At 40.7% G+C, this 288358-nt stretch overlaps 2 protein-coding genes across 8 annotated transcripts; one reads left to right on the top strand and one right to left on the bottom strand.

The window, feature by feature from the left end:
• The first annotated feature begins 66683 nt into the window (after window positions 1-66683).
• Window positions 66684-263763, top strand: CALD1 (caldesmon 1). 7 transcript variants are annotated; one of them, XM_074871537.1, is made up of 16 exons: window positions 66684-66819; window positions 144615-144708; window positions 168153-168264; window positions 231889-232035; window positions 233616-234636; window positions 235289-235372; window positions 240384-240532; window positions 245330-245585; window positions 247193-247333; window positions 253780-253823; window positions 253917-253995; window positions 256245-256382; window positions 257360-257455; window positions 260019-260099; window positions 260424-260457; window positions 262074-263763. In XM_074871537.1, the coding sequence occupies exons 3-16, from the start codon at window positions 168194-168196 to the stop codon at window positions 262100-262102; spliced, it is 2370 nt and encodes a 789-aa protein (XP_074727638.1). In that variant the 5' UTR covers window positions 66684-66819; window positions 144615-144708; window positions 168153-168193; the 3' UTR covers window positions 262103-263763. The 7 variants fall into 7 exon arrangements, with proteins under 7 accessions (XP_074727638.1, XP_074727634.1, XP_074727641.1 ...); XM_074871533.1 differs by having other exon boundaries at window positions 262071-263763; XM_074871534.1 differs by lacking the exon at window positions 66684-66819 and adding an exon at window positions 78702-78792 and having other exon boundaries at window positions 262071-263763.
• A 1226-nt stretch (window positions 263764-264989) lies between these two features.
• On the bottom strand, window positions 264990-274503 carry LOC141944627 (aldo-keto reductase family 1 member B10-like). Its single transcript, XM_074871542.1, has 10 exons — window positions 274415-274503; window positions 273454-273621; window positions 272274-272390; window positions 271474-271551; window positions 270475-270597; window positions 268678-268784; window positions 268395-268476; window positions 267230-267313; window positions 266253-266335; window positions 264990-265907 (listed from the first exon to the last, which is right to left on the bottom strand). Exons 1-10 carry the CDS (start codon window positions 274481-274483, stop codon window positions 265865-265867), a joined length of 954 nt encoding a protein of 317 aa, XP_074727643.1. The 5' UTR covers window positions 274484-274503; the 3' UTR covers window positions 264990-265864.
• Window positions 274504-288358: the final 13855 nt, after the last annotated feature.

The raw sequence follows: 288358 nt of genomic DNA, 5'->3' as shown, positions 1-288358 counted from the left end.
GAATAATTTACAGAGAGACCCAGGACTCCCTCTTGGAAAAGTGCTAGAGGGTGTTTAATAACCAGAAATGTTCAGGGTGTCTGTATAGCACGTTGCCTATAGGACAACAGTCTACCCCTTTCCTGACAAGTCATCAGGGGATTGATTTAAAGTAGCAATAAGCATATTGGGAGGCAGTAGAAAGATCAAAGGATGGTAAGTATTACAGCCGCTTTCCGAAATATTTTATTCATGGGGTGAGCATATCTGATCCTCTGCTTGATGGAGCTGATGGTCACATAAAACACTGCTTCATGGGTCACCAGGGTCAAGATGCTGGAGGTAACTTTGATATTAGTCTTTTTCTCTAACCACTGTCTGTCATCATCAATAAACTTCCCAATGATTTACCATCCAGGTTCTTGCTTGATCTCTGTCCAAAACTGATTGTTTGAAATGTTGAAGTAATTCATCAGCCATTTCTGAAGCCAGGTTTGGAGGCAAAATAAATAATACCAAATAAAAAAAAGTTTAATGGTTTTCTCTGTAAGAAAGAGGCTGGTGAGACAGAAGGGACTGCCTGAGAGTATCTAGAGAGCCAGGACTGCTTTAATTTGCATCTGAATAGAAAAATGGGCTCTGAGGAAGAGACCTCCTGGGAGCCCTGGGAGGCATCAGCAGCCTGCCTGGGGTGATGAGCGCTGGTGGGTGCCTGGATCCTGGGCCTGGATGGGGGAAACCAAGGCAGCAGGTGAGAACAGAGAAGAAGGAAGGAGCATTTGCAGAAGGAAATAGCTATCTGAAGGGTTTGTTCAGCTCAGTCTCTGCCTGTTTCTTTTTTCACTTCTTGTTCTTTCCTAATAGACAAGGAGCATTGCTCACTCCTCCCCTCTTCAGCCGTGGTAGTCTTCATTATCATGGCTTGTTCCCTGCCCAGGAAACCTCGGTATAGCAAAATATCTTCAGGGGAGAGGGGGGCTTCTTTCATGCCTACTTTATGCAAGGGTCATTTGTCAAAAGGGCTGCCCCTTTTGGACAAGAGGCTTCCTGAGGAAGCGGATAATACTCCATCTGACATGGAGTCCCACAAATGAAGAGAGACAGTTCCCAGGTCAGAGTGGAAATAACTTTCATTGCAGTCAAATATTTAAATATTTAAATTATCCCAAGCTACCACAGTGCTTGGTTTAAACTCATTAAAATTTCCCAGCATTATGTGGCAGTACAGAGCAGTGGGCATCACACAAACATAGCTGAAGAGGGGACAAGAGCCCAAGGACTGGAGGAAGGACTGGATTCAAAGACCAGGTATCTGAAGGGGAAGAAGGGAGCTTGGGTGATGAAAATATCTGAATTTTGCTCCTGTTAACTTTCCACAGGATGGAGGGCAAAGTACACACAGGATGTGGATGAAATGCAGCCTCAGAGTTAAAGCAGTAGTAGAAACCTACAACAGGAGCAAGAACCTCTCTGCATCCAGCAGGAGCATGCGGTAGAGTGCTGCCCGAAACATCTCGACAAAATCTTGTGTACTGCCAGTCACTGACCAGCAAAGATAAGAGGCTGAGGGCCCTTTGTGACCAGGGACACAGTCCATGTCCCCATGAAGACAGGCTTGGGTACAGCCCCAGCTGCCCTGAGCACTGTGCAGTATCTCTGCCAGGTGTTGAGCGAGTGTCAGTACCTAATGATCTGGGTGGAAATGGGGCATGTCAGCCCTTTTTGTTCCCTTGCAGAATCCACTGCTGGGTGGGTGATCTTCTAAGAAGAGAAGTATAACTGATGATATGTCCCTTAGAGGTCCAAGGAGCTGCCGGCCCTGTTCCATCATCAAACACAGCTGAGGTGCTGCAGAGAGGAGATGTTTCTTAGACAGGGCTGAGAGAGCCTCAGTGAGAAGGTGGTTTTTATGGGGTAAGAGTGTTAAGCAGTGAATGAGGACAGAACAGGGAGAAGCAGCATGTTAAAGATTTCTGTTGTCTGTTTTGGTCAGGAAAATAGTTTTATGTTTGGAAGATAAACCAAACCCCGAGGAGAAGGAGCTGATCCAGGCTCTGTGGGTGGTGTCAGCCCTTCCCCAGTTGCAGAGAAGGGCCAATGCTGTACAATGGAGTGCATTTTTTGTGTGTTTGGACTGCTTCAAAATGCTTTTTCTTTTAAACCTTGACGTGTGCTTTGCCCCAAGGGATTAATGTTGTTTGTACTGTTTTGGTCAGCCCAAAATAGAAAGCTGACCACTAGTGAGCATGCGTGTAAAATTCACTGATGTGCGTGGGCTGCACAGCACTGGCCTTGCCATGCACAACGGGCAGAGTGAGGCCATGAATATGGTACAGTTCACTGCTGTAACTGCAGGTTTGGTGGAAGAGAAACATTTGGGGTTGTGTGCAGTCATGGATGCTGGGCTGTGTAACCGTTTCCTCATCAGTAAATGATGTTCCAGGTAAGGGGAGTTTTAGGAGGGAGAAGCACCCACTGAGTACCCACGCAGCAATGCCAGGCCTTGTGCACTGCATTTATCTGCCAGCAGCCTAATTCCACAGAAGTTAGATGCATTGGCAGCAGGCTGCCCATAGGTGTGTTGCCTAAATGAATGCCCCAGAGAGGGCTCTGTACCAAGTGGGGGCACCAGGATGCTTTAGAGATAACACTATCCTCTTGAAAACCACAGCTGCTGTACAAAAGTTTGGTTGATTGAAAGGAGCCTTTAAATGGGGAAACCTGCTCCATGAGGCTTCACGTTTTCTCCCACAATGACTCAATTTTTTCTGCTTATAGCATGATGAATAGCAGTTCGTGAATTTGCCAGCCCTGGTGTAATGCATCCTTCGATGAATGTTATGGAGGTTCCCTTTTTTTTGGTGTGAGTTTGTTTAACTGCAGTTGGCAGGGTGGTAACTGATTACTTCAAGTCAGTAGACTCAGTGGTACACAGCCTGAATTTCTCCTTGCTTTCTTAAAGTGGTCTTGGATAGCTATGTGAAACCACACTATCAGAATGCCTAATGCCCTATGTTTCTCTGTGACAGCAACTTCTGGTATTAAAAACTTTGTAGTGTGTGTACTATAGCTACATAATTAAAAAGACGATGAGCAGTCTTTTCATCCTCCACAGCCAGGAGATGATGGTGATCAGCAGTTATGTTAAAAAGGTGGGTTTGACTCTGACTACTTTTGCTTCAGGTTGTAGATTTGCCAACCCAGTTACTTGCTGGAAACAGCTTATTGTTTTTCTTGGCAATTTAGTCAGTTCTAGACATCTGGCTGCTGTATAATACCAGATCAATTTGTGCACCTGTGATAGCCTGGCATACTTAGGTTTGAAAAGTGGCTGCTGCACATTCATGAGGATCTCAGCATGGATGCGTTTGGCTTGCTGTGTGTGAACAGGCTGGTCCTGCATGTTGGTATCTGAACTCTTGATGCTGACAGGCCTGAATTGTGCTAGTACTGTGAGGCAAGACTGTTTCTGCACCATGCACAGTGCTCAGGGTTCCAGCTGATGGAGCAATAATCCAAGATATTGCATCAGTACAGGTAATACTGGATGATGCTCAACCAACACTACAGGTTTTTGTCATTCAGCTCCAGCTTTGTGCATAGGTGAAAGGTGATCCAGAGCTCGCTTATCCTCCATGCACACTAAATGAAAATTGTCCTTCATAAGAATGTCAGATGCATTTCATAATGAGATATCACAGGACAGGATAAAGACACTTATTTTGCATGTACATGAAAAAGTCAAGAGATACAAATCTTTTTAATGTCTATACCGCTCAAGTTCAGAAGCAAATGCTACTCTCCAAAGTGTGATGTGTTGCCATTTTAAAGCTGTGAGTTAGTATTTCCGTGCATTGTGTTGAAAACCTGTTGCACTGGGGGGACAAAAAACACAACCCGTTGTGCTCAGAAGGAAGAACAATACTTGAACAAAGACATGGCTTTTTTTTCTTCTGTTCTTAAGTAAGCCAAACCCACCATCTAGAACATATTTAAGAAATCCAGCTGAATAGAGAGCAATAATGGGTGTTCATGTTGTGTTCTGTCACTTTAAAATGCCTAATAGCCTTGGCAGTCTTATTTTAGGTCATGTCGCTAGGGAGAAGCTGACATACAAGTAAGGAGGACCCAGTGCGTAGTCTGACGTGATGTGGGATGGATAAAGCAAACAATCATGAGTCCCCCTGTAGCAGTCCTTTATGGACTTGGCAAAGAAATACGCTCTCTACAAGTACCAGCTAAAGAGCTCAGTGCTGCTGTGGGAATTTCTCTCTCATTTTATATTCCCCAAATCCACTTTTGGCACCTCTGGCAACTACAGAGTTGAAGGGATAAAGGCAGCTCATTAGGGGCCTAATCCAAACCCCATGGATGTCACTGAAAGTTTGTGCCAGCAATGGGACTTGGTTGAGTTTAGTTATGAGCCTTTATCTTTCCTCCACATGTATGGATATCTGTGATTTAACTACTAGTGAGTAAGGGTGAGTCCCACTACCTGCCCCTTCTCTAAGGGGTTGCTGCAGGGTTCAAAGTAGTGAGTTTCCTGTCCCCCTCTCTCATAAAGACTCATCCTTTGTTTTTCTCTGGATCTATTAGCCAAAAAGACGCTATCTAAAGTGAAAACACATTCCATTATTGTAGTTTTGCTCCTTGGAATGTTATGACACATCCCTCAGATATCAGCTTTGTTAACTGTCAACAAATTAGCGTCCTTTCCTTCCCAGCGTGTGGACTCATGGGTCCTCTTGGATCCTGCTGTTACAGAGAGCAGTACCAAGGCTGCAGTCCAGGGAACATTCCCTTTCCTGACCTTCTGCCCCAAAATTCACCTTCTTGGCAGCTGAATGGCAGGACAGCATCCCCGCACTAGGAAAGCTTCCTCTCCTTCTGTAGCACCAGGAGAAAATGCCTGGCACCAAATTTACTCACTGTTGCCAGCAGAACTTGAGACAAAAAATATCAGGCCCAGTCCTGAACGAGCTTGGTTATCCATCCCATCCAGATTTATTTTATATCCTTTATGAAAGCAGATGAAGGTCTTGAACAATATCACTTGGATAGTACTTGCAGCAAAAAGCCTATCTGAAAACCTGACCCCCAGTGTCATACACTGTGCTGAGAAACTGGTGCTAATGGGGGAAACCACAGCCTACAAAGGCAGGAGAAGGAAATAAAAACCCAACTTATCTCTGTTTATGTCTTATCGCTAACTGTTCAGTTAGAGAACCACAGTGGAGAGAAAGTCCCAGTGAATTTTCTGCACCATCCTACAGCCTTAAATTATGGCTCGACAAGGGTCTGAGCCTGTTTTACTTCAGCAGATTAGCCACAGGACCATCCTTTTTCTCCCTCAGTGACCCACAAGGTCCCTTTGGAAACCTGATGCCATCCCAGGCTGAGCAGTTGTGCTGGAAAAGGCTGAAGGTGGCTGTGCTCTCTGCCCTGGGGCTTGCAGCAAGATCTGGATCTGCGGCGCCGTCAGTAAATACTCATGTAAGTAGGCCCGTTGTCAGGTTTTAAATCAGTGTGAGAGAGAGCAGGATCTGGGTCCCTGCGATCTGGGGATTAGAAACCACTTACTTTAATCACATGATTAGAATTTAGATAAATAGTCAGTGAGTAACCAAGGCATGTCCCCCAAATACAGCAAGTCAGACACACCATTTAAGGGAAATGAGGGGAATAGCTTCATTCCAGCCCAAGGCTTATCCCAAAAGCATTCCAGCCCTCAGCTTGAGACACTGTCAGGAGGAAGCTTACTCTTGCAAGCTTCTTCACTCACTTTTGCCTGCAAAGTAATTATGCAACTTCACTGCTGTACCATACTGTGCCAGCAGTATGTTACCTTTACAATATGCTAATATAGTTTTCTTGAGTAACTCCTATGTATGCCCAAGGCCAATAAATATTTGCATTAATAGTGCATGGAAGCCCTATCTTCTGCCTTCTGCTGAAGAGCGTAAGCAGCTGAATCAGACTTTGAAAGAAACCCTCTGACTTTTCTCGCTTAGAGATCTAAATTTTAGAAACAGATGTACCATGTCTGATTTTTTGTGGCCCCCAAGCAATCAGGCTGACCATGACAGTACAATAGAGCGAGTGAAGGGGAACTTTGCATGCTTGTTAGTCAACTCTGCTTTCATGCCTCACCCTCACTCTGATTATGCATCCTGACTTTCCTTCTCTTGCTCTTGGTTTTGAGGGACAAAAGGTAAATTCAGGGTGAATTTAGGCATGGAGAGAATGGATTTTTGGTATTTTAATGCCAGTCTTGTCTTTTAATGCATGGAAATTGCTGCCTGGTCTCCTGTGAAGTCAGTTTACACTAAGGTCAAAGTCTTGCAAATATTCAGTTAGGAGACCAGTCAAGTATGTGGGATTAAGTTGTTTATACAAATGTTTGCAGAACCAGAGTGTGAGTTCACAGGCAGGCATGGGAGCTTTGGTTTCCCATCTGATCCATAAACAGGGTCAAACACAGTATACTGATGAATACAGTATACTGACAAAAAGATGGCTATCCTCAATCCAGTCCTGACTGGAGCTTCAGTACCAGTTCCATGTTGTTTATCAAGGTTAAGTTGGAGGCTGATGAGATTGCAGGATATATCATTTGAAAACAAATTCGGACTCTTCACTGAGCACCACTGCATGGGTCTAAATGCATACAGGCAGTTGAGAGTGTAAAAGCAGATTCTGCTTTAAGTAAACCAAGAGCTCCCACTGATCACCACGAAGCAGCTCTGGTGTGAGCTGTAGGAACAAGCAAGAGTGGAAGAGGCCCCATGAAATAAGGTCTGAAGATATGGAGCAGCATCACTCCCCGGAGTTTTCTCCATTTGTTCCTCTTTGTTTCTGCTTCTGGTACCAGACTCCTGAGAGAAGCTAGAGAAAGTTTTTAAACCAGGGGAAGATGGAGGAGAAAATTAACTCCTCATATGGACAGAAGCAAATACTTTCTCAACTCCAGCTTCCATTTTGGTGAGCCATGGCAGGACTGATGGACAGTACACTGAAAGACAAAACTAGGCAAGGCAGTAAAAGGTGAAAAGAGAAGCATTTCAGGCATTTATGTTTCTGAAATGTAATTTTGACTTGGTTTCATTTTTACAGTAAATTTCTACAGTCTCTCAGGAAATTGAGAAAAAGCAAGGACTCCAATGTTCTGAAAGCATTCGGTGCCTGGTTCCCTGCTTTCTGTGCTTGTCAGGGCAGGGAGAGATGAAGCCATCAGTGAGAAAACAGGACTTTACCCAACCACAGTGTGCCAGAAGGAGGAGTTACTGTATTATGCTTGTTTTTTTCCCTGTGGGTAGCTGGCATGAGACTATAGGGAAGTCCCTTATGCCCTTGTATTTTTTTTAGGGTAGTTTCTTTGAACAGCTTGTGGTTATGCTGTTGAGAATATGGAAAAGGTATCTTTTGAGATGAAGGGTGCTGTGTCAGTGCAATATGTTGCTTTCGTTGCTTGGTATCTATACTGGAGTTATTAATAGACTGAATTGTCCAAGCACGGATTTTCCACCCCTCCTGCTGCAAAATACATTCTGTATTCCTGTTGCTACAGCATATAGAGCTATGTTACAGCTAGCAGAGTCTGTCTTTTACTAAGTGCATCAGTGAACAATGTTTAAACAAAGTTTAAAAAAAAGAAAAGTACTGGCAACAAAGAGATGACTTATCGTTTGCAACTTTAAAAAGGAGCCTGCAGCTATACGAATCTGGAAATAATATAAACTTAACCCACAGGACTGTTGCATTGGTTTTAGAAGAACTTACTTTAAAGCTGGTATGTGGGCTCGCTAAGAGACTGAGTGGTTGGCAAGGATGCTAACGATTTATGGAATGTGTCTTTGGAAAGGATTAAAGCAAAAAACATGTTGCTTCTTACCAGCTCTGAGCTAGGAATATAGCTGTAAGGGGCGAGCATTAAATTTTGAGCATCCAATATGTAAAGCTTTTAAGAATAAACTTTTTTCTTTCCTTGCCCTCGTGCTTGGGATCAAATTCAGTCCAGACCGGATAGACTAAAAATCATTCCCATCTGACGTCCAGGAAAAGGTCAGGAGTTAAAGGAGTACTGGCAGTGGTGAAGCAGTTCCCAGCTTGCGTAAGTACTATTTGTGAACTGCCCAAGATAACAGTCAGCATTTTAGCTCTAAATGTCCCAAGCCTCATATAACTGTGCCTCTTCATTTTCTCCCTCTAAGCTGATTTTTAAAACTGCCTTGCACCAAGTAAAAGCACAATTAAAACTGAAGCCTGAGAACTCAGTTAAAATGCAAAATCCCTGTGATTTGGTTGGGAAACCTTTCATTTCCTACTGTAATGGATCTCTCTCTGCCTTAGGTATGCACAGTTCAGCCCCTCACTCTGTTGTCCTCTTCCTGTGGCATACCCCGTCCTAGGGTCTGTTTGAAAAGACAGTGACAAATCCCTCTAAGTGGCACGATTTTTCTCTAATAGAGATTCCCTGTTACTAATGAAAACAACATATTTTCCCTCTGTGCGTGTGAGTGGATGTGGTGTTTCATCTGTGTGTGTTTGCAGAAGGCACTAAGTCAGGACTTGCTGCCAAACCCAACTTTCTACCCAGTATGGAGGAGAAGAGAGGCATGGTGCTATTCTCAGCTCTAACATCAGCAGGAGCTGCCCAAGTGCTGCCTCCCCTTGGGAAGCCACTGTTTCACCGCTCTAGCAGGGTTTGTGCAGGGAGAAGTTGCCCCCCAGCAGTAGAGCTCATCCCATGAAAGGCTTCCAACATCAAATGGATGCTGTAGTTTGGGTCTGGTGCAAATGGCAGAGCTTGTGTGTTGCAATGGGCTGTGCTCACCTATTGTGTCATTCCTAAGTGCAGGGGTAGATCCAGAAAGTTGCAAAGCAGAAGCGTGCTCTGTGTCAGGGAGCAGCATCAAGCCAGTTGTCACTAGCAATGTGATGGCCATGGGCATCTCACAGTACTGGTAGTCCAAAATATTTGCAGAACTACAGCCACTTGCACAATGCGAAGGGTAGATGCTGTTGGAAATGGGACATAGAGGTCTAAAGACAAAAGCTGTTAGAAATAACTTCCAAGAGGGACAGCGTCTCTTTTTCTGCAAGCATATCAGCCATCCCATAGTCATCTGCTCTTTCTCCACATGCTTGTTTGGCTATGCAAAAAGAGACCTGGTTCATGGTGGCAGTGCAGTGTGATGAGAAGGCGTATTACCTGCTACTTGTCAACTTTCCTGCAAGTCTTGGTGACTTCAGTGGTGAAATCACAGGTAGGAGGAGTCTGACTCTCAGGTACAGAGCTGGGGACTCTGGATGTGGAGGATCTCTTAGTGGGTCACAGTCATTTTGGAGGGCTTCCACTGACCATGGCAGTTTCTTAACAGATCCTTTCCCTAAGAGACCTGTGTCTCTTTCTCTCTGACTGTTCATAAAACCCAGAATTGAGTCCTGTGGAGGTAGTGTGAAGACCTGAGACAGGAGGGGCTTCATTTAGGCGTGATTCACATTAAAGCCTTCCTCCAGAATTTGAACTGAATGACCAAACTGTCTTTGTAGTCTCACTTTGAAATCCTTGATGGCTTACTATGGAAACTGGCTGTGATAGGATTTGTGTACAACTTAATTTTCAGTGTTTAGGAAATACTCTGATGTGCTTGCTTTGACAATGAATGTGTACCTCAGTATCATGAAAGCATGGTATCTCACACTCATTGTGAGGCTCTGAGAAAGAATAATGTGGCTAAAATGTGGAGGTGAGTACCTCTTTCTTCTTTAAAGTGAAAATCCTAAAACTATGCCTTCATTGTTTAGAATAAGTGAATTTGTTCCCAATTCAATGACATTATATTGAATGCTCAGCCTTTTTTTACCACATTACTTATACTGATTAAGTTCCAGAAAAGGTAATAACAGGTGCTCATTGTGAGGGCCCTAATAGGCTCTGATGTCATTGACCAGCTTCACCTGAGGCCTCCATCCACACCACACACTGCCTAGGAGCCCCGTTTAAGCTCATCCCCAGGTAATCAGTCCTTCTTTAGGCTATGTTATAGAACTGTGAGTCTCCAGTTCTGCATTTGATTCTTCCCTCTTGAACAGACATCAGACCTGTGCTGTTGGTAGCGCTCTCCTGGATGAGGCCTTCCAGTGTGATTTGTATGTCTCCAGTCCTCTGTCTGATTCTGGCCCTGTTCCCTGCTGCACCTGAGGGGACTCCCTGGATCGACCCTGGACTTGGGTTGCTGCTTGCTGTGCCTGGAGCTGTTGATGGGCCCTGTTACCAGCACCCTGTGGGACTGCCTGACCTGTGTGCTGCCACCACTGCATTGCCCTCAGCTCCTGGCTGGCCTGTGCTTGTGAAATTTTGTGCTAAAGTGCTTGGCTTGGCTCCTTTGTGCTTTTGTAAGGTAAGGTGAGAGTGTGTAGCTACTAACAAAGTTAAAAATATAAACTTGAAATTAATCTGGTAATGATAGAATTAGTAAGGCTTGATTTTGTTTTTTCTTCTCCTGTATGGTTTTATGATTATGGTGTTTTTGAAGGTACTTCCTATTTTCTTCTCCCACACAAAATATCTGTACAGCTGTCTTTGTGCATCCCCCGGATACTGGCTGAGTGAAAGAAAATTATGTAATATGGCTGGTTTCAAGTTGCTGCTCACTTACCTGAAAGGTCAAACAGCACAGATAACTTCTGAACTACAGCTGCAGCCTTGCTCTCAGTATGGATGCCAATTTGTATCCCTGTCTTTATGATTTTTCAAATTTTTTTTTTTCACAAAACCTGAATGAATTTAATAGCTGTTGAGCAGCTCTTTCAAACTGATTTAAAATTTGCTATTTGTGAAATTTAAATTTCCCTGCAGGGAAGGGATGAAAGGAATAACAGATGGGCAGAAGCCAGGCAGCCTGTTTCCACAGGTGACTGCAATGAAAGGCCGACCATGCTTTTAGTGTGAAAAGGGTTAGGGTGAATTCATATGAAATTAGTAGAAACTTTTCTTTTTAGATTTGTGGAGTAAGGGGTGTGACTTTACTGAGTCTGGGCCAATACAGAATTATCAAATATAGAGAAAAAAATAGAGTGAAGAAGCAGGACAAGGGACCTGGTGAGAGAGGGAAAAGGAAGGCCTGCCTTGGTTTAAAACAGGATGAAATGTGAAGAAAATTCAATTTGAGAGAGGTTAATGTGGGCGAAGTTATCACAATGGACATGGGCTGGGAATATGCCTGTACTGTCATCTCCCCCTTTCCTTGAGGTGGTGAACCCCCTGTATGTGTCTGATGCTGGGGAGCTGGGATTTCCAGGCAGGAGGTAGCCTTTGAAGGTTTGATGTTAAGCACATACCCAGCAGTATCAGGACTTCCCATGAAGAAGGCTGCCCTATAGCCAGGAGTAGTTTTCCTGTGTCTGCCCAGAAGAAATTTTCACAAAGCAAAAGAAACTCAGATGAGTAAAGTGGAGATGACATTCCTGCTAAAAGTACTATGATGTTCCTGCTAAAAAAGTTGCTAATAAAGCCTGGAATGGTTTCAGAGCGGAGCATAGAAATAGCCCAGACAAAGAACTTTGCATCTTCCTGGGGAAGCAGACACTGTTCAAGGGCTTTGAATGCTCTTGGTTTCTTTTGGTATTTTGCAAAGATATGGTACACTGTGGCAGGAAGACACTAAGGGGTACATCTGTGTTTGGAGGTGCTTTGTGTCTGCAGGGTGGTTGGCTGCAAAAGATCAACCTTGAAGACTCCATCAAGGGACGTGATGGAGCCAAGAGATCTGGTCAGAATCAGTATCTCTGAAAGCATATGGGTTTAGTGATGGATGTACAAGATCAGAGCAAGCAATGCTTTTGCCAGAGGCTGCAAACAGCTCCGTCTGAATTGTGGAGGTTCACTGGTTACTGTCAGCCACCTCACTTGGAGGTCCAGTGGAGAGGAAGGTTGGAGAGACGTTGCTGGATTTTTGCACCAGTGAATGATGAACTGAGTAAATTGTTGCCTACTAAAGATACTAGTGGGTATTTCATGTTGTCTGGGACAGCTGGTGTTTGTCAGATGCTCTGTTCAGAATTCTTGGTGTCTGAGCCTTTGACTGCTCAGTGAAGACTGCAGTTTTGACTAAATGTCTACAGAGTTGAGGAAAAAAAAATCACATCTGGCATTTCAATTGCCTTTATAAACAGTATTTTAAGAAACTGGCAAAATGAGCTTCAAAACACTGTCAATAAGCATCCTTGCAAAGGCTGTGCTACTTTGAGTGATCCTTGAAGAGGTAAATGGTACCTGGGACATGTAGATCCACCAAGGATCACTCAACCTTGCACGTGACCAGGTCTCCTTGTTAATGTGGGTCTTGGCACAGTGGGGACCGCAGTCCTAGGGGAAGTACCAGAGAAGGACATATATCTTTGAAATGTGCTGGATGTGCTAAACCAAGAGCTGATGCTTGCCCTCTGCCCAGGTCCCAAAGAAGGTATGTTCTGCTGAGCCTGGGATCTGTATCTTAGTATAGTAGCTGGGGGCAGGACTGTAGCTTGGTTTTGGTCAAAGCAGTTCTACCTTCTGATTTATTTACAAGCAAAACAGGCCTTTGAGATGTGGCCATCTCCTTTCTGCCTTTGATCAGTCTCTTAAGACAGATGACCTAACTAAGGAGGAGTTTTACTTGCTTTTTCTCTTACCAGCAGCTTCTACTGTCCCATGGTTGCAATCTCCTTTCTTCTGACAACTCCATACAGCTCAATGCTGCTCCCAGGCATGTACACACACTGCAGAGCTGCAGGCTGTTTTTATTGTGGAATGTTAATGAACCCCATAATTGTTATTAATAGGAAAAAATAATTTTGAGTCCAGTGATGAGACTCTGTTTTAGAGTTAAAGAGTTTGCAGACTGGAATTGTGGAAGGAAGATTGATTGCTGGAGGTGAGGCAGTTAGCTTGCAGAAATTATCATGAACGTTGTTATGGTTGCAAGGGTGTTAGGTGGAAAAAAGTGAAGGTTTGTGTTTAAGTTTTTGAATCCTTTCAAGGATACTTGCATTGGAAAGGCTTTAACTGGCCCTCTAAGAGTTCAGTGAGATGAATAGTTTTAAGTGCCTGAAAAAAATATTGAATGTAGGATTGTGGCAAAGAAAGGTGCTCTTAAGGAACAAACCCCTTGCCTGCACCAAAAGGCAGATGGAGCTGAAAAGGTAAAAGCATTCATGATACCTGGAGTGTTACTGTCTAGGTGCACCCTACTGCCTTTTGTGTGAGTGGTCCTGGACTCATTAGAGATGTGGACTATTGCAGAGGAGTTGCACAAGTCACCCTGGGTGTGCAGTCAATGCACGTTTATCTTTGTGACCTTGTTTAGACCTCTTTGAAAAGGGCAATGTAGGAAGGCTGAGCTAGTTCATGTGAAGTTATGGGTTCAGGAACCGAGCTGTCCTTACACTTTTTCTTCTGTGGCTTTACTGCTCTTATGACCCCTAGTAAATGCTCTGGAAAAGAACCTGGAGCTAATTAAGAGGGCCATTTTTGTGGCATTGGCTAAATGGAAATAGAATCACTCCCCATTTGCATAAACAGAGGTCTGGCAGCTCACTGCGCCTTGCTGGAAAACAAAAGGGACAAGGTCTGAAATATATTTCACAAGAAACGCATTTGTTTAAAATGAGGGTTTACAGATCTGCGTGCCTAGGTAATAAATATGTGCCTTAATGAGATTCTGTTCTACCCCTTAGTTCTGAGGAAGGTCTTCAGACATCTGATCCAAGGCTGAATTTTCAAAGCTGTGTAAGGACATCTAACATTCAGTGCCCCAAAACCCTGCCCGTCCTATTGTTGCACAACTAATAATGTGAAATTAAATTGATTAGATGACCTCATTACCTCAGGAAAAGGGATACTTAGGTTGCCTTTTGTGTTATGATGTAATTATGGGCATTCTGGTTTATTTTGGCAACTGTTTGGGCTTGAAGCAATCATGTTTAATTTTAAATGAAAACAATTGGATCTTTTATACTTTTTATAGTTGATTTTGCAGTAGATTGCTTACCTGTAAAGGAGATTTCATTGTTTACCTAGATGGTTCATAACTGCATGGTAGACGTGATTAATTTTGATCATTCCTGGATTTCTAGGTTCAAAATCCAAATCTAGAGCTGAGCTCAGTTCTGCTGTCCAGGCTGAAATGTAGAAAGGGTAGGTGTGACAGTGAGCTTATCCAGTATTGACAACACCGAACATTCCAGTATCATGAATCAGGCTCCTCCTGAATTCTGTACTTGGCTTAAGTTAATGAGACTTAGAAAAATATCGAGTTATCCTCTTTCTTTTCTGTTCACTTGTGAACCTCTAGGGCTATGCTTAGGTTATATTTTCATTTTTTCCCCTTGCAATAGTAAGGCCATAGTTTCCAAGGAAGCCTGTAATTCTCACGTGAGCTTTTGTCTCCAGGTGCTCTCAAAATATTGCCAATTATTTAAAAACTTGAAATAAAATGTTATTAGGCCTTCTGACTTTAAGCTAGAACAATGGACCTGTTAAAATATTTATAGTTAATGTTAGGGTAGCCTGTGGGAATTGGGTTTGAGAGTTTCATTCAGATTCTTTTATTTCATACATACATTTATGTTCTTACTGAGTAAGCAGTGGTTGCTGCAGAACTGGGAGATATGGTTAGGTCTAATACCTCTGCAGAGTATTGTCTTAATTTTAAGATGTAGTTTTGGACAATAAGGAATACTTAACTCTTCTGTTTAGCATAGTGTACATCTGATGGTCTGGTGAATGCTTCCCTGGTACTTGGTCCTAACAGTCTTTACGCCACAGTGCTTTCTGCCCTCCTCCATTTTGCACTCTTACTGCCCCTGTCCCATGATATCTGAAAGCATTGACAATTCCCTATTGCTCAGTATCCTGTGAGGACAGGAGGTGCTGATCTCATTTAAAGTGAGAAGCTAGCAGCCTCAGATGGCCAGGATGCTTGCCCAGATCGTGCAGTAAGATGCTTTCAATGGCAGGAGCAAATTGTGGGAATCCTGACTTCCAAGGCCCATTTACACTGGGGACATTTTTCTGTTGGTGGTAGAAGTACTACAGAAGTTGAAGGCTTCCCTAAGCTGCTTACATTTTATAGCATGACTTTTACTTCAAGCACACACAGGTGTAACTGGATCTTCTTCCAAGAATTAGCTAAAATTAAGGTCTAATCAGATAATAAATAGTTCTACCTGAACCAATTCTAACTTCTGTGAAGCCACACTTACAAAACAGAGTGTTTCTGTTTCTCCTGCTCCAAACACAGGAGAATGTGTCCTCACACAAGAGGACTATGCTATTTTCAGTTTATCAATAGAGCGTGTTCAGAGTCTGGTATTTTTTTACACGTGTTTTATTGCAGAGTACTTTGTTAATTCTTGAGTCTCTCTTTCTTTTCAAACTAGACAAACCCATGTAATCAATCTCAGATCCAGTGTTCTGCTTACTTGCTGTTGCCCAAACACATAGATTCTGTTTGCCCTCAAGCTTTTTCATCTTTTGGCAGCTGCTCTCATTCCAATTACAAAATATCCTTGGAAATTCAATACCTCATTTTTCTATTATTTAAATTATGGCTCACATTGTAGTTCAATGAATTTAATTAAAGCATTTCCTTACACACATGGTGTCCATGTGGACAGGGAATAAGAACTTTTAAAGCTAGGCATATGTAATAATCACAACACAAAAGATCATTCCTTCTTATTACATCCTTCAGGTAAGATGAATGTTCATATTGCCTGGAGGAAGACATAATCTGTATGAGCTGGCTTTAAATCCTTAGGTAGCAGAGGGAATAATCTGTTTTAAATAACGAATGACCATATTGTAAGTTCTGACCTAGTTTGAAAGTCTAGGAGTAAAAAAAAAAAATGGGGCTAACAAATTTTTGGCCTATTGTGTAGAAACACTGCAAACCAGTGCCAAATCCTGGGACATGAGCATTCTCTTCTAGAACCAGTGGTAATGGTTGGGTGGAGATCATCACCTCTATACCTGTTGGTTAGGATACATGTGTGACCAGTGAGTCAGGTTAGTTTAAACAGTGGGAATGGCTGTCCTTCGATAATATGGATCTTTTGGACAACAGCAGGCTAGGGAGTAGTGTTAGCGAAGATGGAGGGAGCGATCCTGTGTGGATGGAGCTGGATCTAAAAGTTACTTCACAGCCTTGAACTACCTGCCCTTAGCCAGGCTATTTTGCAAAATAAAAACTGAACATGCAAATTGTACCTATCAAGGACCTTCCACTGAAGTAGGATGCAGTGTGAACCACAGCCAGGTGCAAATCAGCTGTGAAACCAGACCCCTATGCTGCCTCCGTGCACCAGCAGTCCTTGAGCTGCTGTTGTGTCTTCTCTCAACTTGTGTTTGCTACCCATGGGTGCCTCAGTCACTGTGTTTCCAGGACTGGGCTGCTGACCCACTTGGTTAGGAAACTCAGACCTTTGTGAGGTATTGGAGGCGTGGACCAGGACTGTGGCCTCCCCCTGCAGATCTGGGGGCTACCCAGTGGGGTTGGGGCTGCCTCCCATGCTACCTCACCCCTGGGGCCCTTACCAAAGTTACTGGCTGCTGAAAGGGGATTGTGATGAAAAAAAGTCTCTCTAAGGTTAGCAGATCTGAGTGTTAATTTTGTGGTAGGAGTTTGAGTCTCTAGAAGAGCCAAAGCTGATGTGTAAGATTTCTTCTTGAAGGAGGTATGATTTTTTTTTTTAACTTCACTTTCTAATGAACTGAGGAGGATGCTTAGCTGATAGCAGTCACTCTCTTCTTCTCTCCACCTTCCTGCAAGCCTGTGTGTTAAATTTGATGAAAGCTGGCCAAAGATGTCAATTTCAACATTCCTTCTTTCAAAAGAAAAGAAACAAAACCCAAAAAGGGAACAGATGCAGTATGAACTCAATGTGTATTTGGTTTGTCCCACCAGCTGTCTGGTCAGCTTAAGACTGAGGTGGCCACTCAGCCCATGCTGCTCCATTGGGTGCTGTCCCTTGGCTGGCTGGGGACCACATCGGGAGATGAAGGTGCTGAGATGTTTGTTCCCTGGGCAAGGGGAAGTGAATTTGCAAGTGAAGTTAGAAGTGAGGGCTGACATTATTATGGAGCTGGGGCTGAAGAAGCTGCAAATATTTTGGTGGTGCTGGGAAGTGAAGTTTAAGGAGGTGGGCTATAACTCATAAATAGGTGACCTTCAGTAGTGCTCTTACTTATGCAATGTCTTGTTTCCACTGGAGTGTACAAGTTGTCATTATGGATCAGGCTAGTGGTCTGTCTAGTCTGCTAACATCTCTGTGAATGGACAGCATCAGATGCATCAAGAGAAAATTGTAGCTGACAGTTGTGGAATAACTACTTAGTCCTAAGCAGTGGCTGCTGTAAGTCAATCCTCCTTTCCCATACTTGGATAATGCTGCTTGTTTATTGCTGCTGCCTTCAGGAACAGAAGATACTATGCTTGCAGGGGTGTGTGAACATTTGGGATGGCTGAGGCTTCTCTTGTCCCAGACAGAGGTTGACCCTGTGGCTCTACAGTAGAGTCTCTTTGCCCTCTTGTCAAGCCTGGAGTGCTTTAACTTTTATCCTTTGCTCCCCAGTCCATGTGCTTTCTTAGAAAAATCACAAAGTAAATGCAAAACCATCTACTACATATTTAAGATAACACAAGTAAACACTTGCAACAAATTCACTGGGAAAGTTGCTGCTACATTTGACATACAATCAAGCCTTCAAAAGATAGGAAACTAAAATTGTAAAATATGCAAATTCAACTCTGTTTATGGTCCTTCTGAGCCATGTAGTTGACTTTATTGGTTTTCTCGATCTCCTTAATGTAAGTGATTCTATTTCACTATGATTATGCCACTATGGAGAGCTGACCTAGCAATTCAGCATTCTAGCAAGATGATTTATCCCAAATAAACTGCTTGCATTAAAAAAACCTGTAGTTTACTAGGTTCTTCCCTTCCTTTGTTCATAGCTCCAATTGTGGATATGGCAACTGCTTGCCTCTTCTACTTTGAAAACTGGAGATTGGTTTGCATAACTTTGAGGGTAGTTTAGCAGCTTATCTTGGGCAGGTATTGCTAAATGAAAGAAAATACATCCGTATTCCAAATTCTTACTAATCATGGGCAGTTCTGGTGTATTAATGTTATGTTGGTCATGCTCTTTCCTGAATGCAGAGTAGTAAGATGAATATTCAGGGCACAAATCGAGTATGTTACTAGTGAAGCATGTGCTTGCTCAAGAACTGAAATGTGCCGTGTAGCAAATACTGTTATAACACCTTAAAGGCGGGGTAGTCTAACTCAGTGGGATCATCTACACTCAACAGTTTGTGATAACACTTTGAGTTAAACCATTGCTGTAATTGTATGTACAAAGGAAAAATAATTGTTAAAGATAAATTAGTTATGTACACAACTACAGGACCTCTGAACTTTAGAAACAAGTCTCTCATATAACATTCTTCTTGGCTGAAATATCCTAACAAGGAAGCTACTTTGTGTAATCAATGGTTAGCTTATTGATAGCTTGTTTTCCTAAAATGTGAATTTTTGTAGCACTTCCATCCTCAATGATTTTAAAGTATATCTCAATATAGTAACTGCTTTCTCAGCTACCAAAGTACTGTCATCTCTGCTTGAAGTATGGTGCGAATGTGACTTTTGTTATGTTTTAATTTCTCCTTTGCCTTTCCATGATATCAGTGAGAACAAATGTGTTACCAGCTGCACTGGGCACAAACATATCCCAGTTGCATCTGGCAAGAATTTGGGGGAAATCTACTGTGAAGCAGAACTTGGAAGAACTTGTTCTATTTTAATAGCGATAAACTTCCAAAACTTGTTTCCTGAACCCTTTAGACATATTAAAAAAAAATAAATCACTAATGAGTGCTTAAAAGGGGCCTCTTCAGTCAGTCTGCCTTTCCTTGGAGGATGTTGTCCTAAGCAGTGAAAGCACGTACAGCGTGCTCTATTTATAACTTAGAAAACATACTTAGTACCAATGTCTTTGGCCACATAACTTTTATTGTGTTTGCAGAGCAGTTACTAAGCTGTTCTGTTTTGGAAGCGCAAAAAAGTTTATACGGGCTGTGCAACCTCCTCCCAAGCTCCTATATTTCAACAAGACTGAAAGGATGTGTTGCACGTGTCCAACCACAATGGCCTTTATTCAGAAGCTGCTGTATGTTGTGGGAGTCTTCCTTTTGGCTTCAGTATATGCTGGATGAGGGCCTTTGGCAGTATCACCATTAGCAGTGTCTTTCACTCAGTGCATGTGCTAAATTTAAGTGAAAATGTGTCAAAGAAATGCTGTTTGCATGTTGCTCTTGAAAGTTGGGTGTGGTGGTGGGACATTCCCCTTGTCCCTCAACAAGCTGAAAGAAGAGTTTGTCTATATAACTTATCACTCATCCTGTTAAAGTGTGTTCTGTTAAACAGATTTAGTTTGGATTTAGCAAGGGAACAATGTATAGGTCTAGAAAATTATATTCTACTTCTGTTAGAGGGCTCTCTTGGTGACCATATTAATCTCATTAATGGTGATGGCGTTGATGCACTTCCATATGGCTACCGCTGTGGGCCCCATGGAAGTCACAGAGACTGAAGGCCTGACCTGGCTTGCAGAACCCATGTGGATGCCTGAGATGGAGAGACCTTAATTTGACAATCTGGGTTTGCAGGCCTGGTGGTTGGTGTTGTGTATGTTGCCTCAGTGTGTTCCTTCCTAGTGCAAACATCCTGTACCTGACTGAGAAACCTATGAGCAGGAGCTTCCTAGGATGCCATTTTGACAGTTATTTTAAGAGGAGAGCTTTGTATGTACAGTTAAAATCATAGGTCTGGATGGCTGTGGGGTTTGGGGGTAATCTCTACAAGATGAAGACAGCACAGTTTTTTTTCAGTATTTCTCTGCTGAGGCTGTCAGGAGCCTGATTGTGTTCCTGATGAAGCCATTAGGATTAATTATCTAGGTCCTGGCCTGCTTCAAGTGAGTGAGCTTTGTCACCTTCCTGCTGAGGTGTGAAACTGTTCCTCAGCTCCCCCCAACACTTGCTTATCTACAATGCAATTAGCTGTGCTATGCTACTAGTTCCCAGTGTGTACTGGCAGAGGGCAACACACTTGTGTTGTATCTTCTGCCAATGCTGCCTTCTGTGCTTGGGTTCTCATCTGACTATGCAGGCAATCTGTCAGCCTTGTGGACTTGGAGTAAACTGTGTGGTTAAAAAAAAAAAAATCACTCCTGCACAGCTGACTCATTTTAAGGGAAAACAGATCCTAGGAACTGCAATCTCCCGGTCCCCATATATGGAAGGAATGGCTTGGGCCTGGCATTTCTTAATTAAGAAATGCATGGCAACTAGCCAAAAAAAAAAAAAAAATATCTCCTTTAAGTTGCTTATTAGTGTATGGAATGCCAAAATTGCCATTTATTTCTTCATTTATACAAGGCTGGTAAACTCCATAATTGATGCCTTCTTCAAGTCGTAGGCATATGGCAAGAAACTCAAAGTTGCTTGAAAAAACTTATTTTATTTTTTTTAAAATGTCTGCCCAGTAGGATTGCTTGCTCTGTGTAGTTTGAGATCCTCAGTGACAAGTAGGTGCACAATAAGGGTTAGGAAAGATGTGTGAATGAAACATTTATGTAAATACAAATCACAGTGGGAGACCATGTATGGTTTACATCACTGCATGTTTTAAAATCAGTCCTGTATCTCACATTTCTCATTTTAGTCAGAATTAAAGGCTTTTTTAAACCCTCAATTAAACCACTTAGTACAGGGATTACCTCATGCTACTTCATGCCTAAATGCCCAGACTAGGGCATGGCCCAGCAGATACCTTGGGTCCAAAATGAGGGAAACAGCTTCTGCCCTGTATTTCTATGTATGTGTTTTCTCCACAGTCAGATTCTTGGATTTTTGTTGGAGAATTGGAAGGCAGAAAACTGCTCACAGTAGTCTGGACAAGAATGTAGGCGTCTGAATTAATGTTACCAAGTGTCTTGTTGAGTGCAAGGGCAAGTACCCAAGTTAACTGTTTTGATTTGATTTGGTGGCATGTTGCATGGGTTTTGCATGTGTGCAAGTTAGCATACAAGGTGAAGAGCCACAGAAACGATTAGATTAATCTTGGGGAGATCTTCTGAAAGCATTTGTGATCATACTCAAGTTCCCTGTAGTAATCTGTGTAATCCCTGCAATGTTGTACAGCAGAATTGCCACTAAATCAGGTAAGGGAGCAATTGCTCCATGCAATGACTTGTTTCTTCTTTCTGGTCTCCCGTCAAAGCTGTTTGCTCTTTACATAGAGGGATGCTCAGGTTCCCTCTGAGGATCTTGACTGTGCTGCTCAGGCAGTGGTTCCATTTTGCATTGAAAATACTTCAAATCTTCCAAATGGAAACACTTTCTATCAGTGGCTCTAACTGTAGAAATAAAATGTTCTACTGAGTTTATATGCCAAATTTAACCTGGAAACCAAATGTTACATGATTTTAATTTTTTTTTTTCCTTTGTGGATATGCAGCACTAAAGATTCTGCAGTATGTCTTTTTCTTAAAATTACTTTTTTATGATCCCCAAATAGTCCACCATGCGTTGGGTGGTTTTCCCTTCGTCTTGTCCCTGGTTGGTCCCAGCAGGCAGTATGGGCATTGCCCAAACTTGTCTGTTCTGGAAATCTGCCTATGTGGCAGATTGTCTCCTATGTCTTTTTGGAGGTATATGAGACTATTTTTTTAGGTTCTCCATCTATTGCCTTTGAATAGCAATTGCTGCCATTCCAGATGATTTGTTGCAACGACTAGTCTTTTTTCCATTAGTTATTATAGAAAGAAATTCAAGTTTTTAAGAGAAGCAATGCATACAGTAGTCAAAGTCTGGTCAAATCCATGTATTACAGATTTTAACATAATTATATAAAATTTACTCTGCATTTGATCTTCATTTCAAATATCAATCTAACTTGAGAACTGTAAGCCATTAACCTTATAGCAACTTGCACATTTTAGACTGAGCAGAGCTCTACTGAGATTTCTAGTCTCAAATTTTGCCACTTTTAGAGTCCAAACTAGTATATTACAGAGCAAATGTTCACATTGTTTATTGAAATATAAAAACTTAAACTTTGTTCAAAGCTGTTGCTCCACAAGCTTAATCTGATCCCTTCTTCATGCTGAGCCTTCCCATCTTTCTCTGCCTCCTATTTGAACACTCTGTCTTAGCACTAGAGGTTACCATTTTATTATGAAGAGATTAATAGAAAGATCTATTTTGTGTATTTCACCTTGTCACAGGTTTGCTGCTGGACTGTAACCATATGTAGAGACATTTAAATTGGCATGTGTTTGTGAAATACCATACTTCAATAGTACATTTGCCATCCAAATGGCCACTGCGTGATCAGCTATGTGTTTTGTAGGGTTAGTTCCGTTTGAGGAGGTAGTGTCAGACATGAATGACCTCTGAACAGAAGTCATGATGATGGTGACTGGGTGTGGTGGTTTAGCCCCTGCCACGGTCTGAGACCACGCGGCTGCTGCCCCTCTCCCACAAAGGGAGTGAAATACAAAGCCCCGGGGCTGAGATAAGGAAAGGTTTAATACAACAGAGCAACAGCAACACAACAAACAGCAGCAATAACAATAACAGTAATAGTGATAGCAATTAACAGAGCAAAATAGCTACCAAATACAGCAGTGAGAGGAGCAGATGTACAAAACCACACGTGCACCGCGCTCCCACGCCAGGAAAAATGTGACCTGCCAGGATGTGACGTCCGCATGGTATCTGAATAACCCGGCTAGAGCTCCCCCGCCACTGCTGGGGAAACTTAACCCTATCCTGGTTAAACCAGGACACTGGGTAATGAAAGTTGTTTGCTTAGAAAAATGCAGCCGAAGTCTGCTCTATGTATATGGGGAATTTTTGTTGGAGTTGCGTAATAAGACTGTGAGCACTGGTATCTGTTAAGGCATCTTTATGGTTGCTGACCCTGTGGAATTTGCTTGATGTTCTGTAACTGCTGTATCCTTAGGAGATCAAACATAGTTGAAACTATCTGGTACTTGAGATAGTAGGAACGAAAAGTTCCCTTTTTATCTTGGAGTTGCTGTGTTGCAGCAAGCAAGTCATAAGTGGTGTTTCTCAGGGCTCGGTGTTGAGACCATTTCTGTTCAACATCTTTATTGATGATCTTGATAAGGACATAGAGTGTATCATCAGTAAAGTCACAGATGACACCAAGTTAAGCGGGACTGTCGATCTGCATGAAGACACACAAGAAGCCTGGAGGGAACTTAATGGCTTTAAACTGCAACAGGGAAAGTTCGGACTGGACATTAGGAAAAAATATTTCACAGAAAGAGTGGTCAGACAGTGGAATAGGCTGCCCAGGGAGGTGGTGGAGTCACCATCCCTGGATGTGTTTAAGGGTCGTTTAGATGAGATGCTGGGGGATATGGTGTAGGGGAGAACTTTGTAGAGTAGGGCTGATGGTTGGACTCGATGATGCCAAGGGTCCTTTCCAACCTGAATGATTCTATGATTCTAAGCTGCCAAGTCCCAAAGGGACAGTTTGATGTGTGCTTTGTGTGTATGTATAGAACCATAGTAACTGACCAAGCTGGGGACACCCAAGGAACCTCTCTGTGTATTGTCCTGGTCTCTCTTAAGGTGGTGTGATGGGGGGGATTCCCAGGGAGGCTGGTGTGGCTGAACTCTCATGGTCTTGCCTAGCAGTTTGCTCCAAGTAATCTTTTTTACCTTTCTGGAACAGAAATTTGTCTCTGAAAATTGATGATTTCTGAATACTTTTATATTATAACAAGCTTTTGAAAATTTATAGGGAGAAGACATTAATGTTATCTCTAATCAAACATTCCCACCTTGGGTGACACCTAAAACTGGTTCAGCTGTCCCAAATTTCATGAAAAGCTGAATAACAATTGTCAATATTTTCCAAAGTCAGCAATGAAAGTTGTCCTGATGTTCAGAGGTGTTGAGTACCCCAGGTCCAGTGTTTTCCACCTTTCAGACTCAGGTCTCACAGGTGCATACCATGTTTTCTAAGATAGTAGTGGCTGTACTTATATTTTGTTGGATCCTTCCTAGAATGACTAGATGACTGGAGATGTATGTGATCCCCCTGAGGGGCCATAGTTGCATAAAGTGCTCATATATCTTATGTAACGCAGCCTGGATTCCAGTCACCTCAATGGTACTAAATACCTTTTTTTTTAAAAAAAAAAAAAAAACTTGGCACCACTGAAACGAATGTGATTTATTTGTGGACTGAGGTAAGCATGAAATTTGGTATCACAAATTTGGCTCTTTCAGTAGTGGTGAGAAATGGAAAGAAATAAACATTGCCACTTTCTCATTAATGCAATTACCATACCCCATCAAATATGTGCTGATAAATTTGAGAGGCTTATACTATTAATTAGGCATATGCATTCATTAGTGTAGCCATCATAAAATAAACAGGGGAGTGTCCAGCATGGGGAAAATTTCAGAGAACAAGAGCTCACATTATACAAAGCTATGATGATAAATGTCTCCTGTGGCATAATTTTAACTCTTACCATCTGTGATTCCCTGTTGCTATAGCAACTTAAAGTAAATATTAAAAATAGTTTGAAACCAGGAAAAGCACAGCAGGGAATGTCTGTCCTCAAAGAAAACAAACCCTCAATGTGACCAGGCAATGGCAGGAAAATGGACTGATGAGAACTTCAGGAGTTTCAGCTTGGAGAATTTTCAATATGCAGGCGTGGGTGAGAGAAGGATCCCAAAACAGTGTTTATAAGTGGTTTTAGCTGTGCTACCAAAACATTATCAGATCCTCAGTGCTGTACATGTCATCTGTTTTCAACTTTGAGCTTGAGAAGTAATTTTACTTTAACTGTTAGAAGATTTGTGTATATATAAAATATGATTTTACATTTTTGACAGATGTGTGGTGTTTTTTTTTTTTTTTTTTGTTGCGCTAGGGAGGGATGAAGAACCCTTCTGATGCAGATATTAAAAGCTATGAGCACTACAGTGCTGTTCATCAAATGATGCCATTCTAATAGTATTACAACTGAGTCCTTAGGCCAAAGACAAAGCTTAAAAGGAGAGCTGCACTTTTTATGCCAGGCCAGCACAGGAGCTGCTTCCAGTGGATCCTTTCTGGAAAATACAGGAGCTGAGCCCCATGCAGCAGGAAAAACTGACCAGGGACAGAAGGAAAGGAAGGATGAAAGACTGCATTTAGTGGAAAGGGCATGAAGAATTGTTTAAATAATTGAAAGTGTTGTGAAATAGCAGAGTGGCTCAAGAATCTAGGAACTTTACTCTTTTGAAGGGGGGAGGGGGGCCCTAAATTAACTGGGGATGTTTTATCTAAAGAAATCCTTGGTTGAAGAATAAGCTTTGCATGGAAAGAAATGCCCTGCTTGGGGGAATTGCTAGCTGTTCTGGGTGTGCCCTTGTTTTAGTCTACTTGCAATAAAGATTTGTTTAGCTTTCTTGGTGAGTGTTCTTGTATGTTTTTTAGTGTTCCATTTCATTTGGCAGTCGCTTCAAGAGTGATTGATGATAAGAGATGAGAAAACAAACTCAGATTTGATATTAGGCAGTAGCCAGGGAGCTTAGATGTAATTGCTGCTGTGTAACACCCTGCGCAACTCTGTGCAGTGTGTGCACCAAGGTGAACTTAATGCATAAGATCTTATTTGAGCTTGCAAACCAACACAGCCTGGATATACAAAACAGCCTGGGAATCCATGTGCCATCAGCACAAATTAAAGGTCTGTGGCTGAGTTCAAGGTGCATGAGACCAGAGGAACATAAATCAGAAAATTTGTTTGGCTCTGTCATCACTGATGACCTGATAGGCAGGCTTTTATCTGTAGCCTTGTGGTTTGCTCTGTGACAATGGTAACAAATGCAAACTCTAAAAGGCAGCCAAATGTAGATGCTTTGATTTGTAGGAAGGCTCTGACCCACCAGAACTGTAACTTCTAGGGAGGAAAAGTCATGTGAGTTCCAGTTACAGCTACTGTACGTCTGAATTTTCCAAGATGGGTCTTTTCTTCCCCTCTTTCATTCTCTGCCTTCTCAGAAACCTCAGTGTAATCTGAGTTGCCTGTATTTGGCTGGAGTTGCTGATCAGTGCTGCCCTCAGCCTGCTGTATATCTGAAAATTGTGGACACTTCCATGGCACAAAACCAGGCTAACTGCACAGCTTCTGTGCAATGAGTCAGCTGCTCTGGAAGTATTGAGAGCTGTTGACTATGTTCAGAACAGCTGCTGTATGTATCCAATAAGCCTGAAGCACCTCAAAAACCTTAGGCTCACCCGCAAACCCACTTGAGGTAGGTCCAAGGTTTCTCACAAGGCTGCATATTCTTTCTGCCAAGTTAATCAGAACAGAAAGGCATCTTGTGTGTTGTTGTGACCCGGAAAAATCTTTCCCAGTCTGGATGTGATCTGGGAGACCTGTACCACATTCTCCTTACTGATACAGCTTTTCCCTGGCTTCCTGTCCTAGTCCCAGGTGAACTGCGGATAGCCCCCAGAAGGCTTTCTCTGAGACTTCTGTTTTGAGAGGTGATAAAGGAAACCAATGCTTTGACCTACTATGATATGTCATAAGATACAGTTTCAGTCTTCATGTTGGCAATCCTATGTGTCCACAGTGGATTCCCACACCTATGACACAACAAAAATTCCCCAAATCCCATGTGACTACTTCAGCTAATCAAATAGTTTATCCAAAGCTTCACCCAATTCATCTGGGCTGCAAGTATTCATTGTGCAAAAGGGTTGCTTTGGAGCCTTTAGAAGAATACTGTGCAGTCTTGTGAGCCTCGCTCTTAAAATTTTTTTCTTGTACTCCATTTCTGTCTGCTTAGTTTGTAGGGAATCCATGTTCATATCAAAGTGTTTTCTGGCATGCTGCATTAAGGAAAGGGTTTTCCAGGAGTTCTGGGAATAAGCCAATTGCTTGGAAGTCCTTCTGGAAATACTGCTTGGAAGTTGCCTAGAAAATAGTAAAACTTTAATGTATCTGCTCAAAATAGGTCATTATTCAATAGTATATCTAGTTGGACGTGGTGGAGATGCATACATACATGTGCTTTGTTTGACTGTGCTCAGTGTGTATATTACTTAACATAGACTGTGGGCTTGATGGTCTCTTCTAACTACTGAAGGTAAAATGTTTCCTGCTTTGAGGAATTTACAGCCTAGATAGACACTTCAGGAAGACAGAAAATCCAACAGCAGCTCAAGATGGAAGAGTTCATTTTAGGAAGTTTATCTCTACTTCATGATGGTGATGACATAATTTTTATTTGGAGGAGTAGGATTTATGCTGAGGTACTTCCAGTTTTTATGCCACTCTCCTTATGTATTGCATTAGACGGTCCCTGCTGCAAAGGTTTGAAATATCAACTAGATTAAGAGATCGGATGTCTGCTTCCCAAAAATTCCACTGTGTTGTCAAAGGAAAGCAGAAAGCTGATGGAAGACATAGAAGTGTGCAAAAGGCCTGCCATATTTCACCAGGATTTACTCTGACATCTGTATGTAGCTAGCTGATTTTTCTTGGGTTTTTTTGACCCAAATAGCAACATAACTGAGATCAGCAGTCAGCAGCATGCATACTTTAATGCATCTTGAGAATTCAAATTATTGTTTTATGGGGGAAGTGATAGCCATGCAATTAGGAATTCCATCTGTGTGATCCTCTACATTGGTATGGTGGCAAACATGTAGCATTAAATAAGCTTATTGCAGCTGTGGGAGGAGAATTAAGGGTGAACTTACTCTTCATGGATTTGCTGCAGAATTTTACTTCTTTGGAAACTTTGCAGATGTTTACAAAACTTCTGAATAGCTGCTTCCTGAAGTTATGCCTTGTCTTTAATCTAAACTGAATGCTTAGATGGTCCAGAAGTTCCCTAACTCCCCATTTGCACAGAAACCTTGCTCCACTTAGCTCTGAACTTCTGCTGTCCCCTTAAAGCCCTTACTGTGTCATCTTGTAGTCCAGGGGTTTACAGCATAGATCTGTCTATGTTTTCAAGCAAACCTGAGCCTTGTTTTGCATTAACTGAAGTTTGGAGCCGATTTAAGCTTCTATGTAGTTTTGCATTTGGGCTTTAAGGAATATATGGTTTCATATGCATTTGAGAAACTTGTACAAAATTTAGGTGTGTTTGACTGAACATTATTTTGCAGTTAGGAGGCATGTTATGCTGTCCTTCTGTGGAAATGTACTACTAAATTGTAAATAACTTCCAAGTTCCAAAAGGCATTTCCTTCCTTATTCCATCCCCTTAACTTTCCATCTTGTATAGACTGCCATAGTTTCCATGCTCACTGTTTAAAATCCCGTGGATCTGGAGAGCTCATGGTGACTATCATTTTATTCTGCTGAGTACTTTAAAAGTTGTAATGAGACTGTGTGGTAAAGTTAATAAAGCCTCCTGGTTATTCTCACAGTACTTGTAAAAGTTACTTGGTGTCATGACTTCATATCCAGATGACTATATAATTAGGAATACTCTGTTCTCTGAGATATATATTTTTTAATTTTAGTGCCATGAAAATGCAATCATTTTATCAGGGAGATAACCTAGAACTTTCCAAATGCTGATGAATACCATGCCAAGTCTTTTCTGTATTCAATAATAAAGTTCAAGGCATAACACACTGGAGACATGGGAAAAGATCCTTTTGGCTTGCAGATGATTGATGTGCCAACCTTTCATTCTGCTTCCAGCATGCTTGTGCTTGGAGATGCAGATTTTTTTTTTAAGACAGCTTACAGACCTTTCAAAAATTTTGACTGACTTAAACTATTTGGAATCTTAATGTTTTATTAATTAAAGTGCATGAAAATTAAGTTTCATGTAATCTTTTGCAGGATATTCTTAAGGGCCTTGTGGAATAAACTCTTCTGCTCAGAAAATGCTGACCACCTAACCCATTACCTTATGGTCTGTAACGATTAGCATTGTATATAAGTAGCTTTCCTGTTGCATTGCATTTTTTATTAATCAAGAAAGGAGCGGAAATGAAATGCTAGCATGGTTCTCATCAAAAATGGCTCTTTGTTTTTACAGGTGTTTACTGCTTGCAAGACTTAATACCATCATGCTGTCTCACCAGCCCATTTCAGGTAACTTTTTACCATTTAAAAAAGGTGATGGGTGAGGCATACTCCAATTATTTGCAAACTGTAGCACTGAAGCACACACCCATAATGAATGGTTCCTTCCTTGCTTAAATATTTCTTTCCAGCAAGGTGTCTCTAGCTCTTCCTTTATGATCAGACTTCATCCTTTTTTCTGCCTGAGAAACAAAAAAGGAAAAACACAATGAATGTGACTTACTGTAAAGGTCAGCCTTTCCCTGGAGTTGGCTTAATATTCCCACACCAAGGATAATATAGTCTGTCCTTATAGAACAGTAATAACTGCATGATCTTAGATACCCTTGTGTGCCAACAGTGGAAGGGATGGCTATGGTGCCTAATCTCCGGAGTGTGGCTTGTAACCCTTTAGAAACTGAGATTCTCTACAGCCTGACAATGATTTGTTGGGTAATACTGAGGAAATTACCTCTCTTTTAACATGTTGCTAACTAACTCCTTTGGCAAATGAGAAGACTGATTCTTTCAAGTGCTTGAGTGATACTGGTGAGGTATGTGGCACAAAAGCCAGGTACCACATTTATCTCATAGAGCTAAAATGCAGTGCTTTTTAGAGACATCCACTGGTGATAGCTTGGGGTTGGGCAGTTTGTGTAGGTAAGGTTCCAGCAAATGTAGGTGGTTTAACACATAGACTTACTGAACCTGAAAATCCCTGATATTTCAAAGTCTTTTGGTGGAATCAAATAGTATACAAAATCATGCATATATGTATGATATGCAGTCACATGTAATCATAAGCAAGTGTAATACATGTTCTGAGTAATATGCTGCCCTAGTTTAGCTCAGTTGTAAGAGGCTACTGAAGTTGATGGGGATTTTCTGTAAATTTGGGGTTCTTTCCAGGGTGGCTGTCTAGTGCTGTGGCATCATTATAGGCCTCCTGGTATGTGTTTGCCACCTTTAGAAGTTATGACTATGTGTTTATTCCTCATGAAAGATACATGTTTACAAACAATAGGTCTGTACACCTGCAGTGTGTAGTCCTTACATGTTGGCAGTAATGTACTTGGTAGATGCCTGGTAAGAAGAATGTGGTTGCCAGCATTATCAGGCCCAGACGTAACGGGATCGAGTGTCCAGCAACAGACCTATGCAGGGTGGGCGTTTTGACTACAACACACATGCCACTGAGTCCCCCAGAGCATGCACAACAATCTTTTGCCTGAACACTCAATGGATCACTAATCAGCATGAGGACAACAGATCATCTCACAAAATAGAGAGATAATAATAACTGATAACTGGGACTTGCTTTTACCGTAAACAGGAGAAACCAGTGGGTTTTCTGGATAGTAATTCCTATCACTTAAGGATGCTTTATACCTGTTTGTGTCCCTCCATGGTTAGGTTGCCATACTGGCCCAGAGGAAACTAGTACTCTCTTGGCAGTGTCTGGACAGCATTAGCTGCCTCAGGGGGAGGTGGTACATGTTCTGGCTGTAACAGCAGCTGCAGAGTTACTTGGCACCTTGACTGTTTGGAGAGGTCCTGGTGTGTGGGGTTTTTTCCCGCAAGAGGAGTAACTTTATAGTAAATGAGATACACTTAACATTTCTACAATTTATTAATTGCCAAATGAATGAGCTCTTAAGAAAAAGCCCCTAAGTTTTAGACAATCGTATAACAGAGGATAAGCACTTTTGCAAAAGGTCGTAACAGCACTCTGCTAAAAACTAGATGTATTTCACTACAATCTTTGGTTGATGCTAATGGTACCATAGAATTACTAAGCAAAACTAAATGCCTTGACAAAAAAAATTCTTAAGGCAAAGAATACAAATGGTATCTGTAAACGTCTCATATTTCTTCTTTATCTGAAAAACCCGGGCATGGTGTGTAATCAAACATTTTCTTTTGGAGGTACAAAACCCTGTAACTTCTGGCCTATCTATCTAAAATACAGGTAAGGGGGAAAGCTATTTTATAAGGTCAATGTTTTTGATAATGTGGCAAGCTTGTGATGATTATTAACAGCATGAGAACAGTCACAAGGTGGTATCTTTCACCCACACAACTGCCTAGGCTCTTAAGAATTCTACAAGTAGTCTGAAGCTGCTCCCTCAAAATATCTCCCTCTATTTTGAACTTAAATTCAACCCTCAAAGGTATGAGAGCTGCAGAGTATTTGACTACTGATGTGATGTCTGTAAATTGTATTCCATGCCAAATTATGCAGCAATACTTCTGTATAGCATATATGGTAATTAGATATGCAACCCAAGCCTAGTGCTTGGCCTTAGGGATTTTAATTCAGTTGATTGGAGTGTTGGTGGGAAAATGAATTCCACAATTGAGGCTGAGATCTGATGTCCCCTACAGTATTTGAGTATTCAAATGCAAGGTTTTGGGAGAAGTCCACTTCTAATATTCACACAAATTTATCATTTTAACTGACATACTTAGACCCCAGAACAATTGTAGGTTAAACAAAAGGAAAACAGGATATTAAAGCATCCGATGGGTTGCATCCAAATTTTGTGTAAGTCTGTCTCTCTCTACTGGCTTTCATGGAATGTAGCCCACTCTGTAGAAATAGTTCTTGAATTCTTTTCATTGGAAACACTGACAAAAATTAATATGCCCCTAAAGTGAAACAGACCTGGGAAACAAAACAAAACTCAGCCTCTTATAATTGTCCAAGCCAAAGGAAGTGCAGAAGCTAAACAAATACCATGAGAATGTAAGAGAAGATTTATGCTTTCAGTTTTAATACTGTAAAGTATGAATAACAAAGATAAGGTAACGGTGGTCTGTCTGCTAATTGGAATAGTGCTGGACACATACTGAAAATGGAAATTTTAAAAATTCAGACCCTTACTGGAATTTACACAGTGAGTATTTGAAAGAGGTGATTTTTTTTTTTTTTCAGAATGGTCCTGGTTGCATAATGCTGGAGTTTGGTTGCAGCAGTTCACCTCTAAAAGCTGACTTCTTCAGAGCTGCAGCAAGTTCTGAGCATGCAGCCACGAGTAGCAGAAATAAGGCCTTTAGGGATTGAGTCCCAGTAGAAAAATTTGTTGCAATACACCCCTGGAGGGGTAAAGTCACTTTAAAATAGATCTAACTATTCTTAAAGCCCATTTATGGATCCATTAATACTCTTTTAAATATGTTTGCTAGCTGGTTTAGTAACTTGTCACACTTTAACAAGTGTGTCACATTCTAGAATGGGACAAGAAGTATATTGGGAGGTTACTGAGGTGTCTCTCTTGTTGAAGTAACAGCCCTAAATAAAACAGAAGTGTGAAAAATTCACAGAATCAAAGAACTGTCCAGATTGGAAAAGACCTTGAAGATAATCTAGTCCAACCATCAACCCAACATTAATAGTTCCCAACTACACCATATCCTTCAGCGCTAAATCGACCCTACTCCCCTACACCTCCAGGGATGGGAACTCCACCACCTCCCTGGGCAGCCCATTCCAACGCCTAACAACCTGTTCTGGAAAGAAATGCTTCCTAATATCCAGTCTAAACCTTCCCTGGTGCAACTTGAGTCCATTACCTCTTGTTCTATCTCTTGTTACTTGGTTAAAGAGGCTCATCCCCAGCTCTCTGCAACCTCCTTTCAGGTAGCTGTAGAGGGCGATGAGGTCTCCCCTCAGCCTCCTCTTCTCCAGACTAAACAACCCCAGTTCCCTCAGCCGCTCCTTGTACGACATGTGCTCCAGACCCTTCACCAGCTTTGTTGCCCTTCTTTGGACACGCTTGAGTAATTCAATGTCCTTTTTGTAGTGAGGGGCCCAAAACTGAACACATGAATCGAGGTGCGGCCTCACCAGTGCCGAGTACACGGGTAAGATCCCTTCCCTGTCCCTGCTGGCCACGCTATTTCTGATACAAGCCAGGATGCCACTGGCCTTCTTGGCCACCTGGGCACACTGCTGGCTCATGTTCAGCTGGCTGTCAATCAACACCCCCAGGTCCCTCTCTGACTGGCAGCTCTCCAGCCACTCCTCCCCAAGCCTGTAGTTCTGCTGGGGGTTGTTGTGGCCCAAGTGCAGCACCTGCCATTTGGCCTTATTGAAGCTCCTACAGTTGGCCTTAGCCCATCTCTCCAGCCTGTCCAGGTCTCTCTGCAGAGCCTCCCTACCCTCGAGCAGATCAACACTCCCACCCAACTTGGTGTCGTCTGCAAACTTACTGAGGGTGCACTCGATCCCCTCGTCTAGATCATCAATAAACATATTAAACAGGACTGGCTGCAAAACTGAGCCCTGGGGGACACCACTCATGACCAACTGGATTTAACGCCGTTCACCACAACTCTTTGGGCCCGGTCATCCAGCCAGTTTTTTACCCAACAAAGCGTGTGCCCATCCAAGCCATGAGCAGCCAGTCTCGCCAGGAGAATGCTGTGGGAAATGGTGTCAAAGACCTTACTGAAGTCAAGGTAGACAACATCCACAGCCTTTCCCTCATCCAATAAGCAGGTTGCCCTGTTGTAGAAGGAGATCAGGTTTGTCAAGCAGGACCTGCCTTTCATAAACCCGTGCTGACTGGGCCTGATCATCTGGTTGTCCCGCACGTGTTGTGTGATGGTACTCAGGATGAGCTGCTCCATCAGCTTCCCGGGCACTGAAGTCAAGCTGACAGGCCTGTAATTTCCTGGATCATCCCTCCGACCTTTCTTATATATGGGCGTCACATTGGCTGATTTCCAATCTGTCGGGACCTCCCCGGTCAGCCAGGACTGCTGGTAAATGATGGAAAGCGGCTTGGCGAGCACCCCAGCCAGCTCCTTCAGCACCCTCGGCTGCATCCCATCTGGTCCCATAGACTGGTGTATGTCTATGTGATGCAGTAGTTCACTGACTGTCTCCCCCTCGATTGGCGGGGGGGGGGGGGGGGGGGGTGTCATCCTCCCAGTCTCTGTCTTCTGGCTGAGGAGGCTGGATTCCCTCAGTACAACTAGTCTTGTTATTAAAGACTGAGGCAAAGAAGGCATTAAGCACCTCAGACTTTTCCTCATCACTTGTTACCATGTTTCCTCCTGCGTCTAGCAGGGGATGGAGGCTCTCCCTGAACTCCCTGAAACCAAAACACTTTTTTGAAAGATTAGCACTTCCACCTTTGATTGGGGAAGGAACTGCTCCTTAGTGAATGGCTTTTCCCTTTGCTATTTTAATTTGTGTGGAATTGTTTCCACTGTGAAAATACAGACTGATGTGATTTTTGTAGTGTTGCTGGTTTTGCTCTGTCATGCAAATGGAAATTCTCAAGATATAAAAATGGAATCTGGAAGTCATCCTGAAAAGCATTATGAAAAATATTTTGTCTTTTTGTATGCATTAATTGCAGTGATTCAATTGATGCTGAATTCCTGCTTGCAGACTGATTTTTTTTTTTTTTTTTTTTTTCTTCTCCTCTCTTTTTAGAGTTGAAGTTATTCTGGCTACAGTGCTATTGTGGGAAATTCCCAATCTTCAAGCTAAGAGTAGTTTTGCTGCTGACTTAAATGGTGCCAGTCAATTTAGCTTTAAATATAATGGGCTTAATGCAGCAGGACTACAGTGCTTTGCATGAAAGAGGGCATCAAAGTCCAGTTTTTCTATGTAAAAAAGTCCTGGTTTAGATGGACCATGGTAGTAAATATTGAAAGAATATATTTATCTATTTGGGAAGCAAAACAGCTTCTAGAAACCTGCTTTTCAGAATGCAACAATTGGCATTGATGTAGATTATTTTTTTAATGGTGTGGGGTTTGTTTGTTTTGGTTTGGTTTTTTTTAACTTGAATTTTGGCCTCTGGTTTCCACTTCTTAGAAAAGGTGGCCTGAAAATGCATTTGTTCTGAAGTCCTCTCCAGGTGTGATTTGCAGCATAAAGTATAAAGTCCAGAACTTCTGAAGGGGTGGAGGCCCTATGTCCATGCTCACCCCTGGTAAGTAATGAGCACTCAGACATCTCAGTACACAGTACTATTGAAATTCTGCTGGAAATAGTTTCTGGACAAATACCAAAAATCCCGAGGGTTTAAGTCAAGGAAAATCCCTCTTGCAAGTAACTTGCAGGAATAAATGTGAAATGAAGTCTGCATTAGATCATTCTAGCTACTTACTGCAGTACACTGTGGTTAGAAAGAGGAACATATGATCTATTTCTCCACTGTATACATTCCAGAAAAATGTATTTGTTGAATTTATTTATAGGCCCTTCTGTGGTGCTCACCATTGCAGTATCATTTCATTGCTCTTAGGGCATGCATGCCTTTAATGGAAAAGGACAGATGTTTTTTCTCATGAGTTTTGCAAGTGAGGGCACATCACTGAAATTCATCTCAGGCCTAAATTGTTACTCTAAAGTAATTAGTTCTTCTAAGGAATGCCCCTGTTTTGCAGCAGTTTTTGGCAGGTTTCTTAACAGAAATGAAACACAAATATACTCTTCATGTTTCTTTAAATATATTATTAAATGTGAAATGAAATTGTGGAAAAAAACCTGCTATGCATAGTTTTCCTGAGTTGCAGCAGTGTTTATTTGTATAGACGTTTGCTCATTCTGGTTAAGAGTGCATGTGATGGGGAGTACAGGGCTTGGAAAATACTAATCCTTTTAGCGGCTTGCTTTTCTCCCAGTCCTCAAAATACTGATGACAATGAAAAGAATTTCACTCTTAACAACAAAACTCTTTTGAAAGTTTAATTCAGGGAAAAATAAAGATTCTTAACCTTAATTTTTTAAGTGAAATAATAAAAAAAAATTGTGCCATTTCAAATTTGATCGGTGCCATCTCCCCCTGCAGTCCCTCACATTTAGACTTCTTGTTAGCTGGGCCACTGTGCAGTACATCATGAGAAGTCCAAGTCAGCTGAAAAAATTGGCCTCAAAAGATTGATGTTTTGAGGCATTTGTCTTGGAGGTCTTGAGAGGCAATGTCTTAGCATTTCTGAAGGTAAGTTTTTCAGATGAAACAATAAGTTTATTTTATTTTTGTGATTGTCTTGGTCCAAAAAGTTAGCAGTTATCAAAGGACAACATGATTTTCATGGGGGGGGCGGAAAGAAGTCTTGCTGAACACCCAATTTTCTGTATCAATTTTTCTAGCTGGATTTTTTGTTTATCCTGAGAAGAAAATTAGGAAGCCTGAAGTCCTAATCTCACTCCTGTTACTGATTTGATGCCTAAAATCAGTTTAATTCTTCTTATTTTTAGATAATACCATTGAGCTACTGACTGAAGAAAAGTGATATGAAGATTTAACTCTTGATAGAACTTTGCATACTTGAAACATTATACGTAACTTTTAATGTTACTATCTCTGCTCATATTTTGGGCCAAAACTATCTCTGCAATATCATCCAAAATGAAAAACAGGAAGATAATTTAGAAAAAATGTTGTAACTATCAAGTCTTTCATCTACATTATTAGTATGCCATGTGTGGTCTCTCTAAAGGCAAGCTGAAAGCTTTGACTCTCATAACTCATATGTACAATGAATATGTCTTTGGGTATATGTTTTTTATGAAGTTTTTGCTAGTCTTGAAAATGTTGCAACTTGCACAAGAGCCTGAAGCTAGAAAGAATGTGTTAAGTAAAGAATATGATGGAAATTCAGAGAAACTCACAGGAAGAGAAGAAATCTGATCCTGGAGAGCTTTCTGGTAATCCAGTCAGAGGAGATGTATGACTCCTTAAAGTCATAGTTGATAGAAATCAACTATTCAAAGTGAAATTCCACTGAGCAAAAAGAACAGGAGGAGAACTGGTATGAGGGGAGAAGGAACTGTTTTGGTCAAAGAGGTGAGGGACAAAGCTTGTGCTGACTCTGCTGAGGTGTTGTGGGGACACTGTCTATGACCAAGGAAGTGAGAAGTTGCAGGGGTAGGTGGTCTTCCAAGAGCAAGGGATGGGAGAAGAACTGCTTGATTGCCTTGCTGAAAGGTAGCTGAGATAAGACTGCAAAGGATGAGCCTTCTTCATAAGTTTGCTCTGAAGTAAATTTTTTTTTTCTTATCCTTTTGTTGTCATGTTTCCAATTTTTTAATAAGGATGCTAAATTTTACTCTGAGAATTAACTTGGCTTATTTTAATACTTCTGTTGCTTTAAGAAGCTTCAGGGAAACCTGATTGGCCATGAGGACTGTCTTGTTGTGGGCAGTCAGAATTTGAAGTCCTGAGAACTCAAAGTGCCCAGTGTGAGGAAAAGATTTCCTTGACACATGTAGGCCTGTGCCCTTTTGGCTAGCAGGATACAGTGGGAAGATTGCTTGTAATTGTCAAGTAGACCCTCACCAGTGTAACATGCACAATATTGACTCACACCAGAAATAAACTTTGTTTATCCCTATTGAAAACACTGTTTCTAACCCTGGGCAACTAAATTACAGCAACTATCTTGCCCAAGCTTTGGAGTTTTGATGTATTTAAATGAAAAATGGGTTATCACAGATGTAGTGATAAAGATGTAGATCTTCCCTTCCATATGCTTTTTGTGGTGCTGTACTAGGGAGAAATCCCTTTTGAAGGCAGAAGGGTTTCTGTGTCCAGATGTTACAAGGAGTTTATGTGCATTGTTTAGTTATAGGGGGGGAAAATTTGCTCATTAATAATATCTCATAAGCCAACTCTTCTGTGTTAGCAGTATTGTAAGCACAGAAGATAAGTACATTAGAATTAGAGTATACCCTCTCTGTAAAATTGGTGATACTTGTTATAAAGCTTAGACTTAAGAGCCAGATGTTACTGATGCTCATTCACTCCAGTTGGGTGGGTGACTCTAGAAGTCTTGAGTCTGATGCATTGGCCATTGAATTCAGACTTCAGTGGAGCAGAAGTTTTACTGCTGTATGAGAAACTTTCTTGGCAACCTAAGAATTGCTTCATTTCTACCATACAGGATGCCTCTCAAAGAAAAAAACCCTGCCTGACACTAATGGCATTTTCTCTATGGAAACAGAAGAGCCAGAGAGTGTTCATGGCTAGAGTGATAGGTCCTGATTATTGAAGGTTTCCATGCATTCGTCTACCTATGTGCAAACTAGTGTTACAATTCCCAGGTCTTCAGAAACTCGCCAGAAATGGGCTATCTGAAACTGCTTTGATGGGAGGCATTAAAGTTATAGGAAGCAGCCTTGGTCAGTAGGCAATACTCTGGTTTCCAACTCAGAACTAAGTATCTCAGTATGTTGTTGGGGGATAGACCAAATCAGATTGTTGGTAGGGAATATGGTACTGGGGGAGAAAGTCTGTTGGATGAATTGTAAAACTGAGCTTGTTAACATTTTTCCTCTGGCATAGCAGTGTAATGTCTCAATGAAGGGAGAAAATTCCAGTTCACTGACTCATGCTCTACCTAGCTAAAACTGCTCCTGCATCTTCTTCCTCCTTGTGCTCTTTGTACCCAGTTGTTTGGTGCTGTCTTGCTAAATAATTCCTTTCTTCTGCCCTGTTGCATCTGTTTCAGAGATGACTGATTCCTATATATGTCTATGGAACACCTGCAGCTACAGTGAGAGGTAGTGTAATACAAGATGTGTTTATAATAGAGGTTTATGCATGTTTTCAGTTCAGTAGGTAATTTCTCCCTCCTTATTGTAAAAACTCCACCAATTCAAACTTCTACGCTGTTCAGATTTGCACAGCAGTTTTTGTTCCTCGTCTTCCAAATACGTGTTACATACATTACAGTTACATGTCAGTGATTATTTCCTTTTGGAGTATTTGCAGAGACCTCAAACAAGAAAGTCAACTGTAACATAGACATGTGCCTAGCAGGAGTTTTACAGAGACCACCAGCTCATTTCACATAGGTCATCAAATGGCTTTCAAAGCATGTGCTGCCTTGGACTGGTTTTGAACCATTGACTTTGGGTGGAAATATTTTATATCCATTACTAATCCCCTGAGCCAACTGGCCTCCCACTCCCATGGTCGTTATTTTTAAGGAAAATCAATTAAGTGCAGAAATTCAGCTTTGTGTTCTTTCACTTAAGTCTCCAGCATTCTGTGCAGTGTCAGCGAACCTTTATGAAGTCTGGGAAAAATGTAAAATAATCAGGAGACTGCAAAGGGGTGAAGCTTGCTTTTCTTTCTAAACTGCAGCAAAAAATCATATGCTTAACTAGCAAAAATGTCTGATAATATTGCATGCTAATTACAGCTCTCAGCATTGCTTGAATTCTGTTGCTCCTCTCCAGCCTTACTGGGCTATTTGGTTTCAAGGTTTTTACTGGTTTTGGTTTTTAATTTTCGTTAAAGCATAGAAAGAATTGTGCTCTGCAGCTGAGTGTGTATAAAGCAACATATTAACTCCCTTTTGAATCTCATAGGGAGCATTTTCATCTGATGAGTCAGAGGAGTAATAAAAACTTGTCAAAGGATGTGGATGTCTAATCGTTGCAAAATGTAGACTTTATTTTCATCAAAAATATCCTGTCAATCTCTTACTAAAATTGATGAAGAATGATTTAATAGTTGGGATAAGATTCCTAGGACTGACAACTTTTGCTGTGTTCAGTAGTACTCAGTGTTGACATAACTCTTCTTCATCCCAGAATGTTACCATGTACTTGCAGAAATGCCAGTGGTGACTTCACTTCAGACGATTATGTATTTGTGGCAGTCTTTCCAGAGATGAGCAGATCTGACAATGCATACATGTATACCTCGAGTCTCCCTGACTGCTACTTCTGCATTTTCTTCCCAATAAAGATCATGAGGCTGGCACTTCAATTTACCTCAGTATTTCAGGTAGCTCCATCTTTGAATATGAAGGTAGAAAAGGAACTGCAAAAGTGTGTAGAACAATGTTATGGGAACCAGACATACTGTCTGGAAAGCTGTGGGTTTCCTTTTTACTCATATGCCTCTAAGTGGATTTGGTTTTTTGTAATGCCAATAAATAACTTAAGCCATTTATATTAGGCAGCTTGTGATCCCATCTACTAAGCCAGTTTTTTTCTCTTATGATGGTAGAAATTAGCTTTCTTATCTGGTAGTTCTGTCACGGATAGCATTGTTCTACACTTTTTTTAGTATTAATTGGATGGATGTCTCATTCCTCACCAATGTTCTTGTAACTTCTGCGGAGGTAGCAGACCCATCAGAGCTGTTACCGTCTGTAATGGAAGAGATGAGTAGTCTGAATGCCGTGGTACACAAGTTAGGAAAGTGGCAGCTTGTTCCCAGTTCTACTAAAGACTTCAGGAGTAGTCTTTAAGCTTTTTCGGTATCTGAAGCTCTTTATTTACAAAATAGATGTAGAAACTTTTCTTTCTAGAAAGTTTAGAGAAACCTTTCTGGAGAGAGGTTAGGAAACTTCAAGAATGCTGCTCTTGAGAATCTCTTCTGGAAATTGCTCTATCATTGTAAAATACAAGTTATTTTTCAAAACTGATATTGCTCTATATTGACCTTCCAACATTTCATGTTGTTTCACTGTAATTTTTTTGCCTTTTTTTCCCACTTGGTAGCCTCTTCAGGATGAAGTGATAACAGTATCATCCCCAGCATCCAATTTTTTTTTTGGTAGTTCTGTTTTGTAACAGATCAAAAGCAATTTTTCCCCACTGCCATTGTTCAGCAGTGAATAAATGATGGCATTGTTCTAATTGTTTCTTCACCTCACCTAGAGCATAAACTTCACTCATGTCTAAAGCAGAATCTTTCACCATCCAACAAACGGTCTAATTTGTTATGACATTTTGTATTTCTATCCAAACTGCAAAGTCACCATTTTCCCCTCCCTCTTCACACACCCAAGAAATGCATGCGGTTCTCATTTGTCTATGTATATCTGTCAGGTTCATTTCTACTATATTTGTCATAGTTGTCATCTCTGGAAACACTGGGATAATCTATTCTGGTTCTGGGATGGTGGGGAAAGAGATGCCTTATTAGCTTTTTTGAGTGAGAGACAATATATCAAAGTCATGTTTTGACAATAAAAATGTGCTAGCATTCCCGGTGGCTGTAGCTATGGCTAAATATAGCTTAAAAGCCTATGCAAGATTTGTGGTCAGCTAATTAAAGACAGTATGGTAGAAAGCACTAAAAAGCTGCCAGTCCTAAGGGAAAGAAAGTTATCTCAATGTTTGCAGTGTTCTTTGGTACTTCTGTTTACCATGTAACTCTTAATTACTGCAATTAGAGAATGGTTTGAAATCTGAAGACGTACTTTAGGGCCTGACCTCTCAGTGAGCTTTGTGCAAGTGGATGGATCCTGCTACTTCATATGGCTCCCCTGAAGTCCACAGTCTTATTGACAGCTCAACATAACAAGTTCACTGGCAGTTCAACACTTCCATTATTCGAGCAAGTTCTGAAAGGCTATTGCTGTGCTATCCTGACTTAAAAGCTTGTATTTGTTACTGTCTTAGAGAATCTTGTTTTGTCTATTTTACCTTCTAGATGAGGTACAAATATGTGCTCTTCCTTCTAGTAAACTTCTGTTGGGAGTATTTTCCTTGTTGTTTATGTGATAAAAGTTGATTAACTCTCTTTGACTTTTAGCTGAGCAGGAGAGTAGCTAAAGTGCAATCAGATCTCTGACTTGATAAATTCAGTATGTCACTGTGCATTTGGATTTGAAAGGGAGACATACAAACACAGTTGTGATCCCACAGAGTCTGTTCCAAAGCTCAGTGAAGACAAAGATTTTTAATCTAGTCAGCTCCTGTCATGATCAGTGAGAAAAAAATTAAACCCACCTTCTCTAAGAGCAAGACCTCTCCTGTAAAGACTGTATTTCGAAGTGGTTTTTTTCAACTTTCATGGTTAAATGCAGTAAGATACCCTTAAGGTACTTACAGATTTTTTTATATTTTGGATAGCTGCTGAAATAATAAAAAGCCAAAATATCTGAGGGTAGCCATTCTCTACTCAGGGCAATATGTGAATAAAAGAATAAACGAAGTGGGAAGGAAAGGTCATATATCCATATAGAGCTTCTTTGGTCACCACACCTGATCTCCACAGGCAGATCTGTGTCTCTTCACCCTTTGCACAGTTTCAGGTTTGTCTTACATGTAACCAGAGTAAGAGTGAGCCACTTCCAGTTATCTCTGCTGCAAGAAGGCAACAGGAAAAACTCCAGCCTGGCTTTAAGAAAGCATGCTGTAGATACAGCAGTTGTCAGCAGCTTCCTTTCCTCTGATACCCCTATCCCTCTCAGTTCTAGAAAGCCCTTTCCTGAATACATGATAGTGTCTGTTCTCTCTCAAGCAAATGCAAGTGTTGTCAGAAACCCTGGAAGGGAGATGATACTGTCTGTTGCCCTGATGGGCTGTTGGAAGAATTGGAGGGAGTTCCTCTGAAGTCACTGTGGCTTTGCTGATTTACATGCAAATAATTTGTTGACATATTTTCATAGACTATTTTCACGTTGTGTCTGGAAACGAGAATGATTAACGTGTCTCGTATTTCCTGCTGATACTTGCTGACTTGACCTCTTCTGTTCTAGCTATGCTAATCTTCTCCCTGCAAGTCTAAGCTGTTGTAACAGTTTCCCCTTTCCTCTTAATTTTTCTGAGTTAAAATGATCACCCCCAATAAGGGCATTTTTGTTAAGACTACAAAATATTTTTATCCCCAGTCTTTTATCTTTCTTCCAGAAGCTTCTGATTTGTGTTGTTTCTTACCCTGTTGCTTCTTCTCCTCTTGGTTTATGCCTGCTAAATCCCACTTTGCATTACTGTCATGAAACAGCAGAAGCCATGTATGTTCTCAAAATCACCAGTGTCATCCTCTTTTATTGTATATTCCAGAATACTGAAGCAAATGGTGGAAAACTTTTTGGTTGCTGTTTCACTTCACTCAGTAGCATAGGGTCCATCGCTTCTTCTGTTCATCTTGCTGAACTTCAGGGCCCAAGTAAGTATTTAAACTGACTTTCCTGTTCCAGCATTCCTCTACCGTCAGTACTACTTCCAGAGGGAGTCTTTATCCCAGAGTAGGATGAATAATCTGCAGGAGGTGCCTATCTTAAACTAAAATCTAGGACAGCCCTCATCCTATGGGAGGAGGGAGAGAAGAAGGGCACATGTCTGGGACTTCACAGGGTAGGAAAATCCTGTGAGAGCTGTTGTCATAAGAAGTGAGTGAAAGACTGTAGGGTGGATCAGGATGCAGAGAACCACTTCAGCCACTTTTCAGTATTGAGGTACCAAGGTGAGGCACTTCATTATTTTGGGGAAGGTGCTCATAAAGTTTCCCTGGATATAAGAGTTTATATTGCTCTGCATGTAGTCTTGCTTATAGTAAAGATAAAAATGCAGGGAGGAATCATTGATTATATACTCTGGAGTTAGGGCATGCTACAAGTGCTGAGCACTTGGGTATCCTTGGTCTGCTCCATGTGAGACAGAAGCATTGCTGGCTCTCATGGCCAAAGGGTGTTACTGTGTTTGAACAGAGCATGCACTGTGAATAATAGTGGGAAATCAGGAACAAAGAGCATCTGAACTTCTGATAAGCAGTTCAGCTATGCACCAGAATGTAAACATTTGGCAAAACTGTCTGACACACATGTTTCATATTTCAAAAGATGAGTTATAATTTCTAAAAGCTTAAGGGCTTTGATGTTCTCCAGTTCCTTCAAGATGAATTCCTCCTAAATGAATGAAGGAGGAATGGATTCTCTCTTCTAAGAACTTACGAAATGTTTTGGAATTTTTACTTCTGTTTTTACTAAAGCAAAGTGTTGGGATGTGTGAAATAGAAATATACAGAGAATATCCAGGTTAAGGCTTACCAAAAGTTTCAGGATTCTTGGCTGAAGACAGTTTCCTTACAAACAAAAGAAATTAAAAATAAAAAAGGGAATATTAACTGTTTAGGATCACTGGTCCTTGTTCAAATAAAACCACATGTACAACAATTTTGCTGAATAAGTTATGCATGCATCAAGTCCTTACTGTCCTTCATAGGAGGAATTGGAGAAAGGTCTACCCAATGTTCATGAAAAAAACCAACCACAAGAATATTTTGTATCAGTTATTTTCTCCATGAGGGAGCACTTTAAGACTAAAATAAACTAACAATGCCTGAATAGTGCTAAGCAATTAGCAAAACCTTATATGCAGGCAAGATGTGGCATGTAGAAGTGTAGGCAGCTTCTGCTCTGCCAGCACAAGGGATCTGCCATTTTCTATGGGGCAGTCAAACTCAATAACTTTGGGCTGGGCTCTTTTCTCTGCCTGTCAATTCAAACTTCAAGGTAGGGCCCCAAGAAGGAAATTTTCAGTAGTCTGCTAGTGCTGACTCCTTCCTTCATTGTATTTCCAAATGGTAAGAGAAATCAGTTTGACTTTGGGCCTGGGATACTGATAGTTTCCCTGAATTCCCAAAGTTGAATAGACACAGAGGGAAGTCTATATGTGGACAGTATTTTGCTACATTTTTTGGTGATAGCTGTGCAGTGGAATTCAAGGGAAATCCATCATTATCAATATATTAAAAGGCAGTAAAAATACATTGCAACCTTATGTTTTACCACCAATCTGGAGATAATACAGTATCAGACACAAACTGAGTGCTGTAGTCCAAATTTTCAGTGTAGGCAAGCTGATAGACTGAGATGTAAAAGACTAGGCATGCTTGAAACTTGCACCTTAGCTAAGATGTGACTCTTCCTTTGGCAGAAACAACTGGGATCCTCTTGTGCCTAAAGATCCTCTGCTACAGACTTATTTACCAGTTCTAGTGCTTTTAATCACTACTTGAAAATAAATAACTGACAAAATACTCGGCCTACCTCTGTAGCTTGGAAATGATGCTAGTTCTGTGTGCAATGAAGGTGAAAGGTTCAGACTTCCCATGGAGAGGAGCCACAAAGAAATATACAGAGTATTTCCCAGGACAGACTAGCAGAGATGCTCTCCTCTTACTTGAAAAATATCTGAAGTCATTCAAAGACTCCTCAGGACCCCAAACCAGCAAGAACCATCCTGTCTGGCATCATGTGATAAAGTAAGAATTGTGGTTTGGGATCAAAATGGGTTTTTAACTTGTACTGGTGCTGAAGTCTATGGAGAATCTGCCCAGAGTAAAGGAGATAGGGAAGGGGATATCCACAAATAAATCCAGGTGTTTAAAATGTTTTTTTTTCCAAATAGGTATGTTTTTGCCATGGATTTTCAGTGTTATATATAGGAGAAACACAGAATAGCATAGAGCTGCTCTCATACAGCTCATTATGTACAATGAAAAAACCGTACCTCTTCTCCTCTGATTTAAATTGCTCTTTTGCTTGGGAAGTAAGTATTCATAAGCAGAACCCCTAATATTTAGTCAGTCTCATCAGCTCAGCAGCAGTGTCCTCTGACTGCAGCCAAGGCTCACTTTGCAGGCCTGGCTACAGAAGCAGATTCCAGAAAATTAGTCTAGCATGTCAGTCCAGCATGGACCTCCAGGCTTTGGGGGGAGGAATGAATGGAGGCACAGTTCTTGCGCAGACCATGTGGATTCAAGACTACCCTCTGATTTACATGCACATGGAGCTCAGGGGAGTTGCACAGGTGTATGTGAAGGCAGAAACAGGCATGTTTGTGTTTGTTTTAAAAGCAGTGCAGATCTGGACTATGCAGCCAGATCTGTACTGCTTAGACACATGCTTTATGTCTAACCAGTAGCTAACTTCATACCTGAGGCTAGGTTACAGAATGTTGTTAGTTCAAAGTGACTTTGTACTGCTGCCAAACAAGGAACAGGCTCATTGCTTATTCTCCAAATCAAAAATATATTGTAAAAAACAACTTAACACAGAATTAGAGTTGCATGGGTTAAACATTAAATAGTCGTCAGAAGAAAAAGGAAAGATTTCTGTGGTAGTGTTTGCCCTAAGCCAGGCTATTTCTATTACTGTTTTCCAGCTAGACATGCAGCTTACTACCTGCACTCGCTTTTGATGAAATCAGCAGTGACTTTTTTGTGCAATGGGAGGAAAATGGAGCCTTAAAATGATCTGGTATGAAGTGGTGCCAACTTGTGACTGTAAATCTCACCAGTGTATCTGGTTTAAATTGTAGCTTCAACTGACCTAAAACCATTTCACAGAATGAGGGGTGACTAGAAATGGTGTTTATTCTGTATGGCTGGACAATGGAGGCCATGGCTTGGTTTCCTTAGGAAGATAATGCTTGTAATGTCTCAATGTCTGAGCCCAAAGTATGTGTGCAGGTCTGACTGGAAGCTGCAGAAACTATTTTTTTTTTTTCCTGTTTAAGTAGATAAATATAACTTGGAGATATTGAAACACAATAAGTATGGCTCCTTGTTAATGACAGCTGCATCTTGAGCCCATCCCTACTCTTGTTTTTCTAGCCAGATAGCTGAGCTGACTCTGACACCAAGTTTGATTTGGGCCTAGCAAAATTCAGGCTGGCTGAAAGAATTAAAAACTGACTGATCTTCTTCACACCCAAGAAAGGTCATAACAACTTCAGGGCATTCAGTGAATTGAATTGCACTTGCATAAGTTATAACACAACTTGAGACACTGACAGTTCTTTTAAGTATTTCAGGTTTTTATTGGTGAATAGTTGACTTCACCATGAGTTATTTAACATGCTTCTGAGGCATGTGCTCTGTAAATTGGTTTAAGAAGCATGAACAACATATTGTAGATCTCTCTCCAGTCACTGTAAACACAGGTTTAAGTATGCAGTGCTACAGACTTGCAGCCCTGTAGTTGCAGCTGAAATGGTCTTGAAAGCTGGTCAAGAAGAGCAAGAGCAAATGCCTGCATTTGGCAAACACAGCCAAAGGCTCCACTTCACTGTTATTTGCAGATCTTATTCCAGACTCTATGGGTTTGACAGACTCATAATTTAAGATTCCTGATTAATGGTCCAAGATCTAAAGTTTGTGTGTTTTTTTTCTTTCTGTTCCATTCCATGCTGCTTAATTTTTGTTTGAAGCAGATCATTTTGTCCTGTGAGAAGAAAAAAAAACCCCACCACTCTTGGAAGAGTGATGGCTGCTAAGCTTGTGCAGTAGCTCAAGGATAGGGGCTGACACTGCAAAACTCTGATGTAGGCAATGTAAATGCCTTCAGAAAGCCAACAGGCATGTGTTGGGCTGTGCTGCTGCACACAGCAGCTTGTAGTAGGAGGGCAGGAAAGGATAGAGATGGGAAAGTGGCAGCTTTAACACTTGGAAATCTCTGAAGATGGAATTTATTAAAGAATATCAAACAAAAAAACCCTTTGATTATCAGCCTGAGGAGATGGACATTGAGAGAGTATTGGGGTAGAAGATGCTACTGTTAATCATAGTTTAAACATATCAATTTAAGGGCAGTAGGCTTTTTCTGAGACTGATTTGATCAATTACCATTTCTTTGCTTTTTCTGTGCTTGGTGAAGCTCAGGCCGGGTTAGCAGAAGCCATGCTTTGTGCCTAGTGAAGGTGGTCATGAATGGTTTCTTTTTCTCATCTTTTTCACAGAGACAATTGGAAGAAACTGCTGTGTGTAGTCAGATTCTTGTTAGTACCATGCTCTGATAGTCAACTTCTCACTTGCAAGACTTTGAGTGAATTAAATCGGGGCGATTTTCCCACATGGATGGAAAAAGCCTTGATGTGGAGTCTGTCTTTCTATCAAATGTGAAACTTCTGCTCTGAATCCTGGAGCTTCTCTGTGAAATGGCTCTAAGAAGATTTTTCATGTTATCCAAACACTTATTGTGGTCCAACAGTTTTCTCAAACTTTAGGAAACAAACCCAATTTTTTTTCTGTAAGTTAAAAAAATAAAAAAAAACCCAACCAACCAAAAAACCCCCAAAAACTGTCATCATGCAGAATGACACAAATGCATAGCATGGAAACTTCTACTCAAACAGTTAATACTAGGCAAAGTTATAAGCTACTGCAAAGGGGGTGTCCTGTAATGGAAAATGTTATGCAGGATGAGCTAGATGTGAAGCTGCCAGTGGTACATAGAATTGTAAAGCCATGGGTGGCTTGTTTTTCTTCTGCCTTCCCATCTAAATTGTAAAAGCAGCATTTGCCACCATGGTTATTTTTGCATGAAATTTCAGACTAAAAGTAGAATTTACAAGCTAGTTTGTGCTTGTGGTTTTTTGTTTCATTTTTAGAATTATAAATATACATACTTTCAAGTGGGACCTTCCAAATTTAATGCCAGGGTAAATAATTCATACTCAAATTCTGCAAAAAGATCTTTGTGTTTGGTTTTTTTTTTTCTGAAGTAGTATGTAAAACGTCAGTTCCGATTCCCTGGCTTTGCTTAATCACTGGAATTACTCTCAAAGGATGGTCTCATCTTTATCACCAGGAAGACAATTTGAGAGAGAGACAGAGTTTGTGTGGCCCATTTTTCTGGGCTAGCAGTCTTCAGTTTCAACCTCTTTAGCTCTTTCCTGTGAATTCTGAGAAAATAAACAGGCTAGGGCTTAGGGACTCTTCGACCCTTTCTGTCTTCCCCTCAGCAGCTACCCCCCACCACCAGACAATGTATCTAGGGGGATGGTGGCAGAGGAGCAGTTGTTGGGGAGGGAAAAGAGGTCCTGGAGTAGAGTGGAGGGATGGCATATTTTATTTGCCAGGGAATCCAAAGAGGGTCTCAGCTGCCCTGCTTCTTCCCTCTTCTTTCCTTCCCCTTTCCACCACAGAAAATGACATAATTTCACTACAAAGTGCCACAGTGGCCTTTTCTCCAGCACAATTCCTTCTGGGAATTTTTAGACCTTGTTTGAAGACTCATAAAGGTTCCATTACTCTTCTAATTAGGAAATAAAGAAGGCTTGTTACTTTGTAAGGGGCAAAGGACTTAAACCTTTTAAGCTATTATTTCCATGGTGTAATACTACCCATAATTGTGAAATGAAAATTAAAGCCAAAGAGATTAAGATCCCAACAATTGGTTTGATGTCAAAAAGAAGGGGGAAAGCCCACAAGATTTATGATTGCCCCTTTTGTAGTAGTCCTTCTTGCCAGAATGCAAAACCTCCCAAACATCTGGAAGAATTAGGTTAGCAAGAGTGAATGAAAGAATTTAGACACACATGAAGGGTTACAACAACAAGCAGAAGGTTATTCATAGAAACTGGATGTGCAAAATCCCTTGTGCGTATGAACTGGGAAGGAGAGGAGTAAGAAAACAATGACCTAATTTTGCCAAAATTTCCAAATTATAGGAATGAGGAAAATTGCTTTATATCAGAACTTTCCTAATTTATTTCTACCACTGCACTAGATAAGTCTGTCTTTATTCCTCTGCTTCTGAGCATGAGTTACTTGTGCAGGAATACAGTGACTCTATTTTAAGGGCCCAGGGGAATGTAGGAAGGGGTAAAAATAGCCTAGATGAAAACTTGCTTCTTGACTTGTATATTTTTATTTTCTTTGTACAACTTGCAGTTACAAAAGGAGCTGATTTAAAATTGGTTGTAATAAATTGATATATCATTGACTGACTGATTCAGGAACCAGCCTTCCCAGTTTACTACATAATAAGGAAGAGTTTGGGGGTGAAAAGATTTTTCTGGCCAGCCACTTCACAGTGCAAGCTCCACAGTAAAAGCTGTGTGTCCACTTAAGAGAACATGGTGTAGCCGTGCAGAAACTGCTGCCCACCAAAATCTGTAGCTCTTTAATTGTGGAAAGACTTCCACTTGTCTGTCTTGGGTTCGGATCATCCCCTGAGTTCAGTAGAGCTCAAAATCCTCATGGGGGTTTCACATCCTTATTAGTATGCCTACACTTTTTCAGATGGCTATGCTTCTCAGCACTGTATGTTCAAGATAGTAAAACAAATTGGTCCAGTAGTTGATTCTTTGATGCAGTGGATAGGTGTGGAAGGGCTAACAATGTTGTTGGCATTGTGCAGAAAAAATAACATACAGTCTTATTAACAGGATACATTTACAATATTTAAAATAATTGGTCTAGGCTCTGAAAACTCAGGTGGAAGCTGTGTTTGGTTTCTCTTTTCTTTGCAATCTCAAAATATAGACCCTTGCTTTTTTTTTTTTTTTCCTCCCCTTGTGTAAAGAGAGACTTGCTGAGTCTAGAGTCTCTCTGTAAGGCCTGAATGATGCCCTGAAGAAATTTAAATTCGTGGTGAAGTTCTAACTCTGTGGTGTACAACTCCAGCTCCATGCACTGTGGGGAGTCCTTTTGGGGCCTGCACTGAATATAAACCAGTCTGGCGGTGACTGAGGAGGAGCACGTGCAGTGAGGATGAAAAATGGTGGATGAGACACAATAAAATTTAAGGTGTTTAGAGAGCTGATCTTTGCCTGGGCAGGATGCACTTTTCCTGAAAGCTGAACAAGGTTTTGGTGTGGCTAATGTTTGGATGGGGGACTTCCTGAAAAGCCCTATAAATCACAGGTGCTGATCAAGGTGAGTTTCAAAATGAGTCAGCTTGAAAATCTGTATTTGCTGTTGATTTAACAGGAGGATGAGCAGCATACTGTATCTAGAGAATTAGTCTGTGTTCTCAGCAGTTGTCATGTTTGTGTGCATGTTTTATAAGGAAGGAGTTAAAGATGAAAATAAGCTTGTGAGACTCTACACACAGGGGGTAGGGCAAGACAAAAATCCAGCTTTCCATTTGCTTAGGAATATTCTACACCTTCAGAAGAGGGAATATAAATGTCTTAAAACAACAGGGAAAGAGTTCAGCCAGTTCCTCAGTTATAAAATCCTTCATCACTCACTACTGTCCCACTTGATTTACACTGCCTAAGGTGGGCCAGCCATGCTTGAGCACAACAATAGCCAAATACATAACAATAAAAAAGCTAAAAATGTCATAAAAGTTTTACACAGAGGATGTGACCAGCATAAACAGCTCACAACATGTGTCTAACTTGTAGAATAGGTGTCTGGGGCTGAGCAATCAGTGTCTGTGGAGCAAGAAAATAACTATTGTCTTAAAAAAATAAATCGTATGCTACACTACACAATCTAAATGCATCATAGTTCTGACCCTGGTGCTCCCCTCTGCTTATGTACTGGGCTCTAGCAGCATAAAACAACTTTGCACCAAAATTTTGGAGTGTTTCCATTTTGGCAAAAAGTGCTGTTTGGAGGAGATGAGCGGGGTTGCTAAGGTACCGGGATGTGGGAGAGACTTGTTCAAGTCTCTGCTCCCCTCCTTCAGGTCCCAGTTTTTCTTCCCAGATTTCTCCCAACTAATTAGAGCAGGGACTAGGCTCCTCTTGTCTGCACTGCAGGTCAGGTTTAGAGGTTTACTTCTGCTGTAGCACAGAGGAAACCCAACAACATTAAATGGAAATAAAAATGTGAAGCTTCACAGACGGAAGTGATAATTAATCTGAGAAATGCCCTTTTGTGCACATTCCCTCTGAAATATACTAGCAAACCTTCACCCCTTCCCTTGAACAGCCTCTGTTGTAGATGAACTTACTGTTAGTATGTTTGGGGAGCACAAAAGTCTTTGTGGGGGAATTAAACCCACTCTCCATTGTTATCTGTTTACTTGTTGAGGAAAGCCTGCTGGCTGTGGGATCTGCTGCTATCCTCTAGGCAGAAAATATTCACTGGGTGGACTTGGTTTGTGAGCAAGTGGGCTTTGGCTAGGTCTGAAGTACTTGACACCTCATTGCGGACTGCAGTGATCTGAGGCCAGTGCTTTCTACATGTCTTCATTTACAGCGCCGTATGCAGAATATCCTTGGTCTGGTTTAGGCTGTAAAGATCTCTCGGGTGTTAGTTGTGTTCAGAGGAAGCCTGCGATACAGAAGAAGCAGAACTATGTGCTTTTAATGGGTTTAGGTGGAGGCTTTGCACCTCTGTGGAGAGAGATATGGTCTCTTAGGTAGCGATGACAGCAGGAATAAAAGGCTGCATTTTTACATATTTTAACAAGTAGATCTCGACTGTATTAAAAAGGAAAGAGTTTGAAAATTGCCTGACTTGATTGATTTATTCCTATTGTATATGAGGTCTAAGGCTGTATTTGTAAACACTTTCTTGTATCCACTGGAGATGCTGTACAACACTACATATAGCTAGTTAGTTTTCAGTAAGTGACCTACAGTCTTACTGGACCTCTTCCATCAAATGGGATATGCGTTTAACTGCTATGTTGAGCTTCCGGAGCCCACTGGCCTTTAAACTTGTTGATCCTGGGTGATGTTCAGATTTTTTGGGTCATATGTATACATATGGCCTTTCAGCAAGTTTCTGGGGTTCAGTATCTGTCTCCACTTCCCTTCTGGGGAGCTATGGCTCTGACATGTAGTTTCCTCAATTCTGTACAAACTATTCTCTCTTCTTTGACATCTTCAGATCTCTACTCTTGTTCTTTTTGGACTATTGTTTTGTCCTGTGGGGACTTCATGATGAATGGTGAAAGCAAGAAACATGGGCATTTTGCAAAGGCACTTTCAAGCCACATGTATGTTTTACTCATGGGCACGGATCATGGTAGACACAACTGTAGATAAAAGCAAATACTGTTTGCAAACCTGGATTTGTTTTCCTTCTACCTCTTGACAGGTGCCTCCAGGGAGTGTGGCCACCTCCTTTCTCTTCCTTCTTTATGCTGATTTCTGTTGGTTTCTGGTAGTGGTTTTTCCTTTAACAGCCATAAGAAGACTTTCTTTTCTCATCTCCCCTGGGGATTGATTATGCTTAGCCTGCTTCAGCCTGCATCTCTTCCTTAGAGCTTTGTCATTACTGAGTCAACGGCTGCAGGCCAGCAAATTCTTTGGGGCTGAGACAGAAGGACAGCAGCTCTTGACAACTGCTGTTGCTCTCTAAAGATTTAATGACTGGGCCATCTGCACCCTTTCCACAAATCCTAGGGCCTATATTAACTCCTGTGCCCATGCATCATGACAGTAATATAATGGGCAGGACATCATTTAACATCAATAGCCTAGATGTCTTCTGCAGCCTTAGCAGGTGCTAAGGTTTTGTAAATGTCTTTTTCCATCTATGCACCCCTAGTCATATTATATGTAAACTTAATATCCCTGATTGCCATACAAGCTAAACAAAGATTAGGAATGATTTATGTTGGTGGGAACCCAAGTTTTTTCCGGGAGCAGGAGAAAAAAGGAAGCATCTGTAATGATGTTTGGAATGCGTCATTGTGCATAAATTATCAGCATTGTTTAGAAATAATCAGGAATGGGTAAATCTGTGCTTCAGAGCAGATAGCTATGGGTAAGGCATTGCTTGTGGCATGTGGTCAAGTACCCAAGTCGTTACTCTGAGTCAAAATGCCATCTCCTTCTGAGGGCATGTTCCAGGCCTTCCAGCACTGTATATACATAAGGGCTGCCCAGAGTTTGGATCTGAGCCTGTAGCAGTGTGGTGGAAAAGGATGCTCATAAAGATACGTGTCTTTAAACAGGGAGGATGCACTGAGGTTGCGTGAAAGCCAAGGAAGCAAACTGGCACTGGAAGTCAGAATGGTTATTGTCAGGGAATGTTGTGGAAGGGGGTAGATGCTTTTTCAGTACTCTTCTTGTTGCTCATAGTTTTTCTTTATGAATGAATTGGAAGGAATAAAATATAGCTAAAATAAGTGGTCCTATAATAACAGAAAAATCAATATAACAAGACAGAAAAACTAACGATACCAGAAAATTCAGACATGGGTGAACTATCCAAATACTTGGACTAGCTCAACAAATTATGTACTTTCTGCATGGGCACATTCCTGCATCTGACATTTATATCTCAGAGAAAAACAGGAAAAAGAGGCTGTAGGGAGATCTTGTGAGGTTGTAACTGTTTGGGGTTTTTTTGAGGTTTTTCTATGGAATTCACATAAACTTGCTTACAGAAAATGTGAGGAAAACATTATTTTTTGTAAAAGTAGAATCAATGAGAGAATTTTTGCAAAGGTAGACATTTAAAAAATATCTGACCTTTTAAAAATGAAAATGTTTCTATGTGAGTAAAGGCCTCTCTGATGGCATTGCCTTGTAACTGAGGGAAGCACAGCCATCTGGGGTGGTTTGTTTTGTTTTGTTTGCCTGTCAAACCAGTCTTTCATGTGATAAATTCTGAAAGCTGCCAAATCCTCTCAAATCTTGGGTGGCCTGGGCCTAAAACAATAAGCGGTCCAATTTCCCATACTGTTGCAGTATGTAGCCACTAGTATAGTTTTTTCCTGATTGAATTTGGACAGAGAGATTATAAAAAATATTCTCTTCCTTGGAGAAAATGAATCAAAATGTCTTTTGCTAATCCTTAGCATATGAAGTCTGTGCTCATAAGCCAGAAGTTGTACTGTATGATTTTTATAATCAATCACAACTAATCTGGAAGATAAATTGAAAAAGCAATGGGGAAATCAGTCACTATACCAAAAAGCTTAAGCTAAACACTTCTCTGGGCTTCTTCAGATATCCTTGGTGGTATCCAAAACAGACCATGCTAGTAAGCGATCAATGAATAATATTACTGCAGGAGTTAAAATTTCTTCCACTGGAGTCCTTTACTTACAGATCCTCTGAATTTCACTGGAATCTATTTCACAGGAGTTGATTTTTGACTCTTTTTGATTAAACATTATTGAAATTTTAAGAGCAGTTGAAGCATGTTGTTCTAGCATTCATCTCTATTTCTGTTACTTTTACTTTAATATAAAGTTCAGTGGAGAATTAGAAAGGACGCCTTTTGACGTCAAGAAAAGGTACATCTGAAATTTCATATGACTGGAAATTGTTTTCTTCCAATTAAATAATGAATTCAAGGATAGTCCTGAAATGTTGGAATTTCCTTGTAAAACAGACGTTTGGGACTTTGACCACCCCAGAGAAGTGTTTGAATAGAATTTTGTCTGTTCTTAGCCTTGTGCAAATATTGTTTAATGCTCAGCAGGCCTCTGGTGCAGGTAGGGAATGGAACATCCACTCTTCATGACTTCAGGTGGTGCTGAGCACAACAAATGCTCCTGGGATTCTGCAGCTGAGTGAAGTGCAAACTGAGGAGTAAGCCCTGCTTATGTGGGTTGAGAAGAATGAGCAAATCCTCTCACTGTGATTTTATGACTTCCTGACATGCACTGGAGGCAGGATGACAATAGTTTGAAATAGAGCTATACATTCTGGTGTGTGTAGCTATCCTACTGCCTAGTTATGCAGTCAGCAGCTTAATTGTTTTATAGTCTGGTTCAGTGCTTGTCAGAGATGGGACTGGTATCTCACTGGAGACTGGTGATTTTTTTCCATGGTCTGATCAGAAATGGGAAGTGTTGTCAATGAGACTGTGCAGGAACTTGGGCAAGCTCTTTGTTTCTTTGATATTGCAAGAATCTGTGTAAGAAAACCCCTTGTGATTTTGAGGAAGCATTCAATTGTGTATAATTGCTCAGAAGCTGAGTTAAATAAGATAAGTGTCAGTTTTTTCAATCAAATATGGAATATTTGAGACATGTTTTGAATGCTAAAAGATGGCTACCAAATGCAGGAACATGTTTCTGACCTGTGATCAATTTAAAGTCTCTTTAAAAACTAAGGCCCCTTCTTAGAAAACCTATCAACTATAATTTGGTGGTTTGTTTTTTTGAGTTTTTTTGTTTTGGTTTTTTTTTTTTTTTCTTGTGGTGTTATAGTGTGATAAGTTCTGGAAAAGGTCAAACTCATGATATTTCTTCTAATGAATCCAAACAATAGCTATTAGGAATTCAAACATGCATTCTGACACTCAGAAGCAGCTCTCACTTGAGGCATATGTATGTTTATCTTGATGGTTATAATACCATATGTGGTAGATGCTGGCAAGGACATCCCTTTCCTTTACCCAAAAATATTTAACAGTGATGAAAAGACTTCTGTAAAGACAGGCATAATGCTTTCCATATTTGTGCTTAGAAAAAGTTCATTGATTACTTTTTGTTTATGGAAGTTGTGTTTGTGACTGAAAATAATAAAGATATGAACCATAAGCCACTGGTGACTGGTTTACATCATTGGTATCTAAACTTGCAGCACTGGGAATTGCTGTTAATGGCTTGTGAGACTGACATTAGAAATGAGAAGAATGTGGTAATGGTGCTGTGTTAATAAAGGGTAGCATATGATCTAGAGAGTTTCATGGAAGAAGTTATTTTCTTTATAGGAAAATGTAATGAATGCTCAGCCAAATGTTCTTAAAGATGTGTCTTTTCAATCTCTAATATGAAAAAGTGCAGCCTTTCAAAGACTGCTTTTTTTTGATCTTTGTATCCCAAGAGCCCTATTTTTTCAATACAACTGCAAGATCTACTTTGAGAGGGATGCTCTGAATGTGTATCACATGGGCATCCCCGTGCTAATTTTTTGTGGTAAAACATAAATCAGGAGTACAGTGCTACAGAGCATGCATGATGACAAAGAACATGCTTTTATACCTATAGAAATCCGTGACCTGCTTGCTTTACCAGGTTCCCATTGATGATGCTAAAGATAAGCAGTGCTTCCTTATAGCAGTTATTTAAGGTATCTGGAAGCAAATCTTGTGTCCACTGTTACCACTGCAAAAAGGCACAGGAGCGTTGCAGTCTTCCCTGACATTATATGGCTTCTCTGAGGAAGTGGTATCTGAGGAGATACCATGACTTACAAACGCAGAATTCCAGAAACCCGGTAGGAGCATTAGTATCACATTTCCATTCCTCCAGAAACAGAATTGGAGGAAGATCATTATAAGCATTTTAAATGTACTTCAGATATAAATTCAAAGGATGGAATGGGGAAAAAGATGGAATTATTCCCCCAGCATTGTGAATTTTTAATTGGTATCAGTGTACACACAGCTGGCACTTGGTGCTCAAATGCTGTGAATTATTCTTGAAGGAACAAGAGAAAATGTGACTTTTTGTGATTTCCATCTGTCTTAAAGGATAGGAAAAAAAGACGCTGGAGGTTACACTAAACTTCAGGAGTTCAGATCTTGCCACAGAAGGTGAACATGGGGTATTCTGGGAAGGGATAAAGAGAAATTGGAGCCACTCAGGAGATCAGATATTTTGATGATTATTTGATGAACACTGATCATGGGAGAGCCAGAAGGTCACAAAGTAATTTTTTCAGGTAAGCGTGACCCTTGCCTAGAGAATTAAACCTAGTACTTTCAATTTCACCTTCTGACCAAAGGGCAGGCCAAAACAGTTTTGATAAAATGTGCTCAAAGCTACATTTGACATCAACCTCAATTTTGTCATAAACTGTGACTACACCACTTGCATAGCAAAGTACAGGGATTTAATCTCTTGGAAGCAAAGTCATTCTGAAGTGCAGAGGAACTGGAGACTGGAACTGTGAGAAACATATGAGCTGTTACTCTTTTCTGTATACTTCTGTAGTTACCTCATCATGTGTTATGCCAGTGATTTAGCTTATATAGACAAATAGCATAGCTGTCTGCAGTTCAAAACCCCAGCTGCCCCCTGATAGTTTCCCCTTGAGAAATTCTGTCATGCTACTTCATCAATACAAACAATTGAGACATACTGGGAATATTGGAGGACAGGAAACGTAGAATGAAATGTACTTTCAAAATATATGGCATGGAGGCTTCTGTACTGGTCCTATTTTTTAATTAATTAATATTTATTTTTTTATTTAAATGGAGCTTCTGCAGGAAATTGACTGTCAGAGGACATTACCCAGAGCTCTTAGGAGGAAGCTGGGTGTGTCCAGATCTGGAGAGGAGCAAATGTCATGCTGAATAGTTAGCAAAAAAGCCACCTCTCTTTCTGTATGAGAAGAGGCAGGGAAAGACATTCCAATATGTCCACTATTGCACTAAATGCTGCATCCTTCAGAGAAACTCCTGCCTGGGGTTCATGCTTTCCTAGGATTGCTGGCATGGAGTCCTGCCTGCGCACAAATAATTTGGTACCCAGAGATTCCACCAGCACAAGTGTCTCCCACAACCTGCTGCTGTGGTGTAACCAGAGGGACCACCTCATGGGAACTGGAATCCCAAGTGAGACTATTAGGCAATGTTGCAATAGGAGTAGTCATCATTTCAGTGATGCCTCTCTCAGCTCTGGGACAAGATGGCTTGGCAGTATGTGCTGCTAGATGAATGTTAGCGACTTGGTGCACTTCTATATACAGTGGTATTACATAAGCCATATTGCTAATGCTTCATTTGCTTCCTCTTCTGCTTCTAATTCTCTCATTTCTTTTGAGGCAGATATTGCAGTTCCCCTTCCCTCCACTGGGTAAACCCAAGGGCAGACAGAGGTTTTAGCTTAGCAAAATGCTTGGGACTGCTGCTGAGGTGCTCTCTGCTGTGCCTGCTCCTCTTTCCTATAGATTCCTTGTCAGTGGTGATGATGCAAATTTGGCTTTTCCAAGGAAGCGGCAAAGGCTTGTTCTGTCCAGAGGGACTGCATGACTGGAAGACTGAGGGAGAGGTGTACTCTTGACTGATGTGTAGCTCCTTCCGCAGAACCATAGTGTTACTCTGGCACAGCCAGTCTGCTCTAGCTGGCTGTGGCTCTGCCATTGCATCACACAAACTGATGGGGTGTGATGCAGGGCACTAGAGAACACATTTAAACAACTTTGTTCACTAGTGCTAGTAGCACTCGCACAGCACGTGCGTGCTCAGAACATGGCCAGAGCTGCAACTGGTTAATTTGTTCTGAGCTGTGACAGCGCAGCTCTGCTGTCTGCATGGAATAGCAATAGGAGTGTGAAAGGAGAGGCTGAGTGCTCTTGTGTCTCCCATTTGTCACAATCTCATTCCTCTTAGTGCTGTGTCTGCTGAGGTATCTCACAAATCTTGTCCTCCAGTCTTTTGCCATGCACCCTGCTGCCTGTTTCCTTTGTCCCTTACAGTGTCCTAGCTTCTTCCTGCCTAACACAGTGCTTCCTCGCCCTCTTTCAGCTCTTCAGCTTGCCCTGCTCTCTTGTTGTGAGTGAAGCTTCGTGCCGGTAGCCTCGTGTGAGCTCCCCGGCACAGCCGGTCTTTCAGTGGGAGGTCTCCCCTCTTGATAAGGATCAAATGGAGAACTTCTGGGTTCCTTTCTTGGCTGTGCCAGACACTGCCTGCATGATGATGTTATGCAAGTCACTGAGAGCCAGGTCTGCCAGGTCTACATTGAACTGAAGTCTTAAATGATGGGGGCTTATTAACTGTGTAAATATGAGCTGAGTATCTGAATACCTATGTGGGTCTAAGCTGGATCTACAGGGATCTCTTCAGTACCTTGTTTTCCATCTTTAAAAAGGGAGCAATACTCCATGCTTTCTATCATTCTGGTTTTTACCTGTTTGGAACTGAAGCCCATTACCATACAGAAACAGAGTTTGGGCACTCTCTGTAGGCATGCAGTGTGGCCTTAACTGGTTACAGTTAAGGGTCTGGAGGAGTTATAAGGATATATATTACAATAAGATATAGCATGAACAGTCTGGCAATGGGTAACTGTATTCAAGCTCTTCCCCTTATGCATGTACTGCATGGATAAAATGGGGACAGTAACAGATTCACTGTTTGAAGGAAATACCAGTAGAATCAGGTATTCTTGCCAGCAGCCTACCAACTATTTCTACTTGATTTTGTTGAGTAAGCACAGCCTTCAGTTGCCTGAGGTGCATTTCTCTCTCCATGGCTTACCATCCCTAGGGACATGGCCATGGATAAGCAGCTGTGAGTATTGAATTCTGTTACAGCAGTCAGAGCTGAACAGGAGACCTAAGCAAAGATGAAAAGTATTGTTTGCAAACATATGCATGTGTGCCTATGGAGTTTAAATGGACTTTCCCACTAAAGTTGTGTGTTTCATCTGAGCTGGAGTTAATGACCGAGACTTAACCTTTGCTTATTGCCTGAGCCAAACTGCTCAAGCTGAATAGTTTATTAGCATCAGAGCACAAAGGGGCCTGGTTCTCACATTGTTGTAACAATAGGATACGTCAGAGTGTATTGATTTGATTAGGCTGACACTTGGTTTACCCTAGTCTAAGTGACAGGAGAATCAAGGCCAAGGAATATGCCTCACCCTCAAAATGCCTGTACCAGCAGCTGTTCAATTTGTAACGTGGTTGCAAAAGTAGATGATGGCACCATATTTTCTGCCTGGAAAACAATACTCAAAATAAAGCCAAATTTGCAAAAGAGTGTGTACAGTACAAATCTTTTGAGAAAATGCACTTATTTTTCTCAAACCAAGGCAAATTGAGAATGTGCACAAATTTTATGAGCACTGCTAATTTCATTGTGTGTAATTTTTCATGGCTGGCAATGGAAAACAGGGGCGTTTGGAAAAAGATACACATCTGCTGTTCATAGTTTGTACTCTGTTCGAGAGAAGTGGCCATGTCCTTCAGGAAGAGAGATGTCCCTGAGGGCAGAGTTCCCTTACCATATGTTAGCCTGCAGAAAAAGTGCATAAAAGTCCTATTTTCCAAAGCAATTCAGAAGAGCGCTTTTTTTTTTTCTTTTCTACTAATGAGTAAAGGTGCTGTGATGTCTCTGTTCTTTGGGGGGCACTGTGTACTTGTAGCTAGGCTAGTTTTGTAGTGGAAAAGTGTAGGTATTCTGTTTTCTTTGGAATATGGGCCACTATGTTGTTTGTTTTGCTTTTAGTAAGGCAAAGTCACTGTGTCCATGATTAATTCTTTTTTATTGGGGGTAAAATGTCTCTTTCCAGCAGGTTTTGGGATCCCTTTTTTGTTTTGATTATTCTTTTTAGTATATGAATGTGCTTTGCGTATATTTAGCTGGCTAAATCAAGAGAATTAAAATACCACAGCTAGCAGAAATGGGCAGATATGCCACACCAAAATGAATGGCAATGATACTTAATTATACACCTACTTTTTAATTTCTTTATTCCAAGGTGAGGGAGTGCTGCACTTGGAAACATTGCACTGATCCCTACTCTCAGGGTGCTAGGTAAGTCTCTCTCTATGCTAGCTGAAACTGGTACCATCTTCTGCCCTGCATTCCTTGCTTGGTTATGATGGTCTGCACTAATGCATGGCTTGGTTTTTGATTCCTACACCTGAAGCAGGATCCATTTTTTTTTTTTCACTTATTGCTTTTGTTAGCACCTAGAAGACTTGTAATGCCTTTCAGGAAGGAAAGAGAACACAGTCCTTGCTGCTCATGGAGTATTTGTGGCACTTTGGGTGGGAGGCTTGGTGCCTTGGGTTTCCTATTTGTCTGTGCAGCTTTACTGGATGTGTTGAACATCCATAACTTGAATAGCCCATTGAAGAGCTCTGTCTTCCACTGGATACACATGAGTCCTGGGGAGACTGAGGCTGGCATCTGTGTTAAGACATGCATCCCTTCTGGTATCTACATTCTAGTCCTTGTTATTGTGTCTAAGCAGCACTAGCTTTTTATATCCAGTTGACTGACATCATACTGCATGCAGTCTTGCATTTGAAGAGATGCTTGTATTCCTCTGCTCTGTTTTGTGGTAGCTTTTACACCCTTTTTGAGTACACTGGTGGCTTTGAAGTCCTATGGATTGTGCTTTTCCAAGCCAAAAGATATTGCCTGAAGCAGCATGTGTAAAATTTTCCTAAAAAGTTACCTCTGCTTCTCTAACATAGAAGAAGCTTGTCTGTGCCTAGGAGGTAATCATAAGGATGACCAAATCTGCTCACAGTGTGTGGGCTTCTCCCTCATGCACTTTGAAGCAATTCGCCAGACAGACCTGCCAGCTGGGTGGCTCACTCACAAATCTAAGCTTACTCACCTTCATGTCAGACGTGCACAGCTGTGAGCACCACCATCTGGGCTGTATCCTCTGTATATAAGATTAGGCTGATTTCAGATGAGCTGTGGAAACAGCATAGCCATAGCATCATTTAGAAATCATCTGCTGGTGTGGGGGGAACCCACACTGTGCTCTCTTTATGTTACGAGGGGGTATGAGAAAATGTGCAGAGCCAAACCATGCTTTCCACTCTGGACTGGAGCAAGGGAGATGTGAGCTAGCCCAGGGTTCAAGGCACATTTCCTGCCTGCTGCTCTATTGCACCAAGGAAGGAAAAAAGCAGTCTGTTGGAGAGGGTGCTGTTGTCCTGTGTCTGACCGGGGTACAGAGGGCAGAGAGCATAAATGTAAGTTGGTGTCCCAGCTGCTCCTACTGCTGATGTTTCTTTGGGTATGCTTCTCATCTGACCCAGTTCCTAGGGCAGCTGTGTCCTTTGTGGCCCAATGGAGGCTTAGTCCTCCTTTCTTCCTGTCCATGCAAAGAAAGCAGGTCTCACCTACCCTGGTATATGCAACAGGACTTCCTGCATGATCTTGTTAGCCTAGACATCTTGTGTAATCTCACAACAGTTCCCCTCATCTTCGATCATGCTGTTCCACTTAGAGAGCACTTATATTCTGGAGGGGCTGAAAGTGAAGAATGATGAAGTTGGGACTGGTATTTCAGGGGTCCTTGGAGATATTCAACACTGTGTTGAATGCTCCAATACATGGTGAGGAGCAGGAGAGGTTTGTTAATGTTGCCAGGGAAGGGAGTCCTACCTCTCTTCACAAGATGTAATCTTTTGATACCTCCTTTAGCTCCCCAGAGGGTTTACAGGGTAGGACCAAGGCTTTGTCCCTGCCATATGCAGCCATGTGACTCTTCAGGGATATATTTTGTCATTGGAAGTGTTAAAACTCCCTTCACTCCCTGTCCTGCTCACAGACAAAGAATGGCAGACTTTTATTTACAATAAACAGTTGCACTGCATAGCTGTGCAGGGAACTCAAATGCGACAGACAAAAGTGCTGCTGGTCAGGTCTGAGGGCGTTTGCTAGAGAGCAGCATTCAGCTGTAGCTGTGGTTGCCAGACTTAATGGATGCTGACCTGTGCTACTGACAAGATTATAACCTTTTGTATCTGTGACCCACTCCAGCATGTCACACCTTTGTTACTGGTGCCAGGTTTGGAAATAAAGACTGCTTTCTTATCAGCAGGGCTGAGTGACACATCTTCATTACCCCAGTGCAGGAGGAAGCCTGACTCTTTGTGTTTATCTCTGTGCTAGGGAATAAGATTGGTTACTCCTAGAACTGACCTCACTACTGTGATTCTCTGAAGCAGAGCTTTGGTCTCCCAATCTAAACAGAGCGTCTGCGCTAGTTGTGGGACAGAAGCTCCTTTCTAAAGATTTCTATCTCTATGCTGTGAACACTAGGACAGTTTGACCCGCTGTTGGCTGTAAAGATGACCAAAAAATTAGGTTTTGGGGGTGTGAGGCAACGGACAAATTGGTTTGGTACAGATGAGAAGAATGGACTTCCCCATGGTGTATTTGATGCTCTGTATGCATGTTGCAGTATTGTGGGAATGTGCAGGGGTGGGAACGTATTTCCTCTGTTTCTGAAATAGCAGCTGAAGACATTGCAGTGACAGTGGCGGGAGACTCAGTGCTACTCAGTAATGGCCATGTGCACCATATCAAATAAAGAGAAGAAAAATAATTTTGGGAAGCTCAATAATAAAAGCAACTTCAATTTGAAAAGCAAAAAATTATCTCTCCCCAAATACCCTGAAGACTTTTCCAGGCAGGGAGTACAGCTCTGCCATCACAGCTGCTTTGGGAGGAAGGCACTCGGAGGTCTGGAACAGCAGTAGTCCAAGTGGCCTCTTTGGCCACTGCTGCCTGATGAGTCTTGAGGGCTTTGTGGTGCCAAAATGCAAGTTCTCCAGAGTGGCTGTACACAGCAACCAGACCTGCCTCCCAGGGGATGATTTATAGTGTACTTTCTAGACCACAAACATACCTCAGCTTTAGATTGTAAATTTTGTAGGAAAAATTGATAAACCTGCAAGAGCCACAGTCTTAACAGAGATTTCCAGGTACTTCTAACACAATTGTTTTGAGGGAGCAACCATGGGTTTAAGTCTCCAAGTACGCACTAACAGCCCAGCACGTACAAACACTTTGGCTCTTATCGCAAGCAGTCCCACCCTTGCCCTGAGTTATTGAGCTCAAGAGTTTAGCAATGAGCACTTGCAGAGCCCATGATAAGGTATCGATATTAAAATTGTGCTTGGTTTGGGGGTTTAACTTCTGCATATGCTATTTTTTCTATGTCTTACATGTGCAATCATAAACCAGGAGTTGGGTTATTCAGCTCCCAAAAAGGTTTTTAGCTCCGTACTATGACACAAAGAGTCTCTGATTGTTAAAACAAAGGTGATAGGAAGGTGTGACTAGAGTGGCAACCATGGTGATGAGGGCAAGGACTACCATGATAGCTCCCTAAATTCCTACAATTGTTGATTTAAACATAACTATGTTATTTACAGCAGGCATTTACAGGTGGCTCCTAGTCATAGGATGTAAAGGGGCACTCACTAGAATTTAACTCTGCATTATCCATAACTCAGGCTTCCAGTAATATTGCCAGGAAAACTATGGTATCTGTGCCAGTTCACTGGCTTTGAAATATCAAGTCATGGAATTCAAAAATTTCTCTAAGTGAAATTCAGTTCAGCAAGAAGGATGCAAGCTTTACTTTTCATGATATCATTTCCCCAAAGCAATACTGGTTTTTTTTGCAGAACTTTAATGGAAAAGTGACTTAGAACACAAAGAGTTTGGGATGCTTTGACAAAGGTACATCAAACTTGTGGTATGTCTCTTTCAAAAAAAACCCCAGTTGCTTTCAGTTCTGGGTAGTGTATGCCTGCTAGCTCCCTGTTACAGTGGTCACTGAGATTGCAGGGGTCAATGGCTATGCTGGAACAAGAACCTGAGGGTACTTCTAACATTCAGTTTTCTGTTCTGACTGTCAGTATCCCTTAATCCTGTTTACTCCTCAGCCTCGATTCTTTGGTGTTTTATGTTCTGAAGATCTAGGGGATGGTAAAATCCAGTAGATCTGTAATTTCTTCCTAAATAATGTCACTACCTCTTTTTATTTGGTCATTGATACATAGGCTAATAATATTTATAGTTAATGGAATGACTGAGAACAAGGATTTTGTTCTCCCTTGTCCAGTAAATGCTGCAAAACAAAGTTACGCATATGCTGCATGTATGTATTACTTCTAATATTTAAAACCATCACAGCCACATCATGGGAGAAGTCTGGCTTTAGAAGTTTCCAAAGGGTTGTTAAAATAAAGAAACAAAACGCACCTTCCAAAAACAAACCACCACTTTTTACTTCATCTAATAAAGCTGTGAAATTTAAAATGACACTAGAATAATTATGATTGCTTGCTGTAAATCTGCATAGATTTGGCTCTCTTTGATTTTTTTTTTTTTTTTTAGTGCTAGAAAGATTAGTTTACTGTCTGTGGACTGAATCCTTCTTGCATTGCACATGTGACTAAATCTGTGAGGCCCAGTGGCCAGAAAAAAAGACCCAGAAAGGCATTAAAATAGTTTAGTCCATCCAGCTGCAAAGTCATCTTACACATATTTTCCCCCTAACTGGTTTTGTGTATGTTATTGTCAAATATGAATCTGCAGAATATCTCCTGGTCTGGAATCCTGTCCCCTTAGAGCAGTCAGCAGTTCTCCTGCAGCCTTGCTTAGTGGCTGGTACATGTGTGTGTTAGGATCTATGTACTGTGCTCTTTTCCTAGGCAATAATTTTTATATTTATTTTTCACACTTTCTTAATTTATGTAGCTCATCTGCATCTGTTCTTTCATTTTTTTTTTCAGGTGTCTGCATAATTTGGAAGTTATCAATAGTGTGCGATCGCTAAACAAAAACAAAGAGATAAAAATTAATCTAAGTTTACTTTATCTATGGTATTCAAAGACAGTGAAAATTATTGTTCATAATATGTAGATGTAGAGCTATCCTCATAGTAAATGAACCAGTTTTAATGTCTAGATAAACAACTGTATACCTGTAAACAAAACCTGTGTATCCAACTAGTCCAACTTGCTAAGGATCATCATCAAAGTTTTGAACCCCTTTTAAAAGTTATTTTTCAGAACACAGATATTCTATATGTAACTTCTGTTGTACTATTTGAAATGGAAAAGGGCTGTGAAGCCTGCCAACTCATCTTTCATGTGCGTTTCCCACTGGTGTGTCTCTTTCTGCAGAATCAAGCTTGCACAGCAGAGTGTTTCTGTTCCCTTTTACATGTGGTCCTCGTTAAAAAAAATACAATGAAGTTTAGCTATGGTGAAATTATTTATTTGATTTTTTTTTTTAACTGGTGCAAAAAGTAAATATGTTTACTGTGTTCCTTTCCATTCAGTGTATTTCCTTTTTTAAGCTCCATTTGTGTTCAACAAGACAGCCTCTTTCTCCAAGATTAACATTTCTTATGATTGTTCCTGACAGAGGATTTACTTTCAGAGGCCCTGCTAAGGATAACCAAAAAAGGGCATGTAGCAAGACAGTTTTGGCAGCTTGCACGAATTTTCGGAGCTTTTTAGGTCTTGGTTTTCTGATGAGTGGCTTCCTGAGCATGCCTAGGGAATGACAGGCATCTCTGCAGGCAGGCTGAACCCACCTTGGCTTGTGTGTAGTCATTGGCTGCCTATTAGAATAAATTGAGGACAATGCATACCGCTGCCTGCCAATTGTAAACATAAGGGATATGTATTCACTTAGCATTGACTTTTGGGAGGGGCCAAGGAAAAGCTGTAGTTTTATTGAATAGGGCTGTGTGTGAGGCTGCTGGTGTGCCTTTCTTGCTGTGCTCCTGCCCAAGCAGCCAGTTATTCATTTCCTTCCTACTAGTTGAAAACTTTTCAGCCAGAGGTAAGGGCTTAAGATATGTATTTGTTTGGGACTGAGCTGGTCTGACTGCATTTGTGTTATGGCTAGAGATTAAGCAGCACGCGAAATCTAACGAGCTGTGGAAATAGTGCTAAAGTTCGGATACTATTTTTCCTCCCCTCCTCTCTCTGTGCCTCCCCCCCCCCCCCCCTTTCCAGATGTTTGCAGTGAACTAAGGGATATATCTGTGCCGGGCGGGTGGAGGGGGTGCATGCTTGTCTGCCTCAGTGAGGGACGCTAATGAGGAGGTGTGGGGACAAGGCTTTGGGTGCAGGGCAGGATGTGTGCTGGTCCCACACCATTTGAGACCCTGCAGCAGGCTTGTTAGTGGAGCAATAACTTATCTGTCCTTTCCCCCCCCCCCCCCCCTTTTTTTTTTTTAAAGGAATTGCAATGAAAAAGTTTTTAGTGTGGTAATGGCTGCTGAATTGCTTTTAACTTTGCAACTTAATACCTGGGCTTTCAGAGCAGCCCAACTGTAAAGGCAGTCTCCCAGCGTAACTGATACAGATACAGTAAAGCTCTGGTTAACGTTACTGATCTGATACTTGCTGAAGCTGATGTCTGTCATGGCAGCCTTTCATAGAAGTATTGTTGACAATAGATGGCACCCGTTTTTGTCTTCAGCCTTCAACGTCCTCAGCCGCGTATTGCCAGAATGTTTCTTGTGAAGTTGTCTTCCCTGTTAAAAGGGGGAGAAAAAATGCACTTGTGTGGGACTCGAGCTCTTAAAAGTCTGGGTCTGTGTTTGTGTCAGTCAGAGCACTGCTGGGGAGAGCCAGTGAGCAGGCTCTCCTTCCCAGCTCCTTTGACATGTTCGGACAGTTTCAAAGTGTTGTGCAAGGCTGGCTGCTGATAGCACGATGTTCTGCATAGCAGGGAATTTCTCGGAGAAGGAGCTGGGGGATGAAGTTAGCTGCAGATGGATACTTGGGAGCAGCAGACATTGACCAAACTAGTAACCGCTGGCCAGACCTGCGGCCATAGAATTGATTTTTTTTTTTTCTCATAACATACATTGTTTGGAAGAACAGACAAGATAACTGGTTTTGAATTATTTTTTTTGTGGAGTATTTGTTTCCAGAGAAATATCTATTTTCAGAGTATGCAGCTTTTATGCAAATTTGCCTAGCTGAGAAGACTTCTCTTGCTAAAAGGCATACAGGAGAATAATTTTGAAAATAACACATTCCCTCCTTGGCAGCAGCTCAAAGAAAATAAGGAGGCAGAGTGTTTCTTTTGTGAGAACTGTGTATTTATTATAATTTGTCTATTTTAGGTACCATACTGTGAATGATTGTACTTGTAAGGTTTGCCATCAGAGAACCCTGGGACCCTGCATCCATTCTTTCTCTGTCTCATTAAATGTAGCAGTAGGTTCTGTGTGAGCATATGCATCTGCAAACAAGTTTCATACCTTTTTCTGCTGCCGTGGAGAGATAGGATGGGGTCCTAAAACTACCCATGCCAAAACTAATGATATAGACTGTTTTAACATAAATTACAAATGGAGTGATGCTTCAAGGAAGTGGTCCATTTGCTTAATTAAATTGCCTTTGAGGTAAAGTGGATCTGAACTATTTATTCTCTACATATTTGAAGAAAGTACAGGTCTGCCTTTCTTTGGAAGGCTTTCTGATAGCCAGGTATCTTAGTCAATAAAACCTGCACACGTTAATGTAATATCTAAATCATGACGGCAGGGAAGAAACACCTGATAAGATGCCTGTGAACAAGAGACAAAATCTAAATAACTTGTATTTCCTGAAAACTCCTCTTTGTTGCAGCATGTAATGACAAGAGGATCAATTCCACAGCCTTCATTCACAGGATTAGCCTTGTGAAATCAATACCATCATTAATGGATGCAGGATCTGATGCAAGGAGAGTCCTATGTACTCTGAATACGCTTTGACAGTGAGTGATGTAAGCATGTATTAGAATAAGGGATTTGCCACAATTGTTTCATGCGCTCACAGCATTATTCTGACATGAAGCAGCCTGAGAAAGGGGTAACTTCCCTTGTGCTTTTTTCTTGTCTAGCACTGATACACAATGCAACAGTGACACTGAAAGGTGGGTGATTTGAAAGAGAAGGGGGGTGTGTAAGTTCCTCTGGCTGCTGTTAGATGGAAAATTAAAGTGCATCGATATGGAAAGATTTTTTATTCCTCTAAGTCTCATTCATGGGGCTGCATGTGGCATGGAGGCATTCTGGTCAGCATCCGTCTGGACCCGCACAGGGTTAGGGTGCAGTGCTACTGATTCCAGGTAGTGAGGCTAGAAAGACAGAGCAGGGTTTGGGTTTTTTTTGCTGGCTGCCTGCTGGGAGGTAGCTTCTGTCATATGAAGAGGAAGATGACAGAGAAGGTCTGTCAAAAAGTCCTCGTTTCACCCTTCCCTGCGTGCAGCTGGAGTGGCCCTGCCTACGGAGGTGATTTTTTCGTTGCAGAAAAGTGAGAGCCTGCAGGTCTTCCATCCTGCGGGACAAACAGCATTTGAATGTCCTGGTACTGTTTAAAATACTTTGATTTCTCCATAGTTGCTTATATGAGACCTGTTCTGTTGGCTGCCCGAGTTATAATTTATATGAAAGATCAGTGGAGTTGTTAACTCCTATCTGTCAGGCATACAACTTGGTACATTTGATTGCTGTGTGTGAACAAAGAGGGACAGGAAACCATATATGCATAAGAAAGAGAGGGCCAAGAGAGCAGTGCGGTGCTTGTCTGGACACTTTTGGGTATCAGAGAAAGCACCAAAAAAGGTAACAGCAGAATGGGAAGCACAATCCTGTGAACCTTTCATTGCCTTTGAGAGGAGTTAGTAGGATTGGGCTCCAGGTGTACAAAGCCTGAGGCAGACAGGCCTGTGACTGCAAAGAGTGGGAGTCTATCTTCAAAGCAAGTTTTCATTCTTTAAAAATTGCCTTTTCTTAGTAACTACCCCTTGGCAGCTTGTAACAAGAAAGCTGCTTCCTTACTAGAGCTCCCACCTTCAGAAATGTGCATGTGCAGAGAGTCTGGTTTGCTGATTCTGTTTGTAGCTCCTGGGTGGTTTAAAGCCCCATGACCCGGTGAGAATGGCTTTTGGGGGCATCTGTACTGGAAACAAGGTGCCTACCTGTATGCTGGCACTTACCCTTTCAGCACTGGTGTTTGCTGGGAAGCTGTAGCTGTTGCGTGCCTCCAAATGGTTTGTCAAGGATTTGGCTAAGGCTGAAATTTGACTCAAAGGCATTTGAAGATCAGATTAGATCTGACCTTTCGGGATAAAACATTGAGGTCGTAGGACAGTTGAACTGTGTAACAATTTCTTTTTGCCTTTCCTGATGCTTTTGTACAGTTCAGCTAGCCCAGCCGGGAAGGACACTCAGTACATTGTAATTTGGGATCCCTCCCACCCCTGGGGGAGCTTGTTCCTACTTTTCTTGAAACAGATTTGATTAACCAAAAAGGTTAGGGCACGTAAAAGCATTACTTAGCTGCTAGCCCTGGTATGTTAGCTGCAAGGTTTACATCCTGCATAAGAAAGTGCTTATTTTGATGTGTTTTCTTCTTTGGAACTGTGCTTAGAGCTGATAAATGGTGCAGGGCTGGCAGCCTGTCTGCCAAGCAGATACCAGCATTAGCAGCTTGATCCCTACTGTGTCCCTCTCCCTGAGCATCACTAGCTCACCCTGTGAGAAATGCAGCCTTCTGGACTTTCTCACTTGCAAACCTCCTGGTTACTGCTTTGTCCTGCAGCAACCGCTGTGCATCCAGATACAGCAGTGCCCGGGCTTGCTGGGCTCCCCAGTGGAGAGGCGGGTGGGCTGTGAGCTGGGGCACCCACCTCCTCCGCCTATGGACAGGAAGCACTACTGCGAACTGATGCCTCTTTTCCCCTCCCTGGCCTTTGTGTCTGCCCCCGGAGAGGGGAAAACCCTGTCCATGAAGCATAGGGGCACCTCCTGATCAGAAGATCCTGCCTAAAGCAATGTTTATGGGATTTTGGGTTGAAGACAGGAAAAAGTGCTTATGGGGACTGTCCTGCTGGCTTGCAATGGGGGCAGGAGCAAATAACTGAGGAAGCGGGGAAGGAAGAAAGGAAAAAGGTGGCCATATCTTAAGCCAGCTTACCCAGCTGGGGTAATTTTTCCTTTAAATTTTTTCCTGTGGTCATAAATACCTGGTGACTCACTTAATAGCTGTGTGTCTGTTTCTGTATCTTCAAGTAAAGGATAATTCATGCATTTTTGTATTTATTCCATGGGGCTGCTGGGGCTTATTTCATTAGTGTTTATAAAGAATTTGTAATACTAAAATACCAAGTTTAAGCACTAGCTAAAACCTTGGTTTTGACTGATTTCCCAGCAAGAACATACAGGGTTTTTTTGGTTTGTTCACAGAGAGATGTATTTTACTAGAAAGTAACTTCTCCTAGATTGTGGGTATAAAACTGCTGAAGCCCAGTGAATGAGGTGGAAGATGGGCCAGGGTCAGTAGTGACACTGTACTGACATGTCTGGAGGGAATTTCTTGGGTGCTTGCAGATTTAATTGTGCTTGCTGCATCTGAGACAGAGCCTTCCTGTGAAGTTGTCATGCATGTACCAAAAATGCAGGATGACAGCTTTTGCTTACAGATGTGCCATAGTGTCATAAGCTTGGAAGAGAAACTACTAAGCAAGCTGCTGAACCTTATCTGCCTGTCCAGTTTCAAGTTGATGAGAGCATTTGAAATTGTAACTTCTGGGGCCAGGCCAGGCTGCAGTGGGGAAAATATTAGGGAAGGATTTCAGGCAATGGAAACAACATTACATGTTTCCACACCCTCTTGTGTACAGAATACAAATAAAGAGCATTTCCCTTGAGACTTGCTGTGGAGGGTGTGAAGCAAAGTGGAACCCACCCGTTTGCACATTTTCTGGTTTATGTCCTTAAATGGCAAAAAAAATCTTTGGAATTTAGCTCATAGAAGGGTTATAAATAGATTTGTGGAGATAAGTTTTGCTGTACATGCTCTAGTTTTGGATCTATTCAGAAGAGTAACTCTGTAGGCCAACAAATATGAAAGGGGGGGGGGTATGGCTAAATGCAGGAAGGCAATTTCATTGCACATAGATATGTGAGTACGTGTGTGTGTGTGCACCCCTCTCCACCTGCACTGACCCTCCCAATCTTCCTTCAAGTATGTGGAGATCTAAGGGGCATGGAAATCGCTGTGTGCACTTTAAAAAGTTAAATAACTGGGGTGAGGGAGAACTAGCATTCATGATTCATCAATTGCTAAGGGAGCCTGAACTTATGACAGCTCTGTAAACAAAGGTCCTGAGATTTGTTGGCAGCTTGTTTTATGTCCTTCTCTGAAGCAGCTGGCTGCAGCTAGGGAGAAGCTGTGCAGGGCTGGACAAACCGTCATGGAGTGAGAGCAGGAGCAGCGGTTCCTGTGCTCCTTCAGAAGTCAAGGTTTGGTCCTGCAGACCGGTGCCAGTTGGATTCCAGTCATCTTCAAAGGGAGCTCTGCCCAAGTGAAGGAGCCTGTGATCAGGCCCTTGTTTGTTTCTTATTTGCAAGGCTTTGATGTTCCCTTGTCTTTCTGACTGCCACAGGGCATGTTACTACCCTTTTCCCACTTCATTCTTTTCTTTGACAGTAAGCTCTCTAATGGTGAAATGGTCCTTCTCTTTTCCCAATTTTTTTTTTTTTTTTGAGCCACAGTGTTCACCCTGGTAAAATCTCTCTCACCCCAGAAGCAGAGGCAATGCTTTTTTTTTTTTTTAAATTCTTCACTGTTTCAGAGGACCTAGCAGTGCTTGTTTGATAGCCCAGATCATAACTTTCTAATACAAGCTGTTGTACCAAGGACAATTCTGCTCAGTCTTCTGGGATCAGCTGCAAAGGCTGAGGATTTTCTGTCTACATCTTCCTAATGACCTAGTGATAAGCTGCTTTCTCTCAGCAATTTCAAAAGCCATTGAGCCAGGGGATAATTTGGCATTTGCTCTGGCCTAGTTAAAGCTTGTAGGTTTGGAAAAGAAATTCCTAGAGCTTGGCCAGAATATTTGGGCACGACAGCAGGTTGGGTTAGCTCTGAGATCTGGGCAAGAGTTTGGTCAGCTCTCATTTACCTGCATAGCTTAAACTACTGGTGCTTCAGGATGCCCCTAGTCAGCATCCTTCATGGGAGGCTTTGGAGTGCTGCACCCTTGGGTCCTCAGGAGAGAGTTTGCTGCTTTGTATGGCTTTGGGAACAGCTTAGCCCCATCCACAGAGCCAGCCACACCCCTGCTATGAAAATGAGGAGTTTCGTTCAGATGTCTGATAAGCCACAGCTGTTGCTTTGCCACTTCAAACAAAACTTGGGTTATAAAGACTGAAGTGCAGCATTTTAATTGCTGTAAATATGAATAAGAGTGTTTAGACAATCCAGATGAGACTGAGCCAAGCATTTATGTGGCTAATGTATATTACACTGACAAAAGCAGGCCAGCTGAGAATTTCCCTACCGCTATCCCAGTAAGTTAAAACATCAGTTGTCTGTTTTCTGCTGCATTGGTGAAAATGAGGGAGAAGTTTTAACCTGGGCATCAGTTGGCCTGAATCTGATCTTGTTTTCAGCAGCTGTACAGTGATGTAAACCGTATTGTTAGTTTTTTTTAAAAAAATAATATTATTTGGTCTGATCTCAATAATCTTAGTGCAAATCTGTTTGATTTCCTTGAGTTACTTGGAATTCACTGGGCTGCTTGCTATCAGAAGCTGGCCCTTTTTGTTTGGCTTTCCTCACATCCCCTAACAGACAACAGCAGCAGGAAATTGGGTCAAAACCCCAGTTACGAGCATTCACTGGGAAATGATATTTCATACAAGAGAGGGCACTGCAAACCCAGAAAGTCGGTAAAATTCCACTGCTCATTTGCTCCCTGGTGATTAAAAGGCTCTGCCATATATGGAAAAGGTCTGAGCTTCATTCACTCCAACCACAATAGTAAATGGCTTATTCACTGGACACAGTATGCAATCAAAGAGCAGCGCCTTATGACAGTAAAAAGGAGAAGCAGCAACTTTTGCTTGCAGTTTGTTTGCAGTTTTCTCTGCTGTGTGTTATTAAAAGCTCTGTAACTACTTTTTTTGTTCCTTTATTTAGATCCCTGTAAACTGCAGACAGTTGGGTTTGCCACTTAACCCTCCCCCATAAAACCAGACACACCAGTCTATTTCCTCTCCTTCTCCCCTATACAACCCAAACAAGAAAAAGACATTTCCTCTACCAGTATATATAAAGCATAGCTCCTCTGTCTTCGGTGCATCTATTGTGGATTTATATGACTAAAGACTGGGATTAGCAGACAAAATGTTATTCTCACCAGGTATAAAGACTAACAAAAGCAGTGACTAAATGTCAGTATTTCAGAGTCAGCGATGGGACCACAGGAGTGAAGCAAATAGGAAATGTGTGTGTGTATGGATAGGGATGAGTTTTGACAGAGGAAGGGAGTAATGTGCTTTGGATGGGACTTGCAGAAGGGGTCCCCAGTGCTCCACACGCTCTTCGGGGATTTTCCTTCCACCACATCAGTTTCTGCAGTGAAACCCTACACAGATGACATTAAGATGCAAAGTCATTGAAGCACAGTTGTGTTTACATTCTTGCTTTTCAGTTTATTTTGTTTAGGGATCAGTACTTTCTCTGCCATCAAAATCAAGTAGTTGGTCTAGTTGCATTTTATTTCATAAGGAGAAAGACAGTTAAGTGACTGTAGCAGTGGAGCTACATAAGGTTTTCTGCTTGCTGGAGATTTTCTGGAGTTTTTATTGTTCATTTGTGTTACACTGAGTACCTTGAAATATGATGTTTGTGTCATATTGGTAGATTTAGAGATTGTCTGGGATCTTACCCCTATGTAATTTCAATGAAAACCCACATCTCTGTGGCCAGAAGGGTTGATTGGTCAGTCTTATCTCCCAGACTACGTGCCTCATTGCACACCGTCCGGTTACTCATGTTTTGGGACCACTTAAGATGACACAGTTAAAATGGATGTTGTAGTCAGCCACAGGACAGCTTGGCTGGATTTGAAGCCAGTCTCCTTCTCCTCCAAAATGTTGTGCCTCCCAGGAAGGGCCACAGCTCTGTGACAGAGGTGTGGTTCATCCTCTATTTTCATATACATCTGGGTGCCATTTTCAAAAAGTGTAACTGGTAATATGAATTTTTGTCCATGTGGAGAAAGAGTTTCTTGCAGGTGACCTGCTGTAGGGTAATAACAGATTTACCTGGCAGTTTAGGCTAGCTGTTGACCAGCAGCCTTCCAGTGGCTTGGCTTCTCAGTACCAGAAAATTGCTTTCTGACACATGGCACTGCTTCTGTTTCTAGTGTTAAGGACAACTGACCTTTCTGTTTGGTAGTCCTTTAGGTCTGATACCTCTCTTCAATGAGAACAGGTGGGTTTTGGGTGTTCTTATTTTGCTAAAGGTGAAGCTGGCTTCCTTAACTGCATATGAAAGGTCAAGATCTTTTAAGTCAGAGAGGGAGGTTGTAAATTAGGCCTGCTTTGAGATGTTGCTGCTGTTAATGTCTGGACAGCAGTACTTCAGAGGAGATGTCATTTGACCATTATCATAAAGTCATGCTAAGACACACCCACTGAGGAACCCTAATGTGGCCAAAAGAAGCACTGTCAGGTTGTGACAGCTAGGTAATGCAATAGTAATGCATGTAAAGACTTCTGTTTCCAGCTCTTAGAAGGATCAGGGATAGCCTATTTGGAGACCAAAATAACTAGATACTTAATCTCTCTCATATTTCTTCATTTGGGATTTAGATTGTGAGAAACCTTGCATTATATCAGCTTCTTAAATGGCATCTGGAGCCTCTGGGAAAAAGTCCTTGAATAATAAGCACATTGGATGCAATAAGTATTGCATGGTTGAAAAAACCTTTTATTCTATTTTTACCATCTTCGGTCTTCCTGAGCCCAAATGGAAGATGTAAGACTGCTTTGTTTTTCTTTTTCCTCTTAAAAGAGGAAAGTGTAAATAACGCATGCTTTGGAGTAATTTTACCCCCACTTTCCCCTCCTCTTAGTGATTTGTGGCCAAGCTTAGTGTTTGTGCAATCTTGTTCTGGCTACCTTTAGAGAAGCTTTGTAGAAGTTTGTGTTCAGCTCTGCTGCTCTGCACTGTCCACGGCTGGGAGTTCCCCTTCCCTTTGGGGTCCTTCAGTAAAGGCTGTCAAAGTCATCATTTTACAAGATAAGTTTTTTGATTTGTGTTAATACTTTTAGAGCAGCACCCTTCCCTGTTGTGCTGCTTGTGAACTGCCTTAAAGCCTTCAGTCCATTCTCTAACAAGGGACTTCCATGGTCAATAGAGATGTGTATTGTTTCACCTGTCAAACTGAAAAATTAGTGTGTCATTCTTGGGCCATCTACTCTGACAACCCAACTGTTTTTCCAAAATAAGCACATTTTTTTCTTTTCACTACCTTCTGTAATAGATGTGAGCTCCTTTCTTGGAGTCAATATATAGCTAACTTAATATTAACAAGAGGAGAGGGGGTAATGGTTTGCCTTTGTATCAAAGTATCTGATAAAGATCGGTTCATCTTAGTAAAAAATGAAAGGAATTTACTATATGTGCAGGGGAACTATGTTTTGTTATAAATGAACAGATTGAAGTGGTGACAGACGATGAATATGACTTATATGACAAAATACGGTTATACAGTTCTGAAAGCTTGGAGACTGGTGTGATGAACTGGAAAAAACATTATAATCTGAGTACGTTTTTTCTGTCTCTCCTGTGACCCTTCAAGGCAATGGAAAGGCACTGATGGAAAGGCTGTTGGCATTAGCAGGCATAGAACTGGTTTCATCGATCTTGGGTTCAGTGCTTACAGGTCACTGAGGCTGAATTTAAATATTTACATTCAAGGCTTTTCCCTGATTTAGAATTAAATACCAGAAGCTACAGAAGTGCCTCCCCGCCCCCCCAACCAAACCCAAAACTAAAAATGAAAACCTGCTAAAGACATATTAGGTCATCTTGTCCCTTTCCTCTAGGCAGTGCAGGATGATTCCCTAAAGTATATTCACACATGTTTTGTCCATAAACACCTCTGTTTATTAACAAAATACAATAAGCTGTAGTTTTTCAGTGAGGATTGGGATAGTTTGCTGCGCTTTCTAGTTTTTAGCAAGGGGAAATAGCTATCATTCTAAAATGTGTTTCTTGGACCATGGATATTGGTCATGTGAATTCAAGCAAAAAAACCCTAATGAATGGAAACTTGTAGAAGAGTTAACGGCAGCTGGTTTTATTATGGACCATGGCTTTGACATGATCGCATGTGAGTTTAATACAAGTGTTACCTCACTGACTTCAGTGGAACTGCTTTTTATTTGCAGGGGAGTAAATGAGACCAAAATTAGACAGAGACCTAGGGAGACTCTCTGCGAGAGGGTTTAAGTTTGGAGAATGTGCTTTACATACATATAAAATATATGGGCATATCTGCATGTTGCAGTAAATGTGTCAGACCACCTGGGAGGAAGGGGCCAAATTCTGCTTTGAATAACACCTGTGTAAATCCAAAATGGAACTGTAGGAGTAATGTGCCAGGAAGGGCCAAAGAAATACCTAATTTTTCTAAGTGCTGCACTCAGTTTCTTTCTTACTGGATTTCTGATGTTTCCTTGATGAGATGATTTGGAAATATGAGAGACTAAGACTGTTCTGCAGGGAGCTTCAGGTTATTTTCTTCTTAATTTCAACAATATCAAATTAAAAGAGAGGTGGTGTTGACTCCTGTAAAGCCAGCTCAGACAAAAGCACCACATGTGCAGCTATTCTGCCTTGAAATTATCAAAGTAAGCAATGAAATAAGAACCATGTATTTCTGGAGTCAAATCTCTCTTCAGAATTGTGCAATATTACATCCTCCTTCAAGCTCAGCCTTCGGTTTAGCTAAATCTTGCAAAAGTGTAGGAAGGCAGCTGTGCTCTACTGAAAGTGTACTTTTGGTTTCAAAAAGAAGAGCTTTAGAATTCCTTGAAGTCTAGCAGAGGTGTTACTTAACAAGCAAGGATACTTAGGTGCTAGAGCAACAGTCTGCAACTGTGAGATGGGCTTTGCTGTTGCTCTGTGTATGAGGAAATGCAGCTGAAGATGTGGCAGGTATTGATTAAGAGTGAAGAAAGACCAGGGAGAGATATTTTTTTGTTTTGGTTTCTTGCTGCCTGCGTTTTGGTGGTCCTGCTTGCTGCTCTCCTGTACAGCAATGCCTGAGGTTCAGGCACGTCTGCAGCCTCTTCGGTGTGAGTTTTGGCATGCTGTGTTTTAGGTTTAGAGTTTAACATAGCTCCCTTGATTTTAGCAGGATTTCCCACCAGTGTAAAGACTGATTTCAGATGCTTTTTGCTTTGCTCAGTGTTTGAAATGGTGATGTTTACAGGTGTGTGGTGTGAAGGTTCATTGTAATGTGGTTTGCAATGTGATGCTGTGCGCTCCCACTGACAGAGGGAAAACATTTTAAGACTACACAGTTATGTAGTGTTAACTTTCATTTTTATTTTACTTGAGGTCTTGAAGAAAAGCAGAATGATGCTAATTAAGCTTGATCTGTAGGCCAAAATTGAGGGGGAGAAGGCAGTAAAGTATGGGGAATGTTTTAAATGGCTCTATCTGCTTGTTTAAAAGGGAGTTCTTATGGAGGGGTTACAAGTCTCTTCTCAGTCTATGATAAGATTCTTACTGTTCACTAACTGAGCCAAAGCTAATTGTATTGTCCACAGAAAAAGTACAGCAGAAGCTAGTGTCCCTGTGGTTCATGCAAGTGCTAATTATTCCCAGTGGTGATGCAGGAACGTGTTCTTACAGAACTGGTCTGAGATCACCAACTCGTTCCACGTAGGATGCTGTTCTGCCATCAGACAGAAGTGACTTCTGCTAGATGTGGTCATTCACACTGGTAAGCATGAAGTAGAGGCCCCATTCCTAGAGGATTTGTGATGAGATCTTTAGTCCTGTCTGAATCTTCCTCCTGAGCAAATTATGTACTGCTGAGAGAGAACACCACCAATGGGAGAGCTCTTGTTTGAATACAGTACCTAAAAGGTTTTTTTTCTGCTTGCTTCCTGTGTATTTCTGTCCAAACACACCCCCCCCCCCCGCCCCCTATTCCTATTTCAATACTGTCTTTGGCTGAACAGAGCTTGCCAAATTCAGCCTGACTTGTATGTGCTAAATAATACTGTGTACATTGTAGGTCCCTTCACTGAGACAAAAATGGCTGAGGTCACAGGGAAAGACAGTGAAAGAGATAGGGGCAGAGACCAGGACTTCTGACTCCTACAGCAAGATGCAAGCAAGATGCGCAGGTCTAAAATATGCTGTCATCCCAGGGCATACTATTCATAAGTCTATTATTTACTTACCTTTTTTCTCATAGCTCCTGGGACTACTATATTGACAACAAAGGAAGAGATAAGTAAGCAGGGGAATTTTTGTCTGTGAAGAATGATTAGAATTTAAGAGCTTTTAAAACACATTTAGAAGTGCTGGGTGGGTGGCGAACCCTGTATTCAATTTCTTGGGCATCTGCTGAACAATCTGTTATGTGAAGAAGACCGAAATAGATGTTGTCTAGTGACTTGGATGTTACAAGATGTGATTCCTTTTAACAGATGCTGAATTTCCCCTTTGCTACTTAGTTAAGCATAAGGTTATTATAGCGTGTTACAGTATTCTGTTTAAAGCAGCCTGGCCACCCTTGATCAGTTTTGATCAGTAAAAGTACAGAGTAAGAGATGCTAAACCAGATTGCTGCTGCTGGATACTTGCTGCTGCTGGGAATACTAAAATGGTCTACATTCATGGCGTTGTATTAGTACCACACTTACTGTATTGGACTGCTTTTAAGAAACTATTTTCTTTATAATCTCCTGGTGGTATTCTCAGCAAATGGGCAGTAGACTCTGTAGGCAGTGCATCTGTCATGCTGGTTTCAGAAAGCAGAGGTGATGCAAAGTTCTCTGGCACTAGAACTGGAGTTCAGTGCAGGAATGAAAACTGTGGCATGGAGAGATAGCAGATAGCAGAAGCTCAGATGGTGTTGCATCCATTTTTGCCACATCTAAAAGTGTCACATTGTTGAAATGAGTGTGTCAGAAATGAACAATTGTGATTTTTATGATGAAACATGTTTATGACAGGAAAGGACAGGAGTCTACGTAGAAATAGATGTGTTCCTCATACAACTTTGGTGCTGCTGCTGCACAGGGAACATAAAACTATCTGTCTGAAACACCAGAAAGAAAAGCTTTATGTACCACGTGTGACTTTGCATTTATACAGGTGCAAGTGGCTTCAACTGAAGGGCCATTTTGATGAGAGATGGAATATCTCATTTATATCATCGATATAAATTACATTTTGACATTTACATGAGTGGTAGAAAATAAACACACTCCACTTCTGGTGTTCTTGTTGTGTGCATAAAAGAAGACCTGTCCTCTTTACCTGTACACATTTTCTGTAAGGACATAATGCCCCTATTCAGTATTCATAAAGACGGTAGTGGCTACCCAACTCGGCTGCTTGATGAAGAGAGGCAGTTGCAGAATTCCACCCAGCTGAAATCACTGATTTTTGCAAATGGAAATTGTTTATACTTTTTTTTTTTTTTCCGGTAAAAAGAAATGCAATTAGTGGTTTACAATGTTTATATGGATAGCATCAGCTGAATGTTGTTCCAGTCCATTGCATACTGTTTTAACATGACCTACAATATGCATTACGCAAAAAATCTGACTGGGATGCCCAATGTTAAGTACAAATTCCCAATGCAAATATGAAGCTTTGTCAAGCTGAATTAAGGTCCTTAGGCAATATCAGGAAGGGTTTTGTTGGTTTGTTTATTTTCTTGCAAGGGATAGAGATGAAGGAAACTGAATAGAAGTAAGATGGTATGCTGCTGCTCTGAAGGATTAGATCTTGAATTAGACTGTTGTATTAAATCTAAAGACTTAAATCACGGCCCAATGTTCACCATTTCAATTCAGTAATCTCTAGAAACACTTTTGGGGAGACAGCTGTGCTCTCAGCAGATTTCTTCCTAACAAGGCAAGGGTGTCAATTCAAAACTTTTAGGTGTGCCAGCAGTACTAAGAGGGCATCAAGTCTCAAATATGCTTGTTTGTATGAAACTGAGTCACAGCGCTATCCCAGACTGTTTCCTCTTTTACCTGATTGCTTTATTTTGTATGTATTTTACTTCACTTCAGCTTTATTGATCAAATATTGCTTCTGATTTAATAATGTGACAGCAACATGAGGCTCCTGGACGATTTATTTAAGTAGTTTTGGGGCAATTATACTGTAGCATTTTACTGCTTATTGCTTTTGAAACCTGGGCAATCTCAGGCCAGGTTGAAGCTTATTCAATTTCTAAACATTTGTCATACTACAGAATACATCTCTGGAAGTGACACAAAAAGAGCAGTTGTTTCCCTTCTCCCTCCAGATTAAAACAAGCTATTGTGTTGACTGGAGCACTAAAGAAAGAGTTTACTAGAGAAAAAAATGCCTGTTCTGAAAATCCCCAGCACATTATTCAGAGACAATCCATACAGACAGTGAAATACCTCATTAGAGGTGTTGCACATCAGAAGTGCTAGGTACTCTCCTATTTATACTCTGAGGCATGGTATTTCCAACAGCTTTTAGAAGTAATCATTTAAATTTTGGGGTGTCCCATGACACATGCACAATAAAATCTGAATTGCCCTAATAGAGTGTTTTTAGGAACTTTTAATTGTTGTAGTTTTGATTAGGAGTCACTCTCCTAAAAGAGCAGTTCTTTGGCGGCTGTGGGGGTTTTCGTCAATGCCTGTTCAATTCTGTTTCAGCGTTGCTTCTCCTACTAACAGCTGATGCAGACTGCCCAAAGAAACATGTGCCTGGCTTTGACTTTTATCCATCTGAATGTGGTCAGTGGCTTTACAGTTCCTAGTTTGTAGCTGTACTCACCACTGGTGACTGGGGGGAACAGGACCTGAAATTTCATTTTGAATGCTGCTTTGCCATCAAGCAGTTCAGTCACTGCTCTATTGCCAGAAGTACCAGGTTTTGTTAGGAACCTCAGGTGTTGACTCAGAATAATGTAATTGCTTGTGCATAAAATTATGTGGATTGGAAAAAGCTTCATTTAAAGGAGACCAAAGATTTAGACATTTAGGTAATTGCTGTCTAATTATCATAGCCTTGTTAATGTGACAAGGGCAGACAGAAAGGAATATAAGGAACTTTGAGCTAGCAGATAAGAAATATAGATCCTGTAGTATATGCTAGCTACAGTATTTTGTTTTTTAAAATGTGCGTATGGTTAGCAGCTTTAAGCACTGGATGCTGTCTTTGATTATAACAGTGCGGAACTTTATCTGCAAAATTGAAACCTCTGATTTTCTAGTACATCAGTAAGTGAAACCTAAGAACATTTAATCTGTAAAAATAAATGTAATTACTTTAGCAAATGTATTACAGCTGGCCAGGTTTAACATTAAGATACCTGTTTCTTATAGCTGACTAGTGTCAGAAGACAGAGGTGATGGCTTGAGCTGTGCTGTGCAGACAGAATGAAGGAGAAAAATTATTGCTTTGCATTCTTCTGCATGTACATTAAAGTGAATTGAACTGAGTTGCAGTTCTGACCTTTGACATTTCTTCCCACTATTTTCTTCTGTTTAAAGCATCTTGGTGAGAGTAGCTTTTTTAATTTTAAAAGCTCTGGTAAAATTGTAGCTAAGTGGATTGCTTCAAAATTGAACACTTGATAAAATCTTCAAGAACACCTAAGGAATCTGAAAGCTGTCACTGATCTCTTCCAAGGTGGTGTGCTGAAGCAGGAGATGGGACTGTGTCGCACTCCATTTCTGATGCTGCTTTGGTTTAGCTTTAACGGATGTTTTGGCCTTGTCTTGTTTACTTCTCTATAAACCACATATTTAAGATTTTTGTAGTAGGACAGAGGTAAAGGGCTGACCCCAGCAAAGAACTTAAGTGTGGGTCAGTGATTGCTATGGTGATAATGGTAAGCTCATGGAAGGTTGTGGAAGATCTCTCTCTGGTCAGACCACTGGCACAAGGCACTTCTTGCATGGGTGTAGCTCTCTTCATTATTCTACAGATTCTTCCCAACAAACTTTGGCATCAATTGCTATTGTGACCTTATTCATCTGCCACAAAAGTATACTTATTTCCTGATTTTTTTAGAAGTTTCAACAGCTAAAAGTCCTGTTTCTTACAGGAATGTTGTGGCTTGAGACTTAACCCGTGTCTACAAAGTGTGCAGAGGTCCTTTAATGAAAGGTGCCCTGGAAGTGATAAGTGCATTGTGATATTGTTAATTAAAGTGATGCCCCCAAGAACTAGTGGCTAGATAAGGCTATCATCAACTGCTAAGCTTTTTCTGTTCCTGCTCTTTGATCTTGCAGGTTTCTAATTTTTCCTTTTCAGCAGTTTTAAATTCCCCTTTGTAAAGAATGCCTGTTGCTGAAGTAATGTGGACCAACTGATTTTGGGTCACCAATCCAAACAGTTGGAGCAAATTATTAGGTTAACAATTCCAGTCTCAATTTAGAGCACTGGGATTTTTAGAATTGCATTCCGGGAGGTTTAACAATATGTAGAAACTACTGCCTTGAGGAGCCAGTGTAAGTTACAGGACAAGAAGACTACTAATAAATAAGGTACTCCATCGGTCAATTAAAGTACACACCCCCTCTTGGAAATAGAAAAACCAGTGTCAGGTTTAAAACAGTCAAGGATCTTGGTATTACAGCCAGGACCAGCTGAGGTGTGATGGCTACAGGAAGAGAGGACTCGGAGGGACTTCCTATGCATTTCAGAACACTTCAAGAAGCAGCTATAATCTTAGCATCTGTACTCCTGTGGATGGATGAGTAATCATCCCTCAGCATTACACTGGGAGGGGGAAGCATCATTCCTGGTGTGTGGTCCATACTGAGGCCTGGGTGTGAGGAGTTGCAGCCCATTCATCTCCTACCCCTACAATAATTCTGTTTCCTGAGGTGGCTTTTGTGGCAGTAACATAAGCAGTAACAGTCCTTAGGGGTCCTCTGTCTCTGATTCAAGGGTGCATAAGTTGCTACCTCTCTGTTTTGCTCCAGTCTTGGCTCTAGGACCAGAATGAACTTGGCCTCTGGTGCATAAGAGTTGAGGCATGTATGGCTTCTCCCTCTTTGGGCCGCTCTGTGGGGAGTTAGCAGAGAGTACACATGGGACCTTGCTGAGAGGTGGTCTCATTCTTGTACTTGCATATTCTGAGCTTTCCAAGAGTTGTTTTCCTCCTGTGATTTGCTACTGGGAGTGTCTTGTGGTGTTAGTAAGAACTCTGTATCTTGATCTTAAACCCCCCTGCCTCTCATGCAGCATCTGGAAATAAAAGCTGCAGTGGAGGCCTAAACTTTGTGGGTGTGTTTTTTTTGTTTTGCTTTGGGTTGTCTTTTAAGAAGAAAAATTGTAGTTTTTGAATGACCTGCAGACATTACGTGGGCAAAATTCCTGCTTCAAATTGTTCCCAGGGTAGTCTGCATTGTATATGGCCCCTAACACCAAGCAGCTTGTAGCTGAGATTTGTTTTGTTTGCTTGCAAAAGAAAATTAATATATCAAGATGGGCAATGCATGGCACATAAGTCAAACTACACAAACAGCTGAGGATTCTTGTGTTCTTATATCTGTCCATGGATAATATTTAGAAAACAAAGTCCTTTGAAAAACCTTAAGGAATTTTGGCTGCCTTTCAGAAATGGTAGAGTTAAGTCAATAAAATACTCAGTAGAGATTGTATGTCCCCAAACATATTTTATCTTGACAGGTTATACTGTTGAGAGCTGCAGCCATGACTTGAAGCCAAGTTAGGAAAAGAAGACTTCTATTACAGGGCTGCATTTGATGGGAATCTGAGGAGGGGAAGGGAGAGAGTAGTGTGTGCTCTGAGAACACCAAATGCAGAAAGCTTCTCTAAGCTGAACTCCTGGGTTGTGTAAATCGTTGTAACTCTGCTGGCATCAGTAGGTCTTTACTGATTTGCATCTCTTGGGCATCTAGTTTGTTTTTTATTTTACACAAACCTTATTGTTCTGGATGCATGAAAGCATCGGTTTAAATAGAAGTTATATTGATGGGTTGTAGCTTGGAGTCTAAGTATTAAAGTTTTTAATATCATTTGCCTTATAAATAAATAAAAATAAAATGGACAAAGGGGGTAATGTCTAGCCTCTAAGACCTCTGCCTGATCCAAATCCATACGCTTTGTTTCTCTGCACTGATGTTGTTTTACTGAAGTTTGCTCATTAAAGAACTTGCTTTTATACAAGAGTATGACTGGAAAGAATAGGCTTTCTGGGTAGGAGACAGGGAGTTACAGATAATTTATTGCCCTTTGGGTCCTCCCACCTGAAAGGAACATGAAGAATTCATTCTAATAGCAGAGTGGATTAAATCTGGTTCTCAGTGATACCTGTTGAATGAAGCTCAATACATCTAGTCACACTATTGCATGTTTATAACTCTTTGGGTGTGTAGAGACAGAAAAGTGGGTTTGTGTAACAACAAAATGCCTAATCTCTGTTTCTAAAAATTATATGCAGGCAGCACAGAATGCATATGGGCTACAACAGCTTACTGTGGAGGGTAGCGAAGAGTATCTCTAAGTGAATTTGGATGGCACCTTTTGAGCCATTTCATTACCAGAAGATGGAATGGTTTTGGATTAAAGTAGTGAAAGAATTACAGAGAATTTAAATTCACTTCTCAGTCATCCTGCATGAGTGTTGACAAGACTTTTAAGAAGGAAGTTAAAAATGTCTGAATTTAAGAGAGACTGCTGCTGAAACCCTTTGGTGCTTTGGGAAATCTTTAGTATTTTAGATCTTGTAAGAAGACACAGTGGACTGTTGATGGTTGGTGACCTCTCCTTTTGCCTATCTCCTCAGAAGCGTGACTTCTAAAAGACCCCAAGCACTCTTAATGTAAGGAGGAGCTGTGATATGAATGTTTATCAAGCTGAGTGTCTTAAACAAGTATGATCATAAGTCATACAGCAGTATGTATTGCCTTATAGTGTTAGGTGGAAAATTTGTATTAAAAAATCAATCAAATGATATTTACACATGTAGGCTGAATTTGTTTTCCTTCATAGAAATACCTTCAGAAGATGTATTTTTGTGTTGCTACTATTAAAATAGATATTTTTGACTGTTATTCTTCATTTGATTTTAAAAAAAAGTTGGAAGAATGTTTATTTTTTCCTCCTTAGATGTTCTATCCTTAAGGCAATGAACAGTGGTTTGAAGCTGATAAGGAATGCAGTTGAAAATGCAGCTGTTGGCTGCAGCATGGAGGCAGCTGTTCAGAATTAAAAACCTTTGAGGGCTACCACTTCAGCTGGCATAAGATGGCAATTGATTTTGGTGGCTTTGCAATGTAGGTCCAGTGCTTGGTAGAAATCCCTGTATTTTCAGTTCTCTCACATTTTCATTTAAAGTTATCCTATGATTTATATAATTGGAAGAACTTGGTCTCTCTGAAAGTCTGCTGGGGAGAAAGGCTGTAAGTTAGAAGCACTGCCTTTGTCTGCTGCAAGTTTCCCAACAAGTGACCTGAAGAATTGCTAAAGTGTTTTTTTTCCTCTCTTTTTTTTTTTTTTTTTCTTCCCCCGTATCTTTCCCCACCATGTTGGGCTGATGGGGGGTTTCATCTTTCCCTAGAAGTCTTCCTTTATCCACTTAGGTTCAGTCACATAAATTATATTGGGGGGGAAACTTTGCACGTAAAGTGAGATTGACCACTGTGAAATTATTTCTCCACTGTTTAAGAGGTGATGGCAACACATATGACTTGGAAATGTATCTGAATTAAATACACACATACCCATTCATTTTTTTGGGGGTGGGGGGCATCCAAAGCTAATGGTGACATTACTTACAGGGAGATTTTAACAGGATGGAAAGGGTAGCTTTCTCCACTCACCCTAAACTCAGCTAGTGCTGTGTGGCATGGTGTGCTCTCTCTGTGTCATGAGGTAAGTACTAAACAACCTTCTCTTCTTCCTTTCCACGTTTACACAGTGGACTATGCCGAAGCCGCTTCATTAGGGCTGGGTGATTTGTCTTGTATTGTGTTGACTTCAGCTAAAGCAGAATCAAGTCCTTCAGGTCAAGGAGTAGCAATTATAAAGCATAGCATGTTCAATGAAGTGGAAGATTTTTTTTTTCTTCATGGAGAGGGCCTGCGTTTGCATGAAGAACTCTCACTAGTCAAAGACTTTATTGCATCTTCATTCTTTTTTAATTCTGATGACTCTCAATTGTTGAAAAATATTTAATTGAATTGGCTAACTAAAAGATATTAAAACATACCAGGAGCTTGTAATTGGATACTCCGTTTGAATTGTGTTCCTAACCTCTACTTGGATGGCTCATTTTTAGAGACACATCAGCTGAATGTGGACACATCTACGTGACCTGGAGTTCTGAGGACTGAATGGCATAGTGTAATGCAGAATTGTAAGGTCCGATCCAGCTGATGTCAGAGAAATTACCGAAGGTTGTTGCTGTCTGACAGCTCCATGGTGATTTAAGGCATGCAAAGCAATATATTCCAGCAACGTTCAGGAAATGCTTTTCAATTTAGTTCTTAGGACATATTCTTCCACTACACCCATTTATAGTCATTCTAATCATTAGTAGATTATAGCTCAGGATTTAGTTTTGTCTTTAGGGAAGCATAATGAAATCTGCATTGCTTAGCCTCTATCATAACTTTTTCTAAATAGAGGACTTCACCTTCAGGTCCATCTATCCAGCACCTTTCATCAGCACTGAATTCACTCAGTTTGTCATGCTGCAGTAACCTCTGAAGCATGCATATTCAATGAGGTTGTTTTCAACATTGTGCTGAAAGAGTGAAACCTGTAGTGCTATGAAACAGTGATATGAAGTCAGGCAGGTCCCCCAGAGAGAAAAGAGTTTATTATAATGCATATACTTAAACAGACATGTATAAGATTGCATAGGACATGACTGGCTTCTTCACTTTTAAAGCAATTTACAGATTTTTGTTTTCACAGTGCCATTTGGATTAATTCCTCAAAATGCAGAACCTTTCATTGTTGGACAAATCTTGCACTCAGCTAAAAATGTGCAAATATTATCTGAGGCTTTCATTCCTTCACATTTTTATTTCTCCCTAGTTGTTGAGAAATTGCATGAGGGTGGCTTGAAGGATAAAGAAAATTTAAAGCAAAAAGGCTGCAGTGACTGATTGATATATGATTGGTACATTCTTTAAATATGAAAATTGCCACTATGAGCCAGCTGAAGGTAGTGCTGTTATTCCTGAAAGTACCACTAAAATGATGGACCAGTTTAAGTGAAGTAGCATTTTGGATGTGGAGTCAGAGGTTTTCAGATGTTACACCTCACCAAAAACAGACATTCTTTTTTTTGCTTTCACTGGTAGAAATCCAGATGCATGTTTTAAAACTCAGTTTACTCTGGATCTGTACTCAAATAAGCAAAGACAGAATATTGGTCCAGATGGGGATGCTTAAATCACCAGCCCATATCTTCATTTCTCCTCTTTTCCTTCAGTTTATCCTCCCTTTGAAATCCTGGCCACCCAAGAAAATTTCTGAATGCTGTGATCTGGAATACTCTCTTAAAACAATACCTGTGAAGTTATTTTAGATTGTTGATTCATTGCCATCCTTGCTAGGGTTTTTAGCTTTTCAATTCTTTCTGCAATGATTCTTGATTGTTGGCAAGCCCAAGATAGTAAAAAAAAGAAGCAGCTAGTCTTTCGCTCACTACTTGGTTGTCCTATATCCTCTAATTTCCCTCATGGCAGAACATGCTATGGTAAGATACCCCAGTACTCAGCATGATCATTCATATCATGTTTCTTTAAAAATATAATTTCATGGAAGCTTGCTTACAAGAAGTGCTGGACAAGCTGTGTTGAAATGAAATTAATTTTCTTTCTAGAAGACAGCCTAAACAGAAGCTTTTATCAGACTTCCCTCCTGCCCTGAAAGAGGCCAGCTGTTAGGAAGAAGGAAGAGATGCATGCAGACTTCATACTCATGCAATGATTGGCCTTTTTTATGCAGACTGTCAGTAGGGCTGCTCATTTATAACAACTATAGTTGTTTTTCTAGTCAAGTAAAAAACTGTCAGGGTCGTGTCTAAGGAAATCACATTCTGTTGGTGCAAAACATCATCAGGTGTCATGAGGTAGATTAGAAAAAATAAATTTGCAAATCTTTCCAGCCATTTAGCCCTTGACTGTTATTGTAAAAAGCTGAAAGATACTCAAAATACACATTCTGTTGGGTTCTCTTTCCAAATCTGAAAAAACAAATAACCTATCTAAAGCCTCTTTAATGGAAAATGATTCCCAAGGGAATAGAGCACTTCTGGTTCTTTTCCAGTAACTAAAAAGCTAGCATTGAAACAGGAAGTGCATATAAATATCTACTCAGTAAATACGCTGCACATTTATATAGTTAAGACTGTAAAGGTTAAGAGTGTCCAGTTGGCACTGGGAATGCTCCAAGTTTTCTAGGCTTACAGTTTCATTATTGTGTTTGAAACCTTAGGGAAAAATATGAGTACTTATCAAATATTTGCATTTATCCACTCTCTTGCAAATCGCTTGCAAGAATGATATTTTAAAGATTTCCTTGAGCTTACTTGGTGGTTGTGGAAATTGTGGTCTGCCCTGTCCCAAACTTACAAGTTTTGGGGTTTGTTTAATTGTTACTTTTTAAATTTCCAAGATAATTCATTAGAAGAAGAAGAAAAATTAACACACTGGAAAAAGGAGAGAAGCAATCTCCTTATGTCCCCTGCTGAAAAGGGTTTTTACAGAGTGGGGTGGTGGGAGAAGCAGGGCTTGGAAGCTTTGTACATAAAATCAATGGTGGGATATATTCCAAGGTCAACAAAATATACCGTGGATCTACTTCTGTAACCCCTAACTCCCATAAACATGCCTTTCTGATATGAAAAGTACCACATCTCTGGTGGGATTGTTCAAGTGAAGTGGGTTAGCAGGAGAGGCTTGGCTCTTTCTGGCAGTAGTTATGTTTGGTAATCTCAAAGCAGGTTGTCTCTCAGGAATTCAGATGTGATTTTGGGAAACATGTATCAGACATGCTAGTCTTTCTTGATAACACACAAGAACTGGAAACCTCAGGAAAAAGTGAAGTGCGGAGCGAAAGTTAAGGAGGGCTACTATGGGGAGATACTACAGCTGCTACTACTTATAATTCAGATAAAAAGCACAGATGATACCAGGATCAGGATGGTGGGGGGATAGTAAGCAGTAGTGAAGATAAAGCAGCTGTATAGTGCAATCTGTATCACTCAATAAAGTGAGTCTATTCAGATAAATTGTTGTAATGCAGCCAAAAGCAAAATTGTATATTCAGGAACATGAAAAACAGAATGAGGGATTGTATCTTTTGTGTATGAACAATAGAGAAGACTCTAATAAAAATCAAATCTTGGTACATCCTTGGGGAGACATATTGGCTATTAACACACTATGATTCTAGCAGAGAAAATCCAATCTAATAGCTTGAATCTGAAGCTGCACAAGTAAATTAGACACACATTTTAGTCTCAGGGTGATGAACCACTGGAAGAATAAGGTTTGGTTGATTCTTCATTTCTTGGTGTTGTTAACAATACGTGACATCTGCTTTATGTTGCAATGTCCCACAGGTTTTTTTCTTCTTTCTTTCACTTCAGTAGTCCCCTCAAGTCTGTTCTGTAAAAACTGATTTTGGGCTACGTGTGCACTAGGGTCATGAGTCCTGCGAGACAAGTTAGAATCTTTCTGATCATGTCTAAAGTGTGAGTGTGTTGTAATAGGAGTGTTGAGCTTGTTTAATTAAAACCCTGATAGGAATACTTTCTTACAGTGTTTAGTAAACTGTGCTATAGAGCCTGTCTAATAATGATACAATCTCTTATTACAAAATGCTTCAGTACACAGTAGGTACCTCAGTGACATAATAGAACAAGAAAATGTTATTTAATACTTACTTTAATCTATAGTTTACACAGAATGGAATGAATTCACTTCGAGCTATCTGTGCCTTTTATATTTTGCTTTCAGAGTTTTGGGAATAAAGCATTACTATTTTGCACTATGTATTTATCACTAGAACCAATTAGTGACTGCTGATTAACATGCCATAATGTGGGCATGACTTAAAAGCCAAAAACCAAACCCCGTTCCTTTTTGAATCTTTATATGCTGTCTAACTTTTCAGCAGGTATCACGGCAGATGCATTTTTCTGTAGTTTTCTTCATGTGTGATATGGTCAGAAAATGGGGGTGGGTGGGTAGGAAGGCTAATTCTGCTGTGGCATTTATAATCCCAAGTAATTTGGAAAGTTGCAAAGAAAAGCAGCCATTAAGAAGCATCAGCAAAGTTTGTGGTGTTTTTTGTTGGGTTTTTTTGTTGTTGTTCTTAGGGTTTTTTTGTTATTTTAAGCTTACATTCATACTCCTGAGGAGGACTAAGAGAAATGTTAGAAATGGTAGTGGAATTTAGCAAGAGACTGTTGTATTTGGGAGGAAAGGTGAGGAAAAAATGAGGATAGAATTGGATCTGCAAGTTTGGGAGAGAGGAAGGAGGGCAGAGCTGTCAGGAGTGATAGAGAAGACAGGCAGAAACAAGAAAGATGGGTGCAGTTTTTGAAGAATCAGTCTGAAATAATGCTGTGTAAAAGAGGGTAAGAAGGAACAAACAGAAGATGAGCAGGTGATTGGAATGATACAGTTATGGAGCTGAGATCAGAAATACCAGCTCTAGGCTCTACTGGAGGTGACAAACTGTAACAGAGATCTTGAAAGCTGTTGTATTTCCATTAAGTGTGATGTTATTTAGTATGTTGTAGCCTAGTAGTGGTAATTATAATTGTGGCACTGTTTGATCTGGTGGAGAATATATTTTTCTTGTTTAGGATGGACATTTCACATATCTGATGGCAAAAAGTGATTCTGAGTGGAAAAAAAAAAAACTCCACTATATTTTAATGGACTAAAAGCAAGTAATAATTTCCAGTCCTGGAAAAAAAAATAGTGTAAGACACTTATATGTTGTTAGATGTGTGTTTTTGTATAAATTCCCTGCTCTCTACTCCAAGTTTTTGATGATTATACATACTATCTTCCTACTCATCACCGGTCTTTTGGTAATGTAGGTTTGTGTCTTGTAGTCTTCTGCAAATTCAAGTTGATGGCCGGTGCATTATACCTGCATGCTTTGGCAGGAGTGGAGGTAATCGTATTTTTTAAGTCCGGGACAGCATTTGCCCAGTGGAGCAAGTCATTATTTGAATGTCAGAATTTCCTCTGGTATTAGTTATTTGGTTATAACTTGAGTGTAGCACAGTGAGCTTGCATTGCAATATCATCTCTGGTTCATGCTTGATGATAGCTTGCCATGCACAAGAAGTTGTACCAGATAGGCTTTAGATGAGAGAAGCTGGATATCATCAGTTTTGTCCTTATATGTCCTTAGCACAACAGAGCTGATCCTTGTGTTCAGTGTTATCTGTCATTGCATACTTGGTGTATGCAGGCAGCATTAAGACTTGCTGCCTTCTGTGATAGGCCTGGTTGTAGTTCCAATGTTTGTGTAAGCTTAGAAAAAATTTGTTGATAGCACTCTCTACAAAATTTTAGGGCTTCCAGATTTTTCTTTCCTTGAAAAGCACTAAAAGATGTACAGGCTAAACTGTTTAATCTATTTCTGTGAATCTGGCCCCAGGTCAGTGTTCCACTTAGTTGATGTACTGGGCAGGACACATCATGACAGAGTATCAGTCTTCCGCTCTGACCATGACTAACTGGCTAAGTGTGGACCTCATGCAAAGTAACAGAAGGTGGATCTGCCATCACATGAGACTTCAGAAATAAGTTTTCATCAAAGTGGTTTTGGGTTAGCTTGAGACAGATGTATAATGTAGAATTTGTCATCTTCTTTGTATCTTCAGAAGTTTAGCTTCCATTCTCTGTCCATGAATTTGATGAGGCTTGACTTCTCAATAGGACTCCATGACACATTTTTAAATTGTTCTCTTGTGACTCAAAGCTATATTTTTAAACGAGTGCTTGTATAGGCTTCTCTGTTATATCTTTCATCACCTTTTCTTGATGTCTCCCTGTAAATGTCAGGCACTTCATCGGTTCTATGACTTCATGTACCTTCATGCAGGGCTGGTGACCCGGGATGTTCTACAAGTCTGTGTATATCTTGTCAACACCAGTTGTGCTTTGGACTGGGCCTCCTCCTAAATAATGTAGACAGATGACTGGAAGTGATTTCAACAGAGCTCTTGTTCTGTGCCATCCCTCTGCCTAAACTTGCGTTGTTTGTTTTGCCTGCTGTTGGATCTGACAGTGCTAGTGTCCCAGGAACAAGGACAAGGAGAACAGTAGCCCCCTGTGACTGTTAGTAGAATAACATGTTTCCAAAGAAGTTTCTGGCTGCTTCAAGTATGATATTGTCTTAATATCTTTGCAGGACCTGTCACTGAAACTTGCAATGCATCCAGGTTTCTGTTTGGCCATCTTGCTGTAAACTCGCTGTTTATGAGGATTTTTATCAAGATGATTAATCTGGAATTCATTGTGTGTCCTCCTCTGTGTGGTTTCAGTAGACCATCGCACAATGATTGTCAGGATTACAGGGTGGTAACAGTGTGGTAAGATCCATCTGATCACACTTCTTAGGTTTTTGTGGTCACTCAGCATTTCACAGAAAGCTTTGATGTCTCTGTGCTCTTTTTAAACCTTATGTAACTGCATGGCTTTAATCAGTTATTACTCGGTTGTACTCTATCAAATTCTCCTCATTCTCTTCATGTATTGCCAAGCAATACATACAATTTTGTTGCCATCTTCCAGTTTATGTAATATGTCTGGGTCTATGTATTATATTGCATTGTAGTATTTATTACAGATATATACCTTTCCAAACTTCGTAGTCCTGCAGAAACAGTTCTGTGATGTGGATTGGTTGGTGGTGTATTTGGTTGGATGTAGTGAATAGAGATTGATCATGTGAGGCAGTCTTCTTCCCTATAGATTTTCAGTCAGGTTTAGCTGTGTTGTCCCAAGTTGAAGTAATAGACAAATATTTGCTGGACTGACACTGTGGTATCTCCCATTTTTAATGAACATTTAACTATAAGGGGTGAAATGGAGAAAGTAGTAAGTGCAAAAGACATCATTTCCCTCTGCTGTGGTGGTTTTTGGTTCACATAGGAACTGTAGTTGATGCTGACTGGAATTAAGCCTGGATTAAAATTTGGACACTAACTGCAGTCCACATGCATGGAAAAAAATAAGAGAAATAAATTCCTTTGTGATAGCTGATTTTTGCAGAAATGCCTTTTAGTTGAAGCACTACATGCATTTTATAAAGTTCATGTACCTCTGTAGTTTATTTTAAGAGATCTGAATTTATTTGGTGTAGATTTATTTCAATTATCTAATCAGAAACAGACACATAACTTCTTAGGCTGTCAAAGGTATTCAGGAATTTATGACAAACTTCAAAGGAATGCATATGATCTTGCTACACATCTTACCATACATTTTTATAGAAAAGAGTTAATTAAATTTTCTCTTTCTGCCCAGAAATTACTTTTAGGCTAAATTAAGTACGTGGGGTTGTAAGGCTTTTGAGTGTTCTCTCTTTCTGCTTTAGCTTTGTGACTGATTAAACAGCCAAATGCTTATCTGGATCAAAGAAGTAATAAGCAAAGGGGCATCCTTAGGCCAGTTATCAGTTGAAAACAATCTTAACTATCGTGTATCCAAGTTTTAAAGTGCGTACTCAACTGAATGGATTAAGCAATAGGGACAATGTGTAATACTGTTTACTTGCAATGAAGAAACTTCCAGAGGGAAAGAAGTGCTGTTTCCTAGTGCATGTTTCTGCAGGAATGGGTTTTCTGGGGGAAAGGACTGTACCACCCTTGTGAGTCCTGCCTGGTGTGACATGTGGTCCCAGTCAGATGAGACGTGAGTTTCCTTGTTAGAGTACAGCCTTCCTCCCTGCTTCCACACTGGGAATGCAGTTTATTCTTGGGTTAATTCCTGTGGAGACTTAATTTATGTTCACTCACTGGGAGGGAAGGAAAAAAAAGACTTCTAGTTATCTGAATATACAGCATTCAAGTATGTTTGCAGGGACAATATTTCAAGTTATTAGTCTTAGCAATTTAGATAAGAACACGTACTTTTCTATGAAAGACAAGGCACAGCGTCTTAATATTAATACCTGACACAGGGTAATCCCATGTGATAAAGTACCTAGATAGCTCAACAAGGGGTGAATTAGAAATGCCTGGGAAGATATATGATGCCATTAGTAAAACATATAGATTTATGTATGACATTAACATCTCTAAGGAGGCAGAAGCAGAATTGTACTACTAAAGCTGCATAAATGTTTTGCTTCCCCCCAGATACAACAACAAAGAGATCTCAGAGAAAGTGTTATCTAATGAGTAAAGTACTGCCTGTGATTTGGCAGACCTACCATTCCCTTCAAGTTTTCCTATGTATCCTCTGGCAAGTGACTAGGATTCAAATTTTTGAATCTATGGCTGATGGCCATAATGATAGTGGCATTTTGGATGTGTCTGAACTCAAGAGTTGGGCAGCCCTTTCTTGTCGTTTAGGTATCTCAGTACCTGATGGGAATGCCTGTGTACATCATGGGGGAGAGTTAAGCAGAAAGGATGGCCCCAGAGGAACAGAACTGGCCAACAGTAAGCACTGAGCATAGAGGTCTTCTGAAGTCCATTTCTTCTTGAGCTCTTCCACACCAGTGCCAGGAAACAGATAAAGGTTAACTCTGCTAGTTGGCTTTGTGGCGCGTTTCATCTCCAGTGGCTGCAGGCTCCAGGGGGATGAGAGAGTTGCTGCATCCTCTCATCTTTGCTGTTTTATATTGACTACTGCTGCTGTGAATTACTTATGTTCTTTTTGCCATGCCCCATCAGGCTCTGTTTTGCATACACATAGAGTGGGTCAGCACTGACACATCCTCCTTCAGCCATGGGGCAATCCTGTAACTCCTGCCAAGAGGGAGGTTTCATTGTCTCGTATTCATTATAATACAGAGATGGAGCCACAATTATAATCCTCCCACAGCCCTGGAGTTTGAAAATGTTCTCTTTTCTGCTGGGAATTGCTTGCTGTACAAAGTGAATTCAGCTGAGCAACAACTTATTTTTTGAAAAAAGATACTTTTTCAACAACGCAGAGAAGGAGTTAATGATGTAGTATTGTAGTTCTCACTTGTTGAGAGCCAGTGTGAAAGTCAGCAGTCAGTCCGTATTGTCTTGAAAGCAGAGAAGTAAGAAAAACTGTCATGGTGCCTTGAGCATGGAAAATTTGAGGAATAGCTCAGTTTACTAGTAGAGAAAGCAGGTTTCTTGAGCCAGACCATCACTGTGTAGTAAACTGAGGCATAATTATATATTGAAGTTGTTTTCTCCTCCTCTTTGAATCAACTGTTAGCATTTATATATAAATAGAAATTCTGCGGGTTTTAAGCTAAGGCAGGTTAGTTTTCATACAGGGTATTGGTCATTTGGGAAAAGTAGGTGCTGTGGTAGGTGTGCAGCATATTGAAGAGTTTTTTTGAAACAGTTGGTAAATGTCCCCAGAAATTTTGAGTTCAGAAGTTAAAGCTGACCACACCCTTTCAAGCAGACGGTTAGTCTGCTGAAGGTAAAAAAACCAAAACAAAACACAAACAAAAAAACCCCAAAACTGCTTAGAATAAGTAAGAATAACCTTCTGGCATTCAAATACAGAGCCCTTTTACATTTGGTGAAATTTGGTTAATAATACATTACATATAAAAGCACTTTTCATCTAAAAGGTCTCAAATATCTTTGCAAAAGTGAATTTTGTGCCAAGCCTCATTGAAAGTATCATTTGGATTATGCAGAAGAGACTGAGGCGTAGTGAGCCTGAGGATTTTGTCTTAATTTACACATGAAATGGGAAAGGGAAAACTAGAAACCTGATTCAGGAATAATAAGCTAGTTATATGACAATCTTTTGGGTTTTTTTCTGTCAGCTGGAAAACAACCCTAATATATGCAACTGCTGCATACAGAAAGGGTACAGAGAAGTTGACAAATATCAGAAATGCTGACTGCACATTTCTGATGCATTTTTCATTTTTTATGAGGAAAGTTGTCCAGAAACAGCTCCATGGTGCATAACCCTTTATTGTTTAGAGGTTTGTAAGTTCCATTTTATTGTTCATGGCATAATTTTTTAAATCTTGTATTCTAAAATGGAAAAAAACCTCACTTTTATGATGTGTAAGCATATATTTTACATTTATTTTCATAACTTCCAATGTAAAGAATCCCTCCAAGGAGCTGTAGTGAGGTTAATAGAGCTGGAGTCTGAGGCTCCACAGAGCAGGGAAGTCCTTTAGCTCCTTTCCATAGCATGGACAATCCTGGCTGCTTAACAGAAACAAAGATGTAAGGGTGTAATTTGGCAGCACTTGCTCTCAGTAGTCGCAGGATGAAGGGCCTGATGGAAGGTCTTCAGTGAGTTTTGGATCGGATCATGAAATAGTTTGCCTATGAAATGTTACAGAATTTAGATTTTAAAATAGATTTTATTGGAGACCAAGCTTTTTGTATAAAAAAAAGCCCTTCAAAATATGGTCGGAATAAGTGTTTGTGATTCCTTTAAAATCAAGAAATGAAACTATTCTAGTGATTTCTAAGAAAAGTAAAAGTTACTATGTAAGAAACAGATGCTGAGTTTTTGGCCCTGTTGAAATTGATGACAAAGCTTCTCTCCTATCCAGTTGTAGTCCATTCTCGGATTTGGCAGTCTCACTGATTTTTGGCTGTTGACTGTTTTTAGCAATAATCTCTGGCTGTAATACACCAGCTTTCTGGATGTCTACTACCCTAGGCTACTAGATGTCTGTAAATCCTGTATGAACGTTTAGAGCATAAATGCAGAGCATTTTCATTTCACATCCTAACATGTCTGATGCTTCAGATTGATTCCAACTGAATGCAGTGTCAATCAGTGCAGTAGACACTAATTCTAATATAGAAACATTTCAGACCTACTTATTTTGACTTGTCATTGTTGGCAGATTTTAGAACTCTGCACAGAAATCGCAATGGTTTAATCAAAAGTCACCATTCTTCTAGAGCAAAACGGACCAGTTGGACAAAAGCCCCATAGAAATCTTGACATCACTAGAATGAGTATGCATTCATAATTTAAATTCACATTTTATACTGTCACCGACAGTTATGGGATGTAAAACAATAGTCTGTCTCTTGTGATAGGTCAAAGGTCTGTTTGCTCTTTCATATTTCTCTTTACTTAATTTGGCAAGTGGACACTCTTTCTGTCAAAGAGGAGAGGCTAAAACAAAGGCCAGGGTTTTTTCCAAATTATTTTTGAAATGTCTTGACTACTTGGATGTCGGATTAGGATATTTTAGACCTGACTGTCATGACCCTTAAAATCAAATGCTGTTACAGCAACTTAACACGGGCAGCCAAAATCATTAAAAGCTTTTGAAAAAAATTCATCTAAACATACTCAGGTTTTATTCAAATGCACAAAACAGCAAGGCACTAATTATAAGCTTAACAGAGGATTCATATCTTCTCTCTTACATATCAGTTTTTAACCAAAATTAAGAAGTGTGTCCTTCAATGACGTAGAGATGGGATCTACTGTGTTGTCCTTTCTGTTGTCCTCATGCACATCTATACACCTTTTTCTATATGAGAAATCTGTTTCTGTCCTTGGGTTATTTAATCTTTTATGTGTTTGTACAATAAGCCATATGATGAAGAGCTGTGCATAATGTTTATCTGTCATTCACACAAGGCAGGAATTGAATTCTGCGGGAGCCTGAGCTGCAGGATCTTGCCCACCGTAACAAGCTGAGCTGTGTGCCTTCCCCACCACCCAGTGATGAGGAGTATTTCCACTGGGTGGAACCACCTTATTTGGTGTAAATGTCGTTAGCATTGTCAGGACCCTAATGGAAGAAGTTGCTGTGAGCTCAGGTCTCTCTGATGCTTGCAGCATGGAGCACTCGGTGACACATGACCAGCACTGTTGTATTCAAAGGAAGAGGCTTTCAACAGCTCATTCACTTCTTTTTTTTTTTTTTTTTTATGCTGGTCCTCAATTGTCAGCCTGAGATTATTCATGATTTGTCACAGATCTGACAATGTAGTCCCGTCCTGCATTTTAAAGAAAAGGTTGTTCTTGGAATACATTGTTTCATAGACATTTTTTTCTCAGTATTTCTGCAATGTTTTGTTTTCTTTATCTGCTCTTGGCATAAAAACATGAAACTGAACAACTCTAATCAGAATTATTTGTTGAGGAACTGACAAAGCAACAATTTATTTGTGATGCTATATCAAACTCTTTTAGTCCCCAAGCAAGTGTTGTTACAGTGAATGTCTTTGGGCTTAAAAAGTTTCCTATACACTGGTGCCAGTTTATCTTGCTTCAGGCTCTGGTAGGTATCTTTCCTGGACTCAGGTTATCTACCTGCAGAGAATAGATGGTTGTTCTTAATAACTTTCAACGCAATGTAGCTGTAAGATGTTAAATAGCTTTCTTATTATTTATTTTTAAAGAAATTTTTAAAGGATACCTTCCTTCTATAGTGTAAAATGTCATTAAGATCAAGCTGTTAGGCATTGCTTTTTCTATGTTGATCTCACAGTTCTATACAAAGGAGCTTGGCATTGTTTTCCTTTTTGTCAGTCTGAGAAATTGAAGCACAAAAAAGAATAATGACTCCTGCGACAGCCTCAGACTGGAGTTAATGCCGGCCAAGTGCTTTGTCCACTATGTCACGCTGTGCTTTGAAGGGCAGTAATCTCACAGTCCAACTAGTATCAAACATGCTACTAAAACCATCGACATCAAGGAGATGGTTGGGATATGAAAACAGGAAAAATACTTTTTACAATAGGCCATGGCATCACAGAGCCATAGCGAATGACAAATCTGAAAAATCCAGCAAAGGGCAGAATTTAGATTAACTTTTTAAAGGAGATTCAAATAACAGCATAACTTGTGCTCTGTCATATGACATTTTAGTGTGCACAAGTGAGCCAGACAACTGTTATTTTAACCCACATTCAACATTTCTATCAGTAAATCTGCACAAAGGGCTCCATATTCATATCTTGTGCGGTACTATCATTAAATCTCATTTTTTGCTACTGCCTGGAATTTCATTATGAACCATTAGTGATGTAATACTAAACCTACGGAATCTTAAACAGGTCTTAAAATCTGTGGAATAAAGTAGACTTGTACAAAATAAAAAAACGCAGTACCAATCAAAAATGCTGCATCTTTTTCAGATGGCTCATTCCAATTTTTTCCCAAACATGTTTCATCTAAAATGTCGCAGAATAAACTTGCTTCAGTAGATCTGTTTTCCAATAAACATTGTTTCTCTTTTCTTCCCTCCCCTGTTCCCAAGACACTATTTGCTGGTTCATTTTAAATACAAAATGTCTGTTATATTCTGCCCTCTTTTGCATGAAGAGTGTTTGAGTTGCTTCTGGGTGCCGTAGGAGCCTGCCTTTACATTTTTCCTGGAATTGTGGGATTCTGTGAGAGTCTTTCTTGCTTTTATATTCTGAGATCTTCCAGTGGTACATTAATAAGTTATGGGAACCATACTAGGCTGAAATGAACAGAGTGAAATTTGCGTCTTTGAGAAGCTCGTCAGTTCATAAAGGAGGGTGTGATTTACACTGCAGCCACTAGTAAAAAGGAAAAAAAAGCTTTAAACCCTGAAAATGTACCTTTAATTATATGGGGAGTGATTTAGGGATGTTCCAGATCCTCTGTGAAACATTTAGCTGGCACAGAATCACGCTTCCATCAGAAATAGGAGTAATAATTGAAGGGTGTGCTTTAAAGGCAGCCGATCTTCAGCAGCCAAACAAGGACAGGACTGCCTGTTTCTGATGTTTAGTCTATAGAAAGGCATGCGCATGTGTTTTTCTGGAAATGCTACAGAAGCTGTTCTGATGGAGTCAGTGTTTAGCTTTGAAGCAGTGCTGGCTAGAGGTTGAAAAGCGGGATGGAAGGTACTGGCAGGAGTGCAGCATGCTCAGGCTGTCATGATTCTGCTGACTGTGGGGAGGTGCTGCCCCATGGGCTTTCCTTGCACTGTGCAAGGATGTGACAAAGGATGGACCACTGGGTAAGGGAGTGTGTCCTGCATGCTCCTGTATATGCTTGTCTACTAGGATTGATCAAGAACTATGCTTAGGAAAAATGCCTTGCTACTGGATCCCTTACCTCAATGCGTGGGAATGAGCTGAGGGCCAGAGTGGTCTCAGCCAGAGTGTGAACACCCATTAATGCTCCCTCTTCAGTGTGCTCGCTGCTATATCTGCTTGTCTAGCTGTCCTCCTTGCTCTGGAGCAACAAGTTGTAAGGCTTTGCTGTCAGTTTGCTGCCTTATCTTGGGATGTGCTTTTATTTCTAGCTGCGTGGCTTTGACAGCTTTGTGACAATGTTATGCCTTCATATTGCTGACACAACCTTCAGTCCCATCCAACTCGGCCTGTCCTGAAGCTATGCTGGGTGTCTGCTGTCAACACAGAATTTGTTAAAATTAAATATTTGATTTTCAGTGCATTCCCCACTTGTAGAACTATAACTGTCCTACTGATGCCTTTAAGGTGACCTTTGCTTCAAAAATGTTATATTTGTATGAGCAAAGGCTAAATTTCAGTCAAAATGTTGTTTGGCTTGTATTTTATTCCTTACATCAGCACAGATTGAAACTCTGGGGAATTAAGTTAAGAAAACAAGGGATGAAGTAAAAATTATATGTTTTATAATATAGACTAGCAATAGTCAGTTTAAATATACAGGGAGCACTCATTATGTCTGCCAGTGTGTACCAAAGTAGGAATAACCCCAGGGACAGGAGCTGGAGTATGGGTGAGGTGTTCAGCATGGTGTGACTGGGTGCCAGAGATCCTTCAGAGCAGATCATGCTTTAAATTCCGCTCTTCCTTTGTAAGCCTGATGACAAACTTGTCAAAAACAGCTTTGCAGATTTAAACAACGAAACCTCCCTCCCACAAACCCCTGTCTCTTCAGCATTTTCTTTTCCTTGAGCTATAAATTCACTGCTGATATTGGCTTAGGAACTGGCTAGCTGCCTAATGCAGTTGTCCCACAAAAATGTACAGAATCTCTATCTTTCAGTCTTCTATAAAGAAAAACATGGAACAAAAATGTCAGGGGAAAAATGTGTAAAATAGGACATGACCTTCTTCGGAGTAAATATATGCAAGACTTAAAGGATCCTCAAAAAAGCCATTCTCTTCTAAAATGCAAATGTTTCTGTAAATGACCAATAGAGAATTGATAGAGGCAGTAGGAGAGATGGGTGAGTGGTGGGAGTTTTAACCAGAAATGTCTGACCAGATTTTAGAACAGGGTTCTGCCTACATGTGCAGCATACACGCATATGCTGTGTTTTTTGTAGGCCGAGAAGGATAACCTGCACTGCTTTTTTTTCCCCTGTTATATATAATTGTATTTCACATGTTGAGTTGTCATCAAATTATTGTTAACACAAATTGTCAGAAATTCAGTTTCATGTTTGGGTCATGAAAGAGACTAAAAGCTGTACTTCGAGCAAGGTTATGTCTAACTGTTTTTTCACATCAGTGGTGAAAAATGCTGTGAAAAAAGTGCTACTTTAGTTCAAGTAACAGGCAAAACTGCTTTAAGTCTCTTAAATGCTGTTAGAGAAGAAATTAAAGTATTTAATAGGTAAGATAAAAATGTAAAAGAGGTTACTTCATTGTGGCAGGCAAAATTATTGTTTTGCTATTTTAATTGTGTCCTTTAACCAGTTTTTTATGTGTACATATATATATATAAAGCTTGTGAAAAATGACACCTTAAGGGAGATTTTCAAAAGCACCTGGGAAGTCTATAAGCTGCAACCTATTACACCTTTCTGTCACATTTCTGTCTTCAGCCTGGTTAGCTGTAAGAGTTGGGAATTTGCATCTGAGGATGACTACACTATTGAGCATTTCAGATGTGCTGTGTATGTGTGTGATTTTGCACTGAGTTGCTTGCTATTAGCACATCAAAGAGGAACTGCTGTCTGTGACAGGGGGTGGTTTTAATGTTGTCCCTTCAGGTGATCATAAATGGAAGATGGTGTTGCTGGTTGCACTGCAAGATATTTTTGCCATTTGTCTACTTGAAAATGTCTGCAGCCCAGATCCACTTGGGTTGTGATGTCTTTTCATCTCAGGAGCTGAATAAAACTAGGCCAAGTAATCCCTGAGAACTTCTGCAGCCAGAATTGCTGGAAAGCAGGGTAATTCAGCACATATAATGCTTTCCTCTGAATCAGTGCCATACCTGATATGGTTTTAATGAGTTGCTTGGCTGTTGTTCATGCCTTCTGCTTTAATAGCCTTGAGCCAGGGCTCCAAAGATGTTCAGAAATCAAAGTTTTATTTCTATAGGTATTTAAATGTTTGTGTCATGATGGGGGGAGTTGTCCTCAGCATTTTGGCCAAACAAAACTTCAAAGGGTATGGCATTTTATGGGTGTGGCAATGAAGTAAGGCATTTTGGTTCCTTATTTAGGTTATAGAAAAGAGGATCAAGCCCCTTGCAGGAGAATGGAAGTAGGTAGCCCTCAGTGCCATAGTTTTTGTTTGCTAATGCAGGCTCTACCATGTAAGTGTTCCCATGTTTAACCGCGGAACAGGCCCACCATGATTGCCCTCCTGTGACAGACTATGGTGTATCAACCCAATTTCCAATTGGTATGTAACATACTGACACTATTAACTTACTCATGCAGGATGGGACCAGTCCATAGGTCCCCATCTTTGAGAAACAGGATGTGTGTGAAGCCCTGCAGCTCTTCTTTCTCAGAGCTCAGGCCTGATTGTGCAGCTCCTGTGCTCACATCACCTGGGTTGACCTGATATCAAATAAGCAGCAGTGTAACGGTGAATGAGATCTTGTGTTCATTCATGTTGCCAAAATGACCTAAACTATTAAAAAGTTGTGCTCTAAGTTGATCTGGACAACTTACAGACATTCCAAATTTTAAGGACTAGCTCAGACAACTTACAAATTTTTTTGTAGTGTACCATTATATTTTATGTTGAGGAAGGGGGGAGATAGACAATGTATACTTGGTTGTTTCGCTTGACCTACAAAGATTTATGGTGCTATACCATGTTTACATGAAGCTTGTTCCAGTATGCTAAAGTAACTCAGAGAATCCAGCTTGTTTATTGTAGTGGTCAAGTTAAACTGAAAGGGAGGAATTTCTCAAAAATATTAGACTAATGCCTTGTGATCTAAGCTGTAATGACTTTATATTCTGAAAATGATAATTTCCCCCTTCCTGTGGAGAACAGAATTTCACCTTGGAAAAGAGCACTTGAAAAACATGCTTTACTTTGCTTATAAAAATGTAAATGGTCTGCTTCTCTGTTTACAAGTAGCTATCTCTAGCAATAAAATTATGAAAGATAGTACTGACAACTTGAAGAGAAAGTTTGTATTTCCACAGCTGTTTGGGTTTTGTACCCATACCTCCATTTCCCCAACCTGATAATTAGTTGATCAATATGTAAGTAAATATAATGATGAGGTGATCTATAGGAAAGACTAAAGAAATAAGGTAAATCCATGTGTATCACACTTTGGTCTCCTTTAGGAAAGAAGTGCAAGACAATTAAGTCTCAACTTTTCTCTAGGCATCCAGAGATTGCTTGAGTATGAACCAAATAGATTAGTTTTGTACAGTCTTTTTAGTTGTTGGTCTTACTTGACTTTGATATTTTGCAGGCTATATGATATAAAACAGTACAAAAGTATGTCAACAAGTGGATAAAACACTCCTCTGGCTCAAATGCTGTCTAGTCATTAGTGTTCACTCATTTATGGTCTTTCATTTCTTAGATGTTTCATTATTGTTTTCTTTTAGGAGAGAATTCAGGTTTTGATAGCTTTGAGAACACAAATACAGACTTTATGCATGGAAAACATAATTGCAATTAGGAAAGAAATAGTGTAAAATATATACATTAATTTTGTTTGAGGAATTCTCAAAGAGATGTGGCATAATGGATTTATTTTTATTTTACTTTTTTTGGTACTGTGCTTTGGACTACAGAATAAAACCAGCCCATAAAAGAAAAACATGTCTTTGGTTGGGTATATGTGTACGTATGTATGTTTTGACTCCGCCTCAACAAATATGTGCCTAACTTCAAGTAGGTGAGTAATCTTGTTTAGTTGGTGAGGAGCATGCTGAAGTACCTTTTGAATGTGAGCACTTCAGAATGACTTGATGTTAAGGTGTCACAATAAACAAGGTTAAGTGAAAGCCTTAGAATGGAAATGAAATGTTCTGGTTAAGACTAATGTCCACCTTTGATGGAGCTTTATCTCTGAAATATCTCAGCAGTCAGGAATTTAATGTTGTTTAACTCTACTATATGGCACCTCTGATTTTTTTTTTTTTTTTTTTTTTAATTTTCGTCATCATATGTAAATGATAGTGTATTCCTTTTTTTCATGGCCACAGTAAGTTATGTAGGGTGAGCAGTGTAAAAGCTGAATTCCTACTTGAAAGAACTGCATCACCTCATGTAGGTACATGACTCCTGGACAGTATGTCAGTCATTCCATTTTATTAATGGCTGGAGCAGTTTTGCATTTTATTGATGCAAGGATAGATCTAGATTTTTCTCTGGATTAGAATATTCAAATCCTGTTGACTTCAATGTGAGTTTTATTGAGGATGAGATAGTCCAGAAACCTGGGCCTCTGCAATGCTCAGAGGGAATCTGTATTCCTTTCACCAGATCCCGTTGATTTGGCAAATCTCTGAAGAAGTGGATCTCTTCAGCAATTACTGCAATGCAGTCTTAAAAAGGTCCAGAGTAGAGTTTCCTGTGGGAACCTCAGCTGGACACAGCTGTGATTTTCCATCTTGGTAGTTCTTAGGTCAATGAAGGTGTTTCTTGTTTTTGCAAAGCAGTGTACAAGTTGTGTTTAGCCATGGTGGAGCACGGTACTGTATGTGTTGTGGAGACTTTGACTCCCCCATCATCCCATCATATGCTGTCTTCATAAGACTGCATTTGGCAGGTAGTATAAAATTAAACCCCTCAAAATTCCCGAAGATAAGCACACCCACCTCCCCACCCCCCCACCTCCATTACTGCTTAGTGATTTAGAAGAAATGGCACAAAAATGCAGTGTCACTTGCAAAAGCATGATATATTTTTCCAGAGCTTTGTCAAATATCCTGCTCAAGCCAGTTAGTCTAATAAATACTCTTAAATGCATCTGCTGATTGTGTTGATTAGGTGGAGAACAGGAAAGGTAAACTGTGATTGTGAAGCCAGATCATTCTGGAGAAATCTTTCTTCACCTGCTTTAAGAGATAAATAAAATTTCTCTGGACCTTGTGATACCAGCCTTTAGTCTTTTGAGTATATAGACATTTGGAAGTTTTGTCTTTTCACTGTCTCTGTAGATGAAAGGGAATGGGAGCCACCAGAGTCCCAGAGCAGCTTCTCAGTTGGCTTATGTTACTCCAAGTGGGATATCTGAGTCTATTCTCCCAGGAACTCCCTCCAGTTCTCTTGCTGAGGCATTGCTCAGAGGCAATTTCGAGTCTCACTGCACACCGCCCAAGCTGTTATTTATCCTGGCTATTACTCAGAGGTGGCTGTTCTATCATTGTAACAGCCACAAAGTGGCTGAGCACATGTAGAGGCAGACAAACAACCTGTCACTGAAAACTGTTAAATAGACTCCAGCAGCTATGCAGAAATAGACAAATGCTTTTGCATCTTTGACTGGAGGCAGCCAGCAATCAAGGAACCATGCTGGTCTACAGCCAAAACAAATAGGGAATTCCCTCAGATATTTTTTGTGAAGTGAATCATGGGGGCATAATCAGGTTTGGCTCCATATTAATCGGTGCAGTTTGGCTATTAAAATTCTCAGTTCTCTGGCTGATGCTTCCCAGGCTGTTCTCAGTATTGCATTACACTGATTAGGTTACGGTCATAGCAGCAGGATCAGGTGAATGGAGCAGTTTTTACTGCAAGTGGAAGCAACTCTTTTCCCTTAATGGGACTTTGGATGCAATAGTGTGCTCTGCCCTTTCTTGCTTGGGATCTTCTTCTTCCTCATGGGGGAGTCACTGGAAGGAGAAAAGGAGCTGCAAGTCAGCTTAGTGGTGCAATAGTACCTAACAACTGCAGCAAGGATTGAGAGCTGGTCTGCTTTCTGGATCATCCTTACTGTAAAGTTGTTCTGTCTTTGGTGCCCTCTTCATTCCCACCTGTAAACACTTCTGTATTTCCAGTGCCTGGGATAACTGTTTGGTTACTCAATCTCTTGGGAGCTGAAGAGGCAGCACCTTCGAGGCTCAGGGGCATCATAACTGGTGAGATATGCTATTAATGATTATATATATAGATATTTTTTTTTTTCCCCCTGGAGCTATTTTCGATTGAAGCAATTGCTATCATGAGCAGCATTTTAGTGTTAGCTTAGTTTCCTTTGAAACTCAAGGTCTGGTGTGGAAAGGGGCCATTCTGGGTGGTTAGTATTCAACTTAATTTAACACATTGGGAAGATGCTCTATGGTAGTCCTTGATTGAACTGACTGTCAGAAATTGCTTGGGTATTTGGGAGTCTTCCACCCTGATGTTTCCTTTTGTTAGTGTTCTGTGTGCTAAGGATTGTAAGTATGTGCACGGTAATCTAGCTCTCTGAAACACTGGAGAAATTCTTCTATGGTGTGGCTCCCATGGTCCCTGGACATTACCTGAATGGGAAGGAGGGGACCATTTCTTCCCTTGAGAAGGCCTCTTATTTGTCTTTGTTGTTAAACCTACATGTGGTCATCTTTGCACACACACATCAGATGTACACAGACTGAGGTAATTATTTCAGCTCAACAGCCATACTAGTCTTTCTCTTGGTGAAAGGTTATGAATATGGATACTATTATATGTCATTAAGATAATAATGTTGCTGAGTATGTTAGCAAACTCAGTGTTTCTATATTCCCTAGGTGTTCTGGTTTGAGTTTGATAGGGACATGTAAAACAATTCTGCTTGCCATGTGGGAGGAAATTTGCCTTTCAAAAGATTGTTACTTCAGCACTTGATAGGAGTCTTGCTAAGCAATAATGATAATAATAAATGTTCCCAGGCTACACTTGTTTTATAATTGGTTTTTAGCACAAATTGCCCCAAGTGAGGGAGTTCCATCATTCTGACTATATAGGCAGAGGTTATGATGTCATGTGTAGCAAATTCACTGATCCAAAAGGATGGGACATTTATATGAAATAGTAATACAATACAGAGTTAGAGTAGTGAAGACTAAGGAAAACAATTAAAAGGGATTTAAAACTTAAGTGAAGAAGCCAACCTAAGTGAGGAGGTGAGGAAGGGACTTGCCTTGAATGATTACTCTGTTTGTTTAACATCTCTCTGAAATGACTGGCCACTATCAAGGGCTGTGTCTTGGATGAGGGATATCATGGATTTGATCTTGACTTTTCCCACAAGGGTAATGTTTTGTAAGTATCCCAAGAAGTCATGGTCATACATGTGTTAGAAACAGTGGCTATTGTATCCCCGTTAACTCTTAGTGAGTGAATGGCAGATAAAGGCTTGCCTTTGAGTCGTGTAGCCTGTCTCGTACCTTATTTCTAGTCCACGTTTTATGATCACTGGTGTTCATGAAGCAGATCCAAGAGTCCCAAGCAGTGCAGAGTCCTGAGAGCATACTGAGTTTGTGTGGTCAGCCGTAGCTTGCCTGCTTTTCTGTGCTCTGGCTACCACAGCTTGTGTCAAGACATGAGGGAAAGGAGAGGCAGGGTGAGCTGGGCTAAAGGAGTAATACAAACCTAAAAGTGATAGTTTGTTGGACAGTATTTGTTCCCAAACACTTTCTTTTATTTGCACGTAGAAGTGTAAAGGCTCCAGTATCAGTCCTTGGGAATAATCCTTAAGCAGTGGAAAACAACACAATATGCAACTGGTGAGCTGTCCTGACAAAGGCATGTCAGTAAAATTATTTTTTTGAGGCCGTTAACTATGCTGACTAACAGAGAGTTGGTTAATTCTGTAAGGATAATGTTTTGGGCAAATTCCCAGCTAAATGCCTACATGCAGACTTGTCCATATTTGTGGTATATTTGAGGTCTAGTGTTCCTCCTCTAGGCAATATATTTTAAGAGGAAATTTTAATGGAAGGAAACATTGTTGAAGAGTAACAGCCTTCTCTGAAGCACCTTCCAAAGAAATGTTGAGGCCAAAGGTCCTGTTTTTTCAGGGCGAAAGATGTGAATCCTCTAATATTTACTCAGCTATAAATAGCGATAGGCTCTGAGGATGGATTCCTGGGAGATTGTGTCAGGGGTGGTTGTTTCCCAAACTGAGCATAAGCAATGGTTGTCTTTAATTGTTGCATCCTCTTTGACACAAAGAATAGGATTATCATTAAACAGATCGCAAATAAGTGTAATAAATTTGTGAGTTTTTCATTCCTCTGTTCAGGTGCCTCTTATTTCTCTTCAGTCCCAACAAGAACGAAAATGTGGTTTATCGCTAATAAGAGATGGCAGTTTGACACTGGGAGAATCTCCATTCTAAATGTTTTGGCTCTTCAGCTGTGGCAGTAGTGATGCAGATTATATTAACACTAGGACTGTGCAGATGGTAGGAGAAAATGCAGTCTGGTGGGGGAAAGCACTTAACTGGGATGTAGGAGGTGCTGCTGCTGAATGACCAACTAGGCTTAGACAGGTAACGGCATTTATCCATGTCTCTCTTCTCCCATCTGAAAAGGGGAAGATTATGACTTCTCTTTGAGGGCTGCTGTTTGAAAATGTCATGTTACTTTCAACTGAAACCAAAATCTGCTAATATCATTGCTAATATATAGATTAATGTTAGCTAATTCAAGTAACAGATTAGTTTGCCTCCCACAGTGCAATTCAGCCTCTTACAGTGCAGGTCTTATAAAGATCAGCATGCAGTTTATGCATCGCCAGAGTTAATGTGAAACCCAAATGATGCATAAGCCTAGCTAAAGAGGGTGAAGGCCAGAACCTTCATAATGCCTTGACACTTTCAAGCAGAGTTACAGCATTTGAGGTGTGTTTATAGACTCATGGGTCTGTCTGGAACCACAGGGCAGTCCTCGTGCATGTGAGGCATCTGCCTTGTTTGTATGCATCACCAGGAAAATAACCCCTAGATGTAAAATTTTAATAAATAAGAAAACACACAACATTAGTTCTTAGGAAAGGAGTGTAGCTCTGGTTTGCTTCTAATTTTCTGTATCAAGAATGAATGTATGGTCATTAAACTGACTAGAAAAAGTGTTTGGTAGTAAATGCATAAGCTAAGACTTCAAATAGCAAAAATAAAAAAATAGTATTTTTCAAGCACTGATGTGGTTTTGTGTAGATCTATGTTTTTCTGTTAGTGGAGAAAAAAAATCAAAATTGGCCTCTAATAGTTATTAGGTATCATTCAAAAATCTTGCAATGTAGCGGGTTTTTTTGTCTACCTATGTAAGACAGGTATTCAACTTTTTACAAAGTTGTGGCTAAACTGTGTAGGATGCTTTAAAGTTTAGGGAACCTAACAAATATCCCATTGTAATCTGTTGTGTGATACCCACACCCAGAAAATTACAATTAATACCCAGTACTCAAAAAAAAAAAAAAAAAAAAAAAAAAGTCACAGGGATTAGATGACAGAATTGCTGCTTTTTTTGGTGGTTGTTGGTACTATCATATATGCTAAAGACATTCCAGCCAAGGGCATGTGGCCGTAATGGAATCTGATGTACAATCAGTTTTAGGGAACAGCCTGTGCCTTGTTAATATAATTCATAAAAGGCTTCCAAACTTCCTGAAAACAGTCCCTTCTGTCTCCAAGTCTGCATATGATCTCATAGGAAATGATCTGGGAGAGGCTGGCTAACCCTTTTGCATAATCAAGGTAGCATTGTTCTTTTAATGCGTAGTGACTTGTTTCACTGATACAAGCTCAATGATCCACTTTTCCTCTGTCGCCAAATCCTTGTTATCAGACTTTGCAATGATTTCAGTGGCATTGGATTAAAGAGTGAGAGGACTGAAGTGTGACTTAAAGACTGACCTTGATAATGTCATTCATTTGCTTTGTCACCCTTTTTGTCTTAACTTTTTAAAAAATCCTAAACCACTTGCTGCCTGGTGAAATTTGAAAGATGAAAATGCACATACATAACATGAGTAGGCAAGGTTTAGTTTGCAGTGGGCTTAGAGACAGGTAAGCAATCTGTGCCTTGCCAAGTTTCATAAATGGCAGTAGTAGCAAGGCAGGTAGTGAGGAAAATACCTGCCCTGCATGTAAATTTGATATTGTAAAACCTCTCAGATGTGCATTAGCAGTAGATATAGGAAGTGTGTTCTTGTACCGGAGCCCTTTAAAACCTCCACTTTCTGGGATGTTTACACAAATGTAGAGTGCCTCATACAGTGCATGTTCTTTTATATCCTTGGGATACTCAGGATTTCCTTAATATTTCTAGCCCGAGAAGGGAAACACTTCAATGAACTTCTATCTCTGAAAGCCTTGTATGGCAGCTAGTGTTAATCTTCATTGGCGGGGGAGAGAGAGCAAACGTATCTGGGTTTTGTAACTGTGCAGAAGTACAATTATGGTCTAGTTCATGTGAATAGGTAGTAACTACACCAAACTGAAATTACAGTGAGCCTAAGCAGAGGGCTCTGTGGTACTCTGCTTACTGCAGAGTTGTTAATTTTGGCACTCTGCTCTGGGCTCCAGTAAAACATTTTCTTAACCATATTAGGTTATATGGAAATTGTCCAACCAGCAATAGGCTTTTGATGTACTTATTGTTTGTGCTCATATTTTATGTAGTAGACAGCCACTGCTTTTCTTAAGAACTAGCAGGTTTAATAAAATAAGACAAATAGAACCTTTTAAAAATTGTCATTAAAGTTTGGTAGCAAAAAAAGAGCATTTACCCAGACAAAGGAACCCGAAGTTGACATTGTTATAACACAAGTTTGTGGTTCCCTTGTGCTTTTCATCCATAGATCTTGATCACTCTGTAAATCAGATCCCAGTAAAAGCCCAGTAGTTAAATATTATGCTGTTGTTCAGGTGAAAAACAGGAGTGCAGTGAGCCTGACTGGTTAAGGCACAAACATACTAGTTCCCTTCAGCAGACTCATCCAAGGCATCATAGCCCCCAGCAGAGGGGCAGGGTGAACAAATGAATCAGGGTGTCTCTAAATTGTTGCAACAAGGTCTGCTTGAGTTTGACAGATGGAGCCTTTGTGTCCTGATGGACTGTCAAAGGTCTACTTATGTGCCTGGCCTGTTTCCCGGAGAAAAAAAAGAGGAGAAACAGAAAATACTAAATATTGAGTTGCTTAGTTCCCTCATCATTGCAAATTATCCCAAAGCCAAATAGAACAGGATCTGGCATTTATTTTTATGATTGTTCTTCAGGATGGTTAGCAGAGAGACAGGAGCCACTGGTGAATGCTCCATTCGGGACATTGTTCATCATTACATGCAGGCTGGTCTACTTTTGTGTCAGGGGGTTCCTAGTCAGAGTTGTAGCTTATACCTGGGGTAATGCAAAAGCAATGGGCCTGACATGTCTGTGTTGCTTCAGGGTTAAGGATGTCTGAAATTTCCCCAACCAGGCATAGACTATTCCACTGAGGAAATTTCAAAACTGGTTTTAAACCTAAAATTTCAAAATAGAGTGTTTTCAGGATTTAGCTGACATTTTTTGTGTCCTTAAAAGACAGAAAGTTGAGAAGCAGTAGTGTTAATTAAGCATATTATCAGGTCTACTCCATACTCTAGTAGATTTTTTTGCAATTAAAATTACTTTTTTGATCAGTTAATGTTTTCATAATTTTTAATTTACTACTACTCCCTGTAGCTGTAAACTCTTGTTTCACTAAAATGATTCTTTGCCCTTGCTAATGCTCTTCCAGTACTTGCAGACAGTTTTCACGTCTCCTTTTTAGGATTTAGTCAGCTGATGCATCCTTAGCTCTTTTAATCTCTCTTTGTAAGTCAGTCCCTTTCTGCTTGCTTAACATTTTTATGGCTCTCTTGTGATCTTCCTCTGGGTTGTTATTGTCATTCAGGAAATGAGTTCTTCAGAGCTGAATGAAGAATTCCAGGTGTGATCACCACAGAGATGTGTTAGGGATATTACCTTTCTGCCCTGTAAGATTGCCTTTGTATTTCATTTAATATTGCTTGGACTTTCTGCTACCACATCATGCGTTATTTGAAGTGTACTCCTAAGAAATGGGATTAAACAAGGCCAACTTTAAACCCTTTGAGCATTTTGATTGTGAATTTTGGTAACATCTTTCAAAGATGCAAAAATGGCTGAAGCCATGCCCATGATTTGTAGCTAAAGACAGCATTGTGCTGCCAGGAGGCTGGAATCATCTCATCTGACCCTGCTTTTTGCTGATGATGTGTATGATATTATGCGAGTCATTTGACTTCTTGACCTCTGTGTCTGTATGTGTTAAAGGATGATAACACTATAGTAGCTGCATTTGATAAGGCTGCCGTGAGGGTCAGTTCAAGTTTGTACATGATATGGAAAACATAAAGCGCAAACGTAAAATATTTGAGCAAAAGGCTGCAGCAAACCACATTACATGATCTGTAAGCTTATGTTGTTCAGGCTTGTGGAAATTGAGGAGGACCATCATTAAAAATTCTGCTTGTGCATAATGTTTTGTCACCTTGTTTGCTAGAAGAAGAGGGGAACTACATCAAATGAAAATGATGAACTTTATATTGAATGTAACCTCTGCAAAGTTCACTAGAGACCCATTGAGAATAGTGTTTTAACGTGTCCAAATTTGCTTTGTTGTTTTGCCCATCTGTTGATTTTTGAGACCTGCACAAGCAAGTATACAATCAGCCAAAATCTTGGAAAAGGAAGTGAGCCTGTCTTTTGTTTAGGTGTGTTTATATCAGCGCAAAATGAATGCAATATCATCAAAAAATGTAGCAGAGCTTGGAGTGGAGCATGGAGAGAATAAAATATTATTTTTACATGTACTCTGAACTCATGTAAATGATGACATGCCACAAATGTTGCTTCTGAACCTAGGCTGGTAGTCCACTCACTGACACAGCATATGGATTTACTGGATTAAAGAGAACTGCGTCATACCCTGCTGCATGAAGCACATGCAGCTGGAGGCAGATTTGGCTAACTCTCCTCTGCCCATCATCTTTGTGAGATACAAAGCTGGTGAAGTTTTCACTGCAGAATTATCCAGTTGATATTAATATGTGAGGAGCTGGTGTCTGTTGGTGGTATATGCTGGTGAGGGGATTTCTGAGTATTGTAACATACCTGAGAGCCAGGCTGACTCATGGGCTGTCTGTTTAATCAGATCCAGTACTGCTTATGTGAGTTGAGCAATTTGCAGTAATGGTCTCTGAGGTTTACAAATACATCCACGTTTTATAGTTTTAGTAAACTAAGTTTATATTTGGAAGTGAATGTTCTGAGGTGGCTGAGGATAAACATAGTTGAAAAAAAGCCTTCTTAGTGATAGTTGCATTTTTCACTATATATAGCTGTTTATAGATTTGGTGATTGAAAGATTACAGAACCACTTGTGTGAAAGTTACTGCTCAGGTGAAAGCTTTTACCATAGAATGGAGACATGGATGAGGACTGAAAGGTAAGCAAAAGTCTTGAAAAGTGTAAGGAGGATGTGTAAAGGCACATGAGCTCTTGGGGCAGGAGGAAGGAGGTTTTAGGTGACTGTGTTCTGCATTCCCACAACACATCAGACTAAGACAAAATAGATGGAAATGCAGCCTCAGTGCTGATTTCACTCAACAGAAACGGGGAGGGTGTAGAGAGAGAAACACTTCTGTTGGTTCCCATTTTAGATCCAGTACAGAAAGGAGCTCTGCTGTAGGGCTGTAGTTCAGTTCTAGCAAGAAGCCTTTCTATGGAATTTTGGCCTTAGGTGGACTTCCCCAGAACAGCTACTGTCCAGCAGGTATTCCAGCTAAAATCTTCTGAGAGCAGTTTGAAAATGTTGGCACTGTTTCATCTGAACTCTGATCCAACTTTAACTATGAGAGGTACATAAGAGGTTCTTATTTGGATCTGAGTGCCTCCTTCCTACACTATCCAGCTTGCACATAAAATGTGCAAACAAAAGAACACCCCAACCAAGCAACCCCCCAAATAGCCACTTATAAAGAATATGAAAGTTAAAAAGTTGTACAGAATTTATATTTGACTAGACTGAGGCACAGTTTTAACCACAGATAGTTACGAGCAGAAGGCAACATCTCCTCAGCAGTGGGAGGGGAGATTGTGGCAGGGTAACATGGCACAGAAACCAAAGTAACCCACACTGCACTTGCTGAAAGTGTAGCCTGTGTTTTGGCTGGGTTTGAGCAGCCTTAGCAGAAATCCTTTCTGCCATAGTATTTTTGTCAGCACCACAACCAATTCAGTTGTTACTGGCATCTGCGTGTGGACCTTTCCTTGACTTAATCCTAAACCACCAGGACTGGGCTAGTGGGCTGAGCTGTGTGAGCAGAGACAGGAATTCAGCAAGGCGCCTTGCTTTTCTGTACCTCTGTTTTTCTGTTGGGAGTAACCTGACATGGCATAGCCAGATTAGACAACATATGCTTGATCAGGAGGAGTATTTGTATGTCAGTGACACTGTACAGTTCTGCTCACATGAATATTTAGTGGGATGCAATTCCTGCCTGAAGTGTTTCCAACTTAAAATAACAAAAATGAACAGAGATGTGGACTGACTTGTCTAGGGGTCATAGAGCTGTTTAGAAGAGGACTGGGTTTGGAGTCTGGTCCCCAGAAAGGTCTTCCAGTGGCTGACTCAGTAAACACCACTGTGGCCTAAATATTAACTACCCTGATATAGGCAAAAGGCAGTTTTGATTCAAGCTAAGGGGCTCTCGGACCCTCAGAGCTGGTCTCTTTTAAGGCTGGGTGACTTTGCTAAAGGATTCACCTGTATGAAACGAACATGCCTGTGACAGCAGAAAGACTGGGGTGGCTGGGCTTACAGAGAATTCAGGTCTTGCCCAAGCATGAGTCTGGAAGAGCTGGCTACAGCCTGGACCCAAACTTCAAAGTCTTCAGTGAACTTCTAAATAACCCAGTAGGAGTTTTTTGGGTTTGATTTGTTTTCCATGAGCGAGCCAGCAGTATGAAGCTGAGATCTGGATGTGTTCTGGATCCAGCCTCCTATTTTATGTGGATAAAAGGCAGTTATTATGAAGCAGTGATTGATTATGGCCCACCTGTGTTGTTCTTGGGACACAATTATGGTGTTGCTTTGGATGTTCACTTTCTGTATACCTCCTTCCATATGAGCTAAAGAGTTACTACTACATTTACTTGTGTTTTGGGGAGAAAGGCCTTCCTATTGCTGTGTTTCCCCCCATCTGTTCCAGAATTTTAGTTAATCATCTTGCCAAGAATTTGATTGAGTAGCTTGGATTATAAAAGAAGATATTGTTTTATTACTCTTAATCAAATGTGTAGATGTGCCTGTGAAGTTAAAGGTAAGCAGGTCTCATGCTCCAGAGTATAAGCTGAATGCTGAGGGATTCAGAAAAAGAATTCACCTGTCCTATCCTGCTGTTTAGAAGAGGACTGGGTTTGGAGCCTGGTCCCCGGAAAGGTCTTCTATTGTTCCATGACATCGTCTGCATGTTATTGCATGATTTGATAGGTGAATTGTGGATTTGTTTCATCTTCGTCTGAATGTCTCATAGCCACTGTTGAAGACAGAATGATGATACTCATAGAGTAGCAGCTACAGCTGGTATCACATTATGCTTATGATCCAAACAAAAATAATAGATCAGAGTTCTATAACAATAGGAAAAGGAATTTTATAAACAAATATGTGGGGAAATTCAAGTGAAAATAGTAGTGGTTAAGGGGAGAGTTTCAAGGGCAGGAAATAGTCACTCTGTGAAAGTCAAAGCTAGTAACTGTCCATTGTATCTCTTTAAAATATCTTTAAATTTTCAGGTTCAGATTTTTTTGCTTTGAGGAAAAGAAATTGAATTAATAGACTTTAAAACTGTATGCTTGGCAAAAAATTTCTGCATCTTGAGTTCATTATACTTCTACAGCTATCCCAATCTGGCTTTAGATTGGGGTTTTGTATGTTGATTTGATTGTTATCTATGCTTAACAGAATGTCCATAGTCAAAGTATCTTGGGTTCTAGTTTTGTTACATCTGTCATCGATTTTTGATACCTTTTGGCTATGAGGATATGCTGACTTGCCAGTTGAATCCTTAGGAATCATTCTCTGCAAGTGCTTCTGTGGAGAAGGTAATGACTGTGCACTTCCTCCTCCTTCCTGTGGTCTTTTGATGGGCTCCAGCTTGCTGTTCTTGTTGCAGACACATACATAGCACTTATGCTGAGACTGGTGGGTTGTATTACAAAATATAGAAGGTAGGCTTGAAAAACTGCTGGCAAGTAATCCAGTGTATTCTATTGGACCAATCCAGAGGTTACTACTTAAATAATTTTTGAGTAGTGTATTCTGTTCTGGAAGTGTCGTATGCAGAGCTTTGCAATTTGCCTTAGCTGACCTGCAACAGTGTTAATTATCCTTCTCTTTACAGTTTCCCCAAGTGTCTTAATCAGTAGGGATGTGCTAGTGTCAAGGGAGAAAATCAGTCTCCATTGCTCCATCTTAAGCACTTTATGCCTTGTCCTGCCCTCAGTGGATATGAAGAGTTTATCATTCTTTAATATATGTGAGGAGAATTACCATGTCTTTTAGGCTCAGCAAACCTGACCCTTCCAGCCTCTCCATAGAGACCATGTTTCCTAGATCTCTCAAAACTTCCGTTGCCCTCTTCTGGACCTTCTTCCAATTGGTCCACGTCTTTCCTAAAGTAATGTACACCTGCAGGTAGACTCAGGACTCCAGCCAGGAAGTGACCAGTACTCAAGAGTAAGGGAGTGCTGTTTGTAATTGCGGTGTTTCCAACCATATGACATTGTTCCTACAGTGTAATTCACTATCAGCCCTGGTTGTTGGGTTTTTTCCCTTTTTATTTTTAAGAAATGAGAATTACTGCCTGTTTGTGAAAGCAATTACCAAACCACTATCATGATTTTTGGAGAGATTTAGCCTGCGAGTCTAGAATGCTCAAAGCTGAAATTCTCTGGTTTTGCATGTTCTGATATTAGTCAATAGTGCCTTCACTTGCAATTCCCAACTTTTGCATATTTTTTTAAGGTATTAATAGCAAAATATTTGTCAGTGAAGAATCTTGATCTTTTGGATCAGTGACTCAGGCTGCCTAGTATATTCAGCCATGTCATGACCAAGTGGCTTCACAGGATAGGTTAAGCTAAAACACAAAATAGGCTGAAATAGGGAGGTAAGCCCTAGAGCAATGAGGGAAATGGAAATGCATGCTCAAAATACTTCAGTGAGTTTTTGCAAGTGATTAGAACTGCAATGAGAGAAACATTTTAGGAGACCAGGATGGATCTGGAGCCAAGTTTCTTCAACACCTGTGAGTGTGCTTCATCTTAATATTTTTAGTATCTGGTTTTAGAAATCTTGAGAAAGAAGAGGCACTGCTATGACAGAAGAATGAACATGTTTTGTTGAAAGTGGAGTGAGTCTTGTGGAAGATGTCATGTCAGTAGAGTGGAAGCCGCATTCATGTTATTAGAGTGGAGGCCACACTCCTTCCACATAAGATGAACAGCTTAAGGTGAGGTGCTTTCTCCTTGTTACCCCATGACTTTGGAGTCTTTGAAGCGAATTTACCGTAGCAGTGGGACAATCATCCAGATCTCCTTAAGTTTGGCCTCCTGGAGGTTTCCTAGATGCTCAGATGATTGGTAATGAAGAGACCAGCTCTTACCACATACATCCCCTAAAGAAGTAAATTGAGAACGTCCACATTGGTAGCAAAGAGATTGTCAGTTCCTAAAATCCATTTGCCATGGTTTGAACATGCTGAATTCAGAATAGCAGCCTTGCTGAGGAAGGTCCATATATGTTCTTTAATGCTGAGCCATTCATTCAATTCAAGCCAGCTTTTTCTACTTTGTAAAAGAGAGGGGGAATGAAAAAGAGTGTCCATCAGTATAACTATGCAGTAGAGAAAAAAGCTTTGGAAATACAAGGCTAAGGAAATATAAAAATGGACTTGTTACTGTAATGAAGCATAATGGTAAGAGTTCACAATGGGTCTGTTACTATAATCAAGAAGAGAAAAGGCTCTAATCCTTTGAAGAATACAAGTTTTTTACATTATTTGCCCAGGTGTGGGTGTGATGGATGGGGCCAGATGTCCATGGTGCAACTCTGTGGACTTTGTGTGGGTCAGGATGAATCTAGCCAATATTCTCAGAAGAGACTTACTAAAGGGATAAGATTTCTGTGTTGGTGACTGCCTAGCTACAGTACTCACCTTCAGAAATACCAAAATTTACCTCTTAGGGTGATAACTGATACACTGTAGATTTTCACTGCACTAGCAATAGGAAGTAACTGCTGTTTCAAACTTTCCCATGCAATGAATGAATAAGGATGTATGTTTTTAAGCTCACCACCTTGTCTTTCTTTTTGGAACTGTGCTGAAAGTTTTCTGTCTGAACTTAGGAATATCTTGTGCATGTTACTATGATACATAGACCTCAAGTGAGTGCTAGGTATTGTTAATAAAATTCCATTTGTGTATTATGCACATTTACAAAAAGTTGATTGAAATCCATGGAAACATGAAATAGGCTTTCAGGTAGGTTTTGAACCATGCTCTGAATTAGAATAAACACATTGATAGCAGTCAGTTGTGCAAAGGTAAATACTTGTTTTCCTGTTCACAGCATAACAGTAGTGTAAACACATTGAGCATTTACTTAGTAATGCAATATCTTATTTGTGTAGACTTATGAAGAAAAATCAAGTGTTTTCCTTTTCCCTCCCCACGCTTTCCTCTGGGGCATTGTTAGAGTGTGTGCTGATCCAAACCTAGGGAACTGAAACAATTTTTTTCCACTGACTTGATAGGTTTTGGTTATTTCCCTGAGACTCAGGCATGTTAGTCGTGTCACTTTTCTTTCCTCAAAGCTGCCTTTAAGAGTTTGTCTCTGTTACAAAGGCCATAATGGATATTCAAGAAACAGTTGAATATGTGGAAGCTGAAGCCCCTATCCCACCAGTAGGTCATGGTTCAGTGATAAAATAAATTGTTCCTTAGGGCTCCAGCAATCGATAAGAAACATTGTATTTGGATGGTGTAATGCAACTGTGATACAAATTGTCTCTGCTGATTCCTGTTAACTAGCAAGCAAACTGACAGGTTGACTTCACACTGACAGGATTTTTGGTGGATTGGGTATTGCCTTTGCTTGCAAAGTGGTCATAGAGCTGGTACAAAGGTGTAATGCTAGTGTAAACTCCATAAACTAATAGGACAAAAATATGATCACAGATGATCAGATTTGCAGGCTTTGGTGGTATATTTGTGCACAAACCTAGTGATTGTGAAACCTCAGTCTAAGTGTAACTGGTCAGCCAGTTATGAATTCAAACTACTTCAGTTATCCTTAGAATTACAGGTGAACTAGTGCACTTCCAAGAGTGTGTGAATGAAAGAAACTAACTGCTCGCAGTTACAATGTCGTACGAAGGCCACTTCCACTTCTGCCCTTCAAGCACTGTAAACACCCATTAAAGACTTGCTGTATGGCATCAATATATTTTTAATGTTATTTCTCATTATATAGCATATGTCTGCTCTTGAAATCTGGTTCAGATGACTGAAATGCACATGTAAAAATAGAGAAAGGGAGAAACATTTTAGATACGAATAATAACAATGAGACCTCAGATATCAGTGTCCCTGTTTTGTAATTTATGAAGTTTCTAGGTGTATCTGTTAGATCAAGACCTCATAGTGTTAACTTTTTAAGACCTCAAAGTGTTTGCTTTTGTCATACTGGAAGTGTTGTCTGTGCTTTGCAATAATAATGGTGCTAGGAAAACCAAGATTAGTTGTTTAATGATACTTAGGTAAGGTTGACATTAGACTCGAAAGTCACTGCTCCTGTAGATATGCCTTGGCCACAGGAGTTTCCTGCCTCTAAATACATATAATGTGAAATCAGCTAAAACACATGGCCTCTTAAAACCTCCATGATGAAGGACAGCTTGGTAAATAGAGCGCTGGATTGCATCTTAGAGGACCAAGGCTATCCTCTTGCTCTTTCAGACCTTTTCCATCTCATCTGGGAGGGCTTGAATAGCTTGTGTTAATTCCTTGGGATTTGATTTCGTAATGTGGCTCAGTAAGAAGCAGCTTGAAGCAGGTTTCAGCATGTCACGTTACCGAGCTCTTCATTTCTAGGTAGATTGTACAGTGCTGGTGTGATTCATCCTGAAGTTTGTCTCAGTCAGGCAACCTTTTGGTTAGTATGTTGGATGCTGCATATTTCATGGTTGATTTAGCTGGGTTCACAGAGCTTTCTGTAAACCATGCAGTTCTAGAAAGAAATTTATGGGTTTGAATGAGTAACCAGTTACATAGGGCAAATGGCACTGTCTCCGATTACTGTATGAAAGGAAGTTTGGGTTTACCACTAATTGCAGATAAAAATTAATATTTGCAAAGGAGACACATATGATTTATTTGTAAGTGTTTTCTGTTTCCATAATGAAATTTCCTTCGGGTTTAAGTACAGTCATTTGGAGGAAAAAGCGGAGGTCTGTGGCTCATTAGTTTCTGGTGGTTGTCAGAAGCCATTAATCAATTGCCCCTTTTACCAACGTAGGTCCTAATTCAACAAAGCATTTAGGCACAAGTTTAACTGCAAGCATGTGTTTCAAAGCACTTGGCTAAATCAGGGCTTTAATGTGGTTCAAGCTTGCCGCATTTCTTTCTAAGTCTAAGGTTACCTTGAAATGACAGGAGTAGCTAATACATCAGCTAAGGTGCCACGTACCTTCCTCACCTGTCTTTCTGAAAAGTCATATGCAAGGGAAAAAATGGGTCATTTTTTCCCTTTGCCCCCTTTCCCTCATCCTCTTCAAATCCTACCTCAAATGGAGGCTTTTGTACTGAATAGTAGGGCATGTGAAATGGCAGCAAGTCAGGAGCAAGGAGAGTGAAATGAGAGGAAAGTTGTTTCCACTTGGTTGTTTTGAACTCTCCAATCTCTGTTTTTGCTAAAGCTCACTTCACTATGTGGAGGAAAGGGGAAGGCAGCAGAGCTATGTTCTGATATGGCCAGATGAATCCTGGTATGCAGGATCTCATAAGTCTAGATAGGTATGCACACTTCTTAATATACAGAGGAGCTGTAGAATGAGGGAAACTTGAATTTAATTCTCCCAAGCACTTCTACTGTTGTGAAAAATTACAATGGGACTTCCAGTGGTGATGAAAGGTGAAGGCTGAGGTTTATGATCTCAGTCCCAGTCTCGTCCACTTTGTCTGGTGCAAAACACATGCAATCCAACTCCCTGGCAGAAGCAGCATACCAACTGGCACGATGCCAGCGTAACTGGCCAACGTGTCCACCCTTACCATTTTTACTGCAGTAAGAGAATCCAAGGGACCTGAGGGATTTTTTTCCTTACGTTTATTCATACATGATTCATAATTTAGTAGAGACGATACCAGAAATTACAGCAGTTACTAGACCAATATGATTTTTATGTATCATCAGAAGGTTGGATGCTTTAAGAGTACAGGGAACCAGTCTTCCAGTCCCTTCAGGATTTGATTAGCATGGGAGAGAGTACAGACCTAACGCACTTTTTTCCCTGTTATATGAAAGTCAAAGCTCCCCAGCAGTGACAGCCATGTATCACACAAAGACCTTGATTCATTACAGACTTTGCAGTAGGGATGCTGCCTGTTTAACCATCAGCACCACTTTTTGATGAACATAGGTTTCCTTTAGATTCCCTCCTCTCAAATGTAGCTGCCACTCAAACTTGTTTTGCTTGTGAAATCTGACATCATCTCAGCCTGAGGTTGTATGAGGGAAGGAAAATTACTCAGTTGATTCATGTTTCCATTTTCTTCCCTTTCCATATTTGACAGCAAGAACAACATGTTTTGGAATGTTGCACATAAACCTTTGCTGTGTACATTACATAGATGAAAATGACAACTGAGCTTTGCCTTTCAGACTGAAGCAAAGTCTCCATTGCTCATAATGGAACTCGATTCTGCAACCTGCAGTCAACAGATTAGTGTGGAAAATTTTGTGTGCTTCCTTTGACTTTCTATCGATATTTTCTCTATCCCAAAGAAAAGAAACCAAACCACTTTCTATTATATGTATTAATAGTTTTATGCCACACTTGTGAGGAGCTCAAGCACTGTTTATGTTGAAAAGCATTCTAAGACCTCAAAGACTTAAAATCTGACCAGATGAGAATCAGAGGGCAGCAGGGGAAGAAGTAGTACTGAGGCAAACCCCTGCCCCTGGTCTCACCTCACACCTTTCCCCAAATCACATGGCAGTTATGCAGATAAGTCTCGTCTTGAGTCTCAGGTCATGGCTTTCTCTTTTGCTGGTAAAAGGGTGTCTTTCAAAGGCTTAAACTGTTTTCTGTAGTTTGACTGATAACGGTGGCAGTGGCTGTCTCCTTAGTATGCTTTTCCTCTGGGACCCTAAATAGAATTGTCATCCACATTAGTGGTGCAATCTTTTTAATAAAGATTGTTTTGTCACTCTAGCATGAGTTACTGAGGCAGGTAAAAGCACAGACTCTGTGGTGCTTTGTTTTCAATTTGGAACATGTTCCTTTGAATGGTTTTGGAAAGTCAAAGCAACACTTATGAAAGTTATAAGATAGTTCTCAGTTTTCCTTCATGCTTTGAACATGTGGTTGCTTAGAATTCCTAGCTGCGTTGTGCTTTTTTAATGTGCAAGAGGTTTAGGGGGCTTCACATCCGATATCTCTGCTCTGTGGTGTGCAGAGCACTCTGTGTTTGGGTATTGTAGATCCATCAGGAGCAGAAGCTGTGGGCTCTGTGCAAAACTGTGCACAAGGCAAGTCAGTCTTTTACAGAATCACAGAATCATCTCAGTTGGAAAAGACCTTGAAGATAATCTAGTCCAACCATTAACCTAACACTGACTGTTCTCAACTACACCATATCCCTAAGCGCTATGTCAACCCGACTCTTAAACACCTCCAGGGATGGGGACTCCACCACCTCCCTGGGCAGCCCATTCCAACGCCCAACAACCTGTTCTGGAAAGAAATACTTCCTAATATCCAGTCCAAACCTTCCCTGGCGCAACTTGAGGCCATTCCCTCTTGTCCTATTGCTTGTTACTTGGTTAAAGAGACTCATGCCCAGCTCTCTGCAACCTCCTTTCAGGTAGTTGTAGAGGGTGATGAGGTCTCCCCTCAGCCTCCTCTTCTCCAGACTAAACAACCCCAGTTCCCTCAGCTGCTCCTCATAAGACCTGTCCTCCAAGACCCTTCACCAGCTTCGTTGCCCTTCTCTGGACACGCTTGAGTAATTCAATGTCCTTTTTGTAGTGAGGGGCCCAAAACTGAACACAGGAATTGAGGTGCGGCCTCACCAGTGCCGAGTACAGGGTAAGATCACTTCTCTGTCCCTGCTGGCCACGCTATTTCTGATGCAAGCCAGGATACCATTGGTGTTCTTGGCCACCTGGGCACACTGCTGGTTCATGTTCAGCCAGCTGTCAATCAACACCCCCAGGTCCCTCTCTGACTGGCAGCTCTCCAGCCACTCCTCCCCAAGCCTGTAGCGCTGCTGGGGGTTGTTGTGGCCCAAGTGCAGCACCCGGCATTTGGCCTTATTGAAGCTCATACAGTTGGCCTTAGCCCATCGCTCCAGCCTGTCCAGATCTCTCTGCAGAGCCTCCCTACCCTCGAGCAGATCAACACTCCCACCCAACTTGGTGTCGTCTGCAAACTTACTGAGGGTGCACTCGATCCCCTCTGTCCAGATCATCCATAAAGATGTTAAACAGGAGTGGCCCCAAAACCAAGCCCTGGGGGACACCACTCGTGACCGGCCGCCAACCGGATTTAACTCAGTTCACCACAACTATTTGGGCCTGGCCATCCAGCCAGTTTTTTACCCAACAAAGCGTGTGCCCGTCCAAGCCGTGAGCAGCCAGTTTCTCCAGGAGAATGCTGTGGGAAACGGTGTCAAAGGCCTTACTAAAGTCAGGGTAGACAACATCCACAGCCTTTCCCTCATCCAATAAGCAGGTCACGCTGTCGTAGAAGGAGACCAGGTTTGTCAAGCAGGACCTGCCTTTCATAAACCCGTGCTGACTGGGCCTGATCATCAGCCTATATGTATATATAGAACTTTGAAGCAGTCACTTCTAGTTGCTCGAGTAAAATCCATATCCTTGCTGAGAAAGTGGCACATCTGAAGAAAGGGATCATTAATAGTAAATTGATTAATTATTTGTCAAGATAAACCATCCAGTCCTGACAGATGCTGAGCAACTATAGGTGGTGTTAGAAAGTGTGAATCCTTAGCCATCCGTAGAAGACACTCAGCAACAGCAAAGATATGATCTTGAATAATTAAATAAAATGCCTGTATTTGTTTCTGGGCCATGAACAAAAAAAGAAAAGGGAAAGGATGGACAGGGAACAAAAGGAGAAATTGTGGGATATGTGTGATTAATACAGATTTAACTTTGCCGTCTGTGATGACGGTATGCAGTGATGAAGTGGATGAGCTATGTGATTTATTTTCTTCTACTTTAAAGTAGTGGAGCTCTAAAAATGACTAATGAACTTCCTTTCAAGGTTCATATCTATGACCTAATTCATATGTGCAGGAATCTTGTCTTCCCCTTAACTGCAGTACATAGTTGAGGGTTGATCATCCAAAGAGCGTTAGAGGCCAAAGCAGAGACCCTGGACAAGATCCAGCACAAATAGCTGCATTCCAGTGAAAACAGGAATCAGATGTACAGTGCACATGATAGTCTAATTGGCAGATGCTATTTACCATATGTTAATTGCAAGTTGTATTGTAAGTTATGATGTTGATTAAGGCAATAATTAGAGCAGTTCTATGTAAGATGCTGAGTTGTTAAAAATAATTGTTCTGATAGAAGTATTTTTATCAGGATACCATTGAAACTTATTCTTTAGAAGAAAACCTTGTTAATGTGCATTGTTCATAACCTCAACTGATGCAAATTGGAATACATAGGACTAGTTTCCACAGAGTAGTTATTACCTAAGGAACTGGCCTGTTTTATACCATGGAAGGTAGCATGGTTTGTATGTTTGCACAGTGTATTTTTGTGCTATGTATACTGCAAGATATATCAGTGTATAGTCATCGCAGAACTGTACTGTAAATGGAGAATCACAGAACAGGTGAGGTTGCAAGGGTCCTTGGAGATTTTGTAGTTCACCCCCATTCTGCTCAAAGCAGGGTCAGCTGGAGTAGGTTGCCCATGCTTGTGTCCAGTTGGGTTTTGAATACCTCTAAGGATGGAGACTCCATGGCCTCTCTCGATTGAACTTCATAAGGTTCCTGTTGGACCATTTCTTCAGCTTGATAAGATCCCTCTGAAGCAGCCCAACCATCTGGTGCATCAACCACTCTTTCCAGTTCTATATTGTCTGCAAACTTGCTGAGGGTGGACTCTTCCATCGTCCAGGTCATTAATGAAGATGTTACACAGTATTGGTCCCAGTGTTGACCCTGGTGTACACCACTAGCGACTGGCCTCCCACCAGGTTTTGTAACACTGATCTCAACCCTCTGGGCCTGATAGTTCTTCCAGTTCTCAATCCATCTCTTTGTCTATGTGAATGGTACATGCTATGAAACAAATGTCAAAAGGCTTACTAAAGCTGAGATAAACAACACCCACTGTACTCTCCTGAACTCAAAATAATCTAAAAAAATTAGACTAATTTGTCCATGCTTGGAGTGTTATGTCATCTTTAAATGAGTGTAACTTGTTATGCTCAAAATTAGGTTATCTAAACCTGATTCTTTTAATTCTTTGTTAAAGGTGATAGACTATTTTCAAACAAATTTTCAAAGATACAAGATGCAAAAATCCTATTAAAACTTATGAGACTTGAGTGCTTAACTGTTACTCATGCCTTCAGGAATCTATATTTTGTATGTCCCTAGAAACATACATGTTGGCCAAACCAAGTACTTGTCTGTCAAAACTCATTTTGGAGCTTGAGAGCCAGGCAAGGGTGGGCTGCAGTCTTCAAGAACCTCTTCCAGGGCTCTGTGATCAAAGCTTCTCTGTTAAGACCACTTTAGTACTTTATTTCCAAGATTGTTTTATAAAGGACTGGTAAGCGATCACAGGAAGTTACAGTCAAGTTACTGATACGAACTATGTATCTTATAGATATCAGTGGAAACTAGTGTTGCTTGTTAGTTGTGGTAACTAACAACCCATTAATATGCTGATTTCTGTTTAAGAATGTGTTCTATTCCATTGTAAGATGTTTATGACTAGAACCCTGATAATTCTTAGTAGCTTGTTTAATAATGTTTAATATTAGTGTTATCTGTGTTTTGCTTCTTATTACATTACCCTGCATCCAGAATGCAACTCTTGACATTGAGAGGTTGTCTGTATTTACTCTGAATTAGGTTGGACTCAATGATCTTAAAGGTATTTTCCAACCTAAATGATTCTATGAATGTTTACCCTGCTTTTGTTCTCCTTTAAAATGTCTAATTACTTGATGCAGCCATCTGTAGGCATAAACAGGGATTATTCTTTTAGTTACTAGGAGTGAATATTATAATACCATACCATAAGCACCATGCTCCCAGTTTGCGTGGTAGTATATAAACGGAGCTCATGTCATTTCTTGTAGACAGATTTCACTTCTAATCTGGAGGCTGAAAATCAGTTTTTGGACTGTGCAAAGCATGTGACAAGCCTCTTACGTTGTATTGTCTGTATGGTGTTGGGTATTCCATAGTAAAGGAAAGAGTAGGGGAAAACTAGTGCATGAAGATCAAAGTCATGTTCTCATCCTTCAGACTAATCCAGCAGACACAGTGTTCTAGTTCCTTTCTAGTACAGAGTGGTCCCAGGATCTCTCCTTCTGGGAGACCAGCTGCAGCTATGGCCATGGTAGCTTCTGTCGTTAAGGCTGAGCGGTGCTTTAGCTGTATCTCACTGCTCATATTCTTGAAGTGACTTCTGTTCAAGTAGCTGGGCTGGCCACCTTCACATGGGACATACAAAGATATCCCAAAAGGAACAGAGCTAATAATCTGATTGCACTAATGAGCATGGTGGGGAAGTAGCAGAAAGTGCAGAGGCAGAAATCTCACGACTTTTCTTTTAGCATATAGTCTTATTCTCAAAAATGTACTGAAAACCCCACCGTTGGCACATGCTTGTGGGTACAAGAGTACTTGTCATGTGTCACCACACTTCCCTTATACCACAATGCTGAGGTTTCCATTTGCATTTAAATTGGAAAGAAGCTGACTTTCTATGTTCTACAGTCAAGTAATCACCCAGCACCATGTCATTATAACAAGTTTTTTAAGCAGAACCAGCAGACACAAGGAAAGAAGTTCCTTTTTCTCTCCTTAAAAAAACCCAAAATGGTACTTCACACAATCTGGTGAACAGCGTGTATTGCTTTGAGAGATTGATTTATATCCATTCTCTCAAAGTGGAAGGAACTCCGAGAAGGGGAAATTGCAATGTTGAAGGAGAGGCTACTTTGATTTATGTCATCTTCAAAGTGTTTGTACTTTCAGTCACGGTCTAAGCTCTCAAACTGAAATAACTATGTCTACCCAGGGATTTGTAAGGGCTTAGCTGCATCTGTTCAGAATTGTACCTTATTGAAGTAGTGCAGCTTTTTCTTCCTAGAAGAAGCTGTTTGCATATCAGCTAAAGGCTGCAGTTGTAAAGGCAAGATTGAACTGGTGAAGTTTTATGTAGGTTTTTCTTTTTTGCTTTTTGCTCTAACAAGAGTTTACTTAAATGGTGTGGTCCATAATTACTTGGGTGTGGACATGTTACCAGGGAGGTGATGTTCAGGGCACCAGAAGAGAGCAAACAATGATGTGACTGCTATGTATGACCAAACAGTCTTTGTATTGAGGCAGGTATTCGAAAACTGTGACAAATCAATCTACAGAGAACTCTGCACCTCTGAAAATGGAGTAATTTTTGTAAGTGTTGGTCCTAAAACTGGGAGAGCTTGGTTTGCAGTTGGTTGGTCTGCTCATGAGTCTTAGGCCATAGACATCTCATGGAAGCAGCGCAAATAGTTCAAGAAGACTTGAGATTTCATGTCAGAGTGTAGATGTTCATACCACATACCACTTCCGAATGCACACATGGAATATCTTCCTCTTTAAAAGAATGAAGAAAGTGGATAAGTGGATACTTTTAAAGCTTTGTGTCCTGATTTCAAGAATCCCAGTGAGGAAAGAACCCTTAAGACTGTGACATATAAATAGAAATTTTTGATTATAGACAATCTTTCAGCTTTCTCATGAATGTCTGTTTGAAGTTCTATTAGCCCTGTCTTGAAGTAACGATGTTGCACAGTTTGGGGGTTGATAAATCACAGGCTCTATGTTAACTATATAGAAATTTTTAACCACTTATGATCTTCACAGATGTTTGGTCAATTACCAAGCACAGGTGATTCTACTTGCAGTTCCAATGGGTCACTAAAGATACTGCTGCTGGTTTGTATGCTTAGAACAAGACAGTACTTGGGGCTTGTCTGAAATTTCCTCTCTTTTCTCCTTTGTCCTCCTCCCATTGTTTTAATGGTTTGGAGGCCCTTCAATCTGTGTGAAGTGTGTGCTTTGGTTCTGAATCAAACAAGGAAGTCGACAGCAACAAAATTACTATTTCTAGAGAAGACACCAGTTTCTCACCTTCTGCCACATTTCTCACTGCCCTCTCCCTTTTCAGACCATACCACTGAAGGAATTTCACAGAAAACAGTTTTGCGTTTCTAGGAAATGAAGCATTTGTTTCTTTCAGAGAAAGTTGCTTCTCCCTCCCTTGTACCCACCCTGGGTAAAGAAAACCAAATGGGAAAAACAAAAAAAAAAGCTTGTCCTCTGTCTGATGCACTAGGAGGCCCCCATGTAAGGTCTTCATTCACAAAACATGTCTGTGACTGTACAAGTTATTTATTTTCCCTTTGTTACAATCACTCTACTGTAAAATGAGAAAATACTCCTTTCTTCATAGGTTTGTTGTGAGATTGAAAACTTTGAATCATTCAGTATTACAGTGGAAATCATATGCATACCACAGAGATAAAAACTTTACTGTGGTTGAATGCTGACTAAAAGTGATTAGAGATGTATTTGTGCTTGTCTATTGCAAGAAACCATACAAACTTAGCCAGGGGAAGAGATAATGTATTACCTGAAGCTTTCCCTGTGTCAGGTTTCAACCATGTTCCTCATGCTGGGATGCAGATCTTTTTATTTCACATAGATATGGAGAGGGCAATGCTGTATACGGAATCAGGGATTTGCTACTAGAAGGATCGTTAAAGCTACTGTGCTACTCTGGCACCCTGGATGGAAAATGTAAAGTAGCCAAACATTAATTTAGAGTCAGTCTGTGCCTAACTGGGCTGACACAGCTGTCACTGCCTTCACTGGTACTCTGTCAGCTTTCTAGATCAGTGAAAGACTTCATGCTATGAGACTGCTAACCCAACATCACTTAGAAAACCTCATAATTATTATTTGGTTGCCCCCTTCCCCTTCAAATTTATCCTAGAAACAAGTTATCTCTTAAATACAGAAATGGAAGCATACTGTTAGTTTTCACACTCTTGCTGCCAAGTGATTGAATTTGACATTGTTGCACAGAAGGCTAATTTTTGCAGCATGGAGCTGGCATTCCAGGCATTGCACTGCAATAGTGAGGTCTATGGGAAAAAGTCAAGGAGCACTGTCTGGAGGAATTATGTAGGCCAGTCCAAATTCCAGCTGAGAAATCCCTAGATGATAATTATTTAGAAAGTTTCTGCTCTCTAGCGGGTAGAAGTCAAAATTAGAAAAATATCCAAGATGATGAATGGCTTGGAGGAGAACAATCCAATTGTTCTGACAAAAGTTGTTTTGTAGATCAAACTTGGAGCTGCAACACTAGGCATCTAACTTCTCAACCCTTCATTATTTTCTTTTTTTTTCTTCTTCTTCTTTGATTATCTATTTTTAATCTCCTGTTTCTGGAAAGATAGGTAGAATGAGCCCTGCTGCATGAAGTATTTGTTATAAGGTTTTTTTGTGCAGTCCTATCTGACAGTAAATCAACAGAGATTCCTTCTCTGTTGGTGTGTGGGCCTCTTTTCTAGATGCAAAATCAGGCAGTGCAGATCATCTGTCTTTCTGGTGTCTGTAAAGGGGACAAGCACCACTGAGGATACTATAAATATAAAAGAATAATGTGATAATGTCTTGAATATGACACCATGCAGCTGCAACAAGTCCCAGCCTTAAACTAGAGGAACTGTAAGAGTTGCTTTGGGCCTCCAGTGTAATGGACCTAGCTCAAGCCTATTGCTAAATATGTACCTGCTAACCATTTCTTAGGTTGGTCTCATTCCCTTTGTGCCAACCATTCTCCCTATCTTCTTAATCTTCTTTGATGCTTCTGTATCACTGCGGCTCTTCTTCTGTTTTTAACATTCTCTTTCCCATTGCTTTAATTTTCTACATCCCCTTTTCTTCTCTGTGTTGTGTGTTTTGGGTGTATTTCTTATCTAACACATAGGGCAGATTTCTTTCTATAGCTACTCCTTCTGTCAGCTTCTTTCACTCAACCACCAGTGGTAATGTTATTTTTAGTCTGCATAAAGCAGATGCAAGTTGTAAAAGGTAGGGTGGTCTAATAGTGTTGAAAGTATTGGGACTGTAGAGACCAGAGTTCCTTTCTCTGACTTATATCAAAACAAATGAAACTAAACTAGTGCTAACTTCATGTCATTGTCATGATGTGACACTTATTCTGATGGTATAGGGCTCTGCCATTCCAGCTGAAATAGCTGCTCTCTAAACTTGGCATCCATGGAATGGATGAAGCTAGGCCTCATTTCACATATGAACTATTTCATTCCCAGATTTTCAGCAGGACCAGGAAAGGAAGATGGACCGTATTCAAATGGGAATGTTCTTTGAACCATGGTTTTGTATATTACGTGGTAGGAGAGATTAGTGGAGTGGGAGACTGTTGTTTAGTTTTGTATATTGCTACAGCTTAAAGATCATGGAAATCTTGAGGCTGACAAGAGACTTCTGTTTTAAAACAAGAAATACATAAAATTTAAGCGTCAGTCTTCTTGAATTCCACTTAGTGAATGAATCCTGATGTCTATATGATACTTTTCTGTTTATTAGTCTAATGTGACCATTATAGAAAGGTTGCTTTGGACAAATGGCACAAAGACATAAAGTTAATAAACTCTCCATGAGTGTTGTTAACAATGAGAGCTGACGATAGACAACATCAACTAGTTTCCCATGAGAAACAAAGAAATATTAAAGGGCTGTAAATAGCATTCCATTTTCTGTTTGCCAGATGAAGATGGGATATGTGGATGGTCTTAAATGTTTTGCCCGTTTTGGCACAAGCTTGCATTTTCAGTGGCCTGGCTTCTTGGTCTGAGATTTAAAAGACAAAATAATGCTACTATCATATGATAAGAGGCTCTCAGCCTTTTAAAACACAGCAGAGTCATTGAGTTATTCTTCACTGATGTGACTGATCTTCTGAATAAAAAGGCTGATGGCATTTCACAGTGACTTTATTACAATTCTTTCCCACTAGACAGGATCTCTTATCTTCCTTCCATCCATCCATATATTTGAGTTTCATTTTGGTTTTCCTGTCCTACAAATTTGTGTAATTTGTATGTACCTCCCTGCCATTATACAGGCAATGGAACAAAGCTTTTGCTTGGTTTTGATTTTTAGATTGAGCTGTTGAAGACCTTGAAGAAAAGCAAAAATACTGTGGGAAGGATAGCAGAATCCTCTTCAGTAGTCAGAATTAGGAAGCTCCTATTTTGATAGTCAAATAGTCACCCTGTCTGGAAAAGGAAGAGTTGAACCGAGAAGCCTCTCTGACTTCTCTATTTTCGTGTAACCCTTAGACTCAAGCAGCAAGTAACCATCTGAAAGATAAAACCACCACTCCAATCATGTTTAATTCAACTAAATTCTATTCTTACATGGAAATTGGTGTAAAACTCAAGGAGGCTGAAGCATAGCATGTTTAGGTTCTGCCAGTGTCAACCTATCCTCCCACCACTCCCACACCCTGCTGCCTTTCTCTTATTTTTCTAATGCAGAAACCAATTTTGTGTTGCCACAAAAGATATTTAATGTTCATAGAATGTTTCAGCTCTGCTTCGATGCTTAGTTACCTAGAAAAGTCCTTCTCTGTTGTACAGTTGGTCACTAAGCTGTTGGATTATTTACATTTGGTTGAGATGAGGAATAACATTTCAGTTCCAAAGGCATTTTAATGTTTTTTTTAATATGGTTTGGGCAACAATGACTTGAACTCTCACTAGTTGCAGCAACATTTCTTTGTGAGCCAATGTCCTTGAGACAAAACAAATACATTGCTTTGCCTAATGTGGTTTTCTTTCCTCTTCCAAAAAATATGCAAAACATAAAGAAAAATGTTTTGCAACCAAGTATTCTCTTTCTCTTGTGCCTACTGTTGCATCACAAATAATATGCATTAGGCTATTTAGTTAACTAACCTTATGTTCTGTGGCCAACCACAAATTTTCTCTGGAGTCAATGGAAGATTCAGATACAAGAAGAATCTGGATTCGAGTCAGCAGATACTGACCAGAGCTTTATGTTTTCACATATTCAGAATCTTTCTGGAAATGCAATGGGATGCATAAAAAGACCTCATAAAATAGAAAAGCAGACAGAGAGATACTTTCAGTCTAATCCATTGGCTGGGTCTTCTTGCAAGATCGAAGGTTTAAATACCACTCTGTGCAGCTGGGATGGAGGTTGGGTTTTTCTCTTGTGAAAATGTGGGTGTGTTGACTGCCCTGTACTGCACTATTCCTGTTCAGGACTCTCTTTTTAGAGTTGTCTTGCACTGAATGAATAATTAAATAATCTATTCCCTTTGTCAGTGGACTTTTTAAACGCAAACTGGAATGACTCCAGATAGATGCAAGCAAGTCCTACTCCAGAACAGCTCTTAGGCTGGTGACTTGCTGTGCATGAACAAAAGCTGCTGTAGTATTTGATTGAAGAGAAGCAAGGCTGAACTTGGGAGGATTAATGTGAGTCTGCTGAAACCTTCATTAAAAGGGCTGTTCAAAGAGGGCCTTTATCATTTACACACGTGCAGCCTCAGGCAGTGAAGTCATGCGTACTTGTATAGCTAGCAAGGAGGTCAGCAGCGAAGATGAAATAATTAACGAAATTAAAATTATAGTCTCTGACTATTTTTAATCAAGGAGGCATTCATGTGAGAGAAAGAGAATGCCTTAAAAATAGGTGGCTTTCTGTAGTGCTGCATACTGACCTAAATTTTATGATCATGGTTTTTCTGCAAAATCTATAAATACTTGTTGGAGGGGGGGGCGGGAAAGAGGGGGCAGAAGAGGGGAGGGAGGTTAGAAGGGGAATGAGAATGAAGTAAAACAAAATGACTTTTTTTTTTTTTTCTTTTTAAATGGAATGCTAACCAATCCCTTGGCAACAAAGCCCATGTTTATTTTTAATTAAAAAATAACATAGCTGGTTTGACTTCAGTTTTCCCAGCTGCTATTCTTCCATCACAACAGTGCTCTGGCCTCTTTTCCCTTGCTGATTTCTTTCATCATTTGCACTTAGCTTGTATGTGTCACATGGATTTTATGTAATATTTCCTACCATTGAAAGCAAGGCTAACAGTCTAAACAAGTAGCTGGGGCTCAGTCATCTAGATTCTCATCTACAGTACCTGAGCATGCCCTTCCTCTTGGAAAAGTAATAGATGTGACCAGGATAACTTTTTTCATGTGCACATTTCTTGCTGTTTATATGGCTGCCAAGCGAGGAGAGATTTAAACTGCATATCAAACTTATGAGTTGTAGTTCATTAAAATAAATGGAGTGGGTTTGGCAAAGCGCAGGTATCACTGAGCACATAGGTAGTATTTGAAGGTTGACAAGCAGCCTTGGTGGTTTTTCTTTAGATGATGGATTGTAAACTGCCAGTTTTGTGCTTGCACATTCAGTGAAAAGTTAGAAAATAGACATGCTTGCCATACCTTCTCCAGCAACTTCATTTCCTCCGTCCATGGGGCAGAACAGGAAGAAATCATGGTGATGATCCATGTTGTGACAGAGCTGGTTAGTTATAAAATGTAGAAGATGGTGTCCATCTGTAACAATCAATCTGGTTTCCTGAGTGGACTAAAATTTAAGTTTTTGTGTGGACATTTAGAAGTCCGTGAGTACTCAGAAGTATCTGGCACTTTCTGCAGGCATTTTTAAGCTAATTAAAGTTGAGACAGTAATGCTGTAGCCTTAAAGGTTCACATACCAGTCATCCATACTATAAACATTGCCAGCAGGAGTGGGAGCTGACAGCATCAAACATACAGCTATTCCCAGACAGAAATGTAGTAGCTAGAATAAAAGTAGTGGTTTGTTGGGTCACTGGTACCAGACCGTGGAAGAAGATATAACTATATGTATTAATCATCAATAATGTTACTACTGGGACAGTCTTTGTGATGCATGATTTGCAAGATTTCTATATAGAATATAACCACTTTAAAAAACAGTTATTTGCACTCGTTATTCCTGAATAAGTTGCAGCATTCTGGTGTACTATGATATTTTTCCTCTGTGGAAGTTTAGCCCTGCTCATCTTGCCTCGGAAGCCAGAAAGGCAAGGACAAATGCATATGAATGATAATAATCTGAAGAAATAATGTTATCCAAGTATTTTTAACACCCAAAAAGGATTTGAGAGAGACTGAAGATTTCTGGAAAAGCTTCTATGATGACCCTTATTTTATTTGGACCAGTTTGCTCTTCCAATGCATAAACAGGTGAAATATAAGTAAGATGGTATATGCCAGCCTGGGCTAAGGTGGAGCTATCATAATACATGGAATGGTTGACATCTGTTGTGATACTGCTGTGAGCCTTATGATGTTTGCTCTGAGAGTTCTTAAAAAATTATTCAAGGCTTCTCATTAATTTCTGATTTCTGCCTCAGTATTTGCAAATATTTTCCCTGATCCAAAATGACCATGGTGGGAGTGAACACATGTTACTTAAGAAAAGGTGCTTGTCATGTTAACCTTTCATAGGTGATAGTTTCTGTCATGATGAACTATGGGATCAAGATAAGAAACTGAGAGGTAGCAGGAGGCTAGCAATAAGTAGTAGGAGGAAATGGGGCAATAGGATCCAGGGCAAGAAATTGGTCAAAGTCTGGTGTAGAAAGAATGTGAGCAGGAGTGAGTGGCAAAGAAGCTGAAGAACAGTACAGTGGGGGAAGCACGATGGATGTGAAAGCAGGAGAAGAGCAGGGAAAATGTGGGGCAAGAAAGTGAAGATATCATGCAAATGAGGTGCCTGAAAATTGCTGGGAAGAAATCACTGTATCTAAATTATTTTGTTACCCTGCCTGAGAAAGGTGACTGAGAGGGATGGAGTAATCAGAAAAAAAAAAAAAATCACCTTTTTTCTTCTTTTCTTCATCCATTTCACAGTATCTGGGGGATGGTTCAACAAACTAGTGGGTGCTTCCTGTGTGAACTGGGGTGCTGTGGTCCTTTTCTTGCTTTTGCAATGGAGCTTATTTCTAGTTTCTTGTTTTGGCATGCAATGCTTTACCCCTTCTAAAAGATAGTTTGCTTGGGTTAGTACTTAAAGATTTGACAATAATCAAAATGCAATGCTTGTGGTCAACTAATAATTTGTCCCAAGTTCTTAAAAGAGATTAGAGCAGTGAAATTGTGTTTTGCATTGAGTGTTACTAGGAGAAAACCAGATTATATAAGTAGGAAGATGGTATGAATTGGAAAACTAAAAGAAAAAGGTATTCAGTACAAACCTGAAATAAATCCCAAATGAAAGAAAGTGGAACCAAATGTTCCCCTCCATGAAGTTTGGGAACATTCATTCTGAGAGCTTCATTTTGTCTCATTATAGAAACCTTCCCCAAAGACTAACCTAGAAAATTTGAATCAAACCTTCTGCACCCAGAGGAAGGTGTTCTCCAGGGACTTTCTGCTGTCCCAACTCCACGGAAAAAGCCATGTGAAGGGAAGCCACAGAAGAGGTTCACATGAACCTTCCCTGCTGAGGGAATGCCTTCATTTGCACAAAGCTCATTTCTAAATTGCTTTGTTCTTAGGGAGCTGTGAGCTCCAGGATCCACAAATAGTATCTTTTAGTGATGGCACTAATCCTGTCAATCAGAATTCTCCTCAGAAACACCATTAATCAAACTTCCCTGAAAAGGATATAGCTCACAGAATTTTTCCTGCAGCTCCCTCTCTCCTAACACCCATCCCAGCAGTGTGTTTACATTCAGTAACTGAAGATGACACAGGAGAGGAGAAAATCAGATCTTTTACAAGAGACAATCTTTTTGTTATTACACTTATTTTAGCTGCCCTACTCTGCTTGTTTTGAACAAATTCTTTCATTTCTCATGTTGAATGATGCTAGCAGCTGTCAAAATATGCTTTAAAGCAGCCAGTTTCCATCTGCTGTCTGTTGCAAGTGACTAGTTTTTGAATTATTATGCAGTAGTCTTTATGGATTATTAATAATTTGGAATAGAACTCTAAGATTTCTGTAACCCTTTTTGGAAAGGGACAATGAATTTGCAAGGAATTTGGGACTTCTTATTAGCAGTAAATGGTTTCCTTCAGTAGCATGTTCTGTAGCAGACATGCCTGTATCCACTGCTGGCGATGTAGCAGGACTTATGTTCAATCTCCAGATGATCAAAAAAGGATAAGGCAAGGGTTGGGTTTTGAATTTTAAAATGTTCATTCTTCCAGATCACAGTTTGAAAGGGGAAAACCCACCTTGAATTGTCTTTTCCTTGCTGCGCATGTCGACGCTCTATTAGGGAGATAAATTTACATGAGGACAAATGGCTATTCTGGAAAAGGCTTGGCCTGTTCTTTTCACCACTGATGCCTGTGTGAGAACAGCAGACCCTGCATGGAGCAAGTGAAGAACACAACCCTCTGTTTATTCCTGTGGGCAGCAACTGCTGATCAAAGCAGGAAGGGACGAGGAATGTGGTTTTCTGCTAATGTGAATGCCACTGCTGTGTGGTTAGCAAATGGTTTCTGCTTAGTAGCATGAATGTGGCCAAAGAAGGAAGCAAGTGCTATATATGCATGGCTGAGGATGATGTTCCAGCCCACATCTGCTCAGATGCTCACATACTTTGCTTAATTCTTAGCCTCTACTTTCAAGAATAACCATGCAAAGATCTTGCAGTCTACTTCCACTTGGTATGAGCTGTGTCTAGTCCTCCTTTTGGTTGTGTTTAAGCTCAGGAAGCAGTATTCTTTCTCTCCTGTTTCATGCCAAGACGTGCCTGTATGTAGGAGAGTCATATCCAAAAAATGTTCACTTTATTGAGGGAGTATCATTGTGCATGTGAGAGGAATGACTGTTCTCCAAAGTATTATAGTGCTCTACTACTGAGGTCAGTGTAAAGATGACTGGTATTTTAAGATGGTGGAGAAGAAATATGCCATTTTCTGAATCTTTGTAGGTCAGGTGAGTTGCTCTTTAAAAGGATATTAGCAGATTGGCTAAGATGGAAGATACAGATCTTTCTTCACAGATTTTCTCCCTTAATGTGTATGGCTGTTTCACATTATTTTAAAGACTGATTATGATTATGATCTCTGATTCAAATTTGTAATTAAGAACATTCGTTGAGCAGCTTAGTATGTGGGATAGGGTGTGATCAGGATGCCCCCGAGTCATGCTCTGGAGAACCATTCTGTGTACTGCTATGCCCATGGCATTGGGAGTGGATTGAAAATGAGGTCCAGTGGGGCCCCAATTAGTTGAACGGGAAAGAGTGGGTGCATGTCAGAGTAGGATTTCTTGCCTTCCTGCTCTTCAGATCTCCAATATATTCTGCAGCTGGGCTGGAAGAGGCACTGTGGATGGCATGCTTTTCCTCTCCCTGACTCTTACCTCCAGACCCTGACCACATCTGGACAATCAGGACTATCAGCCCTGTATGTAATGCAGCCTGTGTGGTTCAACCAGAAAATCTGATGGGGTGGGAAACTTTTTCCTACAGCTCACATTCTCCTTATGAATCTGTACTTACTGATACCTTTCTGCATCATTGAAATCCTCTTCAGATGAGGCCACAGAAAGATGAAGCTGTAATGGTCCAAGGGCTTCATAACATTTGAAAAGTAACAATGGTATATACACATAGCTACGCGTTTGAAAGATGAAAGTATTTCTTGAAGACCTTTGGGCTGTGCCTTAATGGTTATTCTTCAGCTGAGATTAAGATGGCACTTGAATTCTAAACCCTTTCTCTAATACTATATTAACATATTTAACATAATGTTACATTAAGTTTATTGAGAATAGCTATTAGATCAGAAGTTTATAATGTGTAGCTTCATCCCTTTTGTATCTGGATAATAAACTCTTCGGGAGTAAGAACTACCTTTTTGTCCTACTGTTTGTATAGCACCCAGAAAGCTGGGGCTTGGTGATACTGTTGCACCCCTAACATGACAGAAAATTTGATAACTAGGAGATGGCTGCATCCCTGTGGGAAGTAGAGCTCAGGTACAGCAAACTGTCCATGTTCAGCAGAGCACGTAAATGTGTTCTTAGCCTGAAGTTAATGGGTTTTGATTATAGTTTCTAAATTAAACTCTATCTTAAGTGTATTGCTGCATGAGAGGTGTCTTTATGAATGCTGATGTTTTGTACTGACAAGCTTCTTGTAAGTGGTTAGGTGAGCAGTTCACAGGAGACAACACACCTCCCCTTTTTAGGTTATCCTAGAAAACAAATTCTTTGGGTACCTGTTTAGATAGTAATGGATGAGTTCAAGCCTTCCTGTTCCCCTCTTCTGTTGGCAATGCTTGTTTGCCAAACACTGTAGTGAAAACCCTTCTTTGTGCACATATCACATTTGAGGAAAAGTTGAAAAGTTTCATTTAAGCGCTTCCTCTGTAATGTCTTCATAAGTAAATAAACTATGTGGCAACCCTGACAACATAAAATCAAAAGGAGAAAAGGACATCTGGAAGAAATGGGTAAACAAAGGAATACTTCACCTAGACCATTTTTTTAAAATGTGGTTTCCTGCTCTCATTTTCATGACTCAACCAAAACTAATCTGCACAATAACCAATACTGAAATCTATGGGTAAAAATTCCTAGCTGTAACTGGAATGAGATTCAAGTTTAACAGCCACTCTATAGTTGTCACACACTGTGACTCTGTGACTAGGGGAGGGATGATGACAAAAAAGACAGAACCAGACTCTTCTCAATGATACCCAGTGAAAGGACATGAGGAAGGGGACACAAATTCAAATACAGAAAATTCCATTTAAATGTAGGGAAAAACTTTATTACTGTAAGTGATCAACACTGGAACAGATTTTGCAGGGAGGCTGTGGAGTCTCCATATTTGGAGATATTCAAACCCCAACTGGACATGATCCTGGGAAGTCTGCTTTGAGCAGAGAGTTGGGCTAGATGCTCTCCAGAGGTACCTTCCAACCTGAACTGTTCTGTGATTCTGTGAAAGGATTTTCTATTTTTAAAGATTAGAGGAGGAATCCTTCTTTTATATAATAGATTACTAACTTGGAATTGAGTAGGTAGTCTGGGTTACCTCCTTTGTCCAAAAGAACTGTAAAGTATACTCTCCTGATATTCTTTATGGTGCTCACACTCTCTCCTACTGATATTTCACTTTCCTAAATGATTAAATATGTAATTGGGACTGAAACCCAGGTGTGCTATTTCCAAAACAGCTTCTTAACCACCTTGCTGTTGGATAATTTGGGATTGCTCCATTATATGTGATGCAATGAGGAATACTTCCTATGTGCATACCACACCTAACTGTGCATGAAGTGAGTGAGCCTTCAGCTGGGAACTGGCATAGCTGAGTCCTAGTGTCAGTCTGAAGGTTTAATTATTTGTCCAAAGTGAACTATATCTTCACACAGCACGTAATTAAGTTGTGGGACACTCTGTTGTGGGATTTTGCTAAGTGTTGGCAGCTACTGGAAATAATAATGGAAAAAAGCTGCCATGGAGATCAGTAAATACACAGATTCCACCTTTGACTCAGGCGTTCTGGAAGTCACAAGCTGGTTTAGAGTATTTGTAGGAAGCATTGTTATATGCTTTCCCTGTTCTTATGTTCTACCCTAAACATCTGATATTTGCCACTGCTGGAGCACAGGATACGGAACTAGTCAGACCTTTAGTGTGTTAGAATTCCCTTTATACTCCTAGCACCAGCACTGATAGGAAAGCATGTGGAAGAATATCCTAGTGCTAGAGTGTCCTACAAGAAGAGATAAGATCTGAACCCAGTCAGAGCCCTATCTGTTGAGCTGTTGGATAAAGTGGAGCAGCACATAGTTTTGGTAACTGGGCTCCATAACTTTATTTTCATTCAAAGCTACCTGGCATAGTGGAATCAAATTCATTAACAGACAAGAGGGGAGTGAAACTATGCTTATCTTTGTGTGTGCACGCATATAGTTTCAATCAAAAAAAACCAGATTCATATGTCACAGGTCAACTTCTGAATGACCTTAGATATGATTTAGTTTCCCTAGTTTCTGTAATCAACAACTTCTTCATTTTTTATGACATAAAGTACTTCTGATAAAAGCATTTTCAAGAACTTCTGATAAAAACACTTGTTATTAAAATTACATTTAATAGGCATTAAATAATTTAAATATAAATTAATTTACACTGGCTGAGAATCTAGTACCTATGTTAGCTGGAAATTGAGTTCCACTGTTTGCTTGAATGTGCAGTGCTGGGTGTGTGCCTAGGTCTGCGATGCTGTTAATGCCATTGTGTTGAATGAGAGCAGAACATGAACCCAATGTTTATGGTCAGGGGAATTCGAAGGACTGAAGAATCAGTAAAAACTGTGCCAATTTTACCACTGAAGATTACAGCCCAAAATGTGTCCAAACCCTAGTGATATTTCTTGGATTGGAAGGTTTAGATTTATGGAGTCTGGTTTTCGACCTGGACCTGAACTTCCTTCATGCTTAAGTTGTATGGAAATTTCCTGTTTGTTAAATTGTTCTTAGTCCTTCATAGTCAGCTCACGATGGAATTGTGGTGTGTAGATGTTCTTTTGGATAGCAAATAGTGAGAGAGTATATTTCAGTCATTTTATTGATATTACAAATTACGTTGAGCTCAATTCAGAAAAATGTTGCTTTAGGACAGGGCAAATGGAAGAAGAATAGCAGAAGAGGGCTTTGTGACTGTGGGAAAGAAAAGGAAAATCTTTTGGGAGTTGTCTCCATTTTTAAAAAAATCTTGAAGAGATTGAAAGAGAGCAAATGGTCTGAAGTGGAAAAAGACTTTTAGACCCAGGATCCTCCTAATGTATGATCCGAATGTCATGAAGTTATGCCTGCTGAGAGTCAAGTGGGGCACACTAAACAATAAAAATGGGCAAAGTCAGCTTTTCAAGTTAGTGAAAAAGTTTGAATGAATTCGGTGACCTGGAAGAACTTTCATGCTATTGCTGAGCTGGAGCTCTGTGGACTGATAGAGCCCAATCTGCTCTCGCTGTAAGCAGGAGTAACCAGTGAGAGGTGGATGACTTGAAGCTCTTTGTTGTTTTTTTCAGACCTTGATGATTAGGGATGTCCTCTTCCATTGTTATTTTCTGCTATGTGATACATGCATAGTAATGTTAAGAACAAAACGGGATTGAGATCTCTCTTGAATCTAATACTGAAACTTCTATTGGAATGAATCAACATCTTGGCTTTGGCCACCCCAAAGTTTTCAATAATACAAATCACTGACAGGTGTCTATAAAACCTAGAGATCAGACTGTAAAATTGTTTTTGAAATTGCCGAATAGTCATTTACATCAAGAGCCCTCAAAAGTCCATGCGCTTCTAGCTAATAACCAGAAATTAATACAAATCATGGTCCCACACTATGATCTTAAAGTACTGAAAATAGACTTCAGTGATTTTTAAATCTATTTCCTCTGTTGGCACCAGGAGGTTATGTATGAAGGTCCTTGGGTCTAAAGAAAATGGACCATGTGAGGCCCTCTGAAGAAAGCTTAGAGTTTTTACTTTTACTCTGGTGGGCCTGTATACTAGCAAGTGGTAGCTGAATGAAGAGCAAGTCTTCAGGGAAAAAAATACCCCCTTCCAATGAAGCTCATTCTTACTGTATTTCCTGGTGTCCATTACGAATTCCTACTAGATCACCCACAACTTCTTATACAACTTCTGTCATTGTATAAGGGTGGCAGCTCATTTGTTCTGCTCTCCGAATTGATGTTTATATAATTGTTGTCATGCTGGCTCAGAGCAAGGATCCATCTAGGTTAGTATCCTATCTGAGGCTCTTCTTAGAAAGGGTAGCCAGAACTTAGTGTAAGACAAAATATAGGTATACCATATATTTATATGTGTGACCTAGACAGAACCTAGATTTTTCCCTAATGATTCTTAACTTGCCTTTTAACAACTGCTGGCTAGTCAGATAATATTTTCAGAGAGCTCTTCCTCAGACTCCAAGATGTCTTTGAGTGTTATTGGCTCATTTAGAGTTGATCACTGTGTGTATACAGATATAAGGATTTTTTTCCCCTGCACCTTTACTTATGAGCACTGAAGTCAGTCTGCCTATAGAAATTCATTGCTATGAACTCTTTCACCAGTTCTTTGTATTAACTTTAAATTATATTATAATGAATAGTTTTGTATCTTCTACAGGCTTTGTCTTCTCACTGTTCAACTGCTTTTATAGAGTGCTTTTATGAATATGTTGAATACTACAGGTCTCAGCAGAAACCCTTAGGGAGGTATGCTGGAAACCCTTCTCAGTAATGTGGAAACCTTGCTCTGTAATTAAAACTCACCACTGGTCTGATGCTTTGCTTCGTCTCTTACCAATCACAAGAGAATGTTCATCTTAGCCTGTGTCAGCTTCACTTCTTAAAGAGGTTTTAGTGAGTGACTGTATTAAGAGATTTTGAGAAATCAAAGACTGCTTTGTCAAACTCTAATTTATATAGCTGTCAATAGTGGGTTTTGTTGGTCTCTTGCAAATTTTCTCTGTTTTATTCCATACGTTAAAAAACCTTTGTAGGGGTGTTGTTAAAGAAGACTTTACCAAAGAAAAAATAAGAGTGTGCAATAACTATGCCATTGCTAAACAATGTTCTTTATTTTCTATTTCTGTACAGTGATCTCCTCTATTTTCCGGAGTCATCATTTTGAATTCATCAGCAGCTAGTCTGTTGCTGAAAAGCTCGGAATATTTCCTCTGATTGCCTTCCTGTGAGTATGATCAAAGTAGTTACCTCAGATTTCCTTGCCTGTGGTATTCAGAAGGTTCTTCTGTATTGGGTTGGTTTGTATTGAGGCTTTTATATTGGATTTTTTTTCCTCCTATGTGCTTGCTTGCTTATTTGGGGGTTGAACCAAATCCCTCTGAAAAATCAGTGAATAGCCCTGCAGTCAGACCCTTGACTCCTATTCGTCTGGGATAATGGTCACCAGAGATTACTTTCTCCAGAACTGATAGTAGATTTAAAGAATTTTATCTTGAATTTTATTTTCAAATCAAAATCTTTGAATTTTACCTTAATCATTTTGTGGGTGTATGATCAATTTTTAACAGCTATATTTATTTCTCTGCTGGATTTCAGCAATATTTTTGCTTGCAATGGGAGTCTTAAATGATATTTACTTCTGTGAAGATCATGTTACTGTCCTCTTGTGTCTTCTTTTCAGAGCAAGCAGGCTCTGAGGAGTCTGTGAGAGTCCAAGTAACTGTGTTCACTGATTATTTACAACATGTAAGACTTAGACATTTTTTACAAACATTGTTCTTTCACCGCCAGAACAGGTGAGGTGCTCACAATGCTCACAAATGCTCAGAAACCATTTAAAGGAAGTGTTTATAATACATGTAAGCTTCAGCCCCTGAATATATGGAAATTCCAGACTGGAGACAAACTGAGGACTAGCTCTAAGTTTAAGAAGTGCCTATGAGAGCTGACTGATGGGGTCAGAAATACTGTACCAGGGTCAAGGCAACTCCCTTATATACCATCATCTTCAGTTAATTCAGGGTACAGTAAGCTGATTACTCTCACTGATGAGTGACCATGTTCTCTGTGTGCCTGGACCTCCCATATACCTCTGCTCCATTCCCCCTCTTTTTGACAACAGCAGTGTGGAGGAGACAGACATGACGGCAGGCTGGACACTGGTTGCATTGCCTTTCATCTCCAGCAGCCTTCCCCCATCAGGAATGTTGAGTCTGGGCCCATTTTAGCTGGTTTTGTCATCATCTCTGGGGAAGTGAATTTAACTTTGTCTACACTTCTGAGAAGGTTTGTGCAAGTGCTGAATGGGCTGATAATTGTTGCAGGTGGTTCTCTGCCCTGATTGCCATTTTGGAGTTCTGCATTACCTTTGAGCCTTTGTGTCTGGCTTCAGTCCTAAATACTCCCCTAAAATCTGGGATTTCCAGTTTGTAGAAAATGTTGATATTCCAAAATTAGGATTTCCTTCTGATTCAGAACCAGCCTATATGTTCTAAAATCTCCCATGAAGCACTTTTTTCAGTGAGATAACTGAATTTAAGTTCCCATGTTCTTCCTTGGTCGGTGCATTTATGAGGCACCTAAATTCCTTAAAAATTTGACCCAAGGAGAGGGAGTCCATACTGTCCAAAAGCACACGGGATCAGAAACGCAAGTGCTCTCCCTCTCTGCTTGGGATAGAATATTCAGAGAGAGCAGTGACTGCCCTCCAGAGGTTTTTCTGTCAGCTCAGCAACTGGAGTTGTATTTGTAGACGCGTCTGAGCATGCAGACTGTGATGTTGAAAGAAGGCTCTTCAGTCCCTCAAAACTGAGACTGTGCCTCAGTGTATTTCTTAGCTGGTGCCTTATTTTGATGTATAAATTGCATCTGAAAATCTGTCCTTCAGAGACTCATTCATCTATTTCAAGTGTAGGACACAGGGCGAGTGTCATCTGTCTCGTGCTGAAGTCCCCATGGTGCTTGCACAGCACTTGTCAAAGTGGTGGAAGAATTTTGTTAGGAAAAAGTTATCCTCCTCTTTCACATAGTAAAGCTGGTGGAATAGGATGGTCTTTAGGGGACATGAATGAAAATACCATGAAAAAGGTCATTAATCGCCTTTAGAAAATCATTGAAGCAAATGGTGTGGACCAATACACTCATTTGGAAAGGAAAAAAACAAGCATTATCTCCGTAAAGTACTGGAAACAACGCACGTCTCTCTATCTGAGTATAAAAAGCAGTAATATAGTTTAACATTGTCATGACAGTCCTGTAACTCAGTTCTTGAACACAGCCAAATCTAACTTTGGAAGACAATCTGAGCCATCCTTATATAAATTACTTTAAAAAATAAGTGATACCCTATAAGGTTAAGGTTCAAAGTCACTGGCCTAGTGATGATTGGTTTTTATCTTCCTTGGAAATGTACATTTTGTTAAAAGTCAAGCTTCTTTGCAATTAGGAAACACTGTGTAAGAAAGGTTTTGATCAGTTTTTCTCTTAAATATTCAAGCATTTCTGTAGAGTCTCTGAAAATGTTTTTCTATGGCTTTATTGTGATGAATTAAACTAAGATGAGCGAGGTGTCTTCCTTCTCTCATCTGTCCACTCTGTTGCTTGGAAAGGAGGTGCAGCACTCAATCTTGCCTGAGTTTCCCTGTAGCTTCTGGGACTTCAGGTGACCTCTACGTGCAGCAGGGGCACTTTTTGGTAAAAGTTCTTTTGTGAGAGATGAGAACCTGGTGGTTTTTGTGCTGTGCTGCATTCCTGAAGAGGTGTTAAAGACAACTGTTTGGAGTTTTGTTTAGTTTAGTATCTGGGGATCAAGCTTGGGAAGTACTAGTGTGTTCTTTCTGATGCAATTCACAATCCCATGAAAATGTGATGGCTGCCTTTGGCTGCCGAGCCCAATTGGTGGGTGTCATTTGCTAGAAAAGTCTTATTGCTTATAAGAAATTTGGAGCTAACAGTCAGCTGAAACAAAGAAAACCAGAGAATCATTTAGATATAGAAAGTTATGCTTCATTTAAGGGTGAACCAAAACAACTAAACCTTCTGTGACTCATCCAAAATTCTGGATGAAGAACATTTTTTATTTTCCAGGAATTATACCACCTAGGAATTGTAAAACTGACACACTAAGTAGTTGAAGAGAAATCTGCTTCTAATAAACCATGCCTTGCCAGACAGAGGTTTAAGAACATTAAAAAAAAAAAAAAAAATCTGAACAAGCACAAGGATCATATGTAGGGGCAGAGTCACTGCTGTGTTCGGAGTGAAGGGAGTGGAGTTGATTATCTGCATCTTCCCAGTAGGTAGAGAGCAGTTATAGCTCGCTGGAGAGGATGTGGCAGGATCATGCTGCGCTTTGGCTCTGTTTGCTGGCAAAGAGTCCATCAGAGAGCAGTGCCAAGCACAGCTTAGGCACAGCAGAAGCTGTATCTTACTATCTTCTGTGCAATATTAACCTTCTAAGGCAGGAAATGCATGCGTTGAGGGAAAGATAGGCTGGGAGCTGGGATTCTTCAGTCTTCATTGCCAACTGCTCTTTCTCATCTCCATCACAATAAGCTCTCCTGTCACTTTAAAACTGCATTACTGATACTGCTGCTTTGACCTTCCCAGGGACATTTGTTCATTTGGTGTATGTAAGTTTACTGAGCAAAACCAATCTCTTTCTGATAAATGGGGCCAATTATTCAGAACCCTGATAATCATTATACTGTGCAACATTAAATTTATTTATTTATTTATTTAAATTCCCTACTTCCCAGGATGTTGTGGGATTTCCCTTGCTTGCATGTCAGTGATGCTTTCAGATCATGGGATGAAAGAACCTTGGTCAAATACTATTAGATCATCTGGAAGTGGGAAGTAGCTGAAATCTCAAAAGAATGTTGTCTCCAGCTTATGTTGTAGACTCAGGTGCTGTGGAAGATAGCTTCAGAAGCGTACCAGCACTGTTAGATGTTTATCTGAACTGAGTCTGAACTCCCAATCTCTGGAAGTTCCCCCATGCCTGTTTTCCAAGAAGAGCCTGATTTTTGTAGCTCTTTCTCACACAAGCACTGCGGGTTTGGAGCTGTTAAGTCTTTGGCCTGACTCTCACTTTCACTAAAGTCCCTTTACACAGCTCAGCCATTCTGCTTTGGGGATCTTAAAAAGAAAGTAGATGACATTTAATAGCAGAAATGAGAAACAGGTCCCTTTTAATAAAAGAAGTTCAATTGGTCTTCCCTAAATTGTTGAGTGCTGACCTTGAAAAAGCCCTTAAAGTTTCTGCAGCAGACTGAATTTTTTTTAGGAGAACAGATACCCCAAACTGCAAAGAGATTACCTGAGACAGGTAAGTTGTAGGGTTTTTCTTTTCTTTTTAAGAGAAAATTCTTTTCCATTATGCTTGGTGCCCACATGTCTGTCTTAAAGCACTATTTATTTGTCACAGGACTTCAAAACTGCTGGTGTAATTTTCTCACCCTTCTTTAGGATTTTTTTTTTAAATGTACTAGTTTTAAACATTTACATATATTCTGGTTATGTGAAACATGTTAAAGATTCCATTTGTATTTAATTTTTTTTTTATTTATCTGGGAGGCAATGTTTAAATATGTTTTGAGAAGGGGGGAGGCCAGAAAAGCTGTCATCCATCAACTGGTATTAAGTCCAACTTTGAAAGTTTGATACAAACTGAATCTGACTGTTAGTGCAGACATGATATAAATTAGCTGTGACTTTATGTTACCAGCTGTTTCTCTGACAGGGTAAAAGGGCACATAACTAGAATAGCATCTTTTGTTGAAAGCAGTGTTTCCCTTTGTTAAATGTGGGAGCCTCAGGCAAAAAATCGTAGTCCTTGGTTATGTGACATGTGCAGTCTGCAACATGTTCATGGAGCTCAGAGGGCTTTTTACTGATGTTTTTCAAAGACAGGGTTATCTTAAGTGTTCTATTTTTGCTAGTTTTATCACTGAAAGACAAATCTCTGTCATGTTTTTGCCTTGTGTTAAAACTGAGGATAATCTAAGTGCTATTTTCCTTACAAGTACAAAGAAAATACCGAACAGCAAAACCTAAGAAAAGTCTGCCAAAAAGAAACCACAAATCTCAAAGTTCTGTTTTTGTTGGGTTTTTTTTGTTTTTTTTCTTACCAGAAATTTCAGGGGCTTTTATTCCATACAAACTAAGTCTACATAGTCTTTAACAAACTAATACTCAGTGTTAACTAAGTAAAATTTATTGAGACAGCAGATTAGTCCTGACACAGACGCAGGTATACCAGAGGCATCTCTCTGCAGTCACATCTTGGGTCTTATTTCTGGTGCTAGGTGGCTGTGCGCAACTTCCCTACCCATCCAGTGCCTGAGCGAGGAGGGAGCCAGGAGCCTAGGGGATGGAAACGCAGAGTTGATGCACCTGAGGAGCTTTGTGTAGAAGCAGTGTTACCAGAGCTCATAAAGCCTACTTGTAAACAGAAATGGCTCTGAGCAAAGCCATTTGGGTGACTACATCACTGTACATCTGTGTCCTCACTGTGTTTATGTATGACCTTAACATATCCCCTGACTACCTCAGGCAACATAAAGTTGGCTGTAGCATGTAACTAAACTGAAACAATGTGATTTATTAAGCAATCAAATTAATCTTACTTCTGCCACTTGACTAAGAGCCAGTAAGATTTCAAAATTTATTACTACAGGTAACATACATACTCCATTTGAATCAATCAGGAAAGGGGCAATCTTAAGAATGAAGTTATGTTATTAGCATACTCGCGTCTAACTAGGAGTACTATGAGGAACAACATTTAGGCTAGAACTAAGAGAAAATTTAGGCTGAATATCTTATAAACTTTCTTAGATTAATGGTTATCAGAGCTGAAGGTAAACTGGAAAAGAAAGCATCTCGAAAGGAGGTACTTTTCAGAACTGGATTTTTTTTTTAAGGGGCCATGCAGTAGCTTTAGGACTGTGAAGTGTGAAGGGCATTGCTCCTTCCAAATTTTTAGTAGTACTCCACAAAGGAAGGATGCCACTGCTAAGGTGAAGGTAGGAAGTTTCTCTGCAAAGCGTAACTTCTGTTTCAGACAGGTGGAAGTTAGAACAACTTGATGATATTTTGGCCATGGCAGAAATTATAACGTGAGTCCTGCATGTCTTTCTACATTGAGTAGAGAAGCTTCTATGTAAGTCACTATGTGAGGTGGTAGAGCAGACAAACCCAAACACTACTGAAAATGCAGAAAAGAAAACATAAGTGGACACAGAATTGTAGCAGGTGTATGAGTGAAAGGGAAGACTTAAGAGTGTTGAAAAATACTAACTTCTACTCATAAACCTCTTGGAGTAAATTTAAAAAATAAATACATTTCAAAAGGAAAATTTAGGATGTAATAGCTGTTCTGTGTTTCATGCATTGCTGGCGATAATATGAAGCACAAAATAGAAAATTCTGAGTACTAATAAATAGGTCTCGGCCATTTCTGTTGCAAACATGCAATTTTACTATCTAGCATCTGTTTCTGAAATTATGTGAAGTATTTATTTGAAATGTTTTACCATTATGGTCTAAGTGACTAGAGAACATCTTGTTTTCATGAGTGTGTAGAGTGGTATGGCAACAAACAAAGGTCCGTACATGACATTCAAAATACAAAACCCAACCACAAGAAGTTCTACATTCTGAATTGACTTTTTTGTTGATGTAAAAATCCTCTTGGCCAGCTTTCTGGTTATAGTTATATCCCTGCAAACCTGGAGTATCTCCAATCAGAGCTTAATGTATCCCTTCCATTCATGTAACCAGGATGAATATGGGAGCACAGGGCTGGCTATAGGTGCAATCAAAGTAAAAATGTGCAGGAGATGCTGGAGAATGTGTTTATTGCTAATATGCAGTAACCATCAAAAGGAAAAAGACCACATGGAAAACTTAAACCGGTAGCATTGTAGCAAGCAAATGATGTGCTATCAAATGTATGATAGCTGCAGAAGTCATCATCACAGTTGAATTTTACAGCCATGATGTCAGAACCATCATAGCCTTTTGCAATATCATATTCAGAACATCTCATAATAACTTCAATAAGAGAAGGGATGCTAGACCTCCAATCCCAGAATGTAAATGAATTTTTTCATTCTCTGAAAGTACATTAGTTGTAATGAAAATGACATTTTTTTCATTTTGTATTCTGAACTGTTGAGTTGTATTGTTCTGAATTTTAATCAAACTGCCATATTCCTCTCCAAGATGGTTATATTCAGTGGTGAAATGATGTTGGCTCCTTTGGGTATTTGGGAGAGAGCAGACAATATATTGTCCTTGGCTGGGCCAGCTGCCTCTCATCCTCTGAAGGGAGAGGAATTTGCACAGTGACTGAGTTATGGTCAAATACTGGGGGGTACTATTTCAAGAACTCAAGGAGTCCTGGGACTGCTGGAAACCTCTCTTCATCCATGTGGCAGATAGGAGGGTATTCCTCATGTTGAGTTGCTTCAGGCTTTATGGTTTATGATAAGGAAAGTCCCTTTAAGTGCCCTCTGTTTTGTAGATGCTAATCATACAAAATGACTCACTGTGTGTTTCATGCTGTTGCCCCTCTGGCTGGTTCACTGCTATCCTCATATTCCTTTGTGTCTCAACTTGATTAACTCATAAGAGTCAGCAACTATTTACTTTTTATGGTTATTTAGTACCACACTCTGACTTGTCTCTGTGGATGACTCTGCAGGCAAAACCTCTATTCTGTATGAGTAAAAGGGGCAAAATTTCACTTTGAAAGTGAGTAAACATTAAGGACTTGCTTCTGCCAGACAGTGGCACACTGAACATTAGGTTAGTCCTTATATCGTTGTGTTGATGATATGGGTTCTTTTCTTTTTCCCTCTTTTCCTTTCTTTCCATCTCTTCCTTTCAATTTTCTTTATTCTTTCACTTCCTTTCACCCAGCCCAAAGCAAAGATCTCTAAGCAGTAGTCTTGTTCAAGGTATGGAAGCCAGCTCCAAAACCAACCTGATCTAAGCTTGCTTCAGTTTTAAAACCTTGCTTGAGGGGAGCCAGAATCCCTTTACTTAAATGGCTTAATTTTCAAGCAGTATGAATCATGCAGCAACTGCACAAGCTCTGGCTAGAATATATTGTACATATGTTTGTTCTTTAGGCTGTACGAAGAGAATACAAAACTGGAGGTCATTTGAGTTACAACTACTTTGGGGGAATTTTTTTTTTTTTTTTTTAAAACATTCCTTCTAACAAATGCAGTTTAAATGGGTTTGTTTATATGGTGTGGAATTGGAAAGGCCCAAACTAACCAGGCTTTACACAATGTGGCCTTCTTCCAAATTAATCTAAAATATTTTAATCCCTCTGGAGTTTCTTTATCCTCTGCATCTGTGCTATACTGGAGACACATTTTTAACATTTCTTTGAGGAAAATTACCTTTCTTTCTCTCCAATTGTACTCAGCAAGGTCAATAGAGCAGTGTTATATGCTATTTAAACATCTGAGATTCATCATATATCTGCACAACAGAAAGAATCATCATAAAAGGTCTAATGAATCCTGACTGCCAGCCAAGCAAGGGAGTTCCCTTACGGATACCGGGTATTAGAAACAAAGAATACATGCAAAATACTGTTTTTACACTTTAGCTTTATACCGTTAAGAATTACACTGGCCCTTAAGGAGGAGGCAGGGAATGTTTTGACCCCCAGAACAATTTTGACAATTCAAACTCTGAGCCAAATTCTGAAGTTGTTGCATGGGCCAGGATGGTTGCTGGGCCTGCCTGGGAGTAAGGGGCCTGCTTACCTTGTGGGGACCAGACAAAGCCTGGAAGGGCTTTCTTGCTCCTGGGGAAGGAGATGCTTTGAGTCACAGTCAAGCTCCAGAGCTGGCTATCTCAATGTGCCTATACTTGCTTTTTAAGGCCTTTTCGTTTTTGGGTTCAGTAGCACATTTATGGGACTGAACTCATTTTACTACCCAGGAACTGAAATACTGAGGAAGGCCTAGGTGGTGTGGTTTTTTTTCTATTTCAATTTTTAAAAATCCAGGCATTTCAAAAGACAGTGTTCTTCCTTTAGCTGCTTGTAGTTCCAGTCAGTCTGAAATGGGCATAGGGAGCTGATACAGCTCTGATCTTTTGGAGGTTTTATCTGGAAAACTGTTATAGGGGGACATTTTTATCTGAAATACCATTGAATAATTGTTATACAGTTACAGATGACACCAGTGCTGATTTAATACCAAAGTTTATTCTAGACTCATTCTTCCTTTGAATACTGATAGGTTGTGAAGTTCAGATAGCTTTAACAAAATTCAAATAAGCATTTGAACCTCTGAAGGAAAAATTATATGCTGCAGGCCTCTGTTCTGTGAAGGCACATGGTTTTACCACAGTTTTTTTTCCTCATCACTGAGGTCCTGCAGGGGCTGCAGAGAAACGAGCTTCTCTGCCAACCTGCTCTAGACTGGTTTTGGCCTTGTCCTTAATCCTAGTGTGCTCTGCTTTTCCCAACTATAATGTGCAGGTAACTGCTGGTCTCCTGCACAAGGGGCTGCCAGGCGTGGGCTGTAGGGTGGCATGCCAGCATAATGATGGTCTGAATGAAATCATCCACTAAGATCAATCACCCCAGGCTGTCCCTGATTTTGAATGAAGAACCATACCTACCCCAAACAAACACACTTTCCCTGTCTTTTCATGTAGTCAGAGGTATTTTGGGATCATTGTAAGCCGTACAGTAATGGAATAAATTCCAAGTGCAGCAGGAGACCACATCGGAGGAAAAACTCATTAAGTGCCAAGGGCATTTCTTTTACTTTTCTTACTGGGACTGGAAAATATTCCCTAAATAATACATCTGGATGTAGAGGAGTAGAGAGGGAAAAGATGAAAAACAATCCTTTAAATTCAGTAGAAGCCTACTTTAATGGCTTGTTTAATCTGCCAGCTGGCACAGCGTTGACTTCTTGCTACACATACTTTAAGGAGACCTATGTAGTTCTTGGAACCAAATTCATATTAAGTTGTAGAAACTTAAATATTAATAAATTGGCAGGACTGCTTTTTGGTACTTAATAGAAATCAAGAAACTGCTTAGTCATCTCCAAAAATATTTCTGTCTCCTTTGTAATGTAAATACCAAAATAATATGGTCTTAAAGCGGTAGCAAAGATAGTAAAAATTCGGATCTGTATGTGCCCTCTCTGAAGTCATGCACATCCTTCAGTCTTTGCTATTGTATGTATTCCTTGTACAACACTTTGCTTTGGGCAGAGTTTTTCTAATGTCATTTGTGACACCATTTTGTTTGAAAGAAGTACATTATGAGTTTGTGTCTTCTGCAGCTCTTCTTCGCCAGGAGAAGAACTGGTGCCATCTTTATGTGAATTTTTGTTTGGGGTGTCTTGCAAGTGGTATCACTTAATAGGTGCTCTAGGGTATATTGCACATGTATTTTACTTGACTGTAAGTGTTCATGCTTTTGTTTTTTACCTGCCTTTGTGTGAAGGTATATGGGTGCAACTGAGTGCAAACTTGAAGTGCAGTGTCAGCTATATAGATAACATTTATACCTTCTCTTTCTAAAAAGTTAGGCTCCATTAAGAAGCACATCTTCTGTTTTCACTTACTTTCAGCACTGGAAAAGCAAAGGAGAAAAAAATTAACTGCAGTCCAACATGTCTTTTGTATTTAGGGAATCCTTTAATAATATCTGATGTGATACTTGTCAGTATTTACAAATTGTAAAGGTTTTATTTGGTCCAGGTAAGCACTGAAAAATCCGGCTAGTTTACTCATGTTTATGTATGAATTTCAGATCTGGCTTTTATTTTCTTTGTTCTCCTTAAGGGTGCAAGCTGTTTTCAGGATTTTTATCTGGGATATGGACTGTAAAAATCCTCCAAGTTTGCAAGCATTATGATCTGGGATTTTAGCTTGATCCTTCTCTGTACATCTTTTCCAGAATCTATTTTTATTTTCAGACCTCTTTTCCCATTCTTGCCTCTGTTCCCTTGCCTTCCTAATGCTTTTTCCCACATATTTAATAGGATATCCTTGCAGAGATTGTCTTTGTAGTCATACTGCACTCCTGTAGAGCCATCAGATCTGGTAAGCTGTGAATCATCCACCATCAGGAGGCCTCAGTGCACACACGCCAGTCAAGTGGAATTATTTCTGCTTTCTTCATTTTGAAGAAGGCATAAGATTTAAAGGCTTGATTTTTTTTTTTTTTTTTTTTTTTCCCCCAACTAGCCCGTAAGTAAAGGTGAGGTGACTGAGTTACAAAAATCAGTTTACTTAGTAAACAATAGCCTGCTTTCCTATCTGCGGAGCATTTACAAACAGATTGGGAGATGTCCTCCCTTCCTTCCCCTTCCACCTTTATATTTATGGTTTTGGTCAACACCTTGTACACATACAACTGTGCTCTGTGGGTTGACTGTGAAAAATGTGCTTCATGTGCCTTCAGTGTCCAGAATTTAGACCAGCCATGTGTGCTCTGTGTCTCATTCTGAGCTGGGTGGACCTAACATGGCAACAAGGGAGGCTAGAGGAGACCCCACAGGGGTTTTGGATCCTATGGAAGAGGACTTGGGGAAAGGTAGTATGTGTGGTACAGAGATTATTTTTTTTTCCTTTTTTTTTTTTTGAAGGGTGATTAAACGTTTTCTTTTCTGGACCACGCAGACATTGTCGGAGGCACTGTTCCTAAAAAAAAATTAAACTGTAAAATTTATTGGCTTGATACAGTGCTCAAGTGTAACTTTCCTTTGTTGCATTAATACAAAGTAAGTATGTATGTCTGTGTGCTCTCAGTATTAAGTGCACAGGATACTGTCAGGCCTCACCTATCTTGTTTAATTGACTCTGAGCCATGCTCTGTTGAAAGTTTTGGTGATGTTGTTCCCTTGCAGGGCAAAGCAGTGCACAGTCACCTACAACATTACCGATGTACCAATGCATTGCTGTCATGGAATTTCTTGGCAATAAGTGTTTGTGCCTGAATGGCTAGATAGCAGTCAGATTATTCTCAATATTATTTAACAGCTTCTCTGTGTGAGTCTCATGAGGGGAGCTGGCAATATCATAATCTTGCTGTGTCAGGTTTTATGCTGGCTCACGCACAGCATGCAAGTGTATCATCTTGCCTATCTTTTTTTGTTGTGACAAAGCCTTGCTGCTGTTGGGTCTTCTGGTTTGGCGACATTGTTGTGTTAGTGTTTCCTTGCTTTCATCTAAACTCAGCATAAAGTGGAGTCTGTGACGTGGACTTCAAATATGGCATATGGTTTGAGGGACATCTATTTTGATGTACCCTGTTTGAGTTGTCCTGTCAAAAGGCTTTGGATTTTTGTTGCCCTGCTTTACCTCTTTAAAGCTGGCGCTGACCTCATGCTTCAATTTTCAACCAAAATGACACAGAATTGCTACTTATTAGAGATAAATTTATATAGCTACTTGGCAGGAAACAATCTGGATTTCATTTGTAAGGATGATTTTAAAAGTGTGAGCTGGAAAAGCCCAGTAGAAATTTCTGCAGCTGGATCCATTCCTGGTGGAATTCCACAGATTTTCATGATGCTCTGCCATTCAGTAACTGGACTTTCAGCTGCAATGTATCTATCATGGTGACATGCATTGTGTCTGTGCAAAGTAAGTGTACAGGTACTGGGAGGGAAGATGAATTAATTAAAGTTCCAGAGCAACAGGCAACACCTTGAAAATTTATCGTTCATTTCTTCTGAGGAACTGTTTGGATTCAAAATACTTAGTGTCTCTTAGGGCACAACTAGTAAGATCAGCAAACCAAAGGACTTTAAGGGGATGTTTTTGTAGTGTTTCTTTTTTCTTTAAAAATGCAGGGATGATGACTAAAACTTGGTATTGCTGGTTCAATAGAGCAAGCAAGACCCCTCAACTCTTATTAGAGTTTATGGTGTTCAGCAATAGGCAGGGCTGGATCCTAGGGCTTCATGTTTTAACAGAAAAAGAGAGAGAGTTGAAAATACAAAAACAAAGCCACAGTAAGCTGGCTGCATTGTATCTTCATATTGTTTTCTATTACTTTTTTATGACTGATTATGTAGCTTAATATATCATGATTTTGTATTTTGAAATGCATTCCAGAAAACATGTGGAGTTTGAAGTCTGGCTGAGTGAATGTTGCTGTTGGAACCTTACTTTAGACTTGCTTGAACATTTTATTATTTTTAACAGCATTACCTTAGCTTTTTAATTCAGGACCTGAGAGATGCAGAGAAAGAGTGTGAATAGAGTGCTAAAACACTCATAAAACCTACTTGGACACAAATAAGTTCAGACAACATTGTTGAAATATTGCATGTGAGCGTGAAGGTCAACAGGGGTGGTGCAAAGGTAGGATAGGAGGAGAGCACCAAATGAGAGGGATGGGAACAGAGTAACAGAAGTCGGGGAGACAGAGGCAGATACTTCCCATCCTTACTGGTTGCTGGCCCTGATCAGCTCCTTGCCTGGAGGGGAAACCCTTCTCTCTAGTAGAGAGGTGAGTATGAAGAGTTGCACTGCTCCTGCTGTCTTCCTTGCTGGTTCTGGTGTAGAAGAAATGCTCCTGCACTTGGACAGAGCAACATCTTCCCTGGCTGATGCCTGTCCTGCTCCTAGCCCAGACCCTCTGCTTATTGCCAGAGCTGTGACTGCTGCTCCCAGTGCGAGCCTCTGCTTGTCATGATGGACACCAGACCGCCCTCTCTTGTGTCACTCCTGCCTGCATCACTGAGTGACTAACTCCACTAGGTAAGAGCCCCCAGCATGCTTTCTGCTCCTGTGGCTTGTCCTGCTTCACACCACTGTGTTGGTACCTCGCCATGTGGGCTCACTGTGGCTTTGCACGTCAACAAAGGGCTAACAGCATCACGGCGATTAGCGCTCAGCACATGGTCATCAGCTCCTGTGGGCATTTCTGTCCCCAGCTGCACCTCCACTGCACCTAGCTCCAGTTTGGGGACAGGCTCTACCCCTCTCCCAGATGGTTGTTGTCCTGGCAGACTCTTGTTTAACTATCTTTCTGTCCTGATGCATGCTCTACTTGCGGCTATGCCATTTCCCTCAGAGAGGAGGCAGGCAGAGGCACCAGGGCACGAGGTGCATCTGTGACATCTGCCAGCTGAGCTAGCATGAGGTTCCCTCTCCAGAGGATGTGAAGTCAGATGAGGGAGCATTGAGAAGAATAAATAATTTTTCCTTTTTACTGTGCCTTTAAAGGCACAAATTGAAAGGATATAATGTGGCAATTTTATTTGTGTAGGCCAGAAACAGAAGACCAGCTTTTCCATAGTTGTGGCAGCTGCTTCTGCCTGTGTGATATTCTTTCCCATGCTCTGGTTTCTCTCTAATAGAAATCAATGGGAGAATTGGTATTTGCCATTTATAGGGGAAGAGGAAATACATTATCCTCTTTAATATGCCTTGGTCATATGAGCTGGTCTTAACCTGTTTCTTAGTGATGTTTGTCTATTCTTTGCTATTATTAAGAAACAAATAGCTCCAGACTGGAAGCTTTTGGCATGGACACTCATTTTCTGCTCTTAGAGATTTCAGCGAGAGATGAAGCTGGCCAACAGCTGGGGCATTGCCACAGATTTCAACAGCCGGGCCACAGATTTGAAACAAAGCATGCACGAGGACTAAATGCATGATGTGGGCTTTCTTGTGATTAGATTAACATGACGAAGCTGAAGGTCTTCGCTCGTAGAAGCAGATAAAAGGGTAACTAGTGAATGATAGCCCATGGACCTGCTTTCCAGTATTTGAATGCAGAGAAAAAGTGAATGCAAGTCAGAGCCCATTTTGGGACTAAGCACTTCTACAAACTGTTTTGTGGACATATAAAATCCCTTCGATTTCAGTCATCTTTGTTCTTTGAGATGGGGGCCTCATTGTCTTTACCCTGGGATATCTTCACTTATGATTAAGCAGTAGTAAAGGGCAATGAAATTTTCAGCTGCCTTTTGTATTTGCAGCAAAGGCTAAGTATTTCCTCAGTGATAATGATACCAATAACAATAATTTGTTTCCCACAAGTAAGCATTGCAAGAGTAAAAGAAATTCTGCCTTTACATGTGTGTGCACACAGGAGAGGATGAAGTAGCCTATATTAGCATAATCTGAGATCACACTAGTTTCTGACATGCAGAGTAAGCTCACTGATCTTTCATAGTGTATATTAGATGAATTTGGCCTGCAAGGGTGGAATCCAGTCCTGATTGAAGTCTCTGGGAAGTCTGCCAGGGATTCCAGCAGGACCAGGACTTCAACTCTAGTCTGTATACAAATAATATTTCAGTATCTTCTGAACTTTGGGGACAATATATTTGAAATACTTCAGAGGACACTTGAAGGGGAGAGTCAAGTGTCAATCCTTCTAACATGAGAACCAGCGGCTGTGCCAGCAGCTTTCAGCTATGTCTTGTTTCTTCCTTTGTCTGCTAATGGGCAACGATAGAGACATGTCACGGAGATCAGGGGCGGGACCAGTATATGCAAATCCAAATGTCAAGAGAAAACTGCCTGGCTCTTATGTCAATGTGCAGTAGGAGAAAGACGAGGAAGGAAGTGGGAGGAGTGGAAATGGCATACTTGGCCTCCCCAAGGGAATAAAGACAAATGGGGACTTTCCATTGCAACTGACTGGCTCTGAGATGAGAGGTCCTACTGCTGCATGCTTAGAAGTGTACTGCAATGTTAGCAGCAGCACGCTAGATGTTTGCTCTGGGATGGTGCAGCTCTGTAATTCTCCTTTCCCAGTGCTGAATTAGATCATGGGTACGAGCGATGGACCTGAGCAGGTATTTAAAGCCATGGATCTTTTAGTGGCAGACCCAAGGAGTGAACTGTGTGGCACGGACAAAGTCCTATAAAAAGCTCCATGTGAACACTTCCATGTGGTTCACCCTGCAGCAGCAGGAGCTGACACAGGACCTGGCACCTGCAAGGACACATGTGTCTCTCACTGTGGTAACCTAGGCTGTAGCCAGGGTGAGTGAAACCTGTTCAGCACCTGCTTGAATCAAGGGCCTGGCCCATGGTGTGGTCCCATGGGCCATCAGTAGTCTGCAGAACACCAGATGGGATTCTCTGTTCTATGTAATTGCTACATAGTTTTGCTCAGGATGCCACAGAGATGTTAACTAATATGATAATCAGGTTTAAAAATGCACCATCAATGTACTAAGTTGTTGGTTTTTTTAAGTCCTGTGAAAGATGAGATGGAAAATGTACCTTATGCCACAAGCAGAGATTTCAGAACGGGTTTTTTGACTTCCTTGTCGAAATTCTAGGTAATTCTCTGCCTCCATAGAGTCAGTGGTTTGGACATACACATGTAGATGGAAGTGAAATGTTCTGAGGACAGAAATTGGGACTTTGAGAAACCTCCAAAGTTTGATTTTCTGATGCTAAGTATGAACTGCACTTGATTGGTTTGCCATTGATGAATTTTTCTTGTAAGTCCTAAGAAGCATGGTCAGATGACACAAGGGACAGGCTAGATTGGAATAAAACTACGTGTTCACATGACCTAATACGTTTATTTTGCCTTAAGTCCCAAACAAGCTATTCTGTTTGGAAAGATATAAAGCTGGTTGATACCAGTATGTATGTGTGTGTGTATATATGTACAAGAGTTCATAATCTGCAGCCAACATGAATACTTGGCCAAGTTTACATTAACAATTGCAGATGTGGTTTTACATGAAATGAACATTAAAAATGAATTTATGGGGGAAAGAAGAGTCTCTTTAAGCTTTACTGTTGGTAATAGATGATGCCAGCAATATCCAAAATCTCAGACTAAAGAAAGAGCATGCATGAGGTGTGACAAAGGACAATTCAATCCGTTGAACTCCACCTTTTGACTTCAATGAAGTTGTACCTGTTTCTGAAAGATCTGAGTGGCACTGAATGCTTCTAATGCTGAATTAAGAGGGGAGCAGGGAAAATAATTTTCAAATGTTTTCTGACAGATTTTCATAGAAAACAGATTTATTTGTTTGACAAAAGATAGATTAAGGAACTCTAATTCTCAAAGATATTGCATTAGAATGCTTGTCATACCTGCATTTCATGGGTGTCAGATTAAACAAGTCACACTTAGACAATGAGTATTTCCTGCTGAGTTGCTCTCAGCTGCAAAAGAGGCAGTGAAGAGGTTCTGTTTTCACTTCTGAGGTGGAGGAGGTAGTAAGAATGGGCAATGGTAGTCCTAGGGATACAGCGGATGTCATGGCATGTAGTCAGCCGAAGCAAAATACTCTTTGTGCTTCTCACTGACCAGTCCTTTACTGACATTTGAAAGGTCCACACCTCCACACCAGGGCTTTGGGGCAACTGAAGTGGAGACAGACAGGAATATGAGATATTTGGATTAATGGGGTACAACTCACAAAGCTGCTTGCAGTCTTGGTTTATGTCAAACTTTAATGAAACATTTGATCCTTCTTGTGGAAGTAAAAAAAAAAAAAAAGGAGGGCAATAACAGAATAACTAGGTTCTGTGTAAACCACCTGATCCTGCAGTGAGGACAGGTCAGAAGTCAGAGGTCCAGCTGCATTCATGTAGAAAACCTTTGCATAGTTGGACTTGGAAGCCTTCCTTTTACTACCCCTTTGTAGGGAAGGTTCAGAAAGAATCTCCCTTCATCACCTTTGTTCAGCCCTTCTCTGCAGCAGACAATTCTATTTGTAGGATACAGCTTTTTTAGTACTGCTGTTAACAGTTACATCTAGTGGCTGGGACCAAACTCTGGGGCCTGCTTGTGCTTTAGCCTTCTGCAAATGAACAGTGAGAAGAATTTGCAATTGGTAGAGATAATATAAGGACTAAGAGGCACAAAGTTGACCAAGGCTCACTCCCTAAGGCTGCAAAGTAAATTGGAGGTAGAACCAAGCAGGAATATCCCTACTTGCTGGGTTCACCCCGTATGCTAGGTACTGGGCGGTGATATCTCATTGACATCCTTGTTCTGCACTATATTACTTGTGTTCTCTTGGAAATCCTGAAACTGTTTCTCTTTGCACTGTTCCTGCCGCCTGCTGCTCAGGATGAGGGAGGGAGGAAAGGAGGGAGAGGTTAGGAACTGGTCATGGTTTCTTTCATGAAGAAACCCAGTATTGTCCTTCTTACTACTCTGACCCTTTTCTGTGTTTCCTGTGGGTCCTAAAATTTCTACCAGCTCCCACAGAACTGAGGTCCTACAACAGCGCCAGATGGGTCTGCTCATACCCCACCTCAGTCACCAGCGTGAGAGGCTTGTTATGCTAAGGAATGAATGGGAGGTACCTGGTGTACTGTCCATGCAGATGTCTTTAGCTAGTTAAGAAAGAAAATTTAGCAGAAAATCTCTCTTGTTACAAAGAAACCGAAGGTCAAATCCCCTTGCTCCCCTTCAGGTGAATGAATCTATGTTCTGCCCTGGTTCTTTAATGAAGTATAGGCCAAACTGCTGAGAGGGGTCTAGCAAGAGCTCTGATCCATGGTCTCTTGCATGGGCTGTTATCACAGCTTGTAATCTGCCTGGCAGTTGTCTGAATGAAGCTTGTGCTGGGCATTCACAACACCAGAGCAGTGAGCGATCATGTTAAGGAAACAGGCATGACTTTCAGGCTCTTTGGGCCTGAAGGTCACCAAGAGGAAATCTACAATTGTTTCATTGTACTGGGAGGGAAGCAAGATGGCATGTGCTTGCACAATGCTGTCACCAGCTGTGGCCAGTGTAGAGCCCTGTGTAATACACAGCTGTGCTATATTAGGAAATGTGCTCTGGCTTGAAGTTCCTTGGCTTGATTAGGTTGAAGCTGGTGCAGAGACTCAGCATAAATGTCGCAGTCTGGGAGCACTCATTCAGTGTATTGGAAAGGTGACTGGCAGGTCTTGAAAGACAGACATTTCTGTTTGTTGGAGTCCTGAGTAGCAGTTTGCATTTTCACTTGCTTGTTACCATTCTAGCTCATCTGTTTTTAAGGCCCCCTGGGTACTGAGTTATCTCTGAAATCAGTGCTGGGAACAGGTTGAGGACAGTATTAAATCTGAGCCGGCACAGGAGGTTATTTCACTTTGCATACTGGAATTATACAGATATGTGGTTGTGTGTGTATTTCTGCCTAGCCAATTTATTGTTTGTTTTCAAAGAGTATATTCCCGTTAATTGCTATTAAAATATTTTGTCATATATTTACAATTACTGTGTGTTCCTCTGATTTTTCACGTTGATGAAAGTTGAAAGAAGAAGAAATTTTAAATTCTCTCACAGGATGAGACATAAAGGGGACTGGGATTTGCATGCATGTGTTTTGTACCAGGAAAGATTAAATGTGGCAGTCCTTGAAGGAAGCACTTTTTAACAAGACAATGAAAAACTCAACAAATTTTAGCAATAAACCATAGTCAACTGAAGATCAAAGGCATTATGTGAAGTGCAAAGATGAAAAGGAGAGAGAAAGACTGGTACTGCTTTTGAAATGAAGAGTGCTTTTGCAGGGATATGGTATTTGCAGGGATATGGTATTTGCAGGGCACCTACTTTGCTATGATTCTGATTCCAGTAACATGGCAGTGCTTGTGAAAATTGTAGGTAAATTACTTTGCTCATCTGTCTTTCTTAGCATGTCTTCACGAAGACCACAGGGTTCATCAGATATCCCATGATCTAAAGGTTCAGTCTGAGAATCAAAAGGGATAGGGACCCTGAGAACACCCTTGTATGTGAGGCTGTGGAAAATCTGAGGTCCTGAGGAAGAATTATCTTCAGTAGTTTCTGACAGGTATTTAAAAAAAAAAAAAGGCAAGGTGAAGGATCTTTGTAATATTCTTCCATAGGTCCCCTTTCTGAGTCTGGTGGTGGAAAACTCCTGAGAGTTCACTTCAGATTCTTTCAGTATAATTTCAGTTGTGTAAAGGTTGAAAAGATGCTGAGGGTTTGTTTTGAGGTAGAAGAAACAAAATGATAATTTTTGTGGGGTACCCTTTCACAGTGTAAGAATAGCCTATATTCCAGTAATTTGCATATGTGTGTGGATGTCAAGGGAATGAAACTGGTCAGGTAGTTTCAGACACCTACTTCTATTTGCTAAACACAACACCCACCCACCCACCCCCCCCCAATATATTTCTGCTTCTTTAAAATTTATTGATGTCTTCTGGTTGAATTAGGTGAAAAATATACCTGGAAATGATTCAGAGAAAAAAATTGCGATATCAAAACATGTTCCATCATGCTTTGAAAAACAACATTTTTACATTTAAGATAAAACCAAACAACTTCTTTTTTGAGGTTGAATGAAACGTTACTTTTGATTTAAAATAGTTTTCTTAGGGACAGTTTTCCTCTTTTCAGAAAAATGAAACTTTTTTGGTCTGACACCAAATTATTAAAAATGTATGATAGGAAAAAGAAAAGGACACAATCAGAGAGTAAAAAAATACTTTCTTTGCACACCTGGGTAGGTCACACAGACACATTCTTACATTTGGCTCTGAAGGCAGGCCCTGGACTGGAGCTGGGTGGAGTGTTAGATTTTGGCCCAGGATGTTTTCACTCATGATTTTCATTTTAAAGAAAGAAAGCATCAAAATGTGCATTCTCCCAGAAATGGTTTGTAGAAAATGCTTCAAATAATTGGTACCTTCATCTGTAAACAAAGCAATCTTCAAATCTTCTGAGAGGCAAGAACACTCTGAGAAACTCAGATTTTATACTCTTTTTGTGGAAACAGGAAACATTTTTAGAGAGACTGATGAAGTTACTGTCTAGTAGTTTTCAGAGGCTGAAAGATAACAAATCATTTTGGGGAAGACAGCACCGAATAGTGGACTTCTTCAAGTGGACCTTCTAACTGATAACTCATTTTCTTGCACTGATATGACTTTGCTAACTAAAGGTCATACTGTTGACCTGACATCCATTTCCCAAGTGCCTTCCTCATTTTTGAAAAAGGGATTTGGCTTGCAAGTCACCTGAGTGCCAGGAAGTGGCTTGATCTTAGTCCTTTGAGAGGAGACACTGTAGTCTAATAAACTCTAGATGTACTCCCAAGACATCCATCTATCTGATCTTCATCGAGAACAGAAAAACACCCTGTAGATGTAGAGAAGGGTGGTTGCATCAGGGAACTTCTCCCAACTGCTGTGCAATCTCCCATATGCTCCTGGGAAGAAAAGAGGGGAGGAAGAACAGAAATAGTTCTGGGTTGTTGTGATCATCTTCCTCAGCTTTCCTCATGTGGAAGAGAGCTTTAGCTTTTGGAGATGAGAGATGGTGCTGAGGACCATGTAGGGAGGGAAGGGGTGGAGGTATTGGCTTGGACTTTTGGAAGGGGGATGGGGGAAATGTGAGTGCACAGAGTCTGGAGCTGGAGGGAGGGAAGGAGTTTACATTAGGAGAGGTGGAGAGAGGGATGTGCCTGGCTGGGTAAGAAGTGATGAAGGTGCAAACAAATCAGATGTCAAAGCATGTCTGCTTTTGGGAGGCAGAATGGGGAAAAAAAATTTGAGATTCTCAGTTCTAGCACACGAGGTGTCAGCCTAACAGTGAGCTCTTTATATTTTAAATCCCTGATGATGACTATACTCCACAGACTAAATGCTGCTGCCTGGTGCAGTCTTAGTTCCTGCAGACACAGTCGTCTGCCCTCTGTGCATAGAAACCCATCACTCTGCTTCGAACTTGCTCTCTGTAGTGTACCATTCTTCCTTTGATCATCTCCCAATTGGGGGGGAACCACATCAGTCCTGCAACTCATGGGCTCTCTAGCAAAGGAACTGAAGTAGGATTTAGCTGCACACATAGGCTGAGATGAAAACACTTCTCAGGAGAAAATGGCAGATTTGCTGCTCTGTGTTCTTCAAGGTGTACATGGTGGTAAGAGTAAACAAACACAAGATTTGAAAAAATGTCTTGTTACAACTTGCTTTTTATATATATTGTCTGATTGTGCATTAAAAAAAAAAAAAAAAAGGTAAGTAGCAGCAATTGTAAAGTCACTATTCGATTAGCAGAATTAACATTCCCTTTGAACCTCCACTAAACAACCTCAGCCAGCCAAACAAGAAGAAAGTCACAACAGCAGCAAAATTTTAAATTCCCCAATCCAGGAACAAATCAGAAAGAAAAACACCCCCAGGAAAAGTAAACTAATAAAATAACCTTCACATCCCCCCTGCCCTTAACAGTGTTTTAATCCAAAAAAGAGGGCAGAAAAAGCAGTGGATGCCTTTAAGTCATGAAAGGCTTTGCTATTGCCAGTGATTTTATGGGGAGGACTCTTGGACGCTGCACCAGCGGGCAGGAATATAAAGCTGCAAGACAGATCTACAGCTGCAAACAGAGCACTTCAAATAATTTACAAATGCACCTTGGCTTTGTTTCCCTTAAACTGCAAGCAGTTCATAAGCCACCTTTGAAAATTTCAGTCTGCTTTCTCTGCAGTGTAAATGGCTGGTCATGTACGAAGGGGCTGGAAAATGTTTTTTGGGGGGGACGTGGGGGGGTGGAAATCCTCTGAGTGCAGCGCCTAGGCTAGGATTGCAGAGGAAGCTGAGGCCTCCAGCCCTGCACAGGAAGCAATCTTAGAGCAGGCCTTAAATGCCAGATTCCAGGCAGAGTTTAACTAACCACTGACAGCTCTGTAAACAAAGCAGGGACAAAAAGAGAACAGCTTTCCCTTTTCTGGTAGTCATTTTTGGTTTGGGGGCTGCAGGGGAATTCTGTAATACTCGGCTTGATGGGATATAAACCAAGGCTGGAAAGGCTTTGTATATGAAGAACTGTAAAGGGGAAAATATTTCATGGAGTAAATCATAAACAAGAAGGTAGGGCACGGGAAAAACGTGTGGATTAAAGTACAAAAAGAATATTGCTACTTTTGGTTCTTTGAGCAGGATTTATACATAGTTTGGCTCCTCCTGGGTGGTATTTAAAAGCTGCAGCTTATTTTCCTTTTCTCTTCGTTTCTCTTTTCCTTTTCTCTTCGCTTCTCTTTTCCTTTTCACTTCGTTTCTCTTTTCCTTTTCTCTTTTGTTTCTCTTTTCCTTTTCTCTTTTGTTTCTCTTTTCCTTTTCTCTTTTGTTTCTCTTTTCCTTTTCTCTTTCGTTTCTCTTTTCCTTTTCTCTTTCGTTTCTCTTTTCCTTTTCTCTTTCGTTTCTCTTTTCCTTTTCTCTTCTCTTTTTTCCCTTTATTTTCCCTTTTTTTGCAAGGGCAGGAGGGACGGACAGATGGCACTCACTTTTGCAAAACTTTTAATTATCTGTGCAACTAAAGAAAATAAGAAATCTCTTGTGCAGCATTTTTACTGCTTCCAGTAGAAATTGGAAGCTTAAAGTTAAAATCCTGCTGAATTGTTGCTTTTGTAGAAAAGACCTGTGATGTTACAAATAGCTAGTCTGCAACTAGCAGATGTATACAGTCCTTACTTAAAGCATGTTGATTTAATTTTAACTATGAAACTAAATGCAGGCATGGGCTATGTTTATCCTACAAGGCATTTAATTAATCTTGTTCATCTCAACAATACTGAGAAAGTTACATTTTTTGATGGAAAAAGAAAAGTTACAGCGAAGTTAAGAAATCAAAAGAAAACTAAATGGACTCAGTTAAATGCATCCAGTGTGTTTTCTCTCTCATCTAAGTGGTCATCTCCCTTTTAGATTTGGATCTTTCCAGAGCTCTGAACACTTGAACACACACCATGGATGACTTTGAACGCCGCAGAGAACTCAGGAGGCAAAAGCGTGAGGAAATGCGCCTTGAAGCAGAGAGGTGAGGTATTACATATGGAAAATGGTGGCGGTGGCTTGCCTTTGATTAGCAGTGGCTTTGAGAATTTCTGTCTTAAATTCCAAAGTGTGCTATAGCTAACCAAAGAGTCCTTGCTAATGATATGTGCTGTAAAATAGCTTTAGTTAATATTGTGGGAGAGGCTGGAAGTCAGTGGTGTCTAGTGTCTAATTCCCTTAGGCTGTTATAAGTGCCCTGGCTTCTAGTTATTTTGTTACATGGATAAGTGTAAACAGTGAAGGTGGACTATGGCATGAAATTACTGATAGGAAAACTCATGCTCAGGTGCTATGTGAGCAAGTGCTGTGCTTTGCCTTTTCAGACACAGAGCTAAAATCACAAGATAACAGTTGAAAGCTGAGATACTCTTGTAGTATATGTAGTATAGCATGCCTGTGAATTGTCTGCCATTACTGTGCAATTGCTGTTGTGTCTGTACTGCCTGGCACTTCTTATTCATTTACAGCCACTTTACGTGGGCAACAAGGGCAGCATTTGCTATCAGTTATTACAGATTTACTCTGGCGCAAACGAGAACAGAACTTGATCGCATACAATGATGTCAATTTACAAAAGAAGCAGCATGAAAATACTGGGAATGACATTTCATTAACTAACACCATTTTACACCTGTACAGTTCCGTTTGTTTTAAATGGAATTTCCCATGATTTACACTGGAGTAAGCAGGGAGAAAGGCTCCATTTATTTTTGTAATGTCTTCTTTGATATAAAGATTTGATTTGTTTATTAACACTGCAGTGATTTTTAAAAAAAAAGCACTTAGGTTACAGCACATTTTGTTTTCCATTTGTATTTAATTTTGAATATGGACTTCATTTTTGTTTCTGGTCTTTCTCATGTGCTGACAAAACCATGGTGTTTCAGGTTCTGAATGCTGTAGGAGAAAATCCCTTTCCGGAGCAGTTTTAAATGGAAGTCAGCAGAATGCAATACCAAATATATTTTGTATGCCTGCTTTGAGTTTTTTAATAAGGCCCTGCAACATAAGCAGGGCTCTCTGATGGAGGTTGTTGATACTTGACAGGGGGGAAATCCCAGGTAGATGAGATGCAATAGCTGCCTTTCTTTCTGAAGGAAGTGTTGCCATGCAGAACTGGGTATGTGAGCTCTCAGGCTGTAAGCTGAACCCGTGAGCTGTGGAAAGCAGCAGCATTGCCTGCAGATAAATAAACTAATGTGAAGCATGGTGGACAAAGGGAAATGAAGTGGCAGCCTCCCTTTGCAAAACGCAGTCATCACCTGGTTGGTGACCTCCCCAAAAGGCAGAGGAGCAAATGTGCCATGGCACTAAACTGCTTTCACATGCCAGAAGGTTTCCCCCCAGGCCTGGGACAGTATGTTTTTGTTGGGCAGCGTGGGAGGCATTGCACAGCCCATGCTAGTGCATGGTAGATGGTATTTATACACTGCTGGTGTACTTCTGCTTTAAGAAAATCTTTTTAAGGAAAGGTTGAGACTTTAGGGTTTGTTGTTAATAGAGGCCCTGGGTGGCCTGTGGAGGATACTGGGGGGTGTAGTTTGGGAGGTGTTTTCCACTACAGAAAAATGTCACTTGAACTTCTCTGTGAAGGCATCCAAGCTCTTGCGTGAGCATGCAGAGACTGTGGGGTGGTCTGGGCATCAGGGATGTGGCATGGCAGGCTTGTGGAGGCAGTGACAGCCACAGGGGGTAGGGGAGAAGAGGCTCTGCCCTCACTGCTATGGAAGCTGAAATCCAGGACTTCAGGTGCACCCATAAGTCACTGTGCAGCCTGCAATTTTATGCATGAGCCCAACTCTGGTTCCTGATCACGCATGGGGAAACTGGAGCCCTGGGGCAGGAAAAAGCTGCACTCAGCAGCTCACCCATGTCCCTCAGAGGAGCCGTCCCTGGGGAGCCCTGCAGGCTGATGGAGATATCTGCCCCAGCGTGAGGGGGAAGCCAAGCCAGGGAGTGACAGCTGCTGACATGGGAAATAGCCTTCTCCCCACCCAACCCATGCCTGCTTTTGGGAAGTGTTTTTTCCACATCTGGGCAGCTTTGCTGGGGTTTTGTGTGGTAACCTTTGTGGAGGAGGTGAGCTCAGTGGCAGCCCAGCTGGAGGAGGGCGGCTTGGGCCTGTGTCCCTGTTTTCTGCCAAATCACTACAGAAGCACTCCATGCCCTTTCCCACACATTTGAAGGCTTTTAGCAATAAATTGCTGTACAATAAATACTCCCTCCACTGCTGCCAACTTCAAGCATTCAAGTATCATGAGTCAGACCCCTCAAAAGTCACAAGACTGCTTTAAAAATCTTGAGATCTTAAAAATAATTTAGTCTGGCCTTTTTATTTTTGGTTTGCCTTAACAATAACAGAGCCTCATTTGCAAGTTCAGATGTGACTCTGGGAGCTGGGACCTCCCGAAACCTGCCCCAGCAGGGGCAACACCAAGGAGGAGCTGAGCATCTGCCCCTGTTGCATTGCACTGCTCATGTCGAGCTAAGGGCAGCAGCATTTGGGCACTTACTAATAAATGAATATATCATGGTGGATTGTTTTTCATGCATTCAGATTTTTAGGGATTTGGGGATCATTTTTGCCTTTAAAAATACAACTACAACATGTTTGTGTACACATCTTAAGCCACAGCAATCTGCTCACCAGATCTCCCTCTGTCCAAACGCTTTCAGGTGTTTTATCAAGTGAATCATGCAGTCCTAAAGAGTGACATGGAGGCTGAAAATGCTCCATATGCTCTAAGCACTGCTCAGGCACAAGGTATTTCCCTGCAGCCTCCCATTGGTGGGTTGTTGCCTTGCTATGGGGAAACCACTGCTAGTTGTAAGCATTTCTGCTGGGAGATAGATAGACGGATGATTATGTGTAGGCTGCAACATGTTTGCTAGGTCTCCCAGACACTGTTTAGGCTTCTTTGAGTCGAATGGTAAACCCAGAAGTGCAAGCTGCCATATCAAACAGCAGTATTTGTAACTCAGCCAGCTGCAATGACTCATTTTGCCATTTCCTGGGATAAAGGCACATGGAAAGCCTCTCTTTCTAGCCTGACGCCCATGCCCAAGAGAGATCGAGGGGTGAAGATGCCTTGTAGCAGCATGGACTCATGCACCACATGACCAAGAGTGAGTGACTTGACCTTATTGTGTCTCCCCAGGGGCCAGAGGCCAGTGTGAGGACTGGTCAGGATACATGTGCCATCGGCTTCCCAAGTGTCATGCTGGAGCCACTGATGTTCAGCCACTTATGTCTAATCTTTGGAGATGCTTAGTACAGGTTCCATCCTTGAGGGCTTTTTGGTTTGGGTTTTTTCCATTAGAAAGCTGTTGGAAATGATGCTTTATTGTGCTGTGTAGCCCTGGTATTCTGGGTTGATACGCTTAGGATTGATCCTGAGGGTAGGCCAGCTTTGTCTTTTAAAGACTAGCAGTGTGGTTCACCCTGGTGTGTGATTTGGCTAGTAGTTCATGCTGTGGCAACTCAGATATAGATTGCCATCAACTCAGAAAGCTAGTGGGTTTTTGACATTTTAAGCTCTTATCATTTCAGGGTACCCAGACATCCTGGATTCCTCATTCATGCTTTCTCTACCTACCCAGAAATTTTGTCCAGCCAGAATTTTTTGACTGTTTGTATTTTTGGGATCTCTGGAGGCCTATCAGTATGTTTGGAGTAGCAGTGCAGACCTGTCTAGGAGGTATATGGCCAACATCAGGCATAAGGGGCTTTGTCCAGCTTTCTCCCAGTCTGTCAGATTTATTGCATGCACTCAGGCTGGCATGGACTCAGCAGCTCTTGTACCTCGTGGGGGAATAAGGCTTTCCAGGCATAGGCTGGGAAACCCAGGACAAAGTATGGTAGTGTTAAGTGTGCCAGTCTGCTAGCGTTTTGCATGTGGTTTGTACTAATCAGGTATGAGGTCAGGGAAAACAGGACCCTACCAGCCATTTGGGTGATGGGATGTGCTACCTCTCTAACTGCTCTGTGGCAAAGCCAAGGCTTTATTGTGTGCCTCAGAGTCAGAGGGAGTCCTGTGCCTGGGACAGTGGTTGTATAAAGCTCTGAGGTCCCAGTCCAGAGCTGGCTGAAGTCAGTGGGAAGCTTTCCACCAATTTCAATGGGCTTTGGATTAAGCCCTACCTGAGTTATTCCAGCCAGATGATTTATGAGACAGTGTCAGTGGCAGCCTTGAAGGAGCTGGATGAAGGTTTTGTCTTCCCAGCCGCAGGGTACATACCGTGCTGGAGTGTCCGGGCCGTTGCAGAAATGGGTTGTGCTTAACTGATGGGAAAAATCCCATATGTAATTGAAGCACAGGGGATTTACTTCTTTCAGCAAGGTGAAAAACAAATGCTACCTGCTGCTTTGTGTCTCTTCCTAGGCAGTAAAAGATGTTCTCTTGAATGAAACCATTGGGTTTTATCATTTTAATGTTGTAACTGACACTGGAAGAATTTAGCCTGGGGCTGGGTAGAGTATGTATGTATGTGTGTCTGGAGGGAGGGGCAGTGCTGTGTGAATATCTTGCTGATACACTTTGGTCTGTCACAGCTGCATGCAGCTGCAATGAAGAATTGAGGTGAAATACTTATTGAAGTGCCAATAGACCTATTTCTTTGACTTAGCATAATTGAGAGCAAAAATTGGCCCCTTGAACTCTCTAAAGAATAGCTCTCAGGTTAACCTATTTAGCACTTAAGCCACTATTTTACAACTGGCTGACTTGCCGTTGCCCCAGCAATGTATTTTCACCTCTCCCTCATGTTGGGGCTCTTTTAAAAATTATGCTAGGAAGCTGATCCAATTTGCTTCATTACCATACCATCACTACTGCAGACTTCAGGAGGGTCTTTAGGGTCATTGTCCATTTAGTTGAAGCTTAACTTCGAATCTGAACCACAGCTTTGCGCTGTGTAATACTTTTCCCTAAGGGATTGCAAGTCATTTCGTGAGGAAGGAGAAGTATTGGTCATCCTGTCAAATCACAAGTCACTAAAGTCACTAGGCTGCATAGGATCTCCTGACAGGGTCACAGCTGTTCTGGCTAAAGGGCTTATTTCTTACAGACCAATCAGGTATTACTAAGCATACCCTAAAAGAGTATCTGGGTAGAACGTACAGAAAAACACTGCCTTTAAGCTTTATGGTTCCTGATAGCATTTATTACTAAAGGCAGTAGATAAAGATTCTTTTTTTTTTTTTTTTAAAAGCATCCAACAGTTCAATCACAAACTCTCTCCAGCCTCTCATTTAAACAGTTTTATAATGCAGTGTGGTTCATATTCATGGACATAGGTTGGGGAATGCTCATAGAAATAACTCCGTTTGCAGGTCGGGGATGGCAGCAGCGTGCAGCAGGCTAAAAGTCTCCTGGGGTGGTAACTTGCTCAATGCAACCTCAATTAAAAGAGGATATGTGATTAATCCCAAAATTTATCTTGGTACAAGTGAAAAAGAAGTCAAGTGAATTTCAGTCCAGACCTGTGAAGGTAAGTACAGAACCAGCAAGGCATTTAACATGCCTTTTACTCTTCTAGTGCTTCTGTTGAGGCTGGTGTAGCTCAGGTAAACATAAAAAGGGCTGATGGGCTGATTCACCAAGTTAAGAAGGTAAAACTGACAGGATCAGACAGGGTACATCTTTGCAGGACTTAATGAGAAGTATGTTGCTTATCTTCTGGATAGGTAAGACAGGACATGTTTGTTGCTACAGCATCTTAGTGCTTCAGGAGAACAAGAGAATGTCATCCTTGTCAGACACAGAAAGTGGACAATTTCCATTCTCCTGTCCAGGATATTGAGGATAAGTGAGTGTTCACGTTAGGTCAACATTGAATGACCACAAATAGCTTTTGAAACTGCCTCTCATTCCTGCAGTGAAGTTATCTCTGGTATAGAGTGTACATTAGTGACAAATGTTAAACAGTGTTGAGAGTTTAGGAACAAACATAGATGGTTCTTTTTAAATTATTCCCTACTTCTTGAAACACTAGGACTTGCCCATGTCTTGTTTCCAAATGTCTGGTTACATTTTTATTAAGAGTTTTCAGAGAGCATGCTTCGATTCAGGCTTGTGTAACAGAATGAAGAATATGATCTTTATACAAGTTTTCAAGGAGTGCATGTTTAAACATAAGAGAAGCTGGCTGCATATGCCTAATGTCATTTCCCAATGTCCATGATTTATTTCAGAACAGTACTTCCAAAAATGTTAGGCTTCTGTCTTCCTGAGGAGGGCTGTGCTCTTTTCTGGTCCAAGCCTCTTTTGCTACTAAAACAAGAGCTACGGTGGTTTTATCTCTCCATGAACTTCATATATCCTGAAGTTCCAAATACTTTGAGGGTTTCTGCTTGTCCTTTTCGTAAAATGCTTCTGGTAGAGCTGAGACATGACATCTTCTGCCCAGGAGTTAAAAATTAAGACAATGAATAAATAAGATTAGAAGTGCGTGACGGTTGAGAACAGATAGAGGCAAAGTGCTCCAGCTGTTAACCTGTCTTCACAGCTACCTTGAATTCCAGGACTGACAGGATGTATTTGGATTGTTGAGGTGAGTTTGGCCCTTCACATTGCATTGGTCACTGTTCCTGCAGTTCTTGGAGCTCATTCTTAACCCAGACAGTAAAGCATGACCCAGTGGCTCATTAAAGCATGCCCTAGTGCTGTCACTCTCGTGAGGGTGGATACTAGCAAATCTTTGCTATTGTAGCATTTCAGATGCCCTGGAGGAAATAACTAAACATTCGCAAAGCGTAGAACCTACCACTTAATTTTACAGCCATTGTGTGTTTTGCAGATTATATTTTCTTTAAAGTCCTTATGGAGAAATGTTTTATAAAAGAAACTTTGTTCTTCCAAATAGCTAGACATACAGAATATAAACTTTACCGAGCTAACTCCATTGCAATTCCTAAACACACAACAAAATCAGCTCCTTAGTATTTCAGATATTAATCCCACATGTATGTTAAGATCATTCTGTAATCTCTGTACTACGTCTACTATACCAGCCAAGCTTTTAGGAGGACAGCACAAATCCGGCACCCAGACAGCTGGCAAAATGCCCTGTCTTTCACCTCTTTCAGCTGAGTGACAGGTTTGCTTTGGAAGCACCAAGGAGTCTGGGAAACTCTTGAGTGAAAAGTGCCCCCTCCTCCAAGCCTATAAACAGGTAACCCACTTACTGCCAAAGGGAAGTCTGCCCTTCTGTTTCCTACTGTATTTTTATTAGCTCTAACTAGACTGAAGTCCTTGATGAACTGGATCTTATTTAAATGCCTAATATGGGCATTGGGGCACAGCTTTTGGTGCTTGTTACTGAGAATTTTGGCATGCATATTTGAAAGGGCACCATATGAGGAGTATTTTATCATGATTTTCAGAATTAGACTGAAGCATAGGCACTGCACCAAGAAAATCATGAGGCTGAAGGAATGTAGCCGGTGTAGTACATTCAATGTGTCAATGGCTGTCCTGTCACATTTATGTTGAAAAATAAGATCTCTTTAATATCTTATATGCAAATTGGCAGTATGCAGTCAGTTAAGCTAGGGTAGCCTGCAGTGCTCTTGAAGCTCTGTGCATCTGTCATTGTATCTTCAAATGGTGTAAATCATATCTGCCATCAGAATCTTCTCATACAAGAGACTTCAGAAACTTGAAATGCTGCATTAACTGAACATTGGCCTAAGGTTTGTGAAGGCACAGAGTCTTCAAACTTCCTATACCAGCCACAGTGGAGCAGTGTGGTGCCTATGACTATAGGTATGTATGTCACTTGGAGGCAGATACAGCACCTCAGTTTCCCCAGCAGCATCTTCTGTCCCTTGGCAAGGAGTACATCAGGCCTTCATGTAGGTTACCTTCAGTTAACTCAGTATGGTAGAGACCAAAGACACTGTACTAAAACAACCTGGACTAAAGGAGGTTCAGTTCTTGGTCCCTGGGTCTACTTTTGTCAGACTCTTTCTTAGGCAGGGCAATCCATCTCCATTGATCTGGACGGCCAGTGTCAGTTGTCAGAAAAACCTGCATGAACCATTGCTAAGTCTTATTAGATTCCTAACCCAGTCTCTCTTCATAAATAAAACCAGTTGATCTGTATTTCTTTCTAGACAGTAAGTATATGATTGAGCTCTCAGCTGCTTAGTCGCTTCCCATGTGCCTGATAACCACAACTAATACAAGAGGCAGGGTTAATTTAGTTCATGGTATAAAGCCTTCTCAGGTCATAGGATTGTGCATACCTCATCACTCAAATGTATATGCTTACAAATGAGTTGGCTGAAAATTCTACACTAACCTTTCTCTTGATTAAAAAATGACCTTATTATTAATAGTAATGTTCTGCAACAAATTTCATTTAGCTTAAAGAAAAGCAAAAAGAATATTGTGTTGTTCCCATACAAAAGAAGCTGATGGTTCAATATCCCTGTATCTTAAAAAATGTTAAAAAAAGTATTTTCAGGCAAATGCATTAGTATATTCACCTGCAAGAATATATTCTATAGCCTGCATGTGCTTGTTGCAGGTGGCTGATGGCATACATCCTGGTGGTCCAACCTGCCCACTGAGATGGGCCATATGGGGCTGTGATGCTTTTTTGGGTGGAGGGTCATCAAGGGCTGCTCAGACAGCTGGTTACTTCTCATGGGCCCTGCCACACAGGTTGATTGCTAGTGCAGCCCTCCTTGCTGTTGCTGAAGAGGGAAGGTGGGAGCAAAGTGAGCAGAGCTGCCTTGTGCTGCCTCCCTGCCACAGCACCTGCACCCTGGCCCCAGAAGCTGAGCAGTACTTATGGGTAGCACACCTGTGGCTGGACTTGGGCTGGGAGTCCTGAGCCCAGTTGCTGAGGTGTCAGCTCCCCTGTGCAGGTGGTGACACAACATTGTGTCTGGAGGAGGTGTTGAGTAGAGGCTGCTGCAGGAGGAGAGCATTGGTGGTGTTTAATTTGCTCTTTTGCTCTAAACAGAAGAGAGTAACTAAAAGCTGCCTCTAAAATTGCAAATTTCCAGGCTTGGATGGGTATGATCTCTTAGCTGTTACATTGCAATGCCTTCTTTTTAGTGAATAAGAACATTGTTGAATTTGTTGTTTAATTGTGTTGCTGTTCTTCAGGACATTCTGGGCTCAGAATGGCAAAACTTATTAGGCATGATAGAAACTGCAGTTACTACCCCACTGTGAGGCTCTTTAAGGAGTGACATGAAAATGAGTTTAGCCAGTGGGTTTCTAGGAGCATCTGCTCCTCAGTGTGTGTTTGCATTGGATTAACATCTTTATCATCTAATATCTGAAATTAAACCAGATAATCAGAAGGTTAGATTTTTCCTTTAAAAAGCTGAGGTCAATTTGATTGCAGGGATAATAGATTAAATGAAGTCAAATGCTAACAAGTTTTACACACGAATAAGCATAGTATGTAAACACTATCAAATTGCTGTCTGGTTGGGCAAAGTCACCCTTTCACAGCTCAGTTCAGAGAACTATAGAGGAAAAATGTGATTTGCAAATGAAACTCCAAACTGATTTCAACTTGCAGAAGCATCTCATTTGGTCAATTAGCTCCTGCATTTTTGGCTTTGTGCTTGTAAACAAAGTTTTAATTAATTAAGATAAATGTTTTTAAGCAGCTTTATTTCTCTCATCATAACCTACTTATTAGCTCGCACTAAACAAAGAAAATCCCCCTGTGCAGCAGATCGTCCTTGTGTGATCAAGGTCTTTCATAGAATGAAGGCAGATATCAGGTGGCTGTGCTTCTTGGGCAACTTAAGTCACAGCTCAAAAAATATTCCTGGCCAGAAATAAGGTTGGTGGGCAACTGCCCTTTAGAAAAGAAGTCTAGTGACGGCACAGTCCCTGGGGATGCTGGCATGCAGCCTGACCAGAGGGTTGGGTTAACAGAAGAGATACAGCTACAGATTAGAAGGAGCAGTAGTTGTGTCAGCCTTGCAACCGAGCCCTTCTCTTCCTGGGGAGCAGCAAGGGTGATGGGAAGTGGAAAAGTAAGCAGCATGCTTTTCTTTCGTTTATTGGAAAGTATAAACCAGTGGGTAGTGTATTTGACAGTTAAAGGTCAGCCTCATCTTGGTTGACATTAAGAAAATGTAAATAGATGTTGTTTTTCTCCCCTTTATGTCAAAACCTGTTGGTTGAACTAAATAAACTTGCTTATTAATAGTCTTTGCTGGGTAGCCTGTTGAAAAAAGGCCAGCAAGTTTGTCATCCTGACATAGAAAATCAAGGGAAGGCTGTAACTCAACAGCTAGTTGTGACTGGTTTTTTTATTTTTTTAAAAAATATATTCAGTTTTTTTTCCTCTGACATTTGCTGAAAACATGCCTCGGTTTCCTTTAAGGTAGCTCATGGCCCATTTTCAGTGAGGACATTGTTTAAGCCAACAAGGATTGTTCTAGCAAGAGGTTATCTTCTAGGCAGACTGTGTTCTTCCTGTGCTGAGGCCATAAGAGAGGTACTGATAATTAGTACTCAAAAGCAGGGCTTTGTCAAAGGTTTTGTTAAGTTACTTCTCCGTACTAGTACTTCCCTCTTCCACCAGTACGAGACAACATCTTGTCTACTGGTGTTTAAACTGATTAATTTCAACAAGTGCTCCCTTCTTTGTAAGCCCTCTTTGTATGATTTAAACCTGATGTACACTATGGTAAATTTTTGAGTCAATTAAATGCACACAGGGGAAAGCAACCGAATTACCATGACTCGATTTACTGCTTGTTAGCTGAGCTTCTTGCAAGGGAGGTGTCTTATTGTGAAACAGCATGGGACAATAAACCCATTTATGTTTGGACTGGGAGGTTTGCACAGATGTAATGCACTTGGTTTCAAACCAGGTTTGAGGTAAACTTCTGCAGTTTCTGTGTACAGACAAGGACTTTGTAACTGTGGTGAGATGCACTGGTGCTGGACTCCCTGAAGAGGAATCTCTGTTGATCTTCACTTTCCATGCAAATCCTGCCTCTTCTTTCAGCTGCTTGTTTCTGCTCTTAACGTGGCTCTGTGGAGAGATGGGAGGCACAGGTGATAATAGACAAGGAAGCTCAGACACTGACCTCCCTCCAATCCCTTCATGTTATGTGTTGTATGAGGTCAGGTACAGATCAGGGGAAGGCTGGTATTAGATGGGTGAGTCAGATGTTACGCACATCCACCAACTGCTAATGACCACATGTCAAGAAACGGAGAGCTGAGGGACTAGCTGCAAGCCGCTGTGGAGTCAGCAAATGGCTACAGCTATTCCTGGTCCTGGCAGCTGGATTCCTGCGATAGCTTGGACTGATACATTTAGCTGTTTCAAAGGAGTATCCTGCAAAGATTAATAGAAAGAGGCTAGAAAGAAAAATCTGAGCAATATCACTTTTAAAGTGAGAAAAGCACTGCAGAAGTGACTGAGAACATATACATTTGTTCACAAGACATACAGCTTCTTACCACAAGAGGGGTTGTTCCTATGTGTAATAGCTTAATTCTCAGAAACACATCTTTTTGGATTGGGTGCGGGGGGGATGTTTTTGTTGAGCAAAATTCCAATAAGCAGACAGTGTTTACACAAGAGCAAGCTGGTTTCATTTGTAAAATTGCTATCCCTCTAGTGATGAGGAGAAAAATCAGATACTCTGTGTATCAATCCTGGGTATTTCTGAAAGGCATCATTGTAATACAGGGGTGAAGTTGGCCCCAGAGCAGAATGCTTCCTTAATATAAAGAATAAAACTTTTTCTATCTTTATTTTTGAGCAGAAAAAAAGAAGATGGTGGTATAAATGGCTTTTAGTGAAATGGACCTTTTGGTGGGAAAAAAAAAACCCCACAACTCATAAATTTGCTTGTGGCCTCCATGTGAATTCAGAAACTTTTCAGCAAACCTAGCAATCAGATTTTCACAAAAATTCTTACAGTTGGAAAGTCAACAACTACAAAAGACTGTTTCCACTCCTCCCACTTAGTGCTTATCATCTTGTGGGAGGACCAGAGCACAGTGGAGACTGGACAGGAAAGGACATCCTTCTGATGACCTGTATACAGCTGATTTTTTGTCCTTATGCTCCTTCATGAGATGATTATACCGTTGCATTTGTATACCATATCATGCCATCCCTTGAAATGAAGTTCTCAACATCTAGTCTGTTTTCTCCATTTTTCCATGCAGAAAATGTTTATGACCAGATTGAAAGGAAAAAATCATGTGTATTTCCACAGGAATAGCATAATTATAGTTTCTTTAGAATAGGTTTCTTCTACGAGCCTGTAACTGCTAAACTGAACAGTCCTCACAGCTTTTTCAAGTTCATCTTCAGCCCATACAAAATACCGAGCTTTTTCTGGGTGCTGTTGCTCAGAACATTCCTGAGATTCTCCAGTGGCTACTACTTCAGTGTCTTAATAAGGCAGCACCATAGCTGGGAAAGACAAGGAGATGGCTTTTCTAAACACTGGCTACACATGGATTCCTTTTATGGTCCAGCTTGCACAGTGGGGTATTCCTCTGAAGGTCAGCAACATGGATAACAGAGTGCTTCCCACTGCAGCTTTTTGAGCACGGGCATCACGTGTCTGGTGCCACATGTTCAGCCTGCTCTGAGAAGAAGGAGAAAGAAATAGTTGGGTGGGGAAATGCAGAAAGAGGGGAAGAAAGCAGAGCGTGAAGTGCTGTGTATTTTGTATTGAAGCTGTTGCTGTCTTCACTGTGGCTGCAGGATCTACTTGTGAATGCCATGTAGAGAATATGTGTGCATGTGCTTGGCTGATATTTCAGAAAAAATGCCCCTAAGAAACTCCTCAGTAGGGTTTCAGGGTTCAGGTCATCCCACAGCAATAGCAAGGTCAAATTTTCATGTCATGCCCATGAATTTGGCTTTTCATTTTCCCAACAAAATGGGGTAAAGTGCTAATGACCTTTTCAAACCAGTGAGTTATGATGGCTGGAGGGGCTGTCTGTGACAGAATGCCACAAGATGAATTTGTTTAAGGAAAGGTTTCATTCCTCCCTCCCCACTGTCCCCCATTTTCTCTCTTGGACAAGCCAGTGAGTCTTTTCTCTCATTAGCATGTCATTATCTTCTTATACTGGAGGGTTGCATAAGTTCCTTCAGGGCTGTTGTCTTATTTCTCACCAGAATTTTTCATGGAATGGATGAGTCATTTCAGTATTCTAAAGAGAAAGAATATATTGGTGATTAATTTGAGAAAACCCCCTACTAAGTAATGAAAATCTCATCATGTTTTGTCAGGCCTGAATATATGTACAGGATATATAAACTGAATGAAGAAAATATATCTTCAAGGCAAACCAAAAATGTTTAGGCATATTCAATGGGTCTGTAATCTGATTTTTCATTTACTGATTATTGTCAGATGGACTAATACGGTACCTAATAAACCATGAAGACAATGAAAGACTTTAACTCTGTCACCAGCTCTGACACTGAGAAAAGAGAAGTGCTTGAAGGTGTTGTTTTGGTGACTCATATCTTTAAAGTCTAACTTTCTTCATCTGTTTCCCTGTTGCTTCACTGGCTCCATCCTCATTTCACCTGTTGTGCTCACATCATACTTACAATGAGATCCTGATGTACCTACTTTGATATCATTATAGGTCTTGCATGCTTGTGGTATGCTGGCTTTGGAGGGAATGTGACTTCTCAGTCTGTTGGTTGCATGGTTTTGCTGCATATATCTTGCTTTGAGGAGATAAAGCCATAATACACGAAAGAGGAGCAAAGATAAAAAAAACATGTAGTTTGGTTGATGAAAGCTTTTAAACTCTTGTCAATGCTTCCTGATAGCAGAAGAATTCTGAAATAGAAACTATTATTAATGAATATGTTTTAAAGCAGGATAGATCTAGGAGGAAAGGGTTGGCCCCTAGTTAAACTCAGAGGACCCATTTAACAGGCTGTGTCATACCTTCATAGCTGTTCCATATTATGCTGCATTCAGTGTTTTAAGGCTTGCTTTCACTCATTTCAGTCTGAATCCTGTTTTCAGTGGTTGTGCACATTTAGCAGTTACTCTGGATTTAAGGGATTGGTATAACTGAGAGCAGAGATCATCTGTCCTGTCCTCATTATACTTCTGGAAGAAAATATTGGTAAGATGTCTTGATGACTAGGAATGACTTTTCCGTCATCAACCCATCTTCCTTTAGTTATTGGTTGTTCTTCCCTCAACTTGGGCTGTACCCTGTCATCAGTTTTTAAGCCAACTTCTTTATGGAAGTCAATAGGGAGTCCTGCGCAAAGGGAAATGACATAATGTTGCCCTTTAGTTCTACCTACAGAGAAGCAGACTTGGGAAACATGCACATTTTCCTAATTACCAAGCGCTGAATTTACAGCATGTGTTCATTTTCTATCGACATCCGGCAGCTACCCAACATATTGTAAATTAGGCCATTTGTATTTAAGACAATTGTTTTTAATAAAAATATTCTGAATGTTGTCTTTATTTGGATTACATATGGTAAGTGTTGAGGTCTTCACTGCTTTGAGGTAAAGAATGTGCCATTTTTATGGGCAACATTGGGTGTTCTTAGCTAAAATGTCTCCCTGTCTCACTGGAGTGCATGATTTTGTAGGCTGCCCACCTTTTACTCAAGCAGTAACTGCATTTTGCTAGAGATGCATGTCTGTAGTTTGTATAACACTTTTGATATGAAAGACGCTCTGTAGATGTATGCTATTATAATGTGAACTGTCAGCTTTTACAGGGGATGGGTTGCAGGTTCATGGCCCACTTACTATAGTGCTTTCAATGTGTTCTTCTGCAGGGCGGGATAAACAGTTGCAGAAGGGGTTTAAAATGAAGACTTTTAAAATAGGATAATCTCTTTGCTAGTTAGAATTCAGACTCTTTAAACCTTAAGTACTTAATTAGATGAAGTAAGGATGTAAGAATAAGGGCATAAACATGAAGAAATTTGGCCAGAAGAGACTGCTGGAAAGGTAGCTGAAAGTGATTCCTTCTGTTTTCAATAGTAGTGCCATTTTAACTATTTTTACTCTTCCCTTTAGCACTGTAGTGCCTCTCCTAATATAAGCTGCTTTGTGCATCCCCATAACCAGAGCATCTGAGATCTTGTCAGTTATTTACTAATCCCTACATCATCCTTGTACTTGTGGTAGTGTTGTTTCTTTAGATTTGCTAATAGGGAGTGAAGAGGTACTCCGTGGAACAGACAAAAACTTATCAGAGGGGGTGTATGAATCCTTTTTGCTTGCCTATTTGTTTATTAGATCTTCTTCAAGATGCAGCTGAAAAATTTAGAGAATGATATAGAAATCACCCAGGCCCGCAGTTTTTAGCACCATCATTTTGGTACGGGCCATTTTTAGAAGGAAACGCCATGAAAAGCAGCTTTGGCGGTAGGCTTCAAGAATCATTCTCCATAAGTTTTAAGGTTTTCACATTGGAGGTTGGCCCACCTCTGTTGATTACATTTAATAAGAACTCCATTTATATTTTATTGCATGGAAAATTGGATGCAGAGACTTTGTTTATCTCTGCCACTCACTGTTGATTCTTGGATGTTGATATGGAGATATTGCAGTGCATGTGCTGATGATTTTGTCTGGCAAGGGAGGATGATTAGGTTGACAGCCTCATAATACTGGACTTGTTAGCTGTTTGGTGACTGGCACTGAGATGGCATGAGCTGATTTGCATAGCCTATCAGGTTTTTGTGAAGCAGCTCTGTTCCTAATAAACACTTCCAGAAACTGGAGAGGAGTAACAGCCCTCCTTGTAACCCTTTTCCACTGGGTTTTGTTGGATTTAACGTGGTATAGATTTTGTTTAAGGGTAGACTGAAGAGTCTTTCAAATGTCTGTGCAAGCTTTAGAGTCACATGTTGAATGGTCAGTGGATAGGGTACTTTAATGCGTTGCTGAGCATCTGTGTGAGAGGAGGACGTGGAAGACATCTGGAGACTTGTTCTGGCCAAAACTAACAAATATGATGCTTATTTTTTGGGAAAGCAATCAGAAAATTGGGCAGGACCAATACCAGACCCTTTGAAGGTACTTTTCTGCCATTTGTGAACTGGATTCACCGTCTGGGAGAGCAGCTATGGCCATATCAGATTATTATTTTTTTCCCTGGTTTTGTCCTAATTTTTTTTTTTTTTAAACCAGAACCACGTCCCTGTTTCTTGTAAATGTGCCTTTGTCATCATGGGTCTAGGCTGTCATAACACATTTTACCTCAAGCTCCATCTTTAATCATTTAGTGGCAGACCTGGGAGTAGAAGCCATGTCTCGGCCACAGGACCGCATCATTTCTAAGGCAGAGAACAGCTGTGAGCTTTTCTACAGAGCAGCCTGCTCTGCAGTTTGCTTTCAAGCTGTATTTCGGGCATCTCATAAACTAGGACAAACGCAACTTCACCTTTTAATAAAGAGCAGTAGGAGTCTCAAAAGACACAGAACTGATTGCAACCTTGTTTACGCAGAGGAAGGGAATGTGGCAGTTGAGCTTGTACATTTAGTGAACATTGTGAACAGATAATAAATTAAGACATTTAAGGAAAAAAAAAAAAGTTGCTTATGTAACTCAACTCCATTTGCTAGACTTCCTTCTCCCTAGCCCCACTCCCCATTATTTATCAATTAAATATGCTAGGAGTAGTGAGCTGCTGACCACAGAATTGGGAAGGGGGTGGGATAATAGTTATTATCCTGTTCCAAAAGCCATAATACTGGATACCAGGAAGAATGAGAGTCAGATGTAGATGATGCTGTTGAGTTGCCATTGGTAGAACAGAATGTACTGTAGTCTCCAGCTATGGTCCTTGCTGTGTCTAAAACCATATACTATGACTGAAATGTGGATATCAGACTGTAGCACTTGTGTGGTTTATAGGCTCCTCATTACATTGCTAAACTGTGTGCAATAGATTAAACTATTATTGAAATTCCATGTCTGAAAATGGCTTATTTTGCTGTGCTAACTTTCCTCTGCTTCCACAGAGCATTGCATGCAAGTGAAGAGAGTCTTATTCAGGCCGTCAGAAGTTCCTGTTTGTTATTCCTTCTGTGAGCAAAATTCTTACTCATTTCATCCTTACAAAAAAATGGATGAAATTCTTGTATGCCTCTTTTCCATGAAAACCTGTATTGGCAGGAGCTTTTTTGATGGGGAGTTAGAAGAGAGTGCTGAAAACTGGGAAAGTTTATCCCAAACCCTTTTTTTACAAATGCAGTTGGGGAGGAGGGGGAGGAGGGAAAGTTCTACATTTCCTGCAAGGCGACAATGAACAGCTCTGGTTTTCTCCAGATGGAGAACACTCTCTGAAGTGGTAAATTGTTCCATTAAGAAATAAGGGTAGAGACCTTGCATCCTAGTACTGAGCTATGAAACCCTGAGAGGGCTGGGGAGCAGGGCAAAATGCTCTCTGTGGTGGAGGGCACAAGGGTCAATGTTATTCCTGTGAAGCATGTGCTGCTGCAACGTGTATTGCTTTGCTGCTTGGCTTCTCTGTATCAGCTAAATCAGGCTCAGCAACACCTCTTTTGCTGCTAGGTGTACTTAACTTCAAACCAGTGGTATTTCAGTACTATCTGGAGTCACAAATTAGAAACCAGCACCAAAGATTTAAACTGAATGTGAGCTTGAAACTGGTTTAAGCTGTTATTCTTTTCTTGAGCTGCAACTCAGTCCAAATATTACTTTAAAAAGTATCTTTTTAATTCAAATCTTAACTTGAATTGAAGGAGCCAAACTGAAGCCAAAGCAAAGCTGAGCTTGAAAAATATACGTTAGTTGAACTTTATGGGCAGAACTGTTCTGCAAAGTCCATTACACATAAGCAGTAATGAGAAAGGATTCTGCTCTGAAATTTTTGCAGTCTTAACACAGGGTGTGCATGGCTGATTGACAGAGAAGTGGAAGATCATACAGTCCAGCAATTACAGATAACACCAACTGTGGTCACAACTCAGCTAATTAACTGTGGAGTCATTAGCAAATGTGACCCAGGCACAGTGATTGAGCTGAAAGACAAGCTTTATAGGGAGATCTGAAAAGAGACAAAGCAGGATCTGTCTCACCTACTTTTGCTTCCCAAGATGCAACTGCTTACCTAAGACCAGGAGATAAACTGAAAGGATATAGTTCCTGGGGGCAAGTTAAAGTGGGACACATACACTTTATCATGTACAGGGTGTACAGGTACAGGCCCCTTCCCCCATTCATATCACAGGTGTACCCTGTCCTAAAAAACCATACCAGCACTACCTGCAATCTGATATCATGAGGTATCTCAGCAGAGACTTCCATGGATTTCAAAACTATATTCAGAAATTGCTTTTTTTTTTTTTTTTTACTAGTTCAAAGCTGAAGGCAACCAAAACAGTGAGAATGTATGTTGGCAAGTACTCCTCTCTCTTTCAAGCTCTACATGTCATCCCTATCCTTCCCTTCCTCTCTGTTCCCATTCTGTTTTGAATGTCAAAACCACTCAGGACTCCCAGGACTGAAGTCAAAGCCCTCCATGTAAGCCAGCGCCTGCTTACTTTTACACGGTGATCTTCACCTTTCTGAAGATGTGTTCTGTTTTCTTCTAAATTAAACATGTTCCACATATTTTCAGCCCCACCCCCAAAGACCCAACACTAGTGAAAAGATTTAAAAGTGTAAGAACAGACCAGGAAAAAAATAAATTTGTAAAGCATGTCCTGTGAAGTAAGTTGCTGGCAAACCGTGCCACATGGCTCTGCCTCGCATGGTTTCCCAGTTGTGGAGGATTGTACCTGCAGTACCTGGCTTGTGCGGGGGGCCCCGGCATGGTCCTTCCCTGGGTTATCCCAGGCAATCTTGTCTCTGTGTTCTTGCTCTGTGAGAGCCCCTGAGCACCCATGGAGGTGCTGAGCAACTTGCACACTATTTCAGCTCAGCACCTTGCCTTGTAGCTGCTCAGGTGTTGGCCTTTATGACAGTGGGTATTTGGCTTGTGGTAAAGGTACCAAGGGTTCTTCCCTCCCTTTGGTACTTAATGCTCAATTGTCAGCATCCAGGAAAGCCATGTTTACACTGCATTGCAACAGGTACCAATATGACTAGTTGATGCAAGAGTGGTTTATTTTCCATTTTAATAGTTCTTTAAACAGGTCCTGCATTCGTATACAGTTCCTTTGTTGGAATAAAAATCTTTGTCATAGGCTACCAGACAGCTATAAATAGCCATTGTGAGTATTTATGCTGAGTGTAATCTCAGGAGAAGGTATTTTTAACTTTGCACATTGTTTAGAATAGGAAATTCTTTTAATGCCCACATTTTCCATTCCCGGTGCCATTAGCTTTTCCCCACCCCCTCTTCTGATGTGTGCCTTGCTTGCTCTTTCTCCCTCTCATTTCCTTTAAGGTTCAAGGTTACAGCCAATCTGCTCCAGAGGCAGACTTGAGTTTATTATTTTTTTTAAGGAAAATGCTAACTCTGGCCTTTTGTGACTGTGTGGGAATTCATTTCATTTCATGGGGCTATCAGAATGTAAACGAGATATCTCACTAGGCTGTCACCGCAAATTGGGTAATGAATGAGCACTTTATTTCTCTTGCACATGGAACTAATGCGCTTGTTAGAATAACAGTGGCCAATCTATTTTATACTCCCACAGAAAGTATTTCACTTTTTTTGGCAAGTTTGTGAGAGCTGCTACTTGTACCAATACTCAAGTTAATGCTGGACAAAAAAAAAAAAAAAGAAAAAAAAAGTATTATGCTACACCATACTTGTAACTTAAAAATATGGTCCCAGCAAAGCCTGTTCTCATGCAAGTCCAATAAATAATTGGCATCTACAGAATCATCAAATATTGTGTTGAGAGAAAGTGCTGTGCAGACTGTAGGCTGCATTCAAAGCCAGGTATAAGCTGACACAGTTTAAAGTGCAGCCTTTGAGAGAAGTTCACAGTTGACCCGTGAACAGTTGTGCAATCCAGTCAGGCCTTTTATTTTTTCTATTTTTTAAAGATTGTTTTCAATCTTAAAAGAGACCAAGACATGCAAAGCCTCACAGTTAGTGGGAATTAGGTAGCTTCTAGACTGGGGAAGCCTAGATCATCAGTATGAAGTTTTAGCTAATTATTTGACTGCTACATTTAGGTGAGATATGTCCTGTCCGGAGAGTCAGATTTGAAAAAGTATTTCAATATCTTGTGAGATTGTCTCTGATTGCTAATGGGGCTCTGCAGAAGCCAATCTGTGTGCGCTCTTGAAAATGTCATCCAAGCTCCCTGCCACTGCCAGCAGCCCCAGAGCATTTCTTTAGCCCCTATGAGAGGGGGTGGTGTTTTTGGAGGTGAGAGGTGGATGTTTCAAGCCTTGCTTTCTCTGCAGAGTTGGTAAGGATAGGATTTGTGGCCTGTAACCCACCCACTCTGTTTGTAAAACAATGATGTTGACTTCATGGGAATTGTGTTTATGTTTTTGGCAGCTCGTGTTACTGTTAATTTGGCTATTATATTCATGTTTGCCACACAAATATGTAGGTAGATGTGTACACATACCCTGCAGTTTTGAAACACTGCTCTGTTTGAGGCAAGGGCTAGTGGCCACACAGTCCACTCACTGTGATAATGATGAGAGAAGAAATTGGCAGGACAGAACTCAGGCACCTTTTTGGTGCAGACTGCACCTTGATTTGACCTGCTGAATCTGCAACATAATGTTCACAAAGATTAGGGCTTGATTTCTCATCTGTAATGTTGTTTGCCTGAAGACCACAGGTTATTAAATATTACTATTAAATAGAAAATTTGACCTTCAAGACTGTGTAAATGTTAGGGAAACATGCTTGCTGCTTGGTGACTGGAGAGAGGCTGAGTGCTTAGATACTCCTCACTGGAGAAACTGGTATACATCAAGTAGACAGGCAAAGGGCAGGGTCTTCTGCCCAAAGGCAGTTTGTGACCTACCCCAGACAGATTTTTGTAGTCTTGGAAGGTCTTTGCTGAAAACAATCAACGGTCCGCCTGGGGAAGAGCCCTGGAAGGTACAGTAACAATATGCAGAAAGCTCAGCTGCCCTGGGGGAGCTGCTGCCCTCTGCGGGCAAAACCCAGGGGGAACAGCAGCAGCCCGATGGATGCAGGGCTGTTTCATGCCTTACCCAAAGTCAGTACTGGCCATGCTATTCCAGCAGAGACGCCAGAAACCATTGGAGGTCAGCAAGAAGAAAGGTGATGGATCACAGCCACGTTGATGACTCGACTCCCAAGCCAAAGATGGCAGGGTGCGTCATGAATGGAAGTTTTCTGCGTGTGCCATAACCTTGACTGAGAAGCGGCTTTGCTGAGTTAGCTTGTAGGTGTGCCAGGTGTAATGTGTCCACTAAAACCTGGCTGCGGACCACCAAGTTTCTCACATTCTCAATTTATGGGATTTAGTCAAATGATTTCTTTCGCAGTTACCTTGCCTTTCTTATCTGATGAAACCATGGCTTTATTCAATCTTAGTATTTTTCTCCTTTCTCTGTTGTCTAGAATGTGAGTAGATCGAATTTCTCCCTTCTGTCATGAACATTAGGAGCTAATTTTTTTTTTTACGTGAAATTTTTTGCAACAATAAAATCTCTCCCAGACTGCAGTTACATAATATTCAAGGTCACAGTAATCATAACAGAATCCATGTCACTTAGCAGGACTGCACTCATGGAAATGAAGATGCCCCAGCAGAATTTTTTGCGGGATTTTGCTACTGCACACAGAATTTATGAGACTTGATCCATGAAAGATTATGCCATTTTTAGGCCCATTGCATTGAACTGGTTTGTATCTTAAATTTTTTGTTGTGAGGTAGAAGTAAAAGGCATTTGGGCTGTTCTCTCAGAACATAAGAGACAGTATTGTAATTGCAGAATTTCTTTGATGTTGCTGTTCTACACATATTCTTAAGGGGCTTTGAATCCAAAGTGGAGTGAAATTAAAAATTAGCATATCTGTAGGGGTACAGGGTCTTCTCAGAGATGTCTTGTGCTTTCATTCCTTGTGTTCCCCCTGTTTCCTCCCCACTATCTTCTCAGCATCACAGTCCTCCATCCTTAGTTCACAATAATCCTCCCAGGAATTAGTGTTATCAGAGAAAAAGCTGTAATGTGCCTGTGGGTGGAGGAATGGCAATCTAGGGGAAAGATGACCAGCTGTAAAACTCATGGTGTTTTCTTAATTCATATTTTTCTCTATCTGATATTCTTTGTCCTCTATCCAGGATGGCTGGGAATGTATTTTGTCTTTAAAAATTGTGAGACCATACGTGACTATTTTCAGAGAATGCCAGGACAACAAATTTGGTGCAGTTTTACTGAAAAAAGAACCTGTTGCTAAAAGGACCTCCTATTCAAGCGAGACATGGTCCTCTGGACATGAAAATACAACTAAGTCCTCAGTATTGAAAAGTGCATTGTAAACAAAGAGCCATGTCCATTCACTTGCTGCTTTTGGGCTCCCCTCCATGAGGTAAACGCAGGACATGATTGCCTGGAGACACTGTCATCAGTGAAGCTGCACAAAGATTGAATTTGGCTTGATCTTTGTCAGGGACAGTCTTGCGTAGCTCCATGCTCAGAAAATATAGCCACTGCTCAATCAAACCTTTTGTTTAGTCTTCAAGAGCAATTAGGGCTGGTAATGGTTTATATAACACTTATGGGTAAGAATTTGTGCTACAGGTATTCTTCTGTTCCCTGTCTATATGGGGAAGGGGAAGTCCTTTACTTGGTTAGTGTTATCTCTTTAGGATGAGCTGTAATAGCTTGTGTGGTTATCCCTACAATCCTTTGTGTTCCTGTTGCCAACATGGCAGTGGTCCCTTCAGCACAGTCTAGAAGTCTGTTAGAAGTCTTCCGCTGCTGTTGCTAATCCAGATTGAGCCTTTTACTCTTGTAAAAATATCAGCACTTTAATAGCAGAAGTAGATGTGTGCATCTTTGGATTTCAGTGTGTCATGAAATGTCAGTATCATTACCACATTTTCCCTAGGTAAGGATGCCTTCAGAATTCATGTGGTGGCTTCTAATCCATCTATGTGGGCTACAACACTTGGACATGTACACACTGATTGCTGTCAACAGGATTTAAGGAAGTTTTGAAGAGCTTTGCTGTGTTTGGGCCAGAATGGTTTTTTGCATTTCTGCAGGAAATCTGTACAAGATTAGAGTGAAGTTTTACTCTGTTCAGCCTGTTTTGATCAAAACAGGCACTAATTAATTCCACTGATGAAAATATGGAGGGTATATGATTTCTGGCACTGCACAGGTGTGGTAGAAGAGGCGTAAAGCGTGGGGAGTCTTCCTTCCCGTAATACAGCAAGTTGACAGCATACTATGCAGTGGATAGAAATTGCTATATAATAGAAAAAATGCCAGAACAAAAGAAATTTTGCTGACTTGTCTGTGTTGAAGGGGATGCCTGGCTATGCTGTTCTAGTGCATTGGTGAGACATTACAAATTTCTTAAATTTCTGTGTTGAATTCAGAAAATACAATCTTGGTGACTACATTTGTTTATAATATTCTGTGTGATTTGATGGTAATTTAAAAATCCTTTTAAAAACTTGTTTGATATCAGAAAAAATTCTTGGTTTTATTCTCCCTTCAAATCTTATGGGTAGCTTAACTTCAAAATTAAATGCAGGATCTTGTAAAAAACGGACAAAGGTAAAGGCACGGTAGAGTGTCACAGTAACAGACTCAAGACTGTGCCAACAGTGGTTAATTTCGAAGGAAACATTAATTTCCTTTTCCTGTTTTTCAAGAATTTTTATGTGTAGGAGAAATGCCTCTGCTGCATAAACATTTTTTAAAATAATGGCTTTAAAGGGCACAAACAACAGCCTGACTCTAAATGTTTTGCTAGTACTTAAAGAATCTTTAACTCTTGCTTTCTATTTTTTTTCATGCTATAGAATGGCTGGAGCCAAGATCAGTATAGGGCAGATGTGGACAGAAACCAGTGATGAAATAATAATACCTGCCTGTCCATCATAACCTGTTCTGTTTGTCTGGCTAGTACTTTAGCCAAAAAAAGCCAAAGCAGCAAGAGGAAGGATGATTTCCTCTTTCTGCCTCAGATACAAGAAAGTGAATGAACACAACCAGCTATTTGAGATCCCAGGTTTGGGTACACTCCTCAGAATGTTTACTCTGGGTACACTTGTCATCCAGCTTCAGTGGAACTAGAGATACCAAGTGGTATTTGTTTCTGAGAATACCATTTAGAGGTAGAAATCACGTGGACCACATCTGGTTGCCTGGATAAATAGTTAGAAGAGCACAGTTGGTCTAAACTGGGGCTAAAATAGAACCACAGAGAAGAGCTGGAGCACCTGATTACTGCAAGATGATTTGACACCACTGGGTGTGGAATATATACCAAACTGGAGTACTTTTCTTCACTGTTGCTCTTCACCATCAATAACACCTTCTTAAAACAGAGAGAAATTGCTGCATATGCTGGAATATAGGGAGGTTACAGAATTAATAAAATCCTTTGTGTACTCTTTCAGGCTAGCTGTTGGGAAAGCAATAAAACCTATCACCCAAAACAGAAGAACTTGATCCACCTGGGACTGCTCTCAGCTATACCATTGCTGCCAGCATTTGAGCTGATGTGCATATTTGTGGGTGATGAGGCCATCCCTCTGCTTTCTTTTGCTGCGGCTGGCAGCATAGCTCTTCCTGCCACGAATGCAAAGAGCCAGAGAAGCTCAGTTGCTATTCTTAGGTCTTAGTGTGAGTCTGCATGGCGAGTAGTGGACTCTAAACATAAACTTTGGGACTGACTGGGGCAAAATGTGTGTAGGTGTCCTAACCTTTCAGTGTCATAAATGTATTCAGCTGGTAAATAGTCCAAACAGGCAGTTCCCTTAGAGTTCTCTGCTTGGCTGTGACCATATGCAGCCAAGAACTTGGTGTTTAGATGCATTCAAAAGATGGGAACAAATCAGGTTTTTTCCATGGAGAGTTCCTAGTTTCCTTACCAGAAGTTTAATTACATTGTTAAAGAATTCAATAGGCTTTCCACATTTGGTTTCAAGATCTGTTTGCCAGCATTTAGAGTGCATTATTTTCTGATCCCACTGTTGTCTTAAAGTCTATAGGAAAAATAGCTGTTGCTTTGAGGTAACTTTTGTGAAAGAACTGCCCTAAATGACACTGCCATAGAAAGACAATGGATAGAGGAACTGTGTCTGTGTCTTTCCCTTATTATCAACTCTTCTAATCCATCATGTTGCATACATCTGGGTTCATCAGGTAGCAAAGGACTGTAATGCATAGGGTGAAGAGTGCAGAATTAAGGATGCTCTAGCAATCCAATTTTGGCATGCTGAAGGTGTATTTTTACCGTAACAGGTTTTTCTTCTTTGCTCTGTGCTTCATTTTTGTAGACAGGCACGTACAGTGACATATGCCAGACTGACATAAAATAATATGGATTGTATGTGCAGGGGCTACTATTATAAGCATGGATAGTGTACATGTACATGAAAAGAGCTTCATATATCTCTAGCCAGCCACACTGTACAATTATTTCTGATCTGTCTGATAGTTGCACATGCAAATTGCAGCTGAGCTTTGTTGTTTCAAGCTACCCTTCTTTATTCAGTATTAGCAGGCTCAAAATTACTAGTGTGTGCTTGTTTTGGTTGTTTTGTTGGGCAGGGACTTAGTACTTTTTATAGCTTTCAGAATTTTTGCCTGTAGAAATTTTTGGACAGAAAACCTTTTAATAAGGTTCTAACTCCTACTTTTGAAAAGTGTTTCACTTCGAAGTGAGGTGTAAGTGCTTTTGGAGAATTTCATGTAAGTAATTATCCTATTATATATTAAAGATTATAGGGGAGAAAGCTAGAAGTAACTTGTTGGAAGTGTTGTAGGTAGCACGTGCTGTAGGTTGAAGTAAACCACAATGTACTCTCTAGGCCCTTCAGCTGCTGTTTACTTTTAAAAATACTGTTTGTTCTTCCTTTCATTGCGATATTTTGGCACGTCACACAAATGGGGACCTCAATAATTGCTACTTAGGTTTTAGGTTTAGGTTATAAACTGTGGCTTATAAGGTGATGGTGCCCTCTCTTCACTGGGGCAGGGAACTCTTGAGAGTAAGGGAAGAGACCACTGCCTGTTTGATGCTGAGCATATGAATGGGATGCTGCCTAGTCTTTACATAGACCATGCAAGATTGGGCAAGGCTCTGAACACCTACTCCTTTAACCGTGCTTTTAAGGAAGGATCCTGAAGTATCTGGCCCTCAGCTAGAAAGTCAGAACACAGGAAATGCCTTTGTGCGTAGCATTTGCCAACTGTAGTTTCTGTAATGTTGGTGGGTGGGTTCTGAACATGGCCATCTTGATAAGAAAATGCCTGAAGCTAGACCCTGTACATTGTTCATCAAAGGATCATTTTCTTTATCTTTTGTTTCAATTAAATCTAGAGTTTTAAAATAAAAATGCAAAATGCATCCTCTCAGAACCACATTTAACCTCTTAAACCTTGTCATGTGCATCAGGACTAGCCAGGTCAGTTAAGGATCAGGCTTATCTTCCCAGCTGAATTAATTTCCCTTGACTTTCTCCAAAGAATTTTGTATCTCTTGAAATTTTTCATGTCATGTCTTATCATAGATGAGAGTTTTTTCTGGAAGGATTTTAGAGGGAAAAAACCCAAAAAAGGTTATAATGTTTCAAAAAGTGTCCCTATTTTGATTTTGTAAATTATAAAAATGTAAATATAAAAATATTCTCCTGTCTAGGGATTATTATTTTTCATATTTTTCCTCCTAAGGAAGAGTGGAGAAAGAAAACATCCCATAATTTGATTGGGTTATTTGAGAGGTATATTGTCTAGGTTTTGTTTTTTGAGAAGTACACTTTTAAAAAATGTATTTGGGATTCAAATAGAAGGGTGTGGACAAAGCTGGGTTTTGGAAAGAGATTGCATTTGAGGAATGCATGTTTAAATAATACTGATAGGAATAAAATACCAGTGAAGGATCACACTATGCTTGTTTCTTTTCTGTATAGTTTCTTACACTCTCAAAAATGTCTGCTATCTACTGTTCTTTGGATTCAGAACTGGTCTAGGCCAGCTGTTTTTGTATAAGATCCCAAGTCTTGCAGATGTTCATTTAAATCCCATCAAGTGATGCAGAAAGAGTCTTTGTCCATGATGGTGTTTGGAAAGGTGGGACCTGCTGTTGGTCACTTCCACATTGCCAAGGGGTGTCATCTCCACTGGGGCTTGCTTGAGGCTCCACAGGTGGAGCCACAGTGCAGGGTGAAGCCCGTGTAACCAGAAGCGTTTCTCCCATCTGCCTTAGTTGCATAAATGCCCAGACTCCCACCGTGTGGGGTCAGGGTACTGTTTTCCTGCCGCATGGGCTGCACACACTGCTGTATGTGAGGACGGGTGGCTGGGACATGTAGATGAGGAGGAAGGGAGCAGGATGTCCTGCGGGCAGCATCCCCTTGGAATCGCCACCTCAGTAAGACCTTTGCCCTCGGACAGGCTGCCCAACCTGGCCGTGAGGAAGGAGCCTGCTTGCCTGTTACGAATCCTGTGCTGTCACAATGCTAGACATGAACCAATGAAACACCCACCCAAGATCTGTTTGGCTTTGATTGCGCAGTGTGCTTTGCACTGGTATCATTGTCCTTGGCAGTTTTAATGAGCAGACCAGAAGTCTGAATCTTGGCTCCTTTTCCCCTTTCTAAACACATTGGGAAAGTCCAAAGATCCTTGATTGATTTCGGAGCTCTTTGGTGGCTTTAACAGCCTTTGCTGAGATAGCATCTGGCTTATCAGAGCCTGAAATGGTCTTTTCAAGACCTCCAACATTACAAAAGAGCTAAGTTTTATCACTGAACATCTCATCAATAGTTAGTTAGCTTACTGGTTGGCAGACTGCAACACATTCAGTTTAATGCTTCCATTCTGCTTTTAGGCTCTACCTTGGCATTTGCAGCTGATGGGATTTTTCTGCTTTCTACAGGGCCAAATCCTGAAGTCCTTGCTCAGTTTTAAGCTCAGAATTTCACAGCAGTTTCAGTGTAAATGAATGAATGCTGACGAAAAAGCTGCAAATCTTTTTTGAAAGAAAAAAAAAAAAAGATTGTTCTCAAGTATTAGAAGCGTTTGAAACTCTGCCAGGTTTCTGAAAATGCTTCTGATTTCTCTCTTGCATACTTTTCTGAAATGTTTATTGGAAACATGATTTTAATAGTTTTGAAGAGTTTTAATGAATTAAAATTTCTAGTGGCTGTTTTAGTGAGGTGTTGCTAATTATTACTAGGAAAACCTCGAAATGTTGGTCAGAAGCTAAGTGCCAAGTTGGTGCTCTATGAACAGGTTTGTCTCCAGTTACATGCACTTTGGAGTGATAGAAAATGCCCATTCTCCAAATATAAATTGTTTAGATTGGAAGGGCAAGTTCCTGTTATAATGGCTTATTTAGGAGGAAGGTTGTAATACTGCATATGCATTAATCTCTCCAGAACCTCTAAATCCTGTAAGAGCCTGTGGAGGAGGAGTTCCTGGAATCCTTCCCATCCCATGAAGTTTATTCATAAAACGTGATGCTCTGAAGCTTTCTCTCAGGGCACAAAACGTGGTTATGAAACTATAGCCACAACTCCAGAGCTCAGGCTGCAGCTTTTGGCAGATCCGGAGGGGAGGTTTTCCAATTGAAAATGAAAATGATTTTTCTTTGTAGCTGGTGGTCGATATTTCTCTATGCAAGTTGGACTGCTACTGACTCTTTTGGTAGCTACATTATTTAAATATCCTTGAAGACAAGTCTGTCAGCTGTTGTTGGGAAAAGGTTACAGGTCTGTTAAGCCACTTATTGACAGTTTTTCCATATGACTATGAGGACTTGAATGGAAAAGGGAGACTATTTGTTAGTGGTAGATTGCAGAGGATGCAAGACCATCCCAGCCGGTGAGAGCTGATAAGGGCTTCTTTTATGTTCAGTAGTGGCGAAGGGCATTTGCCTGTTCTTTGCCTAGTGAAAGAACAGCTGAGGTTCAGGCACTTTCTTCACCATCTTGTAGCATGCCAAAAAAACTTTACTGGCTAGTGCAAGTTTGGGGAAGGTGAATCTTCATACCCAAATCAAGTCCCAAAGAACATTGTGTGGTGAGATGAGAGATCCAGGAGAATTGTACAGGGATGCTGATCCTTGTGAGAGTGGTCCAGTAATTGGGCTTTAAAGATTGTGGGAAGGAAACAATTCTGTATTTATCAGTTTCCCTTAAACACAGGTGAACACGTACATTTGCTTTTCCTACTATCAGATCTATGAGGCTTTTTTCACTCTGTTACCCAGCTGCCTGACAAACTGCTTGGATGCTTACCTAGGCACATGGTCAACATCCTCATGCAAACTCCTGTGTTATGCCCACAGAAAAGAAGAGGTGGGGAATGCATGCCACCCTATTCCTGCTCAGGTGTCTTTGAGGTTACCCTCATCGTATGACATCTCTCCAATCAGTGTTAAGAAAGCTTTAGGGTGTTATGATGATGGGTAGGTTTTGAAGGAGGGATGTGACCCTGCTGTGACAGGAAAGCATGCCCAAGTTGCTGGCTTGCAGCTTGGGGACTTTGCCTGTCTACCCACATTGGTGCCACTTCGTCCCTCAGTCACTGGCTGCTGGGCTGATGGGGATGATTTCTTAAGTTTGTGAACAGTGGTGAAGAAGCTTTCCTAAGTCCATGAACAATGCTGAAGACTGTCTTCAAATGGAGATCACTGCACAGATGTTTGTTTATAAATGCATTTCTTCATGGATACCTTAATGTCTAAGTTGTTTAAAAATGACAATCAAAACAGACCTAGAAAAATAACAAAACAACTCATGTACAGTGTAAGGGGTTGCAGCTGCCCCTCTTCTTCCCTCCCATGGGTCTACCTCCTGAGTGGCTTATGGGTTTGTGCTGAGAGGGGGGATCCAAGGCTATGCATAGGTGCTGGGGGCTTGAGCGTGCTCAGCAGAAGATCAGAGCTGAGAGGCTTTCCTCACATACTGTTACCTCTCTGGTTAATGGTTCAGACTCTAAAGCATTTAGGCCTGAGGTCCAAGTCTTCCCCTTCATGGTGCCTGCTGCTGGCCATGCTGGCCTGTGCTCAGGAGGTGCTGAGCTGGGGCAGTCATTTGTAATGGTCCTTGCACTTGTCTCCATCCAGGGCATCTGGGTAGCATGGATGAGGTCTGGAGCCTCAAGCACATTGGACTGTCCTTCTGCAGACAGGTCAGTCCCTTAACATGGGTTTAAGGGTGTATGGTGTAGATGGGAAGAAATCATGGTCTTGACAGTCTGCTCAGACCTGGCCTGTCCTGATAGTGTAAGGTGTTACCCAAGAGCCATTTTCCAGGAGAAACTAGGAAGTGGATACGCAGTGCCTTAAAGAGTTGTTCTTGTGCCATTGTTCCTAAATTACAATAAACTTCAGGTACTTCAGTGCAGAAATAAGTATTAGCACTTGGATATACAGAGAAATAACAAAGAAAAAATATAGTATGGTCTTTTATTACACTGGAATAATTTAAGTCCCCAGATCATTATGTCCTGATGATGCACATACTGTGATGCGAATACTGAACATTTATGGTGATTTCATTTTAACTCCCTGATACCCTTTTATGTGTATTTCCCTGCAATAAATTACTTTTTTTTTAAAAAAAAAAAAAAAAGACCCTGCAGTGCAGACAGCAATGCCTGTACGTGGCCCCAGCTGCCTGCCTGCAGGGGGCAGAGAGGAATTCTGCTGTGCAGGGAGAGCTTTGCTCAGTGGACCAGGTGCAGTGTGGTTTGCCTTTTTTCTTTTCCCATTGCTTTCCTCTAAAACATTAGGCATGAGCCATGGCTGGAGGCAAGAATCCAGCCATGACAGAGTGCCGTCCTGATCTGACATGACAGGCCTTGTGGAAGTGTTCAGCCTTGACCCTTTGTTGCTTTCAAGAGGGAAATCCCATTAGATAACAACTGTACTGATAAGACTGGAAGATTTTGTGTTTAGATTTCCCTGAGACCTGAAGAAAGTGAAGAAAGAAACCTTTTCTGTTTGTTGGGTTTTTTGTTTTGTTTGGGTCTCCTTCAAAAAAGAACTGCTGTAGAAATAGATGTTAGATGTATCCTGTTTCTTGAATAGTCCACAAAGTGTTACACTTCTAACAGTGTTTAGTTTCCTATTTGGTTCCTCCCTGGAAGAAGTTGGAAAGGCTTGTTTCACAGAGGGAGTAAGTTTCATGGGTTGCTAGGTCATCTTGGAAAGTGAAAATGGATTGGGACTGGAGTGCTAGGGAGATTTCTCAGACAGTGGGAGCTGTGAGTGAGTCTAAAAGTTAGGATAGAGATTAGCATGATGAAGAAATCTCTGTTGTGAACCACAGAAGTTAAGGGATAACAGGGGTGGTTCAGATCTACTCCTTGCCAGTTTGCTAAAGTGGATTTGAATGAATATATAACTAGCCCCTAATTTCCAAAGCATTTTTGTGTGGGTTTAGCAATCTGATTCCTGTCAAACCCAATGACTGTCACATTGACGCAAATACCAGGCAATATTTAGAAAATTGGGGAAAGGTATTTTGCCAAGCAAGAAAGAAAAAACAACAATTCTCCCTTAACATGCATTCCTATAGGAATCAGAAATACAGAAGAAGGGGAAAAAAACATAGCGAGATGTTGACCGTTCTAACAGAAATCATACCGTACTGGTCTTTTTTTAGGAATGTTTTTTTAAGTTTTCCACTGTCTGGAGGCTTTTGAAGGAAAGAAAAGAAAAGACTCATCTTCTGTCTTGAATTAACTTTGTTAATGATTAACAGAGCAGTGCAGTATATGTGGTGTGTTTTAATTAAATCAGAGGAGACATGATTTGGACAAGATTTTAGTTTCACTTTGAAAGTTATTAAATAAACTGACACTGTTTGCTCTCTGAAAGTTCTTGGGAGCATCCAGTTAGTCGGTAATCCCTGTGCAGCTAGTGAAATAAAGCCCCTTCCAAAACACCTAAGGGCTGTTACCAGAAATTAAAAATGACCAGTCCAGTCAGACAGGGGTATAACCATTCATTAACCTGCATGAGGCACAGTCCTGGCCTGAGGCTCCAATGTCATATTTTTAAGCTAAGTTCAGGGATAAGAAAGGCCCAAACTGAGTATTTCTAGTTGACGTTTGTGTTTTGAATACCTCTGAGCTGTTCAAGTGGCATAAGCTGTTGAGCAGTCACTGCCTTCAGTGGAATTCGGATGGCTTTTGCTAGCTGAGTTTATTGGGTTGTTTGTGAAGTCAAGATCCCGACCAGGGCTTGGATGTTGTTCACCAGTAAAATTCAGAGTATCATAAGATAGGGGCTTTTGGTACAGGAACATCCATAAATTGGCCCAGCAGGAAATGCTCTGCTCTTTCCAGAGCTGCGTGAATGTGTGCCTGTGCACACATTTATATAAGCCATTCCAGCAGAGAAGGATCGAGCCTGAAGCCCAGACATGGACCATGGCTTCAGACTGAAGCAAGAGAGTGGATGCTGGTATGTGGTGGCACACAAGTGTAAATAGATCCCACACTTTACACTTCATGAGTTTACTGGGGTGTCTGTTAAGGAGTTGTGGCTTAGGCTTCCACCCATGCCTGCTCAGCAGTAAAATCAAGGCATAACCTGTTTTGTCTAGAGATACATCTATACTCTGTGTTTGTATTACAGCTACCACACTGTGGTTCTTTCTGGCTTTTGTGGCTAAGTTTAGAGTGAATAGTAATGTTTGGAGCATGCCTGTTAATATATTAAAAGTAACATTAATAATTTTTGAGTAAAATCTGTTGTTGAAAGTGTTGTTGAAATTCAGTATTGCTAGAATCAGTTGTGGCAGAGGGAACTTTAATCTACATTATTGGCAGCTTATTTATTCAACTTTCTGTTTTGTGGCCTCTGCAAGTATTATCCTACATGGCTATAAGCAAAAGTCCTACAAGTCCAATCACAGGTTTCTGAGCTTTGAGTACTACTATCCTTTGCACTACTAAAGCTGAAATTTATTAATAGCAGTTATTGCTCCAAGCAAGCTACAGTTCAGGTATAAATGAGAGACAGCAAATTTTAAAATTTGCCAGCCAAAATAATAGATTGCTTTTTGCTGTGAGAATTGGCATGTGTCCCTGAAATGCATAAACCACAAAAGAATGGGTGCAAAAGTGGAGGGGGAAACAGTGGCCCTTCCCTCTGCTGCTGCTGGTGGCTAGAGAGAAATGGGCTTCTGATCAGAGCAGGAGGGGACCAGAGTCTGTTCCTCACTAGTGACAGTGACCGGGCATAGCGAGAGGAGGTAAAGATAGCCTTTGTGAATGCTTCCCTCATATGGTTTCCTCCATTTCAGTTGTTCAAATGACCAGAAGGTAGCTATATCCTGGCTGTTATATGGAGAGTATTGTTTGGATCTTAATGTTTATTTGAAAGCAGTGAAAACATGACATAAAACAAAAGCTATGCTTTGGTGGAAATAGTTTATCACACCCATGAAATATTATGCTTCTTTATTTCTGGATTGTGCCTTGCCCCATAAGTAACTGATAGGGAATGCAAACACTAGCAAGTATGTTTTTCTAATTAAGTTTCAATTTACAGTGGAAGTTCTCCTTGGAATATCATTTTAACACTTGTCTTGGAGTTTGTTTTGTTTACTGCTACAGCCATACATGCAGTCAGTAAGTTTTCCATGTGAGAAGCAGGATAATATTAATACCTCAAGAACTGAGGACAGTCAGAGAAAATTAAATTCTTTCCCCTGCAGAGGACTAAACTATCCAAGGCCAGCTTGTCCCAGCAAAGCAGGCATCAAATAGGATTAAGTGATGCATGGGCTGTATATGGATCTCCAGTATCTGGAAGTACATTTTTGCAAGTGTTTACAAATTCAGGCTTCAGGCTTTTGTGTTTTCATGTATAGGGTTGTGTTTCCAATCATGCAGAACTTGTCTATGCAAATAGTTCTATTGTCAGCTAAGGCATTAGCTACCTGATAAGTAGCCATGTAAGCATGCAAACCGTGTGCATGTGACTCCGTGATTTGCACATGCATATGTCCAAACCCAAACCTACATATTCCAATCTGAGTATGCATTTTAATACATATCTTCACTTACGTTGCTGCATAAGTATTATTCATAAGTCTAACTGAACATGTTAAAATTTTTGGCATTGCTGCTGTTTATAGGCATCCAGGTAGATGTAACTACATGTTACATTTTAAAAATAAGGGGAGGAATAGATGTCATAGCCATAGGATGGTTTCTTAGTACTGATCCCTGTAAGAGCACAGAAGACTTAGTACTGAGAAATGGCAGAATCTCCATTACTTGAGATATTTAAAACTGGACTGGAAAAAAAGTTCATAGTAAGAAACAGTTCAGCATTATTTGATGATGAAGTACATAGCTTTGTTTTTATGAGTACTCAAGAGTTTTACTCCAAGACCTTATATATGGGTTGCCAGACTTTACCTACTGCATATGATTTAATATGCCAAGTGCTATTCATCTCTGAAATGAGGTCCCTGCTCACATGCCAGTGTTCCAGAGTGAAATCTCATAGGAGGGTGAGTGCAGATGCTTTTTTGCCCTGTGAGATGCATACACTGAGTGTTCCCTGCAGTGAACTGTATTGGGGCATTTCAGAACAGTCCTTAAAAAAACCAACATAGTTTGTCTACTCTGTGAGAACATGAAAGAGACTGTGGCATCTTTCATTTTCCCAGGGAGGGAACAGTTAAAAATATTCTTCAAACAAGGAGCAGATGTTAATGTCATTAGAATTTCCATAAAAAACAGAGTTCTGTTTCTCTTGCAAAATGCCAGTAGCTTTGCAAAGTTCTCTACAAGTCTGCCTACTTATAGCAGACTAGTGGCACAGAGGAGAGGCAGTGCAGGGTGAGCTATTTACTGTCTTGAACAAATCAGATGTATTTCTGTAAGTTATTTGCCTGCCCATTTTAAAACTGTCTCAACTTGGAAAAAGACTAAACAAAGAACTAAAGAAACATGAAGGTATTTGAATAACAGGATGAGAACAGTGAGCAGCACAGCAAATCTGCTGTTGACAAACAGGTACATAAAGAAACAGGCTACATATGGAAAGGCATGGTCTGGATGGTGCATGTGCCTCTGACAGGTTCTAAATTCACTATAATTTCAAAAGAAAAAGGATTCACAGGCTATTGTGATCAGCTCACTGAAAACTCTGCCTTGCATGCAGGAATAGTTAAAGTAAAAATAACAAACAAAATATTAAGTGGCTCTCTGGATGACCTCTGGACATATTCCTATTGTTAGTATGAGTGGACGTTGGAACCTTCCAGTAATAATTTCCTTTTGGAAAGCCTCACGTCTCCTTCCTCCTCCTCATTTTGCTGCTTTTAATGTTAAGAAGCTAGGAAAGGCCCTGTAGTTCCTTTCATTGTTGTAATAGATGAGCCTACACTCTTATAGAGCCATTTGACTTGAATTAATTGGTGTGAATGACACCTCTCAAGTGCCCTAGTTTAGTTTGTGTTTGTTTACTTAGTTTTTTTCTCTTTCTAGTGTCTTCCTTAGCGGTTTTGGTGTCCTAGAGCCAAGTACTAATCTCTGAAGCACCAGAACATACAAGGAAAGCAGGTCAAGGTGTGCTTCTCCTGCCCCCATCATTTTTCATGCTTTAGATGCCCATATGAGTTTTTGAAATGGTCCAGGGGAAGGTATTTTGCCTCTTCCTGCTCCATATACAAGATCTTCACCTCTGGGCCACAGTGTACTGAGAGTATCCCTCTCAGTTGGCTTACTGAAGAAAGTAAACAACAAACGTTTGGATTTGAAATAATAAAGGGATTATTAAGTGCAAGGATCTATAACTGACTCAGATCCTCCTCCCACTTCTTTTTATAGGGGTTGCAAGCATGGCAAAATCTTGGCTGTGTCAGTTCTGCATTGCTATAAACTTATGGAGCTGCTGGGTCCACACCCAGCTGAATGTGAATGCTTGGCATTGCATGTGTTGACCTTGGCGGAGCCCTCCTTTGTGTTGCAGGCTGAATCACAAAATGCCCCTGTAGCTCTTGCTAAAACAGTGATGTTCCCCAGCTGAATGGGCCTTATGGCTTAAATGATGGGTACAGCTCTGAGGACAGCTGAAGGTGAAGCCTCCTGGGCACTCACCAGTGCAACTGCATGCTGCTCATACAGGTCGGTCCAGGTCCACTTGGCAGTATGCTCATTGCCTCTACACAGTGGATTAACACGCCTGTGTCCAGAATTGCACATTTTATTTTGCAGCTTTGCAAGTGTGACAAATCATGGTTGTAGCAAGTTTTTTTTTTAGGAAAAAAAAAAAATCAACAGCAGTGCTGTCAAATTGATAATTAATATGTGGGATACCAACCTGCAGAGTATTTCGAGCAGTTGTTGACAAGGATACCTCTCACAGATTAACACTAGAGACAGTTGGACAGAGAGGCTGATACTGTTTGGAAGTGGGATTTGCTCACCTTATTTATCTTCAGGTCTTCATTTGCAGGCATAGGTGGCATGTGTTGAGGATAGACTTGCATGGCCAGCATTGCTTGCTGCTCAATCAGTAGGCAAATAACATCTATTCTCAGTAGTGCTATAGAGGTATGGGCAAGAAGATGGAATTTGGTGTTAGAAGTCTTGCTCCAAATAAAAAATAGGCTGACCATGTGAATCATTGTGCTTCATCTAGAGTGAAGTTCTCCTCCAGACTTTTATAATTCAAAACATTATTTGGAAAAGCAAAGAAAAAAATTGGGATTTTTATGGCTGTCCTAGTCTAAGTGGGACATTTAAAGATGGTTCTGAGGTCTACTACAAGTGCAAGAGGCTTCCTCTGTTCCCAGTGACCCAAGAAATAGGTCAGATTTGCCATCTAGAGTCAGAATCTGCATGACAGTAGGGGCAGATTTTTTAAAAGTCTGTAACTACTCTTTGAAGATGTAGAGCATAATGTTTTAGAGGATAGTCAATTTTCTTTTATTTTTATCCTGTGTGGAAGCAGTTTTGTTTGTGAGCACTGCAGTAACCTAACTATTCCAGGTTGGATTGAAAAGACTGTAGAACTCAAGTGGAAAAAAAAAAGTTTCTGTGACACAGTAGTAAATACAGACCTGTATTAGAAATCTGTAGGGCTGCCTTGGAACCTATTTTATAGTTTCATAAACATCAACTCTTACAGCTGGCATCTGATTAAAATGTGTATTTTGGCAGAACAGCAATACAATCTCTGATTAATTAATGCTCTTCCGGAGGGAAGAATTCCACTTCTGTAATTCCGCAGCAGTAGAAATGCCTTTTCCAGGAAGAGTAAATATGACCCCCTTCTCCCCAGCATTTTTGAAGGACTCTACACATTCACACTGCCTTACATGCCCTCTTTCCCTTGAGGTCAAAGAAATGGAGATGGGCTGCCAGCTGCACCCTCATCTCATTTGCAGATCTCTCTGCAGTCACAAAAATGGAATCCATATTTTTCTCCCTTTGCAATCAGCACTATTGGCCTTTCCTTGCTCCAGACCAGAATTCCAGTATATTTTATACACTAAAAGATGGGGCTTTTGCATGTACTTTAGAACAAGGGGCTGGGTCTGTAGAAGGTGTACATGAAGAAACAGCAATATCTTGGGGTATTGCAGACTTGTTTCTGAGTGTGCAAAAAACCGTGAGCTTCTACATTCTTGCATGGGAATCACTCATCTATAAAGCACAGAACCACTATCTTTTCACAAAAATCTATCTCCTTGAAACTGTGGAAGGAGTTTTTTGGAGGAAAAAAAAGCAGTTATTGACTGTAGGATTTGAGCAGAATGTAAATGAGTATCAGTGCCCCAAGAAAAGTGCAGCTGTTGGTTTCTTGAAAGCTCTGACAAGAAAACTGCCGAGGTTGATGCCTCCTTGGACATGCAGCATCCTCCATGGCTTCGGGCAGAGAGGGTTGCCTTGGGGCTCGCTTCAAGGTAAGAGTGCCACCTACTGAACCTACACACTCCTTCCCACAGAAGGGCGAGTTTGCCGTAGAGATTTCCTTCCAGAGTACCATCCACACCCACCCTTGTAATTTATGAGGTTTAACAAGATCAGAGCCTGGGGTGGAATGGCTGCAGGACTGCACAGTAAGCTGTTTCAGTTTACTCACATATGCAGGCTTAAAGGGGTATGAAAGCCAAGTGTGTGAAATCATGGTAACTGATGGTGCCTCCATTTAAATCACTTTGTTTGCATTTCTATTTCCTGCCTCATTCACTGGATTAGATGGAAGAACATTGAGGAGAGTATGTTAGGTTGGATTTAGCTCCAGCCCTGTTTTTAATCCCTTTGCTATACACAAGATGGTTTTACCTTGACTGCAGTTGAGTTTGCAACTACTTCCTACCTTCCTGGATTTGTTTGTGTTCAGCAATCACCCTCCAGTCTTTTGAGCTATCTGATCCAGCTTGACCTTTCACAAGTTAGACTGGGTGCAAGTGCCCACATAATGCTTAAGCAATGATTTACGATCAAAAGGCAGGACTGTTTCCTGGACCATTGTTTTATGTTTTGGTCCTCTCCCCTCATCATCTCTCCGTGAGCTGGAATGTGACTTTCCTACAAGCAAATACTTGTGAAGGCACTTCTGTGCAGTGCTCAGGCTGCTCGGTGCTCAGACAAGCTCGCTAAACAGAAGTGATTCTTGTGAAAGCTGAATGGGAAGCAAGCATTTGTTGGTCAAGTTGAGCAGCTGAGAAATCTGCAAGAATTTCTGTAACTGGGGGCCCAGACATAGCAAAGAGGATCTATTAGAGAGAATACAGTAAAAAAAAAAATAAAAATCATATGATCACAGAACAGAGGGGGGCGAAGGGGAGGGGAGGAGGATACAAGATAGATAATGAGCTTGACAATAGTCAAATAGAGAGCGTCATTTCAGGAGCTACAGGACCAACCAAATGGTTAACCTGTGGGGTGGAAAGAGCATCCAATAAGTCTCACATGCCTGAAAGGATAATGGCATTTTTATTATCTCATTCCACGCCCTAATCATTTGTCCATTTGCTCCCTAGAGCTGGCAGCAGTTTGCACTGATTCATACGCTGCAGACATGATCAGCAGATCATACTGCAGGCAGAACTTGTCAAGCCTTTCCAAGTGAGTTGCCGATTTATTATGATATCTGTATGGAATTAGCCTTTTGGTGTTGTGTAGGAAGTGCTGGATGGTGGTGATGGGGAAGGGGAACAGAATGGTGTAACGAGTTGGGAAGCTGGTTGAACTGGGGAATAAGCATTGGATGCAGACTGGGTTCTTTTGCTCCTCTTTTTGCTATATTGTGCTCTATTGTCTAAAGGAAAAGTCTTTGCGTTTATGCATTTCTCTTCCCTGAATTGCAGGATTTAAATTGCTTTGTTCAGTGGCAGAAGAATACGTTGGAGGGACTGGTTGCTAATTGGAGTTCTGTTAATGGGATGTTTGCAGAAGTTTCATAGTTTGTGTGAAAGCTTTTGCATAACTCAGATTGCTTAATTCACTGAGTAAATAAAGTCCTCATGGCACATTCATCCTTGAATGTGGGAGGGAAGCGAGAGAAGAAAATCAAATAGCCTGTGTAATATCACCAAAGAAATTATCTGCTTTATTTGGGTCCTGTGTTGTTGTTTGTCTGCTTTATGTGTTGAGGGGTGGGAAACAGGACATGACTATTTCTGAAATACTGTGATTTATATCAGGGTTTTGTTTAAAATTTGGGACAGGTTTTGAAAAGCAGCTGGAATTTCTGGGTGCCTGTTTTAGGAGTTTCCAGCATGAAATCCTGTGCTCTTGGAGGGAGAGGAAGCTCAGGAATTTCTGAAACTCAGCCCCTTCAAGAAGTGCCTTCCAGGAATATGAAATCCTTTATCATGATTTCAGAAAATGGGCAATAAATAATAATTTAACTAGGAGCATGTCAAATGGGTTTGTTTTGTGTTGGTCTGTGGTGGAATAGAGCCACAAGCCATGGTAGCCAGCCCTCCCGTACTACTGTACAGGAATGGGGAGCAGTCATGGCAAAGCACTGATTTCTCTGCAACCAGCGCAAAGGTAAAGGAAGGGAGGGGAAAGGGCAAAGTGGGTGAGATTTGAGCGCTTTAGTGCTGATATAACTGGTGGAAACCTTGACTCTTGATGCGTACTGTGGGGAGCTGGCCCTGAGTGCAGTGGTCTGCATAGGGGCTGGTTTAGCTAGATGTCAGGGTCTGGCTGTTTTGCTTAAAAAACTAGAAATCGTTGAATATCCTTGCTGAGAGAGATTCTCCTCTAGTCCCCTTTGGGTGAGAGAGGGAACCAGCAGTGTGCTAACGTTATGCCTGGCTTATCTCCGAAGTGTTCGGCAACTGCTGGGAGGAATGCACTAGCTTGCGTATGCTGTGGCACCTGCAATTATGTTATGAGAAGTAAGTTCACTGAAGTCAGTGAAATTATATCTGAGTGAAAATGATTCAATCCTTTTCTCTTGAAGCATGATTAGCTACCATACTGTTAGTTTCCTGTATCTTGGGAGATTTGTCCTGTAGCAGCTTCTAAACAAGAGCAGACACAACTTGACAACCAGACATGGGTTTTCTTTTGTCAAGACTCACAGTAGCATATTTGGGGAAGAAAAGCAAAACTCTCTTTGGTGAGGACTCTTAAGAGAAATCAAACGTGTGGCCAAAATTTGGAAACTGATTTATTCCCTTTTAACAAACATCTCCATGACCTCAGGCCAAAAGCGGGCAAGACACCTTTAGCATTAACCACAAATGCTTCTTCAAAGTGAAATACATGATGAAATACTGCCCTTCCCAGGCTGAGGCATAACATAGGCATTCCAAGTGCTCATGTCTTCTCAGGAGATTGTAATGGAAAAGAAAATGAGTATTAAAATCCCTATAAGTTAACTCTCTGGAGACTCTCCAGAGAAAAGGAGGAGGCTGTTTGCGCTGTTCTGAATGAGGTAAAATAGGATTTTTAACTTCTTGCAAATGTCCTCTAATGGCCCCTTTATATGACCATTTCAACTGCATCATTTAAAGATACTCTGTGCTCTCAGTGTACTCGTAATTGCTAAATAGCTGAATATAACCCTGTTAACATTTTGATACACTAGAAATTAAAAGCAGAAGCTCTCATTGTAGCCAAGATATCATTCAGATTGGCCTGAAAATATAAAGACTGCTTAAATGTATAGGGACTGAATTGGCTCACTTTGCTGAAGTGTTTACTGTGCAAGTTCCTAGGGAAAGCAGAAGTTGTCTTTGCCAACAGGTAGAAGGTTTTCTTCCAGCAAATTATAACTTTTGTTCAAACTTCACAGATCATTAATGCGCAGTTTGGTTGTTGGAAGTTCACTCTTTCACAGCCTTTTCTTCATATTGTAGATTCTCTTTTCTGTTTCTTGGCTGGATGTTCAAGAAAGATAATCAGCTGGTTTTGTTTGGAGAAGAGAAGGATTGAAGAGCATGCTTCTCCACAGACAGCAGCAGTGTTGGTAGCACTATGTTATCTGGTTAATTCTGCTCCAAAAATTGATGCTGTTCATTTTCACTTGAATCCATCGATTTCCTTCTTTCTGGTCTTCTCTGTTGCCTGTGCTTTTCATTCCTGTTCCCCAGTGGGCAATGGCCTGAATCCTTAATTTGTAAAAGCCTTTTTTTACACCACTGAGGTAAAATAAGATGGACATAATGTAACTAAAGATCAGGTGCACAAAGATGTTAGCCTGTAGTGAGCCTGTTAGTCTCCATTTTGAAAGCTAAGGATGTCAGTCAATTTCTGAAAGTGGCTCTTCCCCAACAGTGACAACTATACCATGGGCTGAGAAATAGTCACTGTTCTTATAATGTCCTGTCCATTTGTCAGCTGCACTGTTTGTATAAAAGTTGCACTTCAGTGCCTGATATCTAGGAATGAAGTCCAAAACACTTGAGTTGGTAAGAGAGTGTTTTTGATGCAAATATGTTTATCTGTGGGTGGACCCACATATTTATGTTAAACACTGTGGTAACAATACTCCATGTATGTGAAGCATTCTTGCCATATTAGTTGTCACCACCTGAATGAAGTACGTATGCTTTAGTGTCTGGTTTACACATCAACAGGGACAGTGGCTACTGAAGACTGAATGTCCAGTTCAAGGTTTTGTTGCTAGATATAGGAACTTTCGTCATCGTGGGTCAGATGAAATTTACTGGAAGAGCTGAAACATTTTTGAGTGAGATTATCCAAGGTGGAAGAAACATTATGGCAGAGAAAGAACAGGTCTATAAGGAAACATCTCTGAGATTTTGCAGCCTTCTTGCCTCAGTGAAAGATGCTTTTCTTTTTCCAGCATAAGCAAGAGATTGGGTGTTGGGAGCACAGAACTGGGTTAATCTATGTGAAGTTTTGGGCATCCACCTGAGTCTGAAGTCATGGCTCTGCAAGAATCAAATTTCTAAGACTTTGTCAGAGAACAAGTGACTCCAGAGAGTTTCATGAAAACCCTGAGCTGAATTCTCCACCCTGTCCAAGCCTGGGTTCAAGCCAGGACAGTGGTGAGAGACATCAGACTCAACCTGGTACTGCTCTCTCTGAATCCAAATGCCTGAAATGAGCTGTGAGAATTGTTTCTGATTTAAAGGTAAATTTAACAAAACCAAGAAAAATTGGGAGAGTTCTGGGCAGAGCAGAACTGGTTGGGAGTTCATGTCAGGTTTCTGAGATTAAATTCGTCTAAATGAAAACAAGAGGAAATACTTTTTAAAATTAAAATGCCTTTTTTGACACTTGCTAAATAAGAAATTACCGAGCTGCATCTTTGCAATATTTTTTTGAAATAAAACATTCTGATCTTTTTTTTTGAATCTCTTGAGTCAAATTGACTTACATTTTAAAGAAAAAAGTTAAAAGAAAAAACTTAGATGAAGGATTTGCCTTCTTGCTTCAGGCTGAATTAAACCAGCCCTGAGCTTTTTCCATATCACTTCACTCTGACAAGGGTTTTTTCTTCTGCTTCAGCAAAACTAGAAAATTCACTGTTAGTGCAGATCTTAAATCCAGATATCTCCTCCACAGCCACACTGTTGGCATAGGTGTTCAACCAGTGTGGGATGGGGGTGGCAGAATTTCTTGCTTCTTCATAGCCCTGCCTTTCCCTTTCCTGCCAAATCTGCAGTCCCAGGCCCTCCATCCACCCTGTTCCTAAACAAGGAGGTTCAAAAGAACCAGGGAAATTCAGGGTGATTATTTTAGGCCTTATGTGTTCTTTTGTCCATATATATATGCATATATGTCCATGTAATGCAGATGCAGTAAAGTAGATAATCCAAAACCATACATTTAAAAATCCAACTGAGAAAACCACTTCCTTCAATCGTTGAAATAACTGAAACATGGAGACCTGACTGTAAATTTTCACTCCTTTTGCATTTTATTTTGTTAAATATTAAAGAAGCTTTCTTTGCACTGTTTTCATGTACTGACATTCAATTTATGTTTTGAGTCATCTAAGCACTTAAGTGTAGTAAAAAAGTCTCCTTGACTTCAGTAAGGCTGCTTACATGTATAAGTAGCTGCAGGGCCATTTTTATAATTATATATATATCTGTATAATGTTAGCCTTCATACATTTATCCATTCCAATTTTAATTCTCCTTTTCATAAAATCCATGATCAAATTTTGGAGCCCGAACTAAGCTGATGTCGTCCCTTTTAATTTAGGACTCAGCCCTTTTATTCTCCTCCTGTGTTTTATTTTTATTAGTTGCTTTATTTTTGTGCTGATGTGCAGCACATATTGTTAAAGCCACTTATTAAAGCCAGAATTTTACAGCATGGAGACTGTCCTAATAAGGGAAAAAAACCTAGTCCTTTATTGGTGAGGTAAGAGAAATCAGGCAGCGGATAATTTTTTTGCTGATTGAGAAGGATAAGGTGCGGTTTGGCAGGTATTGCATTGGTTTGGCATTTGCTGACATGGTTCCTCTTTTCTACATTTCAAATCCTTTGCAGAGTAGATAGCCAGGGAGGGCTTCCCCCACACTCGCCTTTGCCTTTCCCTCCCCTCTTCCTTCTCTTTTTCAAGAGTGTTCACTGTTGCCATGAAATGTCCCTCTGACACACAAACTGGATATGGTAATGAGAAGTTTTTGCAAGTCCAACAGTGCCATATTGTAATCACCTTTGTAGGGAACAGCGGGCACGTTGGAACACAGTTTTCCATGTGGGTTGTTCTACACCTAAAGCATTTAAACAGTTTGTGAAGCTGTCAGAAAAATCTCGCTTTAGTCCAAGGTATTACAATCCAATTTCTCTCTTCTCAAAAATCCATCATGGAAGAAAAGTACTAACTACAAGGTTTAGTTGATGCTTTAAATTGCTCAGCTGTTTTTCTTTCAAATTGCTCGTATTGAATTCCAGAGATGAGTAATGCATGCCAGGGTTAAATACAGACTTCAAATCTGAAGTCAGTATAGTTCCTCGGGTTTTAAACTGAGTTATGATGAGCAAAGTTTCAAGGGAGGGCAGAAGCTGGTATTCAAATTCTTCCTCAGTCTCTGTTTGTCTCTTGGTAACTGAAATATTAAGACAAGTACCGCCTCTGCTTAAATTCACTCTGTGCTGTGCTGGAAGACCAAAAGTGACATAAAGTGACTTCCCCCTTCCCACCTGGTGCTCTGGTGCGGTTCTTTGACTGTAGGAGGAATAACAGTCACTAAATGCCCAGAATGCCCAGTTTTCTCTGACACTCGCTTATTTATTTTTTTCCTGAGTACTGTAAGTTTGATCGTGTCATTTGTGAAGCAATTCCAACCCCCCGCCCATCATAGTAATTCTGGAGTACATATCCTGTTATTGTGGAGGTTAGCTTACTGTAGGCAAAGGATGTGAAAGATAAACTTGGATGGTAATAAAGCAGAAAAGAAAAATAAACAGAATTAGTAGCAGGGATTGGATGTACAAGTTTGCATTAAACAAAACATACAGATGCACCATTAAGAGTAGGCTACTCCCAAAAGTGCACAACTACTTTTTTTGGGTTTGATAGGGGCTTTTTGTCTGATGCCTATTTGTATTTAGACCCTTCTTCCTCGAAGTCAGAATCTCTCTTGACGATCAGGTACTTGGCTAAATTTGTTGTCTTATTTTTTTAATTTCCATCCACCACTTTTTCATATACCTTGAGTAAGCAACAGTGAGAAATATTCAGATTCTTGTGAGCAAGACTAACTCCAGCAGAAACTGGCATGCCAACCCAGGAGGATTAACTCTGCAAGTGGTTTCGATTCTGAACGCTGAATCTTTTTTTAGATCACTTTCAATCTGCTTTATAATTCTGCTTAGGAGAATCTGGTACTGCTGTGGGTCCTCCAGGTAAAGGTTGCTGTATTACAGAACAAAAAAAGATGATTCTTGTTCCAGACAGCTTAAAACCTTATTCATAAAATATCTCTGAACTGTCATGCTGTGCATTTCAAAAATTTGAAAAGGCGGTCCACGTGCACTTGTTTTCTTTTCCCCAATACTCTTAAGAAATGTGGAGGCCTCTCCTAGAGGTGTGTTCTTGAGATCAATGCACTTGTCACTACAGGATGTGAGATTTTGGCTTCTGTTTGGTTTGTCGTAGCCAAATTGCCTGCAGATTTTTGAACCATAAAAATATATTACATGTTTCTGAATAGGAGGTGTTTGACTTGCCAGTTCCATCTGCAATACATTCAGCACTGGAGTTGCTGCAGTGTAATTACAGAAGTACCCTCTAGCATCACAACTGTTCCTTCCTGACATGATCCTTACTACAGGTTTTTGTTGTTTGTTTTTTTGGTGGTGTTTTTGGTTTGGTTTGGGTTTTTTGTTTGGGTTTTTTTTTTTATTTTATTTTTTAGTGGAGTTTGTAACTCAGCAATAGAATCATGGGATGGGTGAGCTTTACAAGGCAGTAATACAGTGTAGGTTTCTGCATCCACAAATTATGTGGATCATCATCACACACTGACACGGCCATGGTGGAACGTTTATAGTCTCTTTGTTCATTTTCAGATTGTTCCTGGCTTTCCACCTCCCATGAGCTACAGCCTCTCCTTTGCCATGTGCTTTCTTTCCCTCTTTCTTTTGTTCTTCCCTTTCAGCTCTCTTGCTACTGTGTTACATGATATTTTGCAAAGCCCAAATGAAATGTGTTCCAACTATACCATGTTCTCTTGCATACTAATTTCTTCAAAAGTAGCTTCCCATTTTAAACTAGTGTTGAATGATAGCCTTGTGTATTTTGTGTAACACCCATCTTTCCTCTGTGAAGCAGGAGGTTTTTAGGATTGCACTTCTGCTGGAGGGAAATCACTGGCATGAATTCTGGGTGTGTGCAGTGGTGTTGTACATCTTGGCCTTAGTCATCTGCCTCCTTCTGGAACAGGAATGGTCAGACACATCGTGTCAGCAGTTTTCTTTCTCAGGATTTGAAAAAGCCCCAAAGCCTAATTAGCAGAGGTCACATCTGCTTCCAAAGCTAGCTAAACTTTTACTTGAGTTAGAAAGATTAAGGCTGAGGACTAACTGTCTTCTAATTCCTCTGTTACATTTGCCGTAAAGGCAAAGCAGTTTTGAAGTTCTCTGCAAATGCAGCTTTTCCTCAAGACTTACCAACATGCTAAAAAGCTCCCTTAACGCTGTAGCAATGCTATCTGGGTATTCCTGCCAGTCCTTATCTATATGGCCTTGAAAGCTTCCCACTGACATAAGGTGCATTAGTGATAATTTGCAGCCCATCCAGTGAAGACAAATATTCCTGTCTTGTGCATATCTGAAAGCTGCATTTGGTCCTTTGTCATTTTGGGATAGCTGCGGGGTTAATTCCTTATTGGATGTTCTGGATTATTCTCTTTCCTTCAAACTCACCCAACACCCTGTGGAGTGATCAGGTAGGAGACAGTCTGCCTTGGTACTTCCCATCCAGTCCTATGCTTATAGCCCCTGAACTTCGAAAGGTGAATTCTCTGAACCTATAAAAACATATTTATTTCTGTTTCATTCTCTCTGTACTAGTTGTTTCTTGTGCTGTTCTGCCCTGACAATCATACCAATGTGTTTTCTTTTCCCAAAACGGATATAATTATGGTTTTCACAAGATTATAGCAAGTAGAGATTTTGCTGTTCAGTGCCTAGGTCCCTTCCAGCACTTCTCCAAATGCATGACATCATTTCAGTGAAGGCCTGAGTCCTGAAATGCTGTGATAGTGTTGCAAGAGTAGGGAGATTCAGGCTTGGGAGAATTTAAGGCGCAGGGCTCACAGGTGTGGAGGAAGAAGATGGAGACACCCATTAAAATACCATTAGATGAGGAGTGACAAGGGCTGCCTGGAATGTGAGAAGAAATTGGAGAGGGAACTGGAAAAGCTTCTGGGGAGCTGAAATAGAGGAGAAAACCATTTGGAGGTTTTCTCTGTAACGTAGGTAGTAGGGCCTTCCCTGGAATTTTCCAAATCTTTGGTAATTTTGTGGGAGTATTTTGAGCAAACTTTGGGCAAGGGTCCAGAAAAACTGTATATGCTTATAGCTATGCACTAACACTGACAGTTACTCAGTCTCATACTCATCTTGAGCTGGCAGTAGCACCTGCAAGTACATCCAAGATCACCTCATTGGCAGAGGATTGCTAGCGTTTGAGTTAAGTTTTATGCCTGTGTTTGCGTTAGACCAATTGGTCTTATAACACTTTATTGATGTAGGTAACACCTGTCGTGCTAGCCTCTGGATCCCCCAGATGGGTGATTTTTTTTACTGAACGTTCTTATGCATTGGCCAGATGGGAACTGAAGTACAAGGGAGTTTAAACATCTTGTGCAGGAACTTGTAGCAGAGAGAGGCCAAATGAAGCCTTCTAAATCCCATATTTAGCATCTTAACTACCAGCATGTTAGCTTGAGTTAAAAGCAGGATTAATTTATTTTTCCAATTTGGAGGACTGCCGATCAGACCCTTTTGTTGCCTCATAGCTGCTAAGTTTATCTTCTTCAGACAGATGATTACCATATTCTTTCTTACTCCGTAATCTCAGTCAGTTGAGTTGTATTAACAGGTTGGACCACACTCTTTGTGAGCAGGAATTCAAATTCTCTTATGCTTGTCCTAATTCTTTATTGTGCCAAATATTCTGCAGTTTACATTGCCAAATCATTGCTTGCCAAATGTTATATTTTCACAAAAGTTTATAAAACATAGATTTGCTATGCAGTGCTTGGTTTTTGGCCCCTCCCAGTGCCTTTCAGGATGCATGACTTAAATTCAGCGAGAACTTTCATAAAAGGATAAGCTGAATTGCATCTCCGTTGCAATAGTCTTGGCATGCGTATATGAATAGTTGCCACGGGTGGCTGGGAAGAGGATACTCGTGTGAACTGTGACATGTTTGCATCAAGTCTAAGGTCTGTTCTCTCATGGTGTTATTTCTAAGGATCCATCTGCTGTGCAAATGCGTTGTTATAGGAGTCTCAGTGGCTTCCTATAACATTCTCTGTCTTGCAGTGCAGGTGAGACAGGTAGTGTTTTGACTTTGAATCAGGACAAAGTCCTGCAAGAGCCAGTGTTGGAAGGGTTGGCTGACATTCAGGTCAGTCCCATCTACACTGTGGGACTGGAGAGGGTGCAGTGAGAGCCGTGGTGCACAGAAACCTTCCCATGTGATGTCTGCTACAGTTTCTGTAGGACTAAAATCTCTCTGTTGTACTGCTGGTGTTTTCTCAGTCACCTTTTGGAAGCCCTACTTCACTAAGTTGGCTTTCTGCACCTGTTGACGCTTGGAAAGCAGAAGGGCTTGCCAGCAAGCTAACTCCTTGTTTCCCAACTGTAGGGTAAGGACCCAGCACCCCATTTTTCATGCTTTCAGGGACTTAAGCATATCCCAATTTACAGCCCAGTGCTTTAAAAAGGTGCCAGGCTGTGTTGAGACATGCTGACCCCTGCGCAAAACCTGAGGTGCTTTCTCAGTGACAGTGCCGCAAGATCCCCTGGGTTAAACTAGCTTTTTGCCCTTCCTTTCCCATTTCCCAGCAGGCACAACTCTTTAAAATGTAAACTACTGATTTGGAAGTATCTAGCAACAGAAGGCATTACACAGAGGAGAGGCAGGCTATCACTTGCTCAGAAAGAGCTCAGGGGAGGATGTCTCTTTGTTCAGTATGCCAGCAAAAAACATTCCAGAATAATCAATTCTGCCAGTGGCTTTCGCACGCTTTCAGGCGCAGTGATGGAAGTCAGCACAGTGCAGCTGTTAGAGATGGGAGGAGAGAGTCCACGTACCTGCAGCTCCCTTTGGAAGTTGCTTGAAAAGCTGCTGGTAGCTTCGACAGGTTTTGGAGCAGGTATGAAGTAGTGTAGCCAAAGTGAAAATCTTATCTGCCACGTGGTTTAGGCTAAAAGAAGTGCATTCTTCAATGTGTCTGTTTTCCATTCATTAATTGGCATTATAGTAGTAATAATACCCACCACGTAGAAGTCAGAAGGGATTGCAAGGATTAATTAACATTTGTGAAGCACACTGAGATCTTCTGATGGAAAGAAGATAGCAAGTGCCAAGTATTAATATAAAAATGAGGGGAAAATACCCATTGGTCTGCATTCACTTCTGGAATGTAATGGATTATTCCAGAAGCGTTGGCTTAAACATTTGTGTGTGTGCATCTAATGATGAATTTTTCAATTATCTTCTTTAAAAATGTCAGTTGAATCTGTAAAAAGTTTTCGCTTCTCGGTGATGGAAACTTATCATCTCTTGTCTCTTCTTACACTTGGAATTAGCCTCTCTTTTGCCTGCACTTGCAGTCAGTTCCCATTAGCCGTATCACTTTCTTACCACAGCAGCCCTTCATTATCCTCCCCACCTTGTTGCCCACCTCCTCTCACTTTCCTTCTACTGTTGGTCATACTCCTCTCTTATATAGTCCCATCTGGTTTGCTTCTTTGCCTTTGCTGCCCTGGACTCACCTGCCATTTCTTTTAGCAGTATGATGAAATGCAACTAAAAGAAAGTGTATGTTGTGTGGCATCAAACAGATGCTTTGTGGACCAGTGCTTTAGTTGTGTGCAGAGGCAAGGACAATCACAACACAAAGCAATGCTGTGCTCTCCAACAAGGGCACACTCATCACTATCTGGAAGCAACCCAGAGCTCACAGGTCCAGCCCAGGTTAGCGCTGCTCACCCTCTCCTGCAACCCCGGTGCCAATGCGGGAGGAGAGCGAATGTATGTTGCTTGTTGAACAGGCTGCAGGTGGAACAAGGACTGAAAGCTTGAGGCAAGGGTTTGTATCTGATGAACTTGAAGCACAAAAGGGGCTGGGGGAAGGCTGACCAGTTAGGACAGAGGATGGCTGTTTGATGGTGGAAGATTTGCCGAAGAACCAACAGGACCTGATCAGTAACTTGCTGTGAACTTACAACTGGCACGACCGCTCAGTGTCCATGCAGATCTCATCTGTGTGAGGATGCTACAGTGTAAAGCGTTTTGCAACAGGTATTACAGACTGGTTCCCTATGTGGAACTGCTATTCCAAAATGAAATGAAAAAAGCCCCCACAACCCCCAAAAAACCCCATGCACCATAATAATTGCTGTGATTTGGAAACATGCTGTATATTGCAGAAAAGCCCCTTACTCTGGTGCAGTAACTCCACAGGGCAGTTTTTCTGTGTTAGGAGCCTTATGCCTCTAACAGCTGCATATGTATGTCCCATTGGAAGTCCACAGACCATGGGGACTTCTAGGGCAAGCAAATTGTTTTCTTCTATTTCCTAGTTTTTATCTGGGTATTTTCTGTGAATAACTCGTAGATAATTTGTTAGTGAATCTTCAAAATGCGAGAGGTTTTTGTTGGATGCTAGGTTTCTGTGAAAAGTTTTTTACGCTTTTTAAAGAACATTGGCTTTTAGATTTGTATTTTTAGTGTGACTGATCAGCTTTCATGAACTCAGCTTTCCACAGACTTTCTCAAATAGTTTACAGTGACTGAGTTGTTTGGTAGTTTCTTATGAGTAACTTCTGGAATAAGGATCACAGTGGAGCAGTGTAGGGGGAACATGCACATCTAAGGGAAAACTAATTGAAAGGATAAAGCCAGGGTGTTTCACTGTGTTTATGCGGGTGTAGTTGCAATGGCTGCATTTCAAACTTCCAGCTGTTTAAATTGCACAGTGCTGTTATACAATGTCTGCAAATCATTGTAACATAAGTGCTGTACGTGACCTTGCATATCTGTACAGAAGGGTTTTTTACCTTTCATGAAGGTGAAAGATACGTTGGGAATAGCTTTCGGAGAGACGCGTGGAATGTATCTGCCCCTAATCCTGTTAGCAAATGACAGGATCTGCATTCATAATTTCTCTGCTGTCTCGCTGAAAATATTTCCTAATCACCTTGGCTGTTGACAGTAGGTTTCTTAAACACCTGAGAAAGAGACAAATGCTCATCCATGTTAAAAGTGAACAGCCATGAATTTCCCTTGAAACCAGATCCGCACCTGCACAGCATCCGTGAGTTGTGTGCATGGGGAATCGGTACTAGAAAACTTTGAGACATCTGATTTTCATTAATTCTTTTCCCCGTTCACTATATGTGTAGCACTGAATGTATTTGTAATGCCGTATCCCCCCTAAAGTGGTTTATTTCTGTTAGCATAAGGCTTCACAGTCCACTCTGTTTTGGTGCGTATTCTGCTCTTACATTTCAGCTGCCTTCCTGTTGGCAGCATTTATTTCAATATTTAGTCTGCTGCGGTATGTTAAGGCTGTGTCCTCTTCTTGCATATTTTGTTGGGAATAGTGAATGAAAAAAAGATTATTCTGTGATTATCTGAATGATTATCTGGTAAAATTATTTTTCCAGGCTCCATGTGTGCAAACACATGCCTTGTACTTTGTTTGTGCGGCACAATCTTTACTGTATTTCTGAAAGCGCCAGCAGACATCTTCAGGGACCTGTCTGGCTCTAAGCAATAGCCATTTAGTTATAATTTCTAATCCCCTGGGAAATGCAGAGGGGTTTTGACACTTCACAGAGCCGGGGCTAATGCTAACACCCATACTTTTTGATGAATTGAGCAATAAAAATAGTGGGTTCTGACCAGAACAGGCATTTCAGATCACGTACCATTTTAGGCAAGGCCAAAGGAGTTACTGAAGGATGTGTAGTCTGGGTAATCACAACCCAGTATCTTGCAATTTTCATTCTGTCAGCCATGGTAGGTTTTGGCTTTACAGGCCCTGGACAAGTGTGTGAACCTGCCTCAATACTGGATGTTGACAGCAGAGCCACATACCCAGTCCTGGTGATTTTGTTGTCCTTGCTGCTTCCTGGCAGGTCTCTTTCCCTCCTCCCTGTCCTCCCAGTATTTCTCCATCAACCCTTCTCCATTCTCCATGTCGTGCCCTGCAGGGATGGAGGCTTCTCATCCATTGCTGCTGTCTGTCCCTCCTCTCTCCCCATCCTCAGTCCAGGAAGACATCTCATTCCAGGCCCTTTCCTACAGTCCTGGTCCCTGTTTGATCCCTGCTTCCACTGTCTTCCTTCCTGCCCCGCTGGTTCTCTGTCCCAGTCTTGTTCAAATCCATAATCAATTTCAGTGTCAGTCCTAAATCAGACTGATGTTTCAGTTATAGAGCCATAGCTGTAGCCTACATGCTGATCCACCCTAGGCGTGGCTGCATTTCAGTGATAGATGAAATAACTCTTTTTCAGGATGTGTCCAGCACTATTAGTGGGTATTGTCCCTGATACCAATCAATGTGACGTCGTGAACTTTCTTCCTTTCAGGATTCACCCACTGTAGAGTCCTGGCCCCTGGTTCCTCATTACACCCTGCAAAATCTGGGAGGCAAGTGAAGAAAAAGCATGACTGCAAAAGGGGATTCTGCTCATAGAGGAGATTTGTCATATTTGAAAACCAAAGACATGTTTCATTGCAAATGTCACATCTTGTTTTGGCAGGGTAGATGGTGTATAGATATGTGCTGGAAGTTGATTGTGAGTAGATTGGGCATGGTGATGGAGGATTAGAGTGTGTGACTGAGATTGGTTTGGATGTTAATGAGTGAAGTGTTTGTCCTTATATGATATTCAGCGGAGCAAGTACAGGTTGAAACTAAAGAAGCTTCCTATGTATGAGACCTATCCTCATGGTCCTGCACTTTTAAAATATAGTGCTCTTAAAATGCAGCAATCCTATTAATCTTTGTGGAGGGAATGAAATGCAAGCATTGATTTGTTAAGAGGCTCTTTTTTTCCTAGTGTGCTGCATTAAACAAGTCTTCAAAGCAGGTAAACAGGGTGAAAGTAGAGAAGCAGATGAAATTGAAGGCCAGGTTTCCAGGTCAGCGATACATACATAATTTATAATAACTCAGTTTTTGCTTTCCTGAAATCTTAGCTTTGTTCTTTGCTGATTTGGGAGGATGCGGCATACTGTTTTGGAATAAAAAAATAACACCAGAAATAATCTTTTTTTAAAAAGTTGAAACTTTTTTTTCTTCAGAAAACATTACCTGCTGCAGTTACAGGTCTAAACTAGACACTGAGCAGGGAAGAGTGAAAGCCAATTCTCCTTCCATCCAGTCTTTTTGCCTTTGCCTCTGTAGCAAAATGTTGCTAAAATATCCCTTGTTTCTGTCACTGCTGTAGCTATGCTAGGGTGGAGGCAGTCTGTATGCTCAGCACCACGTTCTGTAATTCTGGTTTTAGCTCACCTAGCTGAGGTGGTGCTTATAGTAGCAAGGCTTGTCTGGAATGTTTGCTTTTTGCTGTTGCTGCCCTCAGAATTGAACAGTTAGGAAGAAACACTGGGATGCTCTAAAAAGCTTGGCATAAAAAATGTTGAAGTTCCTATTGCACCCTCATCCCAAGTATAAGAAACCCAAAAGTACAATTCAGCTGGAAGGTACTTACACTGGTCTAACAAAAAATCTGATTCTGTTGTATTTTACCCCCTCTTTATTTTTTACCCCTCTCAGTGTGTATCCTCCAGGTACAGGGCTAAGACCCTGTTCTGCTTAATCTGTAACTTTGAGTTGCGTTTTGGGAGTCCAAGCTGGAGGAATACAGCTATGTTCAATAATAGCACACTCCTGCATTTAAAGGAAGGTGGTTACATCAGAAAACTTGGCAAAACCAGACCATTGCTATAGGTATAGGGAAACTGAACAATAGTCATTCAGAATCCTCTTGAAATGAATTATAACTATTGTGCTTGAATAAAAGGAAAAACTCCACTTCCTAATGACAACACAATTTCCACTCCAGCCTCTGGTGGAAAAATCATCTTGCATGTGATGTGAGTTTTTTATTTTTAAATAGAAAGAGGAACTGTTTCTCATATTCATTGCTGATAAAATATTTCTATTTTATATATGTAAGCATATAATATATATATAGAGAAAAAACTGCTGTTGGGACATGAAAAATGGTCCTGTGCTCTTGTTCAGGTTCCTCCCCATAAGGCTGCAGAGTTCCTTGTGTGCTTTTGCTCCAGATTCCCTACGTGCTGTCTGATGGAGTGTCTGTCCCTGCCTCAGTGTCATAGTTCAATGGCATGACTATGCAGGATGAGAAAATGGCTGAATAACGCAAGTCCTCCTCATGTCTTCCTTCCCTCCCTTGCCTTCATTTAAACATCTCTGATAGATACCATAGATGATGACATGAATTTTGTATGAGTTAAAAAGATGTTTGGGGGAAATACAGAACTTTGTAGCTTGAGCATGACACATTGGAGACATCAGTTTGCCTAAGGTGTCTGTAAGAAAATGTAGGTTTCATTCCTCAAATCTTTTGCGTATTTTCTAGGAAGACCACTATTATCAATATGCAGGGGAGCTTTTTTAAGTTAAAAATACTCATGTCTGACTTGATTTTTAATTCCTTCTGTCTTGAGTAAATCTTTCAGTCATGTCAGCTGGAATTTTATTCACAATGAAATATAAAAGAGAAGCAGTTAGATCTTAACTTTGTATACATTCAGTAAGCTAGCAATTTGAGGTATGAAAGTGCCTTGAAAGCCATATTAAATACAGGGACCCAAAACCACAAGAAAGAAAATTTCTGATTTGGCTTTGTAGCAATTGTGGATTTTATATTCTGGGGTAAATCCTGTAAGTCTTTACTTATGCCTCAGCTAGGCAAAATGCCCATTATTCTCAAGTCATATGCCTGAAATATTACTGGGTATGGCTGTGGCATAAATTATTTTGGATTTTATATGCAATAAAGCACTAGAAATGAGGTGGTGGCAGCAAGTAGAAAGCAATTTGCTACAGAGTCAACAAATACCACATCAACCACAGTGGTATGCACAGTGACTGGGTTTTTCTTCCACTTTTTAAAGTTTGAAAATGTAAGTTTGTTTTGTAGACTTTTTTGCATGTTTGTCATCTGCCAGGGAAACAGATTTCTGGGTGAATTGCACTAAGCTTCAAGGAAAGCAGTAAAAAAGTAATAGTTATCAGCTAGAAGGCACTTGGCCTATCATTGTATTCTGCTCAGTTACTTTTTTTTTTTCTTTTTATGCGAAACTTCTAAATTAAACCAGGTTAAATATACCATACTGCTCACTGACAGGTCAATGTCAGGTCTGTTGTGGATGAAGTAAAACTGTAGAGCATTACAGGCTTCACATACTGAGGGAATTACATGCTTTTCTCTGGGACATTTCCAACAAGCACTTTTATCTCAATATAATGTATGTCAAAAGCAAATTTGACATTGTTTCAGTAGCTGAAGGTTTTTACCCTTCATGTTAGCGGCCCTGCATGCAATTTATGCTGAGAAGCGATTTACCAGTCATTTGAATGTGGTTGGAGAATCTGCTTGCATTTCATATTATGAAACAGATCATCAGTTTTCAGCCATGAGGAAAGAAGAAGAGTAGGCGTGTGCATGAGTCATTCTGCCTTTGTGCAGAATGATGCAGTGATATTACAGACTGGCTCTAACTTACGAGGTCCAGATTTTAGGGCTTGATCTAAAACCAAAGCAACAGTGTTGTTACGAGCAGAAAACTGCAAAAAATGAGACAAGCTATTGGAAATCCTGGGCGTCTACACAACTGAAACTTACATTTTCAACAGAAAACAGTAATTGGGGAAGCCAGGATCTGGCCTAGAGGCTGTAGTGCCATCTTCATCAATGAAATAAAATCCCTGACTACTTTTGGCATGAATTACTTGGTAGTCACCAAGTATTTTTGTTGTCCGTATGGAGTCATTTTCCTTGTGGCTATTGGCTTGCATATCACTTTTTATACTTGTGGTGGTTTAGGCCCTGCCGGGACCCGAGACCACGCTGCCGCTGCCCCTCAGGGAGTGAAATACAAATCCTGGGGCTGAGATAAGGAGAGGTTTAATACAACAGTGTAACAGCAACAAACCGAACAACAACAATAACAATGAACAGAACAAGAGATATACCGTACGGATACAGCAGTGAGGGGACCGAACCGCACAAAGGCCGTCCCTGCTCTTTCCCTGCTCTTTCCCGCGCTTGGGCACCAGGAGGTGATGTCAGCATGGTATCGAATAACCTGGCTAGAGCTCCCCCCCACTGCTGGGGAAACTTAACCCTATCCTGGCTGAAACAGGACAATACTTCATTCTTCGATGTGGATCGCTTGCACCTTAGTTTTTCAGAATCAAACTGTCAAAGGGATGCGTGTACCTACTCTTTCCTTACCTGTGAAAAAACTTAAATGTCAAAAACATGAAAAGGAAAGAAATCACATAAAAGAAAACCAGAATGTACACAAGCTGGACCTCTCAGAAGACCTTTTCTTTCCCATACTTAACTGTTCTCTCATGGAAACAAAATAACAATCTCAGAGCCAGATTCTTAACCAATATAAATAATGTAAAGATTTTCCTCAGCTGAAACAAAAAATTACTTGTTAAAATGCACATTGTTTTATCTTTTAGGTATTTTAGATCAAGGCTTAAATTAGGAGAAAGGCTTCTAAAGGTATGGTAGGAAATTAAGGGTGCCAGATCTGACAGAAAGAATGTTCTTCTGCTAACCCATTGAATAGGTGGTTACCCAGCAGAAAAATAATAATCCTTGAACTCCTTGGAGCTATGAAAAATAAGAAAGGATATTAGAAACACACAGTATAAAAATTATCTGAATGAGAAGAAAATACACTGAAAGGTGTGTCAGTCTCTTTATTTTTCCCTGAGAACTATGTGGATATCTGGGTAATTTGCCCACTCAGGAGTATAGGCTGTGTAGCTCTGGAGAATGTGTGGGTGAAAAGAGTAAAAATATTTGTGAGACCGATAAATTATGAGCAGAAGACATGAACCTTCTGTAAATGGAAGACTGTAGTGTGTACGTCCAGCAGATGCCACTGTATAATCCACCATACCTAAGAGATAATGGAATTTCACCAAATTGTGTCTATAAGGAGCCCAAGAACTGGTATTTTACTGTAGTATAACTTCCAGAAATGCGTCCATCTTAATGCGGAGATGCAAGAGATGGATGTTCCATCATTTCTTGTATATTTAATCACCCTCACTGTTAAAAACATGTGCTTCATTTCCAGTTTTAATTTGTCTGGGTTTAGTTTCCAACTGTTGGTTAATTTTATTCACTTGTCTCTCCTAAATTCAATGTGAAAAAAAGAGTGCATGTCAAATTGAGCAATATGTGAAAAATATTGGTGTTAATAACAGCATTCATGCACAACATTGGATTGAGAACTGTGGTGGCATGTCTGCATGTCTCCAGCATAATCCCCTGTTTTCACTCACTACATCTTTTTGAAACATGAGCATTTTGGATTGAAATTCTGCTCGTTCCCTCATAAAAATGAATCTTCTTGAGCAGGTCTGAGCAGAATGCTGGCAGCTCTCATTGAATTATGGAGGAATGATTAGAAGAAACAGTGTTCCCCACAATTGCCCCCCACCATTCACCACAGTTTTAGATATGACTTGAATGAAATACAGCTGGCATTTGACACGCAAAGCTTGTCAGAGGCATAATCCTCTGGAAGCATGTGCATTTGTTACATTTTTTTGAGGTGAAGATCGGTCAGTTGTTTATATCCACATTTTGAAGTGTGCCTATCATAACACAAATTAAATGAATAATAAAAAAATTACAAACATATGCAATCATAAATAAAACAGGACTGAATATCAGCAGTGACACAAAGAGCACTCCCCAGTGGGTATCATAAGAGTCCATCCTCACCCCACCCATCCTTTCAGGAAGAGCCTGGGTAAATAGAAAGGCTTTCTAAGAGTGCAGAAGGCCAACAAATGCATCTTCTGTAGACTGAGTCTGGTGGTGAAATTTGTCATCAAGGGTGTTTTACTGACATCCTCCATCTGCCATCAATTTGGAGATACATAAGTCAACAGATGTCACTTCAACTGCTGTGGTGTTAGGTAATGAAGGGTGAAGGTCTTGGAAGTAGGTTACGCTGCAAATGGAGGTGCAGCAGTTTGATACAGGATGAATGATCTCATTTTCTGGTGTGGACCACGGAGAAAAACAATCTGTAATAGATGTAAAGGCTTTGAGATAAAGTTGTGAGGGAAAGAGCATGCTGAATAGGTACAGTTACATCTAATTGAGGTACATGTTGGGAGGGTGGTGCTATGAATGTGTTTTTGCAAGCAAGAGAAAAGGAAGACAGACTGGCATTTGAGTGAATCATGTAGGAAAGAAGAGACAAATCTGGGCTGCCTGTTTAAGTTAAAAATCTAGTCTTAAAGGCTTTTGTTCTGTTTGGAAATTTTTCACGTATTTCTGACACCCTTGAGGGGTAGAGTCAAAGCTTAGATCCACAAGTCGCCTTCTCCCTGCCTCCTCTGAAATGGAATAGTGTGATCCAGCTTAAATTAGGTATTGAGTTTTTTTCTACCCCTGTGAAAAATGTAGTTTACAACTCATCTAGGACAGATAGTGCTACAAATAATTTTGTCTTTAATCAGAATACACACTGTTTAGAACAGGGACCAGATCTTCCCCTATCTTTATAAAATGCTTATTGTAGAAAGCCCCTGAGCTTGATCAGGAAATTTCAGTGCTGTCATAATTCAGACAGTAATAATAATGTATTACTATTGGGCAAGAAACTCTAAAACCAAAGTGCCTTAGATAATGTTTGAACTGATTTGTGGTTTCAAGTGGGAACCAGTTGACGCTGGATTGTATGAAATGGTTTCAGCCCCATAATCACTCTAGCTATTACCAAGTTTCTTACTGAGTTATAACTTCATTTAAATTCAGTGCTTGATGTAAAATAGAGAGGGTGCTGAATCTCTCTGAAGAAGTTCTGAGGCAGATGGCCTCATCACCTATATTCCCAATCCAGCAGAATTATTTTCCACTCTAGGCTGTAGAGTCCCTCCATTCAGTCTGAGGGTAACATTTTAGACTTACTCAAATAATCAGGAGATTTGTTGTTGACTTCGTCAGGTTTGGGATTTCAGTCCTGGAGATATAAATCTGTCCTACCTGCTCAACAGGGCAGAGCATCTGTTGTTACTTGTTATCCGTACCTAGTGTGGTGGGGAAATGTCCTCTCACATAGTTGAGATGCTCAGTCTCCTGTACTTGATTTGTGCTGCATGGGAAGTATGATAGACTCAGCACTTATGCTTTCCTAGAATAACTTATCAATAACACACAGAGGTTACACTTTTCTCATGTCAGAAACATAGAGAAGGTAACAGGAGAAGCAGCTAACACTCTGCTATTTTTTTTTTTCATTTTTTTATTTTAGTTGACATTTAGACCAAGAGTGTGTTATCTTTGGTAGCAAGGTGTAGGACGGTTTCCAAGTAATCATCTTTTCATCTGAATATTTAATAAGAGGTGTCACGTATCAGAAGGCTTGGCATACCTCTTGGTGATCATGCTGTGCTGTGCTTTCATTGCCTGAGATAGCTGGAACAGCTAACTGCAGAGAGAGACTTGCCTGCAAAGATTTTGAACAGTTATGCAGAAGGTGACAAATGGATATAAGGTTAGTTTAATTTACTTGTGGGGTGTGTATGCATGCTGGGCAACAAGGCTGTTCTCCAAGGGTGGAGAAACAACACAGACCAGTGTGGATCATTGGATTTCCATCTGTCTGATATACAGAGCTGAAATCTTGGAGTCATACCTTTTATTACTTGTTTACTTGTGGTCTAAAGAATGTCAAAAGATGTAGGCAAGTGGAAGATAAGCTCTGAAGAACTCCCAGATTGATTTTGCTTATGATGGGTAGCTAGGGAGAGGTGTAACAGTGGGAAGGTGAGGGACAGTCTTCCCACACTCCCAGTGGAGGGTGCGTGAATTCATGTGTCTGCCTGTGGTTTACTTTCTGGGTGAAATTAGTTTGACACCCTAGGCAACAGAGGAGGAGGAAACTACTTAGCTAACTAAGGAAAAGAGAGTAATGTGCTAGCTGAGTTAGTGGGAATGAACTCAGTGCATGAGGATTGAGTGAATGGGGAGATGAACACTAGTCAGAAGAGTGTATTTTTCATGGGCAGAAATGGCATTTGTCTAACTTGCATCATCTTACCCCTTACAACAAAAAGGACATTGAATTACTCGAGCGTGTCCAAAGAAGGGCAACGAAGCTGGTGCAGGGTCTGGAGCACATGTCGTACGAGGAGCGGCTGAGGGAACTGGGGTTGTTTAGTCTGGAGAAGAGGAGGCTGAGGGGAGACCTCATCACCCTCTACAACTACCTGAAAGGAGGTTGCAGAGAGCTGGGGATGAGTCTCTTTAACCAAGTAATAAGCGATAGGACAAGAGGGAATGGCCTCAAGTTGTGCCAGGGAAGGTTTAGACTAGATATTAACAAGTATTTCTTTACAGAACGGGTTGTTAGGCATTGGAATGGGCTGCCCAGGGAGGTGGTGGAGTCCCCATCCCTGGAGGTGTTTAAGAGTAGAGTCGACATAGCGCTGAGGGATATGGTGTAGTTGGGATCTGTCAGTGTTAGGTTAATGGTTGGACTGGATGATCTTCAAGGTCTTTTCCAACCTAGATGATTCTGTGATTCTGTGATGTTTCCTATGACCAAATTTCTTATGGAAAGTCAGTGGCAGTTAGGTGACTATGTTGAATCATTTCATAAATCATCCTGCTGTCAATTTGCTCACAGTGTGGTCATTAGCCTGTTAATTAACATAGCCAACCTGAACCTGTGTTTTCAGCCTACTCTACTCTCAGTCTGTGGTGGCCAGTCAGGTCCACTCCAGCAAAGCTTGTATTTCTGAGGCAAGCAAAACAGCTTGTAGAAGTACAATCTGGGAAGTAGTGTTAACATAATTGTAAAGAAAATATGATACAGATATATAAAATATTGCTGTTTGTTGTTGATATGACTGTTTCCAGATTATTGCGAATGTGTCGTGCATCCATGCTGGTGAACAGAATTGAATACTTAAGGTGATCCTTATGGGTGGAGCCCATATCTGGTGTACTTGCTCACTGTAGGAAATTGCTGTGATATGCAGTGAGGCAGTGGATGTACTTAAAAGGATATTGAGAGAGATTGTCAGCTTTCTTAACAGATGATCTATGTGATAAGTGTCCAAGGACTGGAAATATGTATCTGTTTTCATTTGACTTATTTAATGGGTACATTTTGTGGGAGTTTTTTGCTTAGGGTATTTTTTTCTTTCCTTTTTTAGTTTTCTGAGCAACTGGTGGTTTTAGGAAGGCATTTTAAAGAGGCTTTTTAAAGTGGTTGTTCTTGCTGTGTAGGAGTGTTCTGTGTGGGCACAGAGAGCAGGATAAACTACTTCATCCTCATGTGGTCTCACTGCAAAGACAAATCCTGAGGCATAGACACTGGGAATTGACTCAGTCGTGGCCATTATCCAGCTGTCATAGGCTAAGAGCAGTGTGCCCTCTCCTGTGCCCTTATGTTTGGAATTCAGAGCTGAAAAGATCATAGGCTGCTTGCAGCCAGAACATCTTACTAACAGGTGGGCTTTCTGTGGTCAGTTTGATAATGTAGTTTTATTCCAGAGAGAGTCTCTTCTTCTGCAAATTAAAGACCTCATTGATTTAATATTGTCTTCGTGTGCTTTCTGTTCTAGACCTAAATGAAATGTTGATCTCCCTTTAAATTGCTTACAAATGACAAGTAGTGTTTTTCCTTGCTTTCTCTGCATCACCTCTAGTGCTTTTAATTTGTCTCCTTCCTTTCTTCCACTTCTCTCTACTGTGATCCTTCATAGCTGTGCTGCCCATGGTTATAATCCTCTTTGAGAAGGAGCTGTTTCCACAAAGAAAAGGTTGCAAGCTCTTGAAGTGAGGCATGAAAGTAGCAAATCAAATCCTTCAGTGCACTGAGGATGAAAATGCTGTTCTAGATCTGTCAAGTGGCTTAGCCATGTTGGGTTTTTAACTTCCATTTTTAATTTTTAAAGCAAAATTGGGATGCTTGGATCTCCACTGAGCCTGTACTTTCACCCTTCTTTCAGCAAAGGAGAAAAGTAGTACCAGAACAAGGTGATGGGAGAGGCTTTGGACCCAGAGAGTCTAATTCATGACTAAATCAAAATGTTTTAGTTGCTTTTAATGTTAAAGTATTCCTTGAAATGCAAGCTTAAACTGTGCTTTTTTTACTCGGTGCAGAGCTCTTTTATTCTCTATGTGCGTGGCTGTACAGCTAACTTAAATGTGTGACTACATAAGGAAGGGTGACTTCTTAACCATTATGTATCAGATCACTGCTGGAAGCAAAGTAAATGAATGTCTTGGCTGGGTCTGGCACGTGTTAGGTTTCTGTTTCACTTTCCCTGCACAAAAAATAAGAGGAATGCAGGCCTTTCACTTTATCTCACACAGTAATAATGCACCTCAGCAAAGATTTGAATGGACCACAGGATTATTAGGATTGTAATGTCTTGCTTTCCTTTTCAAGTAGGATGAAACTAAATGTAATCATCTGTTGGGTTAGATGAACACAATGGGTTCTCAGCCATAGGCTTTCATCACAGCAGCGATCCTGTATGACTTAGCCTGCCAGGGCTCCGGATCGCAAAAATTTTGTAGGTGTCAGATGTTTGGCACTCAGAACCTGACCATTGAGAGTGGTTGTCATACTTGTGTCTCCCTGCTTTCCAGTCTTTCAGCTTTAGAATACTGTCACCATTTTCAGTGTGTGATATTTAAAGGAGGCTGATGAAAAGCTGCTTGGCTAAGTTCAATTTCAGTTATGCGGGCTTCAGCAATAGTCTGCTCAAATACTGCTGTGTGCATTCTGGTAGGATCATGGTGCAGTCTAGCAGGATGTTTGCTCAGCTACAGAGCTGGGCTTTTATGGTGTTGGTATTTTCTAGGAGCAAACTGACAGTGTGGTGTGGCTGCTGCCTTCACTGTGACTATTTTGTCAAGTTCATTTCTGAAAAAGAAAACCAGGCTTTGAAACTATGCATCTCAACTTCACAGCATATTTTCTAAACAGCATATGGAGCAGACACTGCAGCCATGCTTACTGTGCTCTGGTCAACTGCTTTTTGTAATTTTTCAGTCACAGTGTCCTATACACTATAGCCCCTTTGTTTTCCTATCCCTAATGCTCTGTTGCAGGCTGTCCTACCAAAGAAACGATGACGATGAGGAAGAGGCTGCCAGAGAGCGTCGCCGACGGGCTCGACAGGAGAGGCTGCGGCAAAAGGAAGAAGGAGATCTATCAGGAGAAGTAATGGAGAAATCAGAAGTTAATGCCCAGAACAGGTAAATGTCTGATGTTGTTTCCTGACAAGACAACAGTAATTTTTGTTCAGAGTAGAGAAGTATCATGAAGAGGTCTGGTTTGCTATTTAAGTTTTAAACACCAGGTTTGGCCATCCTTGCCCTGAAGAAGATCTAACACTGTGAGGAACACCACTGGCTGTGTCTACACAGTGGGGTGGCAGCATCACTGAAGCTGGGCTTGAGCTCATGACCCCGTCCTAGGGTATCCTCAGGGTTCTCTATAGGGTAACTCAGCTGGGACTCATGGAGGGAAATACCTCTGATGCATCCTGCTGTCAGATTGTCACAGGCATGATTGTGTCTGGCCTCACAAACCTCCACATCTTTTGTTCTGCTTATAGGGGCCATGGTGTCAAGGGGCCAAGGCACATGGGATTGGTGGGCACCCAGTCCTCAAGTTGCAGCTGAAACTGTTTGCAAGGTGCTGGGTGTGAGCGCTAGACCTCAGCCCTCATCTGGCATTGTCAGGGTCATACAGCTATAAACAGCAGAAAACTTACGGAGTGAGACACCACTTGTCACAAATTGAGTGGCAGACCTGGCCTTCCAGTCTGTCCATTGTTTATTCAGTTTCATATAGTCACAAATAATATATCCAGATTTCCAGTAGCCATAACACAATTGATAGAAGAGACCAGAAATAAACATTGTGGTATCAAGCTAATAGATACTGAGCACAAGTAGCATGCTATTAAAGACAAGGAGAATGGATATAGATAGGAAAACAGCAACATTTCTGATTGTAGATTATAATCTTTTTTCACAATAGAGGGGAAAAAAAAGCTAGAAAGAGGGAAGAAACCTGCACACAGGAGAATTAAACAGCTGGATTTTGAAGGAGTCAACCTCCAGGGTCTGAGGGTGAGATCCAGTCCTGATACCTACAGGTGTTGAATAGCATGTCTTAAATATGATGCTGTGCTCACTCCATTTTCTAACAGATTATTGATCCTATACAGACAATCACAACCTCACCGAACCCTTAATTGCAAGGCTATCCCCTTATCGACTGTATCTGTGGATGTTGTTGCTGAACAGGAGTAGCTTCTTGTTGCTAGAGAAGTTCACTGAAGTCAGAAACTATCTAGCATCTTCAAAATTTTGCCCGGTGGGAAGACCATGCAGAAGACATGTATGCCTCAGGCCAAGCTGAAGGGGGCCTTAAAGCAAACTAAGTCTTCCAAGTATTCTGCTGCAGGATGCAGAGGCAGAGGATGAATTTTTCACGGCTGTTTGTATTTCAGCTGCTCCAAGTGTCAGGGACCATTCCAGTGCCTACTGAGGTCAGTAAGACTCCTGGGGACTTCAGCGGCTGTTGGAGCTAGCCTGGAAGGGAACCCTTCCAGGCTCTGACATTGTAAAACACCAAATTCCTATACATGTAGAAATGCTGAAATTAATCCCTGGAACCATTTTGTTAAATTTTGAAGTATGCAACCTGTTGTGTTTTCAAACCATGGAACGATGTAACAGCAAGTTTTTTTTTCTAGAAGCAGCTAAGTGCATACATTGTTAGAAAGATATTTTTTTTTTAATGCAAAATTGTCACTTTTATGTAGTGTGGCAGAAGAGGAAACCAAGCGTACTACAACCACAGGGGGAACAGATGACGAAGCTGCATTGTTGGAGAGACTGGCAAGACGGGAGGAGAGACGCCAAAAACGTCTACAGGAAGCCCTGGAACGTCAAAAGGAATTTGACCCCACAATCACAGATGGGAGCTTGTCACCACCCAGCAGGAAAGAAGTAAACAATGTGGAAGAAAATGAGACCACGGGAAAAGAGGAAAAGGCTGAAACACGCCGAGGACGCTATGACATTGAGGAAACAGAAACAGTTACCAAATCATACCAAAGGAACAACTGGAGGCAAGATGGGGAAGAAGAGGAAAAAAAAGAAGAGAAAGACAAGGAGGAGGTACAGGAGGAGAAACCAAAGGAGGTCCCTGTAGAGGAAAATCAGGTAGATGTGACAGCAGAAAAATCCACACATAAAGAAGAGGTAGTAGAAACAAAAAATATAGCTATAAATGCAGAGGAACACAAAGCAGAGAATTATACAAATGCTGTGCTGGAAGGGGAGCAGAGTATAACTGATGCTGTAAATGAAGAGGAGCTTAGGGATGAGGAAAAGGCTGAGGAAGAAAGGAAGAAAGCAGAAGAAGGGGAGAAACTTGAGGCAGAAGAAAGGGAGAGGTTAAAAGCAGAGGAAGAAAAGAAGGCAACTGAGGAAAAACAGAAAGCAGAGGAGGAGAAGAGGGCAGCTGAGGAAAGAGAGAGGGCTAAGGCAGAAGAGGAGAAAAGGGCAGCTGAGGAAAGAGAGAGGGCTAAAGCAGAAGAGGAGAAGAGGGCAGCTGAGGAAAGAGCAAGGGCTAAGGCAGAAGAGGAGAAGAGGGCAGCTGAGGAAAGAGCAAGGGCTAAGGCAGAAGAGGAAAAGAGGGCAGCTGAAGAAAAGGCTAAGCTAGAAGCAGAGAAATTAAAGGAAAAACAAAAGATGGAAGAAAAGAAAATAGAAGATAAACAGGTAAAAGAGAAGAAAGTACAAGAGGAAAAACCTCAAGCAGCTTTCCTAAGAAAACAGGTACAGTAAACATTTTGCACCAAAGTAAGACACCTGTGGTTTGTGAGAAATGTAATGCAAGGAAAAAAAAAAAAAAAGATTGAATTGGAATTTCCTCACAGATCTATTCCTACATTGAAATGACTAATACTCATGCTCTCTCTTGCTCTCTCTTTTAAAAATAAAGCTCCTTCCTTCTGCTTACCAATAATGCAGTGCACAACATGCCTGACCTCACGCCATCATTCAAAGAAAACCTTGCATGTTCAGACCTCTGCATGTTTTTTTGGCTGTCTTTTTTCTCAGCTGCTATAAACTGGCCTAACACAGTAACACATGAGGTGGAGGCAGACACATCTTGGCACAAAATATTACAAGCACCTCGTAAACTGTGTGAGGAATGTGTGTGTTAAATGCAATCACAAGAGAGGGCTCTCTGCTGGGACATGTGAGCATGATGCCACGCAAGGGAGAAAGGCCCACATGGGGGAATGGGAGCATTTGGAGAGGGTGGAGGGAGCACCACTGCACATGGAGATGTGGGCACAGCAGCATATGATGGAGATGTGGCTGCACACAGGATTGGTACATGAACACAGTGTGGAGAAACAAAAGTGCAAACAGATGTGATGTTTTCATATTAAAAAAAGTTATTAAAAACCCAAAAACAAAGGGGGAAGAAAAAGAGGTTAAAGTGGAAGCTAAAAAGGAAAAGTTACCAGATGAGAAGCTCCGACCTATCTCCAAAAAAGATCAGGTAACTTGTAAACCATTGATTTAGATGTTGTAGGGAAACTTGAGTTAAGAAAATAAATAAGGGACCTATAACTGAAAGTTGCTTTGTTCAGCAAAGTACTTAAGCATGTATTTCACTTCAAGAATGTGGGTAATCCTGCTGAAATAAATAGGGATGAAGCTACTTATGTGCTTAAAATGAAGTAAATGCTTAAGTATTTTGTTCTTTTGGGGCTTTAGAACCAAGTCCTGTTTGTCTTAGAACAAATATTTCAGGAGACTCAGTTCGGTCAATAATGCAAGGATGGTTTGCACCCTAGGGATGAGTTTTTCAGGACTGTATCAACTAATCATCCTTCCCTGATTTTCTCCCACTTTACTGTGAATTTTTTCCCTATGACTGAGACCTACTCTTACAATAATAATAATTATCATCTAGACCCTTTGGCCACCTGACTGCCTTAACTAATGATTTTCCCCCAAACTGCAATGCCCCATGATACAAACTGTGCATACCAAGATTCTTCTTTTGTTTTAAAGAGAAAATCTACAAAATTTACTGCATTGCATTTCCACTGTAAACACAGGAGCTGGTGCCATGGTGTTTTACTGTATGGTAAGTAAATAAGATTTGGGGACCATTTACTCTTCAGGTTACAGCTGTACACAGGGAGCCATGTTCAGTGTTGTGTAGGAACCGTGCTTTTAGTTCAGTGCAGCAGGTATCAGAATACCGCTTGATTTTAATTGGACATCGAGACTGGTCAGGGCCTTGGGGGTTTGGACCTGTTGGGGTTCAGCCAGGTCTGTGTGGCTTAAAGGAAGCCACAGCACAGAGATCTAGTAACAAGCAGCTTGCTGCCTGTCTATCTGCTTGGGAGCATTGAGGGTTGTAGAGGGTCCGGTCCAGGGTCCTTAGTTGTTGGATTAATTTGGAACATGCTCTAGATGCTTAGCTCACCTTCAGAGAGTGATGAAGGCAAATCATGTCACAAGGTTTTATGTCCAGTTGCCTGGCTTGATCATCCAAGGTATCATATTTTGAGTAAGGTACATGTAAGATTGAAAAGGTAAATGAAGTGATGAAGATGGTTAAAAGGAAGGTTCCTAATGAGCAGGGAGAGAGATTGGCAATACTAGAATAAGTTACTCTAGAAATGGGAAGAGTTAAATGAGACCTAATGGAAATGCTTCAGAATAGTGCACTAGAAAAACTGAACAATCACTCTAAATTAATCTGATTGCAAAAGCAGAGGAAAGACCTGCACAAAACATAAGGGATGGATTATATTAAGAGTTCTTCATAAGACAGAACTGGCTTGTAATATTCACCATTTCACACAGTCTTTGAATATTACAAGTAAATATAAAAAGGAAGCTGTAACTGACCACAAATATTGATTGGGGGGTCAGGACTTGAGACACAATCGTCCTGCTTGTGTTTATGTGGAGCTCAGTCAACTCTCACTGGAGCTCTCATCATGCTTTTAAATTGTAGCCACAGGGCTAGATTATTCCAGGAAATCGGTAAGACTTTTAAAACTGACTTGCGATTTTAGTGCTTCCATTTTTGGATGCTCAAGCTGAGACAATTTTAGATAGTCCCATTTTTAGTGCAATGCTGAATATCCATCCACTGAAAGGTAAATCTTTTGCATGTGTATCAAGCTAAGCATTCAAAGTGTTTTGCTCAGTTTTGAAAATCTCAGTTGTTGTTTCTTGGTTTGTGAAGAGAAATTGACAATCTCAGACTCCAAACCAAGTCAAGATCAGGATCCGCTCCTCACCCCACTTCAAGGACATAAAATTAAATGAGGCCTATTTCTGAACCATATATGCAGTTAAGAGGATGTCAGTATATCATGAACAAGATCCTGAAGGAATAGTGTATCTACATAATCAGATTTTGCTTTTGCAGTTGTTCAACACAAGCACATGTCCTTTCTTAATGTGACCAAAATCTGGCCCACAGAGTTCAGGTTTTGATCAAATTAGCAAGCACGATCTTCTCTTCTTTTCTGTACTACTCAACAATTTTTGGTTCTTAAAAGTGGCCTGGAAAGTTCATAAAAACAATCTTTCTCATGATGTGAGACTCCTGGTATTTCCTGCTTCCAGTTTGGCTAGACGTGCTGCAACAGTTGCTTTTCTCATGGTATTTGGGTATGGTAGTTGGCTCTAAATGGAAGCCCTAGAGCCAGATGCCCACAGCTTTTAAGTCACCGAGTAACTGAGCCTAAATAAGGAATCAAATTTGCCAAATGGCCCTAGCTTCAGTAACTGATTCACTGTGGTCTGAAGGTGTTCAAACTGGATTTAGAAATCTCAACTCTTGAATATTAGCATAACACCCTAACAGGAAAGAAGCTGTGTAGAGAAAGGTTAAAATATAAATAAATAAAGCTGGAAATTAGCTAAACATGTTTTTGGTTGTGTTTTATCTTGACTTGATGGTCAAGAGTTGTGACAGCATGTGAACTGTTTTCAGTTCAGGTAATACCACCTGTCTACTCCAACTGGAGTCAGTGTAGTAATTTTTACTGAATTCAACACAACCTGAATTAGCCTGTAATTTAGGGAAGCACTGAGACAAGGGAGGGTACTTCTGTTGCCTGCCTTTGGAATGGGACATAATAGTTTCTGCTTCAATCAATCTCTGGCATTAAAATTAGTAGGATAAGGATTGGGCCCAAAAGCTGTGAAATGTTTCTGTAATATCTTGTTTTATCATCTTTTTGAATAAAGAAGCCAAGCTGTATTAATGGTTTTCTCAAATGCAGATACATTACCATAAAACCTCCTGGCTTCTGAAATGCTACTTCCTAACCTATTAATTTTTGAACTATAGTGTTTTAATATTAGTTTTCTCAGTGATTTCAATTAAGATGTAAGAGATATGACCCTCCCCAGTGGACTTCAATACATCAGGCAGCTGGAAGTATTGGCTTTTTAATGAGACTTAGAAAGGTCTTGATGAAAATCTCAGCAAAGGAAATCCTATGCTCTCAAAATCCCAACACAGACATCCTGGCATGTGAAATATTGCAACCATCAACATTGCTGGTTTCAGTATCACCCTGACTGCGACTGAAGGGTTAGGAGATTGCTAACAGGCAGCAGAGATTTTTGCTGTGAACATGATCACTAGCTACAACCTTGCCCAGATTTGGGAGCACCCAAAAGATGTTACTGTCTGATGGCATTCATTAGGCTCAGTGAATAGCCCTGGTTGTCTCAGCCCAGCTCCTAGAAAACAGAAAACCATCCCTTGAGGCTGCTAGTAATAATGGCCTTGTTTGCTAGCAGTTACAGCATCATGGCCAAAGAATGCACGGTCATGGAAACTGAACTCCCCTCTTGTCCGTCAGGGCTCTTCTGCCAGGTCATGGCTAAAGCCCCTTGGCAGGAGAGGGTGGGAAAATTCTGCACTCCTGCTGTCTGCTCTCCAGACAGAGCAAAAGCCTTTGTGTTCAACATCCCTCACCAATGGCAAATTTGCTTGAGTAGTTTAACCAGGCAGTACTCACTTGTAGTGTGTCACCTTGGCCTTGTCTGTTGTATCAGTTTCTGTGAGCAAGCAGACTGGCCTCAGGTAAAGTCAGAGGCTGACTTGGGGACTTCACTCAGCAGCTTAATTCAACGCCTTAGGAGAATCGTGACTTTGAAAATTCTGAACTTGTCCTTTATTGGTAATATTGTAATATGTAATATCCTTTATATTACATCTCCAGAAGTTGTTCTTTGATGAGGAAGGATAGAAATTTGATTTGATCTGGGGATGGGTGTGTGTATGGGTTTTTTTTTTATTTCAAGGTGCAGCTTGGAATGCCATAAAAGTAGCTGTGTTGCAGACGGGTTGTTATGGAAGTTCTTTTTCTTTCTAGTTAGCAAATGGGATGGCAACAGGCTTCCAAGGGACAAAGGTATTTTTTTTTCCTAAAGGTCTTCATATGAATTTTTCACAGAAGGTGTTTCTTGCTTGCCAGCTAGAATCTTCCTCCAACAGGGTAGAGCTGGGAAAAAAAAATATTTTGGAGGTAAATGTTTAATCTGCTGCTGTTGAGAGTTTATTTAGACTGGTAATCTAACTGAAAGGGAATAATTCTACCTGAGGATAAAGAACTTAAATCAGTCCATATCCTCCTTCTCTTATCAGCATCTAGCCATGACTCAGCAGGCTGGGATCAGGCCATCTGTGGTATTGATAAATACTTCAGGCTTATAACTCTGAAGGAATACGGGAGAGTGAAATTCATGCACTAAGTATACTTGATTATTATGAAGAATTATAGGACAAAGCTTTGTAAAGATAGAGGGAATTTTTGCTCTCATGTTTCCAGAGAGAATATTTGCTTCTTCATAGGATTAAATATTCATGTCTCATAACACTATCCATGACTAGCCCCTGGTAGGATTGTGCTTTTTGTCAGAGTAAGTTTTACTCTGACACAAAGATAATTTTGTGGTTTGGCCATTATTCTTGCAATGCTGAAGTATCCATCTGCTATGACACTAGAAAGAATGTGAACTTTGTTGAGCAAACTTGACAGTTGGTGAAGGTTATGCGCTATTTTTATTGTGCCGGTGCCTATAACCTTGTATCAAGAATGTATCAACAAGCCTAATCCCAAAGAGTTTGCAACCCAGAAATTTAATAGGCAACAGGTGAATGATGCTGCAGGGGAAGGGAAGAGGGTTGGGGTGCCTTGGTGGGGTGCAGTTGCAGAGTGAAGCAAAGTGGTAGCATAGTCCCATAGTCACAACAAACTTTCACAGAAGACTGATAATTTTGTTCAAGATGTTCTCATCTTGAATTCAGACCAAGATAGCAGAGTGGTGGTTGGTCACAGTTTAGATCTTTACAGACTACTTCTGCCATAAAGCACATAAACATTTTGAAGACAGTTTTTTAGTTAATCACTAACACGAAAAAATCTGTGTTCCTCAGCTGTTATTTAGGATGCCTTATTGTGACTTCTTTTGTTTGTTTGTTTCTTGGTTTTGTTCTATGATTTATGGTATCTGCTGAGCAGGTAAAAGATGACAAGGATAAAGGAAAAGCACCCAAAGAGGAAATGAAAAGTATCTGGGATCGTAAGAAGGGAGTTCCTGAACAAAAGGCACAGAATGGAGAACGTGAACTCACTGCCCCAAAACTTAAATCTACTGAGAATGCTTTTGGGTAAGTTCCAAGTAAGCCATTGGGCTTGCTTATGTTGTAGCAGAGCAGGGGGCCATCTCCGGGCCTCTGCGTAATAGCCTTGTTGTAGCACCTGAGTAGAAGACTTAGGTTGGCAACATCAGCAGAGGCTCCAGTGTTCATTGGTTATAGGTGTGAATTAAGGCTTTTAGCCTATTTTCTAACGAACTGCCCCCACACTGTTGCAGTAACTAAATGAGGTACAGAAAGCAGATGTAAATAGCCTTGCTTCCTCAGTAGAGACAAGTGGCTTATTTTTGCTCTGCTGGGGTTTTCCTTCCTTGAAGAACATTTATTTCTAATATCTGCACAGAGACCAATAATGACAAGAGCCCAGATTTTGTTCTCTAATTTTTAAAGTCAGGTCTCAACCTTTACTAAAGTAACATATTTCCAATTACCCACCTGCTTTTAATCACACTCTGCATATCAGTATGCATGCAGCACAATACAGTTGGTAACTCTTCAAAGAGCTGCTTTCCTGATTTCAAGACAAACCTTGAAATTAATGGCTTCTCTATAAAAGTGATTTTTCAGTTAGGTGAAAATCTCTCCTAGTCAAAATGTTCTATTTTTTGTCTTTTTATAAGCTGTATCAAAGTTTGATTTTTATTTTTCTTTTCAAGGAAGTATTTGCCTTATGGCTATATTAGGAAATTCAATGAAGGTAAAAATTTTCTAGTGAAAAGTTTATTAAAAAGGATTCTGCCTGCTAAAAGGAGGGAATACATGAAGCAGAGCAGAAGGTTTTCCTTTTGGCAGAAAAACAAGAACAAATGGGTTAGAAAACCAATTTTTTTTCCTTCTATACATCTCTTCCTCTTTGACATTGACAGAAGCAAAGAAAAGGTTAAACTCTCCAGGCACTTTGAGAAATCTCTGCATGGCAGATGGGATTTTCTGTTGTATCTCAGCATTCCCCTTGTGATTCTTCCGGGAAAAACAGACTTTCTCAAAATAAAATGCAGTTCAAAAGTCCCTGGAGACATCCTGACCTAAGGCCAAAAGACAGACAGAGATGGAGATGGAATAGCAGGAAATTGGCCTTGCTCAGAACTGTCCTTCTTCATGACTTGGGTCACATCATCAGTAACATGAGAATGGTTTTCTAAAAATATTTCTGTTGTGTTTTCATTTGCTTTACTTCCTGTGGGAGACAGGCCTTAGTGGCAACATGTAGATTTGAGTTTCCACTCCTTTTTTTTTCTTTTTCTGTTTTTCTTCCACTGTTTCCCAAATGTGGGAAGAAGCCAGTTAATAGCCTTTTATCAGCAGAGTAGAAGACTTGGGTCGGTAACATCAGCAGAGGTTCTAGTGTTCATTAGGTTGTTACGTATGAATTAAGGCACTTGGCCTTTTTTTCTAACAAACTGTCCCCACATTGTTGGGCTTTGTTTGGAACTATCTTTCTTCTTGTTTTTACATGAACTTATCAGATACTAGTTAGGAAGCATGTAACTTTGCTAACGCTCAGTGGTGAGGATTGAGAATAAAATAGAGTAGTGGAGGATAAAGAAAAATCTTATCTGTGTCATTTGTTTACATCAGTAAGAGAAATACAGAATGAAACCCCATTTTATGGCTTCCCCTTCCATCTTCCCTCCCACCTGCCTTTCTCCCTCTTCTCATACAGAACTGCAAAAGTCCTAAATATGATGCAACATGTTTTTTCACATTGTTCTGACATTTTTGGCTCCCACAAACTACTTCTTTCCTTTTCTCCTTGTCTGAAAGCTGGCAACCAACTTAATTTCTTAGCACCAAAGAGGTGCTTACGAAACTCTTTTTTCACCCTGCATCTTGATACTAATTTCTCAATGTGGGCAGTAGGGAACAGAGATTCCGAGAATCTGTTGAAAGCAGAGGAGTTTGGGAGATGGAGGAAAATAAGCAGAATTACTGCCAGTTTATTGTTTGCTATTTTGGATTATGCAGAACCAGTAGGGGAAGTCCTGTAAACTGCACAAGAATAAAATAAGCTAGAAACTTTAAATGTCCTTCTTTGTAAAGAGGACAAAATGGTCACCTGACGTCTCCAAACAAAAATGTTAAGAACAGATTCTACCTTTGGCTTTTATCAGTTGCAAGCTGAGAGTAGCTGTTAATTTCATTGAGGCTATCTGCACTGAAGTCTCTGACAACTGACCTTTCTTTTGTGCTGATATAAAACGAGTGGCTATTTATAAAGGGAATCTTGGCAAATGTTATGTTCTCAATTCTCTTAATTCTGGTCTTGCCAGGGATATCATTATGTCTATCAGAAGTGACCACTTGCATCTTCTTTGGGCCCAGAGCTTGCAGGTCTGGATGGGCTGGTAACACAGACTTCAGAGACCATGAGGAGAAAAAAAAAATAAAATTAGTGAGGTTCCTGGGATGTTTGCTATAGAGGCTACAACCTTGCAATGAAGCAGGAAAGCCTTAAAATAGCCAGGGATTTCTCATGGCCTGTTCAGGATAGGTGCACTGAACCCTTAGAAATACTTAGTGCCTTATAGAGGCTTGTGGAACATTTTGGGTTCTCAGTACCTCTGCAAACTGAATCAGAGGTATTTCAGGCTGGACACCCAAAATCATACCTCACACCTCAGGTATTGGTCTTCACTTCGTTTTTGAATGGGCTAAATGAAATTTCAAATAAAGTTTCTAATGTTTTCTCACAATGCTATAGTTAATTGTATATGTATTTTTTATTTAAAAAGCATGAGTTCCTTTCTTTAATTAGACATCACTACCTGATGCAAGCCCTCATTCGTGACCACTTACATTAACTTGACACTTATGGCTGGAGGGTGATCTTGTGGTTCTACTTTCATGGTTTATATGATTCCACTGAAAAGACACACTCAGGAATAGGGTCTGGAGCAGAAGAGGATTGTGATAAGGTGATATTAGGGAAATATGTATTATGTACGTGTAACTAGGTTAGAAAATCAGGCACAAGAATGTACTGGGTATACATACATTCACAGACCTCTAGGACATTTTTTTTCTTTAGCTTTGCTTTGTGGTGTTACACTTTTGCATAGAAAAGACTTTCTAAACCCAAGTAAACACATTGCAAATTAAGTGCCAGGTCCTACTACTTTACTGTTGAACTTGCACAGATGAAGTACAGAAGTTGAATTCACCTAATAGCATCGGTTTGGTTATGCTAATTTGCCATGTTTTTTAAATGATACAATTCCTAAATCATGCATGCCATGCTAGAACCAAATTTCATCCAATTTGGTAAGATCATGTGGGGGCAGAGGATTTTGTGTTAGTAGATTCTATTGTGATATTGAAACCACAGGCAATTCAGCTCTGGTCCTACAGCCTTTTTTATATGGTTAACTCCATGTAGATGAGGCATCTATCTGAATGAAGACCACCTTTGCAGGATTGGGTGTGATTCACTTGATTGCATATTTATATGATATTTGTTCTTCATGTTGTCATCTCTAATCCTCTCTAACAGTTATTGTTATTGTTGGAACGCTTGATTTGTACCATCTTGTGGTATTATACTCTGCAACACTTTGGTTGCATTAATTAAATCATTAATATCAAGCCTTTTTAAATGCCAACAGAACAGAAAGTTTTTTTTTTTTTAAAAATCCATAAGTACATTCCCTTTCTGTCTCTTGTGAATAGCACACTGATACCTCTTAGGTACCTATCTCCTTGTCAGCAGTAATATTAAACGCACTCAGGGAGCAGACATTTGTCCAAACACTGGTGTGGTAATTGTTTAACTAGGCGATACTATCTTGCTCTGTTGAAAGTATGCACTTCACCTATGCAAACTCTTTGGGGTTTTTTTTGGTATTCTTTCTCATATATTCTCCGTCTCATATATTACAACTGGTTGGAAAACTTCTGGTTTTTGCCTGTGGAAAGTTGCCATTAATAAATAATTTCCAGTTCCTTAATAAAAAGTCATACTTTCCCTGGAAAATGTCAGGAAAAGATCTGTTGAACCTTTCTGTTCATACAGGCTGGGAGAGTTAAAGTAATAGGTGTTATAGATGAGATAGGAACCTTTTTAGGTTTTTAAAATACTGTTGAAGCTGTTAAGATTCTCTTCCCTCTCTTGGGTCCTTCTGTTTTCCCCAAGTCAAGTAATCTGTTCTGTCCCCAAAGATACTTGTCTTTTTCTAGAGGGCTTATAAAAATTACTTGCCTTTGAAAGCAAAGGATATAGTGCATCTTTTATTACACAGAATATAGCATAATATTTTTGCTATGAGTTTTTTATATGTAAATTTATCTCATTTAAAATCAACAGAGAGGAGTTAGTTATGGCTTTCCATTGCTTTGTTTTCTGAATGAAGTACAATATGCTTTTGGAAGTGGTTCCTCTGTACGCAAACTGCAGAGTAGAGGTATGAAACTGTAACAGTTTACTGTATACCATAGAGATGCTGGTGAGATATGATACCACTTGCTGAAGTTACGAGATGTAAAATATTTAAAGCTCAGTTACTGAATTTTCTTAAAAATGAAGGTGGCCTGAGTTCTTGGGCAGGGTGGTGCAGCTCCTGTGCCCACAAGCACATGGAGACTCCTTCCTCACTGGCAGCGGATGGGAGAGGTGCTCCTTATACTATTGCAGCCTACTAACTCCTGATGAAAATGTTTTGAGCCTGTTGTAGTTTGCAAGGAGCAAAAGGTCTTTAAAAACAACATCTCTGAGTGCCAGGCTCTCATGTTGCTGGTGAGCGCATGTCAGCGGGTGGCTCTGGCCAGGAAGGGAAAACCGGTGGTGCATCACCTTCCCTTTCATTTCTTTCCCAGCCGCTCCAGTTTGAAAGGGACTACAAATGCTGAGGAAGCCAAGCCAGGGTCTCGAGTTGAGGCTGGAAAGCGGTTAGAAGACCAGCGCCATCGCCGAGGCGAGAATGAGGAGTTTGAGAAGCTGAAAGAGAAGCAGCAGGAGGCAGCGGCAGAGCTGGATGAGCTGAAGAAAAGGCGGGAGGAACGCCGGAAAATCCTGGAGGAAGAGGAGCAGAAGAAGAAGCAGGAAGAAGCTGAGAGAAAAGCCAGAGAGGAGGTAAGTGTAAAATATGAACTACTGGACTCTGTTTTGATTCCTTTGTTGTTACTACTTTACTTCTAATGGCCTTGCATTAGCTGATAACTACAGCAGTGTCTGCACAGACGCTTTTAGGCAACGAAGTTGGTGGCTGGAGGTCAATGGGTCTGTATTTAACAGAAGGGCAGAATGAGGCCATGGGAGACTGGCTTATAGGTGAGGAAGGATCATGTCACAAGGAAGGCAAGACCAAACCCAAACATACAGGCCAAAGTGTGCTTCTCCTTTTTGGATCTGATGTTGCTCTGTATGGGAAATTGCTGCTATGTCTTTGCTTCAGATTGCCCCCTTTATCTGGGCCCTCTGGGTTGTGTGCTTTTCTAGGCATTACTGTTCCTCAGCATCTGTCTGGAGATGGTCTGATGCAACAGACCTTGATTTCAAACGTGCTACCCAGCATTAAAATCACCCCATTTTCTAACCTTCATATTTAACTGCAAGTATGCCGTATTATCAAAGGTGCTTTAGTGAGGACCGGAGTTAAAACATGCAGTCATCTGGGGTGGAAAGAAACATTACAGTTCTAGCCTCAGGAAAGAAAGGGCTCTAATATACATCTTTGCAAGTCAGGATTTAATCTGTGATTGCTGCAAATTTCTTATCTTCTTGGGGATGCAAAATGTTGGGGGCAGTGTTATAGCCACAGAGTTCTTAATTTATTCAGGGTGTCTTTTTGACATTACACAAATTGAACTACAAAGCGCATGTCAAAATTTGTCTGCTGCAGATGAGCTGGACTGCTACTGTTGTATCTAGTTACGATGGGCTATATCTCATTAGGAAGACATTCTTGTCTATTTAAATATTGAGTACCCAAGCACATCTGTTTGCTTGTACTTCCTCTGACAAGAGACTCTGTAAATAGGATTTCCAAATCTCTGGTGCATCATTTAGAATTCTTAGTTGTTTGAAAAACAAATGGTAGATGAATAATAATAGTGTTTGGCAGCTGAGTGCCAGTTCCTTTAATATACTGAGCTCTTTAGAGTAGAACTCAATAGATGCTGAGAGTGTACAATACCTTGCGGGTCAGACCCTGCTGACGAGCACTCACAATGGTTGTGCTTTGAGGGCTTCTGGTTGGACTTGTAGCTTATGAAGTGAAAAATCATGGTATCTCTTTGGATGAAAAACTGTAAGCATTTAATCTTCACTTTTTTGGGCACCTTTTGATTTTTCTTTGTGAAGTATTAACCTTGGCACAAAAAGTGCCAGAGTAGATGGACAGAAGGACAGTACAAAGACGATACATGAGGATACAGAGAAACTGAATATTTGAATATTTTTGTAAATGTGCTTTTTTCTCTCTTTAAGTGACACTATATGGCAATAAATCTGGTGACTTCACTGTGAGGAGACAATAAAGCAGGACAGACTAGATGCCTTCCCTGCTGCCTTAACACTGTGGTGGATTAGCAGCAATACGTTGCTAGATTTCAGATGAACTTTTTTAATTGACATAAAAACCTGTTCTTAGAAAATTTGGTAAATGTTTGCAGGACTGCAAAGCCCTGTAATGGTGATCTAGTTTCTGAAAGAATAAGTGACCATTTGTATTTTTTAAGGAGGAAAAGAGGAGGATGAAGGAAGAAATTGAAAGGAGAAGGGCTGAGGCTGCTGAGAAACGTCAAAAAATGCCAGAAGATGGTCTATCTGAAGACAAGAAGCCATTTAAATGTTTCAGTCCTAAAGGTTCATCTCTCAAGGTAACCTCCCCACTAACATCTATATAGTACATAAAAATTATTTGGGGTTGCAGTCCAAACCAATAGCCAAACACCAAAGCAGTGTGGAAATACTTGAAATCAGACCTGGGACAATGGTCTGAAATAGACCTTAGCCTGAAACCTTGGGATGATTGAAAATTAGAGATCCTTTCCAGAAATAGAGTTCAGACTGGGAGTTACCTGTTCTTGGTGATGAAAAATGTCCAGAAAGGATCTTCACCTTCAAGAAAAAATTATTTTGGAAACTTAGAGCTGTATTACTGTGTTGATTGTCAATGTAAATTTGTTATAGAAGTGCTTTGTGAACTGGAGTACATAAAGATCACAAATGTTCTCTCTCTCCTTCCACTTCCACAATTACTTCCTTCCTTGCCAGATTACTTTGTCTTTAAGCATATTCAGCCTAATCATCATTAATTGAAACTGCCCCATATGGGAGTTCTAGCTTATGTCTAATCCCCCTAAAAATAACATCTAGAAGTACTGGGCTAGATTTCATTTTCTTACATAACAAGAAAAAAAATTCCTCCTGTTACTACAGGAATTTCTAAGTGGTCTTCTGTGGCCTATATTATATTGAAAGTCGGATAAATCAATTAAATGGCCTTTCAGCATGGAAGAGGAATCCTGGCCCCACTGAAATGATTGGGAACTTTGTTTTGGTATTCAACCCAGTTGCTTTCTCAGCTCAAGCTCAAACTACAGATCTATTAATTGTTTTCAACTATCTTTTCCTTTTCTTGTTTTGTGTCATTAGTAGTCATTTAACAATCCAAAATGTTTGTCGAAAAAGGCCCCTTTATGGGCACTAGGAGAAAAAAAAAACCAGGCAGGAGATTGTCAGGTAGGAGCTCATCCAGCCATGAAGTGGAGGATCTTGATGGAATTAAGAACTATGTTGAGTGACAAACTGCATGTAGTCAAAATTATATTTCTGCTCACAGAGAGCTATACTTTGAACCAATCTGGAGCTTTAGCCCTATACTGTTTTGGGTCCAGTTCTACCAAATACAGCATCCAAATGCTTTTGACTGGACTTGTCTTTGACTTCTCAGGCACATTTGAACCTGAAATACAAGGACTGAATACATACAGCTGTAAACGAAGATTGCCAAGCTTCACGACTTGCTCCTATTAGATAAACCTGGTCTTGCCATTTTGGTTGCAAAAGACCATGTCAATAACAGACATTATAAATGTACAGCTTCTTCCCAGCCCTCCTGGGAGGGCTTCCTTTCCTTCTTTCTGTTTATTGAGATGTCTTTTATGACATACATTTGGAGCTTTAGTTCACAGATGACTCAGAAGAGAGGAAATTACACTTGAAAACACATAATAGAAAGATAGAGATCATAATTTGGGGGAGAGTGGGGAAAAACCACTGGATTTGGCAGGAGGTTAATAGCTTTCAGAGAACTTTTGGACTGATGTTACACTCTTCTACTAAGTGTATTTTTAGAGGAAAGCTGGAATTTTCCAAATGTTGTTAAGCATCCAAGGTCCAATTTCTTTTATGATGATAATTACTGCTAGTTCTTATGGCTTGTTAGGTAGAAGCCTCTTGTTACAAAAACTGATATATGCAACTCTGTACAGATTTTCTTTCTTTCTCTGTTTCTCTCTCTGGCAAATTGGTGATACTGTACATATTCCAGTCTGGTGTCTGTGGGTGGCCAGAGTAGATATGTAATGCTGTTGAGCTTCACACCGTAAACTGTCTCTTAGCCTTCTGTGGTCAACAGCTAAGGAGAGAATAATCTCATTTTAATAACCTGACATCAGACTCCAGTTTTTAAAACACAGTGTTACCTTTCATTTGGACAGACTTCTCAGGCTGGTCTAACCTGGTTGGTACACAGCTTTCTGTTATGTACTGTCCAAGTTATCTTTTGACTTGTAAAGCATCTGGCACATATTTTCTCCCTTGATGAATGTATCATCTGGTTAGATGTGTCATGAATCATGTGAGAACCCTAAATGCACAATTGTTGGTGGGTGGTTGGAATTAATAATGAAAAAAGGGAGGCTCAGTATTAAGATACTGTATGATACATGTGCACATTCTGACTTCTCCTAGATCACAATCTGGCCAAGCATCTTTCTCCTTCCTTGTCCTTCTTTATGCGATCAGTTTTTGGGAAGAAAAAGAAGTTCCTGGGAGTGTCTTAGATGAGGAAAGTAGGGTATGCTATTTACCAAGTGAACTACGAGAACAAAGGAAAAAAGGGAGATAACTGAAAAGCAGTTTTCTTTGGGAAGGAGTGTTACTGACTTCTTATATAACTATTCTCTAGGTTAATCAGAAGAGAACAGGATATTTCAATACTAAGCCTCCTCTTGGGGGTGAACTCCACCACTACAGAAATGCAAAAGCAGTTAGGCATTGAGGGGGGGAAGCAATGGCAGGAGGCTGGGAGTATGGGATATCTCCTGTCTTTACAGAAAATGTCTGCTGGGAAACATGGACTGATGTGACTGGACTCTGCAAAGTGATGCTGACAGCTAAGCCAGAATATAGGACTTTTCAGGGCTTGAGATTTTTTTTTTTTCTTAAAGACCTGTCTTGTCCTATCTCATCATTGCGTTCAATACCTGGCAGCTGGAGCAGTGACTGGAAAAAATTAGACTCCACACAATCAGTTCTTCGTAGATGAGCTACTCTTGCAGCAGAGGGAAGATAGATAAGAACAGGATCTGTGATGTTTGTTTTTCCCCATCTTTGATGCTGATTGCAGCACGCTAGTCTGGCAGGTAAACTGGAGTAAATTGGTGCACTCTGCACAGATGCTGCTGACAGCAGGAAAAAGCCTAACTGTGCTTAATGAAGCAAAAGAGAGCGTGAGCCACTCAGGGAGGATAAGGAGAAGCCACTTCATTCCCAAGGACTATCATTCCAAATAGATTTCCACTAGGTTTTTTCACCTGTTGGGTATGAGGCAAAATTATAATAGAGGGTTTACTGCTTTCTGTGTGCATTTTTTATTCCTCTTCCTCCCTGACTCAGTTTTTGAGAAGACTTTTTCTATATATCACTTTACAACACTTTCTGTTGCATAATATCTAATACACAGTTTAGAATTCTGAAGAATCATTTAATACCTTTGTATGAAACAAGTTTTACTGGGAATATCTAGATGGTTTGTGTTTCCCAAGTCATTGGCTCAAATTGTGTGTTAACTCATTCCTCTTCCATTCTGTTTGTTTTTGGAGAATGTACAGACGGAAGACAGTGCACTTTGACACCCACACTTCAGTTGCATTTTTGATAGGCAAAATGCTTCTTGCACAATCAGTGAACAAAAGATGTCTATATAATATTGAATGTGGATAAATGTATACATATATCTCTGTATAACATCTTGCTTAATTTATTCCTTGCCACCTGTATGTGCTGACCCCATTGAGTAAGGGCCTAACCAGGTGTGAGAATTTGCATGGTTTTGATTTATGTCCATTGGTTTAATTTCATCTGACTTTATCAGCAGAAGGGTAGGTGTCTGTCTAAGCATTTTGTTGTCTAATCTAAGCTTCTTTGGTAGTTAATAGAGTGAGAGCCACTCTCAGTGTGCAAGAAATTCCACCTTTCCTATGGTGAGGTGAGCTCCTCTGCCTCTCCACTCACTACAGAGGAAACCAAAATGAGTAATTTTGACTAAATGCTTAACTTTCAAGAAACTGAGGTTAGGTGGGAGAGATGCAGCCTGAGATCCTGTGTTCTTTCTCTCTGGTCATAATTTAGAGGCTGGCAGGTTGACTTTTTGGAGTACATGTGTGTTCTGTGCCAGAGGCTTTGGAAAGTAGTCCATGGTGACAAGACATAGTCCAAGCTATTTAGCAAGATCCTGTTTAAATGAATGCAGGAAAAAGATTATTCTTATTTCCTGGCCTCAAACTGAGGAAATACCTTGTGTTTTGTGCTAACCATCTTGCTTTGCCTGTTTCTCTTACAGATCTATTTTGTAATACTGTTTACTGTATGTGCCAAACGTTTTAAATTCTTTGCATGGAGTTTGTGTGGTGTGCAGTGGATAAATGACCTTTAGATGTTGCTGTACAGCCTAAATGTATTTGACCTATATGTTTAATCCATGTGTGTATACATGTGTGTTTGCTCTAAGTGTATCCAATGTATGCTTCTGTTTCATGCATTCTGTGTTTTGAGGAAGATGCTCTAGAACAAATTCCCATATAAATGTGCAGAAAATGTGTTATTCATCCACACAAGGCACCTGGTTTCTCAGGAAGAGGACCATGTTCAGCTCTGAGGGTCGCTTCCTAACTCTGCTTTCCTGTTTAACTTATTTTCTGGTTTGCTTCCTCACTCTTCTGTTCTGAACAATCCCCAACTTATTCCTGATACCACAGCAGATGCTCTGAGAACTGTCATTTCCAGCAAATGAAGAAGGACTCCATGTCTTTTTACTACCACCCCAAGAATACATGTTCCTCTTCCCCCTAACCTATCCCCATTTTACACCAGTGCCTACTGAAGCCAGGTTCTCCTGCTCTGTAGAAATAATCTCTCCTTGCTGAACATAGAAAGACTATGACAAATCTACTGTTAGCATCTTTAAAGATCTGTCCCTGTTGTAAGATTTCAAGTGGAATCTAGGTTCATCTGAACTAGAAGATGCTCTAAATTAATCACTAGAACCTTGAGTCCTGGTTCTTTGACGTAGTCCATATTGTCTGTCCTTGCTACCAGCCAGGGTTTCCCTGATGCGGTTGGGGAATTACCCATTCATGCAGAGCTGGGGAGAAAGCAGCAGCTCCTGTTGGTATAACTCATCATTTTGATGCGTTGCTGGTTATGACCCAGGAATCAGCGTTGTGGGAAACTTTTCCTACTGTACCATAGTCAAGGAGAGGTGATGTGTTTTAAGTTACCATCAAAGATCTGTTCAGTCACTTTTAATCAAATAATTTACTTGCTCGTTTTATGGCAATGCCGACTGCATTTCCTCCGGGTGAAACGAAGTCATGAACTGTTAAGGCTGGCAGAGGAAGAGCCGCAGCTCCCGACCCGCGTGGGTGTTGAGGGCTCTTCAGCTCCTGCCTGGTGTATTGCTGCCACCTTGTGACAACAGCACCTTGGAACAGTTGGTACCTATCCGAGCAAAGTCCGTCTTTCCACTCAGGAATGTGTTTAGATCATACATTGACAACTAAAACTGTTGATGTAATTTACTCTGTAAATTGTATGTATATTTTTTAGAGCTTTAGAGATACCCTTGAGCTGGACTGATGCTAGCTGGAGTTCCTCCAGTGAGCTTGTTTTGCAAATTCTGCACTGAAGTGAACTGCCTGAGTTTTTGCCTGTATTGGCTTGAGAAATAAAATGTGCATGCCCTTTGATGGGATTGCTCTGGGATTTAGTATTCTGGTACAGCCTGGATGCAAAGGGCACTGAGGAGAACCATTTAAAGGAATGGCTGTCATTGCCTTATTTTAAAGGCATGAATGCCACAGCGGTCACTGTTAAAGTAACTTGAAAATGGACAACCCATACTGAGACCAGGGAATCCCCAGGAATCCAGCCAGGCTGATTAATAGTAATTTCTATCCCCTGGAGCTGCTTGTGTATATTTTACTCTTAAGTGAAACTGTAGAGCCTGGGACAAGAAGTGGAACAATGCAATGTGGAAGAGACTTGAGGAAGTTTGATTAAAGTATTTCCTGGCCCAGAATGCAAATATCTACCCCCTATCGTGACATGTTTTAAAACTTTATTCAGGGATGGAGTCTTTTTGTTTTCAAATTATCGGGAGATTTGACATATGTCTTATGAGACCTTCATAATTCTTTTCTCCTGGAAACATTACAATATTTTCATATACACAGAGTAGAAAATAATGATGAAATGTAAGATACCAGTTTGCATAATAACAGCTGGTAGATATTGACTCAGCAGTGACCTTGCTTGAACATGAGCAGAGTATAGTCTGATTGGTTTTTGCATGAGATAGAGTATATGGCTGAGTTCCAAACCTGGCTTAGTCTGATGTCTCAACTCAGAAAGACTTTATTGAATTTGTTGTCTGTCTCGAGAGATAACAAACTTGCTCTTATGTGGAAGATAGGAGGAAATTTGACATAGACTTTGGGAATATCAACGCCTTTCATAAGATGAACTTCTTCCCTTTTCTCCTTTCTGTATTGGTGGTTTATTCTCTTGTTACAAATAAGGCACTGAAGAAATATACAGGATGCAAACATTAATGCAGAAAATATATCCACCTGTATGAATCTGTAGCATAATAGGCTCCTAACTATAAAACCTGTGTGTGTGTCTGTGGTGATTTCTGTTAGAATGCTTCTCTTTCAGATTGATCTTTTGACATTTAAAATGACATTTTAGCCTGGCCTTGTACAGCCTGCCTTTTTATTAACTGTAAACTTATAGTTCTTGTTTCTCTCTCTTCTAGATAGAAGAGCGAGCAGAGTTTTTGAACAAATCCGCTCAGAAGAGGTAAAGGAACAAAACAGTAGTTTCAGTCAAAACAGCAGTGTTTAATTGGAGGGAATAATAATTTCTTTCTCTCTTTTTTCCTACTTCCTACAGTGGTATGAAACCTACCCACACAACAGCAGTTGTCTCAAAGATTGACAGTAGACTTGAGCAATACACTAGTGCAATTGAGGTAAGTTAATTCCAGGTCACGATTGCTGTAGTTTCTAGTGGCTTTTGGGACTTTAATCAGCCTAGGTTTTACTGTTCAAAAACTGCAGGGATTTTTGGTCACAAACTCTTTTCTAATGTGACTTCAAGAACAAAATGCTTGAGGCACACCTATAACCGACATCTAGATATATATCTAAACAAAACCTCAGATTCGTGTCTTCCCTTTCATGCTACAATTTTGTCTGTCTGCTGTGTAAGCTTGGAGTAGCTCTTGAAGGACTCAATCAGCATCTCTTGAGTGACAGTTGCATCCTCTTCTTGGGTGATGAGAGTACTATCAGCAGAGAGTTGATAGTCATCCTGAGCAAAGCTGACTTAGCAGCTTATTTAAGGAGAGCAAGAAACTGGGCCTGTGTTGCTGGCTGCCACTTCAGAGTGAAATTCCTTGGCAAAGACAGACACTTCAGTGAACTAGGGAGTTAAGTAGTGACAAAGGAAAAACAGAATCAAAACAAAATGCAGGATTTGACCCCAGGTAATTTTGACAAGTAGTGGCTGATAATGTGCTCTGAAGCCAGAATTGAGGGCTTTTTCTTTCATAGTCCAAGGAAAAATATGTGTTTGCTTTTTTGTTTTGGTTTGGGGTTTTTTTAGCTGTTTTTATAAATCAGTGAGTATAGGCAATGTGAAAGCTACTGGTTAATATAGCAGGCCAACTGGACTCAGTCAGTAAGTGTCATGGGAACAGAATAGTATCAAAAGGGATATTATCTTGATAGCTGTGATTAAGGTCTAGCACTTCTTCATTCCCTCCTAGATTTTTTTTTTTCTCCTCTTTTTCACATACAGAGTCTAAGCATGGTATTCCATTAAGGTATTGATTGGTTAGGCTTTATTATCCTTTAACTTAAAGGAAACTTTAGTAATTAAAGATCAATTAACAATGGCTTTTTTACTGTGACAGCTGTCTGGTTTTACCTTTCTGCTAGGAAGCCTATCCATACTGGAGCGTTTTATACTGTGTGTTAGTTCCCAATGAAAAAAGCACATGCACGACAGTGCTGAAGGCTCAGGCTTGCCTCCAGCACCTGTGTCAAGCTGAAGGTAGCACAAACCCCTCCATTAGAGATGAATGTCAGCATGGCACCCAGTAGTCTCCATATCGTCGAAGTAGGAGCATACAGCTTCTGTCCTCCTGCTTCACTCTGCGCCTTTTCTGGATGAGATATAACCACCCTAGAGTGACCAAGGGCTTTCATTTGGCACTGGGGTTTGATGTTAAATTCCTTAAAAAGAGTGGGTAGGTTGGAGGTACAGCTCTGTCTGTCATAAGAAATTTATGTAATAGTGAAGTCAGGCTTTGTCAACCCATAAACATCGGACCAGCCCACCCACCAGCTTGTATTAGGTTCTCTAGTATTTTCAGTAGGGCTGTGCTAAGGTTCTGAGTCTTTATGCTCCATTTATATATTAAAAAGCATAGCTCTATAGCAAGGAACAGGCAGTGCAGCTTCACAGCTATATACAAATTATTCCTTTCAGTTTCTGATTTTTCCAAGAGTTGCCAAATCTGACTTGCTTTGCAACTAAAGAGGCAAAGAGTCAGCTTGTACAGGTTCGTATTCTCTTTAAATCTGTGTTATGTAAAATGTACATAAATTTTGAAAAGAAGGAACAGGAGAAGTTTGGTCCAGTGTTTTTGGTAACAATGAAAAAGACACACTGCCAAAAAGCCCCCAGTCCCACACTCTTTAAAAAACCACCTTATTACAAATATACTGTAATAGCTGAAATTTATCCCTAGAATCCCAAATTGTGAGGTTAAGTTGTCTGGAACAGGTGGAGAAAAGTCTGATGCTGAGTGACAGAGCAGCCTTTTTCCCCCACCTCTTCATGAAGATTTCCTTAGCTGCATCCCTGAAAGAGCCATGCTTAGAAGATGCAGGTGCTAAGACTTGAAAGAAGACAAATGAAAGGCTTGGAGCAGTTGTGTGCAGAACTACGGTTTGCCATGAGCTTTAGAAATGTAACAAATGCAAAAATCTAAGTGATTGCAGTTTTCATAGCTGGTTGTATCAAGGGTGCAACTGCAAATCAGAAAGAGGTTGTCAGTGGTGCCTCTTGGGCTGGGTACTCCTTTCCATCTTTGCATGATCATCGCTAGAACCACTTACAGCTGCTGCATTCCCCAGTCCTGCCCCGGAGTCAAACCACCCTGCAACTCCAGCTCTTAATGCCAAACACCAACTGGCCTCAATTCTTCTGCAGGGCACAAAGGCTGCAAGACCAACTAAGCCAGCAGCCTCTGACCTTCCTGTTCCAGCCGAAGGTGTCCGTAATATCAAGAGCATGTGGGAGAAAGGGAATGTTTTTTCATCGCCCTCTGGGACAGGAACACCAAATAAGGTACGTGTTTAATTTTATATAGTGATTATAAAGAATTATGTTATGGACCTGACCTTGCCGTTCATGTTACTGAGTAAGCCTGGCTGCTCCTGTTGACATCACTGGTGAAGAATATCCCAAAGGATCCTGAGGACCTCGGAAACCCACAGAGTTGTGTGGCTGCAATATTGAGTATAACGGAAGAATTTAGTGACATACTGAGCTAAGTTATGAGACATTCCAGAGCTACATCAGATATCTTAGACAAATATATCTGCATAGTTCAAGGGGAGTACAAAGAAATTCTTTCTGTTGGGAAAGATTCTTTTGGGGGGCAGAGGAGGATTGAATAGGCAAGGTAATGATGATGTTTTATAGATAATGCATAGAAGCATTTGTGAGACCTTTATCTTTTCTACGTAAATCCTTCAGGCAACATTTCCTTTCTGTAAATTTATGTGAGTTGATGAGCATTCATTAAGCCAAAAAACTGAGCCGTGGATTGAAGGGGGTTATTGCAGATAGTGATGAAATTTCAGTAATTTGTTCTAACATTTTAAAGATTTATTTTGATAATTTAAATTTTAGGCCACTTAACTCCTCTATGATGTGGGTTTTTTTGGTAAAATTTTAGTTTAACAAAACAAAAATGTAGACTTAGACTGGTGTCTTTTCTTTTAGGCTAAAGATTTTTCTCCTTCGAGTTTGGGGTTATGACAGAAACAGCAGGTTTATGTCTAACATGTTCCTGGGTTAGCACTAAAGTGGAAATGATTTTGTCAGCCCACATTTATCAGTACTGAAAACTAGAGGGTAGTACTGTGTAGTTCATAGAGACAATATCTTCAGAGCACACAGGATGACTCTCAGCTAGCTAGCCATAGTCTCAATGAAGACCTCTACATTAAACTCAGGCTTGGCTTTACTTTTAAATCTAAACCATGGAAAACATAGTAAAAGCTATTCTGAAAGTCTGATTAGATTTTATTATTTTGCAGGAAACTGCTGGACTGAAGGTTGGTGTCTCCAGTCGTATCAACGAGTGGTTAACCAAGACCCCGGACAGCAACAAATCACCTGCTCCAAAACCTTCTGTAAGTAATCTTGCAACAACTGTCTCTTCAGTAGGTGGGTTCTCTCCTGGGGCAGAGGTGGTGATGGTGCTTCCTCAACCAGCTGATGGTCTTTGGGGTAACCTTGCTGCATGTCCTCTCCTGGAAGCCCACAGAAGCCCTCTAGCTGCAGACTCCCAGGTAGTCAGAAAAGGGGGAGATGAAACAGGGCAGTCACCTTAAAGCTTAGGGGTGCTCTAAAAAGACAGTGCTCAGAGAAGCACTTCTGTGGTAGAGAAGGACATTAACTTACCACATGTGAAAGGCCTACCATTAATTTAGAAATTACCAGCCATAGATCTTGGATGAAACATTTGTGCTTTGGCCTTTGCCGTATAAAAATCTTCCAAGTATATTTTTAAACCACTGAAGTGCTTTAGTCCTTTAAGAGCCTAAATGTCATTTCTAACAAAGGCCCTTTAGCATGCCTATTACTTCAACAAGAATCAAAGCAGAAAATGCTACCAAAGTAATAAGCTGGGAGTGTGGGAAGCAGCAGTGTGGATATGGGAAGGAGCAGAAACAGGTAATTGTGGGTTTGGGAAGGATAGGGATGAGGAACTGGAGCTGTAGGTGTCCATATTGGATAATGGCGGGGCATCACTCATGGTGTTAATGCTTCAACTCTGGGATTTTACTAAAGAACTGGTTTCTTCCCATATCCCTGTGTAGAGTTTTTCTGCCAGTCCACTTGCCCTTTATAAAAGGTACAGCCTGAAAAACATTTTCTCAGTTCACACTCCTATTTGCCCCAAAGACAAGCTTGAAATTTGAAGCATTGTCCCTAATGTCAGTATTTACTGGTAGCTACATGGAGATTGTGTCCTATGGACATGAATATAAAAACAAAAGTCATTGTGGTCACTGTGTTTAATCACAAGCGCTGAAACCAGCACAGAATCTGCCTGCAGATTTTCTTCTCTTTCTTTTAAGTTGCATCTTTTAGATAATGTAAAACTAACCTCTTGTTTTCCCCTCAGCCAACTGTTTCTATCTATGTCTGCATTTCTGTCTTTCTCAATAGATTGTTCTTTTTTCTTTCAATATCTCTGCTTGAAGGAACCTGCTCATCTCCTGTTCTTCTTCTTTGGGGGTCTGTTTGCTAAGTTGGTCAGGTAAATCTGTTTATAATTGACTATGAAGAATGATATACATCTGTAATGTGTAATTTTTACTTTTTTTACCAGGATAAATCAAAGGGAAACCTAGAATTTCTTAGTTAGCAAATAACTTCCTACCTCCATCATGTTCCCCCAAAATTAAGAGTCGTCCGAAGATTTTGTGACCATCAAGATTCTTGTGGTTTTTGGAACAACATTCAATTAAAAGTAGAGGGAGCAAAGATTCAATTAGTTTTATGGTGAACCTAAATCACAGATCCCAAATGATTTCAGGATTATGGAAGTGGTTTTGTGATAAAGTCCACTGCAATTTTGCTGTTTTCTTCCTTCCTCGGTTACTGCTGAACTTGCTTTTTGAAGTACAGAATTGGCTTAAAGTCTTAACCATCAGCAACCCTCTTTGGCTGCAAATTATGATCAATTCTAGAGCATCTCTGTTGGGTGCAAATACCTCTTGCAGAAATTGCATTTCCATTCATCACTGGGCATTTTTCTATCCCAAGTTAGAAATTCTCATGCAGAGAACTACCTGTCTATGGATGGCAAGAATAAGATTCTGGAAACCGTGCAGGACTTGAACACTTTTTGAAAAGGAGAGTATTCTTTACAAAAGTTTCAGGTCTTTTGTTTGTGAACCACAGAGGTAGATACCATTCCATTTGTCCTTAAGCAGGTGCATTGCTACTAGTCTAGCATAATTTGTAGTCCTGCTTTTCCCCAAGAAGCAGCTTGACATTTTTACTGAGTTTTGCTTAAAGTCTCCATATACACTCATTTTCAGAGAATGTTATTTTTTAATGACTTACTTCACCTGATTTTTTTCTGTCAGGCTAGTGATTGGTACGTGCTAAGGTTTTAAAGGATGCAGTGGAATTTCAAATTGATATGAAGGACTACAGTGTTAAATCCTGAAACCTATATTTAAGAATGCAGAGGAAGATCTGCTTTTCTGTTGTATTAGAAGTCCTACTCTATTTTTTTACATTTTTTTAAATAAATATTTTGATTCTGATCTAAAATAACTGAGACTAGCTACTTCTGAATTTCTCCCTAATACAAATACTATTTTTGAAAAAAATCTTTTTTTCTGCAAAAATTGGAATTATCTTTCTTAAAAACTTGATGGTACAGTAACTTTTCACTGTACTGCCTAGGATGAACATAATAGCTATGGCCGGCTAGTCTGTGCAATACTAAACAGATGCAGCAGGATTGTTTTTTGTCATAAAGCATGTGTATGTGTGGAGTCATTATGCGAAATGTTGTTCTGAATAGCTTTATAATTGATAGACAATGTAGTATTTACCACTGGTGGATGCTCCTCAACTCTCCTTATGAGGAAGTCGCATTCTAACTTTTCCTCTAACAAAATAAACCAGAACTAATGTTGGTTTCTGTTCTCTGACATTTATTTAAAAATACAGGATTTAAAACCAGGAGACGTATCCAGCAAACGTAATCTCTGGGAGAAGCAGTCAGTTGAAAAGCCAGCTGCTTCTTCGAAGGTAACACTTCAGTGCATTGTTAAAAGGATAACATCTCTGTGGGAGGCTTTCTATGGGGAAGGTGCCATTCACCTTCATTACAGTCAGTCAGTTGGAATTAGGCCTCTACATGTCTTTTGTTACTAACCTGCCTTTTTATCTGTAAAAGAAATTACAATGAGGTGCAGAAGCCATGTAACAGCATGTAGCTTTTATATTCCTATTTGGCAGAGCTCTGTTGTGCATGGAAATCTGCCTTTGCATGGAGTTGATTTTTTTCCTGTTGTAAATAGCTATGTTTTCCCATATTGAACTTTAATAATGGGTTATTACTTTTTCAAACAGGTATCAGCTATGGGGAAAAAATCAGAGACTAATGGTAAGTAATTCTAATAATACACCTGCATATTAAACAGGAATGTTGCCACATTTTCACACAGGCATATCTGTGTTTTAAAATTCTACATCTGTTAATGTTGATGCAGAAAAACCCTTTTTGCCTTCGCTTTTCTAAAGATCCATTGCAATATCACCAAAACAAGAACGTTTGAGAAATAAACCTAAATCATCATTCTAGGAGGACTGAGGACTAGCAGTGCTCCAGCCATGTTTGCGAAGCCTCATTCAAGTGACATGTGTAGCATGTTTGCTGTAGCTGGAGAGTATCATTAAACTGTGTGAGGTCTGAGGAGTAGGATGGTCATTTAACTAATGCAAGGCATCTGGGAAAGGCTCTTTTAAGGCTGCAGCAGCAATGGTTATGCCTTTCATGAGCAGAGAAGGGGGATCCCAAAAAGTGAATCTGTTGCGGCAACTTATTTGAGCAGAAATGGAAGATTTCAGTACTATTGAGAATGAGGTCTGCATCTGATTTTAAACACTGTCACTGGTTAATGGTGAAGCCTGTTGAAAATTCAGCAGTGTTGATTTATAAAAATAATTCTTCTGGCTGGTTGTGAGTCTCATGTGCTCCTGTATACTCAGACTGGACTGGAATTCAAACGCATTCAGCAGCAGCACTGCTTTTGCTGGAGCAGTACATTGGTGTTTTCTCAAGGCAAAAAGTTATTTTGAAACTTCTAGTTTGGGAAACACAACCTAGCTGCACAGAAAGAAATCAGCAAAATCACCCTCCTAGCTTTTTTTTATTATTATTTTAATCTAAAACACTATAGGTAAAACCAATTAAAGGAATTCTGTGCCTAAGGATCAGTGGGGAAGAACGGAACTTCACTGGTCAATTTAATACGTTTAAATATAACTGTGCAACATCATTTGACTCTTCACAAGGAATGAAATGATCAAATATAGAAAAACTTTTGATTTTCTACACGTTAATATGTGCAAACATTTTTCTTCATATTTGTATGTGAAGCCAGAGGTATGGCATGCCTGTAAACTTCTCTTATCAGTTTAAATTAATGCAAAATTGAATGGTCTTCTTTCTCCTCCTTTTTAAACTGAGATGTGTTAGAAGAGGGGTTTTCAGACTTGCTCAGTGTTAGCACAGCTCTGCTCCCGTGGAAGGTGTTAGCAGTCGTGTGTTGCTCACAAGAGCAGACCACGCTGAGTGGTTCGGACACCGTCAAACCTCTCCTAAGACTGAGTGGGAGGAGGGCTGCAGCAGAGGTGTTGCAGGAGGAGGCTCTCAGGAGCTGGCTTTCAGTCTTGCTGTGGTCTTGGAGTGCGTGCAGCAAGCACTGCAGTGCAGCCTGCCTTGGAATGGCTGGGGAGCACGCTGGGTGCAGCACCCCCCACATTTCTGGGTGGCTCTCCCTGAGCTGCTTCCTGGGGCTGTCAGAGGCAAGAGAGGTGAAATCCTGCTTGTCCCTTTGAAGGCCACCTCTGAGCAGTCCCAGTACACGAGCACAGCAGCATCTAGCTTGTGTCCTGCCTTCTTACATGCTGTGTGTAAATCTAGAGCCATGCCTTCTCTATTTTAGAGATATGTTTGGGTTATTTCAAGCTATCTTTAAGCTTTCTCTTTCTCAGCAGGTTTGAGACAATTTGAGAAAGAACCATAGAAGGCCACTAAAGACGCTGGACCAATCAGTTGGGCGAAGAAAAAAAAAAAAAAAGAAAAAGAAAGAAAAAGTGCTAAATTGTTCTTTTTATATTTATGTTTATTTACCAAAATGTCTTTTTGCATTATCCCAGTTAAAACCATGTATATTAGCACTGTATTTAATAATCAGTCTAGACATTCATCATAATAGTACTGCCTTTGCACAAGAGCCTTTTTTCCTAAAGAAACCCATGCTGTGAAATATATAGACTCTCCTACTGATAGTCATAACTAACTATGTATCTGAACAGTGATTTCAACTGACATAAGAGGTCAACCCAAAATGCATGTAAAGTGAAGTTGCTTGGGAAAGGTGTGCAGTAAACCTATAAAAACAACGGTTACTTTTGTAATACAGAAGTCTTTCTTTCTGCACTTTAGACTAAGGCATGGAAGAAATATCTTTAGTTGACAATGTAATATTTTCTGTAAGTTGCCCATGTCATAGAAATACTGCATCAATAATGTGTTTTAATTTTTTGTTTTATACTTTTTTTAAGTATCAATTTTTCCATTCCAGTTTAAGTTAATACCTAAATTTGGATGATTATGTTAGCTGACAGCGGTACTGGTATTTCTTTTTGTTGTTAGTGACTAGTAATTGAATGCGATTTAGACTATATACACACATAGCTTTACAAAGTTTAGCCTAAAGGCACTACTAATGGTAGAATGCTTTAATACGTGCTAGAGTATTATATTTAGTAATAAACATACATAATTAGCCAATATCACAGCTTAAAAAAATAAAGATAAAATCACACACTTTTCTATAGTAAGATTTCATAATTGCCATTAGAGGTATGGTGAGATAAGTATTAAAAAATTTTAAATGTCAGTTGCCCGGTAATGGGTAATTAAAAAGAAAGTATAGTTTTTAAAAGAGGAAAAGGTAAGAGTATAGAGGGTCAAAAATAGGTCACTTGTATAAAATGTTGTAGTTTAATTTATATAAAACTACCATAATTAAAAAGAAAAAACCCTAAACACAGTTGGAGCTTGTTTCAAATGACTGTACACTAAATCTTGCCATCCATCAGTGCCGTACACTAAGTCCACCTAATATGAAGTAAACCTCTGTCTTTATAGTGCTTCTTTTTAACTCTCTCTCCCGAATATCTTATTTACAGATGTTTTCATTTGTATATAGTAAACACATGGCTATAAGACGTCAGCTTGGTTTGAATTTACATGCCATACAGTTTAGCATTTACATCCTACAGTGTATGGGTGGCATAAACTGAGTAACTGAAACAGCCCCTGAGCATGTCGTTAACAGCTTTGTTGTGCATCAGAACTACCAGGATCTCCCTTTTCACCACTTCCATCTCTTACAGCATCTGACTTCTTCCTAAAGAAGAATAATGTTATATTTCGACCCAAAGATGAGCTCCCCTGCTTGGCTGAAACATCTTGTTTACATATAGAGATGCACGTAGTTATCTGTAGGGGGTGAAACTGTGCCTTACATTGTCTGTGAGTTGTCATGTTTTTGTTTGGGGGTTTTGTAAACGCTCCTCTGAGTCTTTCAAATACATCCGATAGCTGCAATAAAAATGATTTGTTCAAACAATGTATTCTGAAACTGCATCCACAATAAATGGAATATTTCCATCAGCAGCCCCCTGTTTGTTAATGAGTAGGAATGAGCCAGTTGTAACTGGGATAGGAATCGTGCTGAGGTCGTGTAAGATAAGGTGTCATTGCAAAGAAGCTCAAAGGACGTCTCACCTTATGTACTACCCTTCAACAGACAGCCAAGTTGTAAAATCAACAGCTTTAACCTACCATATTCTTAAGGGAGGTGGGGGGGAATCTTATTTGTTGTGCCTATCAGTACAAGATGGGAGCTGTGCATCATCCAGAAGGCAGTGTGCTCAGCAGAGTAGGTTCTAACCCAGTGGTACGGCCATCTGCTTCCCTGGTTTGAAAAATGTTTTCTGTGTGAGAGCTGTCATGTTTCTCCTGTCTACCTCGGTGGGATGAGCTTCCAGGCTTGGATGATCACAGGGACCAAGCCTGGGGATCTACTGTCTCTCCTGTCATCCTCCCATCTCCTTCGTTTTTGCTCTAACAGCAGCACAGCACATAATGCCCTGCTCTAACCAGGTCATGGTCATCCGAAAGAGGCCCCCCAGCCTGCTGCCAGCTCCACAGGAAGCAATGGGAGCGCTGCAGCAAGCACAGCTTTCTGAGCTGCTGGGGGAGAAGTAATTGGATACTGCCTAATTTATCCTGAAAAGAGCTTGTATGCTTGAAAGTGTGCCTGTTCTGCCTCATGCTGACTGACTACATTGCCACATTTCTCTGCAAGCTTTGCTGAAGTGATGCTTTTACTTTTTGATGTGGATTAAATTTCTTTTGCTCCCGCCTCTTGCCTTTTCTGAGAGTGTGGAAGCGTGCTAGGCACAATCTTACTTTTAGGAAATACTGTGAAGCGGCGTGATCATGGTTTGTTCCTACCAGCTGGCACCACCTCCTGGCAGAATTCACCGAAGACAAATCCTTGTGGCGGAGACAGCAGCGATGCAAGTTTTTTTTTTTGGTGTTTTGATACCGTTACGAGATGATGACTTTTCAACCAATACCAAATTGTCACCTTAGTTTCTGATCATGCTTTTCTGCAGCTCACTCAGCGTCCTAGCCGCTTTCTCTTGCCAGTGTGCAGAATGCCACAAGAAAGCATTTTTCAAGCCTGCATTTGCTTTGGCCTACCATTATCTACCTGGAAATACTTTAAAGCAATTTTGAGTCTACCTCAGGGTTCGCTTTGTTTTTTTTAAAGAAAAGTTTTTCTATGTTTTCCTTAGATAATTGTTATTATTGATTTGTTTGAATATATTGTTCTGAATGCTGCCAGCAGAGTTGCAAAAATCTAATTTTGTGTTTGAGACTTCCAGAGCAAGTCAGTCTGATTTTGTAGGTAGCACTTATGTTTAGCTGGGTGGATTTTGATGTGTGTTATCACTGCATGTGATGCTGTCTTCAGCTATTCACCACTAATCACACAAGTTCACTTTCTAGGTGTTCAGAGGGAGGGCTATGTGAGGTAAAATGGGTACAACATTGTTCTTTATGTTCTAGCTAGAGCATGATCCTGTTTGATGCATAAGCCACAAAGCAGTCTCTCTGTATTGTCCTTGTACAGGAATTAAAGAAGCTCATTTCTATCTGTATTAAAATTCGGAAAAACAGACTTCAGGCATGTTTTTATAATTAACTGTATGAAACAATATAAGCACTACACTGATTAAGTTTTGTTGTTATTCAAACTTTATTAATATAAAATGTTAAGGCATTAGAGATTTACACTATAAAAATCACAAATATGTAAAAAGCAAAGTAATTAAAGAGACCATTCCTTGACAACAACTTATGAGCCAGTACGACTGACCGCACTGGAAATAACATATAAGGAGTCATCTAAATAACCAGAGCTTTTTGTTAAACATGTCTTTAATTAAGGAAGACAAGGAAAAAAGGAAATGAATAGACAGTGTCTTTTTACTATTAAACAAAACCAGATTTCTGTTAACCATCTTTACAAAAGACTCATCCCTACTGATGCATTCTTATACCAGCTAGTGGTCTCCTAAAAAGGGAGGACAAGTAACTGCTCATAATGATTGTCAAGTACAGAAGAAGAAATCAAGACCAAGCTACAGAGTACATCTTCTAATCTGGAAGGACTTACACAGAGGTCTCGCAGAAACCACTGGCATTAATATTCTGCTTTGAATGGGTAGTCCTTGTGATTGACAGCTCTGAAAAGAGAAAGAACTGGTTATTTAAGTATTGTAGAAAGTATCTTCAGCAGCATTTCCCTACTGCAGTCTCCCTTCCCCACTGCCAATGTACTCAAGTTTTGCTGCTGTTATTAATTTGAACACAGGCTTGTGAGCAAGCACATGCAACACCAAGATGCTGGGGAATGCCCTGAATGAATCTCCCTCCCGCTATCGGTTCCAGGACATGTCTTGTAACCTGGGGTCCAGGATTTAAGATATGACCTCTCCCTGGTTTTGGTCATGTATTTTTTCAAGATATGGGGGGATGAAAATACCGATAGAGATAGGCCTAGTGGATAATAAGGGTAATAAGGAACATACGGGAGCACTGGAACTGCCCTCCAGTTCCTGTTAAAGCTGAAGATTACATCCATCTCCTTTTTAGATAGTTCAAAGTCAAACACCTAGCAGGAGAAAAAGAAGAAGAAAAAAAAAAAAGGCTTTCTTCTTAGGTTCATGAGTAGTTAGCTACTAAGTGTGCTTCATGCATTTACGACTTGAGATAAGAACATACTGCATTCACACTAAGCATAGTTAAGAAATCCTCTTATTTCTCAGCCAAATACCAATTTACCCTTGAAGTAATCAGTTCTTTTCTCTCTGAGGTGCTGTTCATAGCAATGTCTTAACAGTTCTGGGTAGCTGAATGCAAACCTCACTGCAGTTTGTGTTGTAATGCACAGACAGAAATCTTAAGGTGCTAAGGATGGATTACTCGATGTGTCACAAATACTGAACTAGCAGTAATATTTCTACTACAACAGAGGACTGCTGGGTACCAACTGCAAATAGTTGTCTCACAGTCATCTAAGAACTCCTGCAGGTGGTTGACAGGTGAAATAAGTCAAAAATGTAGCAGCATGAATTGAAAGTAACACAGAGATATCTAAGATGCCAGGCTTTATGAGCAAACATCCAGCTGAATCTCCATGCGAAGGGGAACCACAGCTTCAAAGCGAGACATAAACCGTAACAGGTCTGGTGTTCACAATTTCTTCCTTTTGCACCCTAAAGAGGGGCTTACTAAGCATTTCCCAGAGGGCAAGTCCAAAACTGGGATTCCCTTTCCAGGGCAGCAGAGCTTGGACCACCCTGGTGTAACCCATTTCTCTCCTGGCGGGAACAAAATGCTTTTCCCCAGAGAACAAGTGCAGATGGTTAAGGTAGTGCTGAGCTCAAATCTTTAGATCTCTGCACTCCCAATGCCTCTTAGGTGCTGCTTGGAAATATAGAGGAGATATGAGTGTGGGTGTCTATCCTGTGTAAAAAGGTAGCAGCAGTCCTAATGGAAACTTGACCTTGATGTTTTCCTCAACACGTTGTGGTTTGTCAGACTTGGGAATGACAATCACGTCTCTTTGGATAAGAAACCGGATCAGAACCTAGGAAAGGACAAGGAGGAGCATGAACATGTGGGTATCAGGAAATCAATTCAAATGCATTTTGTGTTCTCTCTTACTCCCTGCCCTACCCCCACCCCCCAAGCCAATTTCTTTTTCTACAACCATGTTCACTCTTTGGAAGACTCTACCAGTTTGCACACAGGAGTTTGATGTGCCAGCATTTGCTTTCAGTCTACTGACAAACTATAATTGTTTCTGGCCTATGTTGTTTCTACTTCCGGGTTTCTCCAGGATTTGTTTTGTTTTCATTTATGTTAGGAGAGGAGGATAGAACTGATGACGATTCTGGCTTGCATTATATGGCTGCTCAGGCCAAATAAGCATAATGATACTGCAGATTATTTTGGGCTCACAGGTAAGTACTTCACCTAGGTTAAGCTTTTTGAACTCCTTAAAAGGAAAAATATATTTATAGATTTTAAAAGCTTTCCCCCCTTAAAAGAGGACTGTTGCATCCAATTTTTTGTCCTGCTCTGCCCATCTTAAAATATGACGGTGGTTGATTGCTTGTGAAGACGTGGGTTTGTTTGAAGTGCAGTTTCTGCACATCCTGGGCAAGAACTCATTTGTGTGACTAGCAACTAATAGAAAAAAATTTCATCTTGAATAATCAAGCAACTTTCAAGGATTCTTTGTGAACACAAGCAATAAAGGAGCAATCAAATAAGTCTGCAAATTACAGGACTTTTCTGAAGAATAACATAGCTCGAGAAAAGAATTACAAGTTGGCTTGGTGACTTCTAAGTAAACCTCAGAGGAAAGGGGTTTTCCAGGAACAAGCACTTCTCTCTGGGAGTGGAAGAAATCTCCCTAGGAAGGGGAACACCTGAAGTAAGCATGTACCACTGCTCATCAGCCCCCCACACCCCAAAGCCCGCACTCAAGACATCTTAGGAAATAACTGATAATTCATATGAATGCTGGGGCAGTATCAAGAGTCAAGTGCACTTCAGCCCCCTTATACTGTATCTCTAGAGAACACAGCATCTGCTAAGACCAGCTATCAGCCTGTAAAAATGTCTGAGGAGGAGGAAGAGTTTGCCCTGACAACCCTGCTTACCTGGGCAGGGGTTTTATAATGTCTAACTGCAATCTCTTTAATCCTTGGATCATCCAGCAGCACAGGTTCCCCTGGCTTGGCCCTATTAAAAACAAAAGCCAGGATATTGATGGCAGAAAGATATTAGCTTCCCTGCAGGAAGCCTGACATTTTGTGTGAAATAATCTGCAACAACGCAGCATCACTTTGCTCATTATACCTGCATTATTTACATCATTTGCCTCAAAGATTCAAGTTGCAAATGCATGGTTTTGTGTACAGAAAGGCTGCAATGCTTTCTTACCATGGGCGGTTAGGAGAACCAAGGGGGCTGTACGCAGTCACAGCAATCCCTTTGGATTTACAGTACTGGATCAACTTTTCCTGGGTTAGGTATGGATGACATTCGATCTGCAAGCACAGAATCATGGTGGTTGATACAGAGGTAGACTGCACTGGACTCAGAGCATAACATTTTAATTCCTCTTGTATCACAGAAAATGTGAAGAAAAGACTCCCAATATCTTGATTAAAATCTGTCTTATAAAAAAGTTATTAATGTCACAGCAATATCTAGAGCCCTAGCACAGAGAATAGGGCTTCCTCCTGCTACATATCACACAAAGTTAGTGAGAAATAGATGAGAAGAGTGCAAGTACTATCTGACAGGAATCAGGGAGATCAGTCTTCCTGGACTACTGCAGAGCAGGACTGCATCTTCAGAGGCGCAGCTCAGAATACCTGAAGTTTAGTTTCTGCTCCGAGTCACTCAAGCTCTCCTCTCCTCAGGGCGTCTCCCCGATTCATGAAGAAGCCTGGGGAGATGAGCTTCCCTAGGTTAGCTCAGATCATGTTGTGACCAGCTATTCAGGCAAGGTGTCCTTTAACTGGAAACAACAAGAGCCTACACAGGGATGCTGCTCAACTTGCCAGAAGCCATAGTATGACCATGACATATACCCTGCATAATGTGGCACCATGCACACACCCAGCTGTTTCTAAATGCTGTAGCTTTGCTACCAGGCATGGTGACATGAAATTCACGTACAGTAGTTCATTTAGGTCTGAGCTAGATTAGACAACTGCTGTAACGACAGTGTGTGACACAGGCGTACCCATGCAGAAGCAAAATGGGAGTCAAAGCCTGAAGTTCTTCAAACTGTTGAAGCTGGTGCAGCTTTTAACTTGGGGTTAGTTGGGTCCATCCCCATCAGAACTTTACAACCCTCAGTAAAATCTTTCTAAGTCCTATGTTCCCCTTGTGCTAAGCCTGGCCGGTGCACACACTAGCCCCAAGCCTGGCACTGCAGCACAGGCAGCACTGTGCCTGGATGGGGATTTCCCAGGATATTCCCAAGTCAGCAGAGATGAGCATTAAGCACCTTCAGCTGAGTGCAAAGAAGTCACATATGGAAGAAAGCCAGAAGTTCCTGATGCCCCTGCTGTCCTGTGATTTCATTCATGAGGTACATAGTGAGAAGTTCAGTGAAATGGTTTATTTTACGTTGAAAAATAAGTAAGTCCAGTGAACAAGTTAGAGCGTTCGTGTACATACCCATAACTGTGCAGTAGCTTGCAGTGAGGATTTTGCTGATTATCCCAGGGCTGGCAGAAATGGGGCTGTGGCAACTTGGGCCGTGACATCCAAGTCCAAGTAATGAAATAGGACGTGTATTAGAAAGTCACAAGGTCTTATACAAGGTAATGGATATTTTCAGTTTTCCAATGTCTAAAACTAAAATATTCTAATCTGTTTCATATTACTGTGATATGCATAATCCATACTGTTTTGTATGATACTGCTCTCAAATCTCCACTGCATTATACACATGCAAGTCTACAAAAAATTTTTCAGTTGCGATCCCTGTCAGCTAAAAACCATCAAGACTGACACTGTACCGAAGCCTTGCATATCGCAGGCAGCACTAACTTGAAGGGTCTTTCAGACAACCAGAAATAACTAGTGCTTTGCGAGATCTTTCCATGGCACCAAAACTATTTAAAGGTCATGGCAGAAGTCAGTTTTAGAGCTGAAATGGAGCATGAATATATTTAGGAATATTGCAAGGTTAGATGATACCAATGGAAATAAAAATCTTACCTGGTTATTTACCGGCTTGTATTTCAGTCCCGGCTTGTTCAAGATTCTTTCAATCTGCTCATGGTTAAAGTTGGAGATACCAATGGCTTTTACCAGACCACAGTCCACCAGCTCTTCCATGGCCTAATAAGGACAACCAATGCATGTTTATGAGGTAGTATTACTGCCAACTACACTATTTTATTTCCCTAAAGATAGTGATAAACCAACAAACAATTCACACTTGGTTTAAATAACAGTATCTCAAACAATTAAAAAAAATAAGCTTTGCAACTTGTATTATCTGTATGGTTTATGTCCCATTGCAGATGGGAAAGTAATATAAGAAGAATGGCTCGGCCAAACCTTTTGTAGTGGGAAGTGAATTTCTTTAGCTTTGGCTTCTTTGGGGGTCATTTTACCAGAGCTAAAAAGGCAAGGGAGACCCCTCCACCTCCTCCCCTGTCTGCATACTACTTCCAAGGTGGCAGAACACAGCAGGGAGGATGTTATCTTAAGCTCAGTTACCTCAAAATACTTTCTTGCAACTGTAATCTGCTATTGTAGAGCTACTGTAGAGAAATTCCTAGAGCTGCAGCATCACAGAGGTGCAGGTAGAAGGAGCAGGCCCTGAATCTTCTCAGTCCACATGGAAAGGAAGATTGAAGGACAGCCTGAGATGCTGATGCCCAACACTGAAAAGTGAGAGAATTCCCTACCTGTATGAAACACCCAGTAAATTAACAGCCGCACCTGGATTAATCTATGCTTCGGTTCCACCATCGTGTGTATTCAGATATTATTTTAGAGACAGCACCTCCTATTTAGTCTTAGTAAAGACATCCCCCTCTTGCTCCCCAAAACAAGAGACAGCAGCAGCTCTGCTCATACTGGTCATGAAATACAATTTTGTGTGACTGTCCTCTGTACCCAAAACTATTTCTTAATTTCATCATGCACAGAGATCTCTGCTCCATCTTTAGTGCTGACACCTGTTCTAAAAAGCAAACATTAACTTACCTCCCATGTGTCCAGAAAATCTGTATCACTGGGAATACTCATACCCTTGTCATCCACAGGATGCAGTTCTTCACCAGCCTGTTATTTCAAGGCAGATAATACATAGACTTGAATTTCCTACTGTCTACTACAACTTCTGACTGGATTTATAGGCAATAAGTTAGCAGGTTATTTAAGCATATTGCATAACTAAAACTTATGCATATTCATCAGTATTCTCTTTTGGATGAGGGCCTTATTTCTACAAATTAATCCCTGCATACAAAGAGTGGGGATTAGTAGTAATTATGTAATTTAGGCAGATCTAGAGAAAAGGGAACAGACATTCCCATACCTTTATTCTAGAGTTTTTATTTATTTTTTTCCCAGTCTACACCTGTGTAAAAGAAGTATGTTCTTTCTACATTGTGCTTCATTTTTCACTGTTGGTTACTCCAGATCAAGCCAACATCCGCAAAACCTGAAAAGTTCACACTGTTCCGGCCCAGCAGAAGACCACAATCCCTAACTGTACCATCCTGTGTTGGCTAGTTTCCCTGAAGACCCAGGGGCCCATTAACAGTGCTCATACCTATGACTATCTCGCTTCAATGGGTGTGGATAGCCAGACCCACATGCTAAAACATACTATTACCTAGTTAGTGACTGAATGCTTGCTACCACCAGGTTCAGGGAAGAGCCAAATCAACCACATCAAATAAACCATCCCAGCTGCACAACGAAGATGGTCACAGCATGGGTGAGAGATTGCACTATATTTCTAGCCAAATAAGGAGAAGAGAGATGTAGAGCAGGACTACCTTAAATCCCATAGGGAAGTGCATCAGGTAGAGGTCAAGGTAGTCCATTTTCAGTGCAGCGAGGCTCTTCTTGCATGCTACCTTAACCAAGGACCTCTCGTGAAACGTATTCCACAACTGTGGGGAAGAATCCAAGTCCAACCATGACTTTACAGCTTCTGCAGTCCAGACCAGGGGACAGAAGCTTCTCCCTTGGTGGTCTACGAGGATAACTCCCTTCCCATGTACTCAGTGCATGCTGAAGACAAGGATGCTGATATTTTAATGGTAAGGTAGTACAAACATACCACAAAAAAGGAAGTCAGTAGTGGACGGTCAGTACTCCTACTTATGAAAAGAGATTCTCAGAAATAAATGTAACACTCTGACAGGTGTCTGTGACACAGCAAAGTTGTTGTTAGAAATTTTTTTTTTCCCAGCCTAAATTTTCAGTCTTGAGCAGCTCATAGCTATCCTCCTTTTCCCCTTTAACTGGCCAAAGTGAGAACGGTTGTCAATTTTACTTCATTTTTGAAATGCAAATTCATGTCATTTAAATAGAAGCAGGTGCAAGTATTACTCAAAATCCATTCTTTAACAAAAACTAAGAGTATGTGGAAAAGCTTAGTTATGCTCAATGTGTTCTGGTTTTGCTGGTGAAAACCCCAATTCATAAGTTTTTTAGTTAAAGTGTTCTAAATTTTTGGTAAAGGGCATTGCTGAAACAAGTGGATGAGATAAAGAAATTGAGTAGATACATGTAAAATACTTCAGACTGAAGTCCCATACTTTAATTTCTATTCCCTTTTAGGCTTAAATTTTGTACATGACAACATCTTCAAATGTCTTGCACACCAGTAAGTAGCACCTTTGAATTTGGACATATGTCTTTTTTTTTCCTGTCTTTCTAGGGTGCATGCAAATGAACCTTCAGTATAATTAAGCGACTTAATAGATGCAAGGAAATTATTAAAGGAAATTAGATTATTAGCAACAGCCATGGTACTTTTCCTAAATTGTCAATGATTCCTGATAAAGCTCTGTTCAAATTGCAAATAAAGGATGGAATTTATAGCACACAACAAGACAACCATGAAGTGAATGTTGGAGAAGGGAATAGGTCCTTACATTACTTCACAGATGGAACAAGTGTTTCCCTCTGAGAAAAGCTAAATGCCCCAATAATCCTGCATCCTTGTACCTTAGTGACAATGAAGAGGTCTTCCCGTTTCACAGCCCCCTCCTTGATCCTCTGCTGGACTGCATTCCCTATTTCATTTTCATTCTTGTAGAAATAGGCACAGTCAAAGAGGCGGTAGCCTGTATCAATAGCAAACTTTACCACCTCTTCCACCTTTCCCGGAGGAGCCTGAAAGCAAACACAACCAAGCCATGAGCTCTTCCGTGGCCTTCAGCTAGCACTTGCTGCTGTAATAGCTCCACAAAGTCCTAATTTCCTTGTCACCTGCGTTTAAACTGAGTTTCAATTTTCCAGGCAAACAGCATTTTGGTAGGGAGGGGGAACAGAGCCAGAAAGAAGTTAGTTTCTGTGAGACATTTTGACTCTGTCATTTCCAGGAGCATAATGCCCAGCATCATTTCCCTTTACTTGCTCTCAGCGTTGCCCAAGCAGTTTCTCCTGTTCATCTTCCCAACGAAGGCAGTTTCATGGCCCAGGGCTCTCATCAGTCCGTGACACCCTCGCGGGGCTACAAGGGGCGACGGCCGGGCCCAGCAGCCTTTCGCAGTGTACTTTGGGTTCTTTTTGGTTGATTTCTTTTTCTTCTTCTGCCTCCCCGCCTCTTTTTTTTTTTTTTTTTTTTTTTCTTTTAGCTTGCCTCCCTCCACCTTCTTCAGTCCCCCCCCCCCCCCCCTTTTTTTTTTAAATTTTTTTTTTACTTTTTTTCTTTGCTTTTTGCTCCGCGATCCCTCTCCTCCCGCCCCGGCCCCCCCGCCGCCGCCTGGCAGTCCGCCCGGTTACACAAGCAGCCGCGATCGCTGCAAGCGGCTGGCGAGACCGACCCTGCCAGCCCCCAGGCGGGGACGGACTGCCGCGGCACCCCCGGGTTTTGTTGCAGCTTTTTTTTTTTTTTACCCCTTTTGCCCCCCGCCCCTTCTTTTCATCTTCGCAGCGCCCAGCGTCCCCCTGCCCGCCCCGGTACCTGCCAAGTGCCCAGCCCCAGGATAGGCATCTTCATCTTGTTGCTCAGCTCCACGCAGGGGCTCGCCATGGTGCCCGTGGGTGGGTGGGTGGGTGGGTGGGTGGGTAGGTAGGTAGGTCGGTAGGGGGGTGTGTGTCTATCTGCCCGTCCGTCCGTGCCCGCCAAGGCCTTAAGGCGCGAGGTCGCCCCGCCTCGGACACGCCCGCCGCCCCGCCGGGGACGCCCCCCCTCTCCACCTCCCTCCCTGCCTCCGCCGGGGTTTCGTTCGACGTGAGACGCAAGATGCCCGTCATTTGGAGGTTTTGGTTGGCTACAGAAGCCTGATACTAAGAGGATTTGTCTGTTTGTTTTTGCATTGACCACACGAGCGAATGCCTCAGTGGTGCCGCTGGCACATTCTGCCGCCGAGAGCCGGGCGGTGCCAGCAGCGTTGCTGCATGAGGCCACGGTGTCCAGGCCGTTAAAGGATTTTATCAGTTACTCTCAAGTGGTGACAAATGGACTGAAATGAACATCTTTTATTCTAGAAAATATTAGGCTTACCTACTGTTTGCAGAGGAATTCATTAAAAGGGGACATGGGCTCACCTTGGCATAGATTCAGGGTTCTGTCTTTGCAGAGGGGTGGGGGCCCGTCGCGCTCCTGCAGGACCCTTGCAGCCGTCCATGTGAAGGCGTCGGTTCCCTGTGCTCAATTAAAATGTCAGCCAGCGTCAGTAGGGTGTCAGAGGCTGCAAAAGGGATTTGTGATCACAGCTTGTCTGCATGTAGTCTTTAGTCCAAATAAACCCCCTGCTTTTTATGTAGGGTCAAAACACAATCGGAGGGCTGACATTTAAAGGCTGCAGAGAACTTTGTACAAATGGGGTGCCTCAGAAATCAAGAGCCAGGGGCCTGGAAGGGCTGGGCCACTTAGCTGACAGCTGTTTTGAGGAAAAAGTGCTTTACGTTAGGAAACTGATGTAATTTCAACACCCTACCTTAGGCATCTCACATGTCACAGAGCCTAGGCTTTGTGTTTATCACAGTAGGGATCCTCTGCTTCTTGAGCCTTTTTTTTTCTTTTGCTTATATTGCTATAAACTCTTCCTTGCTCATTGTTGACGCCTGATTACCAGTTCACATGTTGTGTAAGTTCCACTGGTGTCTTCTTGCGAGTTGTACAGTGTGAGTGAGGAAGAATGAAATATTTTATGCTTGGACTGATAACGTTTGCCTATCAAAATACAGAGGCAGCTGTGAATTATTGCACCACTAGTGCATTCCAACCATGATGTTTGATGTGATTTGTTAGCATTTTTGTGCACTTGCAATATCTAAACTGCTTTTACAGGACAGTATTTTCAGTTGATTGGCAGATTCATGTTCTGGGTTTATATTTGAACAAAATATCTTCTGGCTGTCCTTGTCCTGGTTTCTAAACCATTGGCTTAACCAAGCTTTATTGTCATCTTTCTGCTGCCTTGAATGTCATCACACTTTGAAGAATGAAAAGGATACCAAACTGATAGGAAGTAGAGAGAGAGAAGCAAAATGTAGGCAGGGAAACAAAATTTTCAGACTGACATGACAACTCCAGTACACTCGAACTAGAGCAGTGGGAGGAGGTCTCTTCTACTGAAAACAAATATGAAAAAAACCCACCAAACCAACCCCCCCAAAAAGGAAAAATCAAAGCTACTGCAAGAGATATGAGGAATTTGACAGAAAAGAGAGAGCAAGATCTACAGAAAAAAGAAACTAATCTGTAGATATTTTATAAAATCAATAAAGGTACATTGATTTTAAGGCCAGAAAGGACCACACTACTCTTCTGCGCTGACCTCTGGTTATATTGACAAACTTTTACACCCAGCCTATAACATATAGCTATTGCTTAATATATTATTAAAGATGCTTGGGTGCTACAGCAATAGGAGCTGACTAAAATCATGTAAAGAACAGACTAGAAAACATTGAGATTGAGCTACAATTTACCTTTAATTACATCAAATCTTGGTCTGATATGTATAAGAACGAACCATAACTGGCCTTTTTTTTTTTTTTTTTTTAACCAGGTGCCTAGTCAGAGTCTTCAACACTTTTCCTCCTTCTAAACCTTTCTCCTAAGACCTTAACACTTTGGAGTGAACTTCCTGGGCATCAGGGAGGATCAGGGAGAGATTTTGGTAACTCAGCCAAAGCATGGGCTGGCGGGGAGGATCTGCTGGAAGGACATAGTCATGTGTACAGGCTTTTCTGTTTAGGCATTTCTGTTCTGTTTTACCTGATTGCTTTACTGCATGGAGAAAGATAACTTTCATCATATATATAGTTGCATAAAACCTGACTTTGAGGGAGTATAAAAGCCTTTGTTGTGGGGTTTTTTTTGCGTGATGACTGAGGCCCACCCACCTCAATGTTTTAGCTGAGTCACAGTGATTTTACTCCCTGGAAGGCCTGGCAGCTTCCTGGAACGCCCTGCCATGAATCAGAGTGTGCAGATGCAGGACATGACTTGTCTGTAACCTTGTTAAGTGTGGCTGTGGTTTTCAAGGTATTGCTATCACCTCACTGGATGTTGATTTTGCGTTGTCCTTCCTTTAGAATGATTCTTCCAGAGAGTAACCGTGCTCCTTTGTGGTCAGCCTTTAATAAAATACTGATGTGCAAAAAGCATATCTCTTCTGTGGCTAGTCTAATGTTACTGGGAATTATTTGGTTCAGTGAAAGTACTTAGTTAGAAAGCCCCAACATGAGGCAACCTTGCTCTTAGTGTTCTTTGGGGAAGCAATGTGCATTGTTTTCCTGAACTAACACTAAGGAGCCTGTCACAAATGTCTCCTCCTGCAGAGCTGACAAGTGAGTAGCCACACGCTACTGGGAAGGGCATAGGAAATGTGTCCAGGATGTGGATTTTGGGGTTTTTTTTTGAAGAAAGGTGTGGAGAGTCAGTTGTGTCAGAGAAAAATGTAAAAGGTGGTACACACTCCCCATTGCAATGTGTTGATTGCAACAATAATAAAATGACAAATATGAAATAATGAATAGTAGGAAGGTAAGTATTGCCATTTATATTTTAATAAAACCTGTTATTTTTTTCTGTGAGCCTAAAAACCTACTGGGTATCTTTGTGGAATTCAATATGGGTGAAGATTGAGACATATCCACAGAATCACAGAAGGGTGAGGTTGGAAGGGACCCCTAGAAGTCATTTTGCCCAACTCCCCTGCTCAAGCAGGGCCACCTAGAGCAGGTTGCCCAGAACTGTGTCTAGATGGCTTCTGAATATATCCAAGGAGGGAGACACCACAACCTCTGTGGGCAACCTGTGCCAGTGTTCAGTCACCCACACAGTAGAAGAATATTGTCTACTGTTCAGAGGGACCTTCCTGTGTTTCAGTTTGTGCCCATTGCCTCTCCTCCTGTCACTGGACATCACTGAAAAGTCTGGCTCTGTCTTCCTTGCACCTTCCCTTCATATATTTATATACATTGATAAGATCCCCCTGGACCTCTCTTCTCCAGGCTAAAGAGCCTCAGTTCTCTCAGCCTCTCCTAATACAAGAGATGCTTGTGTTCCTGCATGCTAACCTCAATCCACCTCTGTGCTTTATCTGAGCCATGCCCTGGCAGCCTGGTGGCCCTCCTGGAGCACCCGGTCATGCTCACCCACAGGCTACAACATGAGGATGCAAGCAGGGACTCACCTGCAGGAACAGCAAACACAGCAGCAGCATTCAGAACGTGGCTGTCACTTCATGGGGTGCTCACCAGCAACTGGTTTTGAGCTTGTTCTCCTGGAGAAGGGCTGCCGTAGTCCCTTGCAGCTGGCATTTCAGCTGTGAATTTGGCAGGCGTGCGCTCTGTGCTTATTTGGAAATAAGTATGTTTTGCTAAACTGCCTGTTGCAAATCCCTTCTCCTGCAGTGAGCATGGGGAGAAGCAGCCATGGACCTTGGAAGCATGTTTGCTTCTGCTGTTCTCTGGCCATGCTACCTGTAACAGTGCTTGTTGGGGGCTTCCTTTGAGCAGTTTTGTCATGGAACCTGTGAGATGTTTTGGGGTGTCTGGAGGTGCAAAGTCTAATGTAAACTCAGAAAGCTACCGAGCTGGCAGGGAGTGACACAAACTCGTTTATAAAGCCTTTACACTTCCTTTCCAAGTAATTACCTTATGTCTATAGAAGAAGATAAATATTGTTGTGAATACCCTAATAAAACCTGTTTTTATGGGAGCCTAAAAGCCTTCCAGGCTTTTTTTTTTTTTTCAGTGCTCAGTACAGGTGAAGATGAAGCCACCTCTGCTTCTGTGCTTTAGCTGAGTCATGGCCCTGTCATGCCCTGGGCTGCTTGGCAGCCCTCCTGGGGCACCTGGCCCTGTGCATCCCCTGCAGCGTGTAGATGCAGGCATGGTAAATGTGGCACTGATGTTCAAAGCGTGGCTGACTCCTTGCTGGACGTGACTGCTTTGCAGGTGGTCTTCCTGTAGGATGCCTGTGGCAGTCATTAAAACCAAATTGTTGCCCTTCTGCGTTATACTCTCACACTCCCAGTCTTCAGAGTGTTTTTGAATTGTTGTATAATCTCACCTTTTCTTCAAAAAGTAAGTAAACAAATGCCAATAACTTATAGCAGGAAATGTCTACTCTAACTGAGACAGAACTACTTCCATTGGTCTCATTTGCACTATGTCATGTTTATGGATCTGGCAATGTCAGTATGAAGTGATACATCAGCAGTGATAAAAGTTGGATGTGTGACACAGACATCTCTAAAATGCTTTGACTGATCCTTGCCTCCTTGAGTGCAATGGACAGTACACAAATTTAGCAGCATGTCATGGATTTTCAGTACTTACTGAAATCATCTACCTGAAGCAGCTGCCTTTGGGGTGGTTGCAAGACACCAATCTTACCAACACTGAAGTGAAACTTTTCACCAAAACTAGACCATGGTTAGAAATTAATTGGACCTGAATCACCAGAGCTCCACTGAATCCCAAGTCAAGTATGTTGTGTTTCTCCGGAACCACATACTTCGACTGTGTACAGAAGAGCCTTGAGTTAATCCTGTGAAGGCTTTCTTCAGTTCAACAATTGTGCAGTCTGATTGCTGCAAATTCCTTGCTTTTTGGGCCCTTCCTCTCCTCCTTTCCTTCTTTAAATTTTGGACCTCTTTCATTGCAGTTCACTTTAGAAAAGAGTGAGACAGCATCTTTGACCCAGATAAATACCTTGACAGCTCTGATTGCCTGAGCTAAGCAGTACAAAGCAAACAGCGGCAGCTGGTCATGGAGGAGAGTGTAGGGAAGTTGCGGCCTGTGAAGAAATGTACTGGGGTGTCCGTGTGTTGGGTTTGTGTGTGATGGGGTTTTGGTAGCTCAGGAGGGACCACAAAGGTGGCTTCTGTGAAAAGCTGCTAGAATCTTCCCCAGCTCCAAGTTGGACCTGCCTCTGACTGAGGCCAAGCCAATTTGTGATGGTAGTACTGCCTCTGTGACAACATATTTAGAAAGGGGAACCTGCAGCAGAGGAGGAGTAGTGAGGAAAATAGCTATGGAAACACCTAGGTCAGTTGAAGAAGAAGGGGGGGTGGAGGGTGGTGTGCTGGAGCAGATGCCGACCTGCAGCCCGTGGAGGACCCCACGCTGGAGCAGGTGGCTGTGCCCAAGGAAGGCTGGGACTCTGAGGGCAGCCCGCACTGGAGCAGTCTGTTGCTGGGAGGATTGCGGCTCGTGGGAGGGACCCACACTGGAGCAGTTCGTGAAGAGCTGCAGCCTGTGGGAAGGACTCACATTGGAGCAAGTTCGTGGAGGACTGTCTCCTGTGGGAGGGACCCTATGCTGGAGCAGGGACAGAGTGTGAGGAGTCCTCCCCACGAGGAGGAAGGAGCGGCAGAAACAACGGGTGATGAACTGACCGCAACCCCCATCCCCTGTCCACCTGTGCTGCTGATGGTCAGGAGGTAGAGAAATCAGCAGGAAGGCTGAGCCCAGGAAGAAGAGAGGGGTGGGGGAAGGTGTTTTTAAGATGTGGTTGTATTTTCTCACTCTCTTACACTGATCTGATTGGTAAATTAATGGTGGGGGTGTTCAAATTAAATGGATGTTCTTTTTTTCCCAAATTGAGTCTGGTTTTTGCCTGTGACTGTAATGGGTGAATCATCCCTCCCTGTTATTTCGATTCCTGAGCCATTTGTTAAATTTTCTCCTCATCCCACCTGGGGTGGGGTGGGATGGGGGCAGGGGGAGGGAGCAGCCATGTGGTGCTCAATTGCCCTCTGGATGGGCAGCGATCTCTTTGAACTCTGAAGCACTTGATAGTGATTGTCAGATACCTGTCAGCTCAATCTCATGCAGTTATTTCTGAATATGAACAATCAGATATGCCTGGGTGGCATCCAACAAATGATCTGAAAAGATATTTACATTTAGTAACTGAATATAACTGATTTTTAAATGGCTTACATGATGTCTTACTGCTGTCTTTGCTGCTATAAGAGAATTACCAGTCTTTTATTTAAAGGCCTTATTAAAATAGATGCGCTTGTGTCAAGAAGGAGGTATACTTAGAAATGATGAGATAACCATGTTTATGTAAACAGTGTTGTTTGCTTTTATTACACTGTTACACTCTTAATTTAAATTTTTGTTTTCTTGTTCATCTACAGACTTTTTTTTACCTCAGACTTTTCTAGAGTCTTAAACATGATTGGTGTTTATGGGTAAAGAGGAAGAGTCCTGTGACTCTCTACAGATCAGCTTCCAACTGGAATTTTACAACCTCGTTTGGTAAGAGAAGACAACCATGTGCTGGAATCAATTCAGGATAGGTATTCTGACAATTTTATTTTCTTTTATTCAAGAAATCAAATTATTAACAAAGCTGGACTGTGCTAACAATCCCATTGCACAGAAGTATTACACTTCTAGATCCTTTGGTTGTGAAAATTGAGTTGCAATGTTTATACCTAGTCCATATTACCTTCTAAGTTTTCTGTACCTGAAAGGCATAAATAATGAATTCTTCCTTAGCCTGATAATCTATAAAGCCTGATAACAATGCTTTAAGAGAGTGACTTTATTGCTGATCTTTAGTAAATTTGGAAGAAAATGGAAGTGTAACTGGTGGAGAAACCAGGGGAGGCCTTGGGAATGGCTTCTGTTTAGGAGGTGCAGATTAGACATGCGAATTGAGAGATGCGGAGAGAAAGGAGAGACAGGGAAAGTAGGGTGGTCATACTCTTAAACATAAATATGTTTTTCACCTGAGTCCTACTGAAAGCAACAAAGTACTTTAAAAATAAATAACCAAAAGCACAGTTGCTCTTAAAGCTCATCATATTTTATTGTAGATCTTTTGCTGACATTGTTTTCTTATTGACGTCAATGGAGGTTTCAAAATCAATTGAAAGCAGCTGTCTGTTTTAAATACACATTGAAGTCATCAGCAGAAGTGGTATACAGTCTTTCCCTGGAATACACTTGATACTAGTCCAAAATGTCTTTTCATCACAATTTTTTATCATCAATCACTGACTTTGTTTATATTTGCTGCAGTGTAACATGTAGTAGGGTAGACATATCAGATAAGGATGCACTGTAATATATATTCTGGTTTTACCAAATCCATCAAACTCGCTTTCATCTTAAATACAATATTATTTATTTTGCTCTTTTGTCAGCCACTGTCAAGATTTTTCTCTTTTTATATTTTAGAGGATGACTCTCTTTTGAGGAAATAAAGTTCAAAGTCCATCAATTTAATTTCTTTTATCTATTTATATTGATTTTTGTGCTAGTATATTAGGTCGAATGATTTTTTACACAGTGAATTTTCATTGCATGATTACATTGATATATTTGTTAACTTCCAATATTGACCCCTTTTTTAGAATAAAGAATATCTTTTTGTTGACTCCTTCCAAAGTGACACTAGACAAAGATGTACTTTGCCTGAAATCATCTTATCTCTACAAGAAATTATATGATTGCTGCTATTTTTTCAGTCTTATGATGTATGGCCAAAAGTGTCTCATGCAGAGAAGTACAAATATGAACCAGTATATGAAGGACTGTCTAACTTAATATATAGTGAAGTACAAGGTGATTATGTTTAGATGAGGCTAAAAATGTTGTAGGCTTTGGTCATTTAAAACCCTTTTCTTCTAATATTTCCAAGTAACAAACAAAGAACTTTGTCTAAAGGAGGCATGTGGTCACTGCAAGTGCCCTGGAGCAAGCTAGCAGAGTAGTGCTCTGTACACAGCTGGAGCATAAAGGGGAAAATAAATATCATATATGGCTTGGTTCTTGAAGGAGAGCACTTGGGAAGGTCTGAACGGGGGAAAACTGGCATTCCCCCATAAACACATCACCCATAAATACCCCATTCAAAACCACCACAAAATCTGCTATTGCTGGAACTGGAAATTATGCCTATAGCTGTTGTACTTTATTACAGGATGGGTATATCTGTAGTTTCTTTATATCTTTCTGGACCTCCAGAGGGTGCAAAATCTCCATGTAACATGACTTAGAAGAAGCTGAATTACTCCTTCATTCTCTTTGTATGTTTTGCTTCTCTGGTTACTTGTAGGAACACTTCACCAGCAGCAAGATTCTTGCTAGAAATTTAATGGTAGAGAAAATGCAGATAAAAGCATTTATTGTTGCAAGCAGGGCTGTTGCCATTTCATTTGCAGAAGTCTTATGCTTTGATGTCTAAGCCTAGTGCCCGAGCTCTTCTCTCTAGCCTAGTGCTATTCAGTCCGTTGTCATCTTATCCTTTTCCCTAATAATATAATTTCCTCTGCATCGTCTCTATCTTTCTTCTTTCTCTCCAGCCTTTTATTTTAATCTCTGTATTTCTTCTGGCTAACTGCTTCTGTTTCAGTGCTTGGTTCCAGTCTAAGCTGTTTTATTCACACCATGAATGCAGTGGAGGTAAATGGCCAACTACATTGCGTTGGCTACACATTTTCTTTTCATATGATCTCAACAGTACATAGAATAGCAGAATAAAATATGAGACATTATTATGTTTTCGCTTCATTGATTTTCACTGATTTAGCAGAGGTCTTCCATATGAGACAGTGTGAAGCCAATGATTAGGGGAAAGACTTATTTTAAAGTGTTGGGGTTTCTGGGATAAAGCTTATCTGCTATCAAAAAAAGTCATTCTCTTCTGTAAAACAAAACATATGCATACCTACCATTGAATTAGACCAGTATTATTAGGAAAAACCCCTCAAACTTGACATGCCTGGCAAGGGAGGTGCAGGCACATTTTTAGAGTATGGTGGTAAAACTCGTCTAGCTTGTCTAACTTTCCATTTTCATAATAAGTTGGGTTTTTTTCTGTTTTTTTTCTGTTTTTTTCTTTTTTTTTCTTTTTAGTTGGCTCCATTTCAGCTTGGAAAGAGTTGGGTTACAATGTGGTTGGATCTACAGCAGCCATTCAGATTGGTAAGATTTACGTGATGAGCTTTGTGTGGGGATGAATGGGCACTTAAATTTGAGTCTCTGTATTCGGTCAAGGAGAAACTTCTGGTTTGTTTTTTTTTTGAGCAAGTCACATTAGTTTTCTGGCTGTAACAAAATATTCTTTTGCAATGACCTACTTATATGTCATCTTTGGGTTGATGGAAAAAAATCAGTGTGGGTGTCAAGAGGCAAAATGGGTATTGTTATGCTAAGGCCCAGCGCAGTTCCTCGTGTTCAGTGCGTCTGCAGATGGTAGTGATATCAGAGAGAATAGAAGAAGCCCCTTGAGGCTAGTCCTGATCCCACTGAAAAAGTAGAAGCTGAGACATTACATTTAAGGGATGGAGCTGCACAGACTGATTTTAATAGCAAAATGTTGGGAGAAAGGGATAGACTTTTTTGTGTCTTTTATACAATATATTCGGTTAACAATTGTTTGTTGTCTCTGTCCTGTGAAGAGCAGTTAAGAGGTGTTTTAGAGCTTTACTCAATAAGGGTGAAAACACACTTGATGGTGTGTTTCAGCTCCTGTTTTAAGGACTGAGAAACAATTTGTTACATGCAAAGGATTATTTACTTGTCTGAGACCTAACAAAATTGTTTCTTATAGAACTATGAGTTGGTGTGAGAATAGCAATCTAGCAGGAAAATTTCATCTTGCCTTTCATACTTATCCAGTGCAAGCCATTTTGGTCAGAAGTTTCCAAAGTATTCGCTTAGCATAGTATAATTTGTATTTGAAATTTTTTAACAACTTTGACTAAGTGTGTACATACAGTTTCTAAGATGAAAATGATTATCTGTAAATAAGATGTTTGATTTAAAGATATTATTAGGATAACATCGTAATAGCTGCCTTACATCATAATGACAATCTTGTTGCGTACTTTGTATCCAAGAACCACAAGATTTAGATCAGCTAGAAAGAACACAGCTTCAGTGGTATAATTTGGTAGGGAAGAGGAGTACTACTCTTCACAAATGAAAGATTAAGGGCTTGGGGCCTATTATGTACCCATTTGCAGTTTTCTTATAAACCAGTAATATTTATATTTGAATAATTTAGAGAAAGATCTATGAATAGCTGCCTACCCTTTGTGCAGTATTGTGGCCTTCTCCTAGGATTAGAAAGCTGGGGGTTCCCAGTTGTAATAATGTGCAATTGCTCAAAAAGCACAAATAATGTGCAATGCAAGGCAATGTCATGGAGGAAACACTAATGATACAGCTTATTGCAAACGATGGCACATTAAGTAATAGAGGCCTTAGGATCAGGGAATTATTTTGCAGACTTCCTTGTTCATTAATCATAGATACAGAGGAGTACATGAGAGAGCCTATATACAGCCTAGGGCAAAGCTACAAATGATGAAAAATAAAATAGTGCTTTTTTGTTTATTTATGTGCTCTGCTGAGATTGTAGGAGAATCACTTCCCTGAGCAGCAAAGTGCTTCTTTTGGTTTGTGCCCCAAATGCAGGTGGCAGAGATGGCTGGTCAGAAGGGACTGGTGCAGCATGGCAGCCTGGCGTGGACCCGCTCACAGTGGGGCGTGAGGCATGCAGGGATGGCGGGATGACAATACCTGAGCTGGATACAGCTCCAGGACATTATTTTAAGAACAGCCTGACCTGAGTGGAGAAGTTTAATGTGTGATTATTTCAACAACGTATTAACTAATGTTTTATTAAACTCAGAGTGGTAAGAAGGATGCCATAGGGATTATCTTCCCCTTTGGGAAACTTTTCTCTCTATGTAGGACAATTTATTGTTTATATATATTATCATAATGCCCTTTACTATCAGCTGACATTTTTAGAAATCTGCCTGAAGCATTCATTTTATTTTCCATGTATCCTAGGGCATGGGAATTGATGGAAGGCCTTGCCAGGAGAATAAAAACACATTCATTTTAGTCCTTTTTGCTGATGTCTTTGATTCTTTCATATCTGTATTAAAAACTTATTTTAATAAAGAGACTGATAGAGCTTCATATAAATTTGGCAACCTGACATCCATCAAAAGTGGAATTAGTAACAGGGATAAAACAGAATTTGTAAATAAAAATAGATGTATGAGAGATTGCTGAAGAAAGGCAGAGGAAAATAAAGGTCTTAATTTGCAATCCATTCTGCCTTCAAGGGACTTAATTATCTAAGCTCTTATTACAAGAAATAATTTATAAAAGCAGCTAGGTTTCTGGTACTTTGAGTAGTGTTCCTGAAATGAATTTACCATTTGAAAAAAAACAGCCATTGTTTCATGTTTACTTGTGTTTATGAAGGAGAATAGATGGGGAAGGGCGCTGCAAAGACTTCTGGTAAGACAGGTGCTGCTGCCACCGGAGCCTCGGTGTTATTAATGGCAACTGTAAGCCCAGATATGTAGCAGTGTGGATTGTTAAACCCATCTTTTTAAAAACCCATTGACTAAAATGGGAGTATCATGGGGCCCCTTAGGTACAAGATTTTTAACAGATTTCTTGCCTGCATAGTTTGTAATGACACAGAGAAACCCCTAAACTGTGAAGTTAATTTCCAGAACTGGATTTGGGCACAAACTCTGGGACTCAGTTTGGTAGATGTAAGGCACAAGATCTGGACAGGCTTTTAAACACTGCATTTCTCTGACAACTGGCATTGTTAAGAACTTTTTAGCTTTGTGTTTTCCCTCTTCTTTCTATAAGCTACTCGGCACTGCATATGGGCTCATTTGTATATGCAGATAATGTCAATTCTTACAAGGCAGTAGAATCCAGTGAAAAGCGATTTCCTTCCCATATGTAACTGCTGCCTGCAAACTGCTGGCTCTGTAAAGAGAGCACAGTTTCACACTGGCTCCACACTCAGGAATAGCTGGTTTAGAAAAAAAGCCTGGTTCTGTTTCTGCAAGAAGAGCCTGTGCAATACGCCGTGACTACTGGATAAACTGAAAGGATTAAATGTCTGAGAGAATGCATTTAAAAAATGACATTTGTCTGAATGAGAAGTGGAAGAAGCTCTAATATTTTATAATTAGGCAAAACCAGGCAAGATTCCAACCAGGACCCTGCATTCTGCAAAATCAATATATGGTCAGAGGGAGAGAAGAAAGATTTTTATTTTAAAAGTCATTGGATTCTCACTTAATTTCTATTAGCAAACAGGACACTGTTAGTGTCTTAAACAGTAGGAAGCAAATACTCCCTTCGCCTTTCTAGACAGTTGTCTTCCGTATGATCATTAATTTTGGCCACCTTTTATTTTCCTGTAATGATTTAATACCTATTAGGGCAAGGGACATTATATCAGTGATTTAACCTTTTCTCAAAGAAGTTGTGATGTGTTTTGAAGACTTGTTGGTGCATGCACAGTTCCTACATTAGAGATCAGAACGGGGGATCATCATTTCCAGGCTTTGACCACATGCTCCAGAAGGCAGACACACACACAACGGTCTTTGCCTTGTAGGGCAGAAAGGCTTATGGAGAGCTGATAGAAATAGGTCAGCTTTTCCCCATTCATAGCTCAAAGTTTTGATCTAGCCCCAGTGTATGTGAAGAGAGGGAGGGCAAAGGTGTGTTGTGTAATCTCCAGTTTCCCACTATGGATCTGGAGCTTCCTTTCTTCATTCTTCCTTTCTGTCATTAATGGTTTTGTTTTGCCACTTTGCTATCTCCTCATGCTTTCACAAAGAAAAAGGAAATCAACTGATGTATTTTAGAGCTGAAAATGTCCAATTCAAATCAGGATTCCCTCTTCTCTTTGGTGTAGCTACTGTGATTAGCTTCTGGCTTACAAATAGTACTAGTAAATCACCATGTTTCTAGGAGCCTTCAGTTTCATTATCTTTTAATATTAAAGAAACAGAAGTCTGCTACATACCTCTTCTTTTTTTTTTTTTTTTTTTTTTTATAACAGCTTTTATTGTTTGTGAAAGAAATTATATTGAAAGGTCTAGAAACCTGAAATCCTTTCATCAACTTCAGATTAAATACATCAAGTCATCCTCAGTGTGAGCTTCCAGTTCAGTCTGGGATAAGATTCCTACGATGACCTGACTAAGCAGAGGTTAAGTGTATTCCTAGCCTGGTTTTGTTTGGGAACTCAACACACATAGCATAAAATAACGCATTTTGGGGGAACCTTTTATGATGTTTTTGTGATAATCATTCAGTCATTATCTTTTTGCAGTTCTTTGCAAATACAGGTGAGAACTTTAGTCAGATTCTCATGCAAGAAAACATTGTCTTAAATTGAAATATATTGGTTCTTTCTGCAGGAAAGAACTGAGTGTAGAGAAGGACCAAACTCCTGATTTATCTCTAGAGACAGACAGGGAGAGAAAGAAAGGAAGAGTTTGTCTTCTCTAAATGCAGAATGCTTCTCTAGATATGTTTTTAAGTGAACTAATAACTCCTTATAAAGAGGAGCTGAAATCCTTGTAAGGTGTTTCTTACACACCCCAAGCCTATGAATTTTAATAATATCAGGATATACAAA

This window comes from Strix uralensis, chromosome 5 (assembly GCF_047716275.1).
Source record: "Strix uralensis isolate ZFMK-TIS-50842 chromosome 5, bStrUra1, whole genome shotgun sequence".
Classification (NCBI taxonomy): domain Eukaryota; kingdom Metazoa; phylum Chordata; class Aves; order Strigiformes; family Strigidae; genus Strix; species Strix uralensis.
This window is presented reverse-complemented; position numbering and strand designations above follow the sequence as displayed.

What these genes read in the sequence shown, in the direction of transcription:
- CALD1 (XM_074871533.1), top strand. Translation starts at nt 168,194, where the DNA reads ATGGATGACTTTGAACGCCGCAGAGAACTCAGGAGGCAAAAGCGTGAG. An exon ending in CTAAAGGTTCATCTCTCAAG is followed by an intron (nt 247,334 to 253,779) that starts GTAACCTCCCCA and finishes TCTCTCTTCTAG; the next exon opens with ATAGAAGAGCGAGCAGAGTT. An exon ending in AACAAATCCGCTCAGAAGAG is followed by an intron (nt 253,824 to 253,916) that starts GTAAAGGAACAA and finishes TACTTCCTACAG; the next exon opens with TGGTATGAAACCTACCCACA.
- LOC141944627 (XM_074871542.1), bottom strand. Translation starts at nt 274,483, where the DNA reads ATGGCGAGCCCCTGCGTGGAGCTGAGCAACAAGATGAAGATGCCTATC. An exon ending in ACCTCTTCATTGTCACTAAG is followed by an intron (nt 272,391 to 273,453) that starts GTACAAGGATGC and finishes TCTTCCCCACAG; the next exon opens with TTGTGGAATACGTTTCACGA. An exon ending in AGGGCAGTTCCAGTGCTCCC is followed by an intron (nt 265,908 to 266,252) that starts GTATGTTCCTTA and finishes TTCTCTTTTCAG; the next exon opens with AGCTGTCAATCACAAGGACT.